Source organism: Phodopus roborovskii, unplaced genomic scaffold (genome assembly GCF_943737965.1).
Source record: "Phodopus roborovskii unplaced genomic scaffold, PHOROB, whole genome shotgun sequence".
Taxonomy (NCBI): domain Eukaryota; kingdom Metazoa; phylum Chordata; class Mammalia; order Rodentia; family Cricetidae; genus Phodopus; species Phodopus roborovskii.
The window spans coordinates 817,526-1,104,297 of NW_026126448.1; the positions used below are offsets into that span (position 1 = coordinate 817,526).

The 286,772-nt window shown below is 49.4% G+C and overlaps 2 protein-coding genes across 5 annotated transcripts; one reads left to right on the top strand and one right to left on the bottom strand.

Moving 5' to 3' along the window:
• The first annotated feature begins 10,601 nt into the window (after nt 1-10,601).
• On the top strand, nt 10,602-191,617 carry Glis1 (GLIS family zinc finger 1). Of its 4 annotated transcripts, none has more exons than XM_051188384.1 (11): nt 10,602-10,732; nt 11,623-11,920; nt 124,567-124,735; nt 129,343-130,231; nt 174,876-175,037; nt 178,005-178,115; nt 181,317-181,446; nt 185,313-185,469; nt 188,585-188,763; nt 189,130-189,297; nt 191,147-191,617. In XM_051188384.1, the coding sequence occupies exons 2-11, from the start codon at nt 11,665-11,667 to the stop codon at nt 191,302-191,304; spliced, it is 2,379 nt and encodes a 792-aa protein (XP_051044341.1). In that variant the 5' UTR covers nt 10,602-10,732; nt 11,623-11,664; the 3' UTR covers nt 191,305-191,617. The 4 variants fall into 4 exon arrangements, with proteins under 4 accessions (XP_051044341.1, XP_051044340.1, XP_051044339.1 ...); XM_051188382.1 differs by lacking the exon at nt 10,602-10,732 and adding an exon at nt 11,079-11,217 and having other exon boundaries at nt 178,005-178,103; XM_051188381.1 differs by lacking the exon at nt 10,602-10,732 and adding an exon at nt 11,080-11,217.
• A 28,095-nt stretch (nt 191,618-219,712) lies between these two features.
• Dmrtb1 (DMRT like family B with proline rich C-terminal 1) lies at nt 219,713-226,357 on the bottom strand. Its single transcript, XM_051188324.1, has 4 exons — nt 225,442-226,357; nt 222,462-222,667; nt 221,013-221,226; nt 219,713-219,882 (listed from the first exon to the last, which is right to left on the bottom strand). Exons 1-4 carry the CDS (start codon nt 226,208-226,210, stop codon nt 219,713-219,715), a joined length of 1,359 nt encoding a protein of 452 aa, XP_051044281.1. The 5' UTR covers nt 226,211-226,357.
• Nucleotides 226,358-286,772: the final 60,415 nt, after the last annotated feature.

Genomic DNA, 286,772 nt, shown 5'->3' on the forward strand with positions numbered 1-286,772 from the left:
TATTTTATTTTATTCAAAGTGATTTTACTGCTTGTGTACACAAGAGAATTTATGCCACTGGAGCAGAGGCTGTGGATGACTCCTATTTCTAATTGGGTGGGAGAACCCGCTTAGTCTTACAGTAATGAGCTATCCATTGAATTCTGTTATCAGAAATGAGCTAGAATTTAGCATTCATATCTTTTCTGTTCCTCTCAGGTTGCTTTTGGACAGCAACTGCTTCCTTAATCAAATGGTAGAGATCCTCAGGGATATCGGGGTAAGGCCTTTGTACTTATGGATTCTCAAGATTTTATTACCAGTCACCAAATGGACCTGTGCTACAACAGATGAGTCCCTCAGGATCACACCTATTTGGGAGAGTGTCAGGCCTTTCTTAGCCCGATTGTGATCTGTTCCTTCACTTCCTCAGACATAAGCTTCAGCCACGTGGGGACTCTATGATGGTCAGGCAGCACCCACTGGGACAGGCCTTTCCCGGGAGTGTGCATGCGACCATGATGGCAGAGGTCTGACAACAAAAAGCTGGATTTTTATTCTTTTGGTCTTTGAGACAAGGTCTTACTCTGTAGCCCAGGCTGGCTTAGAACTCACCCAGCTTGGCCTCCGACATCTCAGTTCTTCTCAGAGAGAGAAACAGGCAGGTGTAGCCTCTTCTGGAGATGGCTGACAAGGGTTGCTGGTGGAATGGTTAATAGCTTTGGGTGTGAAGGGAATGAAATTGTTAGTATTGACTTGAAGGTTTTTGGTTGGAGCAGCTGGTTGAGTGGAGTTGCCTTTTGCCAGGCTAAGGAACAGGTTTTCAGGGGGTAGGGCCAGGGGCAAAGTGGCTCAGTTAACTTTGGCTTCATACTACAAAAGCAACAGCAACAACAAAATGGTGGCCTAAGGAATAGACATTTCACTTTATTTTATTTTTTTCATTTGAAAAAGAAATCAGGCTAGGCTGTCGGTGCTGTCATGGCGATTTCCTGAGGTTGTCAGGGATTCAGGTTCCTTCTGGGCAACAAGAAGAGATACAGAAGGGAGAATGCCCCCTCCCCTTTAAGGAGACCTGAAAAGCCATACTTGTACATTCTCATCTCATTGGTCAGTGTGGAGTCACATGGTCATATCTGATAACTGGAGTATGGAAAGTGTCTTTCAGAGGTTGTATGCCGTTCCTTAATAAAATTGTGGCATTATTGTCAGAGAACAAGAAAGAATGAACAACCAGGTGGGTTGCCAGCCATCCTTCCTAGAATTAAGTTTTGGAAGTGAGTTCTTCTAGTCTCATCTCTGGCACCGGCTAGCTTTGTGACATTGAGCTATAATTCCTACTCTACCAAACCTCCATTTCAATAGCAAAATCAAGGAGTTAGACTGAACAATTTGGAATTTCATTTTTAACTATAACATTATGAGTCCTTGGGCTTTGCCTACAGATGGCAAACACAGATACACATGCACATACACACAGAGAGAGAGAGACATTGGAGAATAGGCTTATGCAAGAAGATGTCAATCAAGCCAACATGGTGGTGTGTACCTAGTTCCAGTTATGGGAAGGCCTTGACAGGAGGGTCAACTTAACTTTTGAATTTAAGGCCATTATGGGCCACAAAGCAAGGGTCTGTTAGGGCAGGTGAGGGGGGGGGGAAGAGGAAGAAAAATGTCTTTCAAATGCCTTAAAGCTGATTTTAAATAGACTTTGTAATTTGTAATCACAGTTATTGAATACAGTTTCATTCCCATTTTGAGGATGCTTTGTGCATGTGTGGAGGACTAAGATGTGCCTGGGAAAAAGCATATGAATGACAGTGCTGTGTGCTCTGCATCAACTTGAAGCTTGTGTAAGAAGAAAACGAGTAGATGCGGCCATCGGTTCTTCTGCTTACTCAGAGGCACTGCCAAAGCCTTACTGGCCTACTACCTTGTGAAGTCATGAGCCCAGTTTGCTCTGTACCTGTGCCCCCTTCGATGGGGCTTTGCTTTAGCATCAGCAACACAGTGAAGCCACACACAGGTCTGTAACATGGCAGAAAGTGTGTTCTTAGATGGCTGACAAAGGTACAGTCCCAGAAAGGAGTAAGGACAGAGGCTTGGGGCTGGGATGGGAACGCAGGCTGCATGGAGGAGTCCTGGATGGATGGGGGTGGAGTAGCTAGTCAGGAGGGCATTCTAGGCCAGAGGATCAGAGGGCCTACTTCAGCTGGACAGGGGTCACGATGGGAAGACTTAGGGTTGAGCCCTGAATCTACTGCTTTCCAGCTCTAAGAGTTTTGGAGCTCGTTCTGTCCGGCAGTGCAACCCTTGTCATCGCATTGGTGTCTGAATTAAAGGCATGTAGCCATCTGGCTGTGTGCAGGCACCTGCTGCAGGGATGGTGCTGCACCGCCATGGTCCATTCTCCTTTGTGGACAGCTTTGATTGTCTCTCATAATATTTCCAGCTGTCAAAACCTATTGTCTCTGTTCGCAGCCCCTGGCGTGCATTTTCTATTGTCTTAGTCTGTTTTCCCTGTGAATACAGAGACTCGCTGAAAGCCAATTAAAATTTGTATGGAAGTGCAATAGCATGTAATGAGCGTGAGGAAGGGATCTGACTTAGGAGCCTGTTGGTTGTGACATCTTCTTTGCTTCTGGAAACCACTATTAGGGCTGAAGAATGCCGTGGGCCACCCAGGGAATATTCCAAACTCCAAAACTCCTGCTTTTCCAGGCCCCAGCCTCTCTTCCCCTCTCCCCCATTGTCCAGTGTGTCAGGCTTACATCTTCCACACTCACTGCTGCTTCCCAGACCATCTCCCTGGTGCCCAGTCCAGGCTCCTCAGCACCTCTCTTTGGCCTTGTGCCCACTCTTCCCACACCCACTCTTGACTCTCTCTCTTGCCGTTTCCTACCCGACAGCTGGGCTACTATTTTCAGAACAGATCTGATGGTGTCTGTCTCCAGCCTTCAGTCTTTCTTTGCCTTTAGGACCTGGCCTGCTCCCTCCCCCAGTGTCATCTGGTGCCCTGCTGCCCTCACTCCTCCATTCCACTCACACTGCTCTGCCTCTGCTGCCTGGAAGGGACCTGATTCCCTGAGCCGCAGGACTGTGTACATGTTTTCTGTCTAGCTGGAAAGCTCCACAGCCAATAGCTTTTTATCCACAGAGGTTCTAGTTTAGCCCTCGCCTTGATGGTGAAAGTTCTCCTTTGCCCTGTAGATGGGATTTCCCTCTCCAGCTCTTATCTTCTCAGCATGGACCATTTCTCCCCCAGGTCTCATTGTGATTGTACATCCATTTGTATGACTAGTGGAATGTTTGTGTCCCCCATCAGTTGGAAGCACTGTCGACCTCTGGGCCTAGGATAGTGCTTGGAGCCTGATAGATGTGCAGCAAAGACTGTCAACACTGCCATCTTCCTCTGTCACTCTTCACCTTGTTCTTGGAGATGGGCTCTCATTAAACCTGGAGCTCACAACTCGTTAGAGTCCTGGGTATCAAGCCCCCGACTTCCTTCCGTCTCTCCTGTCAGCACAGGAATTACAGGTGTGTCATACTCGGCTTCTGTCATACTCTGTGGGTCCTGTGGGTCAGAACTCATGCCCTTACACAAGAGTGGCAAGCACTTTCCTCACTTCACCTCCCGGTCCTAGGAGGCATCTTACTTTTCTGAGATTCCATGGACTTTTCTCCACAGATGATCATGAATGCAATCTATCACTAACGGTGTTTATTTTCTTTCTTCCCAACTTGTATACTACTTCTACTTTTCCTTGCCTTACTGGGCCTGCTAGGTCTTCCAGGGTACTGCTGGAGAGGAATGAGCATTCACATCCTTGCCTGTTCCTGATCATAGGGGGAAAGTACAGTCTATACACTAAGTGCAGTGTACATGTGTGATATTGGCTGTAGGTTTGGTTGTTTTTGTTTTTGTTTGTTGGGTTGTTTAATCAGTAAATTCCCTTCTAGTCCTAGTTCTTAGTCTCATACATACTTATCTAAAACATCCTTAGTAGCTGTTTGTAACAGTAATTTATAGAGATGTTCCATGTTTTTCCCTTCCGACTTTGTGTGTGTGTGTGTGTGTGTGTGTGTGTGTGTGTGTGTGTGTGTATGCACGCATGCACATGCCAGATCAATATCAATGTCTTCCTTTGTTGTCCTTCACTTTATCTTTTGAGACAAGGCAGCTCACTGAAACTAAAACTCATTGATTGGCTAGACTGGCTGGCCAGCGAACATCCTCCTCCCTGCCCCTGGGACTCTCCTGTCCCAGCCTCCCTAGCATTGAGATTAGAGGCCCATGCTGCCATGTCCAGCTTTTTAAATGGATGCTAGGGGTTCAAACTCTTGTCCTCATACTTGTACAGCAGGCACTTTACCCACTGAGTCATCCTCTTTGTCCTGTATTTTATTTTTAAAAGCATCTTTGGTGTGGGGAGATGGTTCAGTGGGCAAAGCATATGCTATGCAAGCTTGATGACCTCAGTTCAGATACCCAAAACTCACGAAGAAGCCAGACACAGTATGGTGAGTGTGTGTAATTCTAGCACTTTCCTATGGGCAGAGACAATATTCACTACAGGTGTGGGCTCATGAGCAAACAGAGGCACACAGCGTCTTTGTTAGATGGATACTTGAATGGAAGCAAGAGGGTGGGTACTTTATTAATATTAACAATCTCTCATCTTCTGGCTTGTTTTATTTTCTGCTTTAAACTAATATTAGTCACAAAGTCACTGGCAGCCCTGTTGGGTCAGGTATTGCCATCTTTATTTGGCAGGGGTAGCATTCAAGAACAAGAGATGGACGTTTTCATATCCCCATCAATATGGCATCACAACCACAGCCACTAGAGAACCTTGCTCTGGCCACTCCCAGCAAATGCCCGAAGTGGAGTGATGGAAGCCCCAGCACACTTTGTTCTTATTAACTTAAAAAAATTGGTTTAATGCAGTGATATTCATATAACATATAATTAACTATTTTAAAGTGGGCAGTTCAGTGGCATTTAATATATTCCTGGTGTTATCAAATGTCACCTCTACTTAATTCCAGATTGTTTTTCAGGACCCAAAAGAAACCCATGCCTGACCCCATCTTCTCACCTCTGACAGTCAACCTTTTGAATTTTGTCTCGACAAAAAAAAAAAAACTACTGACTATTTCAAGTAAGTGGAACTACATAATTTAAGACCTTTTTATATCTAGCTTATTGCACTTAGCATGTTTTTTGAGGCCCATTGTGTCTTTCCTTTGGAATGTGCATTACACTCCACTGTATGTTTATAACAGTTTATCAGAACATCTGTTAATGAGCATTTGGGTGGATCCTACCTTTTGGCTGTTGGAAATGAGTTGCAGAGGACACATTTGTACATGCGTTTGCTTATGTTTCCAGTTCTTTTGGATTTATATCTAGAGTTGGAGTTATTGGATCACATGATAAATCTGTTAAGTCTTGAAGGACTGCCAAACCATTCTCCATCATGGCCGGACCATTTGACATTCCCACTAGCAATGGATGAGGGTTCCCATGTCTCCATGCCCTCCCTTCTTCCCCATCTTCCCTTTGCAGCCATTTTAATCAGATTTAGAGTGGTGTTCCATTGTGGTTTTGTATTTTCCTAATGACTAATGATGTTGGGAAGCTTTTAACGTCTTTGTGAATCTTCTTGATGAAATGTGAATTCAGATCCTTTGCTTGCCCCCCTTCTCAGTCCCAAGGACTGAAGCCCATGGCTTTGTGTGCTAGGCAAGCTCTCTACAATTGAGCTACATTCCCAACCAAACCTCTCTTTACTTTTTATTGTGGAACAGGGTCTCAGTGAAGCCACACAAGCTGGCCTTGAATTTACTCTGTATTTTTCTACATCTGCTTTCCAGGTAGCTGAGATTACAGGTCTGTGCATCAGGTCCAGTCTTTGCCCATTTTAAAAATTGGATTGAATTTGAGTTTAAGACTTTTTTTTTTTCAGGGAAGGTTTGTTTGAAATAGGATTCTACAGTGTAGCCCAGGCTTGCCTCAAATTCCTGGTCTTTTTTGTCTTAACCTCCATGGGCTGGGATTTAAGGCCTGTGTCCACCTACCCACTTACTTTTTTTTTTTTTTTTTTTGTTTTTGTTTTTGTTTTTTTGAGACAGGGGTTTCTCTGTGTAGCCCTGGCTGTCCTGAAACTCACTTTGTAGACCAGGATGGCCTTGAACTCACAGAGATCCACCTGCCCCTGACTCCTGATTGCTGGCCTTAAAGGCGTGCGCCACTACCGCCCAGTCAACATACCCACCTCTATAAAATTTTCCTTTCTTCCTTCCTTTTCTCCCTCCTTCCTTCCTTCTTTTCTTTCTCTCCTTTCTTCTTACTCTCCTCTCATTGTTTTGGCAGACTTTCACTCTGTTGCCCAGGCTGGCCTTGAACTTTGGGACTCAAGCTGTAGCCATGAAAAGCAGCACCTAGCTACGCTTTTTACTATCCTCTGATAGAGAAATGCTTTAATTTTGGATAAAGTCAAATTTATGCAGTTTTTCTTCTGTTGCTTATATGTTTAGAGTTACATTAAAAAAATTCACTGTTGATTCCAAAGTAAAGACTTATCCCTGTGTTTTCTGTTTTTCACAAAGGTTGCTGGTTCATCCTAAGTTACTGTTTATAGATGATGTTAGACAGGGTTTCACTCTTCTGCATGTGGCTAGCCTGTTATCCTAGTAGTATTTGTTGAAGAGAGTATTCTTTCTTCAATGAGTGGTTATGGCACACTTCCTGAAAATCAGCTGGTCACAGAGTCAGACACTCTAAACTATGAGAACTTTGATAAATTTCTTAATCTTGATCTTTTATTTCCTTTCATATAAAACAAGAATGATAGCCGCTTATCTCAGAGACCTTGTCAGGACAGCATGAGGTCACAGAGCAGGTGCAAACAGTAGAGGCAGAATATGCAGTGGAGCGTCCACGGTCTCTCCTTCCTGAAGCTCCAGGCACAGGAGTCTACCTTTATCCCATCCATTTTCTGAATGTGTGCTTGCACTTCTGGACAAACAAAATGGGGGAATAGCTCTTCTGGGGAGAAGAACTTACCTAGACATGCAGGTACAAGTGAAATAGTGGTCCATCTTGATAACCCAGTTGCTCCATGCTGATCCTGCGTGGAATTCTTCTAGTCTTGGGGACATGCACATTAAAGACTACCTCCCCCTTTGCAGGACTCTTCTATGGTTAAACAACTGAAACGGTGTGATAAGTACTGAGCCTCCAAGCAAAGGGCTCCGAGTGAGTGCATGGAGAAGATAATCCTAGTCGGAGGACCTGAGGAAAACTTGTAGAGAGAAAAGACAGTTGAACTGGGTAGTAAATGACTTGTGGATAGAAATGTGTAATGTGGGTAAGAGGGAACTGTGTTTGCATAGGAAACAAAACCACATCCATATAAGCTGTGGGTTCTAGATGAAAATTATTCCAGTTAGGTAGGACTAAGAGTTAAATTGTATTCTGATTAAAGATCATTGAGCTGGCTCAGTGGGTAAAGGTGCCAGCTGCGGGAAAAAAAAGAAGCTGGATGGCTTCCACATGGTAGAGAGAGAACTCAACCCCACAGGTTGTCCTCTGACCTCCACATGTTTTAATGATTTTTGTGGGTGGGGAGATGACTTGTTGGATACCTGTATGCAAGTCTGATGATCTGTCCTGAGTTCAGGCAAGGTGGTAGAATAGGAGGGACTCCCAAGTTGCCTTCTGACCTCTACACATATGCCATAGCACATATGCACCTATGTAATACAAGCATACACACACAGAGACATGCACACATTGAAGTTTTTTTAAGCCTTGATTTTGGGATTGGAGAGATGGCTCAGTGGTTAACCGCATTGGGTGTTCTTGCAGAGGATCTGTGTGCAGTTCCCAGTACCCACATGGGGGCTCACAACCATTGTAACTCCCTTTTCTGACCTTTGTGAGCACCAGGCATGCAGATGGTACACAGATATATACGTTCAGGCAAAGCACTCGTGAGCATACAATGAATAAATCAATCTTTAAAAACAAAACACAAAACCCTTAATTTTTTTTTATAAGGCCATTGGAAACTGTTGAAGTTTAAAGTGAGAAAGTACCAGGGCCAGATGTGCATCTCAGACTGATGGGGCAACCACTGTGGAAGATGGCTTATTAGGAGGAGGATGAAGGCACTGAGAAGAACAGGAAGAAATAGAGCAAGGATGGGGGGAAGGGAACTGTTAGGGCTTTTGTGATATTTGAGGGGCCTGGGATGATGCTCAGGTTTCTTGTTTGGGGACTTGACAAGGGTCATTCACCTGGTCAGGGGAGCACAACAGTAAAGGTCTAAATAAAGAGTAGGAAAAATGATTTGCTTTGTCAGATGAATCCAGGTGGCTATATCCAGTAGACAGATTGTGTACAGGAGCTGGTATTTGAACTTGGTTAGTGTTAAAAATGCATATACCTGCAGTTGTGTGAATCTTTCTTAGGTGAAATGGGGTCACAAGTAGAACGCTTTAAGAAGCTCTGGTCTAGCTTGCTGAAGTGAACAGTAGGTTTTGTTTGCTTTTATATTTTTGTTCTTTCTGATTAAAATATTAATGAGAGTTAATGACAAAAGTATGAAGAAAGAACATACACTCCATAATCAGTGAGCCCTTGTAGAAAGGTAAAGAGATAGTGTATCTTGTTAGAAGATACCAACGTTTAGAGAAGTATAAAAATGAAAAGTGCAGGCTTCCTGTGTCTTCCGATCCTTAATCATTGTTAACAGGGCCTTTTATTCCCTTCTAGGAAAAGTGCAGAGGCCTACCAGACCTGCACATCCACAAAAAGGTTCTGCCACATGCAGTGTTTGAGAGGTCCATTGAGTGAGGGCTCAGTCAGCCCAATACTTTGCCTGGCTGCCTGCTGTGACATTTCTGTGAGCACTTGCCAAGGACCCTGGCTTCAAATCCAAGGGTTAGTCAAAGGTGGGGATGCAGTAAAGAGTAAGTAAAGGAGCTGTTGCTGTGTTGGGAAATTTGGAGCACTTTTGCCTGCTTGTCCAGTTGGTTAAGTGACTCATCTGGCAAATGTTTTCAGTCTGAACTAAATGTGCAGTGCTTGTGTGTGTGTGTGTGTGTGTGTGTGTGTTGGGGGTATGTTTCTGTAATGGGTGGTATGTGTGATGGAGCAAAGTTCTCACTTCCTGGTCTCACAGTAGGACAGAATATGCAAAGCCAGACCTTCCAGCTTACTTGCTTTTTGTTGGATAAACTAAGTAGGACTACTTGTCTAAAGCCACATGCCTGTTGGCCAGAGCCAGGACTTCCACTTCAAAAGTAGGTGGTGGTGGTTGTGGTGTGTGTGTGTGTGTGTGTGTGTGTGTGTGTGTGTGTGTGTGCCCTCAAGTCCTGGGTAGCCAGCACTCTTTTCCATCCTGTCTTAAAAATTCCCAGGAGGCAAGACTTCTGAGATGCCTGTACATCCCTGGACCTGGACATTACCTGCACTGTCAGCTGACACCTGCCCTTGCTAATATGAATGGTAAAAAACATTGGTGTGGGAGTTGGGAAGCCTGCTCTGCCACACCCTGCCCTGTTGTGGTTGACCATGAATGTGGGGGTGGGTTTGAGTAAAACATCAGGGTATTCCTTCCAATTATGTTGCTGTCTGTAAGGCTTTAAATGGGGTATCAGAAATTAAATCTTAACATTTTGTGCCGGGAAAATCTTGTTTTACCAAGATTCTGGGAACGCTGCTTGGATTATCTTCCTATGTGTAGAATCCCAGCCTGTGAACCTGGCCCATTGCAGAAGTTCCACATGTTTCCAAATTTAAGATTAAGGTCAGAGACCACTCTCAGTTTAAAAGCCAGGCAAGACCCTCTGGACAGGTCGTTATCATCAGCATACAGTGGGAGGTGTTGATACTATGCAGAGACATTTTGAGGCTTCCCTGGATTCTCAGTAAGCTCTAGAAGGTCAGACCTGAAGGAGCTCTCCATTTTGCAATGGCTTAGAGAGGAGAGCTGAGTTACTGCTTCCAGTCACTATGGAGCCTCATAAGAGCTCTTCTCACACATTGAGCAGAGTTCCTTGAGACCCTGATGCCTGGACGAGGGAAGAGGACAAAGCAAGGATCGGGTACAGGCTACAGGGGAACTTTGAGATCTACTCTCCCCCGATGGGCCCTTTTAGAAAACATCACAAGTCAAATCGTGAGGAAGTGGGCTGAGGCCTGGGTTCGGATCCCAGCTTTCCTTTTGACTGGCCCTGAAATCTGCGACTTCTTCAAGTGAGCCGGTTAGTCTTCAGAAAGAAAACACAGTAACTTGTCAAACACTTTTGCATCTGTTACCTCTTCTTTAGCAGGCACTGCCATTCCCATTTACCAGGGAGAAGCAGGATCCTGCCCGGGAGGGGACGAAGCCGGGTTGTGTCGACTCTGCCTTCGGGCTCTCCTCCTCCAGGCGCCTTAAGGTCCGGCAGAGTTCCGGCAGCCAGCGTGCAGGGCTCTGCCGGCTGCTGTCAAAACCTCAGCCTGGGCGCGCGCCGCCCCGCCCAGGCCCCCAGGCGAGCGGCACGCCCTCGCGCCGCCATTGGCCTGGTCCGGCAGCCCCCGAGAGTCGCGGCCAGAGCGGTTGTGGGCAGCAGCGGGCCGCCCCGCCCCCGGGGTGTCGCCCCGTAGGACGCGGCGGCCGTGGCGGCGGCTGCGGGGGCTGCGGCGCCAGAGGAGGCGCGCCGTGCTGTGCGCCCCGCTTGCCGCTGTGCCCGCGGCGAGGTGAGAAGGGGCGCGGCTCGCGCCGGGGACTCGGCGGTGTCCAAACCCGCGAGTTCTGGGGTGGCGCGGGGCGCGCCGAGGGGCGAGGCGAGTTTGGGGGCCCTGAGGCCTCGCTCTCGCGGGAATGATGCTGGAGATGATGCCGAGGCTCCGGCGTGAGACTCACGGCTGCCGGCTGCGGAGTGTGAGCCGGTGAATGGGAGTGTGTGGCATGGTTGGTCTCGGAGCGCGCATCGACCCTGCGCGAGTGTGCGTGGGAGCCGGCGTGCGTGGGCGACGTTGGTTGTGCGTGCTCCCCCGCGCCGGGGTTCATGGATGCATGTCTCTCGGGTGCGCCTTGTGGGCTCGCTCAGTGGGCGTGCGCGCTCGTCTTCATCCTGGCCTCTGGCGAGTGGCGGGGCTCGCGGGGAGGTCTGCGCCTGTACCCCGCGGCGATGCGTGTGCAGTGTCCCGGCTTTGCTCAGCCTGCCCCGGAGCACCTGGAGGTGCGCAACCAGGGACCCATCTGAACCTACCCTGCCTCTCCCCGAGTCCTGCTCAAGGAGTCCGGGCTGCTGCCCTCTCCCTGTCCCTTCAGGGAACTCCGTACAGGAATCTCCCATCCCACCCCAGGCCTTGCTTTCGCCTTTCGTCCGAAGAGGGCTGACCCTGGGTAGAAGCGAATCAGGGCGCGGGGGGCTTCTTCGGAACGTGGGGGCCAGGGCGACGGCAGTGAGAGGGGGACGACCACAGTGCGCGGGGTCAGGTGGTTCAGGGATGGGGTTGGTGTGGTGACGCTGACAAATTTTTGAGATCAGGATTAAGCAGAATGTGACTGCCCAAACTGTGGTCCTGGGGCAGAAGGCTCAGCTTCCTGCATTCTAAAGTCCGATGATTTCTCCCCTCCGCAGGAGCCTGGCGCGACCCCCAGCCGTGCGCCCCGCCCCGGCGCCATGCATTGCGAGGTGGCCGAGGCACTTTCGGACAAGAGGCCAAAGGAGGCCCCTGGTGCGCCCGGCCCGGGCCGCGCGTCCGCTGGCCTGGGAGCGCACATGGCCTTCAGGATTGCCGTGAGTGGCGGCGGCTGCGGGGACGGGAACCCGCGAGAACTGCTGCCTCGGCTGCCGGTGCCACCAACACGCGCTCACGACCTCCTCCGGCCCCGGAGCCCTCGAGACTATGGCGTGTCCAAGGCCGGCGGTGGCAAGGGTGAGTACGACTGCACCAATGTGCTGACCGCGGGTATGCAGAGATCCATACAGGCTGCGGGCGCCGGCGCAGCTGCCACTGGCTCTTGAGGGATTCTCTGGAGAACTTCGTGGAACTTTTTCTTAAGAGTTCCTCAGTATCTCTGCAGTTGATTGGGACTCGCCTGTCAGTCTAAACCGATGCCTGGAAGCATCCAATTTAAGCAAAATAGGCATGTTTGGGGTGGAAATGTGTATTTAGAAAGCTTACATTACATAATTTTGCTTCTGTATGTTTCTGATAAAAGTCGTGTGAAACGTCAAAATTTTATTATATGTTAGTGTATCAACTTCTGTATCTAGTAACTGTCTCTAAGGAGCTGAAGGCATACTTTGAAATATCCCAATCTCTCTAAAAATAGAAAGAACAGAGGACTTCGGTAGGCTATCTTCCTTAGGAACCTCAGTTTCCCCATCTGTCAAGTTAGGAATTTATTATGCCAGATGATTTCGTGATTCCTGACGGAGGTTTATCTGAGTCTGTTATCTAGTCTGGGCCAAGTGTTGACTCAGAAATGGATTTTCTGTGCTTGGTGAAGCCAAGGCAAGCCCAGAACCCGCTACAGGCAAATTCAGGGACAGGTGCTGGTTATTCTCCGGAACATACTCACCCAATCATAGTTAATTATTACCGGCCTGTCATTTATAGGTTTCATGTTAACAGATAATTAACCAGCCATTAGAGAGATTGGTAAGGGATGTGCTACTCTGCTCTTTTGATTCTGGATTAGCCGAACCAGCAGCTTTGGGGTTTGATCGTGGCAGCCCCAGGACCCCTTGATCCACTTCCCAGGTGGTTTACAAGGAAGTCAAAGCCAGCGATTTATAGTTGTAGACCCTCTTACATCAGCTCTGCACCTTAGTCTGCTTGCTTCCCGTCCCCAGCCTGGTTGGAGGAAATGGGCGAGCAGAGGGTTCTCTTTAACTTTGTGAGGGATAATTTCTTAAAGGAGAATGAAAACGGGGAAAATGCTTATAGAATACTTTTGCTGGGATGCATATTTGAGAGACCTTACCAGAAATAAGTTGGTTAGTAATGCTTGCTACAGGGTCTCCCTCGCTTGCTGGGTTCCATAAATGGTCCTTTCTTACTCTCATGCCCATCATCTGCAGATCGCACAACCCTTGTTTCATCGTTGACTGGAAGCATTGCACTCTGCTTTGCATATTGCTGCCATCCTTACCAACCTCAATTATGTTTTACCCACAATGCATCACCCCATATAAAAGGTCTTAAAGTTAGGGCTACATTTGGAAAGAACAGGGAGGGAAAATAGATGGGAGAAGCAGACCCTTTGTACCTTAAGCTGGTCTTTCTGGTTACAATCTCCCAGTGGCTTCTAAATTGTTTTTCTTCACAGCTGTGGGGCTGGTGGACTGGTGGGCTGGAGTAGATAGCACCCATTTGAAAGGTGAGGACACGGAGTCCCACAGGTGGGGTAGCATCTGTAGCTCTGGGAGCTGGACCTCTGGCATAACTTTGGGTTACGAGAGAGAAAAGTCTGTCCACATGTTTTTTAGAGTCAGGCCAGGTAGTCCTAAGAGCAGCTTCCTCCCAGTCTTCTCAGGATGCTCTCTTAGGAGCATCATTGAGGAAATGACACCTTCTTCCGAGATCTTCCACCTAAACAGTGCCCCACCACCCGCGACTGCACAACCCTTTGAATGTGTGCCGTCCGGCCCCATCCACTCAGGCTTATTAGAAACAGACTACCAGAGATACCAACTAAAGCATATTTATTGACTGTGCTGGAAGTGCTAAGATTACCACTGCCATGGGTGGAAAGACAGGGAAGTTCCATCACTGCTCTGAGCCTCTGGTCTCCTCCTTGAGACTGATTTTTGACAAGAGCATGTTTGCACTCTCAGACTCTGGATTTTTATTTGGGGTGAATGTAATAATGTCCATCACGGGATCAGTAAAGCAGAGTGGTAAGGGTGCTATCAAAACTGAACAGGTAGGTCATTTCTACTAATACTTGCAGAGCACCCGTGATAGGGACAGTGATACTGGAGGTAAAGGCAGCAGATTGAGGAGTGAAAAAACTTTAATCTTTTTTTTTTTTTTTTAAATGTTAAATGTGAAGAGCACTATCTTGTCGCACTGGCCAGGAGAGGCCAAGAGGTGCTATGCCTTAGGTCTCCCATGGCATCTGCTACCCAGTGAATCGAGAGAAGGCTGCAACACTTGGTGTGGGGTCAGGGTTCAAATGACCTGCCTGTTGCCTTAGACAGACCTTAAGCCATGAAGGGATTGAGCTAATGCATATTTCCAGGTCTAGACCGGGAGGGACTAGGCATGGGGTGACATCATGGACTAACGTCATCATTATTTGTGATAAGAATCGCTATCTGTTTATGGCCAAGTCCCATTTATCCAGATTCCAAACAGCTGAGGAGGCCAAATTGCCAAATCCTGCATTTTTAAAATTATTATTAAACACCTGACACTCTTTTGTAAGTCCTGGAAAGAAGGAAAACAGCTGGGTTTTCCCTGGAGGCTAGCTTTGTGGCCATGGCCGATGATGCGTGCTCTGTGTTCAGGTCTTGCCCGTGTCTGGGCACTTTTTGCCTATCTCGTGGACTCTTCTGCAGGAACACATCTTCTGTGTGGTTGTATTGGATGGGTGCATGCACACTGGCTCTTGGGGAACTGACTCCTTTTTTTGTAGATTGATACATGGAGGCTCTGGCATTTACTCAATGCTAAGGACAGTGGATGGCAGTTCCTGAGGCCTCTAGCTCTAGGTCTTTATGGTTCTGAAACTTCTTCCATCTCCATGTGTACCCTTGAGTTTAGAGCTGGCATTCATAAGTAGGGCCTTCCAAACATACCCAGAGGATTTAATTGCATTTGTTTTTGGTATGTCTCCTCTCTTAAAAGTTTGGAAATTGGTAATAGTCTCTATGCCATGTCTAGAAGACTTTGTAGTTTACCAGATGATCCCATCTGCCCAAACCGGATAATGATGGTACTGTTTAATTCACAGCATCTTGGTGGGCCTAGGCTCTTTTTACCATGTACATACAAAAGGAGCAAAAGGGTTGACCGACAGTCAACACAAATGTGAACTCTGCCATTAGTAGAAACAGTCCCCGTATCATGGTTGTAAATTTCCAAAAGCGGTCAGTCCTGTAGCTTAACAGCAATCAAACAAGCAAAAAGAAGGCGGTAAAAAAGCAATTACAGGCTGTGTGCCTGGGTGTCAGGCTGCTGGTGTGGAGCGGGCTATCTGGTGGAGTTTTTTTTTCCAGCCGATCAGGAAGCTACTGCCATGTTCTGAGAAGGTCAGGAAAGGCTAGCACATCTGTAATAGAAAGGTGTAAGTTATTTTTAAAGTATTTTCCCCCTCTGGCTCTGGTGGGCAATTTGCTTTGCATTTCATCCATTTTAAAGTGCTGGTCCCGGGATCCGGAAATAATCAGATCCAAATTTTTTTCAGTACTTGAGGTTTCAAATAGGGGGATGGGGGTGGGGGGGAAACCTGCTGGCCAAATGTCAGGCTCACTGAGACAAAGAGAAACAAGTGTGTATACAAACTAGATAGGAACATGTTGCGGCTACAGTCGCAAGAATTATGTATCCAACAAATCTTTATAGATATGTTGCGGAAATATAATTCCTGAAGATTCCCTTCCAATTTTGTGCAGCTAGAATTTCGCTCCCTTTTCTACCTCCTAACCTTTCTAGAAGCTGTTAAGACTTGGCTGACAAAATGGAAAGGGAACCATCACTTGAGATCACGCCTTAGTTGGGGCCTCATTTCTCCGAAGTTTACCTGCAGAGTGCTTAGCTGGCCCAAGATCTCAGGACCCTCTTGGCTGTGTAATCTGATAGGGTGTGTTGCTCTGTCATTGTGCATTTTTCTATGTGTGTTTTTTCTCCACACTCTGAAAAGAAAACCACTCTGTCTTGGTTACTCGTCTCCCCGCATTTCATTCTCGTGAGAAGCGAAGTGAAGCAACGCACTTATTTTTAAAGTGCATTAAAATCCCATTACAGGCATAAATACATGAATCACTGGAAAGCTATATTCCGCTGTTCTTTGCTCTGAAGGTTGCATAATTATCATTTTCTTCGGTTGTATTTCATGGAGTTTGGCCAGCATCTGAGAGGAGAGGAGAAACTTAAGTTTGGAATAGGGGTTTCAGTCCTTTTTTGGATAGGATTAGAAAGAAAAACCAACAAACAAACAAACTTTATTTAGAAATTGACCATCACTAATTGTATGTGGCTTTTACTTAAAGAGAATTTTCTTGGAAAATTTGAAGCTGATACAGTGATGGGTACACACACACACACACTCACACTTACATACACACACACTCTCACACACTCACATACACATTTTCCACCCCCACACACAAATCAAAGTTAAATGGTCACCCGTGGTTTGCTAATATATTTTCTTCCCCCCCACCCCCAGACTAGATTTTAGTTACAATTAGTTTGGGCCTCAAGAGTCATGCTGTGTCTTTAGGTAGGGGCTAGTTTATTATTGTGTGTAAAAGCACAAAATGTTCAGTTCAAGGGGGAGAAGAAATCAAACGAACTGCAATGGGCTTTGAAAAGTTTGACTGAATAATACAGAAAGCACAAGCTGTAATTCTAGGTCAGGAAGAAAACAAAAACAAAACCTCCAGACTTGTGAAGTATCTGTACTGTCGTCTTCCCGGTTGCTCATGATTCTAGCCGTTGAAAATGGATTGCTTGTTTATCAACCACCGCTGCCCAAATTAATAGTTTACAATGAAAAAAAAAAAAAAAAGTCTTCAGGGTTAGAAGCAAAGTCCAGGCACTGACAGCGAGTTACTGAATAAGGAAGCAGAAGAGGAGGGGGCTGTTTTGTGGCCGATTGGGTCTCCCAAAGCCTTATTTATAAGAAACCGAAAGAAAACAGGCTGCTGGCTGGGGTGGGGGTGGAGAGAAGGCAGCCCTAACCCAGGGGTCTTATAGTTTCCAGTCACTGGATGCATCTGTTTTCTCCTTTCCTGTCTTCCCCCTTAAACTCTAAAGCGTTGTTCCTTCAGAAGGTTCCGGCAGAGCGGGAGGATTGTGTTAGCATTCTGAGCTGTGTTTTTAAAGTCAGTGTTTTGAGTCAGATGCATGGAGAAGGGCCTTCAGCCTGTGAACTGAAGGATGCATTTCCTGTAGGGCCTGAATTTATTTGGCCATTACAGTTGAACTGCCTGGAGCATATACATGAACCATAGTACAACTTTGATGCACATGGACTAGGCCTTTTGCTTTGAGCCTCTGTTTCCACTCTGTAAAATGGGAACAGATAGGATGATCCATATCCCTTTTGTGCCCTGAATCCCCAGGACCCCACATTTACCTAAGCTGGGAGAGTTGGGAGGATCCTGGACATTGAAAGAGTCTATATTCATTTTTAGGCCAGCCTAGGGCTTTTAACTGAGCCTTCTAAGTCCTGACCACTGAAGGTAAATATAGAAGGGAAAGGAAAGGTGAAGCACACTAACCTTTATTGAGCACCTACTGTGTGCCAGGCCAGACATGGTACAGCTGTGAGTACATTTCATCATGATGGGCATCCCTATGTGGAAAGCAAAGAGGCATTCTCCAAATTCTGCCGATGGAGGAACAAGCTGGGAAAGTGCCTTGTCCGTGGTTGGGCAGACAGGAAGTAGCGAGCCTGGCATTTGAACCACATTGTCTGAAAGCAAGGCCGGTATTTCCTCCTAAAGCACATACTCTCTTGGGACAGCTTTTATAGAACTTGTGCCTTATGGTTGGCTGAGACCCCCGGGGGTTCCCCTTACTGAGTTCTCGGCTAGCAGGCCAAAGCGAGGTCTTAGGAAAGACTGCTTGGTTATGCATTGCTCCCTGCCCCCTGCGCCCCCCCCCCCCACCAACTGCAACACCCGGAGGAGATGGGATCCCTATGTGATTTGTGTCCTCAGGAAGCTGGGGTCTTGTGAGGACTCTCAGGCTGGTCATGGAGGCTCCCTTCTCTGAAGCAGGGGCAGGACCCCGCCCTCCCACCCCACCCAGGGTTATTGCAGGTTATAGCCCCTGGCTGAGGCCATGTCATGGAGTGGAAGAATTTTTTTGCAGAGGCCAGTGGCTCAGGGATCCGTGAAGCAGTCATTTTGTTTTTAGCACCTGGTAAGATAAAGGTAGACTTGCCAGTGTGGCACACCAGGGACCTAACTGACCTTAAGAATTTGTTTTAGAAATGAAATAGATCCTTTGTGTCAAGCGATGAGCTGGTCAGATGAAGCCCAGAGGTCTCCTTCCAGGCTGAGTCTGACCTTGTACCATATGTTCTTGAGACGCTTGTACCTCTGGAGGAGTCTTGCGTATTCGGGTACAGAACTGCTGGAGCCTTCCTGGTTCCCGTGTTGACAGTGGTTCTGAAAGGAGCGTGTGGAGTGGCGTCAGGGACATGGCTCCTGCTCTTCCTGCTTGTGTCTTTTTTGCCACCCACCACCTTTAGACGCAGTTGCTTTTGTTTTTAAATTGCTGGAAAATAGAGCTCCAGAAAGAAACCAAGAAGGACCATGAGCCCGACTTGAGTAAGACAGATCCCATTTGCTGTTTTAAGCTCTCGGGAGGGCTGGGGATAGGGTTTACTTTGGAACACTGTTGGGCCGTCTGAATTACTTCTCTGAACGCTGGGTATTTAATACCTAGTAGAAGTTTGTATAAGAGCTGATGATGTATTTTGCCGACTTTCCAACCCTGTAAATAAATTACACGTGCCGGCAGAGGCTGCCAGGATCCACTGTGTCAATTGAAGCTTAATTTTTATCCCAAACCACTTAATAGTTCTGTCCTAGTGAGCACAGTAAACTAGACGAGCGGCAGCTCGTCCCCAGATGAAGACCAGCACTGGGCCAGGCTCGCGTGTACTTGAGATTTTGCTGTAGATTTTGGTGATTGGGTGGTGTTTATGCTCTCCTCAAGGCAGGCAATAATAATAATCCGATTTTAAGTCTATTATTAAATGAAACTGGGTGGCTTCCACTCCTGGAGCCTGGCTTATCTCCCTCCTGTAAAGGAAAAGGTTGAAATTGTGTCTTTTTTTTTTTTTAATCTTAATACTGCTGTGCATCTTACCCCATTTGAGTGCAAAGCCCAGGTAATATCGTTGGCATTTCCAGTGCGAAACAAAATAGGGGTTCTAATTTGGACACACTATTAAATATTTCATGCTTCAACCAAACTCAATTCTTTTTTTCCTATAATAAGTTTAAATATTAATTCTCTGGAATGTCAGATGCCTAAAGCGAGGCATTTAGTGATCCGCAGTTTCAAGTGTCTCGAGGAAGGTTTATGAAACAGGATATTTCACTGGGAGGGATGAGCAGTGTGTTTCAGGGATCTCTGAGTTCAAGGCAGCGTCTTCTGATTTACTTTTTAGAGGGAAAAAGGTCATAAAATCAGTTGCTTTATGTGCTGAAGGATTAAGTGGCTTAGGCTGAAACAACAGCACAGACTTTACTGGTTTCCCCCGTTATATTTTAACAATGCTTTTGGGGGGAGGGGGCGGGTCATTTTCCCGCCTGCTTGTCTCCTTCTTTCTGGCCCCCCCTCAGCCAGATGGCTTTAATTCCGACCAAATCCCACGCTGAGGCCAAATGATTGATCAAACAGTCATTTGTACTTACGTAGTGCTTTGTGAGAATATGTCCGCACTGTAGCTTCTCGTGGGGCCTTCAGAGGGGATGATTTCAGGCAGACTGGGGCACTTGGTGGGGTGGGGGTCCAGGATGGATGGAAAGCCGACATCCTGGACTGTGAATCCTCGGAACTTCTTGTTTAAGACCTTTCTAATATTGCTAGGCCTAGGCAGCAGGGTTCGCAAATTTCCTAGACACAAGAGCATGCTTGCTGTTAGACAGCTCATGCCTGCTGCTGATGGAGCAGCTGCCCAAAGAGATCTAGGTGCATCCTAATCTTTTTTGTTGTTTTTTTTTTTCCCCCCTAAGGCAGGGTTTCTCTGTGGCTTTGGAGGCTGCCCTGGAACTGGCTCTTGTAGACCAGGTTGGTCTCAAACTCAAAGAGATCTGCCTGCCTTTGCCTCCCAAGTGCTGGGATTAAAGGCATATGCCACCAATGCCTGGCATGCATCCTAATCTTAAGCGCTCTTTTAAAGTCAGTGTTTTCCAAGCAGAGCTGTATAGGTGTGTGTCTGGGCAGACATGGATTTGTTCTGCAGACTTTCCTCACATGCCCTTTAGCAGTCTTGACCTGTTAGTCAGTGTGAAAACAGGACCCTGGCTGGCGACACCATCATCTCTTGCTTGTTCCACGGTGGAACAGGCTTTCCTTGTGTGTCCCTAAGTGGAGTCTTTTTTTCCTGCCCTTCTTTCCTTACAAGCCACAACTTCTTTTATCCACCGTTGTACGTCTTCAGATCATCTAGGGGAACAGTGGAGGAAACAGAGATGCTAAGATGCTCACTGTTGTACCCAGAACTGGGTCTGACCTGAAGTGTTGAAGTGTCTGAGGTATTGGTTGAGGATGTGGGTGTGGAGCATGGTGTGGAACAGGCTACCAGGTTCAGATTGTGGCTTGGTGGTCTCAACGTGCTATCCATACACTGGGGAAAATAACAGTTAAAATTTCAGCAGGCTGTGATGAGGGATGCTGGGTTAACACAGGTATAAGTGCATAAAGCAGATAGGCTCCTAACAAATGTTCTTTAATAATTACAGCTGTTGTCACTGTGGCTCCTGCTGTAAATGGCATGGGGACCTCTGGGAATGGCTTTTCTTCCTTTCTTTCTACCATGCTGACCCTGCTTAATCTTTCCGGCCAGCTCAAGAGCCGTGTCATCCTCTAGGAGCCTCTTTATCCCAGTCCTCTTTCCACCTAGACCTATCCACACTATGTGGTAGTTATTACTTAAGTAGATTTGAGGACAGGGATGGAGTCTCATTGTCCCTCTGTCCCAGATGCCAAGCACAGACCTGACTCAGGACAGGTGACCAAGAAATTGGGAAATGGTGATGACTCAGTTGCTGCCTCGGGGAGCCTTGGGCAATGAGGAGGGTGTCTGATGTTCCTGTTTTCTTTCTCTAAGGGTGGACGTACAAAGGCTGCTTGTAAGAAAGATTATTCTGGATTCATGTGTATGTGCATGCGAGTGCAGTGCTTTAAGGCCTAAAGAGGACACCGGATACCCTGGAGTGGAGCTAGAGGAGGCTGTGATCGGGTGCTGGGAATGGAACTTGGGGCCTCTGGAAGAGCAGCCTTTGCTCTTCAGCATGGAGCCATCTCTCCAGCCCCCAGCAAATGCTCTCTGTATGTTGGTGCTCCAGTGAGGTGCTGAGTGACCCTCTGAAGCAGACAATCTTCTTCTCTTTCCAGTGCTATCTTGGGGTCTCACAGTGAGCTTGTTCTGGGTTGCCCTTCCCCTTCCTTGTTGGGAATCACTGACTTCAGGGGCGCCAGGCTTTTATGATTACAAGTCCCTGAAGCAACTAGGCTGCAGGCAGGTAGAGGAAGGACTCCACTCTGTACCAGGAAATCATTGGTCAGCTAGTCTTGCTGAATCAGTGAGAGCCCCTGTCTCAAAAAATAATGTGGAGAACAATAGAGGGAGAAACGTGACATGGATCTCTGGCCTCTACACATGAGCGTATGCACCCCCATCCACGTAATCATGAATATATGCATGCGTGCACACACACATATGTGCACATGAGCAGATAATTGGTGGTTGCTACACACGTGACCCCAATTTCCCCAAGGTGAAGAATTTCAGATTAGGTGTTGGAGCTGAGACCTGTGATAGATGATGGCGGCTCTCAGACACTGCCAGGGTGGATGAAGATTGATGTCCCCATATGAAACTTAGGTCCAGTGCAGGCAAGATTAGGTAGAGCTCCTGTATGGTGTTGGCTTTCTGACCCCTTTCTGTGTACCAGTGTGACATTATGGTCACATAAGTTTGAGAGGGGTCATGTTACTTGGAGAAAGGTGGCCATGGGGATTTGGAGTCAGAACTACACATCATGCCTCCGTCTTCCTCCTCTGTTAAGTGGAGGCCATTTCTGTTTAGAGGGCTGACTTGGAGCGAGATAAGGCGTTTGTAGAACCTATGGAGAAGGGACCAGCACACGGCAGGTGCATCTGTTGCTCAGGTGTGGGTCTGGGTCCTTCCGAGGGGCAGATCTGGGCCTGGTTCCCAGGCTGACCGATTGCTACTGTCTCCTCTACACTGCAGTGGTCCACCTTTTGTCTTTTTTTGGGTGTCTTATTAGGGTTTGATTTACACCTGTGGAGGACACAGGTCTGGTTGGCTGGTATCTTGGTTTTATGTTGGGGTGGAGAATGGTCAGGGACAGATAACAGGTGCTGGCCTTATGTCAGCCCAAGATAGATGCACATGCACCTGGTAGTGACTGGTGTCTCATAGGAGGGGAGGGGGCTTGATTGTGGGGCGGGTTCCAGAGGTGCAGACACCCCACCCCCAGTTTATTGGGCTGGCAATTGCTGTGTGGCTCCAGCATCCTGCTGAACTTTCTTGGTTCTTCCTTTCAAGTTGAAGGTACTCCCATGTTCTGCTCATCACAGCCCTGTGCCTCCTGCCTCTGTGGTACTGACAGGCAGGCATTTGTTGATCCCTGCTGGGAGTAAGTCTCTCTGAAGCTATTCAGTTTTTTTTTCCATTTGCTTCTTGAAAGGTGGGTATCATCCTCCTCATTTTACAGAGAGGAAAATGGGCTAGTGGGGACAAGAGACAGAAAGCCGTGGAGTGATGGCTGCAGGCTGACCTGCCTTTCTCCCCCCTTTACTGCCTCCTGAGGCTTCACTCCTTCAGTTTCATTCTGAATCTTCAAGAGACTTCCCCCTTTTGGCCAGCATTAATGTTGACCTCCTTCATCTCCTGACCACTCTTTGAGTTTCTCCCAGGAAGAGACAGTCTTGCTGAGCTCCAGGTTTTCTTTCCCAGGGTGCTCCTGAGGGGTGGGGTCTGGGATGAGCACATCTCTGGCTCCCTGGTGGAGTTGGTTCAGAGGATGGAATCCTACAGAACTCTGGCAGGGTGATCTTTTCCTCTCCACTGCTGTCTAGCTCTGGACACTGGTGGACTCACAGAGCTCATGCCATGGCAGGCAGGTGGATGGTGAGTGAGTATTGCGGATTCAGCACCGGGGTGCCAGCCCTCCTGTGCACACTGATGACCTCAACCTTGACTTACTCAGAATGAGATGGACATATTTGCCTGCTCCCCTGACAGGGCTTGTGAGAAGAAGGTCGATGGGGGCCAGGGTGGGAGAGATCAGCAGGCAAGGGAGGCTTGACCTCAGAGGGAACCTGTGAAGACAAGTGAGAACCTGGATCTGAAGAATAGTCCTTTTCATGATGCGGGAGGTGGAGCCCACCTCTGACCGTCTGTTCTGGATGGGGGCTGCCTTGTCCAGTCCTGGCTATCTTGCTTTCCTATTGGCCAACAGTGCTTTATTCATTAACCAATAAGAGAAACATATTTACAGAATGACATCTCTCAATACTCCTTTCATCCAGCACTCGGGAGGCAGAGGCAGATGGATCTCTGTGAGTTTGAAGCTAGCCTGGTCTACAAAGTGAGTTCCAGGACAGCCTGCCTCATAAAAACCAAAAAGAAAAGAAAAAAAAATTAGTTACCAGCCATTTGGATTAATTACATAGACTTAATAATTCAGTTTTTAAATTGTTCTAACTACATTCCAAGTGTACAGTAGACATCAGGCTGATGGCTGCATGATGGACAGTGAGACTTGTTTTTGTGTTTGCAGACAGTTCTGCTGGACAGCACTAGGCTTTTTGTTCTGGAACTTTCTTTATTGTCTTATTTCCTGATGCCTTCTCATAGTTGAGCTCTATGTCCTTGGCCTCTGCTTTGGGAATCATCTAGCCATATGGTGGGCAGAGGGACATACCAGCCTTGCTCCTGTTGGGGACACAGCTGTGAGCCCTAGATTCTGTCTGCTTTGCTCCCAGAGTCCATGGAACTGTAGTGATGGAGATCTGACCAGGTTTCCTAGAGAGGTGACACTGAGTGGGCAGGCCCTGGTGGGAGGGAAGCAGCCCAGAGGGTGTGGTGGGCTCTGTAAGCTTGTCCTCAGGCTGTGAGCATGCAGACAATGACCTGGGCAGCACTTAACAATGGTGGGATCTAGTTTTATCCTTGTTGTTTCCTGGCTTCTAGCAAATTGTTTGGCCTTCCTCCTAATCCTTATTTCGAGGTGACTGGCCCTTTGAAGATAATTTAACTTATTAATCCTTTTTCTCCCACCCATTTAAGTAAACAGAAAGTTTGGAAACTGTAGAAAGATGTCAAATAATTCTTAGCTTATAATCACACTCGTTGCTGTGACTATTGCTTACAGTTTGATGTATTTCTTTTTAGTTTTGTTCATATCCAATATGTTAATATATTTTTATATTACTGAGATATTATATATCCTGAATATAGTCTTAAACACTTATTTGTAAAGTTAGCATTTTTAACATAGTCATTTCCGTGTTATTAAAACTCTTGGTAAACATCCAAAAATGTATTAAATTTCATCGGTTAGCTTATTTTGAATAGGTGACACATTAAAATGGTTTCAAATTCAGAGGCTCCAAAAGAGTCCTTGGGGAGCCCCTGTCTCGTTGCTTTATTCCCTGCGCCTGACACCCCATCCCCAAGCTAGTGACGCCTAAGTTTGCCTGGCCCCTCAGAGCTGCCTTCTGTTCATGAAAACAAACAGGTAATGTCAGTTCCGTGTGCAGAGTTGTTAAGATTGCCCGCTAGTATGGAGAGACAAAGCCAGAGTGTACATCTTCCTGCAGGTCTTCCCCTGAATTTCTGGTGTCTTCTCTGGGTAGGGTTCTGTGTGGAAGCCATGAGGGCTGCTGGGTAGTGACACCTAGTAGATGGGACCCTTTAAAATTGATTCAGTTTTCACAGCTGTAGACAATGCCTTCTCAGAGAACATAACACCTGCATCCTCACCTGGGCTTCAAAATTCCTTTTCTCATTTGAAGGTGGAAATGACATCTGGTTGTCCTTTCATTTGACTCTGAGTTCTAGTAAGGTGGAGCCTATGTTGAGGATGTTTTCACAGTTCCTATCTCTCTTGCTGAATAATTTGCTTTCTAGAAGCTCAGTGACAGAGTGCTTGCTTTCCTAACACATGTGGGGCTCCAGGTTCGAGCCCTAGCACCACCAAAATAAATAAATAAATAAATAAATAAATAAATAAATAAATAAATAAGCCAGCCGTCTTCTGTCATTAAGAGCAAGCCTGTTCTTGATGTTTGCTCACATTTTTATGACTCTACTGCTTAAACGAGTTCTTTGTGATGTTTTGAAACACATTAACAATTCTTTTTATAGTTAAATTGCCCAGATTTTCCTTTTCCATTATCGTCATTGCTTTCTTTTTTTGTCACTCGCCAGGTCCCATTGTTTGTTGTTACTGCTATTTGCAGTAACTTGTTTTATTAATGTTTTAAAATAAAAAAAATTATTTTTAGCAAAGTCATGCCAAACATAGCTTTTAAAATAAGCCAGTGTGATATGATAAAGCTTTGCAGAGAAGCTGGTTCTGCAGCACAGCCACCCCAGAGAGACAGCTTTCAGCCAGGATGACAGTGAGGTCTACCTCCAGGGGGCACCAGTTATGTGAGCTTGTGTGGCATGGTGGCTCTGCCTTGGATTTGCTTACTTATTTTCTAGCATTTTCTTCCATACATATCAGCTAGAATCACAAAACTAACAGTGAGCCTTCCTGTAGTGACTCAGCACATCCCACACACCCTGCCTTTGATTCCCCCAGCAGTCCTGTGGAGGTGTACCTGTCATTATCCCTAATCTTCAGGGATAGACCAGAGAGGGAAAGCAGCATGTCCAAGGTTACAGGGCTGGCGAGAGGGTGAGGACTAGGTCTTCTTAAAACAGACTTGGCCACGGTGTTGTCCTCACTGCCCACGTCCAGCTACAGCCAATGAAGGTTTAGTTCTCTCCAGCCCGCCCCCCCCCCCAACATTGCTTTGCCTCTTCCTTGGCTTTAGAGTCTTGAGTTTATTTGGTTGAACCAGTGTGGAGTTGGGGCTGTGTGTGATGAGAGGTTGTCTCTTTGGGTCTGGTAGAAGCCTGAGACAGTAGGCATGATGGTGGTGCTGGCTGCATTATTCTGAAGTGGGATTCCACTCTGGTTTGAGAGAGTTGCCTAGTATGCACCCAGAGAGGAGGAAGAGGAAAGACGGAAGAGCCCAAAGAGAGGGTTTTCTATGAATGGTTGCAAGTGGCAAGGATTTGTCTTGCTACTCATGCCAAGCGGCAGAAGGGATACCTCCTCATGGAGCTTAAGGGACTGGCCGTAAGAGGACCACACAGGGAACATGGCCATGGCATGACCAGCATGCCAGAGGGACAGAGTGACAGGTGATGGATCCGTGTGTGACAGCAGAGAGAGGGAGGCTGTGGTTGGGGCTACTGCTAGCAGTGAGCAGAGGATCTTCTCTAGAGGTTGTTGTCAAGCCCGCCTTGCTCTAGAGTGCTTGCCAGGCAGAAGAGGCTGGGAAGTGTTTCATGGGGTGCAGAGGGGTTGCACTGTCTGCTGACGCAGGAGCCCGTGGAAGTGCCCTGGTGGCACCGTGGGTGCCCAGCCTGCAGTCTAGAGGATGACTCTGCCTGCTGCTCAGTGGACAGCCAGGGACCTGAAACAGCCCGTTCTCTTCCTGGCTTCAAGGGGAGGAGTTTAGCTGAAAGTAGAGTTTGGAGTTGAGATTATTAATCTGTGCAGGACATAACTACTAAAGCCAGGCCATTCTTAGGATGGAGAGTCCTTGGGACTGAAAGATGTTCTGAGATCTGAGAGTGACCTGGAGTGTCTAGGGAACTCTCAAACCCTCGTAGCCGCAGGGGTGGGGAAGAGGGTGAGTCTGCAGATGGAATTTTGAAAAGGGGGGTCTGGAAGAGGTGGGCAGGGCAGTGACAGTCCATCTGGGGCCTGTTCTCATTGGAGCCTGTTTTCATTTTCATTTGCTTGGTCTTGTATTTTCCCCCAATCGTCGCATCACCCTGATAGATGTCTGTCCTCTCTCTCCCGTGTCCCAATCTAGTCTGGAGTTTTTTCTCAGTCTGCGCTGAGCATCTTGGCTCTGTCATGTCTGTCATGTCTGTCATCTTGTCTGTCATGTAGCCTGGGTGATGGAAGCAGCAAGGAGCTTTAGTATAAGGATTCAGAGTGGGTCTCAGAACTTCCTGCCAGGGTTGAAGAAGCAGGTGTGGTGTATCCAGCCCACTGCAGGCTGTCCAGTGGTGCATACTGCTGTGGGGCGGGGCAGCAGCTGATGTTCCTGTCTTGACTTGGGATGCAAGTGTGGTTTGAAGTTGTCCTCCTAGGGTCAAGTTCTAATCAGAGTGTGAGTGTGAGTGTAAGGAGTAAGGTTTTTCCGCCCGCTGCTGGTCTTGTCCCGCCGCCACGCCAGCCCCAAATAACACACCGAGAGTGTGTATTTGATATAAAGCTGTTGGCCAGGTACTAGTTTCTTATAGGCTAGTTCTGTCTTAATTATTAACCCTTTTCTGTTAATATATTCCCATGTGGTCTCATCTTACCGGGGAGTGGACCCAGACCTCTGCTCTCTCCAGACTCTCCATCTTGGCTCTCCTTCCTACTTCCTCTTTCCTCCTTGTCTCCTAGTCCCTCCTATCTTCCTTTCCTATTGGCCAACAGTGCTTTATTCATTAACCAGTATGAGAAACATATATACAGAATGACATCTCCCATCGTGTGTGTGTGTGTGTGTGTGTGTGTGTGTGTGTGTGTGTGTGTATTTGTGTGAAGATGAGAGAAACTTTTGGGGAGCCAGTTCTCTTCTTCCATCATGTCTCGGGGCATCAGGCTTGGTGGGAAGCACCTTTACCCACTGAATCATCTCACTGGTTCCTAATCAGCATGTTCTGATCAGCATTATGTCCCGTGCTGTGGAAGGTGGGAAAGCAAGGGTTGTTGTTTGCTTTGCCTTTTTTTAGTTTAGTTTAGTTTAGTTTAGTTTTTCGAGACAGGGTTTCTCTGTATTGTTTTAGAGCCTGTCCTGGAACTAGCTCTGTAGATCATGCTGGCCTCAAACTCAAAGAGATTGAGATCCATCTGCCTCTGCCTCCCGAGTGCTGGGATTAAAGGCGTGCTCCACCAATGCCCAGCTAGCTTGTGTCTTTTTATAGGCGAGATAAGACCATTAATATTGAGGGATATTAATGACCATTGATTGTTTATTCTTGTTTGTTTTGGATTTGTTGTTGTTGTTGGTATTGTGTATGGATTTACCTCCTTTTTTCCTTTGGCTGTTGGTAAAGTGGGATTATCTATTGTCTGTTTTTGTGGCTAATAGTTAACTTCCTTGGGTTGGAGTTTTTCTTCCAGAACTTTTGTAGGGCTGGATTAGTTGATACGTATTATTTAAATCTGGTTTTGTCATGGAATATCTTGTTTTCTCCATCTATAGTGATTGAAGATTTTGTAGTAGATTGGGCTGGCATCCATGGTCTCTTAGTGTTGGTAGAATATCTATCTAGGACCTTCTGGGCTTCAGAGTTTCCATGGAGAAGTCAGGTGTAATTCTGATAGGTTTGCCTTTATATGTTACTTGGCCTTTTTCCTTTGCTGCTCTTATTATTCTGTATGTTTGATGTTTTATTATATGTTGAGGGGATTTTTTTTTTAATGGTCCACTCTATTTGGTGTTCTGTAAGCTTCTTGTACTTTCATCGGCTTGTCATTCTTTAGGTTGGGAAAGTTTTCTTCGATGATTTTGTTGAATATGTTTCCTGCACCATTGAGATGGGTTTCTTCACCTTCTTCTATACCTTTTTCTTAGGTTTGGTCTTTTCATGGTGTCCCATATTTCCTGGATATTTTGTGTTAGGGATTTGTTGGAATTAAGATTTTCTTTGGTTGATGAATTTATTTCTCCTAGTTTATCTTCAACACCTGATATTTTCTCTTCCATCTTTTGTATTCTGTTGGTTATGCTTACATCTGTAGTTCCTGATAGTTTACCTAGCTTTTCTATTTCTAGCATTCCCTCAGACTGTGTTTTTCTAATTGTCTCTATATCAGCGTTCAAGCCTTGCACTGTTTGAATTGTTTCTTGCAAATTTTGGTTTGTCTTTTCCTCCATTTCTTGATTTTTTTTTTTTTTTTCTTCCCTAGACTCTGGTGGTGCCGTGTTGATCTTTCTGTTGTTAATTGTGTTCTTATACTTTTCTCTACCCAACCCTTCTTCCAGGGTCTCCCTCTTCTGGTGGGTATGGCACCAAGGTTCTCTTCTGGTGGGTGCAAGCAGGTCCAGTACTCTGATGGCTCTCCTCTTCCAGTGGGTGGAGGCGGGTCTAGGACACTGGCAGATTCTGGATGGGCTGTTCCGCTGGGATAGGTTCCTCTGTGTGTGTGTGTGTGTGTGTGTGTGTGTGTGTGTGTGTGTGTGTGTGTGTGCGCGCGCGCGCAATCCCCAGGTCTCAGGAGACCCCGAGCAGGACCCTGGAAGGTGGGCTGCAAACAGGCCCAAGCTTACCTCCTCCCATGGTTGGAAGTGGGACTAGAACAATGGCAGACTCTGGATGGGCTGGTCCAAGGAGACAGGTTCCTCCCATGGATGGAGCTTTAAGTTTTTTTTTTTTTTTTTTTTTTGTAATGTAACAGATTTTCATTGAGTATCTGTTGTGAGGTACACATGCTCCTAGTTGCCAGGATGTTAAGGAACAGGCGGTGGCCATGGGTGTGGCTACAGGGCTCATGTTCTGCAGGGGAGAATGCAGTCATCAAATGATCAGATTAAATAGAAAGCTTCCCAAATGGTGGTCCATAGGAAAGGAAAAGCAGGGAAAGGGGCTCATGGTCTGTTCTGCGGTGTGGTTAGTATAGGGAAGCTGACATTGTTAGCATCTCTGTGTTTTCTGCTTGCAGAAGTGTGCATGTGTGTGCGTGTGCATGTGTGTGTGTGTGCGTGTATGTGTGCATGTGTGTGCATGCGTGTGTGTGCGTGTGCGTGCATGTGCATGTGTGCATCACATGCTCCTTGGTGTGAACTGGGTGTGTGTGGGTTCACCATATAAGGTGATTTTTCCAGTGGAAGGAAGGAAGGTGTTCAGGTGCAGGACACCAAAATATTCATTTCCATTGTATTGTGTTTTCCTTTCTCTTGGTTTAATCCCAGTTTGCTATGGCTTGTTTTCCCGATTTTTCTCTGTAAAGGCCTCAGTTTTAATAGTGTTAGTAAGAACAAACACACTGCTTTGATGACTTTGCCTGAATTAATTTATTCTCACAACTTGCAGAAGGAGGTCAGTATAGGCAGTAATGATGCCCATTTGACAGATGAAAAAACTGAGACCCAGTGATGTTAAGCAACGTGGCTGTGAAACCACAGTGGTTTGGCTGAGGGGCTGATCCTGTGACTTTCCAAGATGGTGTCCATATCTTCAGTGCCCTGTGCTGCTGTGACATCCAGCTCTGTGCTAATCCTTGACTCTCTACAGATTCTCGATGTCCCTCCCCCACCCCTCCAGTCTACCTCGTCTGTTTTTTAGGTTTCTAAGCACGCTGTGTATCTTTAGTGTTTTGGAATGTCTCAGTGATGTGCTTTGGTGTGGGCTTTTCTTTAACTGGGCTGGGTGCGTAGTGGGCCCTTTATTTCTGGATAGTCATGCCATTTTTGTTTGTTTGTGTTAATCTTCCCAATTCTGTTACTCTTTTGACATATTCTGGAATTCTCACTAATTTTACATTTTGCTGCTTCTATTATTCTTTTAATTCTCCTATCTTTCTCCTAGTACCCCGTTGTCTTTTTAATCTGCTTTCTGAGAATTTTCTTGAACCTCTTCTCTCGTTTTAATTTTTCACTTGAGTTATTTTAAGTGGCAAAATCGCCCTGTTGGTCTCATGTGGCTGGTTTTTACATTCCATCTGTTGATGTGTATAATATATTGGGGTTTTATTAAACCACATTTCCCCCTATTCTCTGCCTTCCTGTTTCCATTTATACAATTCTTTTATTTATTTAGAGGCAGGTTTCTCTGTGTAGCCCTGGCTGTCCTGGAACTCACTCTGTAGACCAGGCTGTCCTGGAACTCAGAGGTCTGCCTGCCTTTGCCTCTGTCTCTGCTTCCCAAGCGCTGGGATTGAAGGCATGTGCCATTATGCCCAGCTAGCCATTTGTATAATTCTCATTTGTTGATTGGCCGAGGGCTTTCCTCACCTGCTCATGCCATCTTCTGCCCATATGAAGATGTTGGCTGTCCTGACTCATCACTTTGCACTGTGCATCACTCTTGAGTCCCTGCTTTCTCCTTTCACAGCCTGGTCCCCCCATCATTGCAACCCTGTTTCCCAGACACCGTCAGCCCCAGTCCTCAGTCATATTCATAGTCAGGCTTCTGCCCTACCCTTGTTAGAATGAATGGGATCTGTCACACACTGACCCAGTCTGAATGTGTGAGCCCAGGGCTGCAGATACTGTCCAGGCCTAGCCTCCGTCTTTTGTGCAGCCACTCCTTTATCCGCGGCCCAGCACCCTGCCTTCACAGCCACCCCTCCGCCCTCACAGGCCTTGTACCTCCCATGGAGTCAGGAACAGCCGTTCCCTGTTGTTTCTCTGCTTGCTGCCTTTTCCCCATTTCCTTCCCTGCCCTGGCCTGTCCCTGCTGCTGCTGCATTGGTCTCATGTGACCTCACATTGAGAGATGCCCACTCGGGTCAGCTGGCCGCCTCCTTGCATCAGCAGCCCATTCTCGCTGCTCCACTCCAGCAGCTCTGCCTTCTGAGTTCAGTACTGACCCTGCACAGCTCTGTGTCTCTACCACCACCTACTGGCTGTGCAGCTCCCACACCTCTGTTCCCGTCCTCGCAGGGTCTCTCTGCTGTTGTCTGGATTGTGTACTCTGTTCTATTTCTAGCTGCCGGGGCAAGTTCTTACACGGTGACACCACAGCATCTCCCCGTCTAGATCCCTGTGGATGTTTTCTCTTCTGCGCTGGCCTACAAGGCAGACCTGAAGCCCATCTCTGTCCTCTGTTACTCTGCCTCTCTCACTGTCCCTGTGCTGAGATGGCCCCATAGTTCTGAGTCAGTGAGTGAGTGTGTCCTCTGGGCTGGGCCTTTACACAGCCTCCTCTCTGCTGAGTGAGCTTCCCTTGCCATAGCTGACTCAGGTTTGCTCGCGTGTTCCTTACTGGTGAGCCCCCCCACCCCCCACTACCCGGTCCTTTCCTATGTGCTCCATTCATTGGGTTTCCACGGCAGCCCTTGTCATTACTCAACACTGGTCATCCTTCACTCTCAACCATGAGAACCTCACAAGCAGCTAGTATTAGCAGGGCGGCCTAGGATAGTGTCTGCTGCAGTTGGCCTTGATTACTGGGGGTGGGGAAGGTGGAGGGGTAGGGGGTGAGGGTGGGGGTGTGGGCTGCAGACCTCTGGCAGCGACCCCCCCCCCCCGTGGTGGTGCTGTATGTTTACCTCTCTAGGGACCCAGGACCACTCCTCCTCTCAGGCCAAGGACCTAGCACAGCATTAGGCTTGACCACTGTTGTTAGGAATAGACGCATAGTCTTTTTGTGGTTAATCTTGTGCGGGCTTTAGTGAGCATGGTGTAGGAGAAGATTTGGGGGAGGTGGTGGAGGGGACAGAACCAGACCTTCGTGGACCTGAATTTTCACTGTTTTGAGGACTGGGGTGCTATGTAAGCATTCTTGATATTTTTCTTCTGTAAACTGGAGTGCTAATCTGTGTCTAGGCTCCTATGGTGTCAGGTACTGGATAGGGAAGGCCTTTTAAAAACACAGTTGTGCATGAGTATTAGCGTAACCCATGCTGCCTTTTGTGTACAGTGCCCCTGGTGGAGATCGTGGGTGCCACGCTCAGCTGTGTTGGTAGAACTCACCGATCCTGCCTCCAATCTTGCTGCTGAAGATGAATGCTTGGGCCTGCGCTGTCTCTTAGGCTCAGCTCTGACTCCTGCCTGCTTTGGACCTTCTTTGTCTTCAGAGTGACAGCAATAAAAATTTCCAAATTGCTGTTTCCAGTGTTCTCACTTAGTAATATTTTTGGTGTTTTTTCCTATGAGAATGTCAGGCAATGTATTTTGGTCCTATTCATCCCCTTCTCCCAACTTCTGCACATCCAACTTTGTGTCCTTTGGAAAAACATCAAGTCCAGTATACTCTTGGGTGTCTGGACATCCACTAGTGGGAGGTTGATCTACCAGGAGGCACCTTAAAGAAAACTGTCTCCCCCTCCCAGAACCTGTCAGTTGTCAATAGCTGTTTGGCCAGCTCCCTTCATCAGGCCAGGATTTTGTCTGGCTTGCGATTGTACGAGTCTTGTGAATGCTGTCACAGCTGCTCGTGAGTTCATATGTACAACTGTCCTGCTGTGCCTGGAGAACATAGCAGTTATTCACCAACTTTGGCGTTTCCAGTTTTCCTACCTCCTCGCCTGCAGTGATCTCTGAGCCTCTAAGGAGGGTGTGATATAGACGTCCTGTTAAAGTCCATAGTCTCATGTCTTCTGAACCTTAGTCAGCTCTGGGTCTCTTGCTAACCATCATCTACAGGAGAAAGACACTTTCTCTGATGACAACTGAAGGGTGTGCTAAGCTATGGGTATAATGATAAGTCATGGGGTGCACGTTGATATTCTGGCCATTTAGCAGAATAGTAGTGGGTTCTGGGACCTAGGACCTGTCTAGCTGCAGGTTTTTGGTCCCAATAATGTTGCTGGATATGGCTTTCTTTTTGTGGAGGGAACCTTTAAGTTTGTTCAGAAAGTAGTTAGTTACGCCCACCGTGCCCATGCCACTTTTGGACCAGTGGATATGTTTTGCTAGGCTGGTCATTGTTGTGACTTTTAGATTTCACCGTTGGGTAAGATCGATGATGACTTTTCTTCTCAGGTTGCATGAATAGTATCTTCCAGCAATTGTGGAAGCTAAGCAACAGGGAAGACGTTTCCAGGTGATTATCCGCTTGATCCCTCCACGTTCTGTGACTCAGTGTGTAGGTAGCATCTTCAGCAATGGCGTTTACCACTCAGCATTTTTACCTTGACTAGATCTTCTTAAACTGGGGGTCACATAGCTGAATGTGGGGTTTTTGGAAAACAGCAGTAATTAGAGTTTTCTGAATATACAATAATCAAAAATTAATTCAGAATCCAACATATAAGCATCTGAGGTGTTTTGGGCAGTGCATACCTGTGTTGCTGCTTTGGTTCTAAACACCACACATGTGTTTGTACTGCCATGCGGTCACACCATGCAACACCAGCAAATGCCGCCGAGACATCTCGGTTCAGATTCAAGACAGTTGTGTTATAAAAATGCAGAGTTTTACTGTGTATACAGTTGGTTTTTGCTTTTATAGGAGCACAATGGTTTAATTATAAAAAACAAATACTTTTAATATTTTCCTACTGTCATTCCTTAGCACATACTAAATTATGTATCTTTGGAGTACACTGTGTTAGGATGATTTTAAAAATTGCTCTATAACATTGCCTGAAAATATGGATAATTTGTTCTCTTCTTTTCATATGAATATCCCTTTTACTTTTGTTTCCAGTCCTAACGTTAATCCCTTAGCTACGACTTTGGGTGGTATAAGAGAGTGGAAACCCTTGTTTTAGTTCTTAGTTTAAGAGAAAACCCTTATATATTTCCCAACTTATGAATTCCATAAAGTTATTCTCTTGAAAAAAAATTGCCATGTAAGTTGCTGGCTTGAGTTCCATTAAAAAAAAAAAAAAAAAAGAAAGAAAAAGAAAAATCGTTAGATGAGTTTTGGTTTGGGATTAGGGCAAGATTTCCAGCCATTTCTGAAATGGCCCTACACATATTTCTGCCATTTTGTACTATGTATTTATGCAAAGTGACGTTTTCGGCATGGCATGTTATAAAGTCAAAGTACACATCAATTCTGAAGCCTGTTGAAGATGTTTGCGTAGAAACTCCTTATATAAAGAGAAGTGCCTATGGAGACTCCAGGGGACATGGGAGACACTTGTGAAGCTTGGACTAGCTGAGGGCCCCTGGCAGCAGGACCATGATACAAACCTGGTACATGAGCTAGCTTGTTGGAGCCCATTCCCTGTGGTGTGATGCCACGCTCAGTCTTAAAGCATGAGAGAGGGACCTGGCCCTGTCTCAATCTCTTGTGCCAGACTGTGTTGACTCCTCATGGGAGCCCTTACTCACGAGGTGGAGTGGACTGGGGGGAGGGCTGGGGGAGGTGAGCGGAGGTGGAAGGAGGTGACGAGGGGATGGGAGGTGGGGGTGGGAGGGAGAATTGTGGTTGGAATGTAAAATGAAAAAAAGAAATGAAAAAAATCAAGATAATGCATCTACCTCACTAGTATGCAAACACTGTCATCTTTAGTAAATGACAAACATATATGTATACCAGAGAATTGTTTTAAAATGGATTGCTTTGTGATTTATTATTAACATTAAATGTTCAGCTTGTTTTTTAATTTATTTTTTCTTTATTTTTATCTTATGTGCCTGTATGTACGTCTGTGCACCACATGTGCACAGTGCGGTGCCCGTGGAAGCATCGGCTCTCCGGGGACTGGAGTTTTACTGATGATTGTGAGCCATCATGTGGTTGTTGGGAATTGAACCTGGGTCCTCAGCCAGTGCTCTTAACTACTGAGCTGTCTTCCAGCCCATTTATCAGTAAATGTTTGATTCGCATCACTCTTTTATATCTTTGTGCCCAGCATTATATAATAATTTCTCAGGCAAAACAAAATGGCAAGTAGTTAAAGTTTGAGACGCCCTGGTGTAGGCTGTGAATGGGGGGGTTGGAAAGGTAGAAGGAGGGGGTTGTTAGTTCCTCCTGGTCATGTACTCTAAAGACTCAGGTGGCTCAGGTGGCAGGTGTGTCGTGCAGAAGGGCTTCCTTGCCCTTCAGAACCTGGCTCAGGCCAGCCCACTGCTGAGACCCCCACTTTGTAGCAGGACTCATAAAGACCCTACATCTCCAGGCTTCATAACTGGCAATCACCTGTCCCAGTGTTGGTCACGGTGAGTAGGTCCTAAGTCCACATCCTAACCAAGAGCATCTAGAGGATAGGGCCCAGCACAGGATCCAGCACACAGGGCATAGGGGCAGTGAGCACCCCTAAATGAATAAATTACTGGGGTACATCAGACCCATCCACAGATCAGGCCGTCAGATACAGGCCGGCCTCCTCTCCTGCCCAGGGCTTGGAACCTGCTGCATTGGGAGCGGCTTTGTGACTTGCTAGGGATCCAGCATTACAGCAGAGCTTCAGGAAGCACCACTGTAGGGAAGGACAGACTCATGGCCTGAGAGTATAGGCTTCTATGCTGGACACTGGTAAAAACTGGGTGTTGCCTGAGCAGAAGTATAGCTGAACGTGACCTGGATGAGGCTGGGAAGGAAGATTAGCCTTAGAATGTGCTTGGCCTTGAATGACCCACAGAGAACAACAAAATTGTTGGACCAAGTCCTCAGATTGTGTCAGTGAAGGTAGGCTCAGCTTTCTCATTCAACGGGGAACCTACTGAAGCACAGAAGCCCCAAGAAACTAGCTTAAGGTCACACAGCAAATCAGAGGGGAGACGGGACTGAGAAGTCCTATACATGTCAGGTCTGGAACCAAGTGAAGCAGTTCATTTCCCTGTGGTATCTCCATTAGTTAGGAAACAAAGCCTCTAAGAGGTAAAGACTCTTGACCAAGAAACTAGGGAAAGCAGAACTGGGCCATGCCCTTCCGAATGACTGACCGTGAGTCCTGAACTCAACTGTGCTCCCTACAAGCAGAGTGAGCTTGTACCTGGAGGTGGAGGGGTGCTCCCAGAGGAGGGTGAGCTGGAGAATGGCATGGTTAGGCTAGGCTTCAGCAAGATTCCACTGGTGTTGTGGTCACTGAATTCTTGCATGGACCTGGATGGGAAGCCCTTCATTCTTCTGTTGGGTTTACATGCAGTTCTATAGATGGCCTGGAAGGTCCATGCAGAGTCTGACTTTGTGTGTGTCATGCTGGATTACAGAGGTGCTGGTGGGTGGCTCAGCCCTGAAACCACAAGTGTTTTCCTTTTGGCCTGTCTGTAATCGGGTGTGGGTAGTTTCCATGCTGGGGAGGGTGCAGACAGAGAAACTTAGTGTAAGGAAGCAGAGGGTGGCAGTTGTGTTGGGGCGGGGACTGACCAGCCTCTCCAGCTTGGCCACCAGGGCTGGCTCCACCCCACATGTGATTCTGATTAGGGGCCTGTGTAAAAGTTACCTAAACACCACTCTAATTACTCTGTTTAGGAACATTCGCATGTGTGGGAGGGTGCCTGGCACTGGCTTCCCACATATGCTGGGGGTCTGCAGGAGGCACCGCGTTTGCACGAGCGTGACAGGCACCGGAGGGGGGAGCCTGTGGGACAAATCAGGGAGTCCTTCCCTGGGTTCCAGAGTCCTGGCTAGCCATGGGTAGGCTTGGCTGCTCTGGGCACTGCTTCTTTCTGGTAGGGGACTGCATTGAAGAGCTTGTTGTCCCATGTAGAAGTGGATGTGTATTGTCCTCTGGACTTGGAGACTTCCCTCACCTTTCAAAGGGGTTCCATGTCAGCCCACCTGTGAGGGAGAGTAAGCTGGTGCTCTCGAGAGGGCATGAATGTGTGCCTCACAGCACGGTACACACTGAGTGCTGACTGAAGGCTGTGGGCTGTCACTTATGATGGCTGAGGCAAATGCCTGTCTACCCCTGTAGGAAGAGAGCTGGCATCTGGGAAAGTAGCAGCAGAGTGCCTTCAGCCAGCTGAATTGCAGCTTCGGGGGTATGACCTCTGACCTGATCTAGGGTAGCTTGTAGGCTACCTCTGCTTTTTCCTTTGTCTTCTCTCGTTCCATACACCCATGGGTCCTGTGTTCCTTCATGAGTTCCACCAGCCCCTGCACAAGCATGCCCATTACCCATCCAGCTGCCTGCTCTTCTTTTGACCCTCCACCCCACACCTGGACTCTTAAATGTTTGACACCCACTTGTATTTTTACCAGCTTGCCCAGTCATTCATTCACAGAATCTCTTCTTTCTAAGGGTTTTAAGATTTATATATTTTATTTCATGCGTATGATTGTTTTGCTTGCATGGATGTCTGTGTACCGTGTGTGTGCCTGAGACTTGATCTGTGGACAGCTGTGAGCCTGGGGGTGCTGGGAATATAAATTGGGTCCTCTGCAAGAACAAGTACTCTCAACCACTGAACCATTCCTCTAGCCGCTGATCCACATACCCATGTCGGCCTGCCACAGAGCCTGCTCTGGTTCTGCCTTAGGAACTGCTCCTGTGTTGGGGTTCAAAGGGGGAATCTTTCTGAGTTGGATGTGAAGGAGGGCCTAGTAGCACCCTGACCTTCCTTTAGTGAGGAATCAGGATTATAGTTCAAATGACTCACTCATCTATATGCTGGCTTATGTGTTACTCATTCACTCAGTTATCCATGCACCAGCTCTCTAATCCTGCTGCTTGTGTAGTTAAGTGCCAATTTTGCCAACTGACTGCCAGAACTACTTATTTAGCCCACAGCTCTCTGCCAACTCATCTACCCTCATACCATCAGCGGGGTCTGATGCATGGGGAGCTGTATTTCAGGTGTGGGACACTCACTGGTTCTTGAACTTGATCTTAAACTTGATTCTCTACTATGCAGAAGCATAAGGCAGGGCTCCAGTTCTCATAGCAAATCCATCCTGCTTCACAGTCCCTGAGTGCCACTGTGTACTGATGACCCTTTTCTGACAGTTTTCAACATGGACTTTATATTCTGTTAGGGACAGAATAAACAAGCAAACAAATGATTATTATTGTGGTAGGTATGGGTCAGGCTGCTTCAGGGGAGATCCAAGCTAGATGTGGGCAGAGGCAGCGTGTCTAGACCTTGCTGGGTTCTAGGCTGGAATGCACCTTGACAGCAAGGACTATAGGTGGCCAGAGGGATAGCTGGGGAAGCCCTCCTGTGGAAGGAAATCCAGAGCATGGGCCAGGAAGAAAGACAGGCCATAGTACCAGGGTCCTCCTGAAGCATGCTTACTGCCCTGGCATTACGTTCTGACGTTTGGGCACTGAGTATTGGCCCAACTTTCAACCTGCTGGACAATACCTGTGCTGAGCCCCACCCCCCAGCCACATCAGGAACAGTTAGTTGTATTACATACATAGAATATGAAGTTTCCTGGATTGTGACTCTGAGGTCTGTGAGTTTAATAAAAACAGGAGATATACCTGTAGAATGTTTTATGGTAGTGTTCTAAAACATACCACGTGAGTAATGATTCCTGTAACAATCCTGTGGACAAGTATTGCTCCTCATCTATCTGAAGATCGCTTCCTACTGTGCCACACTGCCTCCAGCCTTTGCTCTCCACCCAAAGGTCACCTTCCTGTATGTACCACACCACTTCCAGCCTTTGCTCTCCACTGAAAGCTGCAGGAAGGACTTTCATAGGGGTGGTAGATTTGAGCATTGAATAGCACCAGCCCAGTTCATGCTGGGGTGCATGAACCCTGTCTTTGTCAGCACGTGGTCCTGAGTGGCCAAGCTGGTTCATTGACTTCCTCTGTTTTTCCCTGTCTGCACTTCAGGACTCTTGGAGTGCTACAGAAGAAGGAAGTGGGAAGGAAAGCCCAAGGCTCTTACCAAACCATCCTCCCCTGTGTCCTGTATGTAAGGAAGTGGGGAAGGCCCTCCCCTTGTTAAGAAAGATGCTTCCAGAATGCTCTTGGCCTTCTGCATTAGGGGCTGCTGGATAATGGTCAGGTTAGGTGTGCTGTGGCTTGGCAGGTGCTGGCAGGTATGTAGTCTTTTGTTGAATGGCTCTGCACTGGCACTATGCGAACGGAGCAGCCCCACCTCCCTATTAATTATGAAGTCTTAGAATGTTCCCAACTATCCCCCGGATTCCTGCTCATGAAACTACACAGGTCAGAGGCCACACATGTTTTGCTTTTCTTATTTGAGGTATTATGTGTTCAAGGTAGATTTATGCTACAACCTTTGTTTATTGACTTGTACTTTTCCCTGTGAACCTGATGGAACATGACAGACGATATTTACAAGGCACGTGTTTCCGATTAAATCATGTGAGACATTAAAGCCCGATAAATGAAAGCCGCTTTGAAAGGCCAAGTTCAGAGAAGGAGGCAATCCCTGGCGGGGCCTTGAAGGTGGAATCGTCCCTTCAGCTGGCTGAGGAAAGTGCTGTAGATGGCTGGCAGGCCCTTTGCCTGGATGGGGCCATTTGTCACTGTTTCCCCAGCCAGGGACTAAGGCTGCTTAAAACCCTGAAAAAATGGACCTGAAGGACTTTTCCTCCCTCTGCCTCAGCAGGAGGGACAAGATGCTTCTTGAGTGCCTACTGTGTGCTAGGCTGTCACCTGAGTGAGGGCTTTTCTGCAGTCTAGTAGGATAGCCTAGCGGCTGTTGCCATCTTTGAGGGGATCTGAGTGGAATGAGCCAAATGTGACTGGAGTCCACAGGCCGCTCTGCTTTCACTGTCTGACTGAGTTCCTTAAGCTTACCATCTTCATTCCTTCACCTATGAAATGGGAACAGTGACATTGTCTCTTTAGGTCTGCTCCATGGCACAGAGGCCCATGTTGTGTTCATTATTAAGAATATGCTTTCTGGGGGGCTGGAGAGATGGCACAGACTGCTCTTCTAGAGGACCCAGGTTCATCCCAGCAACCACATGGCAGCTCACACCTGTCTTTGACCGCAAGATCTGACACTCTCGCACAGACCTTCAGGCAAAACACCAAGGCACATAAAATAAAAGTAGATAAAATTCAAAAAATTATCCTTTCTGTGGACTCTACAGGCCCAGGCCTTCCTGCCACAAAGCTTTTCCAGTGTTAGCTAGGCACTTTTGTTGGGTGATGCAGGGCAGCCAGTGGCTCCCAAGTGTGGCCTGGCTGCCTGCTGCACCAGGCTGTGGGGCTTCCATGGAGTGCTGATGGGACATCTTGGTAGGCAGGATTGCCTACTGGAGTCTTTCCATGGAGGTCAATTAAGGGATTTGAGTAAATCTGCAAAGTGGAAACAGCTTGGGGAGGAAGCTACACTCCCCTCCTTCCCTTGCTCTGCCCGTCTCCCTGTCTCTCCACTGTCCTCTCAGGAGAAGTCTTAGGGTGCCACTGGCCCCAGGACTGTTAATGGCCACAGGCCTCACCTTGACCTTTCCTGGACAACTGGTGGTAAGAGCCTTGCAAGCTACTGGAGTGGTTTCACACTTAAAGTTTCTGTTTAGGACTTTGGACAGCTTGCAGGCTGCTCTATGGGAGCAGAGGGTGATGGAGAAGAGTGGAGAGTCCTCCGTCCTCAGCCTCCCAGAAGAAGACCCTGCTTTGGAAACTGTCTGTGGAAGGGCCTTCATCTTCTCTCACCTGACATTTTCCTGGGACCTGGGCATCCGTTTTCTTTGGTGACACAGATTTAAAGAGTTATCTGTGAGGTGTAGGCCGTGCCTGTGGAATCGGCCTTCTTTGCCATTTGTTTGCTGGGTACCTTAGGCAGGTGGCATCTCTTCCCCTGGCCTTTGTGTCTTGTTGAGAAATAGTTGCTATAGCAGTAAGATGCAGTTGGATTGAAGGTTCTAGATTGGGACTGATAACACAGTAGGGTCTGCTTATCTGCCTAGAAGTCAGCAAGGCCTGGGAACAGCCCCAGGTAGCACAGGGCCTCCTTCTGGCCCCCATGCACCCAGTGCCCTTTTGGACAGAAGTGTGAGGTTGAATTACATACAGGTGGTCACCTTCCTTCCACAGCCTCCCTTACTTCTGTCTGCACAATTGGAAAAGAAGCCCTCTGCTGCCTTCCAGTTGCCAAGGGAGGAAGCCCTGGGAAACTGCAGGTGTCAGGTTACCTTGATGGGCATTTGCCATGGGAGGTCAGGGCAGGTCACAGCACACACTTGACTCCTTAGCCTCACAGCAGCACTGGTGGTGCTGCCCCTTTCCAGGCACTGCTTGCAGGGAGAGGCTGTCTCTGTTCAGGGTTCAGTGCTGTTGGGTTCCGCAGAGCCAGGACCTCCCCCATGCTGCTTGCCCACCTTTGGAGAGACTGTGACTCCTGGAAATGGGATACTCACAAAGGACCCTCAAGTCCCTCCTGTCCTGAAGTCCGCCTCTTCCTCCTCCTCCAACACCATCCATTGTGCTCTAGATGTATGAGGGCGTGGCTGTGTGGGAGGAGAATGGGGAGTCCCTGGGCAAAGGCAAGAGACTGGCTTGGTTTTAAATGATCAAGTATGCAGCCTTGATCTAGCTCTCCTGGTCAAGTTATTTCTCTGTGCCTTGGTGTCTACAGCCATAAGATGAGATTGATAGCATCTGCCCTGCTCCTGCTACACAGTTGCTGTAGGCCGCTAAAAGCAGTGTTGCCTGAGAGATGGCAAGAACCAGTTAAAAGTGCTGTTGGGCGAGGCTCTGTGGTGAGCATGTTTGTCCTGGGGGATTGCAGGGGCCTGCAGTGAGCAGATGGCTAACTCCCCCAGGTGAGGAGAGGATTTGTGAAGACTGTGTGTTGTCTTCAGTGCCCAGTGGCACCGAGGACCGAGGGCAAACATTTCTATAGAAGGTAATGCTGATGCTCAGAACAAGCTAAACAAATCCCCCTTATTGAAGAATGTTGCTTGGGGCTAGGCTTGATTAAAATTGGAAAATCTTAGAAGCTTAACTGTGCGGTTTTGGTCATGGAGGAGTCTGAGGCCACAGAGGGTCAGAGACAGTGATGGGCTCATTCAACACCCTGGTTAGTTAGGAGGGGCAGGACTGGAAGACCCCTCTGGCCTAGTGAAATTCAGAGCTCTTTGCTCAGCTCTCTGGTGACTTTGGGCTGGGAGGTTGTATTGGTTGTGCAAGAACTTGCTCTATGGACCCCGTTTTTCTCATGGTCCCCAGGTGCTAGCCCAATTTGCTCAGGGAAGGGAGCACAAGGGATTTGGGGCGTCTCTGGTGCCAGGTACCCTGGGAGGTGTTGCCTTTCCACTTCTCAGTGCTGTCTCCTCTCTTGTCAAATGGGGTACAGCCTGTGCCCGGGTTAGTATAGAGAGTGCATAGGATAGAGCTGGGTACAGGCAGCTGTGCAGCACTCCCTGAGGCTCCATAGGAAGGGGTGGCATTGACATTTACATCCTACTGGCAGATGTGCAGAGGGGCAGTGCCTGGGCTGGGGCCAGGCAGGTCGTGTATCCAGGTTCCAGCTGACTTTGAAGCTTAGATCTGCTTTGCACCCACTGGGGTGACAAGCTGTGGTGGCTTCTGGTGCCTTCACCTCCTCATGGCATTAGATGGAGGGCAACACCACACTGGTCAAGACTCATTTGGCCATTTGTGGCCACTCAGTATACTTGCAGATACATACCGAGGCTCTGACTCAGGGCAGTGGGAAGAGATACCCCCGACTAGGAGGATCAGATCATGTCTGCCATGGCTCTCTCCTGGTCCTACCCTTAGGTGGAGACTGCCACACCCTTGCTAGACCCAACTTTGTTCCTGACCTTGGCCCAAGGGGAGTAGACACCAGGGAAGGGAAGGGATTGCTTTTATCCCATTTTCAAGATGAGGACAGAGCCTCAGTGTCCCCTGAATAGATGGCCATTGGGAGGCTAGTGCTTCTTAGAGTACGTGTTGCGAGTCTAGTCTTAGGTGGAGATGGGGGACTTGTGAGGCAACCACTCATAGGCAGATGCAGGGAGGCAGAGTACTCCTGGCCTTCCTGACTGTGTGGCTGGCATAGATGGTGGGCAGGGCAGACTATGGAGGGAACTGGGCTCCTGATGGCAGTGACAGCTCCCAGGGAACTCCAATTTAAAACCAGCCGTTTGCTGCAGTATCTTCCTGTCTGGTGGCTCACAGACAGGGCTCTGGAGCCAGACTGCAGAGCTAGAGCTGGAGCTGAGGCTGCCTCTGCCATCGTAACCACTTTGACCTGTTTCAATCTGTGCATCCCTTCTGTGGGACAATTATAAGCCTTAGAACAGACCTATCCTGACACCAGAACTCAGTGCGATTGATAGGTGGGGAGGGCTTCAGGTAGAAAGGAATTGAGGGGAGCAGGTTCTGGGCTACTCTGACCCTAGAGTTCTCTGGGAGGGAGAGAAGACAGTCCCAGATCAGGAACCGATCTCTCCCATGTGAGCTGCCATTTCACCACCTCCAGTGGCTATAATCAAGGTAGAAGGTGAGGGGAGCTGATGAGGGTCTGGAGGACCTGGACCACTCTGCTCCTACACTGTAGGATGTAAATGTAAATGTGCCACTCCTCAAAAGAATTACCTTCTGAGATGGCACCTATAGCCCTAGGTCTGTTCCCAGGAGGATGGAAGCTGTGTGTCTACACAAACTTGCTCACAAGTACTAATAGTTGTAACGCCTACCACCTGTCAGTGGAAACAGCTGAAATGTCCCATGGCTGACCAGTAGATAAACAGAAGTGACATGGTGGGATTTCAGTTTAGCCATAAAGATCATGAGGTACTGATACCTGTGACAGCACGGATATACAGATGCGCCTTGGAAACATCCCACTGCGTGAAAGATGCCAGATGAATATGGGCATATAGCACATAACTCCATTTACATGGAATGATCTGCATTCAGATATATGTACCTATGTATAGGGCGTATGTACAGGGGCTAGGAGGCAGGCAGTGGAGTTACTGTGGGGGTGGGAAGGTTTCTTTAGGGTGCTGAGAATGTTCTGGAGCAGATGGTGGGTGATGGGCGTCACTCTGACTATAGAGAAACCACTAGAGTATGCCTTCAGAGAGAGTCTTAAGATGCACATTACAGTTTAACTAAAAACAAGGATGGGAAAGGGGTGGACAAGGGTGAGGAAATGAGGGCAGGAAGGAGTGGAGAGGTGAAGACGAGAGGGACTCAGAGAGCCAAGTAGGGGTAGGGTTGAGACCCCCACCACACAACAGGGGTCCTCAGGCTGAGTGCCTGCATCCTGTAGTGATCCAGGTGGCTGGATATCACAGACCTGGTGGGGCTGTAGCCCTGGCTCCTCATTGGAGCAGCCCAGCTCAGAGTTAGGGCTCAGAGCTGAGTCCCAACTCTTCTGGCTAGTGACCTTTACTCACCAGCCAGCCTCTTCCCATCTGAGTGCCCTCCTTAGGAGGTGTGGGTTGTGGCAGCCATACTCTGGACTGAATTGTTTCCTCTGCCCACTCACCCCCCAGTGTGATGGTATTTGGAGGTGGGTCCTTTAGGAGGTAATTGGATTTGATGAGGTCACAAGGGCAGGTCACAGGGATTACTGTTTCTAGAAAGAGAGACACCAGGAAGTGTCCCCACTACTCAGAGAAATCTAGGAAAGGGCCTGTATCTGAAACTTACCATGCTTCACCTTGATCTTCACCTTCTCAACATCCAGAGCCTAGAAATAACCATTTGCCTGGCTAAGACTCCAGCTGTGGTATTTTCTGACTCACACTGCTCTGAGCAAGCTGAGGACTCAGAATAGCAGTAGAGGCAGCTGGGGCAGCGTGGCACTTAGCATGAGGTTAGCATACCTGCTGTTAACTGAGGCGTGTGTGTGTGTGTGTGTGTGTGTGTGTGTGTGTGTGTGTGTGTCTGTCTGTCTGTCTGTCTGTCTGTCTGTCTGTCTGTCTCCTTGTCTGTCCAGTCTCAGAAGGGAGGATCCAGGGCAGCATGGCACTCACCAGGAGGCTGGCATACCTGCTGTTACCTGGGACTAATATATGTGTTGGGGTGTGTGTGTGTAGGTTGGTTTGTCTGTGTGTGTCTTTGTGTGTTGGTGGTGGGTCTCAGGTGAGAGGTCCCAGGCTGAGGGCCTTGGAACCCTAAGCTAACATGTCTGTGAAGGGGTAGAAGCACTGACGGACTGGGCCAGCATGGGAAGCTTGGTGAGGGCTCTGGGCAAGCATAATGGACCAGGGTGCCCTGGTTGGTACGCTGTCCATGTGGCCCTCTAGGAAGGAGCAGTTTGGGCTGCAGGCCCCTAGCACCTCCATCTGGGTGGCAGCTGCTGAACCTGAGTTCAGATGTGGGCAGTGGGCTGGCCCAGTGGTGCTGGGAGGGCAGGGCTGCCACCCGTGGCTGGAGTGATGACTAGCTTTGCAGAGAAGGCCTCATTTGCTCCTGCCCAGGCCCAGCACCCAGTATTCTCCAGACAGGAGAATCCCAGCCTGGAACACTTGCGTCATCTTCTGGACAGGAGGACACTGCTGTGGCGTCGTCCACAGGCTGAGGTGGTGGGCCCCTCAGACATCTCACCAGCACCAGTGTGTGTGGGACAGCATGCTTGGGAGGGTGCATGGGGTTTGCCTTGTGTCCTGTTTGTTTGCTGTCTGGTCTGGATGGTATGTGGGCAGGGCAGTGAGTCCTTGGAATGTTGGCCTGGGCAGTACAGTGGCTTCGCTGGGGCGGAGAAGGACAGACGTCAGAAGTGCCTATAAAGCCTAGAGCCAGGAGGCTTCCAGACGTCAGAGGTTTGATCACTAGAATAACTCTGTCCTGGCCCCTCCCCTAGGCCTGTACTTGACGGATGGTGTTGGCCATGGTGATTAGAGCCACCAGCAGGGCCCAGTTCGGTGGTGTCGGCCAGTCCTTAACCTCTCTGTCCTCTGTTCTCGTTTGTGAACTGTAACCGCAGTTGGAAGTGTCAGAGACTGCTGTTGGGGTGAAATGAGGTGGAGCATGCACCTGCGTTTGCTGCAGTGCCCGGTAGAGTCGGTGCCCGGTGCACGGACTCTGCTGGACAGGCGTGCATTGTGGAGGACAGTCCAGGGCAGCTCTCCTGGTGTGTCCTCCACTAAGGGTAGAGTATATCCGAGCTTGCCCCAGGAATTTTCACACTCTGGGCTTGGGGCTCAGGAACAGTCAGTTGCTCCCCAGAGGAAGGTCTGCTAGGCACACGTGGTAACACTGGGCTGTGTTTTGAAGCGTGGCTTGGGGTCCTGTGAGAGTTGAATTTTAGGGAGGCTTAAAGAGGCCCTTGAATGCTGAGCTCAGGAGCTCTCAAGTCACCCCCCCCCAAGGTCTGGGGTTGGGTGACCTCTTGCTGGCATTGCTGTCTCCCCTGCACTTCACTTAGCAGGAATCTCATTACATCATCCCCAGGGTTCCTCTCTGACTCTTTGCTGCTGCTTGGGTAATGTGCAAAGGCCCGTGTCCTGCCTCCTCTGGTTCCCTTCCTTGTCTGGAGAGGAGGTAACCTCTAGATCACTGGTTCACCTATGAACTCAGCCTTCATATGGAGAAATACTTCCTGAAGATGCTGAGCACTGTGTACATAAGTGGAGAGGCATCCACAGCCGAGCCATGGATAGGACCATGGTGCTCTGTTCCTGGCTGTGTGGTTATTTCCAGAGGCTGACTCTAAAGCAGAAGGGAGGAACTTGGGTGCAGGTTACTGAAGAGGGTAGGCCTTGAAACAGATGTGATTCCAGGGGGCAGGACTAGTGTGAGCAAAGGTGAGACAGGCAACAGGCCGCGAATGTGAGCAGCGGAGTACTGTCTGGTAGGTAGCACCTAAGGGTGCCAAGGAGAGAGAAGGATGGAATTGGAGAACTTCAGCCCACAAGTGAACAAAGGTGAACAAAGGAGTTTGGGCAGCACTCTAAGATTGGTGTTTGCTCTAGTGCTCTGAGAAGGAGCGGGAAGGGCATCCATCAGCATCCAGGAGGTGGGGGTTGGGGTGGGCTGCAGGTCCTGTGTTTGCAGAAGGATAACTTGCTACATGAAACCATTATAGAAATCCTCAAGAGATTCTTGCCATTATGCAGGAGGCAGTAGTTCTTCCATAGATGTGTTAAAACTTGGGTTTCAAGTGGGGAATAGTGATGTGTAATTCATTTCTCCTGGTGCTTGATCTGAGATCCCGAGGGAGAGAACAGGAAGGAATTAGTGAGCTCTGTATTACAACTTAATTGCTTGAAGGGAAAATATTATTCTTTATTGTTAACCATTAGCTGCTTCCAGTTTTATTAAACGCTAGCCTGTGACGAGCTCAGCATTAGCCTCTTGGAGCTGGCCAGCTCCCGAGGGCCAGGAAACCCTTAGAACTGCCCCACCTCATAAACGGGGCCTGAGAATTCTTACATCTCAGGCATTGTACTTGGATGCAGCGTCCTGGCCATGGGTTCTAATCCAGTGGTCTCAGGAAAGGCTCCTGCCCTGGGGCCAGGCAGCCAGATCCTCTCCTGAGGTGGGGTGGGGGCAGTTTTCCTTCTAGGGTATTCACTAGTGCTAGCTGAATACCCTGGTACTGAACCACCCATTCCTCTAGGCCACCTCCTCTTTGTTTCTACTCTAGACTGTAAGCTCTTGTGTTCCAGCCTCCTGTTTGGATGGCTAGCCCTGCCCTGCCCCGCCCCGCCCCACCCCGCCCCCTTCCTTGAATAGGCAGGCCCTAGGCTTCTCAGGGTACAGGGTCTAGGGTATAGTGTAGAGGCTAAATTCAACCCCTTTCCTCTGTTGATTGTCCTTCACTGCTGGGTCCACATCCAGGTCACTGTCTCGGGGAAGGCTCATCTGGCCCTATGAAAAGGACATGTCAATAAATGCAGAGTGGTGGCTAGCGTGTGCATCTTGGTCTGCCTGGGACACTGGAACAGTAATACTGCGTAACCTGTCTGGTAACCCCTGCCACCCAAAGTCCAGGGTCTGAGCCCAAGGTGACACAGGCAAAGAAAGCAGAGCTGGTCTGTCTGCATCACCTGTCTGGCCAGGGCTTTGTTCTCATGTGCCCTCAGGGCAGCACAGTTAGGGCTAGTCACTCGACAGCCCACGGGGCTAGGCCAGCAGAGCTCTACTGAGCTGGCTGTGAGGAGCAGGAAGGCAGAGGGGACCAGGTGGGAACAGTGGCTTATAGAAAGGAAGTGTGAGGGCAGCTTAAGGAAGTCCATGAACACCCGAGTAAAAGAATAACAAATATTTATTTGGGGACCACTCATAATGAAGGTAAAGAGCCACCTCAGTCTTCTGCCCCTCAAGGGGCAGGATGCAATGTAGGATGCTCAGACCACCACCCAGGAGAAAGAAGAGCAAGAGAGGCCCTTCCTCTTCCTTATACAGGATCATGTCCACACACCGAAGCCACGCCCTAAGGCCAGTACCCCCAAACTGTTGGCGGAACAAATTCCCACTACAGAACTGTGGTGTTCTGAGCCTGAAAGGACCCTGCCCTGGTCACCAACTGTGAGTCGTGTCCTTTGTTTTTATCATCATTCTTGTTACTTCCTCTGCCCCATCTTGGTAATACTCTGGGAGCCTGTCTCCCCACATGCCCATGCCATTCCCCGCCTAGAGTGCCCACTCTTCTCCATTTGGCTAACTCCTGAGGCCCATTTCAAGGCCACCAGGATGCCCTGACCTTTTTCAGGGTCCCCAGTCCCTGGAGTGTCCATCCACACAGTGCTAACCACCTGTGCAGTGATTTCCTGTGCTCTGTCCCTTCCTTCCCCCCCTCACCCCTCTTGGCAGTGGCCTGTGGAAGATGGGATGATTAGTTCCTGCGTGGGCTCCCAGGATCCAGGCTTGGGCTTGCCTGGGGTAGGCTGTCAAGGAAGCTGGCTAGGGGACTAATAGTTGTTGATTGTGCCTCTCATGTGTGAGCCCCACCAAGTTTCTCAAAGCTGCTCCATACCCATGCCACTGAGCAGCCCAGCTATCTGTAGCTAGGTAGCAGACAATAAGCTATGTTTTCCAGAGGAGGAAACTGAGGCTCAAGGAGATGCCCACTGCTGAAACCACATCCCCAGCCGCAGCTAGGGCTGTGTGTAATCAGCTGCCTTCCTCCTGTGGACTCATCTTGGGATGGAAAGGTATGTCTGAGGTGGGGGTAAGAGGCTGCTGTGGTTCTGACTGGGATAGGGGGCCAGGAAGGGGGTTGGAAGGCTGGAGGATCATGCTAGACCTGGCTTATCTGTTCTGGCCTCACAGACTTCTGGGAAACATCCCAGTGGCTGACCAGAGCTGGCCATGCACATCTGGGAATCTTAGAGGCTGTATGTGTATGTGTCAGGGGGCATGGGTGAATGTGTCGGTCCTGTGGGTCCTGTGACTCTGAAAAGTTGGGATATTTATTAGAAAAAGATGTGAGATGCCATTGGACCAGTCTGGTCATTTGAGACTAGGTTGGCCATAGTGTTGGTTCCCAAGACTGTCCTTGGAATATGAGTTCAGTCCTGCCTAGTGAGACCTGGTGCTGAGACTTTTGTTCAGTTTCCTTACTGTTTGAGTAAGTAATAGTAGCTAAGGAGGGGCTTGTTGGGAAGTGAAGTTGTAGAACATACTGAGTCCACACTATTCCCTTCTCTATAGCACAGAACTGACTCTGTCTTGCTTATCTCCTAGGATTACATAAGGGCCAAGGAAAACACCCTACTCCCAGGGAGAGGCTTGGGAGCTGGAGCTGGTGGTGGTTGAGATGAGCTAAGAGAAAAGAAGGGGTATGATTTGAATTAGTAGAGCAGACTTACGTGGGACTCAACCATCACATTGTTACCCATGCTAACTGAACTGGTAGGGAGCCACCCGAAGGGCCAGCATGGGATAGTAGGAGCTAAGAGGGCCAGCTGGGGACATGTGTGATAGTGAGCTGGGGACATATGAATAAAGTAGATGCAAAGGCCATTTGAGACATGGTATTTCTATAGAAGTTACGCTTGAGAGAGTCATGGCTCTTGGGCCAGCAGTGGCAGGATAAGTGTTCCGACAATGGGAACTGATGGACAGGTATGGCTGGGCCTGTTGGAGCCTGGACATGATGGATAATGCATGCATGGAGGTAGACATGAAGGTAAGGGAACTGGCTTGTCAGGCAGGAAGCCATCACAGCTCTCACAGAGAGGACTCACTGGAAGAGCAGGGAGCACATGGGCTCCGTGGGACCTCTCTAGGGGTAATTTTGGCTTGGGTGGGATAGCCACTGATCAGATTGTAAGTCAGGTATGGCTTGCAGAGAGTGCAGCAGATCAAAGCCGGGGCGATTGGGCGCTGATTAGACCCTGTGAGGAGGCCAGACTCATCACCGAGGAATGCACACAGGCCGGCCCACTGACGGGGATAATAACAGATCATGCTGGCCGCAGACACCGCGGCGCTCAGGACGCGGTCCTCTGCGGCCGGGTAGCCACAAGGAATGGCATGTTTGCAGGCTTCCATGTGAGTGGGGCTCAATGGTGGGTGGCAGCATGCAGGGTCAGCTGCATGGTCAGTCCCCTTGGTGGTCTCTGCTGGTGTCTTTGCAGCCTGTGAGTGGGGACCGCTCTGCCAGCTGTGCAGTGGCAGAGGCTGGCTCGGTAGCACCTTGTCCCTTGTCACTTCTATGTGCTTACCTGTTCAGGCCTTCCTCTACAGTGCTCCTGGCATGCTCTCCCCCAGGACTTTGCTCATCTCCTCTGGGAAGTCTCCCCTAACCACCCAGTCCCCATTTCTCCTATGGGTCCCATGGCCCCATCCTCCCAACTATGTCTTCTTCAGAGGCACCGAGCCTCTCCCACATCCTCTGCGTGCAATTTATGATTTATTAAAGCTTGCCTGAGGATTCAGAAAGCAAAGTGAGCCACAAGCCACAGAAGTCAGGCACACACCTTTAATCCCAGCAGCCAGAAGCTAGGAAGTGGTGGTACACACCGTTAATCCTAGGTAGACATATCTCTCTGAGTTCAAGGCCACCCAGGGATACACGAAATTGTATCAGTCTAAAACAAAGTAACAGATCACACACTTTTAATCCCAGAACTGAAGGGCTATAAAAGATAGAAGCAGGGTCTTCAGTATTCAGTGGGAGGCATTCATTCTCTAGCCATGCTGAGGAGAGGTTACAGTCTGAGGCTTGGTGAGCACTCGTAGAGACAGAATCAGTCCATTCAGCCTGAGGTAGAGATAAGAAGCTAGTGACCAGCTGCTTTGTTTTTCTGATATTCAGTTTGAAGTTTGAACCCCAATATCAGTCTATGGGTTCTTTTATTATTCACGCTACATCAGTGTCTACCCTGGGCACAGAACAGATATCCAGCTGGGATCATATGTTTGAGCAGAGCCAAGTCCCCAGAGCCACTGTGCTGACAAAGAACAAAGATGGGCCCAGATTGGCTTCCTGCTCTGGGAGAAACCTGAGGGCTTCTGTGCAGAGAGGCTGCTCAGGTGGGGAAAGACTAGCTGGTATGGAGGCTGCAGGCAGAGGCTTTGTGTAAAGGAAGAAGGAAGTGCTGTCGGGTGGATGAACCTGGACTTCATCCTGAGGGCACTAAGGTTCTTGATCTGGGGACCAGCAGAGAATGTGCTGTGTCTCAGTGGGCTCTGAAGGCTCTGTGTTGGTGCTTCTGGTTGGCAAGTGGGGGGGAGCTGTGAACCCTCAGCTCCACTATGATGTGACTTGTTCTAATTATGTCTTGCAATGCAATGTGAGGTTCCTCCACACTAGTCCCCATCTGGATCCCAATGATCTCCAGCCTTTTCAGCTCAGGGGTTATGGAGAGTATGATGTCGTCTGGCACCCAGGCTCTCTGTAGGTTGTGGTAGCCCAAAATCAAGCCAAACCTTTGGTTCACACACTCTGCAAATCCACATGCCTCTATGTGCTGGCCATTTGCTGGGCATGGGATGCTGTGCAGCTCAGCTGCTTTGCAGCAAGGCAAAATGAGCTAGGCTATGAGGTCTGGGAGTGACCACTGTGACCCAGGAATGTTCGGTGCTCAGGTTGTTGTCACTGTCATAGGGCCCACACTTTAGGTCTGTCCCACCCTTCTCCAGATCTTCACCCCCACCCCTCTTGGCCCCTCATTCCACCTTTTTACCCTTGTCACAGTCCTGCAGGGACAGAGGGAACAATGAGAGTGATAAGGTCTTACAGGCCTTTTCTGGGACTTCCCCTGCCAAGTGCTGCTGAGGAGCCCATATGCACAACCGCACAGCAGGAAAACCTTGGGAGACAGGAGCAGGGCATGCTTCTGGGGGCTGGAGAGAGGTATGGATGTCCCCCACCCTGGCCAGGATCTCATGGAGTTCAGAAGGAAGGCGCACAGCGGCCCTTACCCTCCCAGCTACGAAGTGCATTCTTTATCCGTCCTTCTCTTTGGCTCCCCTCCAGGCCCATGAATGTCCAGTGTGGGGAAAGATTCTGCTTCAAGCCCCAGCAGAGTAACACAGATTAGGAAACACCTTCATAAACTTGGCCAGGACCCAGAAGGCTGGTGGTTCAGCACTGGGGTGGGATGTATAAGGCTCCCATCCTGATCTAGGACCTGCCTGTGCCAAGTTCCCTCTGTAGTAGCCTCAGCAATTGGTCACCCTCTGAGCAGGAGAGGCTTTGGAGACTGGTGCCAACCTCCTTTCCAGGTCACTCTTCAGGACTGGAACATGCCCTCCCTGGGCCTCAGACCTACATTCCTGTCCTGTGCCAGGTTCCTACTGAGTCTGGAGAAGACAAGAATTGGGGATGGTCCTCGATAGATTGGAGCTGGCTGACTTACGGGTATAGGCATCTCCCTCATCCCCAGCCCAGAGAGGAGGTTACAGAGGACTCGCCTGAGATACTGCTGTAAGGAGGCAGAGCTGGGGACTACCTACCTGATGGGAGGGCATCCTTGGGTACCTAAAGAATGGAAATCAGTGGCCGTGGGTGAGCATCCAGGAGGGGTTCGCTGTATAGTTGGGGTATGAAAAAATCCCCCAAGTAGTGGGGCCTTTGGCTGCACATGGCAATACTGAGTATACCTACCTTCCTTCCTTGCTGAGGTGCCGTTCCCGTCTGCCTCTGTGCCTTTGCACCTAACCTGGAATGTTCACCCCTCCCTGCCTCCAGTAGATTTTGCTTACTTAATATGCACGTGTTCTTCATGTCTCTATGCATGCCCTTCACACCTCTGATGGCTTTCAGTTTCTATGTAGGATTCTCTGGTTCCTCTGTGATGGTTCACATCTGAAATGCCACTCCCCTCCCCCAAGCTCATGTTCTTGTTTCCCATCTGGCAGCACTATTGTGAGAGGCTACCTTTCAGAAGTGGGGGCTAGCTGGAAGTCGGTCACTGGGAGTGGGTCCTTGAGGGTAAAGAGCCCAACCCCTCATTCTGGCCTTGATGTGTCTTCCTAACCCACCGTGATGTGTACCACTGCTGCTGCAGGCTCCTGTCACCATGAGCTGTACCTGCTGGAGCTTCCCAAGCATGATGGACCCAGACTGTGAGCCAAGATAAACCATCACCATCTTCAGCTGTTTCTGTCAAGCATTATGGTCATAGCAATGTAAGAGTAACCATTAATAGTCCTGTCCCTTCCCTTCTTGCCTGACCTCTTGATCTGCCCTTATCCTCCAAGAACCAGACCAGGGGGTAATATCAGTGAGCAAGGCAAGGAACCCTGTATCTGTGGGAACCAGCACTTAGGTCAGTTCCAGGGCCTTGGCCATCTCCTGCGAGCATGTCACCTGTGAGGACATGTCTAGTAAAGGCAGCCCACCAGTCACTCAAGGACGTGCAGTTTGGTTGGGTCTTGTATCAAAAAGGAAGTGACTAGCAGAACCATTCTCCACCAGACTGTGAGCTCCTCCTATGGAGGCAGAGGAACAGGCCTGATTCCTCCTGTTTCCAATGCCATCTGGCCCGGGGCTGGCTCTGCTGGTGGTGCTGACTGGTTGGAGAATGAATAAGAATTGAGGTGCTGAGGGGCTGTAGAGAGGTCAGGAGCTCCCCACCTTCACAACAGGAAGTCTGGGATGTCCTTCTGTCTACACCAGTTTATAGCATGCAGCAGAGCAATTCTAAGTGGCCTTTATCCTCACAGAGCTCAGGAATCTGTTGAAAGGTTAAGAACATTTACAGAATAGCCACCAGGTAGCTGGGTTAACAGTGTATAAACTCAATACAAGGTGGGAACAAAGGTTGGCAGATACATTTGGGTGCCAGCGGCTCTGAAGGAGACAGGAAGATGTATCTATGTGGGACTTGGAACCTCTATGGGGGCAGTGAGATCCATCTTAAGTTTCCTTTTCTCTTTTTAGTGTGCATGTCCGTGTGTTTGTAGGTACACATGTGTGTTGGTATGTGCACGTGCTTGTAGAGGCAGCAGAACAACTTCAGTTGCCATCTACCTCCACCACTCCCTCCTCCTTTGGAACAGTGTCTCTCGGTGGGCTAGAGTGCACCAATTAATGCTAGGATGGCTGGGGAATGAGCCCCAGGAATCTGAGCGGTCCACCTCCCGCGGCTGGGATAATAGGCATACAGGCCACCTTGCATAGCACTCTCTGTCTCTGTCTTTTTCTGTTTCTTTGTCTCTCCCTCTCTCTGTATATGTGTATGTGCACTCACCCGTCAGTGCGCATGTGGGAGCCAGAGGTCCAAACTGGATGTCTTCTCTATTGCTTTCCACCTTCTTACTTGAGACAGGATCTCTCAATGAACCTGGAGCTCACTGTTTTCTTCAGACTGCCTGACTGGTAGCCCTGAGCGCTATCTGTCTTTGTCCCCTAGTGCTGGGTGGGCTGCCATGCTGGCTTTTATGTGGGTGCTGGGGATCTGAACTCAGGTCCTTAGACTTTTAGCCATGGAGCCATTTCCCTAACCCCACACTGACTTTTTTTCTTTTAAACATAGGTTATAGGGATCAAACTCAGGTTCTTGTGCTTGCAAGGCAAGCACTTTGCTGGCTGACCTATCTTCCCCAGCCCACATTTTAAGTTCTAAAGTCCCATGTGTTCCAGGTACTTGAAGCAATGCACGTGGGATGGGTAACAGCCAGCCAACCTTCTCCACCCCTTCTCATCGGCCTCTCCTGACATCCTGGATGTTTCTGAAGTCCAGCCCCTCCTGTCAGTGAAGGATGTGCCTGTTCTTTCCTGGTTGCCTGTGCTGGGTGGGATACAGCTTGCCCTGCTAGCATCCATTTTCTTCTGCTTACAGCTTTGCATGTCTTCTTCCAAGTCCCTGTCGCAGGTCCAGACGCTTCTCCTGGTTCCTGCCAGTGCATTCCACCTGGATGGCATTATCCTTGTTCAACCAGGCAGTGATGGTGTTGGGATAGTCCAGGCAAGGAATGATGAGGCTTTGGAATGGCTCCTGTGCCCATGGTGCTGCACAGTCTTGGCTTGCCATGGCTACACTCCTGGTTCTGCAGTTCCAGGGATGCCTTGTGATTTCAGAATCGTAGGAGCTTTGTGGGACTGCGAGTTGTAAGTCCTGCACATCACCTTCTGCCCAGGTACTTGAGCCCCAGACTTGGCAAGCACAGCATACAGTCCTGGGTACAGGTTATCTGACCAGTGTCTGACACAGGTGGATGTGTGTGCCACAGTCAAGAAGCTCACCAAGGGCAAAGCAGAGGAAAAGCTCTTGTCACGGTGAATCCACATCCTCAAATGGTTCTCACCCAGCTTATGCAGACAGCAGGGGATGGTGATTCTACCTTGCATGCCGAGGTGCTGGGGGATTCGGTCTTCAGACATCCAAGAGCCTGAATATCACTTGCTCATTCATATCCACGCAAGGTGTGCTAGAAGCATCTCACACTCATGCCATACTGGCCTCGAGGTAGGATTTGCTTGCTCACCATGTGAATTTCAGAGTCTTGTCTGGTATAACTGGGTAGTATTTTTGCTACTCCATGTGGTTTATAGTTCGTAGGGTATTTTTTTTCCCTGTTTCATTAAGGTGAGGAAACTTTTTTACCTCTATGTTGTAGAGGAAGGAAGGGGCCTAGACTCTTATTCAAGGCGACACAACTCCACTGGGAGCAGAGGCCAGTGGCTGTCCCGTTTTGTTCCCAGCACTCCAGTCCTGTGTTAGTGTCAGTGAATGACAGACTCATGGGATAGGCAGCATTCACTTCTTGCCAGAGAGCCTGTGTTTGTGGATAGGGAGGAGGGTTTCTTCAGTTTTTCTGGACTCTGTGTTCTTCTCTGTGACATTGGCATAATGGTCTTTGCTTACAAGGACATTGGGGCAAAGGCTGCTCGATAAGAAAGTTGTTTGTGTGGTTTAGAAACTAGCATCAAAGACACATTAGACGACCTCTGAATGAGGTGGATCCCTGCCTGCCTGCCTGCCTGCCTCTCTCCCTCTCACCCTGCTTTCCTCCCTCCCTCCTTCCCTCCCTCCCTCCTCCCCTCCCTTCCTTCTTCTCTCCCTCCCTTCCTCCCTTTAATAAGCCTGCCTCATGCCTAACTGAATTGGGCACCGAAAACCTAGAGAATCGGTTGATTCCTGCTTTTAAGACGTTCACAGACATGGACAGAGGCGGGTAAGGAAACTAGCACTTTCCATACTGGGTACTGTAAGTACACAAGGGCCCCTCCCCAGATAGGGCTGCTTCTGGCTGAGGATAGGGGGTCCTCAGCCGTAGGGGTCCTCTCAGAAAAAATATTAAAGCCTGGTGACTGGGAGAGCTGTAGAGTGGCACTGCCATCACTGCTGAGCTTGTCCTGCAGTGGCAGGCATTCCAGACCCCGCCCTGTGCCCTGCTAGGCTGCTGAGGCATGCTCAGGACCATGCCCACTAACTGATCAGTGTGCTGTGGCCTGGCCCAGGATCACATCTGAGGTTTATACTCAGTCTCCATGCATCTGAAACCCTGGTTCTTTCTGAGATGCCATGCCTCTCCTCACTCTGTATGAACGAGGCCGTGGCTTCTGGTGCCTACCCAGGAGAATTGGGCCGTCTGTGGTTCAGAGTGCAGTGGGTCTGGGACTTGGGGTCTTCATGGCTGTTCCAAGCATTCCCCACCCCCAGCCTGCTGAGGCTCCTGCCCAAGCGGCAGATGCTGCAGGTCAGGCATTTAGCCTCACATCTGCTTTCTCTCCTCCTTTCATCTGAAACCCAACCAGACTGTCTCAGTAAACAAACAGTAAATTCAACAATACAATCTTTTTGAAATGCCTTGTAGTTATTTTAAGGCTATTTGGGGATTTATTTTAAAATAAATAACTGTGGGCCTAGCTTCCACAGTCATCCAGCTGCTGGGGGCACCTGTGACTGCTGCCTCTTGCCCATCCTAGTGCACCCCGTGCCTCCCACCAGTGTCCTGCTGGTCTGCGGAGGAGGCAAGGGGAGGTGGATGTTCACGCGGCCCACGTCCTAGCTCCTGCTCCCATCTGTGTCTCAGCAGTAGAGACTGCAAATGGCAAGAAAGCCTGGGCCCCAAGGGGAAGACGAACCAGGAGGTAGAGTGGTGGTCTACTTTTCTTTCTGTTGCTGTGATAAAACACTGACCAAAAGCAGCTTGGGAGAGGAAAGCATCTGCATGGCTTACACTTGCATGTCACATTCCATCATCCATCATTGAGGGAAGCAGGAGCTTGAAGCAGACACCATGGAGTAGCTGCTTGCTGGCTCACTTGCAGGCTCAAGAGCTTAGTTAGCTTTCTTATATAGCCAGAGATCATCTGCCCGTGGACTGGCGCCACCCACATCAACTGACAATCAAGACGACTCCTCACAGACGTGCTCACAGGCCAACCTGATCTGGGCCACTCCTCAGTTGAGACTTTCTTCTCATGCAACTCTAAGTTGTGTCAAGTTGATAGTTAAAGCCAACTAGGATACTCCATCCCTTTTCAACTCTATATGCAAACACATCACTTTAAACTATAGCCTTTCAATTCCTTATCCCCAAGATCTCATGATCATATAATACAAACAAACAAAAAACAGCTTTAAAAGTTCTGGAGTCTTCAGCCTTTCAACACTTTGGATGTGAGGGTGGTTTGGCTTGTGATGTTGGTCACCTTATTGATTGCCAGGGTTGACTTGGCTAATCTTGTGGGTTCCCCTTCCTTCTCCACAGCTCCATATGTATCCCTCCTGAAGTTGCCCACTCTGTGGAAGGACAACCTTCCCTAATGTCAAGGGTATATAAGTAACTGTGGTCCCTGTGACAACCTCTAAACAAGTTCTCAAGAGTATCAACATCTTTAAAGCCCAAGGTCTGCTAGGGTGTGGTGGTACTCACCTTTAATTCCAGCAAATCTCTCTAAGTTTGAGGCCAGCCTCCATAGTGAGTTTCAGGCCAGATATAGCTACTTGGTGAGATACCATCTCAAACAAAACAAAACAAACAAACAAACAAATAAGCAAAAGCTTCCAAACAACCCACCAAGGTGTCTTTAAAAATTCAAAGTTTCTTAACTGTGGACTCCTATGAAATAAAAGTAGGTCATATACTAATCTAAAAGGAACAAACTGGAGCATTCAATCAATCAGGTACAAGAAAAACCAAAATACAGGACTATAAATCTACATTCTGTACCTTGGTGTCTAGCGTCTGGGACTCATGATCTTCTGGGCTCCAGAGGGCTTGAACAGTCACACTTTTTCCAGCTCTTGTGTCCATAGTACACACAGCTTGTCTCAGGCATAAGCTGGCTACACATCATTTTGGCAAATGTCCCATAGTCCTGGCATCTCCAGTATTCTGGGGCCTGTGCTACAGTTGAGGCTGCATCTTCCTTAATGACATCTCTTCAGAGATTTTGATCCTACCATACAGAGCCAGATGTCAGTTTCTCTCCCTGACCCTGTCAAAAATAGTACCATGTGCATGACTCTTACACATTGCCAAATTCAGCTGCCAGCTTGAGCTGTGACCTCCTCCCCATCTGCAGTGATGCTGACCTCTTGTCAGTCACACCTAGTTCTTCATCCCTAGATGATCGGCACACACAGCTTCTTAGTCCAAAATGTCACACAGGTGGCCCCATCCCAGTTCTGTAAGAGCCCTGGCTTCCCTCTGAAGCCTCCCACACCTGGCACGCATTGTCTGGATTCTCTCAGCATCTCTTCCAAGCTTCTGTGAGCGTGGCTCATTAAGGTCTGTGTGGCTTTCCCAGCCTAAAGTCCTAACTGTTTCATAAAAATGTTATGTCCGAGGCATAATAGCCAGATAGATAGTCAGGTTCATCACAGCCATGCCCCACTTGCCTGTACCACTTTCTGCTCTAGTTTCCACTCTGTTGATGTAACAAAACACTGTGACCAGAAGCACCTTAGGGGAGAAATCAAACGTCCAGGTCCTAGTTCATCACTGAGAGAAGTCAGTGCAGGAACTCAAGAAGGAACTTGGTGCTTGTGCTTGATGGAGTAACACTGCAGTGCTGGATCCCTCATAAGCTCCTACTTGGCTTTCTTATATCCTGGCCGTGGGGTAGTGCCAGCAACAGGGAGCCGGGCCCTTGGACATCAATTAACAGTCAGGACAGTCTCCCACAGACACGCACACAGGCCTGTGTGATATGGCTGCTTCAGTTGGGGCTCTCTTCTCAGGTGACTCTAGGCTGTGTCAACTTGACAGTTAAAACCAATGCAGACGAGAGCTTTCTGGCTGCAGAAGGTTGGGGAAGAAACAACAGGGCTTGTTTTAGATTTGCTCCCAGGAGCAGGGCCATGGACCCACCCCACTGACAGAAATAATCAGAAAGTTGGTTCCAAAGAGGCCAGATGGAGTCTTCTAACTGGGAGGGATTTCTCTGCATTCTCTCTACAGCCGCCCTAGACCCAAGGGGCCTCCCCCCCTCTTGCTCTGCTTCTGACTGACCTGTACCCATTCGGTGAGGTCTCCACTGAGCTCAGTGGCCCTGGAACCTAGAGTGTCTAAGCTTTAGGAGAACTACGTCTAGGAAGGTCCAAGCTTGTGGTCCTGGCCCTCAGTGAAGAGACAGATTCTCCTCACAAGCGCGAACTAGAAAATAACCCAAGGACTGAGACCTGGCTTTCTTCCCAAAGCTATGGGAACTTTCTGAGCCCCGGTGTCCTCCTGTGGTGGGATGAAGAGCAATGGCCTGTTTCCAGGTTTTGAGACCTGAGAGCTGCTGTTCCTATTGGAAGAACCCTGGCCAAAGGCTCTTGACCACTGGCGGGACCCTCCAGGAGTCTGCCGTGTTGTGGGAGTACTGTGGCTCTCCACCTGACACGCAGGCAGGACCGGGCTCATCTGACCTTAGGCTGTCCACTCCATGTATTTCCCAAGGACCTGGGGCCAGGGAACAGTGGAGGGGTCCCACGTTATGAGGACACCTGCTGGGTGCCAGGCCCTTCAGAGATGTTTACTCTCCCCACAACTCTGGCAGGGGGACACCATTGTTCCCATTTCATACACGAGGAGCCTAAGGCTAGCTTGGAAGGGACATGGAAGGCAAGCACCAGAAGCCAGCTCCTCCCCTGAGAGGGGGGAAGACTGAGAACCTTGAGATGGACAGTTCTTAGCAAGGAGAATTGCAGGGATGGCGTGAGAGCAAGTGAGAGGCTAGGGTGCTCCTGGCGGGTGCTTAGGCCTGGATCCAAACAGAGTGAGGCCCAGGCCTTGGGAGACGTCTGGTCTGGGTCCTTCTATTTATTTGCACATCACCAGATGTAAACTAATTTGTTTAGCAAGAAAAAACACATTTTTATTGCCTTTAAACTGGGCTGTTTTCCTCTGGCTGTCCATCCTGCACTGGTAGCCTGGCCAGGAAGCAGAACTTTTGGGAACAGGCTGAGGTGAGGTTGTGGCTGGACTGTTTTGTGCAGGGTGTTTTATCCACAGGGGTTCCCTAGCAGCCCCCATTCTGCTGCAGCAGCCCATGCATTTCTTACAAGCTGTAGGCTGTGCTCTGTCTTCATTTTCTCTTTTGGAGGCTGAAGCTTGAACTCCCAAGAAGAAGCCTGTTCCATTGTTAAGTACCCCACCATACCTCACCGACAACCCACGGTCTGAGGCAGCCTGTCATCCCCCGGTCTGGGCCCCTGTCTGGTGCAGTAGGCAGTGAAAGGCACCCTAAGAATCGGAGGAAAGAGAACTCGGGTTTCATGAGTGCATACTGCATGCCTACCGCTGTAAGGTCCTTGTGTAGGTCATGCCACTTAATCTTCAGGACTCTACAAAATAGGCATTACCATTGCCACTTTGCAGGCAGTGCTCAGAGAGGCCAAGAGTGGGATGTGAAGGCTCATTTGTGTAGAGCCAACAACTCCCCTCCTGGAGCAAATGCTGAGAGTTAGTGCCTGCACTTGGAGAGCTTCTCAAAGCTCTGGGTGGAGGAGGTGGAGGGAGGAAGATGCCTTGCCTGGGCCCTAGAGGGTGCTAGAGGGTGTACTGTGAGCTTAGGATGGGGCTGGGGAAGGGGGAAGGGGAGGGTTGCTTCGGGCCCCTGGACCCAAGCTTGGCAAACTGGAAGGGCAGTTCTATAAGCAGGACTGGATTCCTCTTGCTTTGCCCAGATTTCCCTAAGGGACTGTTCAGTGGCTGACATAATGTTGGATGATTTCTGCCCAAGCTTCTGCTCTCCTGGGCACAGAGACCTCTCTTAGTAAGTGTCCTGAGCAGTACAGGGTGCATGGATCACAGTGGGGCCAGTGTGTGTCTTCTGGGGATGCTGTGGAGTCTCTCAGGTGTGAAGTTCCCAGCTGAGGTGCAGTGCTAGGGTGTAGTGAGGGTGTTGGAAGGGGAGGGTAGGCTCAGAGATGAGGGGGCCACAAGGGTAAGGAAGCTGTGATGGGCACTGGCCTACGTGGAGGGGACAGAAGTGGCACAGAGGTGGCTGTCCACCCAGGCCTGGGCTGCTACTTGCAGTGCCAGGGTGTAACCAGGAGCCTGGTCCCACCCAAGGGTCTTTCCCTACCCCTGTGCCTCAAGTGGAACCACAGAGCTTGTGCATGTCAGGCTTGTGGTACGGGGTTTCCCACACTGCTGCTCCCCATAGGCTTGATCTAAACCTCAAACCCCAAACCAGAGCAAATGGTGCTAATTTGCTGAATCCCAAACTGAACCCAAGGATTAATTTTTTTTTGTACCTGAACCAAGAGCCATGATTTCTTGCTGAAAATAAAATAATAATTTAAAAAAATGGTTCTATTTATTTTCAAGTCTGAACCGTACCTTTTCTCCTCCTCTGCTGTCACCCGGAGCTGCTTGGACAAGGTTGAGTTGGCTGCTGGCTCTGGGCTTGCAGGTGGAGGGGGATGGGGAGATGCAGCTGGGTTGAGTGTTACCGGGGGCAGCTTTGTTGGAAAAGGGTGGTGGACAGTGTCAGCCCTGGCAGAAGTAGCCAGAGGGCCTGGTGGAGCCTGGGCCTGTCTGCTCCCTGCCTGCTTAGATGAGGGAGCTGGCCCATCGCCTGGAGTCAGGGGAGAAGCCCCTGGAGGTGCTGTGCGTGAGGTCGGCCACACAAGCTGATTTGGGTGATGCTGCACACTGGTACAGCTTCAGGTTTCCACTGTCCTCTAGGTTTCCCTACAGACCAGGGATGGGCTGTGGTGTCCCTGTCAGCTGTGGGGCATCTCCAGCCCCTCATTTGAGGCTAAGCCAGGTACAGATGCAAGCTTCTGATTTAGGGGAGCAGAGAGGTTATGGGCAGGACCCAGGCTTCTGTGTTAGTGTGTCCTGTTTCCCTGTGTACCACAGGCAGGTCAGTAGGCAGCGCAAAGGCTCATCTTAGGGGCTGAAAAGATAGCTGGGTGATTAAGGGCACTTCATGCTCTTCCAGAGGACCCAGGTTTGGTTTCCAGCACCCATGTCAGGCAGCTCACAACAACTGTACTCCAGGACATCTGACCCCTGGCACCTGCAGGCACATGCTCACACACACACACACACACACACACACACACACACACACACACACAGAGAGAGAGAGAGAGAGAGAGAGAGAGAGAGAGAGAGAGAGAGAGAGAGAACACAAGAATCCTTTTTTAAGCAGTTTAATAAGATCCTGAAGTAATAGCTGTAGTATCCCAGCCAGAATTAAGGCCACAGGCGTGGTGTACAGAGGGTGCTCAGAGGGTAATAGTTTGCATGAATGCAGGAATGAGGGTGACTTAAGGGGTTGGGCTCAGGGAAGAGGCTGTTTGGAGGAATTCGAGATTGCTGAAGTTATGCAGACCCTACATCTAGTCCAGTAAAACTGGGGGTGTCAGAGAACCAGGTGACATGCTATGTGCCTCAGCCTGACCTTCAGCCTAGGGAGGCTCCTGGCCTGAAGCTGGTGAGCAGTACTGAGTTAGCAGTACTAGATCATCAGTACTGAGTCAGGAGTACCGAGTCAACTACATGCTGTCCCTATTGCCGTAACCACAGTGAGGAAGGGGTCTCCAAGTCTTTCTGCTTGAACTCCCCCGGCCCCTGGAAGCTTGGCTTGCCACATTCTGCTGGCATGATCTCAAGTCTTAGTCTTCCTTCTATAAAATGGAGCTGTCAGGTCCCTTCCAGTGCTATGGGGTCATGAGCCTCCAGTCATGGGCACAGCGTTCACTCAATCTTGAGGCGCTTTGCTGAAACCCTAGGGCTTTGCTTGTCTGCCACCACCCACTTCCTTGCCGTATCTCTTGGAGGTCATGGCCTCTGTCCTGGGCCCAGGCAGGGTCTGTTGTGATGTCCCCCTCGGTGTTTCATGGGGCACAGGGCCACAGGGCTCAGAGTCAGACAAGTACCAGCAGTAGCAAAGGCAGCTCTGCACATCTTGGAAACAGTTACCTGGGTTCTGTCCCCAGAGGTGGAACCGGGGGCTGCGATGGATACCCGGTGTCGCTCACTCAGGGCTCCAGGCTTGCTCACCCAATTCCTGAGCTGTTTTCAGAGAGCCCCTCACTCAGTAGAGCGGGGCAGGCCCTGAGAATTGTCCTTTCTGGCTAATTCCCACAGAGGTGCAGAGGTGTTGGCCAAGACTGGATACTTCAGGTAGTGTCAATCCAAATTGCCTTGACCCAGGTGCTTTCTAGTTTCTGCTCCCAAGGTTCCTTTCACCACATCCCTGTTGAGCAGCTGGCCACAAAGGTGTCTGTGTCTGCTCGCCTCATTCAGACTGTCGCTATCCTGCTTGGAAGTGGGATGGTTTCTTTTTCTAGGAAAAAGTATATCCAGGTGATTGAACTTCATCCTTCTAAAAAGTGTGTCTATGCTATCTGTCTATGCTATGCTAAAAAGTGCTTACGGATGCTATCTGTCCCAGCCTTAGTCCCAGGTGACTAAGAGCAGATCTGCACTGCCTAAGAGGAAACGCCGTGTTCTGGGAGAGTGTGGGCTGCTAATGAGCGGTCAGTGCCTACAGGGAGCAGCCTTGGCAGGCTCGCTGGAGATATGCATGAGATGCAGAGTCAGGGCTTCAAGCCAGGTTCTCGCCTCTCTCTGGGACTGCTTGGCTCTCGCTCTCCCTGAAGCATACCTGGAAGAATAGGCTGATTGTGACTTTTCCCATGGCAGGCCATTTCCCTGGCGGTGGCTCCAGTGCATAGCATCCTAGCTCCCCTAAAAAGGTTGTCCAAGCCACGTCAATGATGTGTTCATGTTAAGAAGTACCATGGGGTGGCAGTGGACAGAGTATAGAGCGACGTGATCCTAAACTGAGTGTATGATTAGGGAGACTCGGGGCTCGTAGGGACCCAGACAGAATGAGGCTCCCATAGCGTTGGCGCCACTCAGCCTTTATAGGCAGGCAGTGGCGGGGAACACACAGCACTTGCCAGCTGGGCCGATAAGGCTCTGGTGCTGCTGTGGCATGCTGGGCTGAGACTAAGTGTGTGCCTCAGCTGTGAGTGGGGTAGGGAGCAGCAGGAGGAGGGCGGGGCTGCAGCAGATGCAGGCACTCTTGCTGTCCTGGGCACATCATACCATACAGAGTCCAGGTTGCAGGCATGCCTTGGTGAGGTCTGTAAGTTAAAGACTTCCCAGGCCAGGAGGGTGGGGTTTCACTTGGCAGAGAGGTCTTCCTGCTCATCCAGCTCAGAGTGTTGCAGCTGGAAACATGGTAGCAGGCCCACAACTAAGTAAATAGTCCAAGGATAGGGGACATTCTGGGTTTGAGAGCAGCAGAATGACTGTTCTGGGAGAGGGATAGAAAAGAACCAGGGAAGGCTTTCCAGAAAAGGTGACTTTATTGCTGGATGTTGTGCAATGTGTTAGTGTATAGCGTTCACAGACAGGAATGTGAGAGGCAGGGAAGCAGAGCTCCATACAGTGGAGTGGGTCCCGATGGGCGCAATGGTTCCATTCTGCATGGGTGGCTTGGGCAGGTAGAGTGTCTTGCCCATGGTAATGGACACCAGCTATTCTAACTGTCCTGACCGCTTCCCAGGACCTCTCCCTGGGGAAGCTAAGGCAGTGCCCCGAGCTTCTGTCCCACTTGGCAGCTGGAGCAGCGAGGATGCCTGGCAGGTGTGCTAGGGTCGCCTGAAAGGCGGGGTTTGACTCAGATCTTGGGCCCTTCTTCTTCTACCAGTTGCCTGGGTCCTGCTGTGTTCCCTAGGCCACAGCACTCACATAGAAAAGTTGAGTTTTCTCCCTTCCTAGCTAGAGGAAATCTGAATGAAATTAAACACTCTTCCTTTTTAATTAAAAAATTTAAATTATAATATATAATCTCACACTATCCCTTTCTTCCCACAACTCCGTTACATACATAAACACACACTCACACGTACATACATACATACATATATATATACACACACACTCAGAAATGTATGAATACAATCTGCTGACTCTGGGCCCCCCCCCCCCCCAAGACAGGGTTTCCCTGTGTAGCCCTGGCTGTCCTGGAACTTGCTCTGTAAACCAGGCTGGTCTTGAACTCACAGAGATCCACCTGCCTCTGCCTCCCAAGTGCTGAGATTAAAGGTGTGTGCCACTGTCGCCTAGCTGTCTGCTAACTATGTTACTTGTGTGTATATGCTTTTAGGGCTGGATAAATAATTACAGAGCTCATCCCTGGGAAAAACGAACTCTTCCGTCTTTTAGCAGTCATTATTTTCCTTCAGTTCTTTGTTTAGGGATGGGGTGCCCTGGGGCTCCCCCTACCTTGTTAGCATATTTATTGGTATCATCATTGTTCAGGTCTTGTTTAGGCTGCCATATTGCTGAGTTATCATGGGTGTTGGTTCCCAGTCATTTCAAGGAGACACAATCTCACAGCAGACTTCCTGACTTCTGGCTCTTACAATCCCTCCACCCTTTTCTTCCGCTGCTCTCTGAGCCGCGGGTGCCGGAGCTGTGTTGTAGATGTATCTGCTGGGGTTGGACATCCCACAGTCAGTTGATCTCTGCATTTTGACCACTTTTAGTTTTCTGTAACTGTCTCTCTGCTGCAAAGAGAAGCTTCTTTGATGATGGACGAGAGCCACGTTGTGTCTGTGGGTGTGTACATATTTAGACTGTAGGAACTGCACTGGCCGAGTAAAGTGGCAACAATAGGTTCTCTTTTGGGTCCATGGCATCACTAGCCCCAGATAGTTGGTTAGGTTTCCAGGGAGGGGCAGGCATGATTTCCTTTCTGTTGAATGGGCTTTAAGTCCAATTAGATAGCTGTTGGTCACCGCCGAGATGTGAGTGCCACCATTGCACCTTTAGCAGTACTGGTCATTGTGGTTCATAGGCATCATGGCTGGGTAGGATTATTGGTTGCTTCCCTCCCTTGGCAACTTGCATGGTACCTTTTGGTCCTCTGAAAGCTAGTCCTCAGGGAGGAGTCTGAACACCCTTCTTGCTGATGCAATAGGCCCCTCTTTAACAGGAGCATCAGCTGGGCCATCACTAGGTCTATTCTCATTATGTGAGGAACCTAGGTTCATTTCCTGATACGGTTTCAGGAGCCAGGCCTGACCCAGTCGGCCTAGCTGGGCTCCGCAGGATAGGTTTTGCACCTGGACATTTTTCTTATAGTAAAAGCATTTTGAGATCTCATCACCATGTTGACTCCATGCATAGTGAGCACTTTGCCGTTCACAGCCTTCTACTTTCTAGAAGTATCCACAGCTGTAAGGAAAGGTTCTACTCTCCTGCGTTTGCGTTCTTTCACACCCACCCCGCAGAGGCACCAATTTCTCCTGCCTGTTGCTCCTTTCTGACTCATTTGTGGGTGATGCCGCCAGGCAATGTGTTGGGTGCTAGAGAGCAAAGATGATCACAGGACCTTAGGAAAACAACACTGTAGGGAAAGGAACACGGTGTATGTGACTAGACCAGTTAGGTTAGTCTGCTGGGGGGCGGGGGGCACTTCCTCAGAGGCTGGAGCTTGCTGGCAGGGCTCAGAGGCCAGTGTCTAGCACAGATCCAGGGAGGCAGGGAGGGGATGAGGAAAAGACAAACAGAAACACATGAACAGAAAAGCTGGGATTGGGTGAACTGGATTCTCTGATGGAGACACTGCAGCACCCGGGCTGCTCATGGTGTTTAATATTTACGGTTGAATAGGGGTGTGGGGTTATTGCATGCAGCTGAATGAGGTGAGGTTATTACATACATATAAACAAGGAGGTGAGTCTTAGCTAATTTCATCAGGAGAAGTCTGTAGGGCAGCAGTATCTAGGGAGAAAGCTATGGTGGGCGTTTTCTGCACACAGTATCAATATCCATATGTGACCCCCCTCTTACCCTGGGAGACTTTTGCATCCCTCTGGCCTCACCCCAGGGAGAAGGCTTTGCCACTCGTATGGGGCTGAGACATTAGAGTACCCACGCCAGCAGCACACATTCACTCAGGCTTTCATTTGCTGTCCTTTGCTCCCCACAGTGGAGAATTTGAACAGCGCCGTGGAACTTGACATTTATTCCCAGTGGATTTAATTTAGCTGGTGTCCTAGGATGAGCTGAAAAATACCTTCCTTAGAAAATTAAGATACAGGTTACAAAATTTCCTTAAATACCTACTGTTGAAGCCCGGATATCTCAGGAAGTGATGAGGGAGGTCCTCCCTGGCTTTGGGTCAGTAACAGCTCCCCTGTTGAGACAGCATGGACATCTGAGATGATACATTGAGAGGTTATAGGGCTTAGAAAGCCAAGCATTGGATTTGGGTTTGTGGAATTTTACTCTGGGAGATAGACAGTCCTGAAGATCACTGTCTCATGTACAAGCTGCTGTCTCGCTGGGTACTGTGGCCCCTCATTAAAGAGGTAAGTTCAGATCAGGAATTATTAGGTACCCATCATCTGAACCTTTTTAAAAAGTTTACTTATTATTTTATGTATGTTTGTGTGCATGTGCCTGCATGCATTTATGTGTACTACATGTGTGCATTGAAATTGAACCCTTCTTGGTCTCAACTGGTTTGTCTCTGAATCTGAAGGTCTGGTACAGAAATGGGGTTCCTGCCTGTGCTGTGACTGGTTAGCCACTTCTGTCTTAGATTTGAGTCATTCAGTTAACAAATCAATAATCTCACATCTTGTCACAGGGCCTGTACAACATCCAGTGTCTGCCACAAATCAGAACAGATTCTGTCAGCTGGCCCCATTGGGCCATGAGCTGCTCGGCTATTGAATCCTTGGTTAACAAACAGCTTCCTTCCAGAATCAGTGTATGTGAAGGTTGCCCTGCTTACCTAGCAGATGGGGCTAGGCTGGGGCTAGGCTGGCTGGGATGTGTCCAACTTGCTTTTCTGACTACCTGATTACTCACACAGTGCCTGCTCAGAGGGGATGCCCAGGTGGAATTTGTGAACTTAGTAGCTAAGAAGGACCTGGCCCAGCCTGGACACAAATGGAGGGGTCAGGCTACCACCCAGCCTTACTGGGTAGAAAACATCCTCCCTTCTTCCCACCTCCCCCTTGCTGAGCCCCTGCTGGAGTCCTGATCCCATGCTGTGAGATGGGTTCAGAGAATGGGCTTAGGTGACCACAGGGGGCTCATGGGGCTCAGTTTACATCCCCCTTCTTGGGGGTGCTCTGTCACCTCAGGATGCTTGGGCAACCTCTCTATGGCCATGCTTGTGCTTGTAAGATAGAGACAAGTTGAGAACTCTGGATGAAGGGCCCCAGCTGACTGAGGGGATGTGTCCAAGCCCAGGCTTCCTGTATGTCTGTGTGACCTTCAGCAGAATGCCTCCCTGGTGGATGCCTCAGAGTCTCTATCTATAATATGGACATTAGGCAGGTCAAAGATGGTCCTGGGTGCCAACCCCTTGTAGGAAAAGATGGGGTGCAACCTTTCCAAATTGTCAATAAGAAAATGCCCTACTGGACAGTTTAGTGGGAACATTTTCTTGCTTGAGGCTCCCTCTTTCCAAATGAACCTACCTTATATCAAGTTGACATAAAACTAGCTTACACACCAGCAAATGCGTAAGTGTGGAGGGGTAAGTTTTATGTGTTAGTCGCAAGGATGTTAGGTCAGACAGAGATGAGCAAGGAATGGTTACCAAGGAGGCCAAAGATAGCCTGAGATAGATTATAATTAGGCTGTAGACCTGTGCATCTCAACGTCTCCATAATCATTGAAGTTATAATCAGCCTTGCAAAACAGGTTCAGTGTAAAATGTAACCATTTTGTTCACGCTGGCCTGTCCTTGCATGAACAGGTGTCCAGCACAGTGGACTCAATGCTGTCCTGACACCTGTCTGCTCAGGACACAGGTGTCTGAAGCTTCAGATGCTGCGCCCATGTAAGAGGCATGTAGATGCCCATGTGCTGGTTGGGGAAAGGATAGGTGAGCTGTAGAGATCTGGCAGAGCTACTGCCAGAGAGGTGTGTGAAGAGCAGTGCTCTTGAGTCCTGGCTGCTTCTGGAGGGATGCTCACCCAGAGTAGAATGGAGACCCTAAAGCCGATTTGCAAGGTCAGAGCTTAGCTTTCACACTCCCTGGCTGTGTAACCCCAGGCACACCATGCCTGTTTTCTGTGAAATACATAACTGTGAAGTAGTTATTGAGGAATGTGGCAAGGACTAATTGGCAACCCTCTTCTTTCTTGGGTCTGTTCCACCAGGCTCCTATCCCAAGCATGCCGCCAGGATGAAGGTCTCTTACCATACGTGACCTTTCAACAGCAGAGGTCGGTTGCTTACTCCCCTCCTTGACACACTAACTTGGTTTGCATTCAGGATATCTTGTTTTCCCCTCCACTCTGCCTGCTCTTCTGCCTCTTTTCCACAGGTCGTGGGCTGCAAGACTGCCATCCCTGTCTTCAAGGCCCATCCTGAGGACCTTGGTCTGCAAGGCTGCTGCGTCCCTGTCTTCAAGGGTCCCTCCTGAGGACCTTGGCTATACATGCATCTGTATACATCATCTGGTTAACCCCAAATTTGTTTCTCTGGCCTTGGCTTCCAAATCTCTGCCTGTTAATTGCGTATCTAGCAAATATCTCAAGCCTATTTCATTCCCAATCAAGCTCCCAGCACCGCAGCCCAGATTCCCTCTGTTCCTGCTATTCCTCCATGGCCCTGTCTCTTCTCTTGCTACACATCTGACCCACCCTGAAATTTGTTGCCTCTATCTTGACAATAAAGCAGAGTCTGCCTATTTGTGTGTGTGGGGTGTCATTTTTCTGTCATGGTCCTGGCCAGGCCAGTATCATGCTCACTTGAGTAAGTTCCCTTCCCGTAACCCCCTCTGTGGTTGCCCTGCTTCCGTCTTGGCTTCCCTGGAGCTGTGTCTTGTCCACACAGAAACTCTTGCAGCGTAAGCCACAATCTTTGCAGTGGTGACAGCCCCCATGCCTTCTGTTGTACACTCTGGCCTCATCTCGTAGCACACACCTTGCTCTCCTGTCACCCAAACTTTCTTTCTTGTCCTTAAATACAATGTGTGGGTAGTTAATAAAGTGCTGGGTGTGGGTTTCTTTTACTTTTCTATTGCTGTGGCAAAACATCATGGCCAAGGCAACTTATAAAAGAAAACACTTTATTTGGGGGCTCACAGTGACCGTCATGGCAGGGAGCATGGCAGCAGACAGGCAGTAATAGCTGAGAGTTAAATATTGAGAGACAGTAACCAAGAGGCAGAGAGAGCTAACTGGGAATGGCTTTTGCAACCTCAAAGCCCGCCCCTGGTGACGCACCTCCTCCAACAAGGCCACACCTCCTAACCCTCCCCAAACAGTCCCACCAACTGCTGAGCAAACATTCAAATATATGATGTGTCTAAGGGGCCATTCTTCTTCAAGCCGCCCTACTGGGTGGGATGAGCCATTGCATGCCCAGATCAGGACTTAGGCTTGCTGCTTCTCTGCAGCCCGCCATTGCCTTGGCCTCCCAGATGGGTGGTGTTAAGTTGGGGGTCACTGTCAGCAATTGCTGATGCCTGCCTGCTTGGGACTCAGCTGTGAACTAGGTCTTAGAAACTGAAGAAAGAACAAGATAAGGCCCAAGGCCAAGCATTCCTTACTCAGTGGTGGAGATAGGCCAAGGAGACCAGCGAGGAGCCAGTGGTCACACAAGCTGAGTTTGCTCTGCCATGGCCTACCCTTGCTTGGTGGCAGTGGTCACAGAGGGGAGTGGAGGAAATGCAAGGACATTTGGGAGATAGGAGAGGCAGACCTTAGGTTTGCATTGAAGAAGGAATCTTCTGGCTGTGTTTTTTGCCACCTGTCACTGTGACCTTGACCTAAAGGTCATTTAGCTTTGCTGTGCTCCATGTCCTCATGTATAAAATGGAGATGCTTCAGGCTTTGCACGAGAGCACTGGGGACAGAGCTGCTGTGAAGTAAGAATGATGAGCATTCGGAACAGCTCAGTAAACAATGGCTGTCATCGTGGTCGGTGACTTCCTGGGCAAGAAATGAACCAAAGGAGGTGTCTAGGATGATGCTCTGAGTATCTGCAGATGGAAGGGGCCAATTTCAGGTGGCTCCCTCAGTTGGATCTGGGGAACCTGTGGAGCATCTGATGGGACCACGGATGCCCTTTGCCTCCCACTGCCCTTCTGGCCAGAAGGCAGGTGTTCCCACACATGGGCATGGGAACCAAGGAATTGCTTTCAGTGCATCTTGCTCCCTTCCCCCTCTGGAAGCAGAGAGGGATGCAGCAGTGATCATCAGTGCCATCATCATTGTGATAACAGCAATGATAACGACTCCCATTTGTGCTGAGATCCACATCTCACACAGAGTCCTTGTCCATTACCTCACGGGAACACATGGTTCCAATAGTGGTGGAGGGCACATTTCTCTTGGGCCCTAGAAGGCCGTTCTTCTTGAAGTCTGTTTCAAATAATAGCTTGGTCGTGTGTTTTTATAGTGCTTTGTACTTTGCAGAGCATCTTCACGTCCTTGCTCTTAGTTGGCCTGCACACTCCTTTTGTAGCCCATGGTCCAAGAAAGAACTTTGCATCTGACAAATGTAAATTGGGGGACCTGGGGATTCCAGCCGTTTCCAGGCTCAAGAGTGCAGTCTTCATTTTCAGTTAGTCTTTGTGATAAGCAGGCCCTTCTGCTGAGCAGCAAGGCAGCCACTTGGTGACACATCTTCAGGAACAAGGAAGCTCAGTGTCTGTGAGCAACAGAGGCTGCCATCCTGACAAAAGACTCCTTTTCTGTCCCCATGCTTGGCCAAGCTCTTTGCCTATAGGCACCCAGCTTGGCTGGGTCCTCAACACTGTCCTCCTCAGTGTGCAGTCCTGGCTGACTGGTCACACGTGCTGGCTCCAGCACCTTCCTAGGTGTCAGGCAGGCAGGCTTTAGTGTTCCCCCAGTCATTCATGTCCCCACACCTCCTAGAATTGCTTCCTGCCAGGTGGGCCAGTCTGGTGTGGCCTGGGGAGACTGGAGGTTTCCCTGTTGGGAGGTCGTCTCTAATGAAAGAGAATTGGATGTTTAGGAGCACTCTGTTTCAGGATGAAGTGCAGATAGCATAGCGAGTGAACGAGTCATTGAGAGAGCTGCCTTTGCCACTCTGCATTGCTGCCACCACAGCCTGCCCCCTTCCTCCAGGAAGCCTTCCCAACTGTCTTCCCTTGGGGAAAGGCTTTTATGGGCTCCTACGGTCCAGGGCACCCACTTGCCTACCCACCTTCATACTGTTGGCCCCATCACATCCTGAAAAGTGGTCTCACATTGTCTCTGTTTCAGCCTGTGTTCCCTGAGCCAGGTAGTGCCAAGATACATGTGCACACACGTTTCTCAGTCTTGCAACCCTGTGGGTTGGGTGGGTGGGAGGACATTGCCCGAGGCCATGTGGGGGAACAGTCTGTAGATGAGTCCTCTCCATCCATCCCCTGTGGGTCTTCAATGAGTGCTGACTGTAGCCACCATGTCCATAGCAGAGCCAGTTTAGCTACAATTGCACTTTGATTAGCAATGCACCCTCACGCCCCCGGTCTTCTGGGAGTCTGTGCTCCCCTAAAGTTTTGGGAGACACATTGCCATCAGCCTGAGCACCACAGAGGTCAACTAGATGACAGAATCACTGTGGCTTAGGCTCAATTGAACTCAAGGGCTGAGGCTGTATGTGGCCTTTTCTCCCTGCCCTGTCCAATCAACACAGGGCTACAGTCAGGTCAGGTGACTCTGATTGGAACTCCTCCTTTCTTTACCCTTACTCAGCTGTGAAGGACCTCAAGAGTGGCAAGTCCTCTTTCTGACACTACTGTGACCAGTGGCTAGTAATATCCTCTCTATGAGCTTGCTTACTTGGGCACACATGGGATACACAATTCACAACCTCTGAATTGCTTTGGCAATTAGAGGAGGTCCCGTAGGTGAAGGCCTTGTACCCTGCCAGGCAGGCAGTAGATAATGACTGAAGGGTGGGTGGCAGGAGAAGATGTATTGGGAGGGTGGTAACATGACCACAAGGTCCACATAAATCAGGCAGATGGGTCTTTAGCTTCCCTGTAGTGACGTCCTTCTTTCAGATACTCCCTGCTTGAGGGGTTGGAGAAGTGGGCTCCTCTTTCCAGGTGCTGATGAGATGTCTCTGCAACTCAGAAGGCATGGAAAAGCCTAAGTGGATGTAGGATGTGAGCAGCCAGGACTTGTGTGATCTATTGGCCAAATTGCCCATTGTAGAGGGGCCAGGAGTGGCAGAGACCCATGGTGATATTTTGTTTGGGATGTAACAAATAAAACTGGTCTGGAGATCAGAGTGTGGAGCTAGCCACTAGTTAACCATAGAGGCCAGGGGGTGGTGGTCCATGCCTTTAATCCCAGCACCAGGAAGGTGGAGACAGGAATGATATGTCTGCATGGAGACAGGATCTCATAGCATTCAGTCTGAGGATTCCTAGAGACAGGATCATCCATTTGGTATGAGGATTCGAAAGAGATAAAAACTAGCAGCTGGCTGTTCTGCTTCTCTGATTTTTTCAGCATTTACCCCTGTATCTGATTCAGGGTTTTTATTATTAAGACCAATTAGAATTCATGACACAGAGGCTTTCTGTGTCTCTCAGTCACTTAGACAGAGCAGATCTGGATCCTTCCACTTTAGGTGTCTCTGAGGCTGGCAAAGGCCAGCAGCAGACTGCTGGGCCCTCATCAAGAGCTGCATCTGAGTCCTTGTGTCTTCAGCTCTGAGTCCTCATACAAACTTTTGAGGCAGGACCAATGACTTGCACTTTGCAGAAGAGAGACGCGAGGCTTGGCACAGATGGCAAGTGTTGACGCTAGAGAACATTGGGGTTGGGACTCATTATCCCTGGCAGGTGGGTAAGGGGTCTTCTTGGGCCCTGGACAGCAAGGGGCCTATGTGGAGTGGTGTCGTGACTGGGAGGTAAGACCAGGTTCAAGTCTTGGCTGTGTCACCAGTTTGCCATGGGACCTGACCCAAGCAGTTTGACACTTATGGCTTCTGTTTCCCATGGTTATGTCAAAGAAGATTGAGAGACCCTGTAGGATTGTGTTCCCTACTCTGAGAGGCCACTAGCAGCTGACTCCTGAAATAGGCAGCCTCACCTTGCTACCAAACTCTCCTTGCCTCAAGCAGCTCCCCTCAGTGTGCTCCCGGGTTCCTCTTCCCCTCCCTACATCACCCTCCTCTTGGCTTGGATCTGAAAGGCTTTCCTCTGTTTCTTGGGCCTCCTCCTTCTTAAAGCCACTCCAGCAATAGGGAACATGTCTTTGGGGCTCGGTTCATCCCTGCCTTCTCCCTGACTAATACAGGCCAGGTGTCAGTCCACAGCATTCTGCTGGTTACAAGCCACATTCATCCTGCCACAGTTCCTGTTCGTAGGTGAGGCATCTGCACAGTTGCACAGCCAAGATTGCAGTAGAGACTAGGCCTGTACGCTCCATGGTGCGCTGCTCTTTGGTCTGTTGCTGGATTTTGTTCCGCCAGGTCCCACCGCTTCAGCCCCAAATGAACACACAGAGACATTGTATTAATTATTAAACTGTTGGCCAGTGGCTAGGGTTTCTTATTGGCTAGCTCTGTCTTAATTATTAACCCATTTCTATTAATCTATGTATTCCCACATGGTCTTGGCTTCCTGGAGAATGCCCGGACCTGTTACTTCTTTGCCAGCTACATGGTGACTTTTTGTGGTGCCTCTCTGCCTACCTTTCCCAAAATTCTCCTCGTCTCTTAGTCCCGCCTATCTTCCTGCCTCTAGGAGGCCAAGGAGTTCACAGCCCTGGTAAAGTCAGGCTCATGGCCAAAGCATACTCCATTTGTTAGAGCAGCCACAGGCCTTCGGAGGAAGAGTGCCACGTGGGTGGCTATTTTTAACCCCATTGACCTTTCTTGGAGAGACTTGTGCTCCTCCAAGGATAGGAGTGAAATGGTAAAGGAGCATGGTACAGGGACTGGAGCCTTGCTGTGAGAGGAAGACATTTAACCTATGCATAGTTTGGAATATCTAATCTGTCAACACTAACTTCAACTACAGATCTATCCCATATATCTGGGCCATTGTCTGCTTGGTGGACATTAGTAAAAGCACATTTGCTAATGCCAGGGTGTGTCACTGGTATTCCAGCTACCAGCACACAGCACAGGGTTCTACACTTAGCCAAGGGTGGGTGGCACACCTGTGTGCTCTAAACCTGGCTTTTGCCACCTGTTAGTGCTATCTGCAGTTAAACTGGAAAGGATTCAGACCTCAGCAGAGGTGGCATGATCTGTTAATGATACGTGCTTTGTTAAGGTGTGGGGACTGAACACGTTGCTGTCTTTGTCCATAGGTTCTCAATCCTTATATCATCACCCAGTCTATGGCCATTGTTAGGGCTTATGCATAGACCGAGTCTACCCCAGAGCCCCAGTGGAGGGGCACAGACCTGCCCCATTGGAAGGCCGTCTGTATACCCTTCCATTGTCTTCCCCGCTCCCCCACCAGACACAGAGCTGGGCCTCTGACAAGATGAGCTTGGGTAGCTGTCAGCTGGACTGCCATTCCCCGCTCCGAAGCAGCCATCCTGTACCTGAGCCTGGCCGCCACAGCTCTGGAGTGCTGACACCAGCTCTTATCAGACTCACACCACATGCCGTCACTTCACCATCTCCTGCTCGCCCCCTCTGACCCCGATCTTCACCACGGAAGGTTTAATTGTTGCAAATGGAATCCGTGTTCTACAGAAGTCCAATAAATCTGCAGTCTGTCTTCCTGGTAATCCATCACAGATTGCAAATCGCACGAGGAGAAGTCTATAAGATATGTTCTTCATGTCTAGCATGTTGGGTTATTTTCATGTCTTGTGGTTTGCATTTGGCCACTGTCATTTTAGAGGAATTTCCTGCCATCTGCGTTCAATTGAATTTTCTCACAGATTTGTGCTTGCTTGTAAATACCCAGGACTGGCAGAAAAGGGAGCTTTGTTCTTGGTGACATTTCAAAAAACTGTTGCTGCAACCTCACCGGCCGATCTGCAGCTTGGTCAGGAGAGAGGGGCGAGAAGCCCCTGGGCCTGGGAATGAGATTGCTCCCCTACAGGGCGGGCAGCCAGGTCAGTGCTCTGCCCCTCCTGCACCCAGCTGTTTCCCTCAGTGCTATGGCCAGTTGTGTGTGCATTCCTTGGCTCTGTGCCCTTCCTCTGTAGGAAGACAGTTGGGCTGAGATGGTTCTGGACCCTAGTGACCAGACCCAGTCTGTTCTGGTTCAACCCCTGGTGATGCAGAAGGCAGGCCCAGCTCTGTGTGAGTGTAGACAAGTCACTTTGTTCCTCAGTGACTCTCAAGGGCCTTGGTTGGTTGTAAGGATTGAGTGGCCTGCGGCACAAAGCTGGGCCTCACTAGCTTCCTTCTAGCTAACTGGCATTGATTGCCAGCCTGCTGTGTGCCCGACCTTCTGCTTGGGCATTGGAAATAAAAGGATGCATAAGAAAAAGTGGGTCGTGTCTGTGAGGGCCAGAGATAGCTAAGGTATGTCAAGAGCATCCGTGGCAGGGTGGGAGGAAACCCTCACTGTGCTCTAACAATAATGCCAGTGACAAGCCTGTCCGCAGGTGCTGTTGAGTGCCTGTGATTCACCAGCCACCACAGGCAGGTGTCTTCTTACCCTCCATTGTATGCATGAGGAAGCTGAGGATGCATGCCTGCCTGCAGGGGTGAACTGGAGTAGGCCCATGTGAGACACTGAGGCACTCGGGGATAAAGTGCCTTGTCTAAGGTCACACAGAGCTGGGCCTTCACTCTTGTATGCATAGGAAACAAGACGGGCAGGGAGGAAACTGTTGCTTCTCTCCCATGCACAGAGGGAGTTAAAACCGAGTGTCGGGCAAGGAAGGGGATGGAGTGTAGGCAAGCCACCTTGGTTTTAGTTTTCTCAGTAGAATGAGGGCAAGTCCCCACCCAGCCAGCCTCTGGGTATGAGTGACCTATCGGGCCTGTGCACAAGTCCCCTCCTGTGCTGGAGGACAGAGTTCCTGCCATCGCCCGCTCCGGGATCATCAACGCCCACTCCGGGATCATCAACATCGTCCTTGTTCCCATAGAAGGGAGACCAGTTTCTCCTGTCCCCAGAGCCACTCTGTCCTGCCTTGGGAGCACCAGTGGGTGCTTTTCTTTTGGCCCCCCATCCCCTCCGTTTCTTAGGAGCCCACTCCAGTCCTCAGCTTTGCCTCCACTGCTCCTCCAGAAGCAGCAGAGGCTTCCATGTCATCATACATGGCCACTGCATCCCTGTTTGATCTCCATGCTTCCCTCAGTGGCTGTTGGTACTTTCCTGATCCCGAGAGGCTCGGGCTTATTTAAGGTCTTCCCCATGTCTTCCCGAGAAAGAGGAGGCAGCATTCGCACCCACATTTAGTGGGCTATGAACAGAATGTCCTGGCCACAGCTCTGCCCCCTCAGCCTATGCACTGGAGGTTGTCCCCATGCCACGTGGGTGGAGGCGTTTGTCCATTCTGTCCACAGCCTTGCATCTAGTACCTGGAGAAGTGCCAGGCACAGATGAGCACTTAGTACTAATGAATGGATAAATAGGTGAGCGAGGACCTTGGAGACAGAAATGCTATGCTTACCCGGGCAGGAGAGCAGCATTGTTCTCTTAGGAATCCTGATCTCATTGTCAAGCCAGATGGAGTTTAACCTATCCCTCATTGAGCTGCCTGTGTCTGCCTTGTAGCATGGTGGAGAGACACTTTGCTTGGAGCCCCTTAGTGGAAACAGACTAGTGGCCCCAAGACCCCTGTGTCGGAGGACCTGAGGTAGGAACCTCTGACATGGGATTCCTCAATCTTCCTCATCAATCTTCCTCACCAGCTGGCAGCCGCCAGGAGGGTTGGGCCAAGGTGAACCAGGGTTGAGAGGGGTAACGCATAGGTTGGCTGGTGGAGAGTGGCACTAGAAGGCCACTGTCCCTACATCATCCATGACCTAGTCACAGCCGGCTTCAGGCCACACCTCCCTGTCATCGAGGATGTCTGTCTCACCCTGGTGCTCTCACTGGTTGCTGCAGGATCTCCCTGGGTAGAACATCTGCAGGCACACCTGGGCTGGCGGAAGAGAGGCAGTCACAAAGGAAGCTGACAGGCAGGGGGAGTGGGGGAGAGTGTGAAGGGAGGGAGGGGAAGGAGGAGAGTGGAGATGGAGAAGGATGATGGTGTCAAGAACGGAATGAGACCATGAAAGTCAGAAACCTGTGGAATGACACCAAAAGATACAGTGGAGGTGGAACTCAGGACAGACAGCAGGGTAGAGGTCTCCAGCTGCCATGCTCACTCCTTTGCAGACACCGCTGCTTGGGGCTGGTCACAGGAAGAATGGGGGTAGGACTGAGTCTGTTGGAGCCTGGGAACAGCATACTCCCTCTGCAGGAGGAGGAAGAGCCAAAGCCTTGAGACCTGATTGTTTCCTCATTCATTTGTCCTTATCCATATGCCAAGCTTATCTGCCCTCTCTCAGTCCAGCATCTGGCACGCTCCCGCTCATGCCAGGCAGAATTGCTCCCTACCTGCCATGACCATCCCGGGCGATGCTCCAGTCCAGCCTCCAGCCTAACTTATCCTCATGGCTCCAAGGTGTTGGCACAGCAGTAGTGCCATCAGTCTGTGTTGAAAGACATAGATAGCCATGGGGTAGGGACCCGGTGAGCTGCCACAGGTTGCCCCTCCTCTCCCCTGCTGTCAGTGGTCCTCTGGGCATCTGGGAGTGGGAGCTGCTATTTTACGCCCACTGGAAGCTCAGTGACGTTACTCAGTGGCCTGTATGTAGCTACGTGGCCAGGATAGAGTAGTTTTGGATGGTCCTTTTGGTGGCCTTAGGGAGTCTTTGTGTCAGTTCTAGACAAAGTCCATCTGTGTCTCTGTGGACCTCAATCTTAAGAGTGGTAACCCAGTAGGATCAAGAAGCCCCAGAACACACTGTCTCTGTAGACTCCTCTTGTTGTTCACTGAGTGATTGAAGTGTCCTGGTTTGGAGGGGCACTGAGGGTTCAGATGAGTCAGATCTTGTCACTGTACTTAGGGGGATTTGTGGTCCCTACAGGGCCTGGGAACTGAGGATGTACTCATCCAGCCTAGGATGGTTTGGGACTTCTGCAGATGGCCTGGCCTTCTTGGGTATTTGTGTCACACCCTCTTCTGTTGTCGATGGTTTGAGTGGCTGGTGGCCGAAGATACGTTTTTCAGGCAAGGCAGTTGGGGACTCACCCCAGCCTGCTTCAGATTCAAACCCACTTCCCCTAACCCTGGGCATGGGGCACCCAGCTCTCATCCAACATCCCCAGCCTAGAGCTGGCACAGATATGATCACCTGTAGTGTTCTGGGCACTTGCCAGCTTCGTGGTGTGGGGCACTATGAATGACTCATGGATCCACTTTGAAGAAGCCAAGATAACTTTGCTCTTGCCTCATTCACTTTAAATCCCTCCCAGGTCTCAGGGTTCGGGTGGAGCCCAAGACCTGCCGTTCCTACTTGTTGGCTGATTACTAAACAGATTGGGTGACAGCACCCAATTCACTGGTCCATGAGAGCCAGAGCCAGCCTGTCCCACCCAGGCCCACCCGGAGACAGTGCACAGGGATTCGGGACTTGAGTTCCATTGGGTCTGCACAATTATTCCAGTTGCGTTTATAGAAGAGTACTAGAAAATGTTCTTGGAAATCATGTGGTTAATTTTGTGTTTTTGTTTAGGCAGGGCTGGGAGTGGGAACCCTTATTAGTATCAGTTTGGGAAAAAAATACTGAGGCGTTCACGGCCAACTGCTTAATAGTTTTCATTGAATTAATTTTAAAATGAGAACCTTGTTTTCCTTATTTAATAGTAGAAAACGACTTCCACATTATGCCCAGTAACAACCTCAGTTATGGGCTCTCCACAAACAATACACACATTAAAGGCATTGCGCTGCCCATGTGTGGAATGAAGGGTTTTGTGCAAACTACTTATTATAAGCACACGATGCACTTAACTCTTTTTTTTTTTTTTTTAATTTTTATTTTTTACTGTCGTGGTGACAGATCCAGCCCAGAACCGAGCTGTTAAATGGTGCAGACTCTAGTTTTTTCTGTCTATGAAAAAAAAAAAAATGGAGTAACATTTTAGAAATGCCACAGGGCTAAAAGGAAATTGTTAATTCATTTGGCCCAGCATCCAGGGTTCCCTGGGCCAGTGCTCACTGCCTAGGAGAGGTGGCTTGGGGGAATCTCATGGAGGCTTGTAGCTAGCCCAAATAAGCATAAGCTTTGGTGGGGGGCTGCCAGCAGAGGAGAGGGCTCTAGTGTCCAGCCATGGCTTGTTCTACCTCTCTCTAATCCACCTGTTCTATCCTCTGCTGGGGCATTCAGGAAAATAGTATTTATTGTAGTGTTGATGGAACATTATATTGATTGATTGTCTCAGGATCCCATTAGGTGGGTAGTGCTTTTCTGAATCCATTGATCTCTTCTGGGTGTGTGGGCCTTTATATATTTATAGTTTCTTTTGTGTTTTGTTTTTAATTTTATGTGTATGAGTGTTTTGCCTGCATGTATGTATGAGTATCATGTGCATGCCTCATGCTCACAGAGTCCAGAATAGGGTATCAGATCTCCTGAGACTGGCATTACAGATGGTTGTGAGCTGTCTTGTGGGTGCTAGGAACCAAGCCTAGGTTCTCTGGAAGAGCAGCCAGTGCTCTTAAACACTGAGCCACCTCTACTGCCTTTATCTTTATATTTTTAATATAAAATGCATAGAATTTGATCAAGCACAATTATCAGTCTGTGTCATGGTTTTCTTCGGTCCATTGATGTGCCTGCTTGTCTGTCTCCATGCCTCCGTCCCTCCCTTCCCATCACAGTGTAATGAACTATCCCAAACCATGACGTCAGACACTAACAAATTGCACCTGTGCATGGGCTCGCCTCTATCTGGTCTCCCTGCCTCTATTTGGAGGAAATCACTTTACTAAATTCCATTCACATTTCTCTGTTTAGATTATGCTGCTTGCTGAAACGAATCATACATCTAGAGGTGTACACACAGGTTTATACTTTGATGAATATTACAGTGAGATTGACACCATGGGACCAGTACTTAGGTTTTTAAAAATGGACTCTTACAGTTATCCCAATAAGCCCCACTCAGGCTGCCCCCTTCTCTGGGTATTCACAAACCGGAGTGGGTTAGTTCTGGACCTACAGATTGGTTTTTCTCTTGAACTTTGTGGTTAGGGTCATGCAGTGTTTACTCTGTCTGGCTTCTTTTTTGTGCAGTACTGTCTCTGGCAGCCTCAAGCTGGTACCTTTTCCAGTATTACTGTTTATCTTTTCCCATTGACAGTGAACTTTAGTTTGTCCCCAGTTCTTGACTCTTTTGGGTAACATGGCTACGAAGAGAGCTGTGTGTGTTTTATGGGGAACATGTACCCATATTTCTCCCATTCAAGGACTGACCGGGCCTGACACTACTTAGCTTCCAAGGTGAGACAAGACATGGGCACGCTCAAGTTGGTCTGGCCATAGACATACCCCTGTGCTTCTGCTGGGTGGAAATGTGGGGATGAAATTTCTGTGCCAGGGATATTGGTAGGTTTGGTTTTAGTTTTCCAGAGTGGTGGTACCAATTTGTCCAACAGATAGTGGAATGGAATGGCAGTGTAAGGACGGATTGCAGAGCAAGGGTTACTCACGGCATTGTGCTCCTGAACATTGCAGGTGACTCTGATCACACATTTCCACTGCAGTGTGACAGCCCTTTGGGCCGTCCTCCACTCTAGTTGCTGGGTCCTAGGGTTGTTCCTGTCCCCTTGTGCTGTCATTTGGTGCTGCCATGTCTCTCTAGGGCACTTGAGCCTCGTTGAAGGACCCTTCTATACTGTGGAATGTTCTTGAAGACTTCAGAGACCTTCTGCTTCCATGGGTGTGTCCACTGGGGTGCTATTAAAGGCCTAGAAACTGTCTCCGTGGGAGGGGGTGTCACTGTAGGGCCTTCTTGTTTCTCTAGTCTGCAGACCTCTTTGATAAAGTGCTGTTGGCATTGACTGAAGCGTTGGCTCCTCCTGAGGGGCACATTGTCCATCACCCTGGGAACCCTGGAAGCTCTTGCCCCAAAATGTCTCCCACATATGGTACTATCAGGTGCATCCAGCACTTAAACTATCAGGCAGTGTTGATGAAGTTTTCCTCAGTGAACAAGCATGCTTGAGAACCTAGCTGTGTAGATGTTTGGGAGATGGCACTTGAGCAGACAGAAATCCCTTCTAGAATTCTGTGCCAGGAGAGGAGAGAAATCAGCAGCCATAAGCAGGGCCAGAGAGTAAAACAGATGTGATGTCAGAATGCAGGAAGCTCTGTGGGAAAAACAGAGCAGAGTAAAATAGATGTAAAATGGCCACACACTGTGCTCTTTCACCTGCGTTTCTCAGTGGTCCAAGTTTCCAAAGTGGCTTGGAAAAGGCTTGGCAGGCTCTCCCACGCCCTCACCCTCTCACACTGTGAGTCCCAGCTGGAAGTCACCCCAGGTCCTGTGCACACACTATTCTCTCCGGCGCTCCCCTGGTCTCCGTTTTGGGCTCAATCATTAATGCTGTGATTGAACAAGGCTTAGACGGAGCCAAGTAGACTCGGGATAAATCCCAGCTCAATTACCCCTTGTTGAGGTTACTTGGTTGTCTGAGCCCTGATTTCTCCCCTGAGGACAGTGGAGATGACAGCACTGCTCCTTAGGGTTCCTGTGGAAGCAAGTTAACATAATACAGCCTAGCACAGATGGTACAGTCTTTTCACCCCAGCCTGGAACTTGGGGCTGTGATTTGCAGAGATCTTGATATTGGTCCACTGCCCTGTAGGACCCAGTTGTCCTGTGGGTAGAGACAGAAAAGTGGATGAATGTGATATGTGTCACTTGGCCACAGGAACAGTAGAGGAAACAGGGAAGGGAGATGGGTAGTACTTAAAAGGGTGCCTGATATATAGTCAGCTTGCCTGGAAACGCTTCGGTGTTTGCGTGATGCGTAAGACACAGGCACAAAAAGAGACCAATGTGGCTGGGGCTGTTGTTGCTCAGTCAGTTGCTGACACTTACTGAGCTCTTGTTTGTGTTCAGCCCATGTTTGAGGCTAGCCTGGCCTGCACAGTGAGTTTGAGCTCAACCTGGGCTACAAAGTGAGACTTTGTCTCAAAACAGCAGACAAAAAGCATAAAGAAGGCGAGAGGCCTGTGATGTTTGGGGGAGAATGTAGTTTCCACTGGGTGGTCATGGACTCCCTGGGCAGTGGTGTCTTGGCAGAGTCCGAGTGTATGCGAGGTACTCTGTGGGAGAGTGTTTAGGCAACTTGTGAGCCACCGATTGGGGTGGCAATAGGGGGACACAGAGGTCAGTAAGCTAACCTCAGATGATAAGGTATCATCTGTCTGAGTGCAAAGCCAGCAAGCACAATCAAGAAATGGACGAGTAGAGAGACATTTGTCACCAGCAGCAGAGAGAACAGGGGGTCTGTTTCTAAAACAGCATGTCTCTGCAGGAAGGAAGCATGGGGGATTTCAGTTGTAGCACCCGTGCATACGTATATCAGAAAGCACTTTAGCGGCACGTGTGCCTCTGAGCACGCTCAGTGTGATGTCATAGGTCAAGAAGGAAAGAGACACATTTCTGGGCATGCTCAGCTTAATGTAATAGGACATATAATTGAAAGGGGAAGATGGCCTATAGGAATGCTTTTGGGCATGTCCAATTCAATATTATAATGTGCTAAATTTGCTCAGGGTTGTGAAAAAGAATGGGCCAGAGTGGCGAGGCACTTTGGCTGCAGGCTCAAAAGTTTTTGTAGAGTCTTAGCTGAGAGAAAAATAAATAGATAAATAGACAGATAAACAAACAAATAAATAAGGTCCACTTAGGACGTTGGTGATGCTAGAGTCTACCTCCATGTGCCTGCCACACTTAGCAGCTAACAATATCTGGTAAAGACACTTTCTAGTATTTGTCAGTTAGTCCTAAGGAGGATCCTGGCCTTCTCCCTACACTTTGTCCTTTTCAAAACAAGCTGGCTTGGGATGATTTCTGTCATGCAGGAACACCTGGCTGGCATCTGGACTTCAGGGCTGGTCTCCCAGATCACTGGGTTAGAGGCAGGTGAGTCTTCCTCCCCAAACCTCACAGTCCCCATATGTGATGTGGGGACGGACAGCTCTGTGGTCCTGCTGGTGTGTGTGTGTGTGTGTGTGATTCCAAGGGTGAGAAACCCAGGAGCGGATGGAATGGCGTGTGTGTGTGTGTGTGTGTGTGTGATTCCAAGGGTGAGAAACCCAGGAGCGGATGGAATGGCGTGTGTGTGTGTGTGTGTGTGTGTGTGTGATTCCAAGGGTGAGAAACCCAGGAGCGGATGGAATGGCGTGTGTGTGTGTGGGGGGGTGTGATTCCAAGGGTGAGAAACCCAGGAGCGGATGGAATGGCTCACTATGTATGTGCCATCCCCTTCTTGTCAGCAGTCAGCATAGACTCGAGGAGTCTGAGGTCCTAAAGGGGAGGAGCTTGTCAAGCCCACAGGACTTCTTTGTGATAAGAGTCTGAACTAGCGCCCTGTCCCAACTGGTGCCCGCCCGCAGCTTTCACTCCAGGTAGAGCTCAGATAAACCCACCAGGGTTACTGGTGCATTTGGGATAACCCCCTACCCTAGTTATAATGGGCTGTTTCCTGTTGTTCTGCAGGGTTGCCCCTAAGACTTGCTGGGCTAAGGTTGAAACTGCACAGAACTTCTGGGAAGAAGCAACCCCGGGTGTAAATCAGGTTTATGGCTGGGATAATGAAGTCTCAGTTCCTCGGCTGCCTTGATTCCTTCCATATGAAGCCCTCTGCATTTGGTCACAGTAGAATGTAGTGGTTTCATGTGTCCAGTCCCTGAAGCTAGGAAGGCAGGGCATTCAGATGGTCTGTGAGCACTCATCAGCAGCCCTGTGGCTATTTGATGATAACATTCTTTACACCTCTGACTGCCTGTGCCCAACACAGGTAACAAGTGCTTTCAGGGTAGGAGAGGTCATAGGTGTGCCAACTGACTGTGGCATTTCAGGGCCTGGAGCTCGGGCGGACTGGTGGACAGTTGGGAGGGCTTCTCTGAAGGAGCTGACCCACAAAAGACAATAAAGCCAGTGGAGGTAAAGCTGTAGAATGGTGTGCCAGACAGAGAGCCAGAGATATGAGCAGTGAGAGAGGGTAGAGCCCAGTTTGTGTGGGGCCGGAGGGGGACAAATCCTCCAATACAGAGGAAGCAGGGCTCACCTGTGTGGCAGACTCGGTCTTCCTGGATGAGGTGTCACTTAGGCAGAGTGATAAAAGGGTGAATGGGAGTTTATCACCGCTGGCAAAGGCCCGGGCAAGTGACCAGCAAGATGACAGGGAGCAGCTGGGAGGCAGTGATGGTGATGTGCCCCACCCAACAGCCCTTACCAGTACTAGAGAGGTGAGGTACACGTGGGACTGCTGGTGGCCTCTGCAACCATCTGTGCTCCTCCCCGTCCATCCAGGCACGATGGCTCAGTTCTGGGCAGCTGTGCTGCTGGTGTTTGTCATTATGGTGGCAACAATACTATGCTCATCAGACTGCCCTAGGCTGATTGGACCAGGGAACACCAGTCCTGGTAATGGGGAGCAGAAGCAGAGCGCCATATTGCCTGGGGACTCTTATGGTGAGTACAGGTGTCCTGGCCATGGCCAGCTGTCTTGTCTCAGCATACCTGGCAGTGTCTAACTGCTGGGGGTAGAAGTGGACAGAGACTCCAGCAGAGAGAGCACTTTGCAGTCACCCGGGGTAGGTGGCATGGAAGGCGCAGGTCCTGGGATAGTGCTGCTTCCAGTGATGATGATGCTCCTCAGGCCAGGGGTTATGGGAGATGCTGGCTGTGGTTCCTGGTCCAGGGCACTTGCATCAGTCACTCTCCAGCATTTTCCCTTCCCAGAAGCTCATGAAGTGACATCTTGTCAGAAAGATGTGCCAAGGATGCCACCACCCCTTTGCCACCAAGGCCCAGCCTCTCTGGGGCTCTGTCATCACCCTGACTCTCATCCTCATGAGTCACTGAGACAACCCTACCCCAGGGGTCAGAATTGTGCACCAATGTCTTTTCAGACGAGAAGCCCAAGGGTCAGAAGGGGGCCACCTAGCTGGGCACCTAGCCCTCTTCCCTTCGTTTCCTGAGCCCTTCCTGCTTCCTTGGTACTTCCTGGACACTGCAGCACCTCAGAGCTCTTAGAGTGAGCAGTGAGATGCATTGGAAAAACCATCCCTTCACTGAAGCAGATCGTACCTAGTAGCCATTTTCTACAATGTAGAAGAGAGGCCAGGCCAGGGAAGGGGAGAGCAGCCAGCCTCCTGGGGCAGGCATGGATTCTGAGAAGAGAAGGACTTGCCATTCAGGGAGAGCCATGCAGAGTGGGGAGCCAGCCTTTGCTGAGAGCTGTGGAGCACAGCTAGCATTTCCCAGAACTGCTTTCTAGCATGGTGGGTGGGTGGGGCTTGGGAAGGGACACTCATAGTCAGGGCTGGGTACAGAGCAAGTGGCGTTGCCTCTTTTCTCAACTCCCAGGGCCAGGCTGGGCCGACTGAGGGTTGACCATTGGCTAGAGAGCTGCTGTGGACATGAGACTTAGTGTCTGAACTGCCCATGCAGAGTCCTTGGGTTTTCCCAGCACCAGATTGCTGGGAGCTGAGGGCCTTTGGATTTAGGCTTCTCTATGTGCAAGTGGGATCAGGGATATTTGTTTTTGAGCTGCTCCCAAAGAAAAGCTGTCACAAGATGGTGCAAGCTGGATAAGAAAGGATTAGCAAGGCCCGAGCTAGGGGTAACTTCTGACTTGGCAGGAAGGAGAAATGGAGGGGATGCAGCCAGTGCTGTAGAATGGGAAGGGAGCCCGGGGTACCTGTGTCTGTAAGCTGCTCACAGGGAATCCACTCTACAGTCCTGTGTTGAATCTGCCATGGCTCACTACCGTCCTAGAAAGCCACAAGCACCCTGAGGGGTCAGCAGCCAAGGGCAGAGCAAGCACTGGGGGCCAGACTCCTGAGCTGGCCTTCCCTGGAGTTTCCAAGTGGGCCTTCTGAGAGTCCTCCACCCCTGCCTGTCGCTCCATCTGTCCAACGGCCTGTGTCACCCGCTACTCACATGGCAAGGGCGACCCTCTGGAGCCAGGCTGCTGCTGGCTGCGGAGGCCCAGCTGGGCTGCTGATTGTTCTGAGGAGCTCAGGGCTCTTTCAAGGGAAACTGCAGTCAATTAGTGGAGAGTGGAATTTGAAAGGCCCAAATCCCTTTTTACCCCAAACTTCAAATCTGGTTTTCGTCAGTGGCTTTGAAAACAAATACCAAAAGAACCCTTTTCTAAAAAATTATTTTTTTCCTTCTCCTCTTTTCCCGTCCCTCCCGTGCACTCTCTTGTTTCCTGGGCTTTTATCTCTTTGAAGAGGCAGCTCTGGTAGCCTGGCCGGGCTCTACTATGATGGTCTGAGCAGGTGGCTGGGAGGCTGTCGCAGACCCCGCCCTTCCAGTGCATGCCTGAGCCTTGCCTGCTCTGGCGCTGGCTGGCGGGGAACCCGTGTGGACACTTTCTGCAGACTGGGTTGCCCGCAGACTGGGTTCTTCTTCACGTCTCTGTTCAGGGTTCAGCCCAGAATGGGTGTTAGAGCTGGTGTCCTGCAGTGGGAAGGGGAAGGGGAAGGGGAAGGGGAAGGGGAAGGGGAAGGGGAAGGGGAAAGGGAAGGTAGGGTGCTCCGGGAGAAGAGAGCAGACACAGAGCTTGGCAGACACAGAGCTTGGCCATCAAAGAGGTGCCTGTCACTCCTGCCTATGTCATCTATTGTTGAGCTCTTTCGTCCTCAGTGCTGTGAATGTCCCCTGACCATCTGCCCTGGGCCAGACCTGATATTGAGGGTCCCAAGGCTAACTGCCCTGGCATCAGCCCCGAGTAGCCTGGAGTCTAGTGGGAAGAGGGCAACAGCTGTGGGGAAAGACCAAGTATAGGCAACCAGGTGTGGTAAGAGCAGAGAAGGTACTGGCTGCTTGCAGTACTCAGCAGAGGCTCCTGACAGCTGGCCATTGGGCTGGCTCCTGGTGGGCGAGGGAAAGTTTGCCAAGGAAAAGGGAGGGGAAGAGCATTCCAGTAGAGTGGATAGAAGAGCAGAGGCCCCAGCAGCAGCAAAGACTCCCACTGCTCTGTAGGAGGTTGGTGTGGCTATACCCAGAGCAAGCTGTGGTACGAGGTGGGCATAGGCTAGCTTAAGATGTTTGCTGTTTGCATCTCACCATAGCACAGAACACTTTGTGTCTTGCTGTCCTGTGAGCTCCCAGGATGGGGACTATGTTATCTGAACAACACTGCATGTCATAGATGGACAGGCTCACGAGGAGGAGAGAGAACTTTCCCCTAGGGCCACAGGTTCATCTGGGGGGGGGGGAACCAGACATTTTGGGGGGGGGCATGGAGCCAAGAGGCATGGGGCCTAGAGGCTACAGCAGACATTGGCATCTAGGACCCCTCTGAGGACAAAGAGGTGGCACTTGTACATAGACGTGTCAGCTGGTACTCAACAGAAATGTGAGACTTGTGATTTGAACCTAGGACAAAGGCAACAAAGCCGCAGCTCCCAGTAGCGCACCCTTCTGCTCTCTCAGTAGGCTGGCCATGGCTGGTGAGCCCACCCTTGAAGCCCTGTTGGGCTCACCCTCCACCCCATCTTTCCCTCCTCTCTTCCTGTCACAGTCTTGGTGCCTTTAATCAGTGGTCTCTGGGCACCGCCTGAGCATAGGCAGGAACAGGTGTGTGTGTGTGCACGTGCTGAGTAGCACCTGCCTGGTTTCAGATCCTGCCTTGACCTTGTGGACAACCTTGTTACTTAACGTTTCTCGCTGTGTAACGGCACAGTGCCAGGGCTGCTTCCTTCTGTGGCTGTGCTGAGGCATAAGGAGATGATCTGGGTTAGATGGTCAGCATTGTTTATACACAGCACGTGCTCAGTGAATGGCTGTGTCATATGGGATTCCTGACACTCATGTGGCAACAGGTTCAGACTTAGACTCTGTCCAGCAGAGATCTGGGGACCTCAGAAAGCCTGGCACTCCCCCCACCCCAGGTAAATGATGAAAAACAGAGACCTAAGCTGGGTGTGGTGAGATGATGCCTGTCAAGCTAGCACTCGGGAGACGAAATAGGATTGTCATGTGTTTGAAGCCATCCTGAGCTACAGGGTAAGATCCTGTCTCAAAACCTGAAGGCGGGAGGGAGGATGGAAAAGGCTGGGAAACAAACAAACAAACCTGAGTCCTAAGGAAGGACCATCCATCAATGGACCAGGCTTCCCTGCCCTGTCACGCCCCGTGTTTGGGTATCCTCATTCTCACTGGGCATTCTTCCAGAAGGGCTGGAGCCTTCTGCCTGCCCGCCCGCCCGCCCGAGGGCTGATGCTTGGCCCTGGACCTCCATTCTGACAATAGGTGTCACCTTCTGCTTCTTAAGGCACCCCACTGTCATTGCTCAGGGGCATTGGGCTACTGTGTCCCTCCTCTAAGTAGCCACAACAGTACATTGATTAAAATGTACTGAGTCCTAAATATGTCGTGTGTATTAATTTGTCTTATATGAGGATTTTTTGTTTTTGTTTGTTTGTTTTATTGTTTCACATTTTTGCAGAAATATCAATTGAGGTTTGGCAAAGTATCAGGCTTGGGATTTGAACCCAGAACCAAAGGTAGCAAAGTCTCAGTTTTTCTCTTGCCTTCTCCATGATCTGACTGTCAGGCCAGTGGGATTTTGGGGAGAGTGCTGTGTACTGGAGACCTCCCCCCTCAAAAAACCAAACCTCTTTTTAGCTTCCTAATCCTAGGGTCTATAAATATTCACTGAGTAAACCTGCATTTGCGTTGGCCCCATATAGAGGACTGGAAAAATTCCTGCCCCGTCTCCAAGGTAAGACAGGAAAGAAAATATTATCGTCACCCTCTGGTGGAACCAGCTCCAGGCCCCTGTCCCACTGAATCACCTGAGAGTTGGGTCTCACCACAGCCACAGAAAGGAGCTGGGTTTCCAACCAAAACAACATGTGTGCATCTGCCTGGAATTTAGTGATTGATTTATGGGGTGCCTCCTGCCAGCACTGAGGAGATGGACAGGCCTTCTCCGAGCATGGCTGAGCCCAGCTTCCCAGGGAAGAGGGAAGCCCTTGGGGACTGGGGCACAGATGAATGTGAGGGCTCACAGCCTAGCATGATGCAGTCAGACTCGCAACTGAAAGAGGTCATACCAGGCTTTCAAGGGCTTGGCGTTCCATGGCCGTCCTGGACACCCTCTCCCGCCCTCCCAGGGCTCCATCAGTGTGCGTTGGAAAGTATGACTAGTGGTCTTTGGCTTCCCTGTGTCCTCTGGCGCAGTTCATTCTCCAGACAATCCTGTGGGGCAGGCGATGGGATCCGGTGTTACAGATAAGGAACTCAGGGTTCAGAGGGGCTAGGCATCTGGTCAGAGCCATTCTGTTCTCAGCTAGACCCTGCTTTCAGCCCTTGCTGACCTCCACGGTCAACACCTCTTCAGAGCTAGATGGTCTTAGAGCCCCGCGCTGCCTTCCTTCCCTCCTGCGCTGGTGCGGATGAAGCCAGGCCTCGCAGCAGTGCTGAAGGCCTGAGAGTTTTGAGTTAGTGTCGGGTCCCAGTGGCACCTTTCTCATCTTGCCACCTTGTCTGCTTACTCCTCTCTCTGTGGCCTTTCTGACCACTCCCTCCAGAGCTCTCTCCCTGACCCTTGTCCAAGGACTCCTTCTACCATTAATTCTTTTGTTAGGGGCCCCGGAGGATTCCAGGATTGGAAAGGGGCTCTTTGTAAGGGGAGCTAGTCGGGGCCCCATAGTGGTGTATAATTGGTCTCCAGACCCCTGCTCCTTATTGCTCAGTTGTGTCCCGTGGCTCTGCTGGGCTGGGTGGCAGGCAGGTCAGGAGGAGAGAGAGGACATCTGTTCCTATCTAGCTGGTGGCTCCTGCACTCTGCACTCTTGCCTCTGCGGTGGTCCCTGGTTAACCCTGTCTGTGACGGGGACCTGGCTGTCTACCACAGGGGACTAGAGGAAGCCAGTCCCTTTGGATTGGGTCTGCTTTTCTCCTCCTCTCCTGCCTGCAGCTGCCCCATTATACAGCTCTAGTGTGCATGCACGCGCATGCGTGTTTGAATGCGCCCGTGCACATATCTAGAAGAGGGATGTTACAGGTGCATGTGAGACCCCTGACGCGGGTGCTGTCAACCAAATGTGAGTCCCCCAGAAGAGCAGGGCCCAGTCTTTACTGAGCTCTCTCCAACCTCAAGGCTTCTGATTTGGGGATTACGTATGTCCAACCTATAGTTGCCGAGGAGATGGTGAGCTAGAGGACTCCCTGGCCCCTTTGCTTTACCGACCAGGCAGGCCGTGGTTATTACCCATTGAAATGAAAGGGGAACTCCCTTATCCCAGGGAGAGGCTGTCCCTGCTTCCACCCCACACACACTGTCCCCAGCGCCATGCCCTGGTGCAGATCCACCTTCCCCACCAGTGGATGGATCCCCCCTCCTCCCCACACGCTCTGGCTGTGGCTCCCAGGGTTCAGTGTTCAGCATTGGTTATCCTAGCTCTGGAAGCACTGCCAGCTTCCTTTGTGTTCCTGTCCTCAGCACATGTGGATTTGTTCTGTGAATATTCTTCTCTTCCTGCCTGAGTGGCTTTTGTCTGCCAGTCACTGGCAGAGAGTCTCTGCTGGAATGGTTACATGGGGATAGTAGTCATCCTCCCAAAGATGGGGTCACTGTGTGTCTGCTGTTGGGTGTGCTGTGTCCAGTGACACCAGCCTATGGGAACTTCACACATCACAGCATCTGTCCCATCCAGGAGATTAGCGTGAATCCTGACTGAGGCCCAGGGAAGGCTGGGCAGCAAATGAGCTCCCTGTGCCCCGCCCTGTGACCATGCAGTCTGCCTTTGCCATCCTCAGGATACAGTCTGGACTCTCATACTTGGGGTCTAAGCTTTGCCTACTTTTTTAGGGAGGGTCATGGTTTTACAGCTCTGGTCTCACCCCATTCTCCTGATTCATATGGATCCTCACGCAGAGACCCACTGGAGGTCTCCTGGTCTGGGATAACGCAATGCAATCTTCATAGCACCAACTCTGCTGTGCACACACCATTGAGAGGCCTCTCCCCTGGGATCCTCCCCTGCCCTTGCTTGTGGGGTTAGGCATCTTGCTGGGGCAGGGATAGCATCCTTCAGCAGAGAGCAACTGGGTCTCAGTGACCACCAGCAAGGGTCAGCAGGAGTAGCTGCCCATAGCATGCTGGGTCAGTGGGAAAAACGTAGCCTGTCAGGGAGATCATGCAGCTGCGCTCATTGGCCGTGAATCCCTTCCCTGGGACCAGGGGGAAATCTGACTTAGCCCTGCCCACAGGGCAGGCTCCTTCAGGCCAAGGTGGGGGGATGCGGGACACACCCAAATGTTCCTTGCTAGGGAGGAGAGCTAGAAATGCATCACAGGTGGAGGGCAGTTAGAGGGAAACGGTGCCAGGACAGTGAGTTGGCTCCCAGAAAGCCCTGCAGCTAGCTACTGAGTGGCTGAGTCAGGGAGCACGTGGGGAGCTGGGGACAGGTGGGTGGGAGTGAGCAGGCCAGTGCCCGTGCGCCGAAGTCAGAAAAGTCAGTACGTGGATTCAGCTTGTTTTGGTTGGTTTTCTGTTTCTATGACAGCATACCCAAGGTGGAATGACTTATAAAGAAAAGTGTATTTTGGCTCAAGCTTCTGGAAGACAGCAAGTCCACAGCTGGTGAGATTCTTGCGATGCTTCAGCTCAGGGCAGGAAGTGGAGGTTGAGTAGATGGCTGTAGAGATGGGGGAGGGGAGCTGGCAAGTAGCTCAATTGGTGTCTACCAACTGGCACCTGTGTACAGGCCCTGGGTTAGATCCCCAGCACCATGTAAAACGCCTGGCACCCCAGCATTCCCAGAGGTGAGGGCTGGAGGGCCAGGAGTTTAATGTCATTCTCAGTTGCATAGTGAATTTGAGGCCAGCCCAGGCCATAGGAGACCCTGCCTCATATACAGGAAGAGAGGACGAGACACAGGAAGACAGAACTCCTAACATAACATGGCTGACCCATTTCCTGGAGAAAGGCACGGCAGTTCTGGGCATCGCCCCCTTACTCTCACCCCAACACTGTCGAGCCGAGGAATTAAAGTTTTAACGTATGTACTTTGGGGATAGAGACACAAAACGTTCCTTAATCTTGCTGTTATCTTGAGGCGTCCACACTTGCTGGCCCCTCCAGGGTAATGTCAGGCATGGTCATCATGATTACCTGTACTTTTCTGTCTCATGCCCGGTTTCAGAGGAAGCTTTCAGTATTTACAACGGTGACATTTGCTACTGGCTTTCTGTAAACAGCCCTTGTCACATTAATTTCCTTTCTTTCCAGGTTGGCCATTTTTTTTAAAAATGGAATAGATTTTGAATTTTTTCATTTTTTTTTCTGTGGTTATCAATTTTTTTTTTTTTTTCTGAATTGACTAACACCATAAACAGTGTTAAGCAAGGTTGTAATGTCGAATCAGCTTTGAAAGTTTCGGATATATCTAGTCTTACCTTAATGCCCTTTCCCCAGTTACATACAACTTGATTCAATTTCTTAATATCTTTGTTTTGAGACAGGGTTTCACTGGCTGGCGTGGAACTCACTTTGTAGACCAGGCTGGCTTCACATGCATAGAGATCTGCCTCCTAAGTGCTGAGATTACTGGTGTGTGGGGTAACATCTAGCTAATTTGTTAATTTCTCGTTTAGAATTTATTTGTCTGCATTTGTGAGTGAAATTAGCTCTGACTTCCCTTCCTCATATAGTCCTTGTTGAGGTTTAATGCCAGGTTTCCCCCTGACATCGCAATGAATTGGGACAGATACTTCTTTCTCTCATTTTTGCAACACAGTGTAAGAGTGAAAATTTCTTTAGCTGTTGGGCAGTAATTACTAGAAAAGCCACCTGGGCCTAGAGTTTTCTTAATGGGAACATTTTAAATATTATTTCAGTCTGCCCCTTCTTGTGGGCTTGTTCGGGTTTCCTGTTTTCCCTTTACTCGGTTTTGATAACTTATGTTTTCCAGAGATCGGTACCTTCTGATAAGTCAAAGTCATTGGTACAGTGACATCCACACTATTCTCTGCACAGCTCCTCGTCTGTAGCCTTGCGTCTCCTTTCATTCCTGATCGGGGTTATTCCCGCCTCCTCTCTCTTCTTACTCTGAAAATCTTGGTCAGTTGCTTCTCAGTTTATTCATCTTTTCAGAGAGCTGATTGGCAATTTGTTTACTGGCTCCCTCAGGAGGCATGCAGGAAGGGTAGGTTACTGACTTCTGCCTGTATCTTTCTAACTTCTCTGTACATTATTTTGGTGTCTTTAACATTGGTGGAGTAGAGATTTTTCTTTCTTACATTGTGGTTCGGTTCATTTCAGTTCTTTGCCGTTAATGGAGCTCTGCTCCAAGGTCCAGTGCGCGGTCAGCTTTGTACGCGCTGTTAGGGACCCTTCTTTTCACTTGCACGGGAGCAGCTCATCCGCACCAGCAGTTCCCGTCCGTCATTTTTGCATCGGTTTGTGTCCCCCCCCCCCAGATCGTCTCACCCACAGATGACCTGTTACTATTTCTAATGTGCCAAGAAAGCCAAAACCAGAGAGCACCCCTGTGGACCATGGTGTATCCTCCCATTCCAGCCCTGCCTAATGCCAACCTGGCTGCCCTGACAGCAGGGACTCTACTGTTCTGGGACTCTTGCCTTGCAGAGAGACCCCAGAAGCAGGAGTGGGAGGTGAGTGGCGGGACAAGGCAGCAGGCTTCCATCCCTGGCTGCTGTGGCTAGACTAAGAGGATCGGAGATGGATGATGTTGCAGGGACACAGGGATTAAAGGGTGGGTCCTCCGACCAGCTCCCTCATCACCTTGCTATCTCAGTCCTGGCTTTGGTTAACAGTGGTGACACTGGGGACAAGATCATTCTCTGATCCTGCGGCTCCACTTCTGCCTTGGGCATGTCTCCTCAACCGCAGCCCCTGAGCGCCATCCAGGTGTCTGCTGTGGACCCAGGGGTGCATTTTCAGCCCCGACCTTGCCTTTCCGCTACCAGTGTTTCTCCTCCGTGAATTACAGTGGCTTTTGTTTTTCTTTTGACTTGAAAAAGCCTTACTGTGTAGCCCAGGCTGGCCTCAAATTCGTCGGCTTTTGTGTTCCCCCTGCCTCGGCCTCCCAAGTGCTAGGACCTCAGGTGCATGCCACCATGACCAGGTTCACAGTGGCATGGAAACTTGCCTTTGCCCCATTGACATAGGTACCAGGTGATCCTGTCAAGCATTCTTACATTGATAGAAAGTTGGAGCTGATTTTGTCATGTGGTGTGTTGGGGTACCTGCTCGCTCTTGAGGGTGCTGCTAACCATCTTGCAGTGCATGAGGCACCTCCCTAGAACAAGGAATTTTCCATCCCAAATGTCAGTAGTGCTGAGCTTGACAGACCCTGTGTGGAGACATAAGCAATGTTGCTCTTCTTTTAAAAAATGTTTTTATGTGTGTGGGTGATTTTTTTGCATGTATATCTATGTGTGCACCTGAGGAGGCCAGAAGAGGCCGTCAGATCTCCTGGGTTATAGATGGTGTAACTGCCATGCAGGTGCTGGGAACTCAGGTCCTCTGGAAGAGCAGCCAGTGCCCTTAACCTCTGGGCCATCTCTCCAGCCCACAGTGTTGCTCTTCTTCAATTAATTCACCCAAACTCTGCATTTCATCCTGATGGGGAGGTAAAAGCAAAATCTGTGCAAAGCCTTCAGTGCCCTGTGTGTCTGTCCGTCTGTTGGTCTCTCCTCCCCTTCTCTCTCTGTCTCTCTATCTCTATCTGTCTCTTTCTCCTCTCCCCCCTCTCTCTCCCTCTCCCTCTCCCTCTCCCCACACACAGTTTCTCTCTCTGTATCTCTATCACCCATTTCTCACTCTCTTTCCCCTTTATTTTCCCATGCTTTCTCCTTCATACCCTCTGGCTTACTCTTCTCCAGCCTTGTTGGCTTCTAGCTGATCTTGGAACATCAGTTTGCTCTCCTGCTGCCTCAGGACCTTTGCACTGGCTGGTTGCATCTTCTTGATTTGTCCCTACCCTGCCTAGACATCCACACAATCTCATGTTTCAGATGACTACCTAAGTGGACTCACACTGAGGCTGTCCCCAAACACCCGTGTAAACGTGCACCTCGCCTTCAGGTACTTCCTCCTCATACCCTCCCTGTTTGTTTTTTTCTCCTTATCACTAACATTCAGTACTCTGTGTACATGTGACACTGAAGATCATGCTAGGCAAGGGCTTCACCAGTAAGTTCTGTCTTCAACCTGTAATTTGCCTAGTTCATTAATTTTATGTCCCCCTAGAACATGAAGTCCTTGAGAGCAGAAATTACTGCTCTTTTCATTCACGGCTACATTTCCAGCTCTGAGAGCAAGCCCTGGCCCATAGCAGGTGCTCAGGAAAGAATGTGATGAACAGATGATGAATGGACAGCGCTTTGCAGAGCATAGGCATGTACGTGTGATGTGTGTACGATCATCGGCATTACTCGACACACCGCCAGGAGAGATGCAGAAACCCTGCCATAAGGACCTGGGAGAACATAACAGATGGGGACAATTGGTTAACTATTTGGGGGGGACCATAAAGTTAAATTCTCACCGACATTATCTCACAAAATCCATTCCAGATGGATTAAGGAGTTAAGTGTGAAAAATGAAGACACACAAAAAATTAGACGGGATTATAGGGAAATACTTATCTGACATCTAGTTGGAAGAGAGGTAGGTTTACATAATGGCTGAGGAAGGGATTGTAACTAAAAGACTGTTGGAGTGCTTCATGTTGTAAACATTTTTATATGTAAAATTTGCCTTTGGCTGGTGTGTTGTCCCAAGCCTATAATCTCAGCATTGAGAGCCTGAGACAGGAAGATCCAGAGCTTGAGGCTGGCTGGGATACAGAATGAGACCTCATGTCAAAAATAATAAACAAACAAACAAACAAGTGAATAAATAAGCAGGCAACAAAAATAAGTGTATTTGCTTCTGAAACCTAAGGAGATATTGTTAATACACAAAACAGTCTATAAACCAAACAGATCCCAAGACTAAAAGCCAGGAGGAGGCAAATAGCAGGAGAAATACAGAGAGTCAGAGTGCTCAGATATTTGTTCCCAGGCATAAAATCCAGGAAGAGGAAGTTGTGCCACCCACTGTCATCATACACAGTGGGACCAATGGGCTAACGGCCTCCAGTGAGACTAAAATAGGGACACTCTTTGGATGGCAACTGGACAAGGATGTTCCAGGAGCCTGGAAGGCATCCATCCCCTTTGGCCCAGCATCTCTCTCCTTGGAAGTGATCCTGGGGAAGCATTTGGAGCTGTGGACAATGATTTATGTGCAGGGGGTGCTCATCCGGGTGTTATTTAATAAGAGCCCAAAATCGAAAGTGTTCTAAGTCCCTGACAACAGGGGAGTGCTGAGTGAGCCATACTGAGGTCCTGTTAACCAGACTGCGTGCTGTGCAGTGGGCAGCTTCAGGAGAATCCCTAGCAGTAAAGAGGAAGGCTCTAAATTTGCTGGGGTTTGGTGTTTTACCATAGATGCTAACAAATGTTACTCTGTATTAGGATCCAAAGTGTCTGTGTACACATATGTTCATTCATAATCACATGCATGGTTGTATAATGAAAATGGATATAGCAAATTTTTCATCAGTCTGAGAGATAGGATTCTTTAAAAAAACAAAAAATCCCCCAAGTTCTTTAGAAACAAGCATGTACAGCAGCCAGCTGTATGTGTCTCAGGGAAAGGAAAGCCTAAGGTGTGTGTTGGTCTCAAGGCTTACACATGTGTGTATGAATGCTGTGGAAGGCTCTAGGCTTTGCAGAATACCCTGAGCTAGCAACTGTTTAATAGCCTGGAAGCCCCGGGCTCCATGGAGCCTGTGTTCAAGGACTCAGATAATAGTGAGCAAATATCACAACAGCACAGCGTGTGCTGACAAGGATGCTAGAGTAGACAAGGCCCCTCACGGGACCGCCAGGTGCACTGTCCTGCACAGGGCACACAGACTGGGCTCACTGTGTCCGAGCTGTGGGAGGAGGCTGGTGTGGTAGTAGCAGAAGGAGTGAACAAGGTACCCGCTGATGTGCCCCACCCCTTCTTTGGATCCAAGCCTGTTCACACTGAAGCCCATCTCACATTTCATGTATTCCTCAGGCACCGCTGTCAACAGCTAAGCCAGGCAGCAAGGCTAAAAAGGATGTCTAGAGAGGACTTTGAGGAGTCCGACAGTCCAGGAATGGGACAGTAGACCCTTCAATGGTCCATGGTCCATCTTCTCTGTCAGCTTGTTCATGGGACTGAGAACTGCAAGTATCGGTAAGGAACCATCAGGACGAGCCTTTGTAAGATATGTAGGAGTGAATTTACTAAGCCAAAGTAGGTAGAAAGGCAGTTGAGGTCATTATAAAATATGAGGCATGGGATGGGATTGCACAGTCAGAGTATGATAGGAGAGTAGCACACACCTCTACCTATCTGGTGTGCGTGTATGCGTGCGTGCGTGCGTGCGTGCGTGTGTGTGTGTGTGTGTGTGTGTGTGTGTGTGTGTGTGTGTGTAAATGATGGTATGGAGTCAAGATATAGAGGGCCCACGATGTGCCTAACCAGTTGAGTCTTTTTGAAACACAGTAGACAAAATGCAAGTTGGGGCTACTGCCAGGCTGACTGCTAAGTCATCCCAGAGCCTCTAAGATTTCATGTGAAATCAGGGGCAGGGTCTGGAAATGTGTCTCAGAAGTTGCCTAGAAGATTCGATGTGCTGAGATACCTCTGTAAGATGGGAGTCATGAAGAAGAGAAGATAGGAGAGCCAAGATTCTGTCCTCAGAGCCTTCCCCTTCTATCTCTGGGTGCTATTTTCTGATCTAATACTTGAGGCTTTATCATCATTAAGTCTTTCCTGTCTCCATCCTGCGTTTTGGGTCATGCTCTGAGTGTGATGCTCAGCACACAGTAGGCTGCACTGGCCTTGGACCTGCCGGGTGACAAGTGTGTGAGTACCTACCCTGACAGTAAGGAGGGTCCTGTGGTGCTAGGTAAGCTGAATGCAAAGCCCCTTGATACAGACCAAGATAGTTCGCCCACTGGCCCTCAAGTCCCTGGTCTGTTCCAGGGGAAGGGCAGTGACCCACTCCCCAGAGCTAATAGTTATTTCTGTGTATGGGTGCCTGGTACTTTCAGCTCTGTCTTCAGAGTTGCTACAGAGTGGGTGCTGAGATGTGGACTGAATAGGTGAGGTGCTTAGTGAATATGAGCTTTCAGCCCTAGCATCTTCTACCTGCCCCAGTTTATTTGAAGTAGCTCCCGCTGGGATGGAATAACGCAAATGAAATGCTGTCTTCTTGGGCAAAGACCCGGATCTAAGGTCCTGGCATGAACATAAACATCGGAAGTGGCCATGGGTGGTGCCCTGGAAACAGTACCCACAAGGCTAAAGGCCCAGCCTTGCAGAGCACCAGCCTCTTGGAGGACTGGCCCTGCCGCAAGCCGAGGAGCTTGCTCTTGCTGACCTCTAGCCCTTCCAGGTCACCTGTGGTCCCTTTTCACTTCACACTATTAAAGGACGATGGAGTGATATGACCAGGTGTTGTGGCCACATCTTGAAATCCTCATCCATAAAATGGGCATGATACTATTGTCACATACTCAGTACTGGGTCTATACCAAACAAATCATGACAAGGTCATCGCAGACACGTTGTCAGGCCATCAGTGTTCAGTCTCCCTGTCCACCTCTGTTCTAGTGGATGCTGGCTTTGGGAAATTCCCAGAGGGTCCCCAGCCAGGCCCCATTGGCCCCTACATTCTGCTATCTCTTGGAGATAATAAATAGGAACAAAAACTAAATCCATTATTAGCTTCTTCTAGACTGCATGATTTATGGCTTCAAAGTGTCTCTAGTTAATCTGTCGAAAGGGATTTTAAATTTCATCCGTCTTCCCTGCTGGCAGCCCCTTCTACCTTGAATTCAGCTGTTTGACATGTCTAGTACCGGGGTCCCATTTTAAAAACATTTACAGTGGGTTGGTGGAAAAAAATCGGAGCTGAGCAGCAAGCATGAGGCTCAATTTGGCACATCTGCTTTGAATTCCATGCATCTCCACAAGTGCAAATAACTTGAAAGTTCGCCCTGGGAAGAGGTCTGCTGTGCCCACGAGGGCTGCCTTAGGTGACTTTAAAGGAGAGAGGGATAATTACTGAAAATGAATTGTCACTGAAATAGAAACCTCCCGATCGGCCTGCTGACCATCTGCTGCTCACATGTGCAGCCACCCGCACCTCCCCCTTCCTGCTCCAGAATGCTCTGCTCTCTGGCTTTTAAGTGTCTGCTTCCCAGGACACTCAGGTGATGTTCTGGTCAATACTGATGCAAACTGGGGCCGAGCGGCACATTTCCAGCTTTGGCTGTGGGACCCAGAATTTGGGTAGAGGTAGAAACTGCCTAGGATATGGCTCTGCAGATGTATGGGGGAAAGCTCTGGCAGTAGGCCCTAGGGGGTGGGGGTGGGGGCCAGCAAGCACTTCCATGGTGTCATGGTGTGTGTGTGTGTGTGTGTGTGTTAGGTAGGTTAGATGACAACTTGCATGAGTCGTTCTCTGTTTTCACTGTGTGGGCTCCAGGTATTGAACTCAGGTTGTCAGGCTTGGTGCCTTTACCCACTGAGCCAGCTTGCCAGACATGGGAATAGTTTTAAAATAATGAGGTATGCGCTGAGGATGGTAGGGCAGGATGATGCATGCAGTTAGATTTTCCAGGGTGGTTGAGGAAGGCCTCACCGGTGAGCTCAGGGTCCCTGGGAGCGTCAGCCTCAAGGTGAGAACCACAATGAGAGACTTTACTGTGGAATGCAGCTGAAAGAGCAGCATTCATGCCTGAGGCTGCTGGCTGTGGAGGATAGGCTTGGAGGGAGCACAGGGCAGGACAGTGATGACCGCCCCTGCGGAAGTTAGGGGTTATCTGCTAGTTATTTGACTTGTCTCTAACTGGATTGACAGCCACACTCGCTGCAGTGATGGGAACTTAAGTATTTGGCTAGGTTCTAGACATGCCAACCAGAAGTATGGGGATGGAATGGAGGAGGCTGAACCCTTGGCTCTGAGACCTGACCCTCCCCTGCCACTCCCAGAACAGCCCTACTCCAGCCCATGATTTTACCAAGACGCCAGGCACACATAGGTTGGATGCTGTGTGGGGAGGTACAACTGTATATGTACCAGCATTGTTTATTGAATGAATATCTAGACAAAGAATGAAAAGATAATTATGAATGAATGAATGAATGAATGAATGAATGAATGAATGAATGAATGAATGAATGAATGAGTGAACGAATGGTTTGCTTATTAGGATTTGGCCTAGTGAGGGGTCAGGAGATGGGTTCTGACTCCATCACTACAGAGGCTGAAATGCAAGATTACAGATGTTGCCTCTGGGCCCTATTCATACTAGCAGCCCCTCCTTATCTCTGCTTCCTGGACCCCGGTATGTCTGTGATGGCCAGAGGCTGGCCTTGCCCTTGGAGGCTGTTCTTTTCTTTTGTTTATCTTTTGGCAAACAGTCTTTCTAGATTTAGCTAGAGTCGTCTCCTGGAAGAATTTGCCTCTGATCTCCTGCTCATAAGCAAGAAAAGGCAGCGGTCAGTAAAGCCATGATTTGCCAGCCAGGCCTGGCGCTGCCAGCAGCTACACTTGGGGATTTGTTTCCTCTCCCAGTGGAGTTCCTTGTGATGGGACTATTCAGCCCTTTAGTGGACACTGGTCATGAGCCTTCAGACAAGGTGGGCCTGCCATTGCTCCTGCTTTCCCTGATGACTAAGTACAAAGTGCCCTCACACTTTCTTAGGTGCATTTTGCCACATTCATAGGATCCCCTTTGGAAAAGTGACTACTCAGGCATTGCTTTATTTTAAATTTTGTTAGTCCTTTAATTCTTAAATTGCAAGAGTACTTTGTAGATCCTTGACACAGATCTGGTTGATTGGATATATGTGTTGGGAATGTCTCCCATTCTCTGCCATACCTCTTTACTTTTCAGAGAACAGAGGTTTTACTTCTGACTTAGTCCTGTGTATCAATGTTTCACACGCTTCCTGCTTTTTGTGCTCTAATAGAACTTGCCTATCCCTAGGAATGTACTCTTCCGTTATGCCTTTGGCTCTAAGGTTAGGTCAGTTGTTCATTGTGAATTAGGTGCTGTGTACGTGTGGGTAAGAGTCAAGGACATCTTTTCCATGAGGCTGTCAGGTTTTCTAGCACCGTTTGTTGAAAACACTCTTTCCCTCATTGGTTTACCTGGGCGCTTTATGAAAAACTACATCAAAAGGGCTGGGGATATGCCTCAGTCAGTAAAATGACTGCACACAGGCATGGGGGGGCTGAATTCAGATTCCCCGAGCCCATATAAAAGCCACATACAGCTTTATGTGTCTGGAGCCCCAGCAGTGGGTGGGGTGTGAGGTCACAGACAGACAGATCTCTGGAGCTCATCAGCCAGCCGGCCTAGCTGAATCAGTGAGTTCTAGGTTTGGTGAGAGACCTTGATTAAGTGTGGTTAAGAGCACTGGCTGCTCTTCCCGAGGACCAAGGTTTGAATGCTAGCACCTGTTGGTAGCTCACACGCGTCTGTAACCCCAGCTCCCTCTGATGCCCTCATCTAACCTCCATTAGCACCAGACCCACCTGTGATAAGCAGGCATATAAGTAGGCAAAACCGCCATACAACATAAAAATAAAAACTTAAAAATATATATTAAAAAGACAAATACAGAGGGCAATCGAGGGAGACACCTATTTCAGTTTTTGTCCTTCATGTCCATGTGTGTGCACATGCATCCTCATACACGCTTGCACACATCCTCATGTTGGCATACTTACCACATACACACCCAAAAAGGAGGGAGGAGAACAATTTGTGTTGACCAAATGCACGTAGATTTATTTTCTCTTATTGGTGTCGATGATCTGTATGCGTTCTTACGTCAATACCACACTGCCTTAATCCCTATAGTTTAACAGAAAATCTTGGAGCCAAATAATGTGAGTGCCCCATCATTTTCAATGTTATTTTGGTTATCTAGGTTCCTAATGCTTTTATACATACATTTGAATCAACCTGTTGTATTCATACCAAAAAGTTGGTCACTACCATTAAAATTTCTAGGTCAGTTTACATAGACTTGGCATTTTAAAATGATTTTTTTTAAAGTGTGTGTGTGTGTGTGTGTGTGTGTGTGTGTGTGTGTGTGTGTGTGTGTGCGCGCGCGAGAGCGTGCACATGAGTAGTATGGGTGTCCACACTGGTAGAGGTGTCAGAGCCCCTGGAGCATGTGGCTGCTGGGACTAGACTTGGGTGCTCTTAACCATTATAACAGTGTTGACTCTTTGCCTATGCGTATAGTATTTCTCCCCACTTATTTGATCTTCTTTACTTTCTCTCGGTAGTATGTATTGTTTTTCAGCGTAGCAAAAGGTCACATACAACTTTTGTTCATTTTAGTCACAAGCATTTTATGTTTTTATGCTGATGTAGATAGTACTTCTTTTAAAATTCCTTGTTTATCATTTCTCCTGTTGGGTTAAATTGCAGTTACTTCTGTACATTATATCCTGTGGCATGGCCAAGCCAACATACTTCTGTCTTTTGAGTGTTTGGGGCGCAAACGTGTTAGAGCTTTCTTGTAAACTGCCGTGTCATCTAAGGTTTGTGCCCTTTCCTATTCTTGCTCAATTGCATCAGCTGTGACCACTAAGTGTGGCAAGTGTGGCCATGGTGCTTTGTTCCTAATAGAGGACAAAGCATTAGTTGCCCACTGTTGAGCTTGAGGCTTGCTACAGTTTGTCATTGGTTTTCTTCATAGATTGAGGACACCTCTGTGTTTCTAGTATGCTGAGAATTTCCATCATGGATGGATGTGCTGTCTATTCATTTTTCCCTTATTTTTCTGGCTTTGTGAATTATTGGTATTGATGTAGAATCTTGTCTCTCTTAAGTTGACCTTACTAGGGCATGAGGCATTGTATTTTTCTATGTTACTGGATTTAAAAAAAAAAAATGCTAAAGAATAGTCAGATTTTGTGTGTGTGTGTGTGTGTTTACATTATAATGATATTCAGCTGGGTGTGTTGTCATATACCTTTAATTCCAGCACTTAGGAGGTAAAGGCAAGAGGAGCTCTATGAGTTTAAGGCCAGCCTAGTCTACAAAGCGAATTCCAGGATAGCCAGGACTGTTACACATAGAAACCCTGTCTTAACCTACCCCTCTCCCCCCCAAAAAAAAATATAGAAAGAAAAGAAATTATATTTGCTAGTCATATGAAATTATAAAGAAAATTTGTTTTTGTTTCGTTTTGTTAAGTCAGGATTTCTCTGTGTATCCCTGATTGTCCTAGAACGCACTCTGTAGACCAGGCTGGCCTCAAACTCAGAGATTCACCTGCCTTTGCCTCCCAAATGCTGGGATTAAAGGTGTGTGACACCATGATCCAGCTGTAAAGAAATAATTTTAATAGTTGACTGTAGATCATGAAAAGTGCTCAGATGGATGAAGTAATTAAACTAAGAAGTGTTGTAAGTATTTATAGCTATGCGTTAACTGTGAAAATAAAAGCTAAAAAGTTTCTTGGGAATTAGCAGAAGAGTCCCTTGAAAGAGATTGGATGGGCAACACAGAAAATGGCATAAAATTCTGATTAAAAACAACAATGTGTATTAGTGTCGTAAGGCTGCCATAACACATTAGTACAAACTTGGTGAGTTAAAATGCTGGATATTGTAAACAGCAGATGTTTATTCTTAAATGGCTCTGGAGGCCAGGGGTCCAAAGTGGAGACATCAACAGGTCCAGGCAGCCCCTAGGGGCTCCAGGAGAGAACTTCTTGTTTATCTCTTTCTTCTGGTGACTGCAGCCTCCTGGTCCCACTGCCCCTCCCTTTTCTGTGTGCTTGTCTCCTTAATGGGATGTAGGGCCCATTGAGATAATCCAGGATGCTCTTACCTTAAAATCCTTTAATGTAAGGGCTGGAGGGATGGACCAGCCTTTAAGAGCACTTGCTGCTATTGCAGAAGACCCAAGTTCAGCTCCCAGACCCTGTGTCAGGGGCCACCATAGGATCTCACAATCTCTTTGGAACTCCATGAGCACCTGCACTAAGATGCGCGCACACACACACACACACACACACACACACACACACACACACACACAGCAATCTCTTTGGAACTCCATGAGCACCTGCACTAAGATACACACACACACACACACACACACACACACACACAGAGAGAGAGAGAGAGAGAGAGAGAGAGAGAGAGACACAGCTGCAGAGAGATTTTCCCAGGTCCTGAGATGTGTTATGAAGTCTCTCCAGGAACCGCCATCCAGCCTGGTGCACAGCAGTGCTTTAAGATTTCCTATATGACACATTGGTGTTTGATTCCTGAATCACACAAAGTAAGCCAAATAGAAAGGACTAAGAAGACTAAAGTTAGCAATCCAGGATTTTTGATTTTGACCAACTTAGTACTTTTCTTTTACTGCTGCTTGAACATGAAGTGAATACTTATTAACTGAAACTAAACCATCCCCAGTAACATAAATTGTTGTCAGCTTTTATAAATGGTTAAAATAAACAAGTTTGTCTAACTGTTTATTTGGAAAATTTGGGAATGAAGCCACTTGGCAAGGTAATTTGTGGCTAATTGGCTTTTGATGAATTGGTCATTTGACACATTGATTTTTGGCCAACTGGCTCTTGGATAATCAGTGTTCAGCCTGGGGCTTGGTGCCTGGGGCTGGTATGAGGCCCATGGGGGCGCCAGGCAGGCTGAATACTAGGCCTAAGATCTAAAGGCCACTTTAAACCAGGAAGGAGATCCCAGAAGACCTAACCGTCCCCCAGACCTGGCCAGGGCCTGCTTTCCAGCTAGGTGATATGAGACTTTGGGGACTCACTAATACCAGTCCTTGGTTGATTTTTGTGTGAGACCCTGAGCTCTAAGTGCCTTGCAGTGATAATTGTCTCATTTGATTGTTGCCGTGAGCCTGTACAACAAATGTGTGCTTAGCTTTGCAGAGAAAGGAAAGGAGCACAGGGGAGGGCAGCATACCTGGCTAGGAAGCAGCCCTTGCATCCAGGCCATGTTTTCAACCTTGGGGCCCAAATGGATCTGCTGTAGTCCCCATCCTTAGTCAGCTCTGATCTGCCAGCTCTTTTGTAAGTGTTTGCTCTGGGCTCTATTGCAGCCCAACAGTGGTGCAGTGTTTGCTCTGGGCTCTATTGCAGCCCAACAGTGGTGCAGTGTTTGCTCTGGGCTCTATTGCAGCCCAACAGTTGTGCCTGCTCCTGATTCTTCACCTGAGTGAAACTGAGGCTAGATTAGCTGTGAGACTCAGCCAAGTTGTAGCATCACAGCTAAACAGAAGGGAGGCTGTTCCTGTTGCTTCCCATCACCCTTTCATCTCCAACCTGGGCTAGGGACTTAGGCTTGAGTTCTTGTCTCTGGCTGTGGGACTCACCCATAGGCCCCGCCTTCCACCCCCCAGCCCTCCTTGTTTATATCCCCGTTAATGGGCCCTTGCAGGCCAGTCCAGCTGCCGTGGGAGAGCCAGTGAGCCACCTGGAGCTGTGTCTGCTGCAGAATGTTTACGGTGCATGGAGCCAAAACGAAACAACATCCATCTTGCTGACTGGTCGCAAACACTGCGCCCATTCATGGCCAGGCAGTGGATGGTCCTGTGCTTGGCAGTGAGCTGACACAGTTCAGCAGCTTGCAGGGACAGCAGGAGGGTGAGGAGAAGGCAGGTGGGCTCGGGTGAAATCATACCCCGGCCCCGGCCGCCCCCATTCCATTTTCTGTTCACCCATTCCTTTCACCAGATGTCGTGATGTGGTGCCCTAAGATGGTAGGATTGTCTGGAGAGAGGTTTAGTCCCTGAGGTAGCTTCCCAATATGTCGGGCTCAGCCACAGACCTCAGCGAGCCCTGAATGAGGTCATCTGTCCGCGTGACAGGCCACAACTGTGATGGCAGCCTACGAGTGTTGCCTCCACAGATGTAGCAGTTACTACACGGGAGGGCCAGTTTACCCTTTGCCCTAGGAATTTCCGTCCTCGTATGAATCCATTATAGCATTACCTCCTGTTTAAGAGTCCTGTAGCTCCCACACAGGCCTCTGAGGGCAGCAGATGTATCAGACACACCCTTGTGTCCTGAGGCTCACACAGTGACAGGTGCATGCGGCTATCTGTGGCCCAGATCAGGGAAAGAGGGCAGGCACCCAAGCCAGAACAGGAAGTCTGTTAGTAGCAAAGGTCCCCAGTGTTAGGGATATAACAGGAGGAGGAAGCAGGGCCAGGCCCTTCCAAGCCCTTCCTTGGGGACACTAAGCCTTTTGGTATGTCACAACGCTGGGATCAGAGGAGTTCAACACTGGGAAGTTCCTATAGTCTCTTCCCCGTGGTTTACAGGAAAGTAAACAAAGGCCCAAAGCTTGGGAGGCCACTGGTTGGAAAGGCCTAAGCTGCTCACCCATGCTTTCTGCCCAGGATTTCCCTGGACTCAGACTTACATGTGTGGAGGCTGGGTGCTCCACACAGGATTATGGGAACAAAGCAGAGGGCCCAACACAACACCCTTCCCGTGGAGGCAAAGGCAAGGCCTCCCCAGAGATCACGCTTTCTCCTCAAACAGCTGCCTCTTGGCAGCCGGTTGCTGCCCGGCAGCCTGTGGAGCAAGAACAGGGTCTTCTTCACAGCCTGTGCCCCCTGAGCAGAGCTTCCTGCCTTCCACTCACAGAGCTTGCAGTGAAAATGCATTCCGATCAGGAGTTCTCTGTCTCCACCTTGTCTCTCAAGGTGTTTCGGCGCCTTTCAGCCATGTGCCCTGACCGTGCTAATACAGGATCAGTGATGAGTGCATGTGTGTCTTTCCACAATGTCAGAATTTATTGAATAACAATAAATTCATAAGGTGCAGTGGTTTTAATAGCAGCAGTTTGCCAGTCATCTGACCAAGGTATATCTTAATAGTAATATGAACGCCCACAGCATACAGGTAAATACATCTGTAGCTAATGTGTGAGTTACAGAATGAATACAAGTTAAAGAGACTACAGCAGAATTCCAGAGGTTTCAGAAGTACATATATAGACTCTGTATTGATAAACTAACAGACCCAAGTCAGCCACAGGGGGGAAACTACTACTATAGATCCAGCCATAGGAGAGCTGGGATTGAGAGCGAAGACATAGCCCGCTGTAGAGACCAGGGGGCAGGAAAGGATCTAAAGCAGGGTCATCAGGACCAAGTGGACAAGGTGAGCAAATGGTTAGTCCAGTAGGCCATGTCAACAGCAGAACAAACTGAGCTGAAGCCCCAGGATAGTCGGGAGTTCCCTTCCTGCCCATCCTTGACACGGTGGGTGTCAGGTGATGGGTTGGCAGGGTTGTGCCATCATAATGATAGGCACTTTATAGGGTCTAGATGACCCAATAAGTTCTTGGGTCTGGCTTCACTGGTATGATTTTAATATGCCCTTGTAAATCTCAATGCACCCCAATAAATTTATGAAGCAGCTCCTTTTCTACTCTCAGAAATAAATCTTGTCAATCAGTTTGTACTCTATGCATAGTGCCAGCCAGATGATGGTGTTTGTAGGTGCCCCAGGCATCATCAAACACCCTCAAAATAAAGTCAAGAACAGAACTGTTTTACATGATGTAGAGTAGTTTAATAGTAGAGATCATGGCTTCAGTGGGCCCTCCACCTGCCACCCTGAAGGGCTTCTGGGCTATCTTGTCTTCATAAATGGTCTTCTTTAGTCTCCCAGCTCTCAATTGACATTGCTCATTTCAGCATTTATTCTTTTAGTCGGTGGTTCTCCCAACTGACATTTGATGCTCTTACCTGCCAGTCACTGCTACCCCAGTACAAAGGGAACCCAGAGAGGAAGGGGACACTCAGTCCAGGAAGACTAAGAGGAAACAGAGAACAGGGCAGCTCTAGAGAGCCGTGAGCAGTCAGGCACCATGGAATTGCAGCGTGTGGTGGGAAACCAAGGCCAGACTGAAAATCGGTCTTCCTTGATTGGCTCAGAAGTTGTGTCCTAGGCAGTGGGAGCACAGAGGATTAGGATCGGGGGTGAGGGTGTGTGGGGGGGGGGAGACATGGCCACATCTGGGCCAGGCTTTTGCTATTTAGAAAGATTGTCCTGATTGCGATACAGTGATGAGTCATTTTTATGGAGGAGAGGAGACTGGTCCAAATGGCAGATAATGGCGTACAGTGAGGCGGAATTGGTAAGGACAAGGGAAGGGGAAAAGCTGAGAAGGGGCAATGGCAGGGGCCAGGGCGTGGCACTGAGCTCATCTCCAGGCTTCAGCCAGTGCCTAGTGTCTGTGCCAAGGCCCTCATAGGTGCCTGGGGATAGCCTGGCATGCCTCACCTCATGCCTCAGCACAGATCTGGACTGCCTCCTTCCCTTGAGGGGAGCATTGACGCAGCCTTGTGCCTGTCTTCCTGTAGATGCTTCCAAGTTCAAGACCTTGTCTCAGAATCCAAGAACAGACTTTGGGATTCAGGGAAGTCAGACCCAGCCTCTCTGTCAGAGTACCTCTGTAAGGTGGAGTGAGATACACTTGGGCCAAATCCTGACTCTGCCATGTTTGCTATTGTGACACAGGGGAAACCTGGCTTTCCTCTGAAGAATGAAGAATAGGCCTGGGTCGCAGGTGTTTGCAGGTGACCTTCCTTCTAACAGGACCCTTCTATACTGCCTCCTTTCACTCTTGAAATGAAATCCATCCGTAATGTTCGCTGCATCACTGCTGATGAGACAAACTCCGTATAATGTTGTAATTGCAATATAAAGAAGAAATGGAAGGCAGGCAGCCTGTAAGTGCTGTGTTTCCTTACGAGCATGCTCAGGTACCACTAGCTGGTTGGAGTTGTCAGTTGTCACACCTGTGTGCATTGTCACCTGGCTTGATGGCTGTACAAAGTCACAGACAAGAGTGGCTGAGGTGACGTGATCCTCTGAAATGGTGAACAACCCTTGGACAGCTTCCAAACAAAACACAGTACAGTCTTTCCCTAATTTACATGGTAGTTCCAGGCCTGGAAATTTTAGTATATATTACAACCGTGAAAAAAGCACTTTGTTTTCTGTGTAAAATGGACCTATGTTCTGGCTTCCATACTGGCTTGCTTGTTTACAGATATTTTGAATATCTGGCATGATACTGAGTAGTTAACTTAGGACTGACCCACCCTTGGCAGTAGGTTGACCCCACCCTACTAAATGACAGTGGCCCCCAGGCCCTGTGGCCACCAGAAATCCTCCCAGCGATTTCCACTGTGCCCCTCGGAGTGGCCCTCTCCCAACCCCTGTTGCAGTGATGCCTGGGCTGAGGAGGGTAAGGCTGCAGACCTGGGGGAGAGAGTGGGAGAGCAGCCAGCTCCCACCCACAATCACAGAGTTTCCTGGGGGGAGGTCCCTCAGAGCTGGGTGAATTCAGATCTGGGGTGGAGCTAGGGGGATTCTTCATACGCCAAAACTGCCTTGCCCTGCAGGCTTTCCCAGCCTTTGGACCAATCTGTGGGACAAGTAATCTTTTCCACAGGGTACAGAATTCTGAGCCTCTCTGAAGGCCAAGGAACCATTCATTCCCACTTCTGCCTCCCAGGCCACATCTTTGCATGGTGCTGTTTCCTGGAGGTGGGGATGCCTTCCTTTATAGGAGTGTTTCTCTCCTTGGCTAAGCCCACTCTAAGTGGGAAGCATAGCATGTGTTTACTGTTCCCATCCTATCAAGTGGTAGGGGAGGGATGGCTCACTGCCACTGGCCATCACCAAGAGACTATCGTAAAGCACAATGTAAGAGTGGTTTCTGCCAAATGTGTGCCCCTGTCCCTCCCCCTTCCTGCTGTCGTAATTTCAGAATCCTGCGAGGGACTGACTGTTCTCTCATAGTTACTGGTCCTTCTTGCAGGCAGGGGGTATGGGCGCCACCATCTCCATCCCTACTCTTGAGCTGGGCACTCTGAACCGATACCCAGCTGCTGGCCCATCTTCCTTATGTTTTACATATTTTCCAGCAGTTGGAAGGAATGTTACAGCAGTTGTGAGAACAACAACATGGACATAGGAGTTAACTAATTAACTTGTTTTAAAGGAAAAGGTGTTTAAAAAGAGGCTGAATTGTAAAGTTGTAAATGCATACCTATGTTAACACTCATGGCTCTGGACTTGCCGCCCTTCTTCAAGTTTTATAGGGACCAACAGCCATTTCCTCTAGATTTCTTACCACCCCGTTACTGCCCTTGCTTTCTGAGCTTGAATAAAAACAAGCGACTTTTGGTGACCATTACTGTCCTCCCTGGGTGACTTGGGCCAGGCAGGACTCCTGTGGGGGTTCCAAGTGTCCGAGAAAATGAAGGGTGGGATCATTGACTCTCGGGCCCATCTTAATGAGACACTCACTTTGTGGACCTGTAGCATCGTGGGTGAGAGGCACGTGAGTGCTAGGCTCACAGATGCAGACAGAGCTCAGCTTTTCAGTGTGGGAACCATGGTCACTCAGCAAATTAAACAGAACCTGAGAGGGTTAAGAAGTGTCGGGATTCATTTACTAGACTGTCCTTCTCCATCCCTAGGAGGGTCTCAGATTTGCTGAGCACATGCTTTCTTTGCTTGGGTCCCTGGTTGGTCCCTGACACTCCAGGTTCTCCATTGCCACCCAGCAGCATTTAGTATCTTTTCTGCCTGAGTTGGCCAGTGCCCTTATCTATAACAGGGACTAAGGGGTTCCCTGAGAAAGAGGATCCTGGACCCTGCGAAGCCCTGCAAGTGTGTCTACCCCAGTAGCCAAATGTTTCAAGATCATTTTAGGCTGTCCTCTGCTATCCTTCTTTTGGTTGCTTGTGTGGGCCAGGGGACCAGGGGCAGTTTCAAACTGAGCAGCCTGGAGGACAGTCACTGACAAGCCAGGTGGCAGGAATCTAATTCAAGCCTTTGAAACAGCCTCAAGGATTGTTTACTCATTTCAAAAACAGTATGCGGTATTTTGATGTGTATAGTAGAGAGATTTAAAGCCTATTTTAAAATTCACACACTGTAAAATTTGTCTATGTTTGTGGACAGTTGTATGAGATGGAGCAGTGCCCAGGGTCACATTACCTGTTTCCTCTGTCCTAAAAGGGAGCCAAGAAAGTTAGAAACCCTCAGTGCTGAAGCCACACCTCTGTGTAGGGGCCTTCCTTCTGAAACCTTTCCCATGCAAAGCCAGACTGGAGCCACGGCCTGTCATATCTGCCACTCCCTGCTCAGGACCCAGTGGCTTCCTGCCAGGACAGACTGAAGCCAGCACTGTGTCACCACACAGAGGCCTGCAGGACAGTCCCAGCTTCGCTCATGGCCTCACCAGCATCTCTGTCGCCTACTGGGCTCCCTTTTCTCTTGCCTTCCTGTGTTCCTTCTCTGGAGAACACACCGACCTTAGGGCCTTTGCTTGCTGTCTCCTCTGCCTAGGATGCTGGGCTGCATGTGGCCACATGGCTTCTGCCTTCCCTTCCCTCAGGCACTGCCCAGACAGACCTTCCCTGACACTGACTGCTCTGCCTCTCGGCTGGCTTCTTACCTTCGTTTGCACTCACACCGAGTCTATCCACCTGATGTTATAAGGTTAATCAGTTTCCTCACCTTTGAAATTGTCTTCTCTCCTACCAGAATGCAAGCACCATGAGAGTCAAGACTTTTGTTTCTTGTTCAGCGTGTGTGTCTATGTGCCCAGGGCACAGGGGAACTGTATTTCTGGTGCTCTCCTCCTGGCACATGGTTAGGTATTCAGTGCATGTGTGTTAATTGTTAATATTTGATATATCAATTCCTTTCCCATTTTTTTTAACAATCAAGACTTTTAATTTTTTTTAAATGTATGAAATTTCAAATCCTGCCCTTTCCTGATGTTTGTTCTGTGGCACTGGGGACTAAGCTGGGAGCCTTGGGTCTTCTAAGCATGTGCTCACTACTGAACTATATCCCCAGTGATCTTTTCATTGTAACTCGTAACAGTGTTTTCTCTTGTGATGAAGATTTTTCAGAAATCCAGGAAAAAAATACGGTACGATGGCTTGTGGTGAGGCAGATTCCCCTACCGCGTGTTTGCCATTGGCAGCTGCTTGCCTGGTGTCTAGCTCCTTCCAGTGGGTGTTGAGGGTCCCCTCTTTCACCCTGGCAGAAGGTAGGCTCATAACTTGTGAGACGGTCTCAGTTCTCTGTATGACACATACTTTCTGATTAATAGGCGGTTCAGTAAACAGCACACGTGAGTCAGGGGAGAAACTACCAAAATACCATTCACAAACTGCGTTTTTAAGCAGCTGAAGCTTTTGAATCAGGCTTTCTGCATTGTGGTGGCATCTGACCATGTCATGTCTAATGCCTATCAGATCTCTGTTTATTTTCTGTTCTTGACTCAACCCTTCTATCGGTGGACATAGAAAAGGTCTCAGGTCCTTTTCTGTTACTGGGCGGGGTGGGGCGGGGTGAGGCAGGAGGGAGGGGTGTGTAGGCGTGCACAAGGCCCTTCATTGCCTGGAAGTCACAGGAGAGCTTTCAGGAGTCTGTGCTCCTCTACGTGGTGCAGGAGTCAAACGTGCACCGTCAGGCTTGCACAGCAAGCACTCTACCCCCAACCTTCTCACTGGCTAACTTAATTCTAAGTGGGAAAACCCAGTCATACTCAGAGGAAACAGTGCTGCTGATCACATTCAGTGACCGTGCCTTTTTGAACAGAAAGCAAGGCCGTGCTTAAAATGATACGTATCTTTGTACTCAGCAACTGTGCATATCCAGAAAATTACCCTAAGGCTATAAGTATGGATAAATATAAGATAGGTGACCATAACATGACTGTTTTTGTTTTTCTCTTTTCTAAACAATGTTAACTATATGAACAGCCATGAAATAGAATGCTGCATGGTCATGGCAGTTACTTATTGGAAGAGCGTTTTCGTATCTGGCCTGTAACGAATTGGCTAGTGGCCCTTGTATCAGACTGAGCTTCTGTCTTGGTCAGTTCTGTGTTGTTACCATCCAGAACCTGAGAATGGGTCGCTTACACTGAACAGAATTTATTGTGTCAGGGTTCTGGAGGCCGGTAACCCTGGTATTCAAGGACATCTGGCAGAAGTCTTCTTGCTGCTTCATGTCATGGCAGAGGGCAGTGCATAGCCGGGGGCAACGGGCACATAGAGGGCAATAGAGAGCAAGGGGGGTCAGTCCACTCAGTCTGTATGATACTGACTAGATTCCCACTATAAGGAATCCACTCCCCAGAAAAAGGAATTATCCATGCATCAGAGTAGAGCCCCTTTGAAATAAACAACTGCTATAGATATCAGCTCGTAATACCACACAGCAGGAATTAAATTTCAATATGGTGGGATTTAGGGGGTAGGAAGACATTAAAGAGCGGCCAGACAGCCAGGATCCAAAGGGTCAACATATGGGAGAGAGCAGTAAGTACACGGAGGTGACTATGACACTGGAAGTCACGTCTTCCTTCGGGCATTTACCAAGTGTCTGCACTCAAGGGAGCCTATGCAGTCTTACTGTGAGCGTAGACTCTCGATTGGAGTTTAGAGCTGCCAGGATAGGCAGAGCCTGAAACGCTGTTCCCAGGGAGACAGACATGCTGACATCTAACTCTATCATTCCATGTTGCTTTCTCTGCCCCTCATACTTGCTGATGAAGAAGAAGCATAGGCAAGGGATGAGAATGTGAACAGAGCCTGGCAGTTAGAGGCCGAGAAGCTAGGCAAGCTTTCAGTGGCTTTGAGTTCAGAAGGAGGAGCCTGACATCCGTGCCTTCTAGTGGAGCCCCTGAAGGGTGGCACCCTAGGAGAAGGGATAAACTAAACACACAGCAACGGAAGATAAGGCCAAAAGTTGGGGGGACGCAGCACAGGTTCAGAAGTGGGCCAGATGCTGGTGTTATTAGATGCAGGATAAGATACAATAATGGAGTTAAAATAATGGAGGATGAATATCAATGAGAATGTGTTGTGTATGGAATGGTGGTGGATGGAGTTAAAGACTCCTGTACTCAGCCTGGTGGTGGCAGCATACACCTTTAGTCCCAGCACTTGGGGGGGGGCAGAGGCAGGTGGATCTCTGTGAGTTCAAGGCCAGCCTGGTTTACAAATCTACACAGAGAAACCCTGTCATGGGGGAAAAAAATCCTGTGTTCTTGACCTGCCAAAAAAAAAAAAAAAAAAAAAAAAACCTAATTAGACAAGGTAACTGAAAGGTAGAGGAAGGTCTATCCTAGAGGCAAAAAATATAGAATAGGTGGGACAAATAAATTAATATTGAGATTGTAGATTTAATTTAGAACATATGGTAATTGCATTAAATATAAGTGGTGGAAATGAGCTAAGTATTCATATTAGAAAGGTTGCCAGAGTGCATAAAAATTACTCCATAGAATATTGTATTAGCAAGGTCTTTCAGCTGTAATAGGCGTTACTCGCCTACTCACAGGTGCTGAGCATTGCTTCCCTGTTCTGGTTGAGGTTCCCGGTTTACTAACACTGTCCTCACTTCAGTTCTCTCAGACATAATGGCTTCTCTTCGAACAGGATGGCTTCAGCTGGTTCCCAGTGCTACCCGTCTGTGTGCTGGGGAGCAGTGGGTGCTCCCTCCTGGAGGTCATGAAGTACAAGTTCCAGGCTTCTGACCTAAACCACCTTGTGCTAGTCTGTGCTTCCCCCTAGCTGAGGGGACTAGATTATGCCGATTGGGATTGGCCCGGGAGTAAGGAGAACGGTGAGCCACAGACCTAGTGTGCAGTGCCTACCACATGTCAGGATCTGCTCTGGGCACCTCATATAGTGTGGGAACGGTCTCAGCTCATAAGCTGAGCCACAGAGAATAGAGAGCATGCTCACTGCACAAGGTCACAGAGCTAGCTGGTAAATGGCAAAGCCAAGATTGAAACCTTTCCCGACTGGCCCCAGGGTCTACCCTGTACCTCCCAGCAGACTCTCCTCTCTCATTTCCAAGTGCTATGAATAGGGTCCATCCTCTTTCTTGTCTGTATCCATGAGAAGGGATGGATTGGTTCTTGGGGTTGTGGAGTGAGTGTGTTCTCTTCCTCCAGGTTCACGTGTTGGAGTCCTAACTCCCAGTGTGGCTGCGTTTGCAGTAGGGAAGTGATTAAGGTTAGATGGGCTCGTAAGTGTATGGTCCTGATCAGCAGAACTAGTGTGTCCCTAAAAAGACACTGGGGCTCCCTGCTCTCTTTCTGTCTGTGAGCATGCTCCAAGGCCAGGCCATGTGAGCTCATGGTGAGAAAGTAGTGTCTGCAAGCCATGAAAACCAGAACCCAAACTGCCTGGGACCTCAGTGTAAGCCTTCTAATCTTTAAAGTTGCGAGAAAATAAAATCCAATTGTTCAGCCACCCTGACTATGTGCTTGTTGTAACAGCCGCAGTAGACTCACACACCTGGAGAGTGATAGGTTGCATCTCTCCCATCGCCTTGAGATGGAGCAGCCTTCCTTGTATGGTGGAGCTCACCTTGTATTCGGACAGCTCTTTGTAGTGGCGTGACCATAGACACATCCCATCCTCTGCCTCTGGAGAACATGAGTTAGCCTATGTCGAGGACATGTGACAGGAATGTCATCCACTTTAGCATTTGTCATTAGATGGAAAAGATAGGACAAGAAATTATGTTGATTATTTTGTCATCTTGATTTTCACAAGTAAAGCTGTATGCAGATATGTGGGAAAGAACTGCCAAGCTTTAAAAAAGGAAAAAAACCAACTTTTCTCCATGTCCAATGAGGCTCTCTGGCTAGTAGCCATTGACTTCCTCATTACTGCCTACCTTCCTTTTCAGGCTTTGTTTGTTTGTTTTATAGTTAGTATGTAAGAATGTAAGGAAAGAATTGGTCCTTCTGCGTGTCTGTATGCCAGCCTGTTTATGTTCACATGTGTAACCATCTTGGTCTGTGCATGGCCTTTCTGGCCTGGGACAGAGCTGTGGGTTTGCTCAGTTTCTGTGCTGTGCCATCCTGAGGTGAGCTGGCTCAGGTTTTATTGGCCCGAGTCCCTATAAATCTAGCTTAGCTTTAAAGGGGGATTTACGGGGTTCTTGTGGTCTGGGATAAGAGACGATGGGCGGCTTTAAGCCTGGCGCAAGACCTCAGCCATCAGGAGCGGCTGCTGTGGAGGCCTTGTCCAGGTTACAGCCTCCCTGGTAGCCGTGAATACCCCAACACTCCAGAAAGTGAGTGGACCTCGGCTTCCTATCGTGCTAGAATGCAGAAGAAACCTGGCCATCCACCTCTCACTGCTGCTCCTCTAGTCACCCCAGCTCACGCCCGTGTTTCACATTCCAGGAAGAGGGTAAGGAAGCAGCCTGCTGAGGCAGGAGGGGCCTGAGGAGTTCTTTATGCCCTGCCTCTTCTCTTCTGTGTCCCCTTAGGTGGACTTCTCACTGGACCTGGGGATAGGAAGCCCCAAGTCCTCTGTGCTCTGTGATACCCCTGCTGCCAGGGCCTGGCACATGAGATTCAGTTCTTGTGTTCCCACTGCTCAGAGGGGAACTCTGAGGCTCAGCATAGCCTTGCTAACCCACAGTCCTGGGCAAGGGCTGTGAACAAGGCGCACTTGGCCTTTCGTGGTCACCAGAGCTCACTGCCCAGGAAATCAGGGCTTATCCTCATGCCTGTCAAGAGACCAAAACCCAGGGGCCTTTTTCAGAATACCAGTTGTGCCAGAAGCTATGCCTGGGGCTCTGCATGCATTGTCTGCAGCTGAGATGCTAAACCCTATTTTGCATAGGAAGAAACTGAGTCTTAGAGGGGAAGATCACTCATCCCAAGTCAGACATCCAGAAAGGCAATGGAGCACTTGGGCTTTATCTTGGGTGTGTGCCAAGGTTGTTCAGGTCCCCTAAATTACACTGTCTCACAGAGTAGGCACGAGGGTGAGCTTGACAGTTCACAGACAACCACTCTCTCAGCATCTCCAGCTGCCTGCTGTGAACCTAACTGAGCTCGAATGAAGACATGGCCTCAGCGGATGGGTAGGATGGACAAGCCCCTTCCTCCACAGCCCGGCCCCTGTTTTCTGGATGGTGAAGGTTGGGCCAGTTCACATCTGGAGCTAGGCCTGCTAACAACAGTTCTGAGGCTAAGATCTTTGCCCTGGGGCTGTAGCAGGCTTGGGGGGGAGGTGGAGCTTTAAGTGTTCCCACAAGCCAGTGTGGCAGTACAGCAGCCAGGAGTGGGGGGTGATCCAACTGTGGGAATAGAGATGAGGTGTGAAGGACAGGCCAGGGCTGGGGGGGGGCACCTGTGTAGCAGCTACTCACAGGGCTTCTGGAGCTGAGCAGTGGGGGAACGCCTAGAGGCCTGAAACCAGGGAATGTTCTGGAGGAGAGGGACTTCCACGGGGCTCTGGATTGGGTAAGGACATGCCTTAGCAAAACATCGTGAGAATGATAGGTAATCCAGGTGGATGGATGAGCCCAGGCTGTGGGGCCCTAGAGCCAGGCTAGAGTCCCATCCATCGGTGTTCCCACCAGGGCTGGCCTTGTGCTGAATGGTTGACTTTCTACTGTCAGGGCCACCCGAAAATGTCTCCCCACTTTATAGAGGTAGGAAAGTATAGCAGTTCCGGACTGAATGCCTGGCTCTGTCGGTGATTGACGGACTACTAGCCTTTCTTATCATGTGATAAAATACCTGTATAAACTTAAGGAAGTTTAAAGTTTCAGTTTACAGTTTCAGTCCGTGACTGTGAAGGGCAAGGGGGCAGGAGCGTGAGGCAACCATTCATTCACATCATGGCAGCCGAGAGCTTGGGCCAGAAGCCAGGCCTCACTATAACCCTCAAAAGCCTGTCCCAAATGTTTCACAGCCTTCTAAAACTGTATCACTGGCTGGGGGCCAAGTGGTCAGATACATGGGCCTGTGAGGGACATTTCATATCCAAACCATCACATCCCAAGAGCCAGGGGTCTGTCTTTCTAATGAGGTCCTGTTGCAAGTGCAGCCCCTCTCGTTTCAATGTTATTTGGGCTCCTCTGGGGCAGAGTGGAGTAACTGTGACTCCCCAGTCAGCTGCTGGCTGTCTACTGGTTGCATTTCACAGAAATACTTTGTTGACTAGGTGGCTAAGTCATCAGGCCCTTCTGAACGCTGTACTGGCTGTGTGGACTTGGGCAGCGTGAATGCTGCTCTGGGCCTGCCTAGCCAGCTCCTGAGAGCTGCACTGAAGCTCACAGTTGAGGACTGTGAAGGTTTTATGAACTGTGAAGTGTTGTAACCTATCCCCGGCATGGTACCTGCTTTGTTCTGAAAACCTGCTTGTTGGAAAACAGAAGTCAGTTACCATGTAGGCTTTTTATGGTTCCTGCAAATGGATGCAGGATACACCCCTGGGCTTTGGATGCTGAGAGCAGCAGGTTTCAGCAGGAAGCCATGCTCCTGTGGGAGTCAGTCACCTTGGGTATGGGTCTACTTTGTATTCAAGGCATTACGGTAACTTTACAAAGCTCCTGGCTGGCTTTACAGTGAGAGCTGCTTGCTTCAGCCTGGCTCATTGGGACTTCATTCAGGCTGCTGAGCCCTGCATTTGGAGAACCCTAAGCCTGGGGGTTTGTCCTGCAGAGTCTGGCTTCAGACCATCTAAACCTTGCCTGCCTGTGGATAGACTGCTTCTTGGAGTCCTGCCTGAGCTCCAGGAAGCACAGAATAATAAGTAGCTAGCATCATTCTTACTCTTTGAGTGTTCAGTATAAGCAAGTCCCTGTCATGTGAATTCTAACTTGTCTCCACAACCCTATGAAGTAGGAGCTGGCACCATTGTACAGACAAGAAAACTGAGGCGAGACTGGGAAACCAGATCAGTTTCTTACTTGGTTTCAGAAGTGCCAGTCCAAGCTCTTCTGTGTTTGTGCTGTGTTGTCACACAAAGTTCTTTTCCTTTTAGAGCCTGTTTCTCCATATATTGATAGAACAGATGGTCAGTTCCAGTCCTGACTTTATAGAATTTCTCACCATTTGTCAAGGGGCTGCATGTGCTTGGAGAAAGCTAGCACGTAGGGTCCATTCTTGGTTTCTGTGGCCTAAAAGGAGACACAGCTGCTAGGTGTCCCACTTTGTCCAGACACCCCTACATTAGGGCAGCAGGACACTAGATGGAGAGCTCCCATCCTCCCACTCACCAGAGAAGATCCTGTGAACAAATGTGAAGAGGAACAAGCCTACTCTGTATCTCATGGCACCCTTGGGGATGGAGAAAAGACTCCACCAGAGAGGAGACAGCGCCCACGTTTGTTCCAGCAGACCTGGGCACGTGGCAGGCAGGGCTGGATGGATGTATCTCTGGGACATAGACAGCCTTTGGTTTGACGTCCAGCCTTTGAGGAAGTGGGAAACCTAGCGGCGCAGTTTGGCATGGACTGGAGCTCCAGCTGTGCCAGCAGTTGCTATGTGACCTTGGGTGACCAATTGTCTACTCTGGTGCTCTTCCAAGTTCAGAGGTCAGACCTTCCTGCAGGGCCTAGTAGAGTACAGGAGACAAGGGCTTGGGTAGGCTTGAGGCACCAACTAGTGCCAACTTTGACCTCAGAGCCTCTCCCCTCCTTTCCAACATCAGTTGTTTGTTTATTGCAGGGAGAGCTCTTCCTGACTCCAGCAGAGAAGCAGCTAAAAGGTCCAGCCATTGATCTACTGTTTGTTGCTGATGACTCTAATCAGCTCTGCCTATCTTTCCTGTGTGACCTTGGCAAACCAGTTAACCCTACTCTGTCTGCTTTCACTGGAGTCCTGTTTGGGAACACTCATTGGGGAAGGGAGGGACAAGACAGGACAACACTTGGGTCTCAGAGTTCAAGAGATCTAGGCTTGGATTGTGTCCCTGAGCCTGGTCAGAGGCCTTCCATCTCTTCAACCCAGCTGGAAGAAAAAAATAATAATAATAATTAAATAAAACTGCCACAAGCCTGCCCTCGGATGGGTACCAGGATGCTTGAGGAGGAAGGGCTGAATAAATGCAAGGCCCATCACCACTTCTCCTCAAGTCCACCCTCCTTCTCTGCACTCAGCCTTGTGCTTGCAGGAGGAAGTACATGACCCAGAGGTCTCAGAAGGTCCTGAAAGGAAGTTTAGAACCACCCTAACCTCCAGGATCTGGGAGTGATCCTGGCAGAACAGCCCCCTATGATGCCCTTTGCTCCAAATGCCATTAATGGTCATAAAATTATCCACAGTTTTTGGAGGCCAGTTCCAGGGTTTGCCTCAGTGGGACAATAAAACTGCATGCAAAAACGATCTGGAAAAGGCAGGACGGCCAAGCAGAGCCGGAGTTAAATGAGCTGCAGCCTGCTTCTCATTAACTCAGGCCATTCACATTTGTTACCAGGGATTTCTTTTTAATTAAAAAACAACCAAGTTATTAAAGCATAACCCAAAGAAGGGCTGGCTGGGCAGCCGCCGAGTCCAGCAGAGCGAGCGGTCAACGCAGCAGGACGGGCCAGTGCCGGCAGGGAAATGGCATGAAACAGATGTTATATTGAGCCCACAGGGCCTTGAAAGTTGTGCCTTCTCATCTGTACACTTTGAAATGCTGTTCAGAGACGGGGAGAGGTAGTATCATCTGCCATTGGCAACATGGTCTCAACTCAGCTAGGACTGAGAGTGTTGTCTTAAAAGGTCACTTCTTATCCCACAGGAGCTGTGATATGGGGTTGGGGCCTGGCAGACTCAGGACAGGAGCCCAGCACAGATTGCTAGCTGTGTGTTCTTGAGTGATCAGCGTAATTTGCATGAGCCTCAGTTTCCCCATATGTTAAATCGAAATAAGAGTACTTATAATGCCTTGGCAAGCAGTGGGGGACCCATGGCTTGTATGCACCATGTGTGGCCTCATTCCTGTTCTCTTGCTCAGGGTTGACAGCACCTAGACTACTTGGGTTGCTTCATTTTTATCACGTCCCTAGAGCATTTTAAGGTTTCAAAGTGACATATAGCCTAAGAGTACTCTCCGTTCCTGGGGCTCCTGTAGGTGCTAGCACTGTGCATCCCGTGGTACCCAGAGGAGCAGGGGATTAGACACACATCGGGATGTGCTGAGTTGTAGAATGGGTTCGACGAAGTGAAGAGGCTCATGCCAATCATGATCCTCAGGACCAAAGGAATAATTTCCATATTAACTGCCCTTGTCCACAGATGAGCAGCTGTGGCTGAAGGGTGATTGGAAGCATGTCTGACATTCTGATCACTTTGTGGGGTTTTAGGGCCGTTCTGCGTATAGCCTGAACCAAGGCATTCACAGTCATTAAGCAGATAGGAGTATGGAGTATAGATAGGACAGTTGGGCCATCAGAGAACCACAGGACGCAGAGACACAAATAACCATAGTGTCTGTGGTGTGATGTGATTTGGGAAGCAGTATAGAAGGGCTTTGGTACCAAGTAGCCCCAGATAAAGTTGTATGGACACGCCCTTCTTGACACTTGTGCTCAAAGCATCTCCAGTTCCAGGGCCCATTGGTGCAGCATCGCCAATCCAACCACTGGGACAGACCTGGCATGGCACCCCCAAGTCTGCAATCAGAACCGGAACCCCTGCCCAGGGTCTGAGTCCCCTCTCTAAGCAGGTGTAGGTAACAGTCTGCAGGCATCGGGGCACTGTCGGTTTGGCTCACCAGTGTCCTGGAACAGTGTCTGATTCACAGAACACATTGTTTGCTGACAAGTCATTCAAGCAATGGAGCTTAGCATGCACACCTGAGAACTGAAGATTTTTGTCACAGGTTCTGCCAAATGATTCTGGGAATCAAATATGGCGTCCCATCCCGAGCCTCAAAAGCAGCAGGGTGTTCAGAAGGCTTCAGGGCTCTGTCTCCTCCCCAAGCTCCCTTGTGGGTGTTCACTCACCTGTCTCCTCTTTGTTGTTTCTGCCTAGTGAACGGGAGCTACGGGCACTGTTCAGAGAAGAGCCTGCTGGACCTGGACCTGGCCGAGGGTCCCAGCCCCTCCTGCCACCAGGGTCTGTTTCTCCCTGCAGGGACCCCACCGCCCCGGGGTCATCCCCCTGTCTGCGAGAGGTTGCTTCATTTCTCCCTCCCTAACAGGTAGGTGTCCATTCCTCTCCACCTCACCTTGTCCCAGCTAATGGGACACACAGAGAACAGACACAAAAAGGGCCAGAGATGTGTCTGAGACTGTTGACACAGAGGTGCCTAGTGTAGGTCCTCCTTGTTTTACCAGGCAATCCTAAGGACACAGAGATGACTTAAATGCAGCCCATGTTCCTGTTTCACATGCATGTTTTCGTGGGAGCACGTGATCCCCAGGGACAGCATGCCTGGAGTCTGCTTCACAGACAGGAGGCTCTGGACACTGACCCAGATGCTAGTTAGCACTCAGCTGCTTCACCAGCCACCTAGTCCTTGCCTTGGGCCAAGTGCTGGAGTCCTTGGGGGTGGGAGCTAAGATCTCCATTCCAGGAGTGCTAAACAGTGGGAGACATCACTAGATAGGTGGACACTGAGAATTTCCATTACCTGTGGCCTTCTTTGCTACCTGTGAGACTTCTGTCTTGAAAGAGTGTATTCATTTGGTCAGGTTGTCATAATAAATGTCAGACCGGGTGGCTTAAGTAAAATGCATTTATTTCTCATGTTTCTGGGGGCGCTAGAAAGCCCAAGATCAAGGGTTGACAGGTTTGGTTTCTCCCGGCCTGTCCCCTTGGCTGACAGGCGGTCATATGGCCATCCCTTTATCTCTAGGGTCTGTGCTCCTCTTTTCTAAGGGAATCAGACATATTGTAGTAAGGACCTTTGTAACTAACCCCTTTTAGTTTAATTTCGTCCTTAAAGCCCTGTCCCCAAATGCAAGTACTCTGAAGGTTAGGCTTCCAGCCTATAACAAGAATAAGTCTCTTTTAGGCTTCAAGTTGCCTACTAGTTAGCAATAGTCACGTGTCTGGATTACCTGGATTAATCATCAAGGCTCTGGCACTGTTCCTGGGGAATCAGGAAGGGGGAGATAAATTTTATGTTGGACTGTGCCAAATTAAGATGTGATTGTGTACTGTTGGTTTGTTTTAGTTTTGCTTAAAACAATCAGAAGCATCATTTGTCTTTTTAACTATCAAAGCACAGGAGAATCTGTATCCAGAATCCTATACTGGCTCAGTGTCAGCTACACAACCTCTGGATTGGCTGGATTTGAGCTGACACTTTCAGATCCCCTTGTTTGCTACAAGAATGTGGCCCCGTTCTAGACCACACCCGATTCTGGTCCTGCCTCTCTGGGTTCTGTTGCCCTTCCCTGTCTCTAACCCTTGCTCTCTACCTGGGTTCCTTCAGTGGCCACCTGCAGGTCACCTTGCCTGCAGCCTAGTTCCCAGTCTTAATGACTGCTGCATGTGAGTACTGTCTCACTGGGTCCCACAGTCTCTGGGCCAGGTCCCCCTGCTGTTGAGTGACAGCCATGGAGTGCTTACTATGAGTCATCAGGTAGATACTGACCTCCTTAGCCCACAAATGGCATAATGGAAACTGAGGCTGGGAGGATGTGTGACTTACATCTCTAGTCTAATGGCATCTATCCCTGTGGCAGTGGGGAGGTTTACATTAACAATATCCCAATTTTGTCTCATTTCTGTGCTTAAAATGAGTGTCCTCCCCATCCCTACTATGGCCAATAGAATGTTCTGATGAGATCCTGTCCTCTTCTGTCACTAGCTCCCTAGGGGACCTTGGGAAAGATAGCTGGCCTCTAGAGCCCCTTTCTTAATCTGTAACTACTAAGAGAACGACACAGTAAAGAGGCTTCTCTTGACCCAGGAGGCCCCAGCCTCCAGCCCTTCTGCTACCTCTATGACCTGGCTCCGTGCTGAGTGGGCGGGCCCACATGTTTGCAACTGCAAGGCCTTGGCCTTCAAAGCCCCTCCTTTGTCTCTCTTTGTTTTGCTGGAGCTCCAGTATTTCTCAGCAGAATGTCCATGCTCTCTCAGGGGAGGGACAGCTTCTCAAAGACAGTCTTGACTTCAAGTCACCCTTGTCCTCAGCATAACACAGCACTGAGTGATGAGGCCTCAGCCCAGGCTACAGGCTTTGAGGCCACAGAAGCTGAGCCCCCTAGGTGTGAGAACCTTCCCTCCCACACCTCTATTGCAAAAGCTGGTTACTCAGGTTGGCAGCTTTGCAAAGAGTCCAAGACGATGGTCAAAAGGAGGTTTACTCCCTTGACTAAGAATGTCATTTGACAGGTAGGATGCTGGCTTCCCAGTAATGGCATTGTGAGAGTGCTGGGACTCTGGCTCATAAGGACCCAGGTGTCTGCTCCTGTTCCATCACCTGTGGCTTTGTGGGTACAAGCCTGTATAAAACAGGTGGCATGTATCCTTTAAAGGTTTGGTCCTGTACCAAGTAGAACTCAAGTGTCCATCATTCCTGGTGCATCTGTGTGTACTCAGGGCTCTGGCCTCACAATTTCTAGAGAGAATTGTAGAGCGGCCAGAACCACCTGCCAGGCCACCCAGGGACAGAGGGAAGAAGCCAGCCCCTGCCACACCCGTGAGACCTCAGGCTGGAGCCTCCCACTCTTCCCACAGAGGCCATTCCGACCGCTGTCAGTTATATTCCTAACTCAGCCAGATGCTGCAGCCAATTCCTCTTTGCTGATGTCAGTTCGTTGACCTGACACCATTAGTAAATCTCCAGACTGGTGCTTTCCCCTGCCTTGTCTGCCAGCCTTCTCTGCCAGCATTGTGCCCCGCTAAGCAGCAGAAATGGTTTCCTTTCTCTAAATTTTTACAAAGCCCCTGCTTTCATATTGACTCTTTCAGTAGAACTTGCTGCTGGCTGTGGCAAGCCCAGTGCTCACACCCCTGGGGATGGCATGTGTATTTGCTTCTCAGTGGAGGTGCTGAGAGGGAAGAGAGCTCGGTGGACAGTTGTTCAGCGTCTAAGCGACAGACATTTCCCTAGTGTCTCCAGTCAAGAGGAGCTTGCAGCCAGTTCTGCACAGGAGGTGGAAACTGGGTTCCTGGTCCAGGCCTGGCACTGGCTTGCTACTGCATGATGGCCCAGTGGCCTTCAAGCCTTGGGCCCTACTCCCTCCACTGACCCTGCAGTGATCCAGGACAAGCTCTGAGTACCTCAGGCTCTGACTCTCCCTTCCCCTCATCCCATTCTCTCCACCTGTTGTCTAGAGCTCCTGGATCCAGAGGGGCAGGGCTAGGTCTCAAGGCTATCTTGGGGAGCTCAGCTATGACTGTGAGAGTCTTGCAGAAGCACTAATAATGGTACCAGGGCCTAAGCCTCTCCTTTACTAGGATCTGACCCTTAAACCCAGCCATCACGTGGTGGTTGTCTCACAGATGAGGAAGCAGAGAGACAGAGCATCCTAGTCAGGCTCTGAGCACACGTCCAAGCCTCCAGTTCCTGGAGCAACTGGCAAGGCGTTTCTGCCAGTATCACCCTCCGGGTCTCCCCTGTAGTGACAGTCTCACCCTGATATTTCTACCTGTGTCGTACCTTCTCACCACTCACATGGTGGGCAGGTCGGTGCAGAAATTCCCTTGTCTCCCTCCTGTAGAGGGGATTGAAGGGCTCTCTTCCGCTGGGGAAACGGGACCACTTCCATGGTAAAGATGGCCTGTGTGGCAGTCCACACCCTGCCATCTTGCCATTTTCATGATCAGGAACAGGATTGTTTGGTTACTGCTGAGGATAGAGGCCACCCAGAACTTGTCCGGAATGAAGCGGTTTGCCCAAGTTTGCCATCTAGACCGGAGCTGACCCCAGCCTCAGACCTGGTCTCCCATCTCCCATGTCTCTCCCTAGAATTGCAGCTTCACAGACTAACATCCGAGCTCAGAACTCTGGGCCACCCTGCTAAGACTCTTGTCCCCTCACTCTGACTGTGCCTCAGGCACCCACCCAGTCACAGTGACTATGAAAAGACAAACTAGGTAGGGCTAGGTGCCATTAAATGAAGGAAAGATTACAGAAATTACAATTTTAAGGGAAATGTAAATAGAATTAAAACACTGCTGGTCCTGAATCCTCCTCAAAATGCTAACCATTGCCTTTTGCCCACAATGCTCACTTGAAGGTCAGGGTTGACGCCAGGGAGTCTGGGAGACGAGCAGGATGGCGAAAGCAGCAGTAGATGGGCCGAGTTCTGGCAAAAAGTTGTGTCCTTCCTGGTATCTGCGTTCATCCCCTGGTTGGCCTTCATCCCTGGTCAGCATTCATCCCTGGTCAGCATTCATCCCCTGGTCAGCCTTCATCCCTGATCAGCCTTCATTCCTGGTCTGCCTTCATCCCTGGATAGAATTCATCCCCTGGTTGGCCTTCATCCCCTGGTCGGCCTTCATCCCTGATCAGCCTTCATTCCTGGTCTGCCTTCATCCCTGGATAGAATTCATCCCTGGTCAGCCTTCAACCGTGGCCAGCCTTCATCCCTGGTTAGCCATCAGTGAGTGGTTAGCCTTCATCCCTGGTCAGCCTTCTTGCGTCTTCTGCCTCTTCCATCTCTCTAGGCTGCCTCTCCCTCCTCTTGCTGCTTCTCTTCCCACCTCCTCCCTGCCCAGTTCTAGTCTGTCTCACGCTCTGTCTCTTAATGTTCCCTTCTTTGTTGGACCCCTCTATTTCCCACAAGCCCCGCCTGACCCTCACCCCTGGAGAGTGCTACCTTCATGATCACTCTGGTCACTGTCTTCCAGGTCACCCAGACCTCAGGCTACATATGTGAATGGCAGCCTCCCAGCAGCTCAACACATCAAGCAGGAAGCCCTGCCTGACTACCAGGCCATGGCCAGCGCCCACACACCCCTGCCCACCCACTGCCGGGCTCCATCTTCCACAAGCCTGCAGTCAGAGCTGGACTTCCCAGGCCGAGGCCTCACTAACCCTGCACCTTCCTGCTTCCTTCTGGGCAATGAACCTGTCTCAGGCCTCGGTCCCCAACCTGAGGCCCACCTCCCTGAGGGCAGCCTGAAACACTGCTGCCTCCTGGGCCTGCCCCCTGCCTCTTCAGCCTCCTCCTCACCCTGTGCCTCCTCCGACATCACTCCTGTCATCCACTCCTCCCAGACAGCTCTAGTCAGCTGTGTAAATGGACTCCGAAGCCCACCTCTGCCAGGAGATCTGGGGGGCCCTCCCAAGAGATCACAGCCTGGGCCTGGGCCTGCATCCAGTGAAAGCCATGAGGGAAGCTTGCAGCTTGAAACATGCCGGAAGTCAGGCTTCCTGAAGCAGGAACCTATGGACGAGTTCTCAGAGCTCTTTGCTCCTCACCAGCAGGGCTTGCCACCCCCCTACCCGCTGCCTCAGTTGCCAGCCGGCCCCAGCCTTGGAGGCCTCAGCCTAGGCCTGGCAGGCAGGATGGTGGCAGGGCGGCAGGCATGCCGCTGGGTGGACTGTTGCGCGGCCTATGAGCAGCAGGAGGAGCTGGTGCGGCACATCGAGAAGAACCACATCGACCAACGCAAGGGCGAAGACTTCACCTGCTTCTGGGCCGGCTGCGTGCGCCGCTACAAGCCCTTCAATGCCCGCTACAAGCTGCTCATCCACATGAGGGTACACTCGGGCGAGAAGCCCAACAAGTGCATGGTAAGGCCATCTGTGTTCCTGTCACTGGGAACCCTGGCGGGACTGACTGCCTTGTCCTTGCCAGGTGTCCTGTCCCCAACTCTCGAGTATTTGATGGGTATTTGATGTAATGTAGCATGCCACACAGCCTGGTGCCATGTGACCTCTGAACCTAAAGCAAGCCTGGCTGGACTTGTCTTTCCCTGTCACCCAAGGGTGGCAGATGGCGAGTAAAGTGGAGAGTGTGCCCTCCTCCAGCACTAGCCTTTACCCGGTGTACTTCCACAGCACTGGCTTCTGTACAGAGGTACTGGATCCATCCCTAAGGCAGACTTGGAGCTGAGGTCAAGGGCCAGTGTAAGACCCTGCCTGCACAGTGCCAGCAATGCTCAGGCTGGTATTGACACAAAAAATTTTGGGGAGAAAAAGCATGTATGTGCATGAGTTAGAAGCAGGGGTCCCGGCCTCTGGCCTCTGGCCCTTCTGGCTGGTCACATCCATGCTTGCTGTAGTGGAAAGCCTTATCAGAGGCTAGGAAGCAGGATCTTAGTCCCCATACCCATCCTCTGCCCTCCAGAAGCTGCAGCCTGGGGAAGAAGCACTAGGGTTCGAGGCTACTGCACACCGTTAACAGTACAGACCACCAGACCATGCGTGTCTCCCCTTCTCAGCTGCCAGGCAATAGTGTGTCCAGCCTGTAGTTTCTTCCTGCCATGCACTGCCAGTGACACTTCATTTCCAGGCTTAGAAGGGACTCCAGGTCCCTGCTCAGAGCACAGGGTGACACATGTGGGGTGTCAGGCAGAAAGCATTGGTAATTGTGGTGTGATGTCATTCTGTTGGGACCACACTTGTGTCCAGGGCTCATCTGCTTGTGACACTGTGAGCCGGATGTAGAGTGAGTGTGCTCTCTAGTCTTGAAGGATAAGGAGTCTGTCAGTTCACAGATAGGCTACTGGTGGGCAGACTGGAGGAGGGGAGGAGATACAGGCTGCGCTTGTGAGCTGTTGTATGGCACAGAGGTGAAGAATTTTACTTGGAAGTGTTGGTTGGGGCAGAGAGTATGCAGGCGGATGGCTGATGGCTGAACTAGTCTCTGAAGATGCCACATCCACGTGGGGGCTTAACACACATAGCTTAATGAAAGATGGAGAAGATCAACAAGTTCATAGGTCAGGGTTGCCTGTCTTTCCCCAAGACGCTGAGCCACAGATGTTAGTCACATTTCCTCCTGCTGGGAACCCATGGTACCTACGTGAACTTAGGAAGTAACCTGAGGTGACCAGCCACCTTCTCATGCTGGGGCCTTCTGTGCAGAATCCCAGCATCCAGGAGTACTCTGTGAGATAACCTAGGCCTTCCATGGGTCCCAGTGTAGGGACCTGGATGCTCTAACCAGTCTCAGGATCTCTCTTGGTCAGGGTCCCTACCTGATTCCATCCTCTACAGGATACCAGGGACCTAGACTTGGTTCTGTCACAATCCTTGGTCTGAAGGACCTTACACTCAGGGATGTGTCTTCAGGCTATCAAGGACCAGGCTGTGACAGGCCTTGGTGGAGTTTGCAGAGGCCCAGGGAGAAGAGACCAGAGGGCTTCCTGAGGGGTGATATTGATGCCTACTGGGAAATGCATTCAGTCTTTATCAGGGCACTATGAAATCCAGGGCTTTCGGATATGGAAAAGCAAGAGTCAGAGGTCAGATGGGTCTGGCCAGCTTCCCACACTCCAGGATAGAAACACAGTAGTGACAGTTTAGGCAAGCAGCTGCTGACGGCCAACTTCACAGGTGTATTCTAAGTGGCAGCCTCTTGTGATCTTCACCATAGTTCTATGAATAGATACTGTTCACCCCCATTTCATAGATGAGAAAACAGGCTCAGAGAGGTTGTACAATTGGCTCCAGGTCACACACACCACTAATCAGAGGAAATAATACAAGCAACAAGATAACAGAGGCTAAGAATCACTACTACAATAGTAGTGATGATGAAAGCAAATTGTCCAAAATTGTGACACTGAAGTGGGCTTGAGCCCACACCCCTGTCCATTGCAGTGCCCTTTTTAACTTTAGATGCTTCTCTGGGGTCCTGCCCAATACGGCCATCTGCAGTAGGAACATAAATGGAGCTTTACCCCAGGCTGCTCCTGCCCACACCCACAGTGGGTGAAGAGTACCCTTATGCTGGTGGAGTCGGTAACCAGGGCAACGGGCAGAACCCCCCAGCCCACACCCAGGTGAATAACAGCTCCCATCCCTGTAAAATTATTAATTTCTCATGACAGGCCTGTGCTACTATGTCTGTAATAGACAAAGGAATCTTGGACCTGAGGCCTCTGGAGGACAGGAAATAGATGAGACGTTTTGATTGAGGAGTAAATGGCCCACTAAAATAGCAGTTAATCCTTTTATTATCTTCCCAGCAGCATTTCCACAGCTTTCATGAGGTAAGCTCCCCTCACCCCATCTAACTGCAACACCCTGTGCTGGCAGCTGGTTTAAATTTAGCCTGTGGAGCCTCTGCTTGAATCGGGTACCAGGCAGCCTGGGTGTGTAGAGAGGAGTTTGCTCCTTACCACTGCCCCTTAGTCCTGAACCCTGCTGGCCTCCAGGTAACCCCACCCTTGACTGGCCCTGCCCTGCCCGGCCAGCCCTGCCCTATTCAGTAAAAACCCTGAGGAAGCTTCTAGATCTCCCTGCAATATCCTGTTGTGGTTCCTGTTGCTCCCGTTGTCTCAGTCTTATTAAATCCGGGCCTTCATCTGCGTTACCATAACAAGCCTATGTCCAACCCAAATACTGACACGGCGCCTCGAAGACGTGGACTTTGGAAAGATTAGTCCCCGGCTTTTTTAGGTTGGTTCCACCAGACAGTCAGAATCCTCATTGTCTGAGTGCAGAAGTCTGCAGCCGTGAGGCAGAGAAGGAAATAGTGGCTTCTCAGAACAGCCCTGCCCTGTTGTGGGTCCTGTGAAACAACAATGGTACCCAGATAGCGCCCTTGCTATGGTGAAGGATTTTAACAGCGCTGATATCCTGCGTGCAGAGTGTGAGCAAAACTTCAGAGCCTACCTAGAATCCCGAATTACCTGACTGCCATTTGCCAGCTCTGTGACCTCAGGCAGGTGACTTACCCTCTCTCAACCATAGAATACTAATTTATAAAATGAGGCAATAATAGTACTTAACCTCCAGGGTTGTTGTTAACAGGATTAAAACAGATGAGTCCGGGAGAGTGCATGGTTAATCCCCTTCCTCTCTGTCATGATCTTTGCACTAGTGTCTCTGGCGATGGGTGCAGTGGTCCTTCAGAGTTAGGACAGTGAGTGTGCTTAGGGCTTTTTAAGGAGGATGGATTCAAGGGAGACATCAGTGGTGGAGCCTGGTCTTGAGGTTTTCTGAGCCCTGCAGCCTACACTGCCTGTGAGGTGAGCAGAGCAGCTTCAGGTGCCCCGTGGGGCAGCTCTGTAGCTCTGTCACCTGCGTTTTCTAGGGAGACCTGTTGCATCTCTTCTTGATGCTGCTCTGAGTCAGACAGAATCTGCATGGGTGTTGTATCTGTCCGTCCTGGTAAGCAGGTGTTCCCTGTCCTTCCCAGCCCTGCCCAGCCAGCCATACACAGATAGCCTTTCCTGTCTGTCAGTCTGGTCCAGGTGCCTTTGAAGAGTGACCTGGGCATAGCCGAGCTTTACTGTCAGCCAGAGTGAATCAAGGAAGGTACAACCCAGCTTCTGAGGGCTTCTGGGGGGCCCACCCCCTCCCTGGGACCAGAGTTACATTTATGCCTAGCCTTAGACTCATCACCTTGCCTCAGCAGTGATGATGGGGAGTGGCATCCCCCTTGTACAGGTGAGAAGGGCAATGAGAACAGCAGTGTGGGGCAGGGTCACACTCAGGCCAGGACACCAGGGATAGGATCGAACCTAGATCTCAGCCTGACTCCAGGTGTGTCCTAGCCACGGCTCCAAACCACCTCTCAGGTGGGGAGTCGAGTAAATATCCAGACTTGAAATGTGTCCTGCAAGCTTTCAAGGGCCCCCTTGCATGGGTTCTGGGGTCAGAGTGGGGAATCAACTCTAGCTTGATTGAGCTCAGGAGTCCTCTGTCAGACAGGGAGACGGGCCACTAAGTCACCCAGAGAGCCTCTTGGCTGTGACTTGGTGGGCCCCTGGCCCGGAGGTGGGAGTTCCTAGCCAGGTTTGAGGGCTTCATAATGTAGTGTGCTTTAACTTCTGCCCTGGGGAACTCTGCAGCAAGATGTCCAGAGGAGCCACCTGTTCTGCCAGCTCAGGTCACCCACCCTGCTGCGCAAATAAGGCCCGAGTATCACTTCATTCCAGGGTTGGGAGGTGCCTGAATAGGGAAACGGTTGTGAGCAAAGACAGCTCTTGGGAGTTGGCATCCAGAAGTGTCCATAGGACCAACCCCTGGACCCAATCTGGGGTCGTGTCAGTTTCTTGTCCACCTCGTCAGGAGACGGGGAAAGCCAAAGCCAGAGGGAGGCATGGGGTCCACTCACCCCTGCCGTCTTGTGCCGCCTGCCTCCTCCTCCCCTCCTTCAAGGCTCTCTCTCTTCCTGGGCTCCCACAGGGTTTGCAGTCTCCCAGTTCTATAAGTCCTGCGGGCCTTGGCTTCTAGTTTTACTGTCTGCAATGCCTTTCCTAGCTTGGCAAACTCCAAGCTTGCCTGCCTCCTTTCCTAAGCCCACTGCTCTCCCTGTAGCTTCTCGGTGTGGCCAGTTGTCTCAAAGACTGTATGACTTTTCCCACTGCTGTGACCAAATCCCTGACAAAAGTCATCTCAGGAGGGGAGTTTCCAGGTGGAAACTATAATCCATTGTGGTGGGAAGACGTGGTGGTAGAATTGTGAGGAAGCTGTCACTCTGTGTCTGAGGTAAGGAAGCAGAGGGAGATGGATGCTGGTACCCACTTTGCTCATATCTTTTTATTTATTCACATTCAAGGTGGGCCTTTCCTCCTCAACATTCCTAGAGGTAATGTTTCCATGGTGATTCTAAATCCAGTCAGGTTGACAATGAAGGTTAACCCTCAGAGAGACTATGGCCTGGCCTTGGTGGCCGAGAAGCAAAGTCTACTTGCTAGGCCATGGGCCTTCCAGAGCTGGGCCAAGTTGTCTAGAACTTGTGAAGTCATGACCCTGGCAAGACTCCATTGTTGTCACATCTGCCCCTTGGCACTCAGAGCTTTTCTACAGGAAAATGTGTGCCTGGAAGCTGCCATCAGCATGTGACTGGTGGGACCCTGACTAAACTCCTCAGCCTGTGTGGTCTTACCTGTGAAGGGAGGAGACAGGGACGTCATGTGGCCTCGGACAGCAGCCCATATAAAGCAGTGATTAATACTTGTGACTGCCTTGGACAGTTTGTCTTCTGAGTGAGGAATGGGGGCCCCCAAAGGGCCAGGAAAGCCTGTTGTACAAAGGAGTCTGCTGTGGGCTGGCTTTGTTAGGCCACGTCACTGCACCTGCTCTTCCATACCCATACCCTGTACCTGCCTACCACCAGGTCAGGTCCCTCCCAACACATGTGATTCAGAGCTACCAGAACCCATGTAAAAGGATGAGGCCCTGCACTCTGGAGGTAGAGGCAGATGATCCCAGGGGCAGACTGTTAGCTAGACTAGTGGAATCAGCAGGCTCTGTTTATCAAGGGACCCTAATTCAGTCAATAAAGTAGGGTATGATGCAGAAAGACATTGACTTCAACCCCTGGCCCCCATACACAGATGCTTGCACACATGGGAACACACACATGTGCACACACAAAAACATGAGCCAGGGACTAGTGAGCCAGCCTGGGCCATGGCCAGTGCCCATGTTAACCACAGGTTCAGATCTACACTCTGCTCTTTGGCCAGCTGAGAGCTTGCAAGCTGCACAGTCTCTCCAAGCCTGGATGAAAGGAACTATGTTATGAGGGTGAAATGATGAAATGATTGTGGCTGTGGAGTGGGTGCTGTGTCCTGGTGCTAGGGGGAACTGGAATACAGGAGCCCTGGTACTTCCTGTGAAACCCTCAAACCCAACTGCTCACGCTGATGAGAGTCCCTGGGAGCTGCAGGCTCAAAGGACCAGCCAGTTGCTGTGAGCTCAGCACTGCTCTGCGGAATATGAAAAACATTAGGATTAAACACACACACACATGCACACACACACACAACCTTCTGAATTGAATTTAAAATAACAAAAGAAAAACAGCTTTTGAATTTAATGTAAACGGAATTGAAATGATTCCCTTGTTGGAACGAGAGAGTCAGATAAAATCAACAGCGACTCTGAGAAAGTGTCCAGACTGCCTTTTCCAAGGGGATGTCATGGAGATGGCAAGCTCCACTGCGAAGCATTAAGCGATCCTGTCTCTAGTGTGTGGCAGATGCCTGGCCAGAGCTGGCAGTGGCCTCACAGGGACGGCACACAACAGACTTAATCAGGGCACTGCCCTGCCAAGTGGGACCTGGGCCTCGGATTGCCCCAGACACAAGGTGCTCAGAGAAGGGTTGGCTCCTCCTGCAGAGACCTCTGGACTGCTCTGTGCTCTTCTTCCCTTTCCCAACCTCTCAGCACAGTTTTACTGACACTCTGGGTCAGGTTTAACCAGAGAAGTAAGGGAGATAGAATGGGATGGGGGTCGGGATTGGGATTGTATGGGATGGGTTGGCAGTAGAGACAGAAGCCTTCCCCAGGACAGGTGGGCTCTGACGAGCTGATAGGAACCTCTCAGGTGCAGACCAATAGTAAAGGTGTTAACAGGGAAAGGAATGGTAAGCTTTGCCCTTGGTGGGTGTGTAGAAGTGCCTGCTTGAGTCTAGGTGGAGTTAGGGCATGATGACTGGGAACAGAGTGGAGAGATAATGGTTGGGCTTCCATAGTCCTCAGATCCAGAAAGCAACTTGCATTCTACCCCAAGGGCAGTGGAGAATCCCAGGAAGGTCCTATGCAGGAGAGTGGCATGATCAAGAATTGGCATTAGTGTAGGCACAAGGGAAGAGGTGACAGACACCAAGGCCTTTGAAGGGGAAACGGTCCTGATCCAGAGCCCCTTTTCCCAAGATCCTTCAGAACAGCCTGGCTGGGACTGTGCCCTAGAGGCAGGGCTTGGCTGCCAGCCAGCACTGGGCATCCCCTGGCTGGGCCCAATAGGCTCAGCATCTGCACACAATTGGGCACCAGAGCCCAATCCCCACTAGAAACGATGCCCAGCACATTTACCAGTGGGAAATGGGAGAGACATTTCCCATCCCGTGACCGGGCGAAGTTTGCACAACTTTTCTTTGTTTTCCTTCAGCCTCCACAGTACCTCTTCCTCCACTGCCAGGGCCGGGGCCACAGAGGTCTGTGAGTGATTAGGGTACAGCTGCACCTCCTTGCCTGCATTCCTCCTGCATGGGTAGTGGTAGGATGGGCTGATGAATCAGAGGCTCTGTGATCTTACAAGAGTCTGGGGACTAAGCTGTAGGGAGTCGGCCTCCTCTTGTCCTTCTCGAACCATGGCAGTCTCCCTCCCGGACCTGTCGTGTCTGGAGCAGGGGGCACTGCCAGGGGATGGAACCGTTGGACCAGAGTGAGACCTGAACACAGCTAGCTGAGAACCCCCTACCAGCCCTTGCTTATAGTCCATTAGTCACCGGAGCCTGGAAGTAACACTTGTGCCTTCCCTAGCACAGCTTTTATGCTTGGGAAATGTGCAGGACGTGGGTAGATACCCTTCACAGTGGGAACACTGAAATTGACAGGGTTACAGCCATGGCTAGGTTTCAGTTTTCCATCTCCTTCCCCAACCCTCTGGGCCTATGTCTTCCCATGATCCATGGTTGTCTTTACACCAGAACTGGCCCACCCACCTACACTTCCCAGCATCTCCTGAACCTGGTGTTTTAGGAATCTATTTGGTCTACAGCGTCATTTCTGATGAGGCATCATTGTCAGGAAACACAAGTGATTAGAACTCAACTTTGGCTCTGAGTTACGGATTGTCTTATGCTCTACACCCCCTACCCCACCTGCTCCCAACCATCTCCCCTCGCCCATCCATAATAAGGGAAGGGCCTCAGGTCCCACGGCCTGGGTTTGTTCCTTTGCTATTTGCAGATTTGGAAACTGAGGCCTGTAGAAAGGATTTGGCTCCCTGGAGGTCACAGAGCATTGGTCAGCATCCATGCTTCCTACCCCATCATGCCTACTAGACAGGGCTGTCCTCTGCTGGATGCCTACTCTGTGCTGGGTCCTGTGCTGAGGGTTCAGATGCTCACTCAAATCCCGAAGAATGCCGGCTGCATTACATGCACCGAGGAGGAACTTTCCAGGATTTGGCATCTCATCTAGTATTTGATCCACCCACCAAATCACCCCAGTAGCCGATCTGAGGGTCTAGGACATCTAGAGATGACCTGCAGAGTTCAAGGCAGAAATGGCTACCTGTGTTCAACAGTATCGCCTTTGTCCTGGTAATCTAGTGCTCAAGACACTGCCAGGCTGCCTCCAGGGAGACCTTTTCAGCAGTGAGCTTATACCTCACCCTACTGATGTACACTGGAGCAGTGTGGTGACTGGTGGCCATGGATGTCAGGCCCAGAGGAAGCTGGGTGGGTTCAAAGGCCCACACAAGCATGCACAGAAACGAACTCTGCTTTTGCCTGTGGTCTCCAGGCCTTTCTTCATTAACTTGGAGCTACCTAACTGCTGGGGCCTCAGTGTCTCTGTGTGTGACAAGAAACTTGATTAGATGAAGTTTATAGCTCTTCTGCCCCTGACTCATCCATCTTGAGACAGCAGAGAACAGGGGAATAGAGCCCATTCCCTCCCCACTTCTGCAGACAGACTTCTGTGGCTGGAGCTGGTAACTCTACCCCTTCAGAGCCTCATTTTTCATTTGTAAAGGGGAAGACTCTCCAGAGGCCCGTAGTTACGTAGTTACATCCCCACAGTCCTGGCATGGCCAGCAGGAAGAGGGAGGGAGTCAACAGCAAAGGGAGGGGCAGGCGGGGTCCTCCTGGACCCTGACCCTAGTTCTCTTCCAGCCACGCTGGCCTCCTGGCTACTTCTCAAACATACTGAGCTCATTAGAACCACATGCTCTCTGCATAGCTGCTCCCTCTGCCCAAATGCCCCTACCCCATTCAAACCCTTGCGTCTATGCCACCTCCTCCAGGAGGCCTTCCCTGACCTGTAGGCCACTCTTGTCAGTTCCTACCATGCAGCAATAAGCTCCATGATGTCACCAGTCCCTGGCTTACAGTATGTGACCCACAGGTATTTGCTAAACATATGTCACCAAATGAACAGGGAGAGTGGTCCACAGAGGCTGAGGCGAGGACTTGGGAAGGGCCCATTAGCAGGTTTATAGTACGTATTTGCAGCATGTGTGTAAGGGACCCAGCAGTGCCAGGGGAGGCTGAGTTGGACCATCCAGGGAGCCCAGCATCTGGAACATGGTAGATGTTGAGGACTTCCCCACCCGGTTCCTTCCTTGCTCCATCTGCAGTACTGGTCCTGAATCCCTGGAGCATCAGACACCAAGAAGACACCATCCCATTTACAAGCTCAGAAACGTCCTGGTTCCCATGATGTTGCTGCAGCTCTGAGAGAAATTTGCAGTCAGGGCCCTACACGATAGATGCCTAGTGCTGCAGCTGTCCACTGAACCACAGCCTAAATTCATGGCCAAGGCCACAAATGGGGTAAGGGTACAATTTGGCATTAATTTGGCAACAAAATGATTCATGCAGCCCAGGGAAGGATGTAGCTGGGGACACAATGGTGCCACCCAGAGCAGCCTCTGTGAAGAGTGGTAAGGAAGCCAGCTGCATTGGGTGGATAAGTGCTGTCTCCTGATACCAGAAGCTCCCTGCCTCTGCTTTTGTGGTCAGTCATTTGATCTTGACAGCCGTCCACTTTACGGATGACAAAACCGAGGCTGAGAACTGGAGTGCAGCCCCTGGCCGCACACTGGTCTGGATACCTGTGTCAGGAGGCTCTCTGCAGAGTGTGAGGTGGTAGTCCCCTGGCCCTTGTGCTTACCTCAGCGAGCTTGGGGGCAGCCCCATCTTATTCTTTGTTGTCCCTCAAAGACAGTCACGTGGATCTCAACACTTAACCTGCACCCAAGAGGTTTGACTGAAGTAAGGACTGTCACCGTAAGCCCTGGGCTTCCTCCTTCCTCCTGACCTGCACGATGCAGGAGGGTGGCCCGTATCACGGGAGAGGGAGGGGACACAGAGGTAGGGATAGGAAAGCAGGGCCTGAGAAAGGGTGAGGATCTAGGCTTCCTGCAAGAGCAGACTGTAAGGAACCCCACCCCTATTGGTAGGAGTTGGCATGGCCTAGAATGCAGATAAACCCACCACCAGCAGTTTTCAACTGTGGGTCTTGACCTTTTTAGGGGGTTGCACATCAGATACCTACAATTCATAACAGTAGCAAAATGACAGTTATGAAGTAGCAAAAAATACTTATATGGTTGGAGACCATCACTGGTCTCCTGAGGCACTGTATTAAAGTGTCAGCATTAGGAAGGTTGAGTACCTAGGCCACTCCTAGGAAGCCCTAAAGCCTGTTCCCTACAGTGGCATTGACCTACCTAATGTCTTGTTCCTGGCTCAGTTTATCTGTCTGCACTGGGAAATAAGCCTGCCCTCTCTGGCGGGGGTTCCTATCTGCTCTCCAAAACACTCTCATCTTGAGACCAATGTTCGCCTTCCCCAAGAGGACACAGCCAGCCTCCAGTGGTGAGACCCAGGGCAGGACAGGCTCCTGCCACATGTCTCCTGGGGTCTTTGATGCAGAGCTGTGTTCCCAGCCTCTTCTGCTTTTATTGCTGCCCTTCAATGAAGTGAGCCCTGCTGAGTACTGGGGAAGACAGATGTGATCCCCCAGAGCAGGGGCTCCCAGTTCCAACCGATAGGAACAGAGGAGCTGCGGGCTGCCCGCAGTCAACACCTCCGTAGGAAGCCAGCTGCTTGCTTCTGGAAAGCACCGGCCCTTTAATTGTCTCCACATTGAGAACCAGGAGTGTCTGTGCTGATGACTAGCTGGTGAAATCAACCAGGGACCTCCTCCCATGGCCCGCCTGAGGCCGGGGTGGGAGGGGGCAGAATTCAGCTGTCTGAGGTGGTTATTAAGGTCCAAATCAGATGCACCTGGCAACCCTCGAGTCCTCTGATAAATCCATGATCAATGGATAGAGAAGTGTTAGGAGCAGGCTTGGGCCTCAGGTGAGCTGGGCAGGTGGGACCTAAAAATGTACATTTTCTATTGAAGTGAGGAAAGTTAGCAGGACCTTGAGTCTTCATGGCTCTTTCAAAAAAAAAAAAAAAAAATTTTTTTTTTTAATTTTGTGACATCAACATAAAGACAGGCAGCTTAGTATCATCTTACTACCTTAACTTTCAATCTGTGTCTCCTCCAAAGCCAAGCCAGCCAAGGTGGGGAGAATGGGGAGTGCCGCCCTCAGTAGCCCCCCCCCCACCTGGGTGGAAAAGGGAAGCAGGGGAACATCACAGTTCTAGGTCTCTAGGTCATTTTCTCTCTTAACAGGGAGTTCTTTCTTGTTTTGTAGTTTTTGCAGGAAAAGACCTACATGCAGTTAAGTTGACCCCAATCAGAGAATGTGTGTGGGAAACCCTAAGCTTATTTAGTTAACTAGATTGAAACCTACATTTTCTTGAAGGTTTCTGGTAGCCAAAGAGAAGAAGGCAACTTGTTGATGTGCAGAATTCTTTTCATCTAGGGAAGGAGGCAGAACAGGCAGCTTACATGTTGGGGCTCAGTTTGACCTGGGTACTGACCCCTTATGAAGTCTTGATGGGAGTTACTTGAACCAGTGGCTGGGGAAAGACTAAGCAAACAGAATTTCTGAGTCACATGCTGCTGATGTTTCCTAGGAAATCATTTGGCCTGGTACTCACAAATAATTCTGACAGTGGTCTTTGAGGAAAACGGAGGTATGTGAATTGTGGAGGTGACAATGCTCATGTCCCAGTCTGTATTATTCTGTCTGTATGGCCCCTTTCACAGAGATGGGGGCTTGGAGGAGTGACCTGGCATCAGGCTTCTGTAGCCAACAGCCTCTCTGCAGACTTCAAGGGTCAGTCTATTACTTGGGGCCAATAGAGTCCCTTTTTCAAGGAGTATGGAGCCTGGTGCACCCCACAGGTCTCAAGTAAGAGGAGTCGTTATGGTTGTCCTAGCTGAGACAGGCCAACGCCATCAGAGTCGCACCAACAAAGAGCTGAAGGGCTGGGTGAATGCCTGAGTTCCTTAGGCAGGGGGATGCATGCCTACACAGTGACCAGGTGGCTTGGATGGAAGGAGGTGGGTACAGGCTGGAGCCTTTGTCCCAGTGCTGACCCAGGCTTTGCAATTGAATGTTTGGTCCTTGTGCGTGTATGTAGTTGGCCACTTGCCCTCAGCAGTGAGCGTCCACCCAGTCAGAGTTATACAGGAGTTTATGCCTGCAGTGGGCAAGCAGCTGAAAAAAGCCAGAAGACATACCATGGGACTGATCTAGCTGGGCAAGGGTGGAGGCGAGACCAGAAGGGCCCAGTGAATAGGAAGGTGACCAGTCTATAGGCTTCCTCAGGGCCCTGTGCTCAGAGCAGTCAGTATGGGCATGCTCCAGAAACTGCCAGAATATGTGACCTGGGTCTTCTAATTAATAAGCTTGGAACAGAGAAGTCAAGTCACTTACCCAGGACACACAGCTGGTGCTGGAACTCAGATCTGACCTTAGGAGAGTGTGTGAATCTGGGAGGGGCTGGGTGAGGTAAGTGGAATGGAGATGGGTTAGGGAAAGAGGCAGGCAGTTGGCCCTAGATAGGAGGAGGACTGGATGGAGAGCAGGTCTTTGCTAAGAGTAGCATGTAAGGTGAAGGTTGATCTCCAGAAGTTAGTAAAGGGGTTCTGCAGGGGTGGGGGGGGGTGTCTGAGTTAGAGGCTGGGCACATCAGGCTCTCCTGTAGGAGCATCACAGAGTCCCGGGTGCAGGCAGGGCAGTGTGATGCTCGTGTTCTGTGCAGAGTAGGTGCTGGTGTATTGCTCTTGCCCACGAGATTGCCAAGAACTCCAACTCACTCCTGCCGACTGTACTGTCCTGTGTCCCCAGAAGAGACAGCAGGCCCGTGGCCAGGACATCTTCTGTCCCCCAGGATAGGGACAGTCACTGCAGTCCCTTGTACAGTCCCCAGCTCCAGGCTGTGTCTTTGTTCATAGAGCTATGTGTATATTCAGTGACCCGTGATTTGGGTTCACACATCCATGGCTGGACATTTGCTCTGTGTCCTACCTTGTGCAAGGATTCCTGCTTCCAACAGGAAGGCATGCTTTTGGTCTTAGCTGGTGTGGCCTAAGTTATATAGCCTTCCCCAGAAAAAGAGAATCAGGACCCCTCCCTTAGGGGTGGGGCAGCCCAGAACAGGGACCACACAGGGGGCAAGCTAGATGCGCTGAGGGACCTGAGGCCGTCTAGGAAAAGTGCATGAAAAGGCCAGGAGGCGAGAGCATGCCTGGGCCACTGAGGACTGGAGAGTAGAAGGGCTGCAGGGTCTGGGCTGAGGTTGGTGGGAGCTGGAGTGTGTGAAGAGGTACCTGCTTCTATGTCTAAGGAGAGCAACTGTGGCCCAGGCATGCCAGGCCATTCCTTAAAACTGGTGCTCTGCTCTGTTAACTCATAGGCAGTTTGCTTCTGGAGCCTTTCCAAGAGCATGGCCAGCATCTGTGCATGCGATTTCCCAGGGTTTATGACCCCTTTCCTCCAGATTCATATAGGTGGCTAGAAAGCACAGGGCTTGCCGCTGGTGTTTCAGCTTGGCCCCAGCCTCCTCTGTGCAGGGCCGGGCTGGGCTGACCATTGAGCGCTCCTGAGGGTTCTGACCTTGGTGCTTAGTATTCTCAGAGTGCTTCTGCTGGCCAGTGTTGGCATGTATTTGTGTGCAACTAGGAGCTCAGCTTCAAGGAAGTCAATGCATGTGCATGTACGGGTCTTGTGTTGGCACCTGTGGGAACATTTGGATGGATCTCCATGTACCAAGATATCATCTGTGTGCCTGTGAGGGTGTAACTCGGTGTGTGTCATGAATATGTTGTCTACATACACATCTTTGTGTCCACACAGCCTTGTGTCCTGGGACTTGAGCACTGAAAGCCTAAGGAAGATACCACCCCCTAGGGCAGTGTGGCCAGAGGAAGCCACCAGGAAGAGCAGGAAGGGGTCGGGCAGCAGGGTTTTAGTTATGGGAAAGGCTCTCCTGCTACCACTCTTAGCCTAGGAAAGACTTTCCACCAGAGAGGACCTTCCCCGGGGGAGGGAAGCAGAGGTGGGCCAGAGGCTGGCTTGCTATTTATGCTCAGCAAACACTCCCCGAAGCCTTTATACCAGGACTCATTGGGCCGTCACAGGCAGACTTTATTCAGGTAATGTTCTGGTCCTCAGGAAGGGACTCTAGACTGACAGTGACAGATTTTGGTGGAGCTTCTCTTGAGCAGTGGCTGTGGGGGCATTGACCAGCTGATCTCAGGGCTATCTCACAAGGAGGAATGGGGCCTGTGTTCTCCCTCACACTATTGGAACCTCATCTCTGGCTACTGGTGACCACTGGCTGTCTTCCTTTGCCCTGTCTGTGGGAAGTGGAGCCAGCATAGCTGGAAGAGGCTTGTTTCCATCCTTATTGCTCACCCATAGGTGGGGGTAAATTGGCCCTGCTCCTTTGACACACTGGCCACAGGGACCTGGGGGCAGAGTGGAAAGGGGAGCTAGTGTTTTGGAGGGAGCACTGGGTCTAATGGAAGGGATCGCCCTGGGGCCCTGGGCTGCCACCAGTTACGGGGATCATGTGAACAGTCATACAAAAACAGCACGTTTGACCCCTCCATGCCATGTTAGAAGTAGCTCCCAACAGAGGTGCAGGAGGCGTCACTGTGAAGATACCAGGGCATGAAGGCATACTGTTCAGTCTCAGAGCCCTTACTCACATTAATTTCTTATCGTATCATGTTTGATAGATCCAAAAGAACATCCATGAAGTCCTAAAACCACCCTCCATCTTCTGTTTAACATTCTCTGTTTTAAAAAAAAAAAAAGCAAAAGACATGTTTTCTACACACATTCATATGCTTAAGAAATGAATTGTTTAGTTTTGCTTAATTTAAAGCTTCATAAAAGTAGCATACCACCTGGGGTTCCACAAGTTTTTAACTCTATATTACGTTTAAAATGCTGTGCACATTATCATAGAGCTATAGCTTATATTGTATAATTCAATCTTTTGGGATGTTTCCGTTTACTATTAGTATAGACTAGGCTGCTGTGAAAGGTCTTGTTCATTCGTATATTTATTTTAACCTATGGGGATTTCCTTAGAATGTGTGCCTTAAAATGAAACTGCTTATTCAGGAATGGAAGAGAGCACCAAATTGTTTTTAGAGGTGGTTTTGAGCGGTCTGTGCACCCAGCTACAGGATGTGAAACTTTTCGCTCTGGTGTAGCAGGTGTGGGGCGGCACCTTGCGGTCTTCAGGTCTTCGTTTAGGTGGTTACTGGTGATTGAGCTCCTCGCCCCAGGTCACGCTTCCTCTTCTTCCTCTTCTGTGTTTCCCAGCAGCTGTTGGTCATCATCTTACATCTTCTGCCAGTTTGTGAGTTACGAGTTTTTATTGTCCTCTGTAGGAACTCTTTAGTGAATTATCAATCCTCCCATTTTTACTTTTTTTGTGACTGTTGGAAGAACTTTTTCTCTACCCGGTGCCATAAACAGATGGTCTCATAAGGGTTTTATTTTTTTAATCCCGTTTCCACTTTTGAGTTTCAAATTCATTAGAATTCGAGTCCCTGGTGTGAGATAAGGATCCAGCTTCGACCAGTTGTTTGGGTTTTGCTCACTGACGTATCTATCCCCCATGTTCTGGTTATTTTCAGTTTCACCCTGGCATGTATCGGGTGTCTCTGTATTTGTGGGTCTGTTTCTAAGGCTTCTGTTGCCGTAGAAACATTAGTTGGGGTTTTCTATCCTGCACCGCTGCCACATCACCTTAATTCCTATCGCTCACACTCGACTTTGACTGCCGCCTGCTTGATGGGTGTCTTTTGGAAGGGTTTTCAGTCTGAAGCTCACCTTTCTCTCTTGACATTGACTTCTGCAGAGAAGTTTGTAATTTTAATGAATTCCACCTTGTGAAAATATTTCCTGTGTATCACCAAACATAAAGCCCAGAGATTTCCTCCTCTGATGTCCTCGTGGAGTTGTGTAGTTTTGTGCTTTACATTTAGACCTATGATCCATCTCTAGCTTTTCAAGTTAATTTTTGTGGCAGATGTAAGGTCTATGTCTAGATTTATTTGTGTGTTTGTTTTGTATATTAACATCCAGTTGTTTTAGCACCTTTTGTTGAAATGACTGTCTTTTCTCTGTTGTATTGCCTTTGTGTGATTTGTTTGCATGAATTTACTTCTGGGCTCTTTATTCTGTTCCACTGATCAATTTGTTATTTTAGCAGCACCAAACCTGTTTGCTTAATATAGCATTATAGTAGCATAAAAAGCATGGAAGTGCGGTGATGTCAGTTGTTGTCTTCCTTCAGGGTAGTGCTATAGCTACTCTGTATCTCTCTGTATCTTCACCTCTCCAAATTAATTGTAGAATAAGTTCATCTACATCCACAGAGTATGACCAGAGAAAGTACCTCAGTGGCAGGGCGCTTACCAAGCCTACATAGGCATGATTTGGTCTCCATCGCACACACCATGTGTGTGTGAGAGAGAGAGAGAGAAAGAGAGAGAGAGAGAGAGAGACAGACAGACAGACAGACAGACAGACAGACAGTGTCTATCCATCTGTGGTGGGGAGCACTTAGTGGTATTTTGACTAGAACTGCATTGAACCTGTAGTTTAAACTAGGAAGAACCTCCATCTTGACAGTGGTGTTCTTACCTATGAACATAGATGCTTCTCCCTTTACACCTCTTTGATTGCTTTCATCAGAGTTTGCCATTTTCCTTCCATAGATCTTATATACAGAGCCGCTCCTTAGCTTAAGGATGGTGTCATGTGCTGATAAACTCTTGTTAAAGCTGAGAAATTGTAAACTGAACCTTCCTAATTTGGAGACTTTTGCTAGAAATATCCTAACTACTTCATTTTTAAGGAGTGTTGCTGTATTTTAAATTCAGATTCCATGTGTTCACTCCTACTGTATAGGGATATATAACTTTTGTAAATTAACCCTATAGTCTTAGATTACTATGATTTGTTTATCCTAGCAGTTTCACATGTTCTTCCCCTAATTTTTACATACACTTTCGTATCACCTATGAATGGCCTTAATTCTTCCCTTCTGCATGCCTTTTGTTTTCTTTTCTTGTCACATTATCCAAGGCTTCAGTATGATGTTAAAAGGGGATGGACAAGAGGTTCAGTCGGGCATTTCTTTTTATTCCTTATTTTTCTTTTTCCTTGTTTTTGTTTGTTTGGTTAGTTGGTTTGATTTGTTTGTTTGTTTGCTTGTTTGTTTTATTTTTCGAGACAGAGTTTCTCTGTGGCTTTGGAGCCTGTCCTGGAACTAGTTGTTGTAGACCAGGCTGGTCTTGAACTCACAGAGAAGATCTGCCTGCCTCTGTCTCCCAAGTGCTGGGACTAAAGGTGTGGGCCACCACCATCCAGCTTATTCCTTATTTTTCTAAGAATATTAGAATATATGAACATTTAAATTTATCACCTCTCTCTAGACTGACTATGTTAACATATGTGCACTATATTTAAACATATTTAAACATATTAAACATATTTAAACATATGTATAGATAGTTTAATTTCCATGCCAGTACCACACAATAACCGATTGTACCACTGGAGCTCCAAGTTTATTTTAATTTTCAAATATGGACATTAAATTTATAGATTTTGCTCCTAAACATAAGAGCAAAGCAATTTGTTTATAATGTCTTTTCTTCGTCACTAGATTCAGGATTCGTGCATTTTACATGTGAGTGATGTCTGCTATATTCTCATTTCTCACACGCTACTCCTGTGTTTTGTTATCGGGGTTTTACTGGTCTCACAGAATAAGCTGAGGGGTATTTCTTTTCTATCCCTTGAAGCATTTATGTAAGATTGTGATGATAAGTTCTTTGGACATTTGGTAAAACTTGCCTATAAAACTGTCTGAATTTGATATTATCTTTGTGATATTTTAAACTACTGTTCCAATTACTTTAATTAGAATGGAACCATTAAGGCTCCTATTTCTTTTGAAGTCATTCCCCTTCTCCAGGAATTTGTGTATGTTTTCAAATTCATGGCCCTGAGTTAGTCCCCAGTTTGCTTTTTTGTTTCTGTTTTGTGGTACTAGGTACTGAACCAGGGACTTTGCACATGCTGGACAAGGAGTCTCCCATTGACTGGCCCCTTTCTTACTTTCTATTTTGAGACAAGTTATCCCTACGTTGCACAAACTGGCTCAACTTAGCATACTCCTGACTCAGCCTCCTGAGTAGCTAGGAGTACAAATCATTGCCAGGCTTCCATCAGTATTCTCTTATTTATTTATTTTTTAATGTGTATGGGTTTTTCTGCATAGATGTCTGTGTACCATGTGCTTACTTGGCTGGTGCCCAGAAGAAGGGTATTGGATCCCTTGGAGCTGGAGTTACAGATGGTTGTGAGCCACCGTGTGGATACTGGGAATTGAACCCTGGTCCTCTAGGGTAGCAGCCAGTGGTGTTATTAACCACTGAGCCATCTCCCTAGCTCCTGTTCTTACTTAGATCTCTGCTGGGTCTGTAATTATGTTGCCCTCTTTTCTGACATCGTTCTTGTATGTGCCTTCTCCTGTTTTTCTTACTCATTTCACAGAGATTTGTCTCATTTGCTAGTCTTTTCAAGAATGAATTCCTGACTTTATTGGTCTCTAGTGTATCTGCTTATACTACATCAACGTCTGCTTTTATCTTTATTGTCTCCTTCCTTTCAGTTTTTAGTTAATTTTGCAGACCCTCTTCTAACCTCTAAAGTAAGCCTTGTAGCACATCAATTCCCAGCTTCTTTTCTTCCTAGTAGAGTAATCCTGTACAAAGCGACCCTCCCTCTAGTTCTTCCCTCCCTGTTCCATGGAATAGCTGGGTGCAGCTCTGCCATCATCGCCCAGCTCCCATGAATATGACGGCACTCGTTATGATGCTTTGAATGCTGCAGGAAGTCTTTCATTTTCCAAACATAAGGACATTTCCCCCTTTTTATTGCCTTCTAATTAAATTCCACTGTAATTGAAGAGTGTTATTTACATGATACAACCCTTAGACCTAATACATGGCCGGTTTTTGTAAATATTCCTCATGTGCTTCAGAAGAATGTACACACTCGGTTTTCATTCAGTAGAAAGTCTTCTTGTGTTGTCCAAATTGGCAACGTTATTCACGTCTTTGTGCTTAACGTATTAGAAACAGAGAGAAAAGTGTCCTCGTCTTCCAAGGTGGTAACCTGTGTTTCCATCCGCATCACTGGCTTTCTTTGCAACACCATTTGATCTTTAGAAGTGTAAAACTATTTATCATTAGGAAAATGGATCTACCCCTAGTAGCTTTTTTGCCTAAGCTCCACTGTATCAGGTATTAAGGTGGGGCTATCCAGCCTTGTGGATGGTATGTACTTGGCATATCTTTGCCTACCTTTTAACATTATATCTTTTTATGTTCTTGGGTGTTTAAGTAGAATCAGTAGAATTGGCAAGTGGAAATAATTACTTCATTTTGTTGTTCTGTAGTTCATTCTGTTTCAGTTAGTGTGTAGCCTTTTCAGTTCTGTGATTACCAATGCATTTGGACGTGTTTCTCTTTTTATTGGTGGCAGTGGTTATCATTTAAGAAAGGGCCTTAAGGCTGGGCAGGGAGTCAGCAGACTCTCCCATGCTGATTTTACAAGAGTGTACCACTGTGCCTGGGTCTGTGTTTCTGACAGTTTACATTTTGCTTCCTACTTCTGCTGTTTCTGTGTTCCTCACCCCCCCCCGCTCCCCCTCCCCCCCCCGTTTTCTGTTTAATTGATTTATATTTCTAAAAAAGAGCAAATTTTTCCTTACAACCCCCCCCCCAGCCTCCTGCTTGTTGGCTTGGAAGTTATATAATCTAATTCTTTTGTCAGTGATTAGCTTCAAATTTTCATCAGACATTCTTGACATAAGCTAGTAGAAGGTGATTGAGCACCCTAGCCCTGTACATAGCATAAGAACCTCCAGGCACTGCCTAGGCACACAGTCCCTGCACACACTGGCTGTGCGGTGCTCTGAGCCTGGCCTTTGCTCCTTCCCTGTGTTTGGAGGGCCACTGTTTCATAGCGAAGCACTGGATTCTGCCTATGTGAGTGCAGATTCACTCACACCCCACCTCTCTCTAATGCCTCTCACACTGTCCTGCTGCTGTTTTCTGGCTCTCCAGAGTTCTCCCTTAGGAGATCCTTGGCAGAGGTGCTTCCTTTTGTGCTTATTTGGGAAGCTAGCATTAGAGGGTACCCTTTTCTAGATTGACAGTTCTTTTTCTCAGTACTTGAGCTGTATTATTCCCTTACACTGGGCGTCTGATTTGGTGATGAGCATGGGCTAGAAATCGCACTATGCAGCCTTTGTTTTTCCTTGTCCTCTCTCTTAAGTGCTTCGATATTTTTCAATTTTTCTCTAGTCTTGAAGCTGTGGAAGACACTCTGCTGTTGATCTGTTTCCTTCCATACTCTCTTCTCTCTTGAGGCTTTGATTAGAGGTGTGTCTTAGCCTGGCTTCCAGCCTTGGTTGGAATTCTGCTAAATGTCTTCAGCTCCTCCTTCTGGGTCAGTGGTATCCAAGCTGCTGTTTGCCTAATTTAAGTCATGAAGCTATTTTTTAATTATCTTCTTATTTTATGTGTATGTGCATTTTGCCTACAAGCACAGATATGTGCACCACATGCATGCCTGGTAGGATGGATCCCCTGGGACAGGAGTTACAAATTGTTGTGAACTGCCATGTAGGTGCCAGGAATTGAACCTGGGTCTCCAGTGCTCTTAACAACTGAGCCATCTCTATAGCCCCTCCCATGAAGGTATTTTTAATTAATAATTTATTTTTAATTCCTAAAAATTCTACTTGGTCCTTTTCCGGTACTGCTGGTTGGTTTTGATAGCCTCTTGGTACATGGTCATGTTTAAGCTGGTTTGTGAAGGTGGGGAGCACATGTATTTTGTGCCTATGGAGTTGAGTGGTCACTTCCCACTCCTATCACCCCCCTTCTGAGACAGGGTCTCTCAGCGAACCTGTGGCTCACTGATTCAGCAGACTAGCTGGTCAGCAAGCCTCAGAGATTCTCTCGTCTCTGCCTCTCCAATACTGCAATTGCAGTATGGCCACTGTACCCACTTTTTTCTGTGTGGGTGCTGAGGATTGATGTCATGCTTTTGTGGCAAGCACTTCACTGACTGAGCCTTCTCCTCAGCCTCCTCCTCGTGTTTTGTGGTTCAGTCCCTTAAACAGTTCCATACACTGAAATCCATGGCAGGGGAGGTCTGACCTGAAGAATGATTTTCCATCCCGGATCTCCCATCTGCCTGCCTTCTTGTGTTTATAATCTTTGATCATGAGATGGTGTAGCATGCCTTTGTCTTGTAGAGGGGCACAGTTGTCCTTCCTTATCCACACGGTGTTGGTTCCAGGACCTCCCACAGATAACAAAATCTGCAGATGCTCAAGCCCCTCATGTGGAATGCTGCAGTGTTTGCTTTTTACGTGTATGCACAAACTCCAGATCCTGCCCATCATCCCGAGACTCCTCCTCCTCGCATCTCATTACATCACGATGTAACTGTTGTGTAAATGGCTGTTTGGCTGTCTTCGTGGAGAAGAATGACGAGAAAGACTGAACATGTTCAGTACAGATGGAGTTTTGGAGTTTGGGGGACACGTTTGATCCTTGGCTGGTTGATGGGGCACACGCAGCATTTGAGGGTAGCAGAGACTAACCATGGTGTTTTATGTCTCTACAAAATCACCGAGAGCTGGTAGCCGGCCACGTGGCAGCCTGGCTTTATCTCCAGTGTAGGCTGAAGTGAAGGTGGGACCCAGCAAGCCCTCCCACCACCTGCAACCTGCCCCCAACTCCCATCACCAGGCCGTCCATGGCCTGGCTTTAGTCTGCAGCTTTCTGGTTGGTTTCTCTTCAGTCTCTCAGAATTTCCTGTGGCCAGAGCAGTAGAACAGAACCCACAGATCTGCGTGCTCTGATTATGTTGCAGCAGAATGGCCCAACCCCCAGGCCCTGGTATAAAGTGGTCAGCAGTGAGCGCAGCTACCCCCAGAAGCTGTCGAACGGATCTCAGAAATTAGTAAGAGGCAGAGCACGAAGAAGTGCTATTCAAAGAATGACTGCCATATGCTGCTGCTCCGAGGTGCCGAGTGTTTCCCATGCATTATCGCCCTGAAGCCTCCCGCAGATCGGGGCCTGTCATCACCTGCCTCTCACAGTGAGAACCCTAGGGTTTCTGCAGTGAAGGCTCACCTTCACCACAGTGTTACAGTGTGTTGCTGTTGGAGGAGTCTTCTCTGCAGTAGCATTGTGCCAGGGAGCAAGGCTGCACACTGTTGAGGGACCGTGTGGTGCAGTGTGGAGTGCTAGCCAGGTCTCAGATAGTCAGGGGGTGTCTGTGGTCCTCACAGATCTTTGCAGGGTAATCCTGACCCGGCACCGCTTGTGGCCTGGGCTTTAGACTGCAAGACCTCACCCCCTGGCCTCTTAGGAGCAAGTGAGAGGTCTAAGGGTCCATGTAATGAGTCCCTGCAGAGGTACGGCACTCCTCCGCCCCCATTGTTTGACGTGTGTGGCCGCCCTTCTCTGGTGTCCCATCTTCATGCAGACTCCTTACACCTGCTTCCTGTCTCCTCTGAATGCCAACTCTGACCTTTCTCTTTGGTTCTCTATCACCCACCAGGGCCTGTAGCCCAGCAGGTGTCCATCGGGTCAAACACTTCTGCCAGTAGTACAGCCTGTGGTACCTTTGTGCCACATTGTCATCCAGCCTCTGCCTGCTCACCTCCAGGAAGCTCTGTGCTCCCCTGGGGCTGTCTTCCTGCACCATTGGCTGCTCATACGCCATCATGTTGCTCGGATCATCTTTCCTCATGGGCAGAGTTTTGGTTAGTAACAATGGTCTCTGTAACTCGTGTCTGCTTCCAGCTGTCATTTTTATGTGTGACAGGGAAAAGGCCTTGAAACTAGGATGCCCCGAGTTCAAAGTCTGGCCTCACCACTGGCTGACTGTGTGGACAATTGGCATGACTCCTGTGAGCCTCAGTCACTCCATGGCAGTAGGAAGAGGCAGGCCAGCCCTCTGGGGGCATAGAGAGAAGTGCATGGTGTAGAGACACCTTCCAGCCTCCCTGCCCCCTCCCACTTGCTGGCACCCTTCCCCCAGCCCAAACACCCCACTGTCTCTCCAGGGTTAAGCTGCACTGGCGTCACATTGTATGATGGCACTCTGTTGGGACTGCTGAGCGCTCTGACTCCTTTAGCCTCAGCCAAGCCCAGCATGTCCTTAGGCTTCCCCAAGTGTGCCCCTCGCCAGGCCCATTGCTGTGGTGTTTGCCTGATGAGGAGGCAGCTGCCAGCCCACTGTTTACCTTGGGCGCAGGGGCTCCTCTCTGGCACTGTTTCCAGCCACAGAGCGAGGGCAGATTTATGGACTGGGTTACACAGAAATTATTTAAGGGCCTGGTCGGCCAACAATAATGTAAAGACACACAGTGCCTGTTTGAAGAAAGATTGCGGTGTCGGTGCCCACACTGCGGTCTGATTTACGGCATAGGCTGACGATCCAATTAGCAGGCACAGCAGGCTTTGAGCTGAGACCAACGCCTTCCAGGATTATGTAGACTTTCCAGGTCCCAGCTATGATGAAATTATAGCTGGAGGCTTGTAAAGTCATGCACCACTTATAAATGCAGTGTAGTCTTAACTTCCCTGCCGATCAGCTTACCTGCAAGGCCCAGGAACCCCCTTGGGTCTGGCTGGCTGTTCAAAAATCCTGGGAGATCATTGCAGAGAGACCTGGCTCCCTCTGACTTACTGTGTGACCTTGAGTAGGTGCCTAGCCTCTCTGAGTCTAGTTGTCTCATCTGTGACTTGGCTAGAGGGGCCAAGTGGGACTTAGGGAAAGTGGTAGAAACTGCTTTGTGGAACCAGAGACCTGATAAATATTATAGGGAATCCAGCAGAATCCCTAGCATGCGGTAGGTACTCCATAATGGAGTGTGCATTCAAGAATCTGAAAAGAACAGCCATCCCATGTCCTCCTCTCTGGTTCTCTGCCTAGGGCCAAGATGGAGGAAAGTGGCATAATCAAGATGGGGGTAGTGAAGGCTAAAATACTGCCCACAGCCCTTCAGGTGTCAGGGCTGGGATCCTGTGGGTCCTCACAGCTCGCTCATCAACCCAAGGACTCATCACCCAACCTTCTGAAGAAGCCACTAAGCATGTACAATCAGGGTCTCCCTAAAGCACCTGCAGTATGCATGACCCCAGTTCCTAGAATGAATGGCACTGGACACGGTGTCTGCAGACACATACTAGAGCCCTGGTAGAGCTGTCATACTATTGTGCCCTAAGGTGAGCCAAGCGTAGATCTTACCAGCAACCCCACCCAGCATCTCCTTCCCATGACCCTGGGAGGAAGACAGATGTCCACTGAATGTGTATATGGGGCTTCCCTGGTAAAGCTTCCTGCAGAGGACTCATACCTTTGTAAGCTGGGAGTGGGTTTATACCTGCAGTCCTCAGCCTAGGAAAACCTGGCAGCCTAGTTCCTTCTCCTCCCTTAGTGCTGGGACCCGATGCTCATCAGTCCCCACCCAGGCGCTGGGCACACCTGGCTCTCTTCCTTTCTTGGCTTTGCTGTGTGCCCACCTACAGTGAAGTCCAGAGGAGGTTCTGTGGTGCTGTGTGCAAGCTGAACCACCTGGAATGTTCCTAGGTGAGTCCAGATGGGCTCTGGCTCTGGTGAGCAGTCAGGGAAGTCTTCCCAGAGGAGGAAGCACTTGTGCTACACATTGAAGGAAGAGGAATTATTGGCTGACGGAAGAACAGGAAGTACTTTTCAGGGGTGGGACCATTGCGACAAAAGGAGTTTTGTGTGTGTGTGTGTGTGTGTGTGTGTGTGTAAGCATGCCTATGCATTGCAGGTGTTCATATATGACCCAATGGATATGTGAGTGTGTATGTAGGTGAACGTGTTGTTACTTGTGTATACGGTTATGGCAGAATCAGACCTCTGATGTTTGCTGAGGTGGATGGCTGAGACAGGCAGATCTGAGGAGGATGAGGCAAAAGCATGGGTCTCAGCTCCAGACTATACTCCAGGTGTCACACTTTGAGCCTGAGGACAGTTGGAGCCCTCCTTCTCTTTGCCCCTGCCTCCTGCCTGAAGTGGCTTGGCAAGGTAAGGGCAGCAGGGGGCAGATGCTCAGAAGGACAGACACCAGGACCAAGGGATTAACTAGCAGTTGGGAGAGGAATTAGGACCCTTCTAACTCTGAGTGAAAAACCTCAGGATGGGCTGAACAAATGCCAGGGAAGGACTGTGGCCCGAGGACTCTTGGACTGACGGTTCTCTCTCAGTGTGTGACAAGCCAGCAGTTCCCAGTGCTTGTCCACTCTGTGTTGGGTCAGCCTCTGAGAAGGACTGGACACAGCCAGGAAAGGCATGGTCCCAGCCCTCAGAGAGTCCAAGTCCAAAAAGATGGAATCTATACAAAGTGTCAGAGGCCAGCAAACCTCCTACAATCTAAATTACTGTTTCTGAGAAGCCCCAGGGTTCTGTGGAACATTCCAGGCCTTTCTAACTCTGGTCTGATCCTTAACTTCTGCTAATTCTTGCCTTTATTACTTGAGGGATTCATATATTTGTTCACTTCAGTTTCTAGGACAATACAGCGAGGCCTGGGACCGCTGTCTGTTGTCCAGATGTCTTCACCTTCAGGCTGTAGGGCACTGTGAACCTCCAGAACTGGCTGAAGCTTAGACACAAGAGGTGGCTTAATAAGTACTGACCACATCTTGGAAGGCTGTACATATTCCGAGACAGAGAAGCAAATAAACAGTCTGAGAATGCCTCTCCCCGTGCACACACACAGAACACATGAACTGAGTGGAGCGAATGGCTCAATGCATGGGGAAGGGGGGCATCCATCCCTTCATTTACACAACCTTGGCTGATCACCCCTTTGAATCAGGCTCTTGTGGGCTCTATGACATAAGTGGAGTGTTCTCTTGATCTTGCCAGTATGGTGGGAAAGCCAGACAGGAGAACAAGGCACATGGCAAGTGAGTTGACCTTTGGGAAACAAGTTGTAGTTTGTTAGATGTGGGAACAGTATGGTCCAGGAGTTTCATCTTCAGGAATGGCTGGAAATGTACTAATGCCAGAGTACTGGGCAAGGACGAGACTAGAGAGGCCAGTGGGGTCCAGCCAGACTTAGTACACATGGAAGACCTAGTGTTTAGTATGGAGACTGTAACATGGTACACGTAGAGGTCTCCCCAGGCTAAGATCACCTTGCTGTAACTGAGCTCCTGAGTGGCTCCATCCTGCTTTGATTTGGGGCTCGCTCTCCTAATGACAGTACCTGGAGTCAGCCATCAGCTCAGGCAGAGGCTATTTATGTGTGCTGTTTGTCCTTAAACAGTGACTTCAGAGGGGTATATGGGATGGCTAAGGGACCATGTAGAAGGCAGGACTTTTTAAGACACTGGAAACAACTGGAGTCACCTTTAGAATCCGTTTACATTGTCATGTTTTCTATCCAGTTGCAGAATGCTCTGTGCCTCAGTTTCTCTGTTTATAAAGTGAAGACCATGATAAGCACACCTAGCACTGAGTGCTCCCATTTTAGGGACTTTATACAACATTTATGGTGTCTGGGACCTTCAAGCCAATAGGAGCTGAGTAGGCACACTCTGTTCCCAGCCCTGGCTGATAGGATCACTCGAGATGAATGGGGAGGTGGGAGTTTTAGGAGGGCTGTCCTGGTGTTGTTCATGTGCCACGTGCACCCCTGGCTAAGCATCGGGCTGTTTGCAGAAGCTTGAAGCACTGTCCATGAGAGGAGGATCCACATGGTCTATGCTCAACCTCTTCTGAACACAGAGGGAAACATCTTTCTGCTAAATGCCATTTCTGTGTGCTGGTTTCCTACTGATGGCCCTCGGCACATCCAACAGAGACTATTCCCAGGCCTCTCCAGAGGCACAAGGCCGCGACCCCAGATCAAGAGTGTGGGCAGAGCTCACACACATAGCAGTGAGCCTATGGTTCCTGGGCGTTCCCTACTTTGCCTCTGTGTCCTGCAGCTGTTCTAAAGATTTGCCCAAAGGGACAACAGCCTCGTGGCAGAAACACAGCCTGGTTAGAGATTGCAGGAACGGAGCAAGCCCTGAGACTTTCTCAGCCAGTACCTTGCTCTGTAAGGAGGGAGAGAGACTTGACCACCAGAGTGGAGGTGGCCGGTCCTTACATATGAATGTCCATGTAAATCTTTCTGGAACATTCTGACCTCAGGATCCTTGAGCCTAGAAAACCAGGTAAGGTCACCCAAGCCTGTCCAGAGATGGTTGTAGACATCCAGACAGTGGCTAGGCCATCTCAGATACCCATGCCCCTCCCTGCTTGTGCAGCCTTTTCTATGCTGTACCCAGAAAGCATCTCCTCTATCTTTCTGAAGCCCTGTTGGGATCCTGGAAGACAGTGGGTATGTTGTCCTTCAGAGGTGGCATCCCCGGGCCCAGAGGACATGTTAGCAGCAGGTTGTGTCGCTTCCCACCCATCCCTACTCACACCCTTTACCCTAGTATCCCTGATCCCCACAGGCTCAAACCTGGATCAACGTTGATACTAACAAATTACCCAATTAGCCCTGTGGTGACAGGCCTGTGTTAAATCCAGGCTCTTCCTCGGAGTCCTAGGACTCTGGAGCCTAGCATGGGTGGTCTCCTCTCTCCCTCAGATTTGCCTCTTCCTCATAGAGACCTTCCGCAGCCACCTCCCAAGCAAAGGTCACCTTACTTAGCATGTCATGAGGCCAAGTGTTTTCCCGATCGTGTTGCCATTACCCTGCCTGACCTTGTCTGCTTACTGGATTGGTGTCTGTGTGGCCACATGTATGCTGTCTCCCACACTGTCTATCAGCTAGAATGTCATGTACCTTAAAACACTTAACAAGGATATAGTTAATGTGTGTGGCTGTCTGGCTGACTGGACAGTTAGGAAACGCTGCCTCAGACAGGGCACAGCATCAGAGAGCTGTGTAAACTGAAGCTGGATGTGCTATGGGGGAACCTGGGATGGACTCCTGTCTTCCGGTAAATCTGAGGAAGGGGCCCACACCCAGACTGCTGTCCAGACCTGTTTTGGTTCAGGTGCATGGTGGAGCTTCCTGCTCTTCCACAGGGGCCATGCACAGCTGAGTGATAGGGTTATGAGGTTTGAGGAGAGGCCAAGAAGGTTGGCAGCCCCACAGTTAGCTAGGGAGTAGTTGTGGCTTAGCCCTCCATAGGTCAAGGTGGTTGTTCTGTGCTTAGGAATCATGTAAAGGAAATCTATGGTGGGTAGCTTCTCCCTGCCCAGCTCCCATCCAAGGCTGGTGACAAAAATAGAAATAGAAAGCCTCACAAGAGGCTGCCTCCTATGTGGCTGTAGCTGGGTAGAGGGGTGTGGACCAGCAGGATGGGGGTGGGAGGCTCTAAGGCCATGGGAATGTTTGCTTTGCTTCCCCCAAGAACTGGCTGTGGCCATGAAAATCACCCGAGGAGATCTGGAGGGTCCCAAATGCATCTGTTGGTTTTTAGAAAGAAAAAAAGGCAAAGACAACAATCTTTGTGGTCTGCATAAAGTATTTTAATCATTAATGAACAAGAGAAGAGCAAACCCCTGGAGCAGGCAGGAATTCGAGGGGAGGCTGGTGAGGGCTGCCACTCCCCCTGCCACCTGGGCCTGGCTGGCTGCACAGAACTGGTCCAGGCACACAGAAGCAGCAGGAGTGGAGGAGGGGCCCTACCAAAGGCTTTGAAGGGACCTGCCTGGTTCTACCCACTGTGGCCATGCTGTCTACCCATAGTAGGACACAGCTGGGCATGTGTGAGGCAGGATAATGCTGCAGTGGCGAGTCCAGGGCTCGGGGTTCAGGGCTCGGGGTTCAGTGACAGTGTGCATGTGGATGCATATGTCTGTACATATATGTTAAGCTTTCAGCTGATCAGGAGATGTGTCATTTGTCCATGTGATTGTGTGTCTGCATGACTGTGTCTATGTAATATGAATAAGTGTGGGGCATTTGCAATGTGTTGAGTGGATATGGTTGCAGAATGTATGTTTAGGGTTATGTGGTTAGGAAGACTCATAAATGTAAGAATGTGGAAATAAGTGTGGGTTTGGTGTGGGGTAGGAGGATTTATATAGTTAGGTATGTGCATATTGGCACTGTGTGTTCACAAGTGCCAATACATCCAAGATACCCACATCCCAAACACCATACCCAAATACATTCCTTACCCAGTACTTGCACCATAACACACATATTACAGGATGTTTAAGTTTCAGGAAGTTGATGTGCCTGTGGCATGTACTTACGTTTAGGGAATGTATGTGCCTACTAGATATGCATATGTACTTGGACATGTGTGTGTTGGAGGAAGCTGGGAAGGATGTTTTCAGTGTACACATGTGTAATGAGTGGGAAAATGAGTAGGATTGACTTGGAGTGTGATGTGTCAAGGTGGTAGGATGATTAGCTTTGCCTTGAGCATGTTAGGTGTACATCATGTACATGTGTATTAGGTCTATGTGTGCTAGGTGTGCACTGTGTGTGTTTGAGGTATGCATGTGTATCGGTATAAGGGATTATTGGTGTATGTTGGCCATATAAATTGGGTGGAAGGAGTTGGTATGTCCTGGGTGTACTATGTGCATCTTCAGGGTATACAAAGTTGGAGTGTATTCCTTGTGTGTAGAGGCTGGTTTGTGCATGCTGGGTGCTTATTGTGTGTTTTGGGTATGGGAAGATATTGTGTGTTAGGCATTTATTGTATATCTGTTTGGGTGTAGGAGGTTGATCCCTTATGTGCTCAGTGTGCATTGTTTGAGAGGTGTGTGTGTGTGTGTGTGTGTGTTTTGAATGGGTAGGTAGGATTGGTGTAGGGCTCCAACTCCTGCAAGAGAATCCACAGTCTGTGACTGGCTTAGCTTATCAGAGCCTCTAGTTCCACACCATTCTCCAACTGAGACCCACATGGTATTGCAGCTAGCATATAGACATAGTTCTTAGAGGCATGAATAGGTCAAGAGAACGGCCGGAGCCCTGATGTCAAAGTTGAGGCATGGTCACTACAGAGGTCTGAGGGGATAGTGAGGACCCAGGAAGTCAGGTTTCATATGTAAAGAACATAGAAGAGAGACTGGCTGTGGAGCTCAAGGGGGCCCTGGCAGTGGGGAGGGGCATTGCCAGAGTACTCTGTGAAGCCCTCATCAGGTTCTGTTCATGCAGCTGTCCGTGGGGCCCTTGGCTCTGGGACACCTTCAGTGATGACCTGGAACCTTCCCAGCAGCCCAGGGAGGATCAGGGCAGAGACAATCACCCCATTGACATGAGGGCATGAGGCTAGAAGGAATATCCCTTCTGTGGACTTAAGGTTCAGTGGGTCCAATAGAGGCAGAGGGCACCCTCAGCCTGCTTCTTCAACAGGAGGCTTCTGCTAGGCATAGGTCCTGCAGTGTGGGTGGGCCACCATAGGTCCCAAGATGATGTCACCTTACTTCCCCGGGGGGCTCAGTAATTGCAAGAAGCAAGTGATTCCCTTTCTTTGTATAAGTGACATAATCATGAAAATTTTCAGAGCATGGAGGAAGAGCAGAGGTCTCCCAGCCACATGGAGGAGAGTATCATCTGGCCCATTTCCACCATACCAGAGGGCATGCTTAGCACAGCACCTGGACTGAGTAATACTCAGCAAGACTAAGGACAGACTGTCGGCAGGACAAGCCACTGAGAAGAGTTTAAGTCCCAGTTTGCCCTTGGATGAGGTTCTTCACCTCCCTGTTTCTCAAGTTCCCAGTGGGGTTTTAAAAAAGACTGAATAATTAGCATGGTTAACTGCAATGTTGGGAACATAAAATCTCCCAGGATCCCATGGTACACCATGCCCAGCTTTTTTCACAGCAGCATTATAGTCCCTTATGTGAGTTGTGGTAAAAGCTTATGTAGCTAACTGTCGGACGGGTATCTTCTGCTGTTCGTGCTTTATAACAAGAACATTCAGTAACTATCTTCTTGCCTAAAACTTAGATCTCCAGTGTTAGCAGGCCCACAGTGGAGAGGTCTGAGGACAGTTTGACCCTGTCCCCATGAGTCTATGCTCCTACATGCTCATTCTGCCCTGGAGTCATAGTTCCCCTGGCTGCTACAAAGGCAGGTCCAGGATGCTCACGGCTGAGCCCTCTCTGATGTCATCAGCCTGAAACATCATCATTCAAGATTTGCTGTGGAGGACCCTGAACCACAGCCTGTACTCTCTGAGGGAGAATATTCCTTTTCCACCCACTGGAGCATGCATGCCTGTAAGGAAACCAACTCCTTCCCAATGAAATCAAATCCAGATCTTTCTGTATCGGCAGGGGAGAGAGGAAACCTCAGAGTTGGGCTCAATCTAGTGGCCCTGACACCTGTTAGAGCCACACCTCCTTTACAGGGTCTCCTGCTGCTTTGCAGCCAGCCCCAAGAGGTTGTCCTTCCTGGAGGGGTTTGGCAGGCTGGGCCCCAAGCTCCCTTCTGCCACTTACTAGCTGGATGAACTGAGCAGGTTACAGCATTGTGGCTGTCTGCTTGTCTGCAGTGCAGGAATGATGGCAGTGTTGACCTGTGGAGTTGTGGGAAGAAAATGCTTATGCCTGTACAGGCTTCAGTATGGCCCCACATGCAGTAAGAATTGCATGTGTGGCCCTTGTTCAGCTCATAAGCAGTCACTGGGAAGGGATTCATACCTTAGCCATGTCACAGCTCAGTGAGATAAAAGGCAGGCAGCCGGGTTTTCAGATGGGCAAAGGCTTGACTGTTGTTTCTCTGGGCGGTTATACAGATGGTCAGGTGCCCAGAAAGAGATGCCTGACATTAGCCAGGAAAATGGAAATGACAAGTGAGAAGTGGTGCGGGGCTGCTTCACTTAATGGCGGTAACCAGAAGCGTGGTTTTGATACAGGGGTGCGGGGTGTGGAAACCCTAGAACCCACACATGTTGTTGGTGCCCTGGCTCTAGAAAACAGTCTGCAGTTCTTCAAGCTAATGTCAGGGTACCATCTATGTGGACTTGTCATTCTACTCCAAAGTACATACCAAAGAGAGGATGAGTGTCCACACCAAAAAACCCACAACATGAATATTCATGGCCTCACTAATCATAGTCCAAAGTGTAAAGAACAGCCTAAGTATCCCCATAGTGGTCACACAGACAGGTCTGTTACCTCCACAGAGCAGAACACTTCTCATTTCTTTCTTTATTTGATTTGTGTGTGATGCCGTGGCAGGACATGTATGTCACAGAGCATGTGTGGCTGTCAGGACACAACTTTTGGTAGTTGGTCCTCTCCTTCCACTTAAATGTGGGTTCTAGGAATTGAATTGCAAGGCTTGCACGGCAATGAGCTTTACCCACTGACCCATCTTACTGGCCCCAACAGAATGTTATTAAGCTCTAAAAGTGACTCAAGTGCTGTGTACCCTACAACACCACACCAAGAAATCTTAGAAACACGATGCTAAGCAAAAGAAGCCAGGCATAAAACCCACATGTTATATGACTCAACTAACATAAGTGTCAAGTCTGTCTGCAGTTTCTGGGGATAGGAATGAGTGACTGCCAATGACACAGTATTTCTCTGGGTGAAAATGTTCTAGCAACCATTGTGGTGATGGCTGCCCAGGCGTGAATATGCTGGCAGCCACTGCATTATATGCTTTTAAATGGTGGGTTTGATGGTTGTGTGTGTTCCATCTCTGCAGAGCTATTGAAAAGTTTTACTGAAACCTCTGGATGACCACAGGGAAACACACCCAGCACATCTGGCCTCAAGCTTGACCTTCCTCTAGGCTCAACTTCACAGGCAGGGGCAAGGCAGCTCAGCAGCCTCTGAGCTGTCCCAAGGGATGCTCTCAAGGCCAAGCCCAGGGCTGTGGCCACAGCCCAAGACAGAATGGTGGCGTGGTGGAAGCTTGAGTTCTGAAAAACAGTTTGTGATGGTTTTATATGGGGACCACAGTACCGCATGGACGGAGAGCACAGTCCTCCCTCTGCCCCTCACAGGAGACACTCTCCTCTGTGACGGAGCTCTTCCTGAAGGTGATGAGCCCTGTTTCTAATGAGGAATGGCTTCCACCAGCTTCAGTGGTCTCTGACAATTGTTTCGAGCAGAAAGGCGCACACAACACTAAACCCCAGTGTGCACCGGAGTCACCAAGTTTGTGTCCCATGACGTTGTCCTTCCAGCAACAGTAAAAGCTACTCTTTCCATTAGCAAATGTGTCCTAAGTCCTGGTCCTCACAGTTCCATGGGTCAAACAGGATCTCAGTGAGTATCCTTGTGAGCAGGCATCCATGACCTTCAGTTCATCCAGAGAGTAACCTAAGGGTCCCCAGTACAGGCATGCAGCTGTCTGCACCATGGGCTTCATTCCAAGCCATTTGCAAAGTGGGTCATCACCCATCACTTCCCTAGTCCTCAAAGCCTCTCTGGAAGTCATCACATTGTCCCTATGTTTTTGTGCAAAAACTGAGTTAGCGGAAGACCCTGTGCTCCTGTCACATAGGACAGGAGTAAACGAAGGTAGGCACATCCTATAGCCCAGGGTTATATGCTGAACTAAGAGAGAAGTTTAGAATTGCGATTTCTACCAGTCCATAAAGGATTGCACTGCCCACTAACTTTTTACAACACCACATAGTATAAAATATGAGACAGTAAGAATAATCAATGAAGAGAGCAGAGTGTAGCAAAGAAAAGGTTACCTGTGCTGGCACCATTGACGTGTTTCCAGGCCTTTCCTCATCACATGATAGATACACTTCACTAAAGGGAGCCATCCTGTGCTTGCTTTTTCAGTGTATTTCAGACATCTAACCATGCAGTTAGTTAGCTGAGTGTGTGGGACGTGGGTGAGTGAATGAATGAATGAATTCTATTAGGCTCTACTCTGTCTCCAGCCAGACTTGGGAACTGTCTGGATTGCTTTCTCATGTATCCGTACCCACTTCCCTTCAGATCACTGTCCCCTCAGTCTTGAACCCTGTTTCTGGGTCTGTTCCGAGGACTGTGGGTGGCAGCAGTGTCTGGCACTGTCTCTTCACAGCCCACTGAGATGTCTCATCCTTACCACTCCTGTGTTGGAGCAGGCACACTGCAGCCTGCAGATAGATGGTCTGTACCACACAGCTTAGAGGGGCACTAGAATCTGAATCCAGACCCAGGTGACTCAGAGATACTCTGTCTGCCAGGATAAACATGGGGGCAGGGAGATCCTGCATGGGATTGCAAAGATGCACACGCTGCCAGATGTTGGGGGTCAGAGGAAGCCTTGGTAAGCATTTTGGCTGCCTAGGTATCTCTACCTGTCCCATGAGGGCCTTTAGAGGCCCAGATAGGCCTGACAGATTCCCTGTGCTTTTATTCTAAGCCCAGGATGGGTTTTGAACAGGAACAACAACAGGCTGGCAGTCTCAGAACCTCTGACCATGGAATAGGTGAGGGGTGATGAACAGAATTCAGTAGGATTCAGAATAGCAACAGGGAAGCCAGCAGGAGAGCCGGGCAGGATGTATGAAGGATAGAAGGCCTCCCCTGGTTTGTTTCCTGGACTATACCCAGCCTGCTTCCTCCTGGACCACACTGCAGATGCCACTTTCTATCCTCAGCCCTGCTGGCAGCCTCAGGGTTTCACCTGGGCCCAAGTGCCAGGCAGCAATTTCTTTTCTGTGAATTACTGGTGCCCAGGTCACAGCTGAACAGCTCAGTGCAATGCATCCTCCTCTTTTTTGCCCTTCTCTATGTTCGAAGCCAAAGTTAAACATTTTAATTTCACATTATTCCTGACATAATGCTAATGACTTCCAGCCATCCCCTGAGTTGGGGTGATGAGGCTCTGCTGAGCCAGGCATCTGGGCAGCTGACTTCCCAGAAAGCACCTCATGTCCCCAGAGCTCGGAGGAGCATGTACAATGAGCATTTCCCCTCAGGGACTTGCTTATCCGATGCCTAGCTCTGTGGCTTTCATAGCTGATTCTTCTGTGGTGACAGCAGCGTATCTCTCTCTGGCCTGACAGAGGCAGCGCCCCTGGGGAAGCTGAGCGCCCGGGCCTTTGTCCAGCCCAGGCCAGGCCAGGCTGTACTTCTGGAGATCTGCGGTTTTAGGAGACACCAGTGCTCAATGTGGTGGCTGTGGCCACTAAGATTGTTTTCTGGTGACTTGGTAACCATTCTTTCCCTACTCACTTCTTTAGTTGTGGCCCAGTGTTTCCTTAATCCCTGTTAACACTTTACTTCAGATTCAGTGCCTTGTAAGAACCTTGGTGTTGGGCGTCCTTGGAAGCCTCATCTAAGAAAAGGGATATTGTGGCCCCTCCATCTAGGGGAGTCTGAAGATCAGCCAAGCGGGTGTAGAGAAGGCCTCTGAGCCTGATTGAGGGGTGCCGTCGATGCCAGCTGTGGTCCTCCTTGTTTGTGTTTCCCATAGGGGGCACTTGGTGTTGTCCGTGTTGTATCAGAGCTCAGTCTGAAGTCCACAAAGTAGAATGTGAGGAGAATAGATTTAACTTTTGTTTGCCACAGCTCAGCCGTGGGTGCCAGGGAGCCCTCCTCCGGAAGCCCACAGAGCAGCAGCATTCATTCCGTAGCATTCTCTCTGCTCTGGGACATGTGGGCCTATGTAGACCTGAAGGGCCTTCAGTCATCTCTAACAGGACACCTGTTGAGCCACCCTACCCCATTTATCTGATCAAGGCTGAGCTGGCTCCAGAAAATCTGTCTTCCCCATTGGTGCGGAACAGACCTCCTTGATACACATAGAAACTGCCGAAAGGGCAGCCAAGCTAAATAGAGCACTGCCAACGGCCCCAGGGCTTGGCCCCAGGGATGGGAAGGCACAGGGCAAAGCCTCCCCACTTCAGGGGATCCTTGCTATGTCCATGGCTCTTAATCCCCCCCCCCCTTGTCCTGGCCAGAGCACTGTTTGGAAGACAGGCATTCAGGACGCTTTGCTCTTTGTCTCCCAAGCTCACTCACGCCGCACCAACTTGGGTGACCACCCCTGGACAGCAAGCTCCCACTCCACTCTGCTCTGGAATCTGGCTCTAGATAAGGAAGGGAGAAGGGCTTCTTGGGTCATGTTTATTCCTTGTTTTTATTTCGTCTTTAACAGGTATTCATACATACTCATGCCAGGCACCATCCTGGACACACTCATGTGGGTTTGTGGCAAAAGCATCATTTGAAGTATTAACCATGTGACTCATCTGCTCTGCAGAGTTCTTTCCACTCGGTCTTGAAGTTGCTCAAAAGCCAAGAGCTTGCTCCTGTCTACTTTCTGCTGAGTCATCTCCACTCCCTGGCCCTTAGGAGGCACAGTTCTTTCTATTTCACACACCCCCCACTCTATAGAGGAGAACGGAGTGAGGTCTAGTGGGGAAAGGCACTTTCCCAAGGTACCTGGCCTAGAGGGGGCACTTCTGTGTGGCTAAGTAACCGGATATCACCACGGACACTGGAGAGAGGCCATAAGCAGAACTATCGACAGCAGGCCCCTCTCCACTGCTCTGACTGGCACATGGACCTCCCCTTCCTCTGCCAGCTTGACAGGCCACTAGGGGAGCCATGAGGTGTGGACCTCTATAACTAGATACTTTCTTTTCCTACCTGAAGGCACTGAGGCTCAGCCCTTAGGTCATCTCCTTGCCATTTGGTGCCTCTGTTTACCCATCTCAGAGGCAAACCTAGTCTTGAGCCTCTCCCAGAGTTGCTGATACTGATGGGACCAGGGAAGATAGGCGCTCAGCACACTGGGGCCCTGGCCCTCTATAATTGGATTTCCTGTGGCTGAATGTACATGTAACGAGACTTCCTTTGTCGCCATCCTTCATCAGTTTGAGGGTGTGTACAGGGCTGAGGCCTGGGACCTAGGCTGTCACTGTTTCTATAGATTACCTCTGCTGGGCACCCTCCATTAATTTGGGCACCGGCTTCAATCTGTGTTTCAAGTGTGATGTGAGGTCCCGGGGCCTCAAGCAAGGCCCCAGGCATGTGCACTGCATGTCCAAGTCAGCACTAGTGGGAGGGAGTTCATGGCAGGCCAGCAGGAAGGAGGCTTGGGAACGGCCTCAAATATGAACCAGGCCTGAAAGAACCAAAAGGGCTGAACAGCAGGTCGGGGCTTTATGAGAAGAGGCATCACGGGTGTAGGCTGAGGGCGGCCGGTACAGACTGGGCTGGAGCCGGGAGGGGCCTGATCCAAGGCCAGCCTGCTCTAGCTTCCCTGGGGAAGTTGGGGGCCATCGGGCCTGGCTTCTCCCTCCAGAGCCTGTGCCATCTCATAGAGCGTGACAGTCTTGGGGCCTGACTGTACTGTGGTTGTCTGGATGCTGGTATGTCATCATGGAAGCCTTTTGTCTCTAGGTGCCCTACATTTCTTCTAGAACACATGTACTGGCCACCCTTAATCCACATGTGTCAGTTTCTGCATGTGTTATGTCTCACACAGATCATGTATCTGTGTTTCTAGAGGCTGTAGAGTTGGCATGTTTGTGCAGGTGGTAGTATTTGGGGGTAATTGTACAAGCATGTGTGTGTTGGCCTGTGTATCATGAATGGTAGTTAGTAGGGTGTCTGTCCAGTGGGGAACATGTAGACTGTGTGTGCAGAATATCTAGGCCTTGGTGTGTGTTAGTTTGAATTTATGTTTGTGTGGTGGTGTCCTAACTCTTTCTTTGAGAGGAAAAGTCAATTTTAGGATGCTTGTGTATCTATAATTCTGGGTCTCTGTCTGGTGGCCTGGTGTGGATGTATGGAGAGAGAGCTGCTATCTCCCTTCTCCTGGGGCCCTGACCCCCAGCCAGGCCTCTCCATATACCCCCAGAAGGCCCACCATCTTGGTCCTTGCTGGCTGACCACCAAATCTCTAGGTCTTCCTCAACTACTAGAAATGGAAACCTGTTTCCTCTGTGGATAAGATTTGTGCCCAAGATGGGCCTGACCCAGAGTTAATCAGTGCGGTCCTGGTAAGGAAAAGGACAGCCTCAGAACCCCCTTCCCAGGACAGGAATGACTCCTTTGTCCCCTTCTTCCTTGCCTTGCTCTGTGATCCACCCTGCCACAGCTTGCCAACTATTCTGGGCGTTTTCAAGGGCTCCTGGAAGCTGGGTAGGTAAGAAGAGACTGCCTGCCTGGGACGAAAGTGTCTCAAGGTACAGAGCTTGTCAATGGGGCGAATCCAGACCAAATCCTTAATGAGCTCAAGGACTCTCACTAAAATCTCAGGGGCTTAGTCTCTACCTCTAATGAAGTAGCTCTGCCTACCTAATGGGATTGGGGAGATGGTGTTTTAGGGGGTGGGGGTTTAGATCTTGTCCTAGGTATATAGCAGATGGGACAGCAGAGTCCTCCTGCACACAGCTGCCTGTTTCTTTGTGCTCCTTTAGACTAAACCCTACCCCAGAGGCCTCAGGTAGGTGTCCTTCAGCCCCACATCCTCAAACCCTCCATGTTTGTCTCTTCCCTTTCTGTCCCCCAGAGGACTGGCAAAGCCCAAGGCTCGGAGAACCCAGGATGGTACACTCAGGGCCAGCCTGAGTCTCCCCCGGGGTGAGGGGCTGAGGAGTGGCCCTCAAATCCCCTGATGGCTGGTCTTTAAAGCTGGCCAAGCACAGCATTGTTTGACATCTTGGAAAAGAATCTGGCACTGCACATTTCTCCCATCTAAATCATTGTAAAGTAACTTAAAAGTTTGTACAAAAATGAGAAGTTGATCTCTGAATGGCCTGCCAGGCTATTGTAACCCAATATATTTTACCCTTAAACCAGAAATGTGTTTGTTTAGAAGCAAGTCACTGGCAAATGCCAAATCTGGAGGCATTTCCTCCCCTGCCCTGCCTCACGCCCCATTCCCTCAAACCTCTTCTTTATTCTCTGCATCCAAATTCTTCATCAGGGCATGAGAAACTGGGCCTTCCTTCCTCTTGGGCCATGTCAGCCCCAGGGAAGAAACTTGACATTCATTAGGCACCAACTGTGTGCCAGGTCCTACTCTGGGTGTATCAATGTATTTACTCCTCAGAGCTGTTTGTGGTGGCCCCGTTTAGAGAGCAGAAAAATGAGGACAGAGATGGGATCAGATTTGCCCAAGTTCTGTGTGCATTTATGCGTGGTGTCACCATGCACCTTATGTGTGAAACAGAGCCCTTGCTCCTTCCCCAGGGGCCAGAGGGAAAGACATCATCACCCGAGCCAACTGTGTCTGCCACCCAGAAGGTTCCCCTGCAGGGTCTCAGCCCTTACTCATGAGCAAACAGCTCAGAAGCAACTTGCTGAGAGCCTAACTCGTCCTGCAGATTCTAAGCCTGACCCAGGGCCTGAGAGGTCCCAGGCTTTGACTCACCCCTCCCCACCGAGAACTGGAAGGGTCCTAGGGCTGGGCCTGGAGGGGAAGATGCTGCCCCCTCCCTGGCTCCAGCAATGGCTCCCCTCTGTCTTTCATCTCCTGCCCTCCGTACTGTGAGCTGCACGCAGCAGTAATGGATTGCAGTGGACTTTTTTCAATTAGGCTGATTCCCCTCTGCCTGTTACTATAAAACTCCAGATGGTCTGGGGCTTCACGGTTCCCGGGGTATTTTCCCCCATTATTTTAATCTTCTTTCGTAACACACCCCACATGTGGGAACAGGGCCTCTCAAGGCTCTGAGCTCTGTGGATCAGCCATGCTTTCCTCTCCACTATGTTGCCTAGGCTTTCCTTTCCGTGTGGCAGCACGTCAGGCTGGGCCTGGGTTTGCTGAGATCAGAACCCATGTTGGGCCCAGTTTGAAATCCCAGGAGTAACTCCTAACAGCCTGGTTTCAGTGCTCTGTCAGTCCCTTGAGGAACCAAGCAGTTTATGGATGGGCAGCCATGTCAGTCAGACTCCAAGCCAGATCCAAGCTCTACTGGCTATGTGAGTATGGTGACATCACTTTTCTGAATCTCACTCGCCTCCTCTGCAGGGTGAGCCTGGGAAGTCACTCCACTGGCAGGGCACATTGCCTCAGTTCAGTGAAACACCCAGCGCTAGACAGTGGTAGGTGTCTGAGGGCTATCGCCAGATGCCTGGTATTTTGAGTTTATCCTACTCTCTCTTAGGATGGATTTCAATGTTGATATATTTCAAGTGAATGAGAAAAAGAAAATGTAGCCACTCATTCTGACATGTTTTGAGTCGATGAGACACCCATTCCCATGTGTGAGAGCCTTTGCTTCAAGCTGGATGAACCTGGAGTGTATCTGGTTAGTTGAACAGTATGTTTAAATTTACCCTGAACAAGATGTGTCCACGGAAATGTTGAAGGCCACTAGTAGCATCAAGACCAAGAGCCAAAGGATGCTACATGCATGCTTCAGTTCCCAAAAGCACCTTCCTGGGCTCTGGACAAGTGAGAGAACTCATCTATGATCATTCCCTCAGGGTGTAGAGATTAGATTGGTACCATACTGGAGTCAGTGGTGTGAGAGCTGATGACTCTGTCCAGCATCACCAGGACCAGATTGTACTGGCCAGAATGCCAGGATAAAAAAATGTAAGTGCTAAGGTACAAGAGAGCAAGGATAGACATTATCTGGTTGCTAAGTCTTCATTCTAGATGCCACGTGGGAGTGAACTGGGAGGAGGCAGGTAGCTATGTACATACTCAATGGGTAGAGAATAGAAGAAAAGCTGTTGGGCTGCTGGCTGATTGGATGCTGGGGTTAAGGAAAAGGGAACAGGTTCCTAGCTTCAGCATCTGAGTAGAAAAGGTGGTCCCGCCAGCAGAAGCCATGTTGGAGCACCCCAGGTGAATGGCATGGTGTCATTATCTGCTGGGCCTTGGCAGTAATTGTATAGGAGTAGTCTGAAAGGTTGTTCAGGATCAGAAACGCCAGGACTCGCTTGCACTGCCATGTGTGTGATTAAAGGTTCCCAGTGCTGCTTCCGACACTGGCTTGCCGGCTGTCTCTAGAACCCTGATGCCCCTGCATCTCTAACTGTCTGTGCTTGTACCTGCTGTCTCCCTGAAATGAAAGTCCTGGCGCCTCATTTGCCAAAACCTAGCCATAAGGGCTCAGGCCCTCTAGGCAGGGTTTGGTAATCTCCTGCCCTACAACTGGAGGCCCCCACCTGGTAGCACCATCCTCCTCAGAGCTGTATGTGGACTTTAAAGGCATTCTGTGCCCTTGCTGTTGGATGGTGGAGTGTGGTAAGGGGTGCAGAGCCAAAAGAGGAAAGAGGGTAGAGGTGCAGCTGGCCAGAGACTACCACAGGCAAACTGCCACTTAACCTGCTCTGCGGCCTTAAGCAACAGCTACAGTGACAAGATCAGAACTTGCTTTGTGTTGTTTCACTTAGGGCTCCCACCACCCTCCAAGGGTGATAGCACTCACCTAGTTTGCAGATGAGGAAACTGAGACTCACAGAGTGACTTGCCGGGATCACTCAGTGAGCAGCCAGGATTGTCTGCAGCAGGGGCCATATCTGCAGTCACTGAGCTCCCTGCCACTGGGCCTCAGCTCCTCATCTGACTGGGCAGAGTTATAAGCTCTCAGAAGGCCACAGGGAGAAGACAACGTGCTGTGGCAGCACCAGGCACAAGTGTTGAGTTCGATGATCACACTCAGCCTCCTGTCCCCGACCTCATCTGTGCAGTTGTTGAATAGAGATAATAGAAATGATCGCAGGGCCTGCAAGGGCTGAGCAGGTCTGGATCCTGGTCGGAGCATGAATCTGCCAGAATCTCAGACAAGAATAAAGCAGCAACCCTTCTCGCCCTGACACTTCCTCTAGATGTCCTTGAAGGGACAGACCACTCCCAGGACAGAGCTGGGGAGAGCAGACAGGACTGTGCTGAGAACCCTTCCGCCACAAACACAGGGGTTCTTCGTGTGGGATCGGGAAGGCTGCTCCCAGGCGGGAGGTGCTGCTTAAACAGAGGCATGTGTCTGCTGAGGGGGCAAAGGAAGGAAAGGGCCTTCGGGGCCTCGTGAATGTATTAAGAAAGACCTTTGGGATGGAGATTCCTGGCAAGTTCAGAGTCATCTCTCCACAGCTGATGAGTAGGATTATATGGGATGGGAGAGACATTTGGGGCATCCTCAAAGGCATTAACACAGATCCTGGACTTCTGAAAAATCTGTACATTAAATTGTCAGTTTGGGAAGGGAAGGCTTCCCAGGAGAGGTACAGTCTGAACAAAGGCAGGGGGGAGGACGAAACAGGTGTTTGGAAGCCCAGACAAATATCTACAGATGCCTGGTGGGAAAGAGGTAAACTGATCCCCAGAGTCTGACAGACTCTCCCAAAGTCAGAAAAATCACGCAGCTAAGAGTTATTGGTCTCCTCCAACAACCTTTCCGTTAAGTCAGTCAGTAAGTAAGAATAAAGGGCCAAGGTGGATGCTGAGGGGAAGCCTGATCCTGCCCAGGTTCCTTCATCACATGGGATGAACTTGGCACAGGCCTTTGCAGGTGAGCAGGAAGCAACTGGCCACCTGCTAGTCCCCATTCAGGATTTCCTTCTCGTTCTGATAAAAGAACAGGCCCCATAACTTGAAACCCAGCTCCATGAGCTTGCATTAGGCTGACCCCAGCAAGAGCCTGTACTGTGACCCCATTGGCATCCAAGGGGTCATTGTCTCTTACCCTTATCTTCATGGCTGTATAGGAATTTACGCTGAGACCTCTGCTCTTACCTCAGCCTCATGGTCCTCTTCTGTAACGGAAGAAACTGCCTTCTCTGTCAAACATAATGTGTCCCAATTCCTCCCAGACGTGTATAATAACCCTGTCCCTTCTAATTCCCAGGTCTTATACCCCCAATTCCCAGAGTTTAGTCCGACCCTGACCCCTTCCCAAGACCTACCCTACCCCTCTAGGAACAAGATCATACACCAAATGGACCACAGGATCTTACCTCTACCCACAGCTTCTCCAGACATCTCCCAAACCTACTAGTGGGTATTGCACCTTTAAAGTTGGCAAAGGCAATAAAGATAGATGACAGATCAGGGGAGAGGGAAAAAAAACCAGAACTTTTAGCAACTTCCTTCCATTGAGGGGAAGGCTAGAAGAGGGGTATAAAAGAGCTGTTTTGGAGCTCTGGCCCTCAAGGAACATGGCTACCCCCTCTTTGTCCCCAGCTGCCTGCTCCTAGCAACCCAAGGGGATGTGGTGCCACCTGAGTCCTAGCCTGGGATAGGTGATGGTGGCTGTCACACGTTTCAGAGTTTTGTAGCCAAACACCAGCACCATGACTGGAGCAGCAAGTGCCAGCCACTGCTGACCTTCACTGCAGGCTGAAACACACAGTTGCGAGGCCAGCTGGCGTGGGCAGACAGTGGGGGGAGGCAGAGGGAAGCTGGTAACGCCAAGCTAAAGGTTGGAACTGCTGCCTCACTCTGTGTCTGAGCAGGGATGGTCGGGAGAGGTGACCTTCCTTGTTGAGTGGCCTACATGAGTGTAGGCTGAAAACTGCCTTCTGCTAGAGGAGACTGGGCAGAGAGGCGGGTGGGCGGCCAGGCCACAGGGATAGAATATCAGGTCTGTGAGGCAAGGGCCACAGGATTGTATTGCTATGCCGAGGCTCCTGGGCAGCCGTGTGGCGACCAGGGCAGGGGAGGCAGGGAAAAGTTGTGAGATGTGAGAGGGTATGGAAGAGAGGTCTAACGTGACAGAGATCGCAGGGACAGACAGTTGGGGCCGTGAAGGATGATCTGGGTGGGCAGAGACCCCCACACGGTTCCTTCCTCTCACCACTCTGATTCATTTCTTCACATACTCTCTGCCAGGAACCTAAGTCGTGCTGTGTCTATTACATGGCCAGTACCCAGCATACACCACACTAGATGGTGGACAGAGGACAGTTAAATGACTAGATGATGACTCAAGACACTTCAGTGTACAAATGTGACTATTGGTCTCACAACGGTTATCAAGGATATAGTCCCTGATGCATAGCCACAGCCTCACCTTCGGAGAGGGGGCAGATACAACATCAAGGGTGCAGGGCACCCAAAGCCTCTCGGGGATGGAACCCTTCCAGTCCAGGCTGGACTCCCTCCTTCTGGGGTTCCATGTCCTTGGAGTTGCTGACCCCGGGGTGCATAGTTGGCATGTATGTAAGTTGTTACTCCCAAGGTCAGAAACAGAAAGGTCATCTGTCTCCCGCCCTAGCCACCTGATTCTAAGTCCTGCTACTTTCTGAGCCCTGAACACTCCTTGGGAAAGTGTTCCCAGATGCTTAGAGAGGACAGGAGGCAGTTTGGGCTGGGACAGGCAGGTTTAGGGGGTGCTGTTTCTAGGTGGGTGGGCCCTCAGGGCTGAGGGCATCCCTCATCAGCCTCTCCTGCAGTTTGAAGGCTGCAGTAAAGCCTTCTCCCGCCTGGAGAACCTGAAGATCCACCTGCGGAGTCACACAGGCGAGAAGCCATACCTGTGCCAGCACCCAGGTTGCCAGAAGGCCTTCAGCAACTCCAGCGACCGTGCCAAGCACCAACGCACCCACCTCGACACGGTAGGTAGGCCTGAAGTGGAGGCCCCGGGTGGAATAGGGCTGCACACAGACCCCACCGCTCTGCAGGGCAGGTTATGCTGTGGCAGGAGTAATGGGGACATGTTCTTTGTGTTATAGGATAATTAGTAGGCTCCCTGGCTTTCTACTAAGTGGATAGTTCCCCCCCCCCATCATTCTCCAGTTTTGAGGATGTGGGATGGGCTGACTAACCGTTAAAAGGGGTTTCAGTTGAGATTACCCTACTTGGCCCATGAATACCAGCCCAGACCCAAGTCTTTAGGGAAGTGGGTGCTCTTACCTCCCACACCTTCTCTTTGCCAGGCCAGCTATATCTGCATCCCGAGAAAGCCACTCCCTGCTCTTCCCACTCCTCACTTGAGGATAATGCATAGCTCTTTAGGCTGTCTTTGCCCCTTAAGGAGTTTTAGTGGGTGACACATACGATCCATCATCTTGCCACAGCAGCCTGACCATCCATATTGTGTCTCTTTCCACTTCCCATTCCTTAGGCCAGGTAGCAGACCCACAGCTCTGTCCTAGGCTGCCCTGTGCTTCCCCTGTACAAACGAGGACATAAGCAATTAACACAGCACTTTCAGAATGCCATTCCTATACTGACCTTGCTACCAAGGTCCCTGACCCATTTTGACACAGGAGGGAAGTGAGCTTAGGAACTCCCATGGCTGGACTCTGGCAGAGGTGACATGCCAGTCTCGCAGGTGCTGGGGAAGGTGGCATGTACCTAGGGAGGATCCCAACCCTATGTGCAGTACGAGGCTGGAGTCTGCTAGGAAACCCCCTGTCTGGACCTCCAGGCAGTTCTCTGCTCTGCTGCAGATGTGTGGGGAGCCGGAATAGGGCTAGGCACGTACACCTACCCTGAGGAAACAGAGGCCCAAGAGGGTAACTGAGCTGTTAGTGCAAGTTGTAAGCCATGAAGCAACAGAGGTCAAACCTGAGAAGACACCCAGCCCTCCAGGCCGCCGCCATTCCCAGTGCAGGCCTCAGTTTGTCTTACTTGATTGGCATGTTCAGAAGCATGGGGAGAGGAAGTCCCCTAATAGAGAGGCACACACAGCTGCTGGCTGTGGTGTCTTCTGTACAACTGGAGCAATTCTGTCGGGTGGGTGTGGGACTCAGAGGGAACCATGGTGGCGGGTGCTTAGCAGTGTCATACCTAGGGAGCCCTCAGAGATAGAACCATCTCCCATGTCCAGAGTGCTGTACAGACAAGGAAGAGTAGCCTTGTTGACAGGAATGACACAGCCCCAGTCTTGGAGCTTGTGTGGGGATTCCGGGCCTAGGGCAGCCACGGGGTTTCCTGAGGGCTCAGGGGAGCTGGGCCTGAGGAATGTTCTATACACGTCAAGCCCTGGAAAAACAAACACAAAGATGGGTCTTGCTGCCCTGTTTCCAAGTGAGCGTGCCTGCCACACAGAGCTATTTGTTTGCTTTTTGACCAAAGCGTGTGGATTTGTATCAGCAGTCCCAGAGGACAAGGCCTGGGGCCAGTCCGCTCAGGGCAGGGCAGGACTCTTGGGAGAGTGCTCTGGGGTTGGGTAGGGTCCCTAAGAGAGACTGTGTGTTAGGGTGGAGGTCAGGTCTCTAAATGTGTGGGACTCGCATGCTGAAGCAGGTGGTAGAAGTCCGGCAGGCCCCCCTCTCCCGCCCCTGCCTTCCTGTTGGCCTAGTCAACTTCTTACCACTGTCTCTCTCTTTTTCTTGTTCTCCATTCTTTAACCTGGCAATCTCCGTGACAGCTCCAAGGTATGGTTATGGTCATCTCTTTGTGCTTTTCCCGACAAGGCCCCGGACAGTGGCGCCTCTCCCAGCTTCCCTGCCTTTGGCAGGGGCACAGTTGCCTTGAGGCTTTGTGGGCAGCCCCACTTGTTGTGTCTGACTGGGCATGGAAGTCCCTGGGGATTATTCTAAGAGGTGCCATTTCCTACACACACACACCCTACCTACCTACCTCTGTGGTAGTCCCGGGGGCTCTGAACCACTCTGTTTAAAAAGGGAAGCCTTGTGAGCTTCATGCCTCTGTAGCTGGGGACCCCAAGTTGGACCATAAGTTGCCCTTCCCTGCAGGGTCTTCTGGATCATGACCAGAATTAGATGGGTCTCTCACTGGTAGAGCAGAGGGACAGTGGGAAGATCCAGCAGCACAGGGTGGGCAGTGTGGCCTGTGGGAATGAATCTCAGGCCAATCCAGAAGGCAGGATCTGAGCAAGGCGAGAGGAGGTGATGTGGTTTGGGGAGGACAGGGAGAACATTGTGGGGTATGCATGGGGATAGTGGTAGGAGGGAGACCCCAGTCAGTGACCTAGTTCCTGATCATCAGAGAGTCAGAGGGCCACAGAAGGGTGTGTGGAGGCAGGAAATGGCTGTGCTGTGGCAAAAACTCTGGGACTATGCATGGGAAGAGACATCCTGAAGGGGGCGTTCAAGAAGGAGAGAGGGGCTGATTTGAGGGTCCCCTGGTTGTCTTCCAGGACAAAGGGATGGTCACAAGGAGGGGGTTTGGCCCAGGCAGACAGCACAGCCTTTGGGCTCCTAGCTTGTGCTCTTTGAGGTCAATTTCCTCTGGTCTCCCAGTTATTGGAAGAAGGACCTTGGTTGCTGTGGCCCATCCAGGCTGGCCCCAGGACATCCCTCTTCATTCTTCTGCCTGGGACAACCTTTTGTGTACCCCTGCTCCACACACTGCTTTTGTGCAGTATGCAATGAGGGCACTTTTGTCACAGCCAGTGTGAGCCAGAAAGACAGACAGAGCTCATTCAGTCCCCTTTTGCAGACAGGAAGCAACTCACCTGCACTCCCAACACGGTGGCAGGAGGGGACACAAAGCTTCTCCTCTCCCAGGCCAGGTGCCTTACCCACTCATCCTTCTGGTGGCAGGTCACATAGGGGACCTTCACCGGGAACGGTGGCCTCTTACCTATCCCTCATGCCTCTCTGATGTTGCAGAAGCCATATGCTTGTCAGATCCCTGGCTGCTCCAAGCGCTACACAGACCCCAGCTCCCTCCGCAAGCACGTGAAGGCCCACTCAGCCAAAGAACAGCAGGTGCGTAAGAAGGTAGGTGGCCACAACCCAGACCCATCTCTGCAGACACCTCTAAGCCCAGCCACTTGTCCAGCACCAAACCAAATGCCTCACATCTGTGTGCATACCACTCTCTGTGCACTTGTAAATGCTACTGCTCTCCCATCTGCTTATGTTTGCCTCCCACCCAGTATACCAGCCCACAACCCTGCCCTTATCACCCACCAAGACACTCATACCCAGCCCTGGGCTAGGCATTGAAGATGCAAGACAAAAGACACAGTACCCATTTTCAGTGGCATGAGCTACACACCGAGAGGAGGCTCCTTATCATATGAGAATGACAGCAGGGAGGTTATATCTGGCACAGATAGAGAGCCTTGGCCCATCTGCAAGGGACCAGAAAGGTCCCCGGAAGAAGCACCAAGAACCATAGAGGATAATGGTTAGGGGTGTGAGCTCTGGTCCCAGCTGCAGGGCCTGCCTCTGTGCCTCCTCTTCCAGTTGCTGGCTAGGAATGAGTGGCAGAATATATATCCAAGGTTGAGCCTAGACCTGGCACAGACTCACAAACATAGACGGGGTGATAACGCGGTTAAATAAGGATCAGGATAAACAAATAGGCCGAATAGATGTTTATTCAGGGAGAAATAACTTACAACCTAGACAGATGAACACCAGGAAATTCAACCCGATCCTCTCCTGTCCGAGTCACGCCAGAAAGAGAGCGCCTTTCCTGGCCCCCTCCAACCTCCTACCACAGGTCACCTCCGCCCATCGCTCCACCCCCCAATGGGCGTGGTCAGTGCCACAGAACTATCTCACTACAGGGTGAAACTGCCATTCTCTTGGCAGTGTAGGCAGGTGAGTTCAGGTAAGAAGTGTGCCTGGTATGACCCATGGCGCATTTGGGGCCAGTGTCTATACTTAGCTGGGTGCCCTGCCTAGGATTCATTCAATACCATCACGTGATCTTGAGGGAACGAGAACAAGGAAAGTAGTGACGTGGTCCATCCAGGATGCAATGATGGAAACCTGGGCTGGGCCAGGCAGCATCAGTGGTGGTGCCCTTCACCAGGACTGAAACCCTGAGGAGAGAGGTTTGCACGAGAAAAGCAGCAGTGAGCTTCTAGGGGCTCCAGGTCCTGTCCTGACAGCACCCTGCCCTGGGCACTCAATCCCCAGAGCCATGGAAGTGGTGGGGATTACTCAAGTACCAGAGGCTGTGGGAGTTAAGGACAGGCAGGAGCCAGCCCAGTAGCACTAGCAAGGTAGAAAGGCACAGGAGCGAGCCTACTCACTCGCTTAAGCAATGTTAGAATAAAACAGCAAAACCCTATACAGACAGTTTCCATCCTGAGTAATGGGCAGATAGAGACAGGGTACCAGGAGCAAGCTTACCTCACGATGGAAGTCATCAGGGAGGCACTGGGAAACTATTTAAAGGGTACAGCAGAGGAGGGTGGAGTCAGTACATGCAGCAAGCTTACTGGTACAAATGTCACCACACCCTTGACTCACTGAAGTGGGACAAGCCACTAACCCAGTGGCTCCTCAACTAGACATTTTACCTGCTGTTTTTTATACTATAGCTGTCATCCTACAAGTAGGCCCTAGCTTATGTCCATTTCAGAGACGTAGGAACTGAGTCTACATTAACAAAATAGGTCAGTCACACAGCCCAGGAGAGAGAGCTAGGTTACCAGCTCCTGACACTGCCTCAGGGCATCAAGAGATGGCTCAGGCTTCTGTAAGCTGGAGCTAGGTGCCAAGGAGGCGGCTGTCCCCAGTGGACTGGTGCCCAAGGACCAGAGTCCTGCCCTGGTTTTCCCAGGCCTGTGCTTGGCTCACATTGAGCCCCCAGGGACCTGGGCGGCAGATCTGCAAACTTCCCAACAATAAGCATCCATTAGAGCCATCGGGGATGATGGATCTTTCTGGGTAAGGCGACCCTTGTATTATGACAAGTCCTTGGCAGCCCTGCTGCGTTTTGGAGAGAATTAGAAATGCTTTTCTTCCTTAATTCTCCTCTCCTGCTGTTCCTAATCCAATCGACATTGCGGTCTGCAAGAACATGCCTTGGCCCTCTTTTGCCAAAAACTTCATTTACATGGAAAACAGCTGCCGGGTCAGGCGCTGAGAGCCCAGTGCGAGACTGGCATGCTTTCCCCGCCTGGTCAGTCCTCTGCCTGGGAAGGTGGGAAACCCCTTGCAGCTGACTCTCAGCTGCCCAAGAACATGGGTAAGGCTCTGGGCTTCCCGGCACCTGTTTGGACCTGGAAAAGTGGATGCTTGGACAGGGCCTTGGTTCTTGACTTGTTTGGGATTTCCCCGGAGAAGGGTCAGCTCCCATACAGGTGCCTGCCCCCTTGTCACCCAGTGTCCTTAGAGCCCCACCATGTTTGTTTTTGCTCCACCTGGAGAAGTAAAGACGCTCTAAGGTAGTATCCAAGTGGTTGGTGTTAGCTAAATCATCCCAGCCAAGCTTTGCTGCTAGCCAGACACCAGCAAGTCACTGGGCCACTAATGTGACCCTGTAGGAGTCAGGCAGCTGGAGCCTAGCCAGTCACACACAGTACTTCACAAATCATGTTTTCTTTCATCGTCTCACATAGCCGTAGCCTGCAGTGGTAGAGGCAGTGACAACTCCAGAAAACAGGCAAGGTTGGTGAGACCCAGAGAAGTTGATTAGCAGCTGACACCCTGGGAATAAGGTGGTATATGATTGGGCCCCAAGCCTGGATTCTTTCCCGTGTCCCTCACGGCGACAGGGAGGATGAATGGAGAGAGGGGAGAAGGGACACTTGCTAAGAGACATCACTCCTACCGCCACAGGTTGCCCTAATGAGAGCTACAAAAGCCAGTAGTTATACTTGACCACACCTCAGGGACCATGAAGAAATCCCTCCCAAGAGACACAGGACCCCAACTCCAGCCTGAAAGGTTCTCCTCCCTCCTTCCTTCCTTGGCTCAGTGGCTGAAGGTATACCCAGCCTTTCTGGCATACTTCCCTCTAGGAACAGTCTAGTAAAGTCCTTGTGTGTCAGATCCTGTCCTCGAATCTCTTCTCACAAGTCCTTCCAGGGCCCAAAGCCTACTTTCCCAGTGAGGAAACCAGTACAGCATAGCAGGTCCTGCCTCGGGCTGCTACCTCTCCTGCCTTGTCCCCTGAAGCAGGGGATGCCTGTGGGCAGGGGGCCTGACATTCACACCTCCTCGATGCTTGTTCCCCAGATGCACACAGGTGCTGATCCAGAGACTGTTCTGTCCGAGTGTCTGGCACTGCAGCAACTCCATGCATCCACACCTTTGCCTGCCAGCAGGGGGAAGGGCAGCCAGAACCTGAGCCAGGAGCTGCTCCCAGGTATGTGTGCGTGAGGCAGGGCCAGGGCACAGCCAGTGGGGGCCCTTCTCTGCCAAGCATCCCTTGAGAGGACACAGGCACTCTGTCAGCCCAAGGGCAGATGGGAAAGCCTTGCAGAGTGCTTCCCTGTCCTGCCCCGCCCCCACTTTCAAGATGTCTTCTACTCTTCTAAATAGGTAGGTAAACACTCCTGAATAACCCCCAGTTGCCATAAGGTGGCGCCCACTCCCCCTTGTATGGCCCAAGGCCTCCCGGGTGGAACTGCACAAATGCACTGAGCCCCCTTCCTTCAACAAGGTTCCCCTTCCCTGCTCTCTGAACCTGTCTCCCCACCAGCCTGTGGCTAGGAACTCCTCTGGGGAAGGCCTGAGTTTGCCTCATCCCAGATCGAGCCTCACCCACATGGGGCGCATGCAGAATCAGGCTTGGGGGGAGGGGGAGGGACATGTGGCCCTGTCTGAAATACTGTGAAGACAGTCTGCATCCCTGAGTGTACACCAGGTTCTCATCCACAGTGAGGCATTCCAAGATGCACCCAACAGCCCCGATCTGGATTCGAGGTCCTGTTGAGTGTCCAGCATGACTTCTACCAAGGCTTTGAGGGGGTGGGCAGCTTAGCTGAAACCACAGCCTGCTCACTGCTGAATTCTGGGGCCCAGTGTTAGGGCTCTCTGGGCCGGACCCTGCAGGCCCGTTGGACAACACTCAGAGCCACTGGTCCAGTAAGAGCAGCAGCAGCTGGCTGCAGGGCACACTCCGGCCATGGCAGGGATCCTGGCTTCGTGGCTTGGGAACACTGCCCAGCTGTGGGCAGCATGGCCTTTAGAATCAGCCGATGATTTTTATGCCGTGCCTTCTACTCCTGCTCCCCGAGGAAACCACAGCCCCAGAGAGCTTGACTGCCCTCCGGGATTTCTTGAATTACTTCAATCACTTAAAGCATTTTTTTCCCTAATTTTACCCCCCCCTCCTGCCCCCAACACTGAGGTAATAGCAGTGGACTGTAAAACATGTCAAGGCCCTTAACCGACAGCCTGGAAAGGGCAGGCGTTCACCCATCTGCAAGGCCACTGTGCGAGGATGCCCCCAAGGTATATACAAGAAGGGATGCATGCAAGCAGGAGGGCTACAGACACACCCCAGCTAGGTACCCCAAAACTGCTGCACTGGGGCAGGCAAGGGCGTATGCTGTTGCCGGAACCCCAGGCTGATATGTTCCTGATGATGGGGCCACAGCTGGGGGGGGGGGGCCTGGATCCCAGAGGACTCACCAGACAAGGAGGATTCACCCATCCAGGTAACTAGCAGTGGGTCCGCCTAGGAGCCCCTTTGCCCTCTTTGAGGGGCAGGGACAGCCAGCCATCATTGTCTTTCAACAGATACTGTCTCACATAGTTCCCTATTGCAAGCCACACTGGTGAGAAACAGCTGCCAGGACACAAAGGAGGGAGGGCCTCCTGCTAACAGCATGCCTGCCTGCCTGCTCTGCTACCTAGTCTTGAGGGTGAAGTGTTCCTCAGTGTCCCTCCCATGCCTGCTGTGAGGACAAAGCTGAAAATAACCCCAGTCAGCTTCCCACTGCTCGACTCCACCGGGAGGTGCCAGCCTGAAACCATGCTCTTCAGTGAATGTCTCCTACCAGCTCTGTTAGGGCCACCCTACATAATTCCTCATACTTCTGTGTGCCAGCGAGAAGTGGGAAGGCTGCGCTGCACACAGACGCCCGTGGCACACAGCCTGAGTGTTCTTGATGATTGATGTTGCTGCTCTACAGCCCAAAGCGTTGTGGTTTGGGGAGGCTACAGGCCCAGTCCCACTTCTGTGGTCCTTTGGGGTCTGGTGATTTTTTTCATCCCATTCACTGCCCATGAGTCTGTCTGAACTATACAGATTCTGGAAGGGTCAGAAGAGTCCAAAACAGAGAGGGTGAGGAGGCGATGGTGTGAGCTTGTCACTGTCCAACCTGTGAGAGCACACTTACCAGGCAGGCAGGCAGGCAGGTCCCAGCCCGATGGGGTGCCATGATAGGCAGTAGGGACATGAGAAGTGTAATGTCAGATAGCAGAGGCTGTCAGCTTTCCAGCCTTCCCAGCTGTCAGGCCCCCAAACTGATTCAAGATGGCAGGCCAGGAGGTACTGAGGGAAGTGCAAAGTACAGGCTAAGCACCACCAAGCCTAGTTGCTTCCACAACCGCACTCCTCAGGTGCTACCTGAGGGGCAGGACGTGGTCAGGACGGGCAGCAATGGGTGGACAGCTGTGCTGTCCCTGGCACCACTGGGGAGGATAGCTTCAGGGTACGGCCCTGAGTCTGGGTGTCATGACTGGCTGGCCGCAATGCCTGTAGCAGAGCAAGATCCTCATTGGACACTGCAGACCCCAACTCAGCTGAAGCCTCTGCCTCAAATAGGCACCTTCTCCATTCAGCCCATGATGTTCAGAGAGTCCGCTTCTAAATTGTCAGGATAGATACGTGGAGGAAACTTGGCACGTAAATGCCATAGTTACCAACTGTGATGACTTAATGGGACTTCCCTTGGTATCACATAGCCACAGTCACTGTTGGGAGTTGCAGGTCATCTGGTCTTCAAAGTGCTGCTTTCCAATAGTGGCAGCTTAAAGACATTTGGGGCCCCATTACCACAGCTCCCTGGCCCTTCCTCAGGCCTGTACTCCAGCTCCATTCAGTTCCTTGAAATAGCCCCATAGGTTCTGATCAGAACGGCCCGTGCAGGATGAGCTAGCTTAGGATGCTAAGCAGCTGAGCCCACTCTGGAAGAAACCCGGATGTTCCCAGGCTAGTCCTTCAGAGGTACTATCTGGCCGGGGAGGGACTGGCCATCCGGTGGACTCTGCCCTGCTGTGACTGAGAGCATACCCCTGAGGGAGAGTCCTGGCAGGATGTCACCTTGATGACTGATTTCATCATCACCGATTTTAAGAAAAGTGACATTTCCATTCAACTAAGCGTCCTAGGTTTACCAAGAGGGCAAAATTTGTTCCATTTTTTCCCAGGCAGTGTAGGGAGCATCAGAAACATTCCACTCGAGCTGATGATGTCACTCAGTGACAAAGGTCTTGCCTATCATGTGGGGACCTAGATGCCACCTCCAGCCCCATAAAGCAAACTGCAGGCCTTGTCATGCCCATCTTAGGCCCTATCCCAGCGGTGGGGCCATCCTCTCCTGACAGGCTCTTCTGCAATGCTGCCTGCCCTCAGAGGTCCCCAGCCCCTCAGCTGGTCCTCTGGACCAACATATGACTTTGACCTGTTGGTTTGTTAGCCCACCCATGTTGACAAGTGATAAAAGAAAGGCGACTCCAACCCTTGGGTGGGACCCTAGCTTAGTGTCCAGCCTGGACCACTACCCATAGAAGGCCCTAGGAGCCCGTGGAATCAGCCTGTCCAGGCCAGCTGTCCAGTTGTTAACTCTGCAGCAGGCCACTGGATACCTGGGCTCTGCCTGCCTGTGTCTGAGGAGGCATAGTTTAGTCTATGCAGAGAGGGCTCCACTATCCTATGGCAGCACTGCTGACTGGAAGGTTCTGCCAAGCCCTGAGCTTCATTCTGCTTCTCTCTGATCCAAGGTCTCTCTCTGCTTCTGGGGTACGTAGCCATGCCCTGCTCTTCCAGAATGAAGCAGCCCACTGCAAGTTCCCAGCCCCACACAGTGTGCCCCATCATCTCATCAGAGTTGGCATCAGCTGTTAGCCGTGATCTGAACTGCACAGAGTGGTGCCATCACCTCCATTGATACACTGTCCTTTTTGTCATTCTCTCTCCATAAGCAGACAGTCATGGATCCTGAGATGTTCATACTCTAGCCAGTGGCCAAAGCCCACTGACATCTGTTTGGTTCCTTGCAGGTGTATATCCTGGCCCCGTCACCCCACAAAATGGGCTCGCTTCGGGCATCCTGTCCCCCTCCCATGATGTCCCTTCCAGGCACCACCCGCTGGAGGTCACCACTGGTTCCCACCACCACCTGTCCCCTCTGCCCACAGCTGAGAGCACCAGGGATGGGTATGTATGGCAAGCTGGTCCTCAGAGGTCACACCTGAGCACTTGTATAGGAGGGCCACAAGGCAGAGTGTGGCAGGTGACCTGTACACAGTCTGTCATGGCAGCAGCCTACATGTATGCATCATTGACTGGGTCTTGTACTCTGTACCACCTTCTGTGTACAATATTATTGATGTCTCCCAGGGACATCCCCCGCCCACCCCAGCAGAGGCAGATGATATTGGTTCCCAGGCTTCCAGCCACCCACATCCTTTCAGAGGCCCCTGGGAAAATTCTGCTGCAGCCAGGCTCCTCAGGAATACCCCTCTACCATCTCCTTGGGCATTTGATACCAGGCTTCCCATAGAGGGGCTAGCCTGGGTTCAGGAAGGTGGTAAGGACTACCTCCCCGTGCACAATGTTGCTTGTATCACCCAGTACATGTCCCATCCACAGTAGTCCCTGCCCTTTCCGCCTCCGGTCAGGCCACCTGTTTACTCAGTGGCTGGCCTCAGCATCTCCAGCCATAAGACATTAAAGCAGAGGCCCTTCCAGGGCTTTCTGCTTGGCCTCATTCATCACTGGCCTGCCGCCGCCGTGAGTACCCATCAGGGATGCCTGCAGTGAGAGGCAGAGTGATGACAAGACCCCAGCCCACCCGCCCAACCCCAGTCTGCAGAGCAGTAAGAGTTATCCCCAGCCGCCAGGCGCCCGGGTTCCGGATGCCTGCTGGAGAGAAGGGCCCCATGGCTGACACGGCCTGGGGCTAGCCTGAATGGGTTTCTTTTTCAGCCCCAGAGGAGTGATGGGCGGGAAGGCCTTCAGCTTCCCCTGCTTGCCAAAGTCAACAGGGACTGGCCACTTGAGGCTCCCCAGCGGCTTGCTGGGACGTTTAAATAGCTTGACAGAATTATCTGATTCACTCAAAACTATGCTAAGAGGGCCTGACTTCATGACCAAATGTATTTACCCTGGCTCAGGGGAGACACCAAATTTGGTGGGTTTCTTTCCCAGCCCTATGCAGGGAAGACACGAAACGGAGCCCTGGGGCTGCCAGCCAGGTCCAATGTAACTTATGTAGGCTTCAACTGAAGCTCAAGCCTGTGCTGTGGGAGTCACATGCCTGCCTCCAGAGAGGGCTCTAGGTAACCTTCTTGCCATTGGAGTGACACAGATCAGCCGGTGTGTCAGCTGTGCGCAGTTACATTCTGTTTAACTTCACTGGCTGTGAAGGTGGCAAAGGAGAATTTATGGCGAGTCTGCACAGAGAAAATAACCCTGGAAGCCACACATGCTTCACCCAGATCTGTGCTTGCTTCTCTCTTACAAATTCATCCATAGGGTTTAGGGCTGAGTGGGTTAGAAACCTACTTGCGGTGGCGCATGTTGGCATACACCCGAAACAAACAGGACACTGAGGCAAGAGGGTGGCAAGTTTAAGGGCAGCCTGGACTAAACAAACAGGGAGATGCTGTCTCACAAAGAACCAGTTTGTCACCTGCCTGGCCCCTTCCTGGTGATACGGAAGACCCACAGCTGGCCCGCTCTGCAAGGAACTGCTGGGTTTTTGGTGCTCAGGTGAGGAAACAGAACAAGACAGGCACCACACAGTTCTGAAGAAAAAAGAACTTCTCATCTGGGTGAATCTTGGCCTGGCCTCTGCCAGGAGAATGGACAGTGGTCGTGCAGTGTGTGGCATTACACAGAGGGAGACCCTGTCCCCCGTGGTCTGCAGACTGTAACGACTGGGGAGGTTGAGTGCATAGATTCGATGAGGACTTGGCTTGGACTTCAGGAAGTGATGTCCCTGAGTGTGTGGAGATGGCTGTGGGAGCAGAAGGTACCGCCAGTGTGTCCCTGGATCTCCTGTCCCCGCAGAGCCCGAGTTCCCACGTCTAGTAGGAGGATGAGGAGGATGTGCTTCCCTTGACAGGTCACAGAGCGCGGTTCTCAGCCTTCCTAATGCTGCGACCCTTTAAACAGTTCCTCATGTTGTAGTGACACCCTCCCAACCATAGAATTATTTTGTTGCTACTTCATAACTAATTTTGCTAGTTATGAATCATAATGTAAATATCTGGTTTGCAGTGAGTCTGATATGTGACCCCCCAAAGGGGTGGAGACCCACAGGTTGAGAACCATTGATATAGCTGGCCCAGCAAATCCACAAGTCAAACAAACCAAAGCCTTGGAGACGTTGCCATTGCCCTTGCTGCCTCCACCGTGCATATATGCACTGCCAGGCTGCAAGCCCTGTTCTTGGATGGGTTCAGAGTCCTCATGAGCAGAACTCAAAGGTTAGGATGGAAACCTGAGGCAGGAGCCTGTCCTGGAGGGTCTGCAGTAAACCTGGGTGACACTCAATACAACCGCACTCAAGCCCTGTGGCCTCAACTCACAAGAGCTTCCAAAGAGCACAGGCTTGGACCTGGATCCCTCAAGTTGTGTATGAATGCAAGTGGTGAGCCTCCCATCATGGAAGCTGTGCAAGTAGAAGACAGCTGGCCAGGGAGAGAGATAGGAGAGGCTCCCTCAAATACACTGCATAGCAGAATAAAATGCCAATGAGGACGTAAATTCACTGTACTGGGATCATTCGTTACCGTGGTTTTGATCTTCACTAAAACCTGTGGGGGCAATGCTGTGTGGGCCACGTGGACAGAAAGTACTGTGCAGCCTCTCTGAACTTTGGTTTCCTGATCTACAAAGGGGACCTCTAGTGAATAGGATGGTCTGTTCTACCCCACATCAGTAGGCCAGAGTCACACACAATTGGAGGGGCTGGTCACCAGGGGTGGGTGCTATTTAACCCATGATAGTGACAGCTGCAGCATGTCGGGAAGTAAACATAGCACCCTGCAGGGAAACAAGGCTCCCAACATTCCAAGGTCTGTGCCAAGTGGAAGCCGCTAACAGTTTGAACTCTGGTCCGTGGATTTCCAAAATCATGGGCAGCTCTGTTCCTCATTCATTGGGCAGTCCTGAAAACCACGTTCTCAACTAAAATATAACTCCCATTAGAACATGGCCAAGAAAGAGGCCCATGGATGTGTTTGTGGCATTGTGAATTAGAGCAGGTGGTGAGGCCCTGGGTCGTGCCTCACCATGACGACATAATGGTGTCTGTCCTCAACAGCCTGGGGCCTGGCCTTCTCTCACCCATGGTCAGCCCACTGAAGGGTCTTGGCCCCCCACCGCTGCCACCATCCTCCCAGAGTCAGTCTCCAGGGGGTCAGCCATTCTCCACACTCCCCAGCAAGCAGACCTACCCACCCTTCCAGAGCCCACCACCACCCCCTCTACCCAGCCCCCAAGGTAAGCTGCGCTCAACCACTGTGACCAAGAGGACTGGCATGGGGGCTGGGGGAGGCAGGTGGGTACCCTGAACAACAGGTTGGGTTCTGAGGGCCACATTGGGCTTCTTGCCTTAGTGACAGACAAGAGAGGCCCACTGCTTGGAGGAAGACTGGGTGGGTGTGGTAGGAATGGAGGTGGGGGCCAAGCATCCCATCAGCTGCAGCCTTTAGCCAGTCACGTAGGACTGCCTTCCTATCCCTCTTCCTTTCCCTGTGCTCTCTTCTCATTCACACCCTCAATGCATGGACCAGACAGCAAGAGGGCTGATCCCCCCTATGACTTCAGCCTTCCCTCCATCACTGCAGTCCCTGCCTCCTCTTGCAGGCTACCAAGGCAGTTTCCATTCCATCCAGAACTGCTTCCCTTATGGTGACTGCTACCGGACCACTGAGCCAGCAGCCTCCAGGGATGGACTGGTGTGTGATGCCCATGGTTTCAACTCTGTAAGACCCAACACCTACTCCAGCCTCAGCGCACCTTTACCTGCCCCAGGTAAGCTGCCCGAAGTCTCCCTTCCCTGAACACTACCATGGCTAGCCCTGTTGGGGCCTGTACACTGTCTGTTTAAGGTGGTAAGGCCTCCCAAGTAGAGATAAAACCACCAGAAGACAGCATTCCTGCCATAGCTTTGCCCGAGTGTGTCTAGATGCTATGAGTCCCTAGCCTCTCTGAATTAGACCAGAACTCACGGTCCTAATAGTGTTTCACACTGAGTGTTTATCAGGCACCTGCTGAGGTCTGAGATTGAGACAGATGCTGATCCCTGCTTCACAGGAAGGGACGGTGCCTGGGGCATGCCTGTCCCCGCGCAGGGCCAAGGATCTGAGAGTGGAGGAGCTGGGAGTCTATTGCTCTAGCCCTGGCTGGCTAGAGAAGTACAGTGGACAGGGAGGGCTGCATGTTCCAGAGTTGGAATCGGGCTCTGTCCAGCAGGCAGGGGGCAGTGCTCAGGGCAGCATATTGGTGGTTAGAGCCTCCTGAATTACCTAAGCCGAGCTCCACCCAAATCAGCCCCAGAGTCCAGATCTACAGGAAGCTATTAAAGCCCTACAGATGGCTTTCGAGGAGCACAATGGGGGCTGAGGGGCATGGACATTAGGCACGGGGCCAGGCAGGGGGGCCGCTGGTAAACACTGAACTATGACCAGCATCATTGGGGTTGGCTGTGTGTGCATGTTCCCACACCTGCTCTATGTCTGTTCTCCCATGTTGTGAGCACGTCTGTGTGCATGTATGGCTGGCCCAGGTGGTTCTGGGCACTCTGAGGAACACCTATGGCCCATGCATGCATTCCCTGTGCTGTACTGATGTTCATATACCAGCCTCTCTGACATTACCTACCCTGAGACTCACGCTAACTCATGGACAGGCGTGCACCTGTGTGTGTGTGAGCATGTGGACCTGCTTCAGGTTGCCATGCGCTTGTGTGTGTAGAACCCTGTGAGTACCATAAACATTCACCTGTAGGTCAACGTGGGCCACATATACATACATGATAAGCCTGTGTGCAGGCCACCTGTGGGATCAGTACCCCACTCTGTGCCCATACTGCTGGCCTTCACCATTCTGTGCTCCTGGCCCCAACCAGGGGGTGTTTGTCGATTTAACCGTCTGACACCAGGACAGGTGAATGCTTTGCGTCTGTCCGCAGCACCTGTTCCAACTGTATTCAACTGCCTCACTGCCAGCTCCCTCCCATCAAGGTGACAGTAGTCCCAGGATGAACCAGCATGTGGGCCAAAAGGCTTTGGTTCACCCCACCCCCATTGCACAGATGTGGGAGACCCAGGCCCACTTGCCAAAGCCACATAAATCATGGCAGCAGCTCAGGGACAGGACAGCAGTTAGGTCTCTGCCTCAAGTCAAGTACCCCGAGCAGTGATCTCACCCTGGAAACAGCGTGTCCATCAGAAAAGCCAGGTGTCTCTAGGGCCGGATGGACCTGCATTTAAAAGCCATCCCGCCCCCCTTACTAGCAGTGTGACCTTAGATGGACACCAGTCTTCCCCGAGCCCACCCTTTCACCCTAAAGATAGGAGTCCCACATCACAGAACCAAGTTTCAGGGGAGAATAAGGAGCTGGGTTCCTTCTGCCAAGAGGGGCCAACCTCTGAAGGTAGGTGCTATGACGCTCCCCCACTCCCTCCCTCCGTCCCTCCCTCCACACCGCAGTCAAGCCCTGGAGAGGGGCTATGCCCAGCCTGTCTTCCCAGCTGCCCTGCGCTCTCTGACCCCTCTCCACCCTGGTCCCCCATCTGTAGGCTCTATGAAAGGAACAATGGGTCACATAGCCCAGCCTCTGCCATCCTCCGACTCTATCCGCTCTGCTCTCTGCCCACAGGCTATGAGGCCCTGGCAGAAACCCCATGTCCCACAGCACTGCAACCACAGCCATCTGAAGACCTGGTGTCCAGGGGTCCCGAGGACTGTGACTTCTTCCCCAATGGGGCCTTTGACCACTGCCTGAGTCACATCCCCTCCATCTACACAGACACCTGAACGAGTCCTGCTATACCTGCCTGCCCAGCTCCTGACACTACTTCACCTGCTTGCCATCAGCCCTGGAGCTTCCCACAAGGGGCAGCCAGGCCACATAATAGGGCACGTCCCTGGCTGGAGGACTGTCTAGCCTCAGAGCTGCCTGCCAAGTACTGTGGCCCTATGACAGTCCCTTGACTGTGTCTTTCTCTCCCCCTAAGGTTCTCAAATCACAGACCTCGTGTATATACAATGTACAGGACCTCTTTTCCACCTCCTTATGAGTTTTATATTTTTGGTTTTACAAGAAAAACATTAAAAACTGGAAACTAGATATGAAGGCTTGGTTCTGCTTTGGGGTTCGGCCTAAGGAGGGGAGTGCATGAAGAACCTAATGCCCAGGAGGCCCTGGGCTACAGCCATGTAAACATTCTTCTCCCATCCTCTACATTGGTCCTTACAGACCAGGCCAGTCCCAAGGCAGCACGGCCAGATGCAGATAGCTCCAGGTCAGGGGAGCAGATGGGGGCTGAGAGGCGCTCAGAGTCGGCCCCCATCATCACACACACCCTGATCATGGAGCCAGGCTACTCTACCGTCTCTGAGCCCTCAGCCATTGGAAAGCCAGCTTTGGCTCTGCTGTCTAGACTATGCGAGTCAAGGACACCATGAGACTGGGGACGCCTTTAGGAACAGTGTCCCAACAGCCCCAGAAAGCGAGAGGCAAAAGTAGGTCCCCCACAGATGAGCGGGAATGCAGAGAGCATGGTGCTCAGGGGAACCCACACTCACTCAGGGCCCCAGCCTGTGGAGGAGGCCAATCCTGCTTCTCTCTCCCACTTTGCCTGTGTCCAGCCCAGACCACAGACCCACGTCTGTCCTGTAGAGGTGGCCTAGAAGGGGGCTTCATGGCGGTGTCACCTGAGGAGAAGATGAAGGAGAGCCCTGCCTTATCTCTGTTGGCGGGAGGCCAAGGGGGGTTAAGTCAGCCACCCGCTACTCCAGTAACGCCCTTGGGAGGGTCTTCTCCCTCACTGAGCGGCAGCCGCCAGGTCACAGCCCCGGCCCAGTCTACCTGGCTAAGTGAGAAGGGAAGGACGCAGATGACCCCATTCTTCAGAAAGGAAACTGAGGCTCCTAGGTCACCCAGCCAAGCTGGGCTCCATGCTTGGTCCCTCTGTCACCCAGCAGCACCCCAATCACGCCAATTATGTGAGTTCTTCCAAAAGCCTGGAAACGCTCACTGTTCTATGTTCCTGCTGTTCTGGGAGTTCAGGACCCTGTGGGTACTGGAGCCAGGGAGGCACCGGCGTGGTTCGCAGGGTCACACCTGTGCCCACAGTCTTCCCGTATAAGCAGTCTCCATCCAGCCCACACTCCAGGCTTGGCGGCAGCTCTTACTTGCCTTTCAAGCGTGCCATGGACCTGATGGCTACCCTCTCCCTGGACTGCAACAGCCTTTGCATCACTGTCATCTTTGCCTAAGAGAGCCAGGTGTCCCATTGTATAGATTGAGAAACTGAGGGATGGTGAAGTAACCCGCCTGTGTGATGCAGCCACCCTGTGCCCTTGGCCCTCAGACTCAGGGTTCCCTGCCTCCCTCATCAGCCTCAGCCCTGGCCTCCTGGTGCGGGCCCTGTCCAGGCTCCCAGTGGGGAAAGGCCAACCTAAGTCCCAGCACAAAGGGCCCCTGACTCCCACCCAGGGTGCCCTTCCCATCCACCCATCCCCTACTTTTTATGGAACTAATTAGGCTGTGGCGAATTTCCTTTAGCAGGGATGCTCAGGAGTCAAAGCTGCATGTCATTGTAGGCTCTTAATCCAGTCCAGATAAGCAGAATTAAGCTGTACAATGAGGACATATTTCTATTAATAATGAAAAGGGCCGAGGCCCGAGCACACAGGGAACACACAGGGCGCTGGCAGTTGGATTCCATTTAGGTTCAGAGCAGAGAGAGGGAGAAGAGGAGACAAAGGGTTAGAAGCAGACCAGAGAAGACAGGCAAGACTGGAGGTGCAGGCAGAGCTCAGCGGGTAACAAAGGCTTGGGACTGCCAGCTGTTGGGATTCCCCTCCCCATCCCCACTCATTCCCAGCATCCTTAGGGGCTCAGCGTGTCAGCACAGGGTCTCCATGTCTCCCTTCCCCAGCCAAGCCAGGCTTCCTGGACACTTCCTCAGCGCTGTCCCTCAGACCAGAGAGCCTTGGGAGCACCCCTCCCAAAGACATCACATCCCTAAATGTACTAAGGCAGGACTGTCCCTGTCACACAGGGTAAGCTGGAGTTAGGTGCAGTAGGCTGGTGTTTCTCATTGTGCCTGGAGAGTCGTGGCAGGAGGAGGACCATGGACAGGCCATAGCTTAGAGGCCCTATAGGGTCTTTAGAGCAGCGGATGTGAGCCTGTCCAAGACAATGGCCAGGCCTGAACTTCCAGGTGACCAACCAGGGTTGCCTGCTGCCTTGCTACAGCACCCCAGATTCCCTAGAAGCCCTGTACCCTCCTCCTCTCCTTTCTCCTCCACTCTTCCCCTCCTCCCTCCAGGGCCTCTCATCTCCTGCTGTTGTGCTCTGTGTCTGAGTCCCTCCTTCCCTTCCAACTGCCTTCAATCCACCCCTTCCAGTCCATCTCTATTGTCTCATGTGAAATCCTCTTTATGTGACCGTTCAGAAGGACATTTGGGGGAGGGGGCCTTTGGGGAAGGGCTTCATACAGCAACCCCTCAGCTGGAATGCCCTGCACTTTCGCCTCTCCTGGTCCTGTGGCCAGGCCCAGGGGTCCCCCAAACTGGCATCTGCCCTCCAGGGATTCCCATGTTCCTGATGGCCTTTAGAGCCTCAGGATCCAGGTCATCAGGTAGAAGGGCCCAACCCCGGACATCCGAGCAGAGGACAGTTCCTGAGACAGCGGCCCCCCTCCCCTGACACACATACATGCATGCACGCTGGCCTCTCTCCACTCTGGAGAGTAGGAAATGAAGCAGGCTTACACCTCAGGCGCTCCCTCTGCTGGACAGGGCAGGGCAGGGTCTGGCCTGGTAAAGTTCTGCTAGAAGACAAACCCCAGGAGGTTTGCCCTGATCTGCTCTCCTCCCGGGATCCTGAGCGCAGGATCCTAGTGCAGAGCAGTCGTCCTGCCTGACAAACCCGCCAGTGACAGTGACTGGCCCCTACAGATCTCCCGCACAGTAGGAACATAAGAATATCTATAAGCTGTCCCAAGTGGGGCCACAGGCATAGAGGGGTGTGGGCTGTATAAAGGTGCATGGCGGATCTGAGGTTAGCTTGGTTAACCGATGGAGAGCCTGCTCCCAACGGCACTTGCAGCTCTAGCCCATTTGGTATGCTGAGCATTGTGACCCACTTTGCAGAGAAAAGGACTGAGGCTGAAGGCAGTCCCCGCCTGAGGCCATTTGGACAGAGGCAGCATTCAGTGCAAGCCCACAGCAGCCCTCCTCCCTTGCCCTGCCCTGCCAGTCTACATGACAGCTAGGGATTTGAGCCCCTGGCCCTGCCTGAGGACTTCTGGCACACGCCTCCCTCTTCTATCCAGAGGGAACCATTAGGCTTTTATAAGTCCCAATTTATATACTTGCCTGAGCCATGGGCCCTGCCAGGCATTTATAGGTTTCTAAGTGGTCCTGTCTCTGGGGGAAACGCAAACAGAACAGGAACTAGGAAGAAGCTGCCAGCCCTCATCAGCCGAGCCTTCCATTCATTCCCAGGGGGCCTGGGCCTGGGGCGACTGGATCCAGCTTAAGAACAAGCATAGGGCTAGACTTGGGTCAGTGGGGGCTGTTTGTGAGGAATGGCAAAACAACAAACAGCTCCAGGTTCCAGATGCCTAGCTAGACTCTCCTAATGCAGGCTGAGGCCCTGCGGGGGTGGGGGTCTGGGATGAAGCCCACCCTTACTCTGTGACTGCCCTGCCACTGGTTGCATTGGTTGCATAGAGCCTTGCATACAGTTGGCCTTTAATATATGCTTCTTTGGATTAATCTGCCAGTGGCAGATGAAGAGTCCACGTAGAACCAGAACCAGAATAGGGAGAGGCCTGCTAACTTCAGAGAGGCCAGCCTGGAGACACAGGAGACTCAGTCCCTGCCCTCAGCCCCAAAGCTCTGCAAGGTATCATAGAGAAGGAAAAGACCATGCTGGGAGACCCTCAGGCAGGCTGGGGCCCCAGGAGGTGGGCTGGGGCAAATCTCAGACTCTCAAAGGACAAAGTCCTCAGAACTAGAATGGGCTTCATGATGACCCAGAACTGCAGGCCAGGCTCAGGCCTAGGCCAGCCTTCAGGGCCCAGGAGGCAGCTGGCCCAGGAGCCCACATGCCCCTACACCCCTGGTGACGGGCTGAGCATCCACCTTTCCTGCTCACCTTGGCAGCATTGTCCTTGGGAGCCGGTCACCTGAGGCAGGTGAGTAATGGAGGAGGCAGAGCAATTCAGAGACCCCGTGTGCCCACACTAGCAACAAGCCACCAAGAGTAGAATTGTGTGTCCTCCATGGCTATCCACTACACGTCAGGGAGTTCCCACAGCCATGACAGCCCCACCCTGAGGAGCTGCCCACAGGCCATGTACAAAAGCTCTCTAAAGGCTCTGGACCACCAGGGGGCTCCACCAAGGTCATGCCTGTGGAGAAAGGCCCTAGATACTCCCCTCTCACAGGTAAGGAAACTGAGTGCCGTGGCTGAGCCAGGGACTGAACTACTGTCTCCCTAGCTGCAATGCCACCAGTCAGCTTCTCAACAGAACCCCTGCCCTGTGTTATTTGCAGACCCCAGATAGGGAGTCAGCCCCAGCCCACAGCCTGCCTCCTCCACTCACCTGTGGAGAATTGCCCCTCATTCGGGACCTCAGCTCCTCATTGGACGACAGAGCCAGGCCCTAGCCCTCCGTCCAGGCTCCCAGAGAAGCAAGGGACCCCCATGAGGCTGCTGAGGCAGGAAAACCACTGCGTAAATCAGGAGGGGCAGTCAGTGCAGGCAAGCCCGAATCTCCACAGGAGTTTGCCCTTTGTCCTCATCTAAGGTTACTTCTATCAGTCGCCTCTCCCCAGCCAGCCTGAGCTCCCAAAGGGAAGTGGGGTGTCTCCTATAGAAAGGCTGGCAGTTGGAGGGCAGCCCAGGGTGAGGTCATGAAGTCTAATGCAGGACAGACTGCCAAGTGCTCAGGCTCCACAGGGCCTCCTTCACCAAGCAGGACACCGATAATGTGAGCCACCTCCCTCGAGCCTGATTTCCAGATGCCTCTATGGCTGAGGGAAGACACAAGGCTGATTCGCCTCTGCTTCTAATAGTGGAGAAACTGAGGCTCAGGGAACATAAAAGACCATGAAGACCCGAGGATTGAGAGCAGGCTCCCACAGTCCCCACACTGGCCTAGTCGCCTCATTGAGTCTGAGGGTCCACTCCAGAAGCTGGAGTGATGGGCAGATTCACTCCCATGGCACTGAGGCCTGTACACAGTGGTCAGTGTGTACACTATGCAACACTGCTTACATGAATGCTCTTAGCATTCTCCCTACAACTGTAAGCCAAGCTCCATGTGCTAATGGACACTCAAGCCAGGAGAATGGCCCAGCTTGTCTGACGACACATTGACGTTTGGTGGTAGGTCTGGTTGTGGGATTCCCAGGGCTCATGTTAGTTCATACGGACTTGAGCAGTGGCTTCTCTGGTCAAATGCCCCAGCCTATCTACCCAAAGCCTGGGACCTCAGTTCACAAATTCTGCCTGTGGTTCTCTGGACTTCTGCCTTCAAATGAAAAATGGAAATGTTGATTAAGCTGTGCTGGGGGATTTGTGAGAAACCAGGTATGAAGGCCTTGGGTGGAGCTGAGGAAAGGCAAACTTCATCCAGTGCCAGTGCCAGTGCCCAGTGCCTCCCTTCTGTCCCACTTGGTCTACAGAACGAGAGGCTGCCCTGGCCGTTCACATCCTTCAGCTGAACTGAACTGGGCCCTGGCAGTGCTTTCGTGCCCAGCATCAGATGTGTTCCCAGCACAACCCCCTCCCCCATAGCGCACAAACCTCTGATTCCCTCCTAATGTCTTTCTGTGTACTTGGTGTGCTCTTGAAATAGATTTTCCTCCATGGAGCCCTCTTAACGACTACTGGACACAGGCCCAGACACGGGTACTCCTTTTAGCATTTCCCCACAGAGGTCGGAAAGTGTGTTCTGTGGGGGTAGAATTGCTTGCCAGATACGGACAGCTGGGGATGCTGCCAGCTCCCAGCCCTAGGACACTCAAAGGCAAAGCCACCACACTCCCAGTTCAAGGCTCTTCTCAAGTCACACTGCCTTACTGCTGTCCATAGCCAAGGGCCCATCTTGGCCTCTCTGACTTTCAGGCCTTGCTCCTAAAAAGCAGGACTCTCTGGAGCCCTCTGCAAGCAAACCACTTGACAAGCACTGCAAAACCCCAGGTCAGAGGGAGAGTAGGGGGCATGAATCTAGGCTCAGAACACCAGGCCAGGCCTCCTGGGTCCTGAGATTCCCCACTCCCTCTCTAGGAGCAAGTTCTCTTGCTTAATACCAGAAATGAACAAACTTCCTTAGCTTACAAGAATGCACAGCTAACATACTACATGCTACTTGTGAAGAGAACTAACATGCTTTCTTCTGCCTAAGATCAAGAACAAAACAAACATGCCACTCTTTACATTTTATGAAGGGCATAGCCAGAGAAACTAGGCAAGAAAATAAAAGATATCCCAAGTTTTAAAAAAGGTGAAACTATGATATATTCTTGTATGTAGGAAATCTTAAAGAGCATATACATGTGTACACATACAGACACAGGCAACACACATGCACAACTATTAGAGCTAATAAATTGGCTGATCAAAGTTGAAGATTATAAGATCAACATGCAATCATTAACTGTATTTATACTTGAAACAAGCAGTCTAAGTGAAATTTTAAGGAAAAATTCACGTAAAATAGCATCAAAAAAGATAACATTGCTGGATGTAGTGGTTACACTTCTAATCCTACACCTACACCAGGTGTGTCTCTGTAAGTTCGAGGCCAGCTTGGTCTATATAGCGAGTTCAGGACAGCCAGGGCTAAATGGTGAGACCCTGCTTCCAACCAGTCCCACAGAATAGCAACAGATTTAATAGACAGTATTCTAAAAACTGCAATCATTGATAAATAATTGGAAAGACTTCCCATGTTCACTGAAGCCCAACTTTTTCTTTCTTTCTTTCTTCCTTTCTTTGTTTTGAGACAGGGCTTCTCTATGTAGCCCTGGCTATCCTGGAACTCTGTAGACCAAACTGTCCTTGAACTCAGATCTGTCTGTCTCTGCCACCCAAGTGCTGGGATTAAAGGCATGTGCCACCATCACCTGGCTGGAAGACCAATTCTTAACACATTACTATTCCCTTAGACTGATCTATGGTCAGAATAATCTCACTCCAAACCCCAGCTAGATTCTTTGCAAAACTGCCTATCTGACCAAGAAATTCATATGCAAATTTGTATAGGTCATAATATAACTCAAGCAATGTGGCTCAGGGCTCCCTCATCAGTTTCCAAACATAATACAAAGCGGAAGTAACCAAGGCTAGAGAGATGGCTCAGAGGTTAAGAGCACTGGCTGTTTTTCCAAAGGTCCTGAGTTCAATTCCCAGCAACCACATGGTGGCTCACAACTATCTGTAATGAGAGCTGGTGCCCTCTTCTGGCATGCAAGCTGAACACTGTATACATAATAAATAAATCTTAAAAAAAAAAAAAAAAAGGAACCAGGCTTTGGTGGTGTACACCTTTAATCCCAGCACTCAGGAGGTAGAGGCAGGTGGTTTCTGTGAGCCTGGTCTACAGACCCAGTTCCAGAACAGACTCCAAAGCAATACAGAGAAACCCTGTCTCAAAATATCAAAAACAAACAAACAAACAAAAAACTAAATACCAAAAAAAAAAAAAAAAAAAAGCTCAAAATAGACCAAAGACAAAATACTAGTGTTAAAATCATGAAGCTCTTGGGAAAATAAGATTAGGGGAAACCTAATCTTGGTGAGCATGACTATGATTTCTTAAATCTGACATGGAGGGCACTGCCACCACCAACAAGTTGGCCATCACTAAAATAAAAACTTTGCATCAAAGGACTCCATCAGGAAAAATGAGGAGAGGCAATCCACAGAACAAGAGGGATGTTTTTAAATCGTGTGTCTTTAGGAAATTACACCCAGAATATAGTAAGAATGCTCATAGCACAATAATTTTCAAATAAATTTTATATGGGTAAGTAATTTGAATTGATTTTGGTCTGAAGAATATTTACAAATGAAAAGTAGCCCTACCTCATTAGCCACCAGGAAAATGCACATTCACACCCCATGGGGACACTGCTGTGTACCCACCAGTGTGGCTATCACCTGGAGCCACCATAGATGTGTTGGCAAACAATGGAGAGCCAGAAATCCAGGTGCTGCTTGTGGAGGTGTAACATGGTGCAGTTGCTACAGAAACATTCTGGGAACGCCTTAAAAACTTATAGAGTTTTCTACACTCTGAAATGGAATAAAACCTCCAGACAAATTAAAACATACGTTCGCAGAAAAATCTTGTATGCAGATGTTCATGATACCATTATTTATTCATACCATCCCCCAGCAGTGCACAGATAAACAGAGGCGGTACATCCACATGGTAGAATATTATTCGGCGACAAAGAAGGAATGCAGTACAAACATGGGAATATGTGGGGGAAGCTGAAGACATGAGGCTAAGTAGGAAAGGGCAAGCATGAAAGCCCACATACTATCACTGTGTTACTTGGCATGCCAGGATAAGCAAAGCCACAGGGCAGCAGTGTGAGGGAATGTGGTAACTGTTAGCATGGGTTTCCCTTCCGGGTGATGACAAAGTTCTAAAACTCACTGTGATGAGGGTGAATAACTGAATATTGGAACCACTGAAATGGACACAGCAAATGGAAATTACATCTCGGTAAAGCCTCTGTTAAAAAAAAAAAAAAAAAAGTCTGTGCTGAATTTGTTCCTCACGAATCTCTCAGTAGTGACAGAGCCATGCAACCTAGCTTACAGCCAGTCTGGCCGCAGCCCCGAGTCCCGAGTGACTAAGCTGTTATTTTTCCTCTGGTACTTTTTTTTCTGAAGCATTTCTCTTGCTTGGTCACCTCGGAGACAGAAAACGAACAGGTTAGACACTCATTAGAGAAAAGGGAGCCTTCTCTAGTGGAAAGGGATGGTCAGAGCGGGGAGTGCACGGGATGAAGCTTAACTTTTTCCACAAACCAAAGTCACAGGAAAACTCCATGGAGGGCTCTCTTGCAGACACGGGGCTGCTAGAAGGACAGCAGAGGGCGTTTGCGAGCCACCACTGCCCTAGGACCTCACAGGTTGGCCAGTGCGCTACCATAAGCTATATATAGTGCCAGCCCTTTTAGTTTCTACTTTCTGAGTCAGGGTCTCATTAAGTTGTCTGAGCAAGGCTGGAATTTGTGGTCTTCAGGACTTTACCTCTTGAATAGCTGGGCTTAAAGGCCTGTGCCACCAGGCCCAGAGCCCCCAGTATGTTGCCCCTTCTCAAGAAACAACCTGTGCAAAGGTGTGAGAGAGAATGAGAACATGAGGCATGCGGGGCACAGAGGCTGACCTGTGATCTGTCAGGCAGGGTAGGGCGGGACATCAAGGGCCATGCCCCTCCCTCCAGGGCTGGTAACCGAGTCTGGATGGTCTCAATGGGCCCGTATACACCAGGCACATCCCTGAGCCTGGCTCCACCTATGTAGCAGGCCCTAAGAATCCTATGAGATAATACATTGTACCACTTAATGGAGCACTGGGAACAGAGCAAGAGCTACATAAATCTTAGCTGCTCTGGCGATGCGACCTTCCCTTGGCATCCCCAGACAGCTTGACAAGGGAGACGTGTAGCTGAAGTGGTACAGAGAGGCTGGGTGGAAGAAAAAGTATGAGAACTGGGGAGGCCACGGCTCCAGGCTGAGAGAGAGCCCTGCTGGGAAGGTGCCCCAGAGGCACAAGCATTCCGGCACCCAGAACTGGGGGGGAAATAGAGGTGGAGTGGAAGCCGGGCTTGGCAGGAAGGCAATGAAATAGCTTTCAGCCCCCCTGGTGCCCCTAAACAGGGAAAAGCCAGTCCCTCTCCCCTCCCCCTCCTTTCTCTCAACTCAGAGGCATCTTGATTCAGAAATGCAAAGCAGCTGGAGAATCTTTCTGGGAGCGACTGCCTCCAGAAATGGGTATCCTGAGTACACCCCCCAGTCAACAAGTCAGGCAGCCTACAGAGTCGCCCACGGGCTTAGTGCCTGGCTTCTGATAGGCATCACCTGCCAGAGATCACCATACACCCCAACAAGGAAAATATAAAGGACATGGAATCCAACAGCAACAGACAGAAGCCAAAGCAAACAAACAAGGTGACAGGAATAGCACCTGTGAGACAAGGCCTTGCCTGTAGCCACAACAGGCAGGTGTCTTCAGAGAGGGTGGATGACACAGAAATGGAAAGTAGGAAAAAAAAATAATAAATGAGACTGTTTGGATATCAATCCAGTAAGTTCTAAAAGCAATGAGAATTAATGAGAGTCCTCCCCAAAGAGCAAAGTAAAGAAAAAAACAAGGGAATTTTCCTGAGTTTCTATTTTGGCAGAGATCACTAGAGCCCCCATCAGTGAATGACAGTGTGCCGGTCATCTGGAAGGTCTAAAGAGCCAAAAAGGAAGAGGGCAGGGGTAGGGGAGACAAAGGTCCACCCAAAACTGTGGTTCTTTGATCTCATCTGACCCCAAAGCAACTCTGAAAGGTACAGGCCTGCAGAAGAAGCCTAAGAATTCTGAACAAAGCCAGCTTTCAAATGCAAATTCTACGTTAACTCATACTAATCACTGATCAAAGGTGAGTATAAAACAAAGACAGCCTCAGGCAACTAGCAAGACAAAGAAAAAGGATTTTTGATGCACCACTTTTCAAAAAGTGTAAGTCTGAGATCCAGCAAATGGGGAGGGGGCAGGCGAAAGGGGGGAGAGTCGGACGGGGGACAGGACTAAAGCAAGCATTCTCTAGGGCAGACGGGCAGGGAGAAAAGACTTGTGCTGCAGGGCCCATGGGGCAGATGGCTGAGCTGGGCAGCATGGACAGTGACAGGAAAGAGTGTGACATGTGGCTGTAAAATGAGATTGGAAAGAATAAGCAATCGGGACGTAGGGCAATGAGACTGAGAAAGTAAGACTTTCGCTAACTGGAAAACTTGTTAAAGTATTAGAAAATAATCAGAATACGTTACTGAACTGGTTAACTATTTACCAACTTGTGGTAACATAGATCTGGAATATGGATTCAACAGAAATGTACGGGGAGGTGGGGGAGGGGCATGAGGAGAAAGGCAGCATTCCCTACCCTCCTGGAAGTTCAGGGAACTGTCTCCAGCCAGCAGCCTAGGGACAGCCCACTACTAGCCAACCTGGGACTATGAAAGCAGCTGCTCTGGAAAAGAAATGGGGGGGGGGGTGGGACTATGAAATAATTTGGAGGTACTAATTATTATAGAACTACATTTTCTGAAACAGCATTATTTGTGTTACTTTGAGAAAAATGAAAATCCGTGTTACATGGGTGTAATTAATCACTCTTAGCAAGACAGACATTGAATGAGCCCCAGCAAACTTGTGTGGACAAGTCAGTGACACTAGACTGCTCTCAGGAAGGGTGTGAGATGGGCTGTTTGCACACTCAGACTCCAGAGTGAGCTGGCTCCACCCTCCAATGCTGGAAAGAGTTTAAAACCATTCAATCCCACTCACTTCTGCAAAGCGAGCAGAGTGCAGCAGACACAGATGACCGTGATTTGTGTGTGTTTGATCCAAAGGCTTTACTTTCAAAGGGAGGAAAAAATATGGGACCAGAGGAAATTCTTCTCATTGACCGTGAATTCTTAGGCCACAGAGCAGCAGAGACAGTTTCCATAATGTTCCACCTTACTCTGCACACGCTTCCTTTGATGCTGCGGTGAAGGGGTGCCCAAGCGCCACCCCACCCCCACCTCCCACACCTCCCTCCACCATCCCTTTCTCGACCTGCACCCCTCAAGGCAGGTTGAGAAGACATCTGGGGCTGTGGCTTTTGGAGGTACCAGGGTTCCTGCTAGGAATGGACTCAAAGTTCATAGTCCCCCTAAGCTGGTAGAGTTATTCCTGTTAAGTGGTATAAAGCTCAAAGGCCTGAGCAAAGCCTAGGGTCCCCACATCAGAGTCCTGTCCCACCTCTCTCATTGGACCATTGCTCAATGAGGTCAGCACCCTGGCCACACTGCCATTCCCTCTCAAGGCCTGACCCAGTATGAGCTCTGAGCTCCTCAGTTGATTCTTGAATAAAAAGAGTGAACAAGTAGCCTCCCCCGTGGGTGTGCCGCCTCCCCCCAACACACACACAATGGCTTATCAAACATGGTGGCCACACGCCGTTTACTTCAGGGCCTCTTGGGGTGACTGCCACAAAATACAAATTTCTGACCCATCTAAAGCCTTCTGGCTATTAAAGCCCTTGCCCAGGCTAACTGCCTTCCTCTAGAGGGTAAAGGGACATGCGTTGTCCTCTCCCAACCTTTGTCCAAAGTAGTTTCTGTCTGAGTACTGGCCCAGGCTCACTGCCTTCCTCCAGAGGGCAAAGGGACATGCGTTGTCCTCTCCCAACCTTTGTCCAAAGTAGTTTCTGTCTGAGAACTGGCAGCAAGTAGGGAGAAACAGCCCACCAGCCCCAGGACCAGCGCTCAGATCCCCTGCTGTGCGAGTGTTCAGGACGAAGGGCCGGAAAACACTGGGTTTCTTTTCTTCTCTAATACGATCAATGATCAGGCTCCTCCCTAAATTCTCAAGAGGGTGAAGGATAAGCCAGGGTAAAACAGCAAGCTGCAGAGCGCCCAGGGCTAGGAGGCACCCTTGTAGCCTGGAGCCCCGAGGGCTTGGGTAGGCGGTGGTCAGAGTGAACACAGGGGCAGGGGGTGGCACAGGCTCTATGGGCTCTCCCGGCCCATCTGCCTCATGTCGAGGGTCGGGGGGGCCAGCTCCACGGAGGACTTTTCCCAGTTCGGAAAGGCAGAAGCTGTATGTAACGGCTGCGCCCGGGCGAGCCTTGGGTTGGGTCCTAGCGGCCCCTTGTGGCCATTCCTCAGTCTTTCTCCACTGGCGTCTGAGGCTGCTGGGAGGATAGGTCCTTCACAGGATGCGCAGGACTGGGCTGTGTGGTGAACTTGGCTAGAGGGCTGCAGGCCCTTGAGTTCACTGAGTGGTTTGGGACAAGCCTCTGGGCAAGGTCAAACCAATTTCCAGAGTAGCTTGAAGCAGAAGAACTGAAAAGAATATGGCTCCCCCTCCACACATTCATTACACAGGGCTAAAGGGGCCCGAGGATCCTGACAGGTCACACCTACCTAGGTTGTGAGCACAGAGCTGGGAGAATGTCACGTGTGCTGGAGAAGGGGCTTCCGGAGCCAGGGGAACCTGTCCCCAGAGGCTCACCCCCACCTAACCTGTCCTGGCCTCAGGGGATTCCTCCGTCCCCTCCCCATTCTTCCTCCCCCTTTCCACTGCACATAAGCTTTGTCTCCCCAAGACTCCTCATCTGAGGGACCGCTGTGACCCCTGGAGCCACACACACTCACGCACACACTCACACACACTCACGCACACACACACTCACGCGCACACACACACTCACGCACGCACGCGCGCACACACACACACACGGAAACGCATATATACATACACATGCAGATACTCATATACAAAAACATGTGTACATGTGGGGATACACATATACACACACAGTGACACACACACTCTAGACTTCTTTCTTTACCACTTATTATTACTTGCCCACTTATTATTATTACTTGCTCAAAACAATATTTTTTTTTATTTGCAACAATGTCTTACTAATTTGCTCTGACTGTCCTGAAACTCTTTATTTAGAACAGGCTAAGCCAGGTGTGGTGGTTTACACCTTTAATTCCAGCTCTCAGGAGGCCATCCTGGTCTACCAATTGAGTTCCAGGACAGCCAGGATTATTATACAGAGAAACCCTGTCTCAGAAAGAAAAAAAAAAGTTAAGACTAGGCTGGCCTCAAACTCACAGAGACTTGCCTACCTGTGCCTCCCCAGTGCTGTACACAGCCCTCTCCTGGCCTGGGCTGGCAGGGAATCTGTTCTCAGGGTGTCGTGCTCTCCTAGGCTCAGCCACATCCTGCCCAGACAGACAGCTCTTCAAACTCCACATCTAAGACCTTTCCCCGGTGTTCTTGTCTCTGGAGTCAGTCATGGTTCTCAGCTGAAACCCCTCAAGACTAAACCTGGACATGCCCCGAATGACACATGGGGCACAAGAACCACTAACAGATGGCATATTGATGACCAACTGGCTGCCCCTCACGCTGGGTTGACAGAGTCTCCTAGAGCTGGGATAGTGGAAGACGGAACTCTGAGTGCCCCTGGTTAGCAATAGGGAGAGGAGCCTGCTTAGATCATAACTGATCAGGACCCCTCCCAACGCCAACCCTAAACAAGCATCATTTCCCTGGAGAAGCCTTTCCAGTTGCTCAGTCTCTAATCGCTTGATTATTATCCCTGTCTTACACACGGAAGCAAGGCTCTGTGTCCCAGGCCAAGTATCTAGTCTGTGCTGGGAAGGGCTTTCCCAGACCAGAGTTCTGCAAGAACAGTCTTTGCAAATGTGGTTTAAATGGAAACCAGCCTGGGAACTGTGCCCCACCCCCAACCAGTTCTGGATGGAGGCTATGCATCCCCTTTCATGCTGTTTATTCTTTTGAACAAATTGTGAGTTTTACAAGACATTCAAAGTCTGTGGTGGCAAACACATGTTCCCATGGTGTCATTTGGCCCACTGAAGTGAGGGCTGTGAGTGCATCAGGGCCACACAGCCGCCCCCTGCTCTTCCCCGTGAGGCTCACACCCTGCTGCACCAAAGGCCACCTCGGGAAGAAGCTGTCTCCACCTCAGTGTCCCTTTCACATCCCTGGCCCCCACACTCACAGCTCTGCAGACCCAGAGCCTAACTTATTTGAGGGAATGGTGCGGCCGCATAGAGAGAAGGGAACAGGTATCCAGCCTAACCCGAGATGCTGGCAACTTGAGCTCCGGCCTCCCAGCCCCAAGCCAAGGTCTCTCACTCCCATCGCCTGAGCTTTTTAGGTCAAAGCAGCAGTCCCTCGTGCCTGGACCACTGTCCTGAATGAGCCTGGGTCTTCTGGAAGCCCGAGCACTGCATTCCCAGCTTGGCTCTGAGCCCTGGAAATACACTCATCTCCCAGACCTCAGTTTCCCCTCTGGAGAACAAGGGGAACAGACCCTGAACTCCAAAGCCTCTGGTGTTTCCACGCAAAAAATCACACTTCAAGGTCTCCAAGTCATCAGGGCCACCCCACTCTGAAGGGATGAGTCTCCTCGGAGGCTTCTTCTCTGCCTGTGTCACAGGCATCCTCAGACGCACTCAAGGTAGCTCAGGTGGTTTTAGTCCAAGCACGTTCATTCCCCAGTCAGAACTCAGTTTCAGACTGAGGAAACAAGAGCCCATTACACACAGTAAAGCCTCAAATATGCCACAGCCTCTATGCTCTGAGGGATAAATGTGGGCAAACGGCTTCATATGGTCAACCCTATGCTTGCATCGTAGCACCATCTCCTCAGCATCTGCCAGGGTGCTAGAGACCTCTTTGCCCCGCCCTCCCTGAGACCCATAGCAAGTCATTCCCACAGACTCCCAGAAGGGCATCACTTGCTCATCCCCACCGGCCCTCTCTCCCAGAGCTCCAGCCCATCTTCACAACCCCTTCCTGAGATCAGACTTGACAGTCTGGGGCTCACTAGGCCCCCTAGAACTGCAAGACCATAGGGGGTAGAAAGAGAATCTGAAGATGACTCTGTGCTGAAATCCGGGTGATAAGAAGGGCAATAACAACAACAAAAGACATATGAGGGAGAGCAGGCATAAAGACCCTGCCAGGAGAGGGGCTGGCAAGGTGCAGAAAAGGCCTCAGTGTCCCGCACAATGGGGCAAGAAGTGGGAGGTGCGGGGTGATAGGGACAGCATGCTCCCCCGCTCAGCCAAGCCTTGCACATTGTGGGAGTTCTGGTGCAAGAACCCTGGGGTGCTCAACAGGAAGTGAATTGCCACCCACACAGCGTGTGAGCAGCATCCCCTTCCAAGGAAATGTTGGCTCCAGAGACTGCAGCCTAAAACAACTTTTAAAAGACTCTTTAGGAACATGAGCAGATGTGCAGAAATCTACAAAGGCAAGAAAGTGCATGAGGTCCGCAGAGTCAGGGTGCAGGACACCTCGGATCAGGAAGTGAGAGCAGGGCAGAGAGCTCCAGGGAGGTCACTGCCAAGGACCAGGCATCACCTGCAGCTTTAGGTTGATGGGTGCTCATCACACATAAAAGACAGTGAGAAGTGACCTGCGTTCAGATCAATGCTAAGTGTACCTCATGCACAGACCTGGCAGTAGTTCAGGGGGTTCACAAAAGGCTGGGGGTGGGGGTTAAATGGAGACCAAAGGAGCCATGGAGGTTTTGAAGGAAGGTACTTGATCCATTTATAAAGGCTACCCTGACTGTGTGGAGAGTGATGTTGATAGAGGTAGGGACAAGAGCTCTGTATAGCCATGCTGATTTAGGGGGCTGCTGACCCTTCCTTTGCAATACACACACACACACACACACACACACAGCCATTCTCCACGATATTCTGTGCCCCCCGAGGGCCGATCCCTAGGGACATACATGACCTTTACTCTCTGGCTTTCATTAGAAGACATGAGGGCCAATTTGGGGATGTCTCCTCTAAGAGAGATCCATGGCTGTATTTATACCAACTTCCACTATACAAGAGTGAATGCTAAGGGATCTCTTTGGATCTTAGATGCTGTATAGGCCACACCTAGTACAGCCCTGGCTCATCCCAGGAGACTGATAAAGCCACTAGTTTTTGGTGAGCTCACATGTTAGGTCCAGACTATGATGCCAGCTGCCCTATCCAAGAGTTTTGTAACAGATAAGATCCAATGGAGAATGTCTGAAAAGGTTAAAGGTGGACCTGGGGCATTTCCCTCAGAATGGAGGCTTTGGAGCTCATCCTGGGCTCTTCTGCATTGAAGATACCCATCTAGAGAACCTAAGTGGCCTTGTGAACCAGGTGGCTGGCTGGATGAGTTCCTGTTGCCTACTACCCGGCTGAAATCTATCATCCTAAACCACATGACCATGTCCAGGGACTCCTTGGGACCCTGGTTTCTGGTAAGACACCACATCAAGAGTCATGGCTACAGATGCTGGCAGGGACAGCCTCTCAGCTCCCTTCCTGCAGAACCCTAGCTTGAAGTTACTGCTGCCTCCTATACCTCTATACAACTGGCCTTCCAGGGCTCTTGACACTGCTTTTCCTGTGAGTTTCCTACTCCCTGCTAGGTCTTTTTTTATTAGTTCTTTGACTAACCCCCATGGGAGCAGCTTAATTTGACTTTACTCCAAGGGTCCTGCTGGCATCCAGCATCATGTAAACAGAGGGCTGAAATGGTCCGTGATACATGGCCCCAGTGTGCAAGGCTCTGTGAGCCTCTCCCCTTGAGCCTTGTGATGGAATACCCACTTCAATGATTTTGTCAGACTGTCATGGCAGACTAGAGAGAGATTGTCTGGCTGACTTTGAAGAAACAGCTGCTATGCTGAGGCCACCGAGCAAGGACCAGACAGTAGCCTCTAGGAGCTGGGAATGACTCCCAGCTGGCTGCCAGCAGGAAATAGGGACTTCTGGCTACAAGGATTAGCCTGAACTTGAATGGACTTGGAAAAGGATACCATCCTTCCTGGGATAGCTGCTTAGCTGACATCTTGATTTTGGCTAGGCTAAGTCTCAGGACAATGAGCCCAGGCAGACTTTCACCCAGTTCCTAATAATTATAAAGAGAGACTGAGATAATAAAGTTGGCTTAAGTCACCATGCTGGTAGTCATTTGTTAAGCAGCAATAGCAGCTAATACACTGGGTTTTATCTGCTTCTCTAAATCATAGCATACACCCTGCAAACTGTCTCTATTGCTGAGTCAGGATGCCATCTCCAGCATTTAAAACAGGACCAAAAGGCACAGGCCAACCGTGAGGCTCCTCAGCCCGGACTCTGTTCCTGCTGCTTTTTAGTCTCTTCCAAGGAATTCCCCTCAGCTAGTTAACAGGAGAAAAGCCACTGGAAGACTGGTGTTACAATGGCAATGCTATGCCAGAACTTGTCAAGAGGACTGGCACTCCCCTCAGGGTCTCACCCCAAAGATAACGAAGAGCCTCCTCCCTCCCTGAGCAGAGCTCCACCTGACAGGTCAACTTCAGTGGGAGGAGGACAATTCATGGTCAGGGGCTCCTGAGTGGCCAGGAACTTGGAAAAAGTGAGAGTGGAAAGCTGGTGGCAAATAGGTAGGCATACGGATAGACCTCTCCATGGGATCCCAGTGCAAAAGGAGGACCCTCATGTCTCAAGTCCCCTTGTAGCAGAGGCTATCGGAAGCTAACTGGGTAAATAAGAACAACCATTCTGTTAGATGTCAGTCAGCCCCTCCCTGCTAGTCCTCTCCCCTTCTGAGGGACTCATGAATACTCATGAGAGCAAGGGAGGGGACTTACTCTTCATAGGTTGCTATAACAAAATGCTACACCCCGGATGTCTTAAACATCAACATGTCATCTCATTCAAAGGCTTCTTGTTCTTTGGCGGCCTCTATCTTACTATGGGTTCTCATGACAACCTTGAGATAAGGTCTCACATGTAGCCCTGGCTGGCCTAGAACTCACTATGTAGACCAGGCTGGCCTTGAACTCAGACATCCACCTGCCTCTGCTTCCTAAGTGCTGGAACTAAAGGTGTGCGCTACCATACCTGGTTCTCATGACCCCTTTGTGCATAATGGGAGACAAAGACAGTGGGAAGAAAGAGAGAAAGGAGGAGGAAAAATGGAAGGAGAAAAGTCCTTTCTAGTGTCTTTTCTTACAAAGATGTGGGCCTGCTCTTATAAGCTCATGTATTATTAGTTACTTCCTTCGTGTCTCCCTGGCCCTATCCCCGAGTATAACCACTGGGGATCAGAATTCTAGCACACAATCTTGGGGGACACAAGCATTTGGTCTGAATTTCCAAGACTGAGACTTCCCACAGGCTTGATGACATGGACGTACTCTCACAAAAAAACTGATTTGCCTGCTGCTGCCCTGTCCCAAACAACAGGCCGATGGCTCTCAGGAAACCTCAGTGACTGCCAACCATGAGCTTTCCTCCACAAGGGGGCAGCAATTAGTTCTCTTGGATTCTGGATAGAGATTCTTCCAGGCCCAAGACTTTTGCCAATGTGGCCATCTGGGGCCCCACAGGATACCTTGTCTATCATCAGTGTCAGGCCTCCAACCCAGGAACTCAATTAATAGTGAGTGAAGTGGGGTTGCACCTGGCAGCGAGCCAAGGAGGACAGTGGCACTGGCCTGCTGAAAATGGCTCTGGCCACTAGCTGGAGGTAGCTCCCTGTGCTGTAGGGGACTTACCCATAAGAAAGGCAAGTGTTCCCAAAACAAAGCCCGTATCATGTGACCCACACTACTTCCTCACTACCGGCCACTAACTTTACCTGAGGTAGAATTTCATGCCTCCTGGTGTAGTCACACAGTTAAGCGGCCTTCACCACAGTCCAGCCTTTCTTTTCCTAATAATCCACTATGGATTCCTTTTCCCCACTCTGGCATGGCAGGTTTTGCTGGACCCCTGCCCAGATACCCTAATGCCATCTTTGGAGCACTCCTGCATTTTGTGTTTTTGCTCATCTGAATACTCAGCAGGTACAGAATTTCTTCTGCCCATGAGTGACACAGACGGACAGTTTCAAGCCGCTGCCCTTCGGGGCGGCCTTGGCTTTGACTGTTTGTGGTTCCCTACCCCCACCCCAATCGTATGTTTATCGCTTGTATGTGAGACCTGGCCTTGGGGTTGCTTTTGAGGACCAACCTGAGACAATAACCAATAACTTTGGGTTTAGGAGGTGTGGTTTGAAAGAAAATGGCCTCCATAGGGAACGGCACTATTAACAGGTGTGGCCTTGTAGGAGGAAGTGTGTCACTGTGGGGGTGGTCTCCTATGTTCAAGCTGCGTCCAGTGTCAGAGTTGTTCCTGCTGCCTGCAGATCAAGATGTAGAGCTCTCAGCTCCTTCTCCAGCACCAGGCCTGCTTGCAAGCTGCCATGCTGAAAATGGACTAAACATCTGAACTGTAAGCCAGCCAGAATGAGTGTTTTCCTTTATAAGAGTTTGCTGTGGTCGTGGTGTCTCTTGCATGGAAGAACAGCTGTAATTCCACTAAGTTAGGAATGAAGGCTACATTCTGCCTGTGCTCAGCATCTCAGGCTACTTCCGTGATGGACAAGGAGTATGATCCTGGTCACCAGGGAAGAACTGGGCTCAGCTAAACACTAGGGAAAGAAGAGCTCTTCAAGAAGCTGGGCCCTGGGAGGTCAGGGACAGGGCTCTCACATCAGATAGTAGTGAGAACAGCTGCCAGCAGCGAAGATGGGGTAGCCTCAGGCCTGGCAAGAAGAACCCAGCCACCTGTGAGTGTAGAGCTACGCCAGCTAGAAGCTTGGAGGCTTTGAGAAGGAGAAAGTAATGGCTACTGATCCCATTTTGTCTGTCAGCCACAGACACGGTGACTACATACAGCCAATGTGCCCGCTCCAGGGATGGATTGCTGCCTCCCCAACCCCTGCCGTCTGACTCAGGCTCTAGACTAGGCTCTGAGTGGGAAAGTGATTGAAGTGTTATTGCCCTAAAATGACACCATGTGCGTGGGCTTTGTGGCCCATGCCCTAACATTTTTGGAGATGCCTGGATGCCTCGCAGTTAGAGAGGCTGAGCTGATGAAGGCCACACAGGGTACAGTCCAGGCTCCCCCTGTGTTCGGTATGGAGGGGTCTGGTTTCCTATCTGTTGCTGTGATGAAACACTGATCAAAAGCAGCCTGGGGATGGAAAGAGCTTGTCTGGCTTACATTTCGGGTCAGGGCCGGGACTCAAGCAAGAACTGAAGCAGAAACCATGGAGGATACAGCTTACTGGCTCGTTCGCTGCTTTCCTATGCAGCCCAGACCCACTGGTACTTTCCACAGTGGGATGGGCCCTCCTACATCAATTAGCAATCAAGAAAATGCCCCACAGATTTGCCCAAAGACCCAGCTGAGAGAGGCAGTTTTCCCCTCTCCTCATGTGGCTCTAGATTGTGTTGACAGCTGGTGCTGTCTCACTATTACTGTGATGACCAAAGGCAAGTCGGGGAGGAGGGGCTTATTTGACTTACACATTCACACTATAGCCTGACACAACAGTCAGGCCAGGAACTCGAGCAGGGCTGGAACCTGGAGGCAGGAGTTGATGCAGAGGCCATGGAGGGCGCTGCTTACTGACTTGCTCAGCATATCTTACAGAATCCTGGATCACCTGCTCAGGGATAGATGGCACCACCCACCATGGGCGGGGCTCTCCCCCATCAATCCCTTATTAAGAACATGCTCCACAGCTGCATCATATAGAGGCATTTCCCCAATTTAGAGTCCCTCTTTTCACATGACTTTAGCTTATATCAAATTCACATAAAACTAGACAGGGCACTAAGACAAGAGATAAAGACATGGATTTGAGTCAGTTGCCCAGAGAAAGGACATCCACTAGAAGTGGGGAGGGGTCGAGAACCCGATTCGATGCCCACAACACAGGGAAGGCAGAAATCACTGAGGACCATGTCAGCTGGAGGCCTAGATTAGCGGTTCTCAACCTTCCTAACGCTACAGCCCTTTAATACAGTTCCTCATGTGGTGGTCCCTAACCATAAAATTATTTTCATTGCTACTTCATAACTCTAATTTTTCTACTGTGATGAATCTTAATGTAAAGTTCTGTATTTTCCGATAGTCTTAGGCAACCCCTGTGAAAGGGTCATTTGACCTTCCCCCCAAAATGGAATTGCAACCCACAGGTTAAGAACCACCGGCCTAGATGAATGTATACAAATGAAGGAACACAGGACACAGAAGGATGCTGCTGGTAACCCAGAGTGTAGGTTAAATGTAACCCTTACCTGTCAGGAGCCCAAGAGGAGGCACAAACAATGGCATGTTGGGGAGAGACATCGGAGGTACACCTGACTGCAAGAGAGTGGGCTAGCTCCGGTGGCGAGGTGGAGGGGAGGGCCAGGGAGTTTAGACGGTAGAGTGCTTCAAGAGAAAGGCGGGGCATGGAGGGAAATGCTGGCACAATGGGGCCAAGCACATAGACACCTGCAGTGGTCACCTGGGCCAGGTTAAGAGGCTTCTTGGGCCATCACGGGAGTAGGCGGAAGGTCAGAGTTTTATGTGGGGGCTGGCTCAGCCCTAGGTAATAAATAGGAAGCTGGTGTGGGTGAGACACATTCGTCTTGTCTTAAGAGCCCAACACAAGGCCTGACACATTGTAGACGCCCAATAAATGTACTGACGTTGTAGGTGGGACGTAGGCCCTGTCTGATGTTGCAGATGGTGGCTGACATCACTCCATTTCTGATGTGAATATGCCATGGTAGTAAAAATTTCGCTCCAGATTGGAAAAAAAAAAAAAAGTCTAAGAGCCAGATGTAGAAAAACACTGACTTAATTAGTGGCTGACAACTGGAGTGGCAAGTTTCAAAGCCACGTATACTTCACACATCAGAATGAGGTGCGATGATCTCTCTTTTCCTCCAGGGCAGCTGTTGCCGGAAGTGCCGGACATCACTGGGAGACAAGTCAGTACTTGCCTGGTAACCAGACTACACCTGAACATGATGGCCTGTGAGTGTGGGGAAATAGCCAGGTCTATATGGAGTGCCCCATGGATGGATCTGCTACCAAGACGGAGTAAAGGGAAAAAACAGAGAGAGATGGGGGAAGGAATGATGAATAGAGGGATGAAGAAGGGGGTGAGGAAGCAGGGAGGAAAAGAGGGAGAGAGAGAGGAAGGAAGAAAGGAAGGAAGGAAGGAGGAAGGGAGGGAGGGGGTAGGAAGGGATGAAGGAAGAGCGGGCCAGCAAACAGATTCTCTGATTCTCATTTTTTGAGATGAAGAAGAAACACCACCCAGCAGCTAATCGTTCACAGGCCAGTGCCTGCGCTAGCTCAAATGCAAAAGCTGACATGATAAAATGTTAGTGTCCTGTGATCTGCTGTTAATAAAATGTAGCACAAAGACACAGAAGAGTTTTACATCTGCTAGCAGGATGCTGCACAGCTTGGGGAAGCCTCTGCAGGCCACCTACCCCATGGCTGGCTCCAAAGCACAGCGGTGGAACCCAGTGCTGGGCCCAGTGAGGCTGTGTGAAGGGAGTGGCAAATCCCAAGAGGGAAACCTGGGCCTGGGGCTTGCCAGATTCCCTTTTCTAGCTCAGACGGGCTGGCTGCCACTGGCCACGGGTTGCTGGAGACAAAGGGGTCAGCGCAGTGGTCCTCCCAGGAGAAACCGTTAAGAAATTAAATTCTGTAAAAATAAAAGATTAGAAACAAGTAGGAGATTGGTTAATACACTAAGAAACTTGTATTCGATAAAATACTACACAGAAAAAGAAAAAACACTACACGGTAAGAATGAAGAACCCAGCTGGGCAGTGGTGGCACAGGCCTTTAATGGTGGTGGCACTTGGGAGGCAGAGGCAGGAGGATCTCAGTGAGTTTGAGGCCAGCCTGGTCTACAGAGTGAGTTCTAAGACAGCCAGAGCTACACAGAGGAAACCCTGTCTCAAAAAACAAAGACAAAAAGAATGAGCAATGCAGCTCCCTGAGCTCCAATACAGACGGTAACCCAGGAGAGTGAAAGGCTCTGCTGATAAGAACTGTGTCTTAGTTGTCACTAACCTCTACCTGTAAGCCACTGCTTCTTCCAATGATGCAAGGAGGTCATAAGTCCAAGATGAATCAAGCGTGACCTGGTCATGGATAGAAGTCATTCCCAGATCACCTTACACTGTTGGGAATATCTGAGGGGATCCGTTGCAGCTGTGCTTTTATTAATAGCAAACCACTGCTAAGTCTTGTTACTTGGTGTGTTAGTCCAGAAGAACTTGTAGGTATGCCTCTATTTTGACAGGTGTATGAAACGTCATTGGTTTCCTCTGTAAACCTCATGGGTGATTTTTTTCCCCCACAAGTGCTGCTGTGAGAGGGGCTTTGTTAATGGACAAAGGTCCATGACACAGAAACACAGTAGGATGGAAAATCAGTGTCAGTCATCTGCTACTGTGCATGGTTAAGAAACGGATCCCAGCTGGGCATGTTGGCATATACCTGCAACACCAGAACTATGGAGGTGGGGGCAGGAGGTGGGGGCAGGAGGTCCAGGAGTCCTAGGTCATCTTTGGTTAGAGACTTTGAGGTCAACCTGGGCTACGTGAGATCCTGTCTTATAAATGAGTGAGAGCTGGGAGACCAAATACGTCTGGAACAGAACATAGAACCCCAAACAGGCCCTCAGAAATACACTTGATTTTCTACAAAGGCATAAGATTCGATGGAAGAGACTAGAGCAATTAGACATCCACATACCCCAAACTGAACCTTTTCCTTCAGCTAAACGGGCTCAGACATGAAATGTGAAGCTGCACCTGAGCAGATTGAGCAATGCACACCAGTATTGGCGTGGTACTGCTCCACAATACTGTGGGTAGAAAGCTGGTCAGTGGTGCACAGACCCCTGTATTATCCCTCACACTTGCAATGACCCCCCCCCAAATTACCTCTGTACTAAAGATTACAGAAAAACAGAAAAAGCTTGTGTATGTCCAAACCATGCCTGGAACGAGACAGGAAGGCGGTCTGTCTGTAAGTGGGGGGGGGGGTCCCATTCCTACCTTAAACTTTTATTACTAATTATGTAGTTTTAGGTGTTACCTAAATTTATAATTACTTATTTTTAAAGAAGCCTGGAGAGGGCTGGCAAGATGGCTTAGTGGACAGAAGCATCTACCACACAAACCTGAGGGCTTGCATGAGATTCCTGGAGCCACCCCGGTACAAGAAAAGAACAGACTACTTAAAGTGGTTCGTGGCACACGTACGTGTGACTGACATCAGACACGCTGTGGTAACAGCTGCCTGGGGAACGTGAAGAAATGACACAGAGAAAAATTACTCTAGTAAAAAGCAAAACTGTTTTCTACCAGAGTCTAACAGTGCGTGTCTGTAATCCCAGGCCCGAGGAGCTGCAGCAGAGAATTTTGAGTTTAAACCAAAACTGGTCTACATAGTGAAATGCTGTCTCAAAAACAGACAGACAGACAGGCAGGCAGGCAAACAGACACAAAACTGTTTCTTAGGTTACATTTGAACTAAAAGCATTAATGTTGAAATTTGTCTCATCTACTTTATCAATCACTTGTTTTAAAAGGTCATGTTTTAAATGAGTCTGGAAGTTGTTTTTCTTACTCATGTTCATTCACGCTTCTGTGTGGGAGTTTACTACACCGCATACCTGCAGGTGCTGGCTGAGGCTGAGGGTGCTGGGTCCCTTGGAACTGGAGCTATAGGTAGCTGTGAGATGCCTGTGAGTGCTGGGAACCAAACTCGGTGCTCTGCAAAAGCTGTGAGCCCTCTTAACTGCTGAGCCACCCTTCCAACCTATTTGGAGTTTTTCCTATGTAAAAACCTGTGCCAATCATCGCTTGTTGACAGCCACTGACACCTGGCTCTGTCTGGCAGCTAAGCAGCAAAGCGCGCTGGAGCTGGGGAGGGCTACCTCATGGCCCTATGCTTCTCAGTGGTCCCCCTGAGAAGCAAGAAGGAGGCCACAATGCAGTTAGGAACTTGGTTTTGAACTCACGTGGAACTGGAAATTAATCCCCTCTCCCCTCACAGACATGACGGCTAAGGACAAGAACTAACCTGCATAGGCCTCCGTTTTGTCATCTGTAACTGGGCATTAGCGTGTCTCCCAGGAGGGATCATGGAGGATCACATAGATCATAGGGGCTCATAGTTTTGATTTTTCAGTGAAATATCTCCTAGGGCTGCTTCAATAATCGCGCCAGACGGTGGCTGGCAACAAACCCAGCCTCCAGTTACGACGGCTCGCCCTCTCGTGGCGGCATCCTGCCACTGCATCCGACGCCCAAGGAGGCTTGTGGGCCGAAATAGTCTTGCTTAGAGTTAACTGAGTGGACCCAGATCTCTTTCCACCCACGCTTTGCTTAAGTCCGGCCCATTTATACCCATTCCAGCGACTGCTGGGTAGCTAGGTGGAGAAAGCTATCCAGGCCTCAGGTTACAGTGAAAATGTAAGTTCTTATTCAGAGAGGTTGGGAGCCAGGCTAGCTTGTAAGGAAGGCAGCAACTTGTACTGCTGCTGGGCCAGCAGGGTATTCGAAGAACGAATATTGTACTGCCCAGAACTCTTCAGGGTGCATGCATCCCCCACTGCTAGAGAGCCATGACTGTGGTAGGCCCCACAGAATAATAAAGGGCAGCTTCAGACTGACAACTGACAGGAGAAAGGCAACCCTCCTACCTCAAACCAGTGAGGGGGTAGCATTGCAACAGGCTGCCTGCCTCACTTAGTACCCCAAAACCAAAAGATGCTGAGCCATCTCTGAATCATGGAGTGACAGACCCAGTTAACTGAGAAACCCTCCCAAATTCCTGGGCTCCTGTGGGCAGGAACCCCTACAGACGGGACTTTCTCAGAAAGCTAATACCCTGCTGCATGAGAGCTAGGACCTAAAAAATGCTTGGACTCTTGTGGATTCTTGGATGCAGGCAAGTGGCAAGTGTGTGGTCAGAGTGCTCTCCTGAGTACCAGCCCTTTCCTCACCCCAGGGTCCTTCGCTCCAACCCCCTCCTTCTTCCTGCTCCCATGGCTTACCCACCCTATTTCTTTACCGCGCTCTTGCATCGCAGTTCAACTAGGCTTTCTCTGGCTGGCCGACCCCTGCCCCATCTCTGCGCCCTGGTAGTAGTGCCATTGGATGGCGAGGTCCAAATCCAGTTAACGGGAGCATGAACTGGGGCCTCACAAGTTAGGCAAGCACTCCACGCCAAGTTTTATCTCTGTCTTCAACAGGGTTGCAGACAAAGGAACAAGTGTTGAGAGAGGAAAATGGCTGAGGGTCCTCATAGCAGGATAGGACTGAGTTCTGTTTTTAAACAGTGTTCCTCTGTAGAGACCATAAAAGCAGCTAGAGCAGGGAAAGATAGCCTAGACATTTCAAAAACATTTAGACCTATCCCTTAAGCTCTTGCTGCTGAAAATCATGACGGTAGTGGGGAGGCCGAGGCTGGAGGGTCCCCAGTGTAAGGCTATCCTGGGGCACTTAGTGAGACTACAGAAATGTAGTCTGCTTCAGACTATCTCACTTGTCTACGAAGGCCAAGGGCAAGAAAGGCAGACCAGGGAGATATGCCTCATCACTAGGGACCCAGACAACCCAAGTTCCCCAGCCAGGCTCTGGCCCAACAGCCTTCTGTGAGAATTAAACAGAGAAGCCTTCCACAAGCGTTCTGATGCTCACTTTATTCAATGCTCAACTGTCCTCAGAGAACAAGCCACCATTTTATGCTCTGAGAACTGCTTCAGTGCCTGTGAGTTCCCTACCATAAAAACATTCAACACTAAAACCAAAAACTTTAAATGAGAAAGGAGCCTATCATTGCTTAAGCTTCAGAGAAGCGGCCCAGCTGTCAGGACGTTCACTAGCCTTGTCAGAACAAGGACAAGGGCCCATGGCTGAGCAAAGCTGGGATGCTGCAGGACCTGCTGTCAACATCCCAGTCTCTGGCACCAGCCCTGCATAAGCTGGAAGCCTTAATGTTTGTGGTATCCAGCCCTGGGGATTGGACAGAGCGGGCAGAAGGCTGAAATGGATGGTACCTTCTGTCCTGTGAAAGGCTGGGGAAATCAGAGGCCACCTGTAGAGGTGAATTTCATAAGTGGCATGGCCCAGGATGGTTAAATTCATTCCTAAACTTGTGTTTCACCAGCCCCCCCACCTTCAAAGGCCCTGCCCAACCTGGACACTCTCTCCCTTCATATACCACTTCAACACCCACACAGGATCCAGAGAACCCTGGAAACCACATCCCTCCTCCTGTCTTGAAATCAGGGTTAGCTGCCATTTTATACCTTAATATCCCTCCTCGTTATAAAACATGAACACAGGTGAAAAAAATCATTGCTGTCCTATATGCCCTCCCCTCCCTCCTGGCGGCCTTTGAGGTGGCCTGTGGCTTAGTTGGACTGCTCCTGGAAGGGATGCTGGCTGGGCTCTCTGGGGGCCTCCGCATCCTGACCATCTGTAAAGGACAAAGAAAGCAGTTGGTTTAGAAAGAGGCTGAGTCACAGGCTCTCAGAGGCAGATTTCCTGCAAGGCCTGCTCTTGTTCCCGGGCCCCGTGGAGAGTGACTCTGCTGTCCTTCACCCTGGCCACAGGGAGCCTTGAGTCCCCCGTCCAGCTCTGCTCTTCACTGCTGTTTCTCCCAGCTAGGAGCTTCCACTTGCCCTTCTGTAACAAGACGACTGGTGAACAGCAAGGGGCAGCTAATCTCATGAGTGCCTTGCTGGCTTCTGTTTAGTTTACCCTCCGAAGAGTCTCATGAGGCAGAGGCCACTATTTGTCCTCTTTGGCAGGTGCTGGACCTGAAGCGCCATGAGGGCACGAGTTTGTCCAAGGTTGCATAGCCAGTACAAGTTAAGAACAGAGTGTAGTTCAGGCTACTAGCCAGGGAGCTTCAAGCCCTCTCCTGGCCTCTACAGACATCTTCACACATGCAGCAAACATACATATTCAATCACACAGATTAATTTAAAAATTATCTAAAAAGAAACAAAGCCAAGAGTCCTCAATCCCCCCCCAAAAAAGAATGAAATGGTGTGGTGGTGAGTGGTGGGAGGTGGTGGTGGAAGGAAGGGCCTCAGCCCTGCTCCGGCTCCGGGAGCTTCGTGGCCACTTGCACTCACACATACAGAGAACCTGAGTCTGCTCCCTGGAAGCTCTGAGAAGCATGATGGCTAGGGAGGTGGCACAGGGAGATGTCCCACTCCTGCAGCCACGCTAGCCTAACCGATGAGCTCCAGGCCAATGACAATGAGAAACCCTGTCTCAAAGGAGATGGACCATGTTCCTGAAGGTAACACCCAAGGTTATTCTGTGCTCATGTATGTGGATGCTCACCCCACACACGTATACACACATGCACACATGCATAAAAGTAAAAAATCAATTTCCTAAAAAATTAAAAAAGAAATTACAAAGCGCTCATAAATCCCAAAGGCCTGCTGACCCTGTGGATGGTACTATGCGGGGGAACCCTGAGGTCCCATGCTGGGGTCTCCCAGGCAGCAGTGGCAGAGCTGCAAGGAAGACTCTCTAGCTCCTGTCATCCCCTGGGGGATGACAAGAATGGTGTCTCCTGAGCGGAACCTCCAATGACTGCAGGTCTGGGAGCCTCTGATGTCCCACACTTGCCCACAGGGCTGTTAGGGAGAAAGTGTCAGTCCCGCATATGAGGTCACATAGAGAAGCCCCTCCTGGTCCCTTCTGGCCTCCTTGGTGTATGCTAATAGGCTATGAGAGGGCTCAGCCCCAGGCCCCTCTCTCCACCCCCACTTCAGATGACCCCTCCGAGGCAGGAATATTGGTCTCTTACTGGTGTTCTCCTTGTCTGTATCGTACAGGATGGTCAGTGAGAAGGACGGTGGAGATGGCGGCGGCGGGGGCGGCGGCAGGTAGTGCAGAGCAGAGAGGTAGCCTGGAGGAAGGAACTGGGACTGCTGTGGCTGGGACGGTGGAGGAGGTAGTGGCGGTGGTGGTGGCGGTGGTGAGCAGTAGGTGGGCTGGAGGTCTCGGGCTGGTTCTGACACCTGCACCACGGACACACAGACAGAGGGACAGGGAGGGAGGCAGTGAGCAAGGCCGGCTGGTCAATCACTTCTTTTATGCCTCTAATGGGGAGAGGGTTGGCTCCCCATGGCGGCAGATGTACTTCAGTGTACAGGGCACCTGGGGCAGGGTATGCAGCAAACGTGTGCTACATGAATGCAGGCAAGCAGGAATGCACCTATCTTAGCTGAACCTGGGAACTTTCCCAGAACTCCCCAGGGTGCAGGGCTAAGAGGAAGGAGAATTGCCAAGATGACCTGTCCAACTCCAGTGGCTGGGCTTTCTTAGGAAGAGGGGACCAGAGGAAGCACATGCGCGCGCACACACACACACATACACACAGTGGCAGCAGGTAGGCAGGGACAAGGATAATTCGGGGGATGTTGCTGGGTGTGTTTCAAGCCTGTGGTGAGGATAGCAGCACGTGACTGAAAACAATCTACTGGCCCGTAGGTTTGATCCAGACGTGACAGGGGTGGGAAGGGGACCGTGAGCATTCTAATCCCAAGCTCTCAGCCGAGTCTCTTGTTGGATCACAGCTTCTGCCCGGGGCCAGTGTGACAGCTCAGCCCCAAATTCCGACTGGACTCAAACCCTTCACAGCAGTGTCTGGTAGGCCTGTCTGTCCGTCAGAGCCCTGCCCTGGATGCCAAAGTCAGGCTTCTGTGTGAGCAGACAGCTTCCGTACCACAGGCTCCATTTGGTCACAGCCTCGTTGTCTGCAGGCTGGTGGCACCTACTCTCCTGGGCTGTAATAAGGGGGCAAACGGAGCACCCACGTCTCTCAGGTTGGGCAGTAAACGGTGCCGTGAGAGTCAAGAGCCAGGATTTCTCTACCTCTGAGACACACCTGGGATAGCAGAAAACACCTGGACTAGAAGCAGAGCATCCCTGACCCCACACCAACCAGCTATGGTCCTGAGTCCCAAGTCTCACTCATGAGACCCGTGGCACTGATACTCAGCAGAATAAAAGCTTTCTAGAAGTTGCACTGCACCAGTCAAAGGTCATAGTCACCCCTGAGCTCCCAGTGCCTTTTGGCCTCCAACTGGGAGTAGCAGACACCAGAGCTCAGGCCTAGTGGTGCAGACCCACCTGCCTGTGCACTCCTAGAGACAGACATGCCTTATGACAACTGGCCCTCTGGGAACTGGGGACCAGTCAAAGTGGAGCTGGGATAAGGACGAACTTGGAAAGGAGTTGGGCTCCGATTTACCAGGCTGCCTCCATGATAGGGGCTGCAGGAGACATGACGGAAGCTTCTTTGTTGAGGGATCCCCACAGCTGAGGATGCATCCTGGCCATCCAGTGGGAAGGGCTGGTAGGATGGCATGGGGACACAGGCAGGGCACTGCTTGAAAGGCTCTCTCTCAGGGTACCCAGCTCCCCCCACATGATCAGAGCTGAATCTCAGAGGATGCCCTAAGAAGACAAACAACGAGAGGAGTGTTAGGAACACAACTCTGAGGGATCAAGGTTTGCATTGCTGTCTCCCGGGTAACCGCAAGATTGACATAACCAACTAAAGAAGGCTCATACCATACTGGGTTTCATTATACTTTTATACATGTATATATGAAATATTTTGATCGTATTCACCCCCATGCCCTCTTATCCGGCCCCCCATTCTCACTGATCCTTCCTCCATTTGACCCCTTTCTGCTTTAATGCCTCTTTGTGTTTGTGTGTGAACCAGTAAGATTAACTAGTTACAGGAACATCGGAGGCCACACCACTGCATAAAGAGTGTTTCTCGCTTGCTCAGCAACTAGCAATTGCATATAGATACTCAGGGGGGAGGTTCTCATGAACCTAATCTCATGCAGGCAGTAGGCTGCCATGAGTTAGTGAGTACAACACCCTGGGCTCTTATACTCTTCCCAGGCCCTCTTCATGGTATTCTCTGAGACCTGGTGGAACACTCAACCGTCACGTATCCTCGGTAATTTCACCACTTAGGCGTCTGTAGTAACTGCCACCCAACACTAACAGTGACACTCATCTCTTAGGGAGAGTTCTGGCACAACTGTGCTGAGATGAGCAGTGAAAGTCTCAGTCCCCGCCTTTGCTTGACATTGTGTTGTGGACGGACGATTGCTTTGGTGCTGGTGCACCCCGGGGAGGGTGTACGCCACTGTTTAGTGGTTCTCACTCACCACTGGACTCTCTTAAATTTATGTTCCTGTGATGCAGGTGTTAACAGCACACCCCAGCAGTTCCCACCGAGTCACTGGAGCAGCATCTCTCCTGTTCTGGAATACTTAGCCATACTCCTTTGATCTTTCATCCATCTGAAGACCTTTGCAGGTGTTGGATCCTAGCTGACCCACTACCAGGCCTCTCTACATTGACCAGCAGGGTTCTTTGAAGGGCATTATCCTTCCCGCAAGGATGGGATTCCTTGTCACTGTGGCAAACACCCAGGGCAGTTTAAAGAAGGGCTAACTCATTTAGGCCCACAGTCCAGGGCTGTTGGCACCACTGTGAGTCTTGGTGAGGCAGAGAAGCCTGGTCCAAGGCTGTGGTGAAGCCACTACTCAGTTATTTCAGCCAGGAGGCATCAGGAAAGGACGGCCTGCTAACAAGCTTTCTCTTTGTCACCTTTCACCCTACCCAAGACCCAGGCTATGAGATGGTGACACCTACATTCGGGACCTACCTCCCCCGCTTAGTAAGCTCTCTCTGGAAATGACTCCCAGAGACCCAGGTGGATGTCCTGAGTTCTCCACACATGCCGTGCCGTGCGGGATGAGCCACAAGGGCCTACCTTCTCCCCACCCCTTTTTCATAGCACTTGTGCTCAGCACATTTTAAGTTCTGCTTGTTGAGAGGTGGGACAAAGGTATGCTCTTACAGGATTGCTGTTTTAGGCCTGTCTTCCTCATCAAAGAGCTAGTTCCTTGGGGGGGGGGGAGATAGACTGCTTTCAAAGTCCCAGAAAGCAGAAATAGCGGAACACTGGCATCAATTTCTGAAAGTCTGGCACTGAAGGAAGAAATAGACATAAGCAGCCTGCTGCCTCAGACTTTGTCACAGGGGGAAATACCAAAACCACATCTATCTCCCGGCCGCCACTTTCCAAGTGCCTCACATCTCCATTGGTTGAAACCATTCTTTAGGGGCTGGAGAGATGGCTCAGTGGTTAAGAGCACTGTTCTTCCAGAGGACCAGGGCTCCAGCACCCACATGGCAGCTCACAACTGTCTGTAATACTAGTTCCAGGGGATCTGACAAGCTCACTCAGACATAAATGCGGGCAAAACACCAATGCACTACAAATAAATAATTTATAAAGAAAGAAAATGCGGGCAAAACACCAACGCACTTAAAAATAATTTTCTTTCTTTCTTTGTTTTTCGAGTCAGGGTTTCTCTGTATTGCTGTGGAGCCTGTCCTGGAACTCACTCGGCTGACCAGGCTGGCTTCAAACCCACAGAGATCTGCCTGCCTCTGCCTCCCGAGGGCTGGGATTAAAGTCATGAGCCACCACCGCCCGGTTATTGAAAAAGAAAAAAGAAAAAAAAAATCGTACTTTAATCGTGAAAGCAACATGGCATAAGAAACAATGTAATTGAGGCACAAAGTGAGGCGAGGAAAAAGCCGCAACATCTGAGGGAACCAATGGTCCCCTTTGGCCAAGTAGCAGAAATGCTTGATGCCCAACCACATCCGGTGAAACACAAAAAGTGAGTTCAGGTGCATCAGGCCAGACACTGCGGTTCAGAGAAAATTCGAGACTCCGCCAGGCCAGAGGGGAGTGCGCAGGCGCAGTCCAGAGAGCACGTTCAAAATGGGGCTCCAGCTGGAGAAAATGGCAGGCCAGGCATTGCACGCAGGCGCAAGAGCAGAGTCGGGAGGGGGAGGGGATGACGTGCCGGGTCTTCCCCAGAGGGGCGACAGGAAGGCGCTGCCGCCGGAGCTGCCCGGCTGCCATTTTTACTAGCAAAAGTACAAAGGCAGGAAACTGCATCCCAGCGCGAAGGCCCCTGCACGGCCCGCTGTCTCCCACCAGCCCTTCCCCATTGCCATCAGAAGCCACCCACCCACATACTGGTCTGGGAAGGCGTTCTCAAAGCAGGGTTATCCGGGGAAGGCGCCCTCTCCACCCCGGCACCAGTCTGGGACTCCAGCTTAGAGCCCGAGGCTGCAGGCCCGAGGAACCGTCGGCTGCACGAGGCCGGGCTTAGCGGGCTTACCGTAGTCGGAGAACGGCAGTCGGGGCACGGGTCGCACTGGCAGGCGCTGCTCGGGGCCGCAGGACTCGGGCCTGGGCACCTGCGGGCTGAGCTGGGGCAGCCACGCGGAGGGACGCTCGGGCGGTCCCCCGGGGCCCCCCAGGCCAGGCTGGAAGGTGCTGGGGCCCGGGCGGCCGCCTGGGACCAGCTGGAAGGCATTGGGGCCTGGGCTCCGGGCCTGCGGGGGCCTCTCGAGGAAGCAGGCGGCCACGGGGCCTGGCCCAGCGCCTCGTCCGGCGCCTCCCGGAGCCACCCTGGGCAGTGGGCAAATGCTGGAGCTCGAGGAGGTGGCGGCCGCCACAGGAGCCCCAGGAGGCAGCTGGGAGCCCTGCTCCTCGGCAGCTTGCGTCTTGAGCACCTTCTGGGCAGCCATGATCTTCTGGCGCTCGGTGATCAGGTAGCACTTATCGCAGATGCACTGCTTCCAGCGGCACTTGCCCGCATGGCCCTTGACTGGCACCAGATAGCCGTGGTTCCGGCACCTTGAGCACTTGGGGGTGCGAAGCATCTTGTCGTCCAGCTTGGCAAGCTCTGCTTCCAAACACAGCCACCACCTCCAGAAGCTGCAGAGCAAGTGAAGCAGGAACGAGCGGTGCCCCACAAGTCCCTGGTGCTGGGGATATTGGATACACTTGTAACAAAACAGTTCACTGAGTGTCCCCGGAACTGCAATAGGGCTCTTGGATTTTCCCCTTTTTTTCGGGGGGTGCAAAATTTGCAGCATTTCCATGTGTTGAGTAGTGGGGTATGGATATATTAAAAGTGGAATACTTATTGTATGTATGTCATTGTGGGTTATTTGAAGTCTCCGGCGCTTGAATTTTCGAACTTTCTGTTCCCGCCAAATTGTAACTGGAAAATAGTTTGAATTTTTTTTTTCTTTGAAAAAAGGCGGACTACTCAACGGTCCAGAGTTTTAAAACTCGTGAGAAACAGAGCTGTTACAGTAAACCCATTCCATACGAAAGTTCCAGAGGAGGCAATGTTCCTCTCTGAAGCTGCTGCCTCCATTCTCGTCTCTCTCCAGGACAAGGAGCAGTCATGCTTTCAGATTATGCTTAGGAGCTCAGTGCAGCGTGGTGGCTGCTTACAGGCATGCCCTTACAGAAATTCTGAGTTTTTGAATCCTGTGTCAGGAGTTGTATCTGAAAAATTCGTCCTTAAAAATGTCCTAAAATAGCCGATTGGTGATGGCGTTCACCTTTAATTCCAGCACTCGGGAAGCAGAGGCAGGCCGGTCTCTGTGAGTTTGACCCGCCTCTGTGAGTTCCAGGGCAGCCAGGGCTGTCACACAGAGAAACCCTGTCTCCAAAAACCAAAACCAAAACCAAAAAAACAGCAACAAAAAGTTCTTCTTGAGACAGCTGCTGATCCAGGGTGAGACACAGCAAGGTGTGTGCAGACCTAGCTTGTACCTCCAGGATGGCCATTATACCGAGATACTACTGATATTACAAAGAGCCACAGTTTGACAGTTTGCTTGGCTTGTGACAAAGAACAGATTCAAGTCCAGTCACTCTCAGAGAAAGGAAGTGCCAAACTTTGCATCAAAATCCCACCCAAAGACAAAATAGCAACACACACACAAATCTCCATTTTAAAATCTCTAATAACCCAAACCCACACAATCTGTCATTTAAAAAAAAACAAAAACAAAAAACTTAGCATTTGTATGTTTGTTTGAGACAAGGCCTCACTATAAAGCTCTGGCTGTCCAGGAGCTCACTGTGTAGACCAGGTTGGTCTTGAACTCACATACTCACATGGATCCGAGGACTCTACCTCTAGAGTGCTGGGATTTGAAGGCATGTGCCACTACACCCTGGCTTTGGCTCTTTTTTTTTTTTTTTTTTTTTTTTTTTAGGAATGTCTATGGTGTCTTTCAAAAGGTTTTTTAAAACTTAAAGACAGGCTATGCTTTAAATGGTAATCAGGCCAATTCAGAGAGTCAGAAGCAGACTGGCTGTGTTGACAAGATCAGAACTAAATAACCACAAAAGTGGGAATATATACCACTACACAGTGCAGATCCCTGGAGCTCCCCCAAGCCTTAAATTTTTTTTTTTTTTTTTTGAGCCAGAACTTACTCCATTTGTGAAGCATCAGCTAGGATCTGTCCCAGCTGTGGTCCTGCAGTGGCTGTCCTGACTCTGGCTACTTAATCTGGAACCTCAGCAGAAATCCCTCGGGGAGTTCAGCTGCCTCTGCCCATTTGCCCCCTGGAGAACGCATTGCTGTGACCCCACGAAAAAGCTCAGGTTCCTGGCAGAGGCCCCTCAGCCGTGGGATCGTTGGTCAGACAGTTTGTCCGCAAAGTCGACTTCAATTTCCTCGCCTCCCTCCATTTACAGCCTCCCTCCTTTACAGCCTCCCTCCATTACAGCCTCCCTCCATTACAGTGCCCTCCCTTACAGTGCCCTCCGCATAGTCCACGCTCTGGAAGGTGGAGATACCAGAGCTGCAAGATCACTGTCTTTTACAACCACCACTTCAAAGACCTGTCTACTTTGAGAAGATCTACCCCAGAGACCCCTCGCTGAGAAACTCATGCGCCTCAGAAAGGGTTACTTTATCTGATGTGGTGGTCATGGCTGAGCCAGTAAACCTGGCAAGTCCGTGACCCAAATCTGGTGGCCAGAGCCTTGCGGTGTGAGAGTCTGAACTGTTTTTGTTTTGGGTCTGTTTGACTTTTCGAGACAGGGTTTCTCTGTGTAGCCATGACTGTCCTGGAACTCACTCTGTAGACCAGGCTGGGCTCAAACCGCCTGCCTCTGCCACCGCCTCCGGAGTCATCCGCCTCCGGAGCCCTGGGATGAAAGGCGCGTGCCACCATCTCCTGGTGGGTCTGAATTGTTTTAATTCTCGTGAATTCAGTTATATCTGTAAAGCAATCCAAATCTTGGAAAGGCTGGCACAACCTTCCTAGGTGTTTTGTTTGTGCATGGAATGGAACCAGGGCTCCTGCATGTTAGGCAAAGCATCCAACTATAACCCTACCTTTTCTTTTCTCTTCCTTCCTTCCCTGCCTCCCTCCCTCATTCCTTTTTTCCTTTGAGTAGACTGTAGTGAAATTACCGGGTCTGCCCTGGAGCTGGCTCAGTAGCCTGGCTAGGCCCTGAATTCCAGATCCAGTTGCCCCGTAGTTTTGATTACAGTCAGGTCTAGCTACAAACATTAATCAGGGACACTAAATTATTTATAAATTGAGTTTGATAAAAATCTGCAGCACTCTTGAGGGGTGTCATCTGAAGGGGTGGGGGACACACTAGTACCTAGGGTGGAAAGCTTTCGACAGGATTAGTTCTATTGAAGGAGATATTTATGCTTGCTAGCTAGCTACCTTCAGGGTGTTTTCATTGCATTGTTCTGAAATCTTCTGGCGATATCACCCCCCTTCCTCTACCCCCCTCCCAGGGTCAGAAGTTGTTACCATTCTGAGCCTCATTAGATTCTAAAGAGCTGAATGGGAGTTCAGAAAATCTTTGCTTGTTTGGAAAAAGAAAAAAAAAAAGTATTACTCATCTTTGTGGGTAGACAAGCCCATGTTCCTTGGTTATTTGTCACTTTAGGAATTTAATGGGTAGCTAGCACCGTTTAAAGAGTCTAGGTTTTAGCCAGGAGGATTAAAACACAGGCCTTTAATCCTAGCACTCAGAGGCAGAGGCAGATGGATCTCTGAGGTTGAGGCCAGCCTGGTCTATAGAGTGAGTTCCAGGACAGCCAGGGCTACACAGAGAAGCCCTGTCTCAAAAACCCAAGGAAAAGGGAAGAAAAAAAAAAAAAAAAAAAAAAAAAAAGAGGAGTAGTCATGGTCTAGGTGTCTAGGTTTGTCTGCCCAGCCCCTAACACCTGTGTTCATCTCAGATTTTTAAACACAGGCCCCTCCCTTAGATAAAGGGCAGGAACTCTTTCTTCAACACCAACCAGTTTCAAACTGTCTAATATTTTTTTCACTGACCCGTTATTTAAAAATAATACCTAAAAATCTTCACTTCAGGGGCTCTGATGTCAAGAAGTGGGCAGGGCACTCCACCTTTACAGAGTGTGGGCACTAGTTCTGGAGGCTCATCCTCAAATATCAGAACCCCCCCCCAAAAAAAAAACAGAGGGAACAGAGACAGTGAAGTGGCTGAGCAGGCAGAATCGATTGACCACCAGCTGCCTGAGGCAGTTTGAGCTAGAGGTTTGGACAACCCTGTAGGTGTTAATGGCTTAGACAAAGCTGCTTTGTACTGGACTTGTCCTGGTCAGCACAGACATGGTGGACATATTGTTTACAAAGCTGAACAGTGAACCAAGCAAACAGAATGAGTGGGGAGACGTGGCTTTGCATGCTGATGCCCGGAAGGCTTGTACAGACATTGTTCACTTGCTCCTGGCAAAAGGTGAGAACAGATTTAGGAAATAACAGGAAGGAGCTGTCCCCACCATGATCACTAATGCTGCATGTAAATGGCTCCTCGAAAGGGACAGGAAACAGACTTCATTTCAATACTATGCAATGCCCAGGGCTACTTTTGAAAAAAAAAGTTATTATTTATTTATATGTGTATGTCTTTGTGTGTGCAAGAATGTGAGTGTGTTTGCATGTGCATATGTGTGTAAGCCAGAGGTAGACTATAAAGTATCTTCTTTGATCACTGACTACCTTAGTTTTTGAGACAGGGTCTCTTGCTGGACCTGGAGCTTACTATTTCAGGCAGCCTATCTGGCCAGCAAGCTCCTGTACCTTCCCGGCTTTGTCTCCCAAGCCCTGAGATCAAGGCACATGTCCTTGGCTTTTTCGTGGGTGCTGAGCATCCAAACTCAGCTCATGCTTGCATGACTGAATCACCTCCTCCTCCACCACCACCACCACCACAGCAAGATTATCTTGATGGAAAAGACTCCTTTCTGGAGTGGCTTTGGGACCTTTTGCTTTAGCCATTCCAAAACCTTGTTTCCCTCTACAAGAACACTGCTAATGTAACCTATGTGAGCAGGACAGTGTCACACTGCCACAGAGAAGAACATATCAATAATAGCTCTCACTTTTGGTTTGCCAAAAAGTGACAGGATAACTTTCTGTATAAAATAATTTGTGTTCACCAGAATAGACTGAAAAGAAATTTATCAAGCTATAGAAAGTTGAAGAATTTTTCCCTGTTAAAAACGTCAAACTTTTTCTTAAAGTTCTGTACTTCAAGGATTTTGATATTTTGAATGGGCTTTTCAAGAGAGTAGATGCTTATTATAATAATAAACCAAAATACTTAACAGAAAATTGTTAGCTATTCTGACAAAAATATTTTTCCTTTTTTAAATTTAAACTTGAAACAAGCTTGTTTTACTAAAAATGAAGATTTTAAAGAGTCTATTAAATAACATAATTTCAGTAGGTATTTTCAAAAATTCTAGGGCTTTCCCCAGGGGTCAGGTACACAGGTTGCTTGTCTAGCACATGTGAGGCCCAAGGCCCAGTTCCCAGCACCAAAAAGAAACACACACACACACACACACACACACACACACACACACACACTATTACATACATAATAACATACAGCAATTTTATTTTATTATATACATATTAAAGTCCTTGCTTTGGGTGAAGTGGCAGTTGCTTGAAGACTGTTGCAAGTCTGAGGCCAGCCTAAATTAAACTACATAGCAAGTTCCACACGAGCCAGAACTACATAGCAAGACTCTGATTCAAGCCCGCCACCACTGGGGGGCGGGGAAGCTGGGCATGGTGGCACATGTCTTTAATCCCAGTATTTGGGAGGCAGAGGCAGGCAGATCTCTGGGAGTTCAAGGCCAGCCAGGTCTACGGAGTTAGTTCCAGCACAGTCAGGGCTGTTACACAGAAACCCTGTTTTGAAAACAGGGAAGAAAAAAAAAAAAAAAAAAAAAAAAGGTCTGGACCATAAACTGCATTGTTACACAGCCTAACAACACCATGCAAGGTTAAATTTTACATTAACAAATTTAAGTCTGAACATCAGGCAACAGTGGACAATTAGGCCTAAAAAAGTGCTCACTTACATCTCACACCTGGCCATACAAGCTTTCTGTTCTCATTAATAATTTAAGGGGAAAATCCTATTCAAAACAAGTTGTTTGAGTTAACATATTTTAGTCTTGTTAAATACAGAATGCTTCTGTTCACAGCTAGGAGGGCAAAATACACCCAAGGTGATAGGAATTTGCATAGTGCTTTGGAAATATTAATAAAGAACTGTATATCTTTTAAATCCATAGTCACATGATCCGATACAGAAACCCTGGGGTTATAGAATAAACAAATCTCAGAAGTTTACCGGCACACATAAGTCTCAATTTGCCCAGGTAAATTTCAACTGTGCTTTACTTATTTTCTTAGGAATGCAGGCAAACTGATAGCTTTGTGTTTTTATGCTGAGAGCTGATTGCATCTCAGGCTGCTGCTTTTTAAGAGAAAGATAGCACACTTCTTTAACACTGGCTTGATATAAAAGAGGGAAACTGGATGCCAGAAAAGGATGGGTTGGTAGGTACAAGGTGGGCCACTCTCCTCCCTATATTTACACAGTATCTTTTTCCTTCTACTATGATGGTCTTATCTAGTCTTTGAAAAGTTTAATTAGCATATATCCATTGTACAGAATGACGGGTTTTATTACATCTTCATACATGTATATCATGTATTTAGTGCATATTCAGTCCCATTACTGTCTTGTGCTCACCCACCCCTTCCCTTTCCTTCTGTATTACATCTGCTTTTATGTCCTACACATTTTAAGGATAATCTTTGTTTTTTGAGGTTATAAGACACCATTTCTCCCTTCCCTCTCTTCTCTCCAAGCCCTTATATACCCCCAACCATGTTCTCTTTCAAATTTATGGCCTATTTTTTTTTCCAGACAGGGTTTCTCTGTATTGTTTCGGAGTCTGTCCTGTCTATAGTCTAGGCTGGCCTCCAGCGCACCAAGATCAGCCTGTGTCTACCTCCCGAGTGCTGGAATTAAAGGCTTGTGCCACTGGTTTGTTGTTTTTTCAAGACAGGGTTTCTTTGTGTTGCCATGGCTGTCCTGAAACTCAGTCTGTAGACCAATGCTTCCTGAATGCTGGGATTAAAGGTGTATGCCACCACTCCTTTAAATTGGTGGTGGCGATGGTGGGTAGTGTGTGTGTGTATCCCCAAATATATACATACAACCTACTCAGTTCATATAATGTTGCTTGTATGTATGTTTTCAGGGCTGAGCATTTGGTATTGGATAACCAACTGGTGTACTGTTCCCCGGGGAAGACTGTTTCTCCTGCTTTCAGCATCCCTTAGTTGCCTGCAGTTCTTTGTCTAGGATTGAGGCCTTGTGAATGTCATACATTTTTAGTATATATATTCTGCATCTAGATTCTGCTTATAAGAGAAATGTGATATTTGTCGAATCTGGCTCATTTTGCTTGGCGATAATCTTTATCCAGTCCCACGATGTGACAGCTGAGGCAGGACCAAGCCCCTTCCCCCTGCATCAAGGTTGAACAAGACATCCTGCCATAGGGAATAGGCTCTAAAAAGCCAGCTCATGCACTAGGGATAGACCATGGTCCCACTGCCAGGGGCCCCACAAACAGACCAAGCCACACAACTGTCATGAACATGCTGAGGGCCTATAGTTTGACCCCACAGTCTCCCCAGCTGTTGGTCCAGAGCCTGTGAGCTCCCACAAGCTCAGGTCAGCTATCTCTGTGAGTTCCCCTCCTCCCTCTTTGACTGGACTCAAGGATCTTGGCCCAGTGCTTGGCTGTGGGTCAGTGTATCTGCTTCCATCAGTTATTGGGTGGAGGTTCTGTGATGACAATGAGGGAAGTCACTAATCTGACTCTCTACAATTGCTAGGAGTCTTAGCTGAATCTTTGTGGATTCCTGGGAATTTCCCTAGCACCATGTTTCTCTCCAGCACCATAATGGTTCCCGCCATTAAGATATCTCTTTTTTTGGGGGGGCACACCTTTAATCCCAGCACTTGGGAGGCAGAGGCAGGTAGATCTCTGTGAGTTCAAGGCCAGCCTGGTTTACAGAGCTAGTTCCAGGACAGCCAGGTCTATTAAAGAAAAACCCTATCTCAAAAACAAACAGAAAGGTATCTCTTTCATTGCTCTCCCTCTCTGGCCCTTCCCCAACTTATCCATCCTGCTCCCTGAGGTTCTAATCCCCCATTCCCTCCCCTCTACCCCCTCCCCTCGCCCAGTTTATCCAGGGTCCAAGGAGGACCCTAAGAAAGATGTATGAATTCCCCTAGGAAGGGAAAATAGATGAGACCCTGGGCTCCGCAGGAAAGGGTATTTGCTACCAAGCCTGATTATCCATTTGGCCCACATGATAGAAGGAATGAACTATCACACATTGTCATCTGACCCCCCTGCACTATGATATGTGCATGTATGCACCTGTTGGTGTGGACACCAGCATACACACACACATAGAACACATAAAAAGTTTTTGAAAGAAAAAAGATAAAAATGCTGGTGAGGAAGGGGGAGAGAGCCCTGCACACTGCTGGTCGGAATGGAAGGTAGTGCAGTGCAGTCACTGTGGGAACGGGCAGGAAGACTTTAAAAAGCAGAAAGTGGCATTGCCACATGGTCAAGTTGCACTGCTCCTGGGGATGTACTCCCAGGGATCTAAGGCGGCATTTAGCACAGGTATCTGCATCTCGGTCTTTATTGCAACACTCAGGTGTTGCACAACCTCAGGTGATGGAATCAGCCTAGATGTCTAGTAACAGATGCATGGATAAAGAAAGTTCAGTGTGTGTGAGTGTACGTGTGTGTGTGTGAGTGTGTGTGTGTGCCCGCACCAGTGCACGCAATAAAGTCTCCCCTGTTTCCAGGTAAATTTGCTTAGTCAGCATACAAAACAATTGGTTTCACTATGATATTTCCATGTAAGCATATCATTGCACTTTTGCTCATACTCACCCCATTCCCTCCACCCTGCCCCCCTCCTCCTGCTGCCCCCCTCCCCATCACCCCTGTGCTCTCACATCTCTCACACAGTTAGGCTTAGGATTGTCTTCTTTATTCTCCCTGATTCCCTCTCTTTTCCCTTCTCCCTTCCCTTTCGACCCCTTTCTATGTTCATATAGCTCCTGCCCTAGGCAGCCATAACCCAGATACAATTCTCCTCCCATCTCCAAACTCTCTCCACTGAGCAATGGAGCTTTATTGGAGTTCTCATTGAGAAGGTGGAGGGAAGGATTTACATCTCTAGAAAATGTTTTAAAATCCTACCTCAGCACTTCGGTTCCCTCAAAATCTCCCCCGCCAAGTGACACTGGACGTGATCTTTAGCAAGGACTCTGGCTGTCTTTATATCCAGCAAATATTAGACATCCAGAAAATGGTTGTGAAATGCATGAATGAATCCTGCCTCCCTTTCCTACCAGTGTCAAAATCCTGTTGGCTTCAGCAACTTTCCCCAAACATTAGGAAGTGTTCAGCAAAGCAGAAATCCTGCACTGCCGGTCAGGAACACTCCTCTGACAAGCAGAACTTGGCATGAAATTTGGTGGTGTTTTGTTTTGAGTTCCTTTCCTACCCCTAGTAATGTAATAATAGTAATGTCACTGTCTGTTTATACAAAGCAGGAACTCTAAAGTTCTTCACGTGTATTTGTACACATGATCCTCACAAACTCTCTCAAGGCAAACCTAATTATCATTTCATTCACCTGGGGGAAACCTGAAGCCTAGAGAAGCTCAGAACCTACCAAGGACTTGGAGTCAGCGTTCAAACCTGGAAACTCATTTGCAATGTCTGTACTCTCAAAAAACAAAACAAAAAAAGATTCATTTATTTTTATTTTATGTGCATGAGTGTTTTGCCTGCATGTATGCATGTGAACCACGTGTGTGTGTGTGTGTGTGTGTGTGTGTGTGTGTGTGTGTGTGTGTAGTGCCTACGAGGCCAAAGAGGGCATTGGATCCCCTGGAACTGGAGTTAGAGATGGTTGTGAGCCACTGTGTGGGTGTGTCTAACCACTGAAAGATCTGTTCAGTCCCAAAGTCTCTACTCTTAAGCACATATTTGGTAATATCCAATTTCAAAACAAAGCTTCCCCATAAAAGCTTGGTGATAAATAGAAATATATGTACTTAATTATGTACTTCAGGGCTGGTGCTGGCTCAGTCAGTGAAGTATTTGCTGCCGTGAGATCCAGGTTCATTGCAAGACCCTGTCTCAAAATATAAGGTGGGCATGTTTACCAATGGCCTCTACAAGTACCTATAGGTGTGTGTGCGCGCGCGCACACACACACACACACACACACACACACACACACACAGTGCTATAATTAGGTCAAAGCAGGTGAAAATGATAGAATAATAGTGACCCAGGGAAATGTCCCAGGACGCAATACCTTGCTGCTACATACAGCCAATATTTATTGAGTGCCAGCTGTGAACTAAGAATAAAGCATCTAAGTATGAGGGCAGCATCCTTGTCCTTTTTAGGTACCCATTCTAGCTAGAAATCCAGACATTAAAATAATTCCAGTGGGATTAAGATTTGGGATCGACCCAGGAGGCTGCAGAGCTCTTGTGGACCACTTACCTGGCTTGAGCAACCAGAAAGATCTCCCTAAGGGGCTGATTTCTCAACCGATGTCTAGAGGAGGGTAGACATAGCCAGGCACAGAAGCAGGAGAGACATGTCCTATGTGTCTGAAGCCACACACAAATGTGGTTCAGTGATGCTGAGGGATTGGTAAAAAGAGTAGGGTTATGCAGCAGGTTTCAGAAGGAGTCTTTGTGAGGAGTTAAGGGATCCACCATCTAAGACTAAGAAGAGGAATGGCATGACCAGGTCATGATCCAGGCCAAACTATAACCTGGCTATTCTTCCAGCAAACTACAAAATTATACCCTGGATGTGTAATTCAGGTCTAAAATGGTGGAACAGGGTTTTGCTGTGATTATTACACCTGGGGCCAGCCACAGCCCTGACACAACACTGTGCTAGAAAGAACTTCTGCAGCACACTCAGGAGCAGGCTTCCGATGACTCACCTGACCTCTGCCTGAGTTCTGAAGTCATGAAGCCCACAGCAGTGATGGAAGGCAGCGGGGTGAGAAAGCGTGATGTCCAATTAGACACACAGAAGGCTGTGCCGGGGTCAGGCAGGCAAAGGTGCAAACAGCCTTCTGTGGAGCCAGTCACAAGAGCTCTGTCCTGGGTTCGTAGCTGAGGCCCAGCAGCACAGACTCTGTTCTGTTTTTATTGCTAATTTGGCGGACAAATGTTTGTACACATGCAGACGTACATGGTCTGCACTGCTGATTGTGTCAACTTTATTTAAGTACTGGAGATAGAACCAAGTACCTCATATTTACTAAGCAAACTCTACCCTGAACTTCTTTTTTATTTTTATTCTCTCTCTCTCTCTCTCTCTCTCTCTCTCTCTCTGTGTGTGTGTGTGTGTGTGTGTGTGTGTGTGTGTGTGTGTGTGTCTTCCTCAAACACTTCTCAAACTCTCTCACTGAACATAGAGCTCACTAGTTGACTGGCCTGGCTAGCAGGCAAGCCCCAGGGACTCTGTGTCACCCTCTTCAGCACTGGGCTCACAGCATTGAACAGGCAATCACCACACCCAGCTTTGTTACATGGGTGCTGGGGATCTAGACCTCGGTGCTCTGGCTTGGGCTGCAGGCACTCTATCAACTGAGCCAACTCTCTACTTTTACTTTTCATTCTGAAACAGTCTTACTAAGTTGTTCAGGCTGGCCCACAACTTGCAATCCTCCTGCTTCAGCTTCCTGAGTGACTGGAATTACAGGCTATGCTATGAGTCCCAGATCTCAAGGGTTTTTGTTTGTTTGTTTTTGTTTTTTTTTTCCCTGAAAAAAATTAAACACATGGCCATGTAAATATATTGCTGATTGGAAAGAACATAACCTTTAATGTTGCTGTTCTCTATTAGTGCTAACATGACAGGACATGACATGTGACTGTTCTCTAGTAAAATCAGGATCAAAAGAGCAAAAAAGCCAAAGCAATTAAATCCAAGCCTCCTGGGCTGGAGATCTGGTTCAGTCTGTAAAGTACCTATCACACAAGCATAAGGACCTGAGTTTGGATCCCCACAACCTATGTAAAAAACCAGACAGACTAGCAGATGCCTGTAACCACAGTGTTCATGGGGCAGAGAAAGATAGATCCCCAAAGCTCATTGGCCAGCCACGACTAGAGCTTAAAGTTCACTGAGAGACCTTATCTTAAAAAAAGTAAAGGCTGATGGAATGTAAAAAATAAATTAATTTAAAAAAGCAAAAAAAAAAAAAAAAAAAGTGAAGGCTGAAAGTAATCAAGGACAGACATCAAGGTCACCCTCTGGCTTCTGCAGGCACATACACATGTACACACACATGTATGGATATGCACATGTATACACTCCTGCAGGCACACACACCTGCACACACACACATACAGACACCCCTGCACACACCCCTGCATGAACATACATGTGCACACACCTGTAATCATGCACACATGTACACATACCTGCACACACACAAGCACACCAAGTAGAACATGGGCGCAAACAAAAAGAGGGAAAATCAATCTTCCTCTTTCTGTGAGTATTGCTTGCTAGTCCTCTTTGATTAAAAAAAAACTCCCCCAAATCTCTGAGAATGGCTGATATCCAGGGTGGAGAGGTGGCTCATCAGTTAAGAGCACATATTGCTCTCCTAGGGGTCCCACAGTTCTTCAGCCCCAGGACATGCAACAACACCTTCCGGCCTCTGTGAACACCTGCACATATGTACCTCAGCCCACACAGATGCAGACTCATCATTTTACAAATAAAGTAAATGTTGGAAAAAAGCACTTATCTCTCAGGCAACTTGCATTTGATCCCCAGAACCCTTGTAAAGATGGAAGGAGAGAGTTGCTTCACAGGGTTGTTTTCTGGTCTCTGCAAGTGAGCTATAACACGCTGCGCCCCCACTACCACCATGTGTAGTCACACACGCGTGCACACACACAAACAAAAATAGCAATATAATTTTTAAAGTTTTAGAAAGAATTTACCTCTCAAGAATCTATTTCCTTTTATGTCTCAGAGTTAACTCCAGATTGTAAAAGAAAACAAATAGAAAGAAACACTAAGGACAATATCAGGAGATGAAGCCTGATCGGTAGGCATCATCAGTAGGCATGAACTGTGGGGCCTAAGCCAAGTCACTTAACTCCTCTGAGTCCCACTCATTTAGTAATTCTTGCATAATGTACACAAATCCTGTATTGCTCTGTATTTATTCCACTAGTGGCATTAATATTAATGAATGCTTATATTTTGCATGGGTGACTCTGAGTACATCATATACTATTTATGGCAAGTTGTTCTGTCCTGTCCATTTGACAATGAACACTGCAGTGTATCATTAAGACAATCATCCCCAAGGTTTGCAGTGACAGGAGCAGTGTGAATAACCTCTAAGTCGGTTCCAACCACTACTCTACATTGCTCCCACTTAGTTGTTTCATTTACTTGAACCATGAACTGTGGCCTGTGATTCTTACAGGGCAGAGATGATGCATTTGGAGCCCACCACGGTATAAGGCACCTGTTTTGAGGTTAACATCCACTACATGGTATCATAGAGAGAGGAGGGGACACGGGAAGGGAGGTGAGGAGGAAGCCATCGTTCTCACCTCCAACCACAAGACCGCAATAGGCTACATTGATTTTTCCAGGTGCCATTAGGATTCTGCCAAGCTGTCATTCTGTGTCCCTATCCCCGCTTGTGACCTGTGAGCCATGTATAGCTAGTTTAAATTGAGATGTACTGAAAATATAAAATACATAGCAGATTTCAAAGACACTGTATGAAAAGAAAAGGAGAATGTAAATAGCTCCAAAAGGTTGCATAGAACACATATTGAAATAGTTAAGTCACCTTTTATTGTGGCTCTTCACCGTTTTAATGTGGTTGCCAGGGAGTCTGAAATCACATGTGTCTCTTGCATTCTTCCACTGATCAGTGCTGTTCCAATGTGTCTGCCCAGGTCTCTGCCCACCAAAGACCAGATTACAGCAGCAGCTCAGGTCCAAGTTGTTTCAGAACTTTTGTGTGGAGCGCAGCACCGCCACACACCCCTCCATCATGTGGCTGGGTCACCTCTATCTTGGCCATTTAGGGCTTTTTTTTTGCATGTGTATTTCTGCATATATATGTAGAGGTCAGAGATTGACACTGCATGCCTATCTCTTTCAGTCTCTCACTGAACCCAGGACCCACCCATTCACTAGGCTGGCTGGAGGTTAGACAGCAAGCTCCAGGGATCTTCCTGTCTCTGCTCTCCTACACTGAGACTGCAGACACATGGGTGCTGGGATTTGAACTCAGGTCCCCATGCTTATGAGGCAGGCACTTTCATGACTGCACCATCTTCCCAGACCCCAGGCCTTTAAAATGGGATCAATGCATTGTCTCATGCCCTGGAACAAGAAATAGTTACCTATTAGATGATGCCATGCCAACTAGAGAGTCAAATAAAACTCATTTGCATTTTTGAAAGCTCATACAGAATGATGCTATTTTAACAGGAATATTTTCATGTTTATATTATTAAGTATAAAAGATAGAAGGCTATTATTATATAGCAGATAATAGCATGCCTGTGACACACAACCCAATGTTCCCCGAGGAGTCCCACCAGAAGGCATGGAGTCAATATGACCATGCTGTTTGATAAATGGAGTCCCTGAGACATTTAACACCATTAGGAACCCTGGAAATTTAATTTTAAAAATATCCGACTAATGCCCTCTTTCTTCCTGAACCTGCTGTAGGTAAACAACTCCCACCAGGAATACTGAGTGTTCTTTTCACGGACAACGTCTTCCACAGAAAGGCGGGAGATGTGTTAGGAACAGTTTCCTTCAGAGCCTATGCTAGTCCTGACTTCCCTCACCGTTTTCTTTAAATACATCTTCACTAGTTGATCAGTGAGGGGTTGTGGCTTTTTCCTCTTTCACTTGCTGGTTAAATCAGGAATGTTTATTTTAAGAGACAGCTTAAAGAACTCTGTAATTCTCATTCTGTCAGAGTTTTTACAAATAAATCTAAGATGAATGCCTGTCATTGTTTCCAACCTAGTCAAGCAAATGGGGGTCGAGATAAACAGTTTGTCAGAGCAATTAGTTGATGGTGGTTGAATAATTCTAAGAATAAACATTTGAGCCCCTGGCACCTCAGGAACCCCCTGGAGTGAGAAGGATTATGAATTAAGGGTACAGGACAGAGAAGGGAAGCAGGGTGGGACACATTAGATAAGCTAGAGACGACCGCGGGCGTAGGGTTTGCCTGGCCTTCATCATGGCTTACTGAAGCTGCTTTGCTTTGGTGTGGAGGAATGTGGGGTGAAGTGGGGACAGTGCCCCCTAATGCCCAAGAGCCACCTTCCTTCCCTGAAATGAAGTTGCAGGGTGCAGAGAGACACAGTACTTCCCACAAGGGAAGTCTGGGTGAAACAACAGATACTCACTGTCGTCCTGTAACACTCAAAGTGCTGTGTGCACATTTAATTTAATACTGTGAAGTTCATTACCAGTTCTGGGAGGAATGTGATGTGTCTTCACAGATGAAGAAATCCAGGTTCAAGAAAGTTAGATACTCTTCTCTGATGCTAAAAGTGGAACCACCCAGGGTTCAGACCCAGGAATGGACTTCCTCATCCTCACGCTCTCCCAGCTGAGCTAGTCTGGCAGCTGCAATGGCTGCGCATCCTGAAACACACGGCCAGAAGTCAGAAACCTGGGGCATAGACTCCCAAACATATAATGCCCAACTGTCCTGACTTGCCTGAACCAAGACGGTTTGGGGGACACTGAGCTTTCAACGGTAACACTGGGCACCTTCTGAGCAAACTGGAAAGTGGCTAACTGTTGCTGGACCCCAGCTGCACAAAGCACCAGCCTGGAAGGTTATACTGAGGGATGAGGACGCCCCGCTGTCTGCCCTGACCTCTATTTGCAGACAGCAGTCGTGAGTAAGTCATCACTGACCTCGACACATCCCGGGGCATTGTCAAAGAAGTCACATCTCCACCCACATTGATTCCTCAGTTCCTGTCCCAAACCATCCGTCAGGAGGGATTTAGCTCACTGGACCATCCACTCTAGCAGAAGAGCTGAGCCTGGAGCATCACAGGAACACAGGATTTCTCTGGAACGAGGGTGAGACCAGGGCAGCAGAGGCAGCCAAGCCAATGCTCGAAGAGTATTGCTAATGTGCAGGCCACAGAGCTCAGTACTTGAAGCACATGCTCCTCTCCTTGTAACGGCCCTAAAAGATAGTTACTGTGAACACAAATTACAGGTCTAAAGAAGAAAAAAAAATAAACACAGAAAGAAGCTAAATAGCATGTCTAAGGCCACACAGACAGAAAAACAAAAAGTGCAGGACTCAATTTCTGTCCAAAGTGTGTGACTTTTTCCACTGTATCATATTGTCTGGCTGTGACATTCTGAAATGATACACATCTGACCTTCTTCCTGGCTCCTGGCAGGTTTACTTTCTGTTTCATTATGTGCGTATGTGTGATAGAAGCATGTGAATGCAGGTGCCTGCAGGGGAGGCAGCAGATTCCCCTACAGCTGGAATTATGGGTGGTTGTAAGACACCTGACATGGGTGTTGGAACCAAACTCAGGCCCTCTGCGAGAGCTGAGTGTACTAATCACCACTGAGGCATTTCTCCAGTCTAGAACACATTTTTTTTTTAGTGATATGACAATAGGAGTATCTCCCATTATATTTGGCCCTAATCCCCAGTGAGAAGGGGATTGTGAAAACTCCTGACCTTCAGTCAGTCAGTCAGAAGTACCAAGAGACCTGGGACTAGGGGGTTGGTGTCTGAAATGGGTACAACCTTAGGAAACTGTGACTTTAACTATAGGGTCTAATATTAACCCAAGTAATTAGTGTCAAATAGGATTGAAACACTGGATGCCCTGCAGCTATTAGGAACTATTCAGTGGACCCTGGTTTGGTCATCCACAGGCATATTTGTGGCTCAGGTATATGCTTGCAGGGAAAACATGTATATGCATAAAGATACATCTTTAACAATATTTAAACCATTGGATGTGATGTTGGTATAAGAGTGAATAGTCCCAGTGTTAGCATCTTCGTTGCTCACCAAACTGGACTTGGAATCCCTAGGAAACACATTTCTGAATGTTTCTTTAAATTTCCAGAGGTTTAACGGAGCATGCATTCTTCTTTCAGAAAAGGGGACAATAAAAATAAACAGCGTCAAGAACCTTCCAGAAGCCAGGTGGTGGTGGCACACACCTTCAATCCCAGCACTCAGGAAGGAGGCAGAGGCAGGCAGGTCTTTGTGAGTTTGAGGCCAGCCTGGTTTATAGAGTGAGTTCCAGGACAATCAAGGCTACACAGAGAAACCCTGTCTCAAAAAAAAAAAAAAAAAAAAAAAAAAAAAGCAGGGGGAGGGGACCGGAGAAAGGAAGAAAATCTAGGTTTGTTGGTTGGAAGGTGGGGTCTGCTTTGCTGGTCACTTCATGTCTGTAAGAACACAGGAGAGTGTGCCAGCTGTAACCCGTTAATGCTGGGCCTGTAGGGTGGATGCATCTACATGCTGGATGCTACAACAGTAAACCCACTTCACCCCACCAGCTGCCCTTTGTCCTCTGTCTTCTACTACGGGGACACAAATGGAAGAACCAGGTTCACTGCTTCCAGAAACGTGAGCCAAATGAACTTCCATTCGTCATAAATTATCCCACCTCAGGGGACAGCTGAAACACTGGTTCAGCGCCCAGGCTCATAACCAGTCAGTCTTGTCAGGAAGTGAGCAGTCTTGTGCCTGATTCTTTGCACAGGGATGGGCCCAGTGGTGAGATTGCAAGCGCTGAGGAAAAGGAGGGCTTTCCTCCTTCTGTGTGCCCCCAGATCATGCCAGGGACTCCAGTCAGTGAAAAATATCCAGTGGGCGACAACAGTGAGCAGTCCCACCCATCCCAACTGAGTGGGTGCCTCCATGTGTCCCCCGCCCTCCCTATAGATAAGAAGGGTCTGAGAACGCTGGAAGGAAGCACAGGACTGAGCGGCCAGGGCCTCTCCAACCCTTCTGTTGACAGAACACTGTTGCTATGGAGATCACATCACTCTAAGAGGCAGAGTTGGATGAAGACTCCCGAAAGGCCCCTCAGGAAGGCTGTGCATGGAGTCCCTTCACCCAGTCATCCACTTCCTCCTCTATTTGCTCGCCTACTCCTGTGTCTACTCTTGCTTGTATTTGTTGGTTTATTTTATTACCATCTTTGCAGAAGACTAGGAGCCCGCTGGGAAAGCCTCTTCGGATAGAGAAAGCCCTGCCCACTGCCCATGGTGAGATCTAAGACCCAACTAATACTGGTCAAGGAAGAACAAAGAGGGGTTGTGAAGGGACATCGGCTGTCCTGGCAGGAAGGGGCGGTCCTGATGGAGACAGCCGCATGGTGCTGGCCACATAAACTGGTTTTGCCTGAGGCACTCGCTGTAGGATCCCATCCCACCCCACTGTGGCAGGCTCCCAAGAACTAGCTCAGGTCTCCCTCATGAAGGCACTGTGCACCGAAAGCGGCCAAGCCCGAAGCAGGGACAGGCCTGGTAAGATGGTTGATGCGGCCGCCTGCAGGTGGACAGTACTGCTAGTCTTCAAGTCTGGCTTTTTACAGGGTCTTCGCCACATGCCTTGCATTGACAAGGGCAGGACTGGCCTCGGCAGGGCTGACTCCAACAGTGCCTGGGATCTTTGCCCTGCCCCTGGTCGCTTCTGGCTGGCGGGCCTGTGGAAAGACCTTCATCACCCGAAATGGCAGCTCAACAGCCCTGCAGTGACCTGTCCACTTAGAAAAACGCCTGTGCATTTCAAGCGGCCTCTCTCTGCTCAAGCGCCCAGATTTCTGAAGAAGCGGAAGCTGAGTGGGTTTGTGCACTCCTGCTGCCACACAGCTCAGGGTTCCCATTGAGTGGGGGTGTCTGCCAATGGCTCCAATATGAATGTGTTTGTAGGCATCTGTGAGTATTCTTGGGAGGGATTTTGAGGGACACAAGGGGAGATGGAGCAGGGAGAGAGGGGTGGAAATTATGTATATACAGTATTCATGTATGAAATTCTCCAAAAAATGCTAAAATAAACAAATAAATACTGGCTTCTTTTTGGCTGTCTAAGAGGTGCAAGTGTTTCATTTTTGGGGGCTGAGTCATATTTGGGGAGCTGGCCTGGTGGTTGTAACTACTAACTTAAAAGGGAGGAGAACAAACCTTTAATCTGCTCATAGAAGGGAGGGGTGGGGACCTTAGGAGGAAAGAAATATTAGGAAACTCGGTGTCTCGGATGAGTCTCTCTGTCACTGTTTCTGTAGCTTACCCAGGGGTCAGTCACAAATGAGGCGTGGAGGTCAGCAGGGCTCATGGGAAGGAACAGAGTGAAGGTCTGGTGCCACGTCCTCTCAGAAGCTGCACCTGTTGAGTAGATGAGGGACTCAGCCACTGTTTCTTGTTCATGTCTGTCTGGGTAAAGATTGCAGACAGCTAGCATGTCTTTGCTAGCGGGTTCACTGCTCCAGGGGCTTGAGGGGATCTGCATTTTCTCATCTCGCTTTGTTCAGGCTCTTCCTGATGTTGCTGATTAGAACCCAGCACTCTCCGGGAAGCCCCCAAAATTGGATCAGTCTGGGAAGCACAAAGGAGATGAAGGGCAAGCTCTGGGAATAAATATGTAAAGCAAAACCTCAGCTCTCAGGGACTCCTTTTGTGTACCCCAGCTTTCAGCAGTCAGACTGGATACCACCCTGACATTTTAAAATAAAAATTTCAACAATTTTTTTTGTTAAATATTAAAGAATGGTTCAGACAACTTGGAAGGAAGTCATTATTTTTAATGTACTACTATTAATTTGGTAGGGGTCTCAGAGTTCTCATGGTTGCTATTTATAAGATGTATTGAAGTTAAAAATTAAAAAAAAAATAGATGAATTGAAGTTATGAGGCTTGCTTCTCCTTCCGCGAGACAGAGGGGTTACTAGGGAGGCATTTATTCCTACCAACACAGATGGTGATAGACATATCTGCAGCCGTCCTCTGCCGCTCATTTGTCTTCTCCTAACTGGGTGTCGCTCCTAAAGATTCAGACTCCTAAATTATCTCTAAAAACTCATGATTCTTTGTTGAAGATGCAGTGTAAACAAGCTAAGAGCCACATGCAAAGGAAATCCTTGACATCTAGGCTTTCCTCATTCTCTGCATATATGAAATATATATATATATATATTTGTTTAAATAATTTTTAATTATTTTTTATTTTATGTGCATTGGAGTTCTGCCTGCATGTATGTCTACATGAGGGCATCATCTCCCCTGGAATTGGAGTCACAGACAGTGGTGAGCAGCCTGATCTTGATAACTGAGCCATCTCTCCAGCCCCTGAACTATATGTGTTAATAATTATCTCTCTTTCCCCAGTACTGGGGGCTGACTCTGTGTCCTAACATTGAGCTGTCTCCAGCCCTTTGGGTACTTTTTATTTTAAGATGAAATCTGTCTTAGTGCCCATGTTGAGTTGGCACTCACAATGGAGCCCAGACAGGCCTTGAGTGTGCAAACTTCCTACCTCAGCCTCCTGTGTAGCTGGGATCACAGGGCTGTGCTATCAGGCCCAGCTTTTTCCTTTTTTCTTAGTCTGTTTATTCTATGACAGATACCCAACACAATTAAAAAAAAAACCTAGGGAATTGTTCTTCCTCTATATCTGTAATTGCACTTTCTGAATTATAGCAGCTAAAATTTCATTTCTTCATGTTACCACAACTATTCTCACAGTAGTTCTTACACACACACACACACACACACACACACACACACACACACCTCAGACTAGGTAGCTTATGCAGTCATAGATAATTGGAGGCACAGTCTAAAGGGGAGTCGGCACTTTCTGTAGTACTCCAGTGTTGTGCATTATTATAACCAATGACACCCTTCATAATTTATTTTTACAGTACCCAAAATTATTTACTTGTGTCTGTGTATGTTCCTATGTATATACACATGTGTGCAAGTGCATGTGTGTTGGATGTCTTCCTCTGTCACTTTCAACCTCATTTTTATTTTTTTATTTTTATTTATTTATTTTTTGTGCCAGGGTTTCTCTGTGTAACCCTGGATATCCCAGAACTTGCTCTGTAGACCAGGCTGGCCTCAAACTCAGAGATCCACCTGTCTCTACCTTCTGAGTACTGGGGTTAAAGGCGTGCGCCACCACCGCCCGGCTTTCAACCTCACTTTTTTTAGAGACAGGGCTTGCTATTTTGGCTTGACTGGCTGGTCAGCGAACCCCAGGAACTCTCCTGTGTCCACTTCCCCAACTTTGGGTTATAGGCACATGTCACCGCATCTGGCTTTTTCCATGGGTGCTTGGGATCTGAACCTGGCCAGGCCTTTGTGTTTGCATGGCAAGTGCTTTATCCACTGAGCTGTCTCCTCAGTTTCCAACTGTGATGGTTAGCTTTAATTGTCAACTTAACACAGTCTAGAGTCACTGGAGAAGAGATTCCGAGTGAGGGATCGCCTAGCTTGAGTATGACTACAGGGGTCATCTTGATTAAGTTAATCACTGTGGGAAACCCAGCCTAAAAGCAGGCAGTGCTGGGTTTGGGTCCTGGACTGCGTTAAAAAGAAGTATTAAAAAATTCTGCCTTTGTTAGAGTATTTATCACAACTCAAAATGAAAGTAAGATACCAGTCTCAAAATTATTTCTGTTTGTATACAATGTGGAACCTCCCTCACTGGTACCAGTTGAAAGCCTACAGAGAAACTACTTACAAGTGGTCACACTGATGACCCTGTACTACTCCAGAGGTGGAGGCAAGAAGGGTGCAAATTTGAACGATGCCTGGGCTCCAGGGTGAATTGTAGGCCAGCCTGGGTGGCTTAACGAGAGCCTGCCTCAAAATAAAAAGGTAAAAAGTGGGCTAGGAAGGTGGCTTAGTGACAGAGTGCTTGCCTAGCATGTGAGTTCATGCATGTGTGCATGCACTCGTACAGACACAGGCACACACGCACACACACACACACACAGGTAACCAAACTGCAAACTACTTGATCTGTAATACTTCCATGCCTGTTTGGTACCTGAGTCCTAACTTGAAGGGACTGAGTATAAACACAATACTTTTAGTGTCTGTGTGTGCATAGTTTCAACAGAAGGCTTTATTTTTGTCATGTTCTCATTCTCTCTCTCTCTCTCTCTCTCTCTCTCTCTCTCTCTCTCTCTCTCTCTAAGCATTGGTTCCTACAGCTAGGAAAGCTGGTGTAGGCTATTTATCTTGCCCCCAGGTGGTGATTAAAGTCGCTTTCTCAAGTGTACAAAATTAATTTCGTGATAGAAGGCTGTGATCTCATCCCCCTGATCTGTCCTCTGAGAAGTGCATAAAAGGAGGAGGCAAAATCTCAAAAACAAAGGCCATATTTATATTCTAATACCACATGGTAAAAACTGGGAAGGATCAAAGTAGTCATGTTTGAGTATCTTTACACAAGAGGCTCTTTGGAAAGCATTTCTTTGGAGCTTTCAAAGCCAAGAATAATCACCACATTTTGCACGCTGTCATTAGATTACAACATGCTTGTTTTTTTGTGGTCTTAAAGATTGGTTCTTTTTTACATTATGGACAAAGAATCGTATAATGGAGATTCAAACTCTAATAGCATTTAGAAGACTCATTTTTCTTGACTCTTTTGATACGGGTGATGGGAGTGGGTATGTAGGGAGGTCGGTAACAATGTGAGTATAGGTTTGTGTGTGTGCGCACGTATATCTGCACAAGTGTGTGTGTGTGTCTGCATTGGTTACCATATTTGGAGAACTTTTATGACCTTAAATTTTTAGGAACATTTTAGTAGTTATGCCCATGTCCTATCTATAATACCGCTGACCAATATCTACAAATCAAGCACTGGCTAGGTTAAAGGGTTTTTGTGAGACACATAATACATAACCTCGCCCTTATAGAGCTATTAGAATGTGGAAAATACATTACAATGTGTACACTATGCAAGTGCTGCAAAGAAATACAATGCTGTAAGATTGCCACCCCATGTGATGCTTAAAATAAGACAGAGGAGGACAGGCATGCAACTGCCAAGAGATGAAGTGACAGAGGCCACATCTGGTATACCTGCCCTAAAGGGTCAGAGAGCAACCCAAGAATCCCGAGGAGCAGAGTGGTGGTTCACTGTGGCTGAATGATTCCACCACTGACAGGATTACAGGAAATGTACCCAGGAGGGTTCTCCAGGCTTTGGTGTTTATACCTGTGACTAAGACTTCTCAGAATACTCTTAGAACTAATAGAACATCCCTAAAGGACTACAAACATGGAATGACCTTCAGGTTACTGTGAAGTGTCATTTTCAAAGCCTTTGTTACTACAGTCCAGGTGACAGGCAATACTGGAGGAGACTGATGGCAATAGGGATGCTAAAATATTTCAAGAAGTCAAAAAGCAGAACCAAGCTGCCTGTCCATCAACATACAAACTGTGAAGTAGACAGACATACAGCAGGATGTTCAGGTGTTACGAGCAGGTTTTCCCGCCCAGTCTGGTCCCAGAGCCACATAAGCCCCAAAATAACACACAGAGATACTGTATTAATTATGAAACTTGGCCAGTTACTTTAATTTCTTATTGGCTAGCTCTGTCTTAAATATTAACCCATTTCTATCAATCTAAGTATTTCCACGTGGTCTTATCTTACCAGAGAGAGGGGCCAGCGTTCTGCTCTCTTTCTCGGTCCTACATGTTGAAACTCCTCTCTACTACTTCCTGAATCCCCCTTGTCTCCTAGTCCCGCCTATCTTGCTTTCCTATTGGCCAACAGTGCTTTATTCATTAACCAATAAGAGAAACATATTTACAGAATGACATCTCCCATCATTTAGTTATTAAAAAGGCACCCTGTACTGACACTCAACATGAGTGAACCTCAGAAACATCATGTAGAAAAGAGAAGCCAGCTGCAAAAGGTCAAAGAGGTCACGTTTTCCCACATCTCGGAACTTGGCATTGGATGATCTGCCACGAAGTCACAGCCCCGCCCCAGCCCTCTGTCCTATTTTGAGAGTCTCACCAAGTCGCCCAGGCAGGTCTTGAACTTATGATCTTCATGGCCTAGCCTCCCATGTAGCTTAGATTATAGGTCTGCATCACCAGGCCCAACTATACATTGTATAACTATTTATATGTAGTGAATGAAAAAATAGACAAACTCAGAGAGACAACAGGTTAATGGTCACCAGGATTGGGGAAAGCAAGACACATTGTTTAATGGATATGGGATATTATTCCAAAGTATTTATTTATTTATGTGACAGGATCTCTCATGGAGTCCTGGCTGTCCTGGAACTCACTGTATAGGTCAGATTGACTACAAAATCAGATGTCTGCCTGCCTCTGCCTCCTAAGCCCTTGGATTGAAGAAATATGCCACCATAGCCAAGGTGATTTTTATTTTTTTACATTACATTTGTAGTGGTCTGAGTAGGAGTGGCCCCATATGCTTGTTTGTTAGGGAGTGGTGCTACTTGACAGGGATTAGGAGGTGTGGCCTTGTTGGAGTGGGTGTGACCTTATAGGAGGAAGTGTGTCCCTGGGGGGTGGGCTTTGGAGTTTCAAAAGCTCAAGTCTCTCTCTCTCTCTCTCTCTCTCTCTCTCTCTCTCTCTCTCTCTCTCTCTCTCTCTCTTCCTGTGGATCTGGGTACAGAACTCTCAACAGCAACAGAACAATGACCAAGACAAACGAAGACAGTACATAAAGGACATTATGAATACAATGTCACTTACCTATACACTTCAAAATGATCACCTTAAAAATATCACAAGATGCCAGGCAGTGGTGGACACCTTTAATTCCAGCACTCAGGAGGCAGAGGCAGCAGGATCTCTGTGAGTTCGAGGCCAGCCTGGTCTACAAATTAAGTTCCAGAACAGGCTCCAAAGCTACATAGAGAAACCAAAGCAAAAGCAAACAAACAAAAAATCACATGACATTTTGCTCACAGTATCAGAATAGGCCCAAAGAAAATCTAAATACCTACCAACTAATGGATGAAAAATGCTATAAGCCTAAACAGCAGAGTGTTAAAGAAACAAAACTTTATTTTCTTAAAAAGAATGAAATAAAACAGGTATTACCACACCAAAACCTTGAAATCATTATGGTAAGCAAAGGTAGCCAGACCCAGTGCATGCTGCATGATTCCATTTATGAGAAATTTCCTGACTAGGGAAAGCCATGGAGATAGAAAATACACTGTCCAAGAAGCAGGAATGGTGGGTAGGAGTGGGAGTGGGGGATGGAGGATGGCAGTAGTGGGTACAGTGTTTCTTGGGGTGGGAGGATGATAGTGTTCTGGAATTGATGATGCAAACTGTGTGGGTGCAGTAAAACCTACTGCAACTCCTACCTCTATCTCCCTCAATCAAGTTACGACCACAGCTGCACAAAGCAAACTGCTGACTATGACAGTGACATCAAATGCCATACAAATCAGTTTTGAAACCCACCATGCTGTACGGAGTGGAAATTGCCTCTAAGGAAGGAATGATATCATGTTCTCTGCTATGCAGAGATCATCAATTTTGGAGAATCACTTCACAGTGTGTTTTTAAGCTACCACTAATTTTGTCTTTTATTATAAAAGAGGAAGGGGGAGCAGAGGGAGTTAAAACAAAGCAGGGGTGGGGTGCAGGTAGCATACGATAAAATCTGAATTAACCCGAGTTAGGAGTTGGTGGTTGTGTTTACCTACCTGTCTACAAGGTAGCCACAAGTTCTCTTGTTTATTATTAATTCTTGATTAATTTGTATTGCTTCTTTTATATGGCTTCTAACTCAGAGACTGGTAAAGCCCTGGGTTATTAATAATTAACAAAAGCCAATGCTCACCATGTAGACTTGTAGCCACGGAGACAGAAGGCTTTCTTTCAGCTGGATGTGGGCTGTCCATGTGAGTGGACATGAACATTGAGTATTTTCATGTGTTTGACACTCAGCCTCTTCACTAAAATGAAGACAAAAGTCTGGTTTGCATTAAGATGATTTTATCAAGCATCTACAGTGGCAGTATGAGTGAGAAATGTCTCCCATATGCTCAAGCATTTGAACACCTAATCCCCATTTGGTGGCACGTCTGAGGAAATTATAAAGCTTTAGGAGGTGCAGCCTTGCTGGAGGAAGTCTATGGGGGAGGGGTTCTGAGAGGCTATAGCCTTGCCCCAATTCTAGTTCCCGTTATGTTTCCTGTTTGCAATTAAAGATATGGTCTCTCGGTGGCTTCCTACTCTGGATACCTGCTGCCATGTCTCCCCTGCCATTATGGACTCTCCCTCTTGAACCAAAAGGCAAAATAAACCTTTTTTTCCCCCATGAGCTGCTGTTGGCTATGGCATTTTATCACAGCCACAGAAAGTAACTGATACACTTACTCTATGGCATTGTCTGTCGTGCATATCACATGACAACTTACAGTGTTCCTCTTTGTGTCTTAGTGGGCTGATTTAAACAATCAGAGTAGTTACGAGTAGGTGTTTCCCTGCTGGTCTGGTCCCACGGCCGTGCCAACCCCAAATAACACACGGAGACTTTGTATTTGATATAATGCTGTTGGCCAGGTACTAATTTCTTATTGGCTAGCTCTGTCTTAAATATTAACCCATTTCTATTAATCTAAGTACTTCCACGTGATCTTATCTTACCCGAAAGAGGGGCTAGGGTTCTTCTCTCTCTGTCCTCCATCTTGGATCTCCTCCCAACTACTTCCTCTTTCCTCCTAGTCCCGCCTATCTTGCTTTCCTATTGGCCAACAGTGTTTTATTCATTAACCAATAAGAGAAATATATTTACAGAATGACATCTTCCATCACAGAGTAGTGGTGCATGCCTTTAATCCCAGCACTCAGAAGGCAGAGGCAGGCAGATCTCTCTGAGTTCAAGGTCAGCCTGATCTTCAGAAGGAGCTCCAAGACAGCCAAGACTGTTGTTACACAGAGAAACCCTGCCTCAAAAACAATAAAGCATCAGTTTCATATGCATCCATAGTCCTGTGAGTCACCAGGGTAATCTGCGATGGTAGGCTATGTCTAAGTAAATTACAGCTTTTTTTTTTTTTTTCTCCTGTTCCCTTCCTCCCTATTGGTTATTAGGGATTGAACCCAGAGCCTCTTACAAGGTAGGCATTATTTTTTATTTGTTTATTTATTTATTTATTGGCATGTGGTTTAACACTGAGCTATGCTCTCAGTCTTAGAATTTTCCTTCTTTATGTGTATGCATACCTGGGTGTGTGTGCAGGTACACGCGTGTGCATATACATGTCAACAGAAATCAACCTTGGGCGCCATTCCTCAGGTACTTTGATTTTGAAATAGGATCTCTCCCTGAGACCTGGGGCTCATACTCTGGCTGGCAGTGAGCTCCATGGACCCTCCTGTCTCTGGTGCCCAGCACTGGGATCCCAGCTGTGTATCAGCGCCACGCCTTGGCTTTTACGTGGCCCTGGTGACAGAATTCAGTTCCTCATGCTCACACAGCAAGCACACTGAGCTGTCTCCCCAGCTCCTTTGGTGTTTCGAGACAAGTTCTCACTCTGTACCCCAGGCTGGTTTGAAACTTACTATGTAGCTGAGGTTGACCTCAAACTCACAGCAATCCTTCTGCCTCCATTTCCTGGGTTCTGGGATTGTTGGCATGAGCTACCAAGCACAGCCCTGTTCCTACACTCTTAATTGTAGGGTAGCAGAACTGGCCTCAGCAGACAGATAGTACACACAGGTGATCGCGAGCTGAATCAGGCTGCTGGAGGGTGGTCTAATGATGGGCAGAGAGGGTGAGTGGGAGGGAAAGAGGCAGAGGCCCATAGTCTTTTTATCTCTGGCTTCTCCTGTCCTGCCTATAGTTTCGCGAAAAGGAGGATTTGTTGCTGCAATAACGTTCTCAATAACATGTCTCCCCCTCCATAAGAATATAGAGCTTTCGTGTCATTAAAACTAGGTCCCATTCATCTTGTTTACCCATGTTATGTTTTGAAATTTCTCTTTAAGTCATTGCCTGTGTCTGATACGTGCAGTTACTGGTATTTACAGCAGCTACTCACTATGCCAGACATTGTTCTAACTGGTTCTGGAATACAGTTTAACCATCATGTGAGGTTGGTCCACCTAAATTAGGACTGGATTTTTATTTTATTTAATAATTTATTAATTTATTTATTTGGCTATGAACATTATAAAACCCATTGTCACATGTCTTCCCATAGAGTCACCATCACCCGAAGGAGTCAGTCCCTAGATGATCTGCTGATCTGAACAAAACTAGAATTCTGTCTATCATCGTTCTTATAAGCGAGAGAGAGGAGAGGGACTGGAGAGAAACGGTCTTAGGGCAGGCAACCAGAGCCAGCTGTTGTTACCTTATTTGACAGATGAGGGAACTCAAGAGATTAACTAAGGTCAAGTTGCAATGACAACAGACCCAAGCTTCTCCTGATGGGACTGCTTCCAGAGCCCTTCGGTCCCTTAACTTGTTCAGGCTGGAACTTGCCAAAAGGGTGAGCTGTCACAGATCACATCAAATGGAGCGTAACAGTGAAAGAAAGCATCAGGAAGATGGGTCTCTAACCGTAACTAGTATATTGGAAGATCTCAGAACAGCCAACCTTTGGACAACGCTGACCTGATTAAATGTGGATAAATAAACTAAAGGGCATTTTAGTTGTTATTCCTGAAAATGGAGATTGTGAGAGAAAAACACAAAAACAAAAGGACATCTTTAAGGAAAGCAAATGTTTATAATCCCATTTTTTTTTTCAAGTATTCATGGCCTTTTCATTCTGACCTTTACCTGCTTTGCAGAAATGGCTAATTTCTTTCAAATGCTGTATATGGGGAAAATCCAAAGTACTCAACAGATAAACCAATTTAAAAGAACCACGACTGATGCTTCTCTTACGAAGAGCACAGAGCATCTCATCTGACTTGCTACCGATAAGGTCTCTGTCAGCAGCATTCTAATTAAGCCCACACAGACACACAGCCAGTGTGATGCTTCCAAGTACACAGCTGGGCAGGCACCGGGGCACATGCGCACTGGGCAGAAGACCTCCATTGCATCTCAATGACCACGTGTGGCCTTTGTGCAGCCACCAATCCTGCTCTCTCGACATTGTTGGCAGCATCATAAGCCACTTGTCCATTCACCCCAGTGGGCCCCTGGATTAGCTTATAAACCACCTTCTCTGAGCTTTGGGTCTGGCTGCCATAATTCCAGGCTCTGGTCAGAAAAGTGGTACCCTTCTGACAGCATGGCACCCCATCTCAGACTGGCAGAGTCAGCTAAAGTGGGGGTGGGGAGCAACCCTGTGTAGCACTAAAGACAGAGGGTGACAGTGGGGATAAAGGTGGCCACGGGGGTCTGAGCACTCAGACCAGGCTTCCAAACCTGGCTTTACTACTACTGCTGGCTTGCAGGGTTTTGGCAATGTACCTTATTTCACTATGCTTCAGTCTCCTCTATGTAAACCAGAGTACCCTAGCACCTGTCCTGAAGACAGACTTTATTTAAAATATGGCATATGATAAAATGTCAATGTATTGTGGTGCTTAGAGCTACCATTACAAGCCTTTTAGTAAACAATGGACAGGCTGTTGGCAGGAACAATTCCGCCTGCATTGTTACTGTTGGGGAGGTTTGTGGAAATACACAGGATATATTTGCTTTAATTTTTAATGCCTCATAAAGCACATGGCCCTTTGTGGGGATTCAGCATAGAAGAGAATAAAAAGCAAGCAACCGGGCGGGGGTGTCGCACATAGAAGTCAATGGTGGCAGCCCCATCTCCCTCTGGCTTCTGTGCAAACAGTTTCTTTTACAAATATGGTTTTGGTATGCAAATCACTGTATGCAGATTTCTGTGTGCAAAATACAGCATAGAAAAATGGCCTCCTTGCCAAAGAAGATAGGAGATGTTGGCTACCATCGAGTGAAATGGTAGCAAATTCCGGATGCCTTTCTCCACTGCTCTTTCTAACAATGTATGGGGTGAGCAGATTTTTGGCATGCTAAACTGAACTATTTTGGCTTTAGGTTGTGTGTTCTCGTGATAAAAGTGTGCTTATTGAAGCCTGTAACTACTTTTTGAAGCCATAATAATGTGCCGTGGTATTTAATTTAGCATTTCACAACGGTGCGCCACCTCCAGCTAGCAAAACCGCTTGTTCTGAAATCACAGATGGCTTCACATCTGAGGGTAGGGCTGCTTGACTCTGGTGCTTTCCTACTTCCTGAGAAGAATTGTGCTTACTCAGAGACTTAGTTTTACATTTCAGAAAACGTTTCCTAATTAATGTAGTCCTTAGTAAGTGAAAGGAACACATGTCATGTTAGAATAGTCTTCCTTTGGGGAGAGCAAGTGGAGCTAACTTTGAATTTTCAAGGCAATAGTTTATAGTTCAGACAGAATAATAATATGTCTTTTTCCTGCTGTTCCTTGCCAATTCCAAAGCCTTTCCCCACTGGCTCCTCAGGAGAGGGGGTGAAATAAAAATGTATTCCAAGGTCACTTGTGACAGGGCCTCTGGTCTCCCAAGCTCGGGATTATTTTTATCCACAATTATGCTCAAGAGATCAGCCACTGCAAACCATAGCCCCAGACCACATGACTTTCCCTATTCTTTGCTTTCCCTTACACTCAAATATATATATATATATATATATATATATATTTCTCTTTTGGGGCGTTTCAAACTTGCCACCTTATGAAATGAGATGCTCATTAATTTTCCAAAAATGAAGTTTCCTTTAAAAGCATTCTCAGGACAATAGGACAATGCACTCAGTCTGAAAGGAAGGATAACAAGTATAAAGCTGTCATGCCCCCAGTGGCTGGAAAAGAGGGGAAGAAACTTCACGAGGACATTTGTTCGCATACTCATTCATGCATGTGTTCGTTGGTTGGTGTGTGCATTCCTTTATGCATTTATCCATGCGTACATTCATTCACTTGACTTCCTGCTTACTATGTGTTGGGTATTGCCTTAGGCACAGGAACACAAAGATAAAAATATTCCCAGCTATTGAGGAGCTCAGCGTCTATCAGAAGAGGCAGGTGCATAGCCCTGGTGGTGCTGCTGCTGTAGGGGAAATCTGTGCCAGACATAGGTGTGCACAGGTGTGGTCGTGCAGTCTACGGTACCAGCAGCCATGGAGAGATGCTTGGATACTGGCAAAGCTCTGGAAGCTGAACAGATATAATGCAGATAGGTGGGTAGGTGGGTGGGGGAGGAGCCCTGGAGACAGAGGAGATAGAGGACACTGTGAGCAAGAAGGTCTGACAGCCTGGGCTGCCAAAGCTGGGGGGGTGGGTTGGTTGAGAAATGTCTTTGAGGGCAGGGGAGTATGGAAAAGAATCTCAACTGTTTGTGTGTCTGTTTCATCTTTTAAGAATTCTATTCTAAGCTGGGTGTGTACATCTTTAATGCCAGGAGGCAGAGACAGGAGGACCGCATGAGTTCAAGGCCAGCCTGATCTACAAATCGAGTTGTATGACAGCCAGGGCTGTTACACAGAGAAACTCTGTCTCAAAAAACCAAACCAAACAAACAAATAAACAAACAACAAACAAAACAAAACAAAAACCCCAAAAATTTCTATTCTCCAGCTCATGTCCAGACACCTATGGCTTGACCTCCAGCTTCTTCCTCCACTGACCCAAAGTACCTCAAAGGATCTACAGTGTCCACCCCCACCCACGTGGGAGCCACTTAGACAAAATTAAGTACCTGACCCCTAGAGCACGAACCCTGCTCTGACATGGGCCCTCCAGACCACTGGCTTTGGTCATTTTCCACCCACTTCCCAACCCCACACCGTCCCTTAGGTCCCAGCCCCCAAGCCCAGACTGCTGCTACCGCCTCTTCTCCAGTCCAACAGCAGACTGGACAGAATGGGCAGTGAGATGCTCCATTCTATGCTTCTGGATCCGGGCGGCTCTGCCTTGCCTTGCCTTCCTGTCTGAGTCCCTGAGTGTCAGGGACTAAAAAGTTAGGATCCAGGATGTGGGTTCTGATTCCAGCTCAGAAATTAGAGATGTTTCTGAGCCTGTTTCCCTCCTGATTGAAGTGTGCCCACCTTGTGCTATCTTGGGATGAGCAGGGCATGCTTATTGAGGGACTGTGGAAACCCCATGATAGGATGAGGTGTTTAATTGTAATTGGGCATGTTAACTAGGTGAGCTAAAGGGGGCTTTTGACTGCTGGACTTCAGTACTTTGATAGCTGGATCTTGATGGTCAGCTTCAGGAGAAGGGAGTGGCCATATAAGGGAATAGACCTTGGTGGCTACCTTTAGGGATGTACTCTAATGGTTTTTAGCAAGGCAGAGGAAATGGAGAAGGGCAAGGCCTGCCAGAAACCTGTCTGCTTTGATTGAGCTAGTCCCTTCAGGTACCTTGCAAGCTCAACACAGGGGTTATAAAATGAACTTGAACTGGTCAGTGGTGGTGCATGCCTTTAATCCCAGCACTTGGGAGGCAGAGACAGGCCGAACTCTGTGAGTTCGAGACCAGCCTGATTTACAAAGCACGTTTTAGAACAATCAGAGCTGTTACACAGGGAAACCCTGTCTCAAAACAGCACAAACAAACAAACAAACAAAACTTAGAAGGCCCCCACCAAAAGCTTTATCTCAGGGCATCAGTTAACAAGGCCATCAAGTCCAAAGCCAGGTGAGAACCTTCCCACTCAGTCAGTGAATCAGAATGTGGGCAAGGCAAGGACTCAGGGATGAGTTCCAGAAGGGCAGCCCTATCCTGCATCTGGAAGACTGATGTGGTGCAGAAGGGCACGACAGGTCAGAGGAACTTAGTCAGTCGATAAGAACCATGGGACATGAGACTGCTTAAGCAAAGGTGTGGTGCATGAACCTGGAGAGACGCAGCTGGCCCAGGTATCAGCACATGGGTGCTGAAGGAAGATGCTTCACACTGTGTGTTTGGGGAATCCTAGACATCTCTACACTCAGCCAGCTGTCTTCAAGATGCAGTGTCTCCTCTTCATCTTCCCACAGTCTATACCACATCCACACTAAACACAGCCACAGCCAGGAATATAGAGGAGCGGTGAGAGAGAACAATGTGGCCATGTAATGATTTGTAAGTAGGGCCAGCTCAGTGACACCTGGGGCCATGCTCTGTTGCCTGGCCAAGATGGAAGTGGCTTATATTTGCTAAGGAGCTACACTATTCAAAACATAACATAATATGAAACAACAAGATGTGATTTATATTACAGAATATCATTCAGTAAGCCTTCATGAAATGACTCTAGATACAAGCCAAAGGACAGGCATTCTGGCCACATGCTGAGAAATCATGTAGGAAACCAGTGATTGCAAAGATGGCTGTCAAAGCCTTTTAAAAATCTGGGACAAGGTTGAAAAGGCCATGTGGGTGTGACCATAAACATTAGACTGATTAGGAAGCTGGGGAGATGGCTCCTGGCGGTAAGTCCGTCTGAGGCTAAAGGATCAGGAACCCTTTTCTTTCTTGTGTACTCTGAAGAGAAGAGAGACCCAACACAAGGAATCCAGTGGAACCCCTCGCTGCTCCTACCACCCTCTGAAGATAAACACTTGAAAGTCTGCCCAGATCTTGTAATCTTATTAATCTAACAAAGAGACTCGGTAACTGCCTCAACCAGGGGGGATCAGTGTTTACCATGTAATTTGCAGCAAGCTGATAAACGCATCCTGCTGCAAGGCAAGCCCTTGGCAGAAGAAAATGGGAGAGGAGAGGATTAAGACTGAAGTTTCTGGGTAAATGTTTGCTCATTTTCCCTCCCTCTAGCCTCTCTGCCTCTGCCATCTCCCAGTTCAAAGGTACCTTGTACACTTGCCCTCCAGGGATCTGCACCACACTTCTGGTTGGGAGAGATGGCCCCTTGTAGGGAATCTTGTTAGACAGCTCTGAGATTCTTCGGCCTTGTGATAGACCTGAGCTTTCCCTCTCCTTTTGGTCTGTAGGGACAATGGAGTTTGACACAAGATCAGCTCTCAGACAACAGTGAGCCTTTGGTAAATGCAGGGGAGGAGGAACTAACAGGGTGAGTGGGATTCAAGGAGGTGACCCAATGAGGTTATGGTAGGTCATCACAGAGACAGTCTGGAGGCCCCATCCCTGAGCTTGGCCTAGGCACCCCTTCCTGATGAGGCCAGCAGCTCTGTAGTTAGCTCTAAGGGTGTGCTCAGCCCAGGCCTCATTACCTGGGTTTAAATAACAAGCCTCACTTCTGCCTTGTCTCCCAGCAGAACCGACAAATGTGGATGAGATTTAAGATAGAAAGTACCCACTGCCCTCCAAGGTTCGGCACTGCGTTCTGTGACTAGTGTCTCAGTGAGTCCATTCTAGTTTTCACATGTCTCATGGCAAGGTTCTGGGTTAGAAACGGAGCCATAGAGAAACTGAGTAACACTGCTGAGGGTTACAGCAGGAACAGTCAAGCTTCACTATCGAGGCTTGAACGGAAGCCAGGCTGGTGCCTGCAGAGTGCTGGACACGGCATGGAAATCTCACCTCCTTTCAACGGTTCTCTCCTCTGGTCTTTGCGTCTGTTCCTACCTGTAGCCTCTTCTCTTGTCCTGTGCCTACTTGGGTTTGGTTCTGGAGCCACTGGTCTTGCCCAAGCTGTACTCTTGGCTGCTCCTGTCCCTGTCAGGGCCTCCCATTCTGTTTCTGTGGGCCCTCTCTAATTTTATCATTTTCGAGAGTATGTGGCTCACATGGAAACACATAGTATCCTAGCAGTTTGGTTTTTGTTGCTGTGATAAAATAATGATCAAAAGCATCTTGGAGAGGAAAATGGTTTATTCCATCTTATGTTTTATGGCATACTTACTGTCCATCATCCAGGGAAGCTAAGGCAAACCCAGAGGCAAGAACAGAAGCAGAGGCCATGGAGGATGCTGCTCACTGGCTGGCTCAGCTTGTTTACAAGCCAGGACACCTGCCAGGGGTCACACTACCCACAGAGGGCTGGACCCTCCCATATCAATCATTAATCTAGAAAATGCCCCTTGGACTTGCTCACTGGCCAATCTGGTGGAGGCAATCCCTAAGGAAGAAAGGGTCCACTTTCCCAGGCATCCGGTTGAAAAACTAACCAGTGCACACAGGCTATCAAACGCACAGCTAACTGTATACGAGAAGTCCACTAACTATGTGTTAAGAGCTGTCTTTGTTATGGTCTGTGATTTAGAGTACATATTGCTCTTGCAGAGGGCCTGAGTTCAAGTCCCAGCACCCACATGGTGGCTCACAACTGCCTGTAACTCCAGTTCCAAGGATCCAGCGCCCTCTCCTTATCTCTGTGAGTAGCAGGTATGTACATAGTATACATATATACATGCAGGCAAAACAGTCATACACACAAAAGAAATACTTAAAAAAAAAAAAAAAAAGATGGTGATGTGGCGCTGAGGAATTGGCTCAGGGGGTAAAGATGCTTCCACTAAATCTGACGCCTTGAGATTCCCAGGATCCACATGGTGGAAGGAAAAACCCAACCTTCACAAGTTTATCTGTGACTAACTCACACAACAAATAAATCTACTAACACTTTTAAGATGAAATCAGGTGTGTCTGGAAATTAACCCACAGGAACATGATTGATATTTGCCAAACTGAAGGGTAAGATCCAGAGAGGGGCTCTTCTCCTCCCATGAGGGCAGCATTTATTCATGCTCTTTGTGAGCATAATATAACAAAGCCCACATTTAGGTCCCTTTTAGAATCCTTCTGCTCTTCTCCTTACCTCCTTTGGGATCCCTGATTGCGAGCTTCTATTTACACTGTTGCAAAGGGCTTTTTTCCCTTAGAATTAATTTTAGTGCATACAGACATGCACACGTTCACACACAGCAGGAGCAAATTCTTCCTGTCCCACCCACCTCTGAAATCTAAGCAGGACAACTTAGTTCCGGACTCTCCAAAGCAGGAGGGAACCAAGTATGCTAGTCTTCTGCTTAGCCCAGACCCCGTGGAGTTTCTCAGCATGACATGATAATTATCCATAATTGCAGCAGGCATAGCTGTGAATTGAACTCATCCTTCTAAAGACACAATGCCTCAGTATGAGGCATGCTACCTCTCCTGCAGACTAAAGTTTCCCAGGCAGTACCTGGCAGACTCTTGAAACTCAACTCCTAATGAAAATCAAAACAGCCATGGGCAATATTTTGAAAATAAACCTTTTTTGGATTGAGAAGTAACGAAGGTCTTAAGATTTAAAGGGGCGATGTGAAAAGGGACGGAAAGCCTCAGAACACCTTTGCCTAAGTCAGAGTGGAGTGACTGAATCCATACCCAGCAGCTTGATCCTTCCCTGCAGCCTTCCTGCCAGAGCACATCCATCACCTGCAAACATCTCATCAGTTTCCCGCCAGACCTGTGTCCTGCTGCCCCTCCGCCAAAGCACCTGCCAGGCTGCATTAGAGAGAGGTAAGGTGACTGACACAGATGGCCCTGAGTGCCTGCTGCACAGGCTGGCGTGCAGAGGGGAGGCTGCCCGTTGTGAAGTCCGCCTTCTTCCTAGACATGGGCATTCCCTCCACCAGGAGGAGAGGCGTTGCCCAAAGCTGGGCACCTATTGGGAGTGTTTCTTTGCTGGGGGTGAAGGGGTAGAGTCTATCAGCAGCTAAGAGCTGGACCTGTGCTGTTTGAGGGGCACATAGGGTCTACACCCCACAAGTGCAGTTCTTTGAAAACCTCTCTCTCTTGCCTGAGAAACAGGGCTGCTTCTCATATGGGAGCCAGAAGAACACCTAACATGGATTATGTTAGGGACTAATTCTGCACCTAGCATACCCACTGAACCTCCATGCCCTCCGTAATAGCAACAGGGGTAGTTTCCTGTCTGGCTGGGACTTGTGCAAGGTCCAGGGTTCCCCTCTTGGCACCATGGGTCCAGGGTCAGATAGTTTTGAATTTGGATTTTAGGCTAGTCTTCGGGGAAGGCTTCCCAGTTCCCCCAGGCTTTTATCCCCATGGTAGGGTGGGATGCCGGCATTCAGTTTTTAAAAAGTTGTTTTAAGATTTACTTCATTTTAAAATTAATTTTAAATGAAGGTGTGTAGTATAAGAATGGCTCACACCAGCATGTGGGCTCTTTGTATATCTCTAAAAGGCCACCATGGGGGCATTTAGGAAATTACTGAAGATTGGACCCAGAGACCCAGCGGTGAACTTCAGGCCCAGAGCACTCTTGTAAGGACTCTACTTGACTTGGGAGGGACCCCGCACCTGCCCTCGAGGGACCTTCTCTTAGAACCCCATTGCTTGCTCAGCCTGTTTCCTTATACAACTCAGGACAGCCTGCCTGGGGCTGCCATTGCCCACAGAGGACTGGGCCTCCCACATCAATTTGCCCATAGGCCAATCTGATGGAGGCAATTCCTCAGCTGATGTTCCTTCTTCCCAGGTGACTCCAGCTTCTGTCAAGTTGAAGACAAAACAAAGCTAAGAGCTGTGAATGCCACTCCCAGACTCCAAGGCCAGTGATCTCTCCCTTCCTCTTCCTCCCTGCTGCTGACAGACCCGCGTGTGTGCAGGCATGGACACGTGGGAACACCGTCAATCCAGGGACTGCTCTTGATGCTGTCCTCACAGCAGCCTTGCTGGGAAAGCGGTCGGGCACCCACAGAGCACAGCCTCCCACAGGGGTTTGCCTTTAAAAGCAGCTTACTTGGGGCTGGCTGTTAGCTGTAGGGCCAGGAAGCCTGGGAAAAAGTCGTTGTGTCACTGTTAGGTCACTGGAAGATCACACATGAGTGAACTTCTTAAGCTAAGCCCGCGTTTACTGCCTGTGAAGGTGTCCCACCCACTTCCCTCATCTAGCCCAGGCTCCTGGCCACACCTGTTCCCCATCCTGCCTCCTCACATACCTGCAACCCAGTTCAGCACAGGGCAACAGCCTTTGCCCACCCCTCAGCCCCACTGAGTCAACAGCACTGCCCAACCCCCCCCAACACCCCCCCCCCCCCCGGTTTCCCTAGCCTCCCTCTACCCTTCCTGTTCTGCAAAGCCCTGGCTGCACTTCCTAGATGGGGCTTTGTGGTCTGCTCTCTGCATGGTTCAAGCCTAGACCCATCCCACACACACTGGGACCCTGCTTCCTTGAGCCCGCTTTTGCTCTTGGTTCTAAACATGAGAGTCTCAGCCTGGAAGACCTAAGCACCTGGCAGCTGCCCAAAGCTTTTCCATCTTCCTCTATCAGGAGCAGTTAACACTCAGTCTCTAGAACTGAGATTACAGCCTCTCATTGCCCCTCTGCCCAGTTGGTATCACAAGGTGCTGCTGTTTTGTTTACATATCTTCTGAATGTTCTCCCAAGACCTTTTGGTCCCAGGTAAGTTTGGCACATGACCACAGTGGGCTGGAATGTATGCCTGGTGCCCATACTTCAGCCTAGCCCCAGAAGAGCAATCCTGTTTGTATGGAGAACTCTCCTCTCCAGAGCTAAGGACAGGAGCCTGGGTTACAGGGTCAGATGGTTCCAGGTTCAAATCCTGACTTGATCACTTAGATGCTATGGGTCTTTGGACAAGACAACTGACCTCACTATGCCTTGGTCCCCTATATGTAAAAATAAGTGTTCATGCCTACCTTCTGGGAGTCTGGTAAAACCTGACAGTGTAGACCTTTGAAAGTAAAGGCTATTATCCCAGTGGGCCTCTTGGTAACATGGACTAATTTAAGCAGGATAGGATTGAATCCAGTAAGACCAGCTATTTTGCTTGCTACAGAAACAAATTGGAAAAAGAAAAAAAAAATAAAAATAAATCAAGGAGAACAGACTGAGCCCTGTGGTAAACTCTATGCTCTATGTGGTAAGCTCTATGCTCACTGACTTTAAAAAAAAAAAAAAGTGTGTGTGTGTGGAGTGTCTTAGGTAAGATTTCTATCACTGTAATGAAACAGCATTAAAAAAAAAAAAAAACCAAGTTGGGGAAGAAAGGGTTTATTGGGTTATACTTTCAAAGGAAGTCAGGCCGGAATTCAAGCAGTGCAGGACCCTGGACACAGGAGCTAATACAGGGGATATGGGGGGGTGCTGTTTGCTGGCTTACTTACCATGGTATGCTCAGCCTGCTTTCTTATAGAACCCAAGCCCAGCAGCCTAGGGATGGTCCTACCCACCAAGGGCTGGACCGTCCCAATCAATCACCAATTTAGATCTTATGCTGGATCTTACGGAGACATTTTCTCAATTGAGGTTCCCTCCTTTCAGGTAACCCTGGCTGTGTCAAGTTGACATAAAACTTATCCAGCACAAGGAAGGAGAGTAGTTTGTTTAAAATGGAAGCTAAAGTCCAATAGTGGTGGTGCACATCTTTAATCCCAGCACTCGGGAGGCAGAGGCAGGCAGATCTCTGTGAGTTCAAGGCCAGCCTGGTCTACAGAGGGAGTTCCAGGACATGCTCCATAGCTACTGGGAAACCCTGTCTCAAAAAACCAAACAAATTAAAAATTAAAAAATAAATACAATGGAAACTAAGTTTATTCCCTGATCAGGGACGTCCCTAAGACTGTTGCTCTACAGTGCAATGCTGTGAACTACCACAAACTTGGCTCCCCCAAGATTATTAAGGGGAAAAAATGCATCAAAGTCCTAATTCTAGTTAAGAGCAAAAGACCAAGGTTAGATGGCTGCGTTAGGCAGCAGTCCTCGGTGGCGGGAGAGTCCCACTGACTGAGAGACGGTGGCGTTCCCACTATGTGCTAGAGGGCTCAGAGGCAGGGGTGCTTAGCACAGCCATTTTGGGACGCCGACAACAGTGTTCAGCATCCCAGACTCAGCAACCTCGTAGGACGGCTACCAAGAGCTTAGGTCTGCAGAATGCAGCCCTTCTAGATGAAATCTGCAAGAGAGACAGAGCCTTTAGATATTACAGATTTCAAATATTATTATCACTCTATAAATACATCACACCCACTCACTGTGTATCAGATGTCACATGGGAAATTCTAGATTTGGCTGGATATCATCTTAAAAGACATATAACAGTACCATATGCCAGTCATCTTGGATAATATTTATGTGCGTGCTGGAGAAGATTAGCAGTGTCAATATGTATAGAAAAAAAATCCCACAAAAGATTCTGTGGGGCATGTGTTACCCACACTTACAACCAAAGGCATTTGACTAATTCCTTCACTTTTTAAAGAACTCTTTCACCTGTGAGCTACTGTGAGGAAATAATATGGCAATAATGAGGAGAACTTTCAGAGGCTCCGGGGAGCTCCTATTGGCGCTACTGGGTCCTCTGTAGCTAAAAGGAGCTTTGACAACAAGCTGTTCTACCTATTGTTCCCTAATGGGACTTGAAACAGCTCCTTCCTTTTCCATAGGAGACCCAAAAGAGTAAACAAACCCTATGAATATGATCTCAAGTGCAAGCTTATACTCAAGCACTGTGAAAATAGCCAGTCAGAAAGTTTAGGCAGTGGTGACTAAGGGGCTTGTACTGTCTCCCATCCCACCACTGAAGCACGAACTCCAATCTGAAGGTTTTTGGAGATGGGGCCTCTGGAGGTAATTAGATGACATTATGAGGGCTGGAACTGCCTAGGTGTCCTTCTAAGAAGAGGCATTAACCAGGCAAGTGGCAGTGACAGCTGTCATCTAGCACTAAAGCTGGTTGAGTCAGGGAGATTGGGAGTTCTAGTCTGTGCTATATAGTGAAATTCTTCTGTCTCAAAAAACCCTCAACCAAGCAGCTAAAGAGTTTCAGTCAATTCTTTCTATGTCTCTGTGTCTCTGTCTATGTCTCTCTCTCTCTTTCCTCTACCTCATTTCTCCCCCTCCCTATCAGTAAGGATATATTGAGGATTCAACCATCTACAGTCTGAGAGTGGTCCCTCACCAGGTCCCTTACCGGAGCCCGAGCATGCTGGTCCTGGATGTCTAGCCTTCAGAACAGTGAGGAAATACAGGTCTATTGTTCAGGAACGCCGTCTTTGTGGTGTTTTGTCACAGCAGCCTGGTATGACTAATACAATGAGGTTCTCACACTATGCACTTTCATCTTAAACAGCGACAAGATCAAACACGGCCATGCATGAAGCGGACAAATCTGAGTGGTCGAATTCTGTGAGAGGTGATTGTTAAGCACTGAAAGGCTGAAAGGCATACATGTATTGGAAAGAATTAGTCCTGAGCTAAAAATACAGAATCTGCCTGTTGTTTGAAGCCCAGATCAGGATTAAATAGGCAAATGCCAGTAACATTGAAATCCTGTGACAATGCTGTTGAGCTCAGGCAGGAGGAAAGGAGAGGACCAAGTGGTGTGAATGGCATTCTCTTTACTACGCAGTTTTATTTCTAATTGCTGAGTGCCTGAGTGGTTATTAGTGAAATTTATTTTTGTAATAAAAGCTCTTTGTTAAATCACAGTTTTAATAACAGTGATGTGAACTAGATTCTGCTCTCATAAATAAGATACTGCAGTACTTGTAACTTTTGGGAGGACAAAAGGAACTACAGCCTGCTCCAAATGTTCTTTCAACTGTTAGGCAGAAAAGCACATGACTTCACTGGAGTGCAGAGCCCACAAAGTGCTCGTTAGGACAAGGGCAGGGCTTGCCCGGGTCCAGAAACCTCACATTCAGCTGTGTGACCTGAGGCAGATCCCTTACCGTCTCTGGAATTTAGTTTGCCTGTTGTTTAAAAACAAAATAAAAAGTGATAAAAACAAGAAAGAGAAGAAATCTGAACGTCTCTGCTCTGCCAGGCCCTTGAATGTATGGCTCCACTCGGCAGCAGGCGGTCGTGAAACATGAACCCCACTCGCGGCAGACAATGAAGGCTTAGGAACAGAGCTGGAGCACAGAGGCCATCCATCCACCCAGGGATGGGAGTCTCAGTTCAACACCATTATTATACCCTCCTGCAGCACCGGCTGTGCCCTCATGTCACGTGGGCTGCCAGGCATGTTCAACACCGAGCCTGGGGAACCACAGGCTGACCTGGATGGAAGTGCCCAGCACTGGGGCACTGAAGAAAGGCATCTGACAGACAGGTGGCCTGAGGAAGAGGCACATTCAGAAGTGCCCCCCACAACAGTGCCCCTTGGATTAAGGGTTCTCAGAATTCTGGCCTGCCAGGTGCTGGAGAGACCCTATGCCTAGTGTGCAGGTGGACACCTGCCGTCAGTCCTGAGGCAGCCCACTATAGCACTGAGGTCAGCCCAAAGAGGAAGACCACAGGCTCTAGGTGACCTTCCCCTAGCAGGCCTGGGGACACTGGGGCATGGGTGGCCATAGTAAATACACCTTCCCAGGAGGCTTGAGCAGCAAAGATGTGTTTCCTCACAGCCGCAGGGCAGGCTGGTTCCTGTGAGATCTCTCTCTCAGGCTTGTACATGGCCACATGCTGTGTTTTTACCCTTCCCTCTGTGTCCCAGGCTCCCTCCTTATAAGAAACTAGTCTCCCTGGACTTGGGCAATGATGGTGCTCATCTGTAGTGACAGGAAGCTCTGGCTGCCTGGAGGAGGCAATGCCACATGGTCACAAGAGCAATTACCCAGGGGTAGAAGGAAGTTTGGGGGATGATGGACATGCTCACTCTCTTGATGGTAGCCACTAGTTCTCAGGTGGTGCTTACCATCAAAGCATGAAAGCTCAAGTGCACACACACACACACACACACACACACACACACCAGTTCACACCACACATACACATGCCTACCACACACACACCAGAGCACACCACACACACACACTCACACACATACACATACATACCACACACACACCAGAGCACACCACACACACACACTCACACACATACACATACATACCACACACACACCAGAGCAAACCACACACACACCAAACCACACCACACACACACACACAACACACATACACATGCATAGCACACACACACCAAACCACACCACACACACACACACACACACAACACACATACACATGCATAGCACACACACACCAAACCACACCACACACACATACACATGCCTACCACACACACACCAGAGCACAACACACACACACACTCACACACACATACACACACATACCATATAGAGAAGTTTCTGGATTAGAACCCACTAACATGGTTAAGAAAATTAACCATGGTATGAAAGCATTTGGTGGACACCACAAGGCCAAATGATGAGATACTGTTAATCCTGAGTCTGCTGAAGAAAAGCTAGTTCCACCATAGAAGTCAACTTTGAAGCAAGCTTTTGATCATTTGTGTTTTGTTTTGTTTTGTTTTGAGACATGGTTTCTCTGTGCAAAAGTCCTGGCTATCCTGGAACTCACTCTGTAGACCAGGCTGGTCTTGAACTCAGAGATCCATCTGCTTCTGCCTCCCAAGTGCTAGGATTAAAGGTGTGCACCACCATGCCTGGTTGAAGCAAGCTTTTATTAAATATTAAATACTGTTTGGGTAGTTGGACTCTGGCCAGGTCCACTCCCTAGTATTCCCAGCAGAGTGGCCCCAGACCCCTGCTATGGCTTGGCTGTTATTTTCCAAGAACTGCAACTCCCAGCATTTCAGGAAGGCACCTGGGTGGGGCTTACAGGTTACCATTGGGTCTTACAATACTACCATTCATTCCCACACAGGTTCCCGAATTAAGCAAGGATTCTGGAGTCCAAAGTTCTCCCAAGCCCTTGCGTGTCTCAGTCCTATCTTTGCTTCTCAGGGTGGCTTGTGTTCCAGCTTTGGGCTTGTCTTGTGTAGAGTGGCAATAATGTCATGCAGATGTAGAGCTGTTGTACAGTGAGAGGAAGTAAATACCTGTGAGGTATTCCCAGACAGTGCCAACCAAGAAACAATCTCTCTCCTGCCTGCTGGGCCCTGTGCCTGCCACAGAGTCACCAGACACAGGGCTCCTGGTACAAAAAAAATCTTGCACACACAGGCACAGCCAGTGGCATTCACAGGTAGAGACCTCTCTTCAACACACCCATTTAACAGGTCTCGCCCAGGAGCCCATCCTCACCAGCTTTGAAGAGATTGCTTTGGGACCCCCAAGGGAGAGAGGCCTTTACTCCAAGCACATAGTCTTTAACCATTTGAAAAGTTATTGGAAACACACACCAAGTCAGAACAATAGAGAGGAGACTAGCATGGCATACATGTGAGGCATTCCACGGTTAAATAAAAAGGAAAGAAAAACACACTGAATTTCTAGTTTGAAAATAAACACGTTACCTGAAAGACATTTAAGAGGAAATTCAGAAATACATTTGAGAAGGAAGGAAGCCAAAGTATTGACCCAGGACAAAGGCGGAGTGCCCCTGAGGGGGCCAAAGCATTCAGGATGGTCTTTTGTCCCTTGAGTTTTTAACTTTTAGAACATAGGACACAAGTCCTTTGATCTCAGAGGCGTTGCTTCCTTCTTGAAGACAAACCATTCCAGAGGCAAACAGTGGAGTGAGGGGCTCCCAGAGCTGGTGCAGGTGTGACATTCATTGTGATGCAGAGAGCTCCAGTTCACTTTGTAGCTCACAGGTGGGCAGTTGCAAGGCGAGACAGGCTCCCATCACCATCACCATGACACAATCATCTTTCTCCGTGCTGACCGGGCAAGAAGGAGCCCCTGCTAAGGAGGCTCATCTGACAGCTTTCTTTCTTTGTCCAGTTGCCCAAAAGAAGAGCAGGCCTAACTCAGGGAACCCATGAAGCCTGTGTGTGTGTGTGTGTGTGTGTGTGCGTGTGTGTGTGTGTGTGTGTGTGTGTGTGTGTGTGTGTGTTCTGTATGTTTGTGCAGGTTCATGAACCTGAGCACATACATGCAGAGGTCAGAGGAAGAGCCTGGGTATCCTCCATGGCCCTCCACCTTATGTCCTTGAGACAGGATTCACTGAACCTAGCTGGAGCATGAAGTTTTTAAGTTAGACGGCAGCCAGAAAATTCCAGAAACTCTCCTGTCTCTGCCCCTGCAGTGCTGGGGTTACAGGCACAGGTGGCCACAGCTGAATCTTTACATGGATGTTAGAGATCCACACCCATGCTTGCACGGCACATGCTCTTACCCACTGAGCCATCCCTAGCCCAGAAGTAGATGGCACCTGCCCTCCGTGAAAGGCTGCCTATGAAGGACAACTAATGATGTGTTGTTGAGGAGACTCTGGACGGGGAAAGTGCCTGGTCAGATCTGGGAATTTGGCCAGGAAAAATGACCTCCACAGCCCCTTTGGCCTGCCGAGACAGTAGCCTGATCACAGAGGGACCATCCCAATTGTAAGTAAGGGCACAGTAAAGAAACCACCAAAATGGCCTGTCTACAAATGGGGGAAGGTTTTCATTGTAGGTGGAAGAGAGCAGCCAGAGGCGTCTGGAAGAGTCCAGGGCAGAAAGAGAAAGAAGCAGATTGGCCATAGCCAGGGCCAGGGTGTGGAAAAACCACGTGGGTTAAAAGTGGCTGAGAGGAGGGATGCCTGGGAGTTCAGGGTAGAGGAGGAGGAAAGGGCCCGGATGCTAGGGTGGACTTTGAAATGCATAACAAGTACGTGTGAATAGGGACTAAAGGAGTCTGGAGGCCAGTGTGGGCTTTGATATGTAACTAGAAGTGCTGGGAAGGGAAGTGGCCCTTTCTGGTAGGCAGGTTCCTGAGGAATGCTGTGTGTGCCTGAACTTTTATGTCCTCACCACAGAGCTGCTGTGTAGTGTAGCTTGAGCAGAACTAAGACTCTCATTTGGAGATTCCCTTTGGACCCAACACCATCCTCCTAATGGAAGGGGCTCCTGACACTCCCCCTTCCCCAAACCCATACTATCCACATTGGGGCTTGTGGTTTCGAGACAGGATTTCACTATACACGCTAGGCCACCCTTGAGGCTGCTATGTCTCTTAAGCTGGCCTTGAACTCATGATCATCCTGCCTCTGCCTCTTCAGGATTAGATTTCTGCCACCACATCTGATTCATATGGTTCTTTTCTTGGGGAGGACAGGCTGGCTCTTGCACCAGGGGATAGCTAAACTGTGCCATATCTTGACAACAGTAGGCTGCCCAAGAGTGAAAAGGAGACAGCTGCTCCTACATAGCCGCAGTAAAGGAGTGAACCTCACATGGCGCCCACGCAACTGAAAACCTTACGCTGCGTTCCAGAAGCCAACCCCGGAAGGCTGCATTTTGTATGGTCTATTTCTACGGTATTCTGTCATTTGTTTTTGTGTTGAGATAGGGATTCTTGTAGCCCAGGCAAGCCTTGAATTTGCTACATAGGTATGGGTGACTTTGAACTTCTGCCCCTCCACATGGGCATGCCAGACAAGCAGTCTACCATCCTAGCTACACCCCCAACTCTGTATTTCTATGACAGTTTGAGAAGAGGAAACTGCAAGGCAGAGAGACCAGGATAGTCAGAGCCAGAGTGGGAAAGGGACTGAGTACAGGGGGCCACAGGAGAAAGTGCAGATGTTGGAAATGCTAGACGTTTTGTTGGGCTTCTCAAACAGCACTGAGTAGATCAGTTTTCTTGTGTGTGAGTTATACCTCAGTACAGCTGTTTAGAAATCACTATGGCTAGATCTCAGTCCCTGCCTTGACGGGTATGTTTCCGGGGTTCCTGCAGAACCCCTGGGGAGGCCCAGAACCGATTGGTTCTCCTCTGCCTGGTGCTGCCCCACAGAGGACAGGCTGCCCTGTAGACACCCTCCTGGCAGGGTACCTGAGCCCTACTGGCTTCCTCTACCCCAACTCCCATGACCCTTCCTGATGCCAGCCCTGGACTAACGGTGGGGACAGTGCCCTTCACTGGAGAGGTTCACATGTCGGTGGGTCAGGCAGAGTCAACTGCACACACCTGAAACAGGATGAGATGGAGTCAAAGACTACAGAACCCTGAGGAGTGGCTGACCCTGACAGAAGTCAGAGAGGCTTCCTGCCAGAGGTGACATTCCTGTTAAGGTGAGACAGGGTGAGGCATCTGCCAGCGACAGGTCAGGGAATGCTGGGAACAAGAGTCAGAAAGCAGCTTGGCTTTAGGGAGGAATTTAATGGCAGGAGGGGGACATGTGGTTTGCTCTTCTTAGAAGGAAATGTCTGTGACAGCTGCTAAGTAAGGGTCCCCTTGGGTCTTGGCAGCTCATGAGAAGTGGGCTTTGAATTCTCCTGAGGCAGTGGGAATCCCTAAGAAGCAAGGCCATGGGATTTTCATTTTAGAAGACACTGGATCGTGGACAGAGGCCCTGGAGTTTCACACTCCAGGTTGGTTTATATTTTTGCATCTCAGGTGCATAGGGCTGCCGTCTTCTAATTCTGCCCTAAAAAGCAACCACTCTTTTCCGTCATCATCTTGTCAAAAGCAAGAGAGGAGGGTGGGGCTGCTGATGGGCTTTAATGCCCAGCGCTGGGAAGGGAATAATCTCAGATTGGGGAGCATACCTCCAAACGAAATCCATGTGCCCGGCTCTGCGGAGGCCGAGGCAGGAGGCTATCCGAATTCAAGGCCAGCCTCTCTACATAGTGAGTTCCAGGCCAGACAGGGATACATTTTGAGAGCCTGTCAAAAAAACAAAAACAAAACAAACAATCAATGAAAACCTCACCACTCACCTGAGAAGACTCCCAGGCCGCGCCCCAGGTCCTCAGACAGCCAGGAGACCGGGCAGTCTGTATCTGTCCTCATGGATTTCTATGTAGCAAGAAGCTGGCACCCTAAGCCTCTCAGCGGGAGGGGAGCTGGCAGTACCTCAAGCAGCCAAAGAAGGTTCTAGAGCTTTGCTGCCTGGTAGGATGTTCATTAATGTGTGCTTACGATCATGCAGAATGTGGCCAATTTGAAGGAGATGAGATGTACCGTACATGCTGCGGACTTCATAGCCTTGCTGTATCTAAAGGACATTAGGTTGTTAGGGTATCTTAATAATTTTGGTGCCGAGTGAATGCATGCCGAACTGGTAACATTTTGAAAATGTCCAGCAAAATTTAAAAGAAAAATTTAAAAAGTTACTGCATTAGTTTCACTGGACTCGTTTGGCTATTGAAGAAAATAAAGATAGACACTGGCATGTGCCTGTGGTCCCAGCTATTCAGATAGTGGAGCTGGGAGTTTGAGACTGTCTCGGGAAATAAAATAAAAACATGGCTGCTATTAATAGAACTGTGAGGCACATACGTCGCCTCATGTTTATGTCACACGACTTTCTGTACTCGGCAAGATGGAGTGTGAGCAGTGGCAGAGCAGAGGAGTAGTAAGGGACACAGATTGTGTCAGGGTTCTGGACGCAACTCAGTTAACCACAAGGAAGGCTGAAGGGCTCCTAAGAGGGGCAAGGTGGAGCCAGCTATGACGGGTCAGGACTGGGTTGTTTCTCTGCAACCTCCTGCAAAATCAGAGGTCGAAGGGCTTTGTGCTCGTGGTGGGAGGGATGAGGCTGGGGGTGGGGGACTGAGAAGTAGTTGAGGAGGGCTTGAAGGATTTGGGGACAGAAAAGCCTGTGATGACATTTTGTTCATGACCTAACAAATAAAGCTTGCCTGACATCAGAGTATAAAGCTAGACACACTAGTTAGCCATAGAGGCCAGGCAGTGGTGGTGCACACCTTTACTCCCAGCACTCAGAAGACAGAGTTCAAGACCACCCTGGGGTACAGGAAATTGATCCGGTCTAAAAGAGAAACAGCTCACACAAAGGCGATCCCAGCACGTGGAGTGACATGCCTTTAATCCCAGCACTAGGGGACTATAGGGTGTGAGGAGACAGGAGCTGAGAGTCTGAGGTTTGGTTGAGAGCAGTGCAGTCTGAGGCTTCGTGGAGACAGGGCCACCTATTTTGGTCTGAGGTAGAGGTAAGAGCTAGTGGCTGGCTGCTTGCTTCTCTGAGCTTCAGCTTTACCCCAGTATCTGTCTCTGGATTTTTATTGTTTGTGCTACTAAAACCCCTCCAGAAGTCTACTTCAAAAGCCCAGAATGCATCAGAAAGTCTAGGGCACCCCAGGGATGATACCAATGGACCACACACTTCCCAACTTTGAACCCCCAACCCCCACAGCCAAGGCTCGGCTACGACAGCTTACCTTCCTGCCCAGTGCCCCAGTGTCCTTTTTGTCTGAGCCCATAGGAACTCAGGGCTTGGTGAGTGGTAGGTATGTCACCAAGTCACACTCCTGGTCAGTCTGTGTATATAGCTGAGACCAGGCACTTGTAAGCACAGGAGGGACACAAACGGGCGCTGTGACCTACGTCTGGCTGAAGGAACCCACTCAGGTGGGGCTGTGATGTTGGCAGGTTTCAGCCCCATCTTACGGGTGGGCAAATAGAATCTGGGGAAGATGCAAGGATAGGTCCAGAGAGGCCAGGTGTTTCCCAGTGGGCCAAGGCTTGGCACATCCTCTCCACACTACCTGCTGACAAAGGAAAGAAAAACATTTACAAATGTATGTTAGCAGAGACTGTAGGGCCTGGCCTCTCTTCAGGGCTGCCACCTGCTCATGCCCAGGATGGTAGCTTGACAGACCTAGAAGACCCCAGACCTGCAGCCAGACCCCCGAGGGGCTCTCCATTCAGCAGAGGTCTGAGCCCCTCTCAGTGCCATTTGCCATTGTAGCCAGCAGGGGGCACTCTAGGACAGTCAACGTCTCAGGCCTCTGCTACAGGCATCACCTGGAATTGTGTCCTCCACACATTTATTCAACTCAGGGTCCCCATCTTCTTTCTTAAGACTAGATGGCCAGATGTTTTCAACACATCCCATTTGGGCAAGTGTTTCTCCACCTGATACCCTTGAGCAGGCCCAAACCTTCAGAAAGACCCTTGAAAATCTCTGGCAGAAAAGAATTTTTCTCCCCACGATACCTAGGTAGTCAATCCACTTATCAAAGTATTGGTCAGAAGCTCTTGGAGTTGAGGTAGGGGGATGCTGACTCACAGGGAGCCTCTTTAATCATTCACCAGGGTGGGTTTTGTTCATTCCATCCTTTCATCAGAGCCTTCACTCTCAGGGGCCTGCATGGGAGGGATATCAAAACCCTGCCCCCTCTCCTCTCCTCTAACATTCATCGTGAGACCCAGGGAGAGTCAACAAGGGTTGTGTTCATCCTCAAGCCAGCTCTGAGGTGACCCAGAACCCTCCCTGTGCTGGGGACGGGCCCCAAGGCCAGGCCTGCTCTGCCGAGGCCAAGCCTGCTGTGGTTATTTTGGCATTGAGCAGGAGAGCATACTGAGCAGACACACTTTCCAGTAGCAGAGCTCAGCGCTGTGATTAGACACCACACACAACACAGTGACTCCCACACCTGCCCAGTGATGTGGCTTGTGCAGGAAATGCAGTGGGTAAATGGCTGTGATTAACGGTGTTTTCACTCAGCAGACCTTTGCAGCTTCCTGTCTGTCATTGGCATTTTCTTTGGGCCCCCAACCAGCTCCCAAATAAAGACAAGGAGACTTATCATTAATTATGAAGGCTCAGCCTTAGCTTAGGCTTGTCCTGCTGGCTCTTTTAACTTATTTTAACCTGTTTCTATTCATCTATGTTTTGTCTTGGGGCTTTTTACCTTTCTTTCATTCTGTTTGTCTGTGTCTGTCTGTCTGGCATCTTCTGGTGTCTCCTCTTCTTTCTCCCCCCAGACTTTCTCTTCCTCCTACATACTCTTCCTGCCCAGAAGTTCTACCTATACCTCCTCCCTTGCTATTGACCCTTCACCTTTTTTTATTAGACAAATCGGGTGTTTTAGGCAGGCAAGGTAACACTGCAACACATCTTTACATAGTTAAACAAATGCAACACATCTTTGCATAGTCAATCAAACATTCCTAAATGACTTCCTGTGCACTGCTAGTTCTTTCAGACCTCAGGCAGGCTTGGCCATTTCTTCTGGCATCAGTTTCTGGGACAGCTTGCCCACCTGAAAAGAGGCATGGATGTTCTGGAGGGACCCTCTGTCCCCTGCCCACAGGGCATGTAGTCAAGGTGAGGCCGAGCAGTGAGGCACATGGCTTGCTTTAGCCAAACCTCCAGCTGGAACCATGCACACATCCGTACCTTGGTGACCAGGGACAGCCACGCATGCCGCTCACAGTCCATGAAGCTGGTGGTATTTATAAGGGAGGCAGATCGCTCTTCCTGCTAGCCTTGATGTGAAGAACCTGAAACCCACAACACTGACTGCCAACAAACAGCAGAGCAGAGCCTGGACCCTCTCGACATGGTTCCGTCTCCTGGGTACAGCTGTGACAGGGCTAAACCCTGAACCTGTTAGTCATGTGAGCCATATCTCAATCTTTTTCTTCAGCTATTTCAGCTGTTCTCGACCTGTGGGTCACAACGACCCCTGGGGGTGGGGATGACTCTTTACAGGAGCCACCTAAGGCCATCAGAAAACACAGATATTTACATTATGATTCATAACAGTAATAAAATTAGTAATGAAGCAGGAACAAAAATACATTTATGATTGGGATCACCACAACATGAAGAATTGCATTAAAGGGCTGCACATAGTACTAGGAAGGTTGGGAACCACTGACCTATTTGCATTAGGCATGTCACCTAAAACCTTTCAGAGGGCCTGAGGTTGAACAAATGTTAGGCAGATATGAGAAGAATTGAACACATGTCCTCAATGGTATCCCTGACTGATTGGATCTGGAGTGGGGAGGGGCTTAGAGTGTTGAACCAAGTCACTGAGGCACTGTGTTCTCAGAAGCAGAGGCTGAGGTAGGTGTGTGTGTGTGTGTGTGTGTGTGTGTGTGTGTGTGTGTGTGTGTAGACACTAATTTGTCCTTTGCAAATGCAGGCCTGCTCCGAGGGGCTGCTGTGTGCATGGGCCTCAGAAAGCCCTTGGCCTGAGAAGGTGGTGGGCGGTCAAGGGAAAGAGTGCCCAGCAGCCTTAAGAATGGAGACACGCCCGGCCGAGGACAGGAAGAGTCCCGAGTTCAGGCCCAGCCATGTGGAGGTGGGATGAGAGCCTGGGGGCTGAAAAACAAGGGGTTTGGACAGCGCCAGAGAATCCCACTGTTGGTGGCTTCTTAGCACGGTTGGCAGCAGCTGTAAACACTGAAAACACGAGGAGCATGGCTCTCTCAACCCCAGGACATCCTCAGACACCACCTGCCTGAGCTGGGAATGTGACTGAAGCAGAAAGGAGAACCAGGGAGGCTGGCGGATTTAGACACGAACTTGATCCAAGTCTTAAAAACAAAAAACAAAAAAACAAAAACCAGATTGGGCCATTAGGAGACCAGGCTGCTGGGGCACTCAGAAGCGGCTTCTTTGTCTGGCACCTCTGTGAGGCCTGTCTTCTCCAGTTTGGGGGCCAGCTCCCCGCCCCCCCCCCTCTCCTTTCTCCGCCTTATGCTGTCTCAAGTCACAGCCAGCAAGGAGCTGGCAGGGAAACAGGTGTCTCCACTTCCTTTCCCCGTCTTAAGCCTTTGCTGAAGGTGCCCCCTCAGCACCTGGCCCCAGCCTGAACCCTCTGTGTGCGCTCTCCGTCTCTTCAGCGATGTCTCTGCTCCTGGGGCTTCCAGACGCTCCCTCTGCTGACCTCCACACTGTCTGCTCCAGCCTGGGTCCCTCGGACCTTCAGATGCACAGCCAGGGGCCCACTGGACAAGAGCCAGGACGCCTGGTGTGAAGGCACACATTTGCAAAGTGGAAGCAGGTGTCTTTGCTTGTACCCTCTCTTTGTGCACTCTGCCAGGGGGGGCACTGTGCTCTGACCCCCTGGGGGTTCGTATGCTTTGTCCCCAAGCTCAGCGGCTCCTCCAATCCCTTCAGGCTTTGGGCTCTTGTCAGCTGGTCTGCTTCATTCTTCCTCAGTCCTTGCCATCCGGGCCTCCCCATAACTGCTTCTGCGTCTGATGCTGGCATCTCACTCAGTCGTAGCTCGGAACCAATTTCCCCCCCCCCCCCCCCCCCCGTGTGGTAGCATGGGAAGGTGTGGCCTAGGGGACGCTGTGAAGGCAGGAGAGCCACCCTCATGAGTGGGGTCAATGCCCTTTGACCCCTCCTTCCAGGGTGGACAAAACAAGAGTGAGCCTCCGCGAGGCCCTTCAGATTCTGCTGGTGCCTTGATCTAGGACATCCCAGCGTTCAGAACTATAGGCAATAAATGTGTTTTGTTTCTGAATTGGTCTACAGTGTGCCATTGTCGCTGCTTGAATAGATTCTGACAGCCCACCAAGCTCCCCAATAACACTGCACCAGTGCAAGGGGAAACCATCTTCTTCCCAGCCACAACCCAGACAGACTCGCCCTCCCCTCCCCCTCCCCCCAGTCCCCAGTGCCTGTAGCTGTCCTTCCCCAAAGCAGCCTTAGTTACTCCCCCTTCCTTCCCAAGCCCTGCCTGGGCATCAGACACTGCCTTGCCTAAATGGACTGAGTGTGCTTTTGATCCTGGCAGGTGGATATCTGAAGTGATAGGCTGATCACCATCGGCTGGGGGAGGCAGATGGCTACCCTCAAACACCCAGAGTTGGTTCACTCCTTGGGGGCTGGCATAGTGGAACTTGAACTCCAGCCATCTCTGTGAGTGGCAGTATCACCTTGCGTTTTTTAATTGGCATGTCCCAAATGAGCCATGATGTTGAGCATGTTTCTGGGAGCCCATTTGTCACTCACATACCTGCTTGGGTAAAAGACCAGTTCAAATCTTTTGCTCAATTTTAAATACGGAATTTATCATCTACAGAATTGCAAGGGTTCTTTGTGTAAGCTACTCCTGGTTAAATGTATCTTGTTTTTATCTGAATCTCTATGAACAATTCACAGACCTCGGATTTAACCCTTTTAAAATGCAGTGGCCTTTAGTATAGTCACAAAGTTGCCATCGGTCATCACTGTATGTGTATGTGGATCATTTGAACAGATGAATTTACATTTTGTTTTTCTTCTCTCAACTTTAAAGGTATTATTATCGTGTGTATGTGTGTGTGCGCCCACACACAAGTACCATGGCCCACATGTGGATGCGGCTGTCTCCTTCCCCCTTACATAGATCCCGGAAAACACTGAACTCAGGCTGCCAGGCTTGGAGGCAAGCGCCTTTACCCACGGAGCCATCTCGCCAGCCTTTGCTCAGCAATTTAACACAAGCATTTTTCAGGTCACTGAGAGGGATGTGGCTATTTTCAAGATAGAGACCAAGTTTCATTGACCTATCCTCGTATCTGAACGTTCCCCAGTCCAGCCCGGTCAGGGAGGGGCCCAGGGAAGGGGACTCCACCTCCTGCCTCAGACCATGCCTGCCACCCTGATGCACTCCTCACTGGAGACATTCCGTACTATAAGCGTCAAAAAGGTGGTGATTGAGGACGGTAGAAAACGTCTTTCCATTTAAATCTCTTTTTTCCCCCCCTGAATAGAGCAGGTGTCTGGGAGCCACAGTCTTGAGGCTGAAAGAAGCACATTATTCTACATTTTCCTGTAATTGAACTCACCCGCTTTTCGAATGAGACTCTGGGCCAAAATATCAACCATCTCTCCCTCTTCAGGAGCCCGCAGTCTGAGCATCAGGATGTCCTTGGGCCTCGGGTTGCGGTTTGCTGTGGATGCTGGTGAAGCTCAGCATTCACTGAGCTCAGTGCAGGGCTGTTGTTGCTTGACCCCTGTTCTAGTAGGACTCCCTTCCCACCAGCGTGGTGGCAATTGTGGGAGGGTGACGGATGCCAGCTACGAGAGGACTGAAGACAAACTGGGACACGGCACATGGCACAATACTAATTGCTGCTGCTGACTAAAACTCAGTGCTAAACACTTAACCCTCATGAAAACCTCAGGAGGAACAGACTAGGAGTCATTATCTCAAGGTCACATAGCAAGTTAGTTTCAAGTTTCATTGCTGGGATTCTGACTATCCAGAACCATTCATTCATTCATTCATTCATTCATTCATTCATTTATTTATTTATTTATTTGGAGACAGAGTTTTCCCCATGTAGCTCTTGGGGACCATGCTGGTCTTGAACTCACAGAGATCTGCCTGCCTCTGCCTCCCAAGTGCTGGGATTAAAAGCATGAGCCACTACCGGCTTCAGAACCATTTCTTTGCAGGTGTCAACTCTTTTTTAATTTGTTGAGCTAACAGATGCCCATCCACCCTACTTTTCGCAAGAAAACCAAGGGAGCGAGGTGGCTGGGACAGCCTGAGACATAGTGAGAACAGAGGAAAAGGCCAGTCCTAGACACGACTGACCCGTGAGTAGCCCAGGAACATGTCAAGCCAAGAGCCACGCAGAGATCACCATTCCGTTCTGAAGGGAGCCAAGGGAGCCCTCTCTCCCGCATTTATCTCTGTATCTCCTACGCCCACTCCAAGCCCCCAAGCCCGGAGCCCCTTTCCTGCCCCAAAAGAGACAGATAATTCTTTTTTTTATTTTTATTTTTATATGCATTGATATCTGTGGGAAGGTTTCAGATTCGCTGGAACTGGAGTTACAAACAGTTGTGAGCTGCCATGTGGGTGCTGGGAATTGAACCTAGATCCTTTGGAAGAGCAGTCAATGCTCTTAACCACTGAGCCATCTCTCCAGCCCCCGAGACAGGTAATTCTTTGGTGAGCTCTGCCATTGTCCTGCCAACCACTACCACCAGCGTGGTGTGTGCAGGCTTCCCTTGGGAATTCTCTGGGTGTTAGACTCCCAACTCTCCCAACCAGGACCTGGAGGCCAGCGTGCAGGAGATACTTCGTGAAAGGGGAGAAAGGGATGCAGGGTTTGAACTGTCATGCTGTGCTGACATGTGACTCACCAGTACTTACTGAGCAAGTGGGAGGCAGAGGGTGCTCTGTGCCTTCTGGGGGCAGGACAGGGAGGATCAGACAAATAGCAGACATGCAGCCTTAGTCCACGGTGGCCCTGGCCACACAGCTCAATTCTAAAGCGTCCTCTAAGCCCTTCTGTGGATTGATTCCAGCTTTGGGTGGGTCAGCGCCTTGGTGAACAGCAACAAAAACAGATTTAATGAACTGAAGCAGGAGAAGGCTTGTTGCAAAGATAACAGTTTGAGCCCAGGCTGGCCAGGCCAGTGAGGACCTGGCACTCTGTACCGTATGTAGTCTGTGTGTGATTACCCAGTCTGGCACTCAGCATCCCACCTCCATCCTCCTCCATCTGCAGGACCCTGTAGCCATCTTCATATTGATCATGGTTAAGCCTGGTTGAGCCTCACTTTCCCCGGGCATGCGCTGAATACTTTCTTATGTTAACTTACCTTATAGAGGTGAAACTGAGCTGAGGAAGGCAAGACTTCCATCCAGTAGATGGAAGGTCCAGGAGGCCCCATTTGCCCGAGGCTGGATCATTCAGAGCCTGTACTCTGACCAGTGAAGTTTTGGGCTGAACCATTGTCCCTGACTTCAGGAAGGCCAGCACTTGGGAGGTAAATGCAGTTCTGAGTTCAAGGCCAGCCTGGTCTACATAGTAAGTTCCAGGCCAGCCAGGGTTACACAGAGAAAATCTGTCTGAGAAATGGGAGAGAAGAAAAGAAAGGAGAGAGGGAGGTCGGAGAGGAAAAGAGGGAGGGAGGGGAGGAGAGAGGAGAGGAGATTATCTGTTCTGTTTCCAAAGTGGCCTCATTTCTGGAACTGATAGACGGGGATTCAGGTGTGAAGCGAGCTCTCCAGTCTGCAGATCCACACTAGGCTCGAATGACTGTAAAGGCTGTTTGCCACATACTGTTCTCAAAAACCGTAAGGCCCCCAACAGGATCTAAGGTACAGACTATGAGGATAGCTCTACTCCTGGACTCCATGGGTAGTGATGGCCCATGCGGACTTTAAGCTGAAGTTCTCAGTTGCCTGAGAGACTTGTCCAGAGTCTGAGGAAGGGAGCCACAGCCCAAGCTGGGGTCCACAGCACTTACTGCCTGGCTGTGGCATCAGCCAACTGTCTTCCTGAGAGACTTCGGTGGTGGCTTCCCCAGCCCTGCAGGCGGATCTCAAGGAGAGCAGAGCTGCTATCTTTGTTTGGCATTGTTCAATGTCAGCAGTAGAGAAGCAAAATCAGCCCAAAGGGCTGTTTAATTGCAATTGAAAAAAAAAATGCTTTTTTTTTCCAAGGGAGAAAAGGCGAGTTCTCCATCCCTTCAGTTTGCAGTGAGACACTGTATCTGCTGATTCGGTCTCATTCAAATCTAAACAAGCACATTCATCATTCCCAAAAGTGCCACTCGAGCGGCTGCCTTGCCTCAAGTGTTCCCAAGCCCAATTAGGCATGGTGCAAGCTACTGACCCCCAGACGGCAAGCACCAAGGGGAGATGCATTCCCCATCTCCCTGAAAAAAAAAAAAAAAAAAAAGAAAAGAAAAAGCTGCCTGGCTCCTCATGTCTCCCCAGAGCAGAAGGAAGTCAGAAGCCCAGCCCCTGCCTACCCTGGAACCTGGCTCCCTCTCTGTGAAACCAGCCCAGGCTGGCCTGGGGACAATGAGAAACTGCACTGTCCCTTCTGTCTCAGCTACCATTCCTAAGTACGCAAGGCTTTATGTACTGGCCAAGATTCGGTCTGTGTTCTTCACTACTCAACAAACTCAGCACAAAGTACCCCTCTTCCCTGCCATCTGCGGGTCTCCCAGGTCCCTTTCAGATCACACATTGCATTTTTTGAGAGCAGTGGTAACAGTTCACACACCTCCTTGTTGTAGTATTCTGCACCCTGGACACCCTGTAAGACCCCTACCCCTGCCTCGCGGAGGGAGCATTTCCTGGTAAGTAACTGGCCCAAGGTCACACAGCTGGCGAACAGGAGATTCAGACTCAGGCTACCAGGCCCAGATTTGAACTCGTAACCCGTCAAAGCAGGGTGGGGTGGTACAGGCCTGCAAACCCAGCTACTGCAGCTGGGGCAGGAGGATTACAAGTTCAAGGCCTACCTGGGCTGCATAGTGAGTTTAGGTCAGCCTGGGATACACAGCAAGCTCATGACCAACCTGGGTTACTTAGTGGGATCCTGGGTCAAAAGGAAAACTCTTTAGAGGGCAGAGAAAATCGACCCCAGTACTATAAAACAAGTAGACTCCAGACAGAGACAGGGCCCATGCTTGGTGGCCTTATGTTCCTATCCTTCCACACTCAAAAAAAAAAAAAAAAAAAAAATGTTTGCTGAGTAGTTGAACAAGAAAGTGGATGAGTAAATGAAAAACCCTAGAGACAACACAATGCTAGTGGTATTAACAATGGCTCTACTTATTAAGTGCTTATTGTATGCTTTGCACATGACCCCACTCAATAAGAGTTTGGTAGCTGCTTGGGTCAGACCCTTTCACACACACACACTCACACACACACACACACACTCACACTCACACACACACACACACACACACACACACACACATATATATATATACATATATATATATATTGTCTGTGGTCATTAGAAAATATGTTACACACGGGGCGGGGGGGGGGGGCGGGAACAGTGCCACAAAGCAATATTTACCATTTCCAGTTGTGACATGTGACAATAACTTTCTCTCTTAGCCTAATCTATCAAAATGAAATGCTAATGGTGACATACTAAGTCAATTTCAAGGCCCGTTGGTGGGTGCAGTGTGGAAAATGTCACTTCGTTGAAGGCTGTGCATAAGGAGGCTAATATGAACCCTGCTCTCAGCCCTCACTACCACTAAATACATGCAAGAGCCCCATCAGGCAGGGTTTTTGCTTTGTTTTGTTTCCCTCCTTCACCCCCCCCCCCAAGACAGGGTTCCTATGGGTAGCTCTGGCTGTCCTGGAACTCTCTCTGTAGACCATCCTGGCCTTAAACTCATAGAGATCCATCTGCATCTGCCTCTGGAGTGCTGGGATTAAAGGTGTGTGTCACCACTGCCGGGCACAGGCAAGTTGTTATTGCATCCACTTTTCAGATGAGAAAACCAAGGCCCAGAGAGGCTGAGTGACTTAGCAATGCATGCTAGTCAGTCAGCCGCTGCCACAGAGCTGGGTACCTTATGGTGCAAACAGTAGACCCCTGTTTCTCACAGTCTGTGGGTATGCTGAGATGGCCAGCTGGGACGCAGTCTTCCTCCCTAGCAGCCCCTCTGCTTCACAGCTCATGGGAACACACTGCTGCACTTTCAATTAAGGCTTTGGCTTGTCAGAAGAAACGACCACAGACCTGTGTGTATCAGTACACTGCACTACCTTGTTCACGCAGACAGTTCTTTCAGTACGGAGTCAAGTAATAACCACCCTGAAAGTCATCCATATGCATGTCCCATGGCAAGGCTTTCAGTCCTTTGTTCCCATGTTCCCAGCAAGTCCTGTCCTCGAGAAGGAAAGAGTAGGAAAGGCGGGAGGGAGAGCCCAGCAGGGTGGGTGGGTGGGCAAATGACCCAACATGTCTGAGCTGAGGTTTCTTCACCTTTAAAATGATGACACAGATGAATACATTTCTACACGCGGTTGAGTGACAAAATCGGGGCACGGCGTGCCGTGCAGTGTCTCATTTTTACAGTGTAGCTTGTATTGAATGTAGAGGCATGTGCTCCTGCACTGAGCATGGGGAGACGTTGGAGCACTGTTTGTTCAGATCCCCCTAATGTTTTCCTCTCTCTCTCTGTACCGCAGCAGTCCTGAGTAGGAGCTGGCAACAGGAGGACTTGTGATGTAGGACCATCAGAGGAAGAAACAGGACAGTCATATTTTATCAAGCAAAACCCAAACTACTAGGCCTAGGCCCTGCCCCCAGTCCCCTGAGAGGAGGCCGGCTGGCTAGCTTTATATCCCTCCACACCCTGGCTGTGGCCTCACCCCTCTGTCCAGCGCCTTGAACACTCTGGACATCATATCTTTCACGTTCCACTTCCCTTTCCCATTCCTAGGACCTTTAAAACTGCTGAGCTGATTTTCACCAATTCCTCCTGAGGTTGAAACTTTCCATTAATTCATTTGCCACATATCCACCATTCATCTGTTCGTTCCCAAATATTCCCAAAAGGCCACTCAGTCCCAAGGCCTGTGAGGGCTGCCAGGGACCCAGAGACAAGTCAGGTGCCAGTCCTTAAAATACCCCCAGCTTAGACAAGTGACACCAACTACACCAGGAGCACAGAGCAAGTCTCTGTCCTGATCTAATCCCTAGTCAACAAATAGCGAAACATGGTCACCTTATTACACAGATGGAAAATACCAAGGCCACAGTGTCAGATCGGGAGGCCTCAGAGGAATCTGTCACAGGTGACAAATACATACTGTAGTATTGTCACTCCTCTCTTGTCATGACTATGGCAGACATTATGAATCAAGCAGGTATCTTATCTTTCCCCGGGAACCTTTGAATCAATGTCAATATAGCTGCGTCTTGGTTTTCAGATAACAAAATCTACAGATGCTTAGGTCCCTTATGTGAAATGATGCAACATTTGCATATAACCTACACACAACCTCCTACATGCTTTAAATAATCTCTAGCTAACTTATGATGCTTAATACGATGTAAATACTATGTAAATGATTGTCACAATGTATTGTTTAGGTAATCAAGAAAAATAATCTGTATATGTTTAATACAAATGCAATTTGACCCCCATCATTGGTTGATTGAATCTGCAATTTAGGACACATGGACATGGGATATAACTGCATGTGCGCCAATCCAAACCTGGCTGGGGAACTCAGAAGTGCAGAAGATCTGGGGACATATCTCCCCATTCATTGCTTTGGGCTCAGTGGAGTCAACTCAGAGATTATCATGTGCAGCTCCAACCTGTCCTCAGGCACCACCAAGATGTCAACTCTTGCTGATGGCAGCAGAGGAGAGACAGCCCTCTGTTGGAGACTTGTGGCATGTGGCTTTTGGCAGGCTTCATAAATTGCCCAGAGGATTAGGGAGGATAAATAAGCCGGAAGATGCCAGGCCCACACATGGGAACAGGTCCAGCTTGGATGTATTTCATTTCTGATCACACCAGAGCAGGGCAAGAATTATGGGTGTAGTGCATAGACCTAAGCATTTATGCCTGGTGATTTACTCTGTTCACTGCTGTTTCCAGTGCCTGTGCCTGCCTCACGCCAAACCCACTGCTACTGTTTCTAGACTCTGTGCCTGCCTTGTTCCAATCCCAGCAACACTAAATCCAGCTGCCTGAAGAATTACTTCACACTGCAATATGCCAAGGATCTTTCCGAAGGCATGACTTGTTGCCATGTGGACAGGCACACAAGGGTAGCCCAGGGCCCTATCCCATGGACCAGAGTCTGGCAAGAGGGCACTGGACATGTAACCT

Excerpts from the sequence above, each read along its gene's own strand:
- Glis1 (XM_051188381.1), top strand. The coding sequence starts at position 11,167 with ATGCGTGTGCAGTGTCCCGGCTTTGCTCAGCCTGCCCCGGAGCACCTG. Across the intron at positions 130,232-174,875 it reads AGAAGCCCAACAAGTGCATG|TTTGAAGGCTGCAGTAAAGC; the intron begins GTAAGGCCATCT and ends CCTCTCCTGCAG. Across the intron at positions 189,298-191,146 it reads CGCACCTTTACCTGCCCCAG|GCTATGAGGCCCTGGCAGAA; the intron begins GTAAGCTGCCCG and ends CTCTGCCCACAG.
- Dmrtb1 (XM_051188324.1), bottom strand. The coding sequence starts at position 226,210 with ATGGAAATGCTGCAAATTTTGCACCCCCCGAAAAAAAGGGGAAAATCC. Across the intron at positions 222,668-225,441 it reads ACTGCCGTTCTCCGACTACG|GGCATCCTCTGAGATTCAGC; the intron begins GTAAGCCCGCTA and ends TTGTCTTCTTAG. Across the intron at positions 221,227-222,461 it reads CCTATCATGGAGGCAGCCTG|GTGTCAGAACCAGCCCGAGA; the intron begins GTAAATCGGAGC and ends TCCGTGGTGCAG.